The 277,274-nt window shown below is 35.4% G+C and overlaps 37 protein-coding genes, 2 long non-coding RNA genes, 1 other non-coding gene and 3 pseudogenes across 74 annotated transcripts; 20 read left to right on the forward strand and 23 right to left on the reverse strand.

The window, feature by feature from the left end:
* Positions 1–569: 569 nt before the first annotated feature.
* LOC110608582 (truncated transcription factor CAULIFLOWER A) lies at positions 570–5,298 on the forward strand. Its single transcript, XM_021747846.2, has 8 exons — positions 570–1,487; positions 3,979–4,054; positions 4,185–4,249; positions 4,335–4,434; positions 4,525–4,566; positions 4,672–4,713; positions 4,801–4,919; positions 5,042–5,298. Exons 1-8 carry the CDS (start codon positions 1,303–1,305, stop codon positions 5,157–5,159), a joined length of 747 nt encoding a protein of 248 aa, XP_021603538.1. The 5' UTR covers positions 570–1,302; the 3' UTR covers positions 5,160–5,298.
* Positions 5,299–6,530: 1,232 nt separating this feature from the next.
* Positions 6,531–10,121, forward strand: LOC110603990 (uncharacterized protein YwbO). Of its 9 annotated transcripts, none has more exons than XM_021742061.2 (8): positions 6,531–6,679; positions 7,644–7,800; positions 7,886–8,005; positions 8,126–8,169; positions 8,277–8,402; positions 9,179–9,263; positions 9,671–9,727; positions 9,831–10,121. In XM_021742061.2, exons 2-8 carry the CDS (start codon positions 7,657–7,659, stop codon positions 9,906–9,908), a joined length of 654 nt encoding a protein of 217 aa, XP_021597753.1. In that variant the 5' UTR covers positions 6,531–6,679; positions 7,644–7,656; the 3' UTR covers positions 9,909–10,121. The 9 variants fall into 9 exon arrangements, with proteins under 9 accessions (XP_021597753.1, XP_021597729.1, XP_021597705.1 ...); XM_021742037.2 differs by having other exon boundaries at positions 6,532–6,679; positions 7,637–7,800; XM_021742013.2 differs by having other exon boundaries at positions 6,537–6,683; positions 7,637–7,800.
* A 1,348-nt stretch (positions 10,122–11,469) lies between these two features.
* LOC110609590 (E3 ubiquitin-protein ligase At3g02290) lies at positions 11,470–16,720 on the reverse strand. Of its 3 annotated transcripts, XM_043954012.1 has the most exons (6): positions 16,459–16,720; positions 15,556–15,913; positions 15,335–15,419; positions 14,241–14,661; positions 13,328–13,437; positions 11,470–11,730 (listed from the first exon to the last, which is right to left on the reverse strand). In XM_043954012.1, the coding sequence occupies exons 3-6, from the start codon at positions 15,344–15,346 to the stop codon at positions 11,704–11,706; spliced, it is 570 nt and encodes a 189-aa protein (XP_043809947.1). In that variant the 5' UTR covers positions 15,347–15,419; positions 15,556–15,913; positions 16,459–16,720; the 3' UTR covers positions 11,470–11,703. The 3 variants fall into 3 exon arrangements, with proteins under 3 accessions (XP_043809947.1, XP_021604968.1, XP_021604969.1); XM_021749276.2 differs by lacking the exon at positions 15,335–15,419 and having other exon boundaries at positions 16,488–16,719; XM_021749277.2 differs by lacking the exon at positions 15,335–15,419 and having other exon boundaries at positions 16,459–16,719.
* Positions 16,721–19,421: 2,701 nt separating this feature from the next.
* LOC110609342 (AUGMIN subunit 5) lies at positions 19,422–27,774 on the forward strand. Of its 2 annotated transcripts, XR_002487018.2 has the most exons (11): positions 19,422–20,463; positions 21,183–21,725; positions 22,127–22,268; positions 22,626–22,802; positions 23,490–23,699; positions 24,343–24,528; positions 24,769–24,928; positions 26,032–26,227; positions 26,453–26,585; positions 27,087–27,338; positions 27,431–27,774. XR_002487018.2 is itself a non-coding variant. In XM_021748859.2 (10 exons), the coding sequence occupies exons 1-10, from the start codon at positions 19,955–19,957 to the stop codon at positions 27,213–27,215; spliced, it is 2,385 nt and encodes a 794-aa protein (XP_021604551.1). In that variant the 5' UTR covers positions 19,422–19,954; the 3' UTR covers positions 27,216–27,774. The 2 variants fall into 2 exon arrangements, 1 of the variants encoding a protein (XP_021604551.1); XM_021748859.2 differs by having other exon boundaries at positions 27,087–27,774.
* Positions 27,775–28,721: 947 nt separating this feature from the next.
* LOC122723113 lies at positions 28,722–29,729 on the reverse strand. 2 transcript variants are annotated; one of them, XR_006349973.1, is made up of 3 exons: positions 29,588–29,729; positions 29,431–29,516; positions 28,722–29,228 (listed from the first exon to the last, which is right to left on the reverse strand). It is a non-coding gene; the product is annotated as an uncharacterized LOC122723113 (long non-coding RNA). The 2 variants fall into 2 exon arrangements; XR_006349972.1 differs by having other exon boundaries at positions 29,431–29,506; positions 29,588–29,725.
* A 238-nt stretch (positions 29,730–29,967) lies between these two features.
* On the forward strand, positions 29,968–31,615 carry LOC110604610 (formin-2). The gene is made up of 2 exons (XM_021742857.2): positions 29,968–30,294; positions 30,414–31,615. Exons 1-2 carry the CDS (start codon positions 30,132–30,134, stop codon positions 31,322–31,324), a joined length of 1,074 nt encoding a protein of 357 aa, XP_021598549.1. The 5' UTR covers positions 29,968–30,131; the 3' UTR covers positions 31,325–31,615.
* A 1,211-nt stretch (positions 31,616–32,826) lies between these two features.
* Positions 32,827–35,711, forward strand: LOC110610178 (60S ribosomal protein L7a-2). Its single transcript, XM_021750060.2, has 7 exons — positions 32,827–32,947; positions 33,656–33,703; positions 34,085–34,286; positions 34,477–34,646; positions 34,739–34,867; positions 34,995–35,087; positions 35,358–35,711. Exons 1-7 carry the CDS (start codon positions 32,945–32,947, stop codon positions 35,487–35,489), a joined length of 777 nt encoding a protein of 258 aa, XP_021605752.1. The 5' UTR covers positions 32,827–32,944; the 3' UTR covers positions 35,490–35,711.
* A 3,512-nt stretch (positions 35,712–39,223) lies between these two features.
* LOC110609160 (auxin transport protein BIG) lies at positions 39,224–60,200 on the forward strand. Of its 2 annotated transcripts, none has more exons than XM_021748541.2 (14): positions 39,224–39,658; positions 39,760–39,866; positions 41,549–41,714; positions 41,819–47,910; positions 48,631–49,236; positions 49,375–49,555; positions 50,326–50,560; positions 50,641–55,194; positions 55,287–55,509; positions 55,888–56,292; positions 56,597–56,740; positions 57,324–58,349; positions 58,564–59,052; positions 59,137–60,200. In XM_021748541.2, exons 1-14 carry the CDS (start codon positions 39,373–39,375, stop codon positions 59,950–59,952), a joined length of 15,330 nt encoding a protein of 5,109 aa, XP_021604233.1. In that variant the 5' UTR covers positions 39,224–39,372; the 3' UTR covers positions 59,953–60,200. The 2 variants fall into 2 exon arrangements, with proteins under 2 accessions (XP_021604233.1, XP_021604234.1); XM_021748542.2 differs by having other exon boundaries at positions 41,822–47,910.
* Positions 60,201–65,654: 5,454 nt separating this feature from the next.
* On the forward strand, positions 65,655–69,313 carry LOC110606960 (rhamnogalacturonan I rhamnosyltransferase 1). Its single transcript, XM_021745981.2, has 9 exons — positions 65,655–65,865; positions 66,252–66,622; positions 66,872–66,939; positions 67,046–67,134; positions 67,237–67,402; positions 67,509–67,798; positions 67,876–68,080; positions 68,159–68,316; positions 68,626–69,313. Exons 2-9 carry the CDS (start codon positions 66,331–66,333, stop codon positions 68,858–68,860), a joined length of 1,503 nt encoding a protein of 500 aa, XP_021601673.1. The 5' UTR covers positions 65,655–65,865; positions 66,252–66,330; the 3' UTR covers positions 68,861–69,313.
* A 1,532-nt stretch (positions 69,314–70,845) lies between these two features.
* Positions 70,846–75,463, reverse strand: LOC110609392 (transcription factor BIM2). Of its 4 annotated transcripts, XM_021748939.2 has the most exons (8): positions 75,277–75,460; positions 75,063–75,174; positions 74,888–74,993; positions 74,146–74,215; positions 73,903–73,998; positions 72,806–73,179; positions 71,433–71,562; positions 70,846–71,249 (listed from the first exon to the last, which is right to left on the reverse strand). In XM_021748939.2, the coding sequence occupies exons 2-8, from the start codon at positions 75,133–75,135 to the stop codon at positions 71,154–71,156; spliced, it is 945 nt and encodes a 314-aa protein (XP_021604631.1). In that variant the 5' UTR covers positions 75,136–75,174; positions 75,277–75,460; the 3' UTR covers positions 70,846–71,153. The 4 variants fall into 4 exon arrangements, 3 of the variants coding, with proteins under 3 accessions (XP_021604631.1, XP_043809950.1, XP_021604632.1); XR_006349975.1 differs by having other exon boundaries at positions 71,433–71,585; positions 75,063–75,463; XM_043954015.1 differs by lacking the exon at positions 75,277–75,460 and having other exon boundaries at positions 74,811–74,993; positions 75,063–75,106.
* Positions 75,464–77,026: 1,563 nt separating this feature from the next.
* LOC110609595 (O-fucosyltransferase 27) lies at positions 77,027–83,203 on the reverse strand. The gene is made up of 10 exons (XM_021749286.2): positions 82,735–83,203; positions 82,159–82,243; positions 80,555–80,625; positions 80,375–80,463; positions 80,017–80,260; positions 79,708–79,820; positions 79,536–79,626; positions 79,302–79,430; positions 78,352–78,905; positions 77,027–77,975 (listed from the first exon to the last, which is right to left on the reverse strand). The coding sequence occupies exons 1-10, from the start codon at positions 82,930–82,932 to the stop codon at positions 77,513–77,515; spliced, it is 2,037 nt and encodes a 678-aa protein (XP_021604978.1). The 5' UTR covers positions 82,933–83,203; the 3' UTR covers positions 77,027–77,512.
* Positions 83,204–86,114: 2,911 nt separating this feature from the next.
* On the reverse strand, positions 86,115–86,933 carry LOC110608458. 2 transcript variants are annotated; one of them, XR_002486865.2, is made up of 2 exons: positions 86,661–86,933; positions 86,115–86,512 (listed from the first exon to the last, which is right to left on the reverse strand). It is a non-coding gene; the product is annotated as an uncharacterized LOC110608458 (long non-coding RNA). The 2 variants fall into 2 exon arrangements; XR_002486866.2 differs by having other exon boundaries at positions 86,635–86,933.
* Positions 86,934–88,298: 1,365 nt separating this feature from the next.
* LOC110609140 (phosphatidylinositol 4-kinase gamma 7) lies at positions 88,299–92,326 on the forward strand. Its single transcript, XM_021748501.2, has 3 exons — positions 88,299–88,602; positions 89,357–89,463; positions 89,690–92,326. The coding sequence occupies exon 3, from the start codon at positions 89,966–89,968 to the stop codon at positions 91,856–91,858; it is 1,893 nt and encodes a 630-aa protein (XP_021604193.1). The 5' UTR covers positions 88,299–88,602; positions 89,357–89,463; positions 89,690–89,965; the 3' UTR covers positions 91,859–92,326.
* A 1,533-nt stretch (positions 92,327–93,859) lies between these two features.
* LOC110609558 (calcium/calmodulin-regulated receptor-like kinase 2) lies at positions 93,860–98,823 on the reverse strand. 2 transcript variants are annotated; one of them, XM_021749214.2, is made up of 9 exons: positions 98,438–98,823; positions 98,155–98,240; positions 97,116–97,506; positions 95,902–96,052; positions 95,321–95,447; positions 95,001–95,086; positions 94,845–94,916; positions 94,456–94,659; positions 93,860–94,349 (listed from the first exon to the last, which is right to left on the reverse strand). In XM_021749214.2, the coding sequence occupies exons 3-9, from the start codon at positions 97,439–97,441 to the stop codon at positions 94,053–94,055; spliced, it is 1,263 nt and encodes a 420-aa protein (XP_021604906.1). In that variant the 5' UTR covers positions 97,442–97,506; positions 98,155–98,240; positions 98,438–98,823; the 3' UTR covers positions 93,860–94,052. The 2 variants fall into 2 exon arrangements, with proteins under 2 accessions (XP_021604906.1, XP_021604905.1); XM_021749213.2 differs by lacking the exon at positions 98,155–98,240 and having other exon boundaries at positions 98,438–98,801.
* Positions 98,824–102,120: 3,297 nt separating this feature from the next.
* Positions 102,121–118,224, reverse strand: LOC110609791 (F-box/kelch-repeat protein At5g15710). 3 transcript variants are annotated; one of them, XM_043954017.1, is made up of 3 exons: positions 116,430–118,224; positions 104,309–104,314; positions 102,121–102,271 (listed from the first exon to the last, which is right to left on the reverse strand). In XM_043954017.1, exons 1-3 carry the CDS (start codon positions 117,653–117,655, stop codon positions 102,223–102,225), a joined length of 1,281 nt encoding a protein of 426 aa, XP_043809952.1. In that variant the 5' UTR covers positions 117,656–118,224; the 3' UTR covers positions 102,121–102,222. The 3 variants fall into 3 exon arrangements, with proteins under 3 accessions (XP_043809952.1, XP_043809951.1, XP_043809953.1); XM_043954016.1 differs by having other exon boundaries at positions 102,121–102,337; XM_043954018.1 differs by lacking the exon at positions 104,309–104,314 and adding an exon at positions 107,264–107,266.
* On the forward strand, positions 109,126–111,056 carry LOC110608583 (GDSL esterase/lipase 7). The gene is made up of 5 exons (XM_021747847.2): positions 109,126–109,440; positions 109,530–109,651; positions 109,896–110,144; positions 110,233–110,485; positions 110,574–111,056. The coding sequence occupies exons 1-5, from the start codon at positions 109,200–109,202 to the stop codon at positions 110,783–110,785; spliced, it is 1,077 nt and encodes a 358-aa protein (XP_021603539.1). The 5' UTR covers positions 109,126–109,199; the 3' UTR covers positions 110,786–111,056.
* On the reverse strand, positions 111,152–113,600 carry LOC110608584. Of its 2 annotated transcripts, none has more exons than XM_043954022.1 (4): positions 112,608–113,600; positions 112,254–112,508; positions 111,709–111,785; positions 111,152–111,633 (listed from the first exon to the last, which is right to left on the reverse strand). In XM_043954022.1, exons 2-4 carry the CDS (start codon positions 112,351–112,353, stop codon positions 111,346–111,348), a joined length of 465 nt encoding a protein of 154 aa, XP_043809957.1. In that variant the 5' UTR covers positions 112,354–112,508; positions 112,608–113,600; the 3' UTR covers positions 111,152–111,345. The 2 variants fall into 2 exon arrangements, with proteins under 2 accessions (XP_043809957.1, XP_021603543.2); XM_021747851.2 differs by having other exon boundaries at positions 111,152–111,636; positions 112,608–113,593.
* Positions 118,225–121,007: 2,783 nt separating the features above from the next.
* On the forward strand, positions 121,008–125,426 carry LOC110603702 (alpha/beta hydrolase domain-containing protein 17B). Of its 3 annotated transcripts, XM_043954020.1 has the most exons (7): positions 121,011–121,661; positions 121,779–121,815; positions 122,501–122,737; positions 122,844–122,891; positions 123,852–124,297; positions 124,417–124,527; positions 124,636–125,426. In XM_043954020.1, exons 1-6 carry the CDS (start codon positions 121,360–121,362, stop codon positions 124,487–124,489), a joined length of 1,143 nt encoding a protein of 380 aa, XP_043809955.1. In that variant the 5' UTR covers positions 121,011–121,359; the 3' UTR covers positions 124,490–124,527; positions 124,636–125,426. The 3 variants fall into 3 exon arrangements, with proteins under 3 accessions (XP_043809956.1, XP_043809955.1, XP_043809954.1); XM_043954019.1 differs by having other exon boundaries at positions 124,417–125,426; XM_043954021.1 differs by lacking the exon at positions 122,844–122,891 and having other exon boundaries at positions 121,008–121,661; positions 124,417–125,426.
* Positions 125,427–125,756: 330 nt separating this feature from the next.
* LOC110609326 (DNA-directed RNA polymerase 2B, chloroplastic/mitochondrial) lies at positions 125,757–135,375 on the forward strand. 2 transcript variants are annotated; one of them, XM_021748831.2, is made up of 19 exons: positions 125,758–126,899; positions 128,111–128,323; positions 128,414–128,547; positions 128,629–128,695; positions 129,298–129,356; positions 129,631–129,748; positions 129,920–130,033; positions 130,150–130,281; positions 130,368–130,784; positions 131,764–131,814; positions 132,092–132,162; positions 132,274–132,358; positions 132,500–132,652; positions 132,744–132,818; positions 132,934–133,023; positions 133,127–133,174; positions 133,801–133,915; positions 134,000–134,103; positions 134,508–135,375. In XM_021748831.2, the coding sequence occupies exons 1-19, from the start codon at positions 125,964–125,966 to the stop codon at positions 134,616–134,618; spliced, it is 3,093 nt and encodes a 1,030-aa protein (XP_021604523.1). In that variant the 5' UTR covers positions 125,758–125,963; the 3' UTR covers positions 134,619–135,375. The 2 variants fall into 2 exon arrangements, 1 of the variants encoding a protein (XP_021604523.1); XR_006349976.1 differs by lacking the exon at positions 133,801–133,915 and having other exon boundaries at positions 125,757–126,899; positions 134,508–134,647.
* A 684-nt stretch (positions 135,376–136,059) lies between these two features.
* On the reverse strand, positions 136,060–140,296 carry LOC110609067 (amino acid transporter AVT6A). Its single transcript, XM_021748390.2, has 6 exons — positions 139,463–140,296; positions 138,858–139,367; positions 138,525–138,677; positions 138,060–138,263; positions 137,174–137,639; positions 136,060–136,523 (listed from the first exon to the last, which is right to left on the reverse strand). The coding sequence occupies exons 2-6, from the start codon at positions 139,279–139,281 to the stop codon at positions 136,385–136,387; spliced, it is 1,386 nt and encodes a 461-aa protein (XP_021604082.1). The 5' UTR covers positions 139,282–139,367; positions 139,463–140,296; the 3' UTR covers positions 136,060–136,384.
* A 1,808-nt stretch (positions 140,297–142,104) lies between these two features.
* On the forward strand, positions 142,105–147,365 carry LOC110609927 (WPP domain-interacting tail-anchored protein 1). 2 transcript variants are annotated; one of them, XM_021749769.2, is made up of 5 exons: positions 142,105–142,222; positions 142,740–143,333; positions 143,773–144,980; positions 145,747–145,902; positions 146,668–147,365. In XM_021749769.2, the coding sequence occupies exons 2-5, from the start codon at positions 142,772–142,774 to the stop codon at positions 146,866–146,868; spliced, it is 2,127 nt and encodes a 708-aa protein (XP_021605461.1). In that variant the 5' UTR covers positions 142,105–142,222; positions 142,740–142,771; the 3' UTR covers positions 146,869–147,365. The 2 variants fall into 2 exon arrangements, with proteins under 2 accessions (XP_021605461.1, XP_021605462.1); XM_021749770.2 differs by lacking the exon at positions 142,105–142,222 and having other exon boundaries at positions 142,229–143,333.
* Positions 147,003–151,874, reverse strand: LOC110609926 (pentatricopeptide repeat-containing protein At3g02330, mitochondrial). 2 transcript variants are annotated; one of them, XM_021749768.2, is made up of 4 exons: positions 151,846–151,874; positions 148,109–151,635; positions 147,634–148,012; positions 147,003–147,140 (listed from the first exon to the last, which is right to left on the reverse strand). In XM_021749768.2, the coding sequence occupies exon 2, from the start codon at positions 150,808–150,810 to the stop codon at positions 148,132–148,134; it is 2,679 nt and encodes an 892-aa protein (XP_021605460.1). In that variant the 5' UTR covers positions 150,811–151,635; positions 151,846–151,874; the 3' UTR covers positions 147,003–147,140; positions 147,634–148,012; positions 148,109–148,131. The 2 variants fall into 2 exon arrangements, with proteins under 2 accessions (XP_021605460.1, XP_021605459.1); XM_021749767.2 differs by having other exon boundaries at positions 147,634–151,635.
* A 614-nt stretch (positions 151,875–152,488) lies between these two features.
* LOC110603547 (E3 ubiquitin-protein ligase CIP8) lies at positions 152,489–153,698 on the forward strand. The gene has a single exon (XM_021741302.2). The coding sequence runs from the start codon at positions 152,610–152,612 to the stop codon at positions 153,603–153,605; it is 996 nt and encodes a 331-aa protein (XP_021596994.1). The 5' UTR covers positions 152,489–152,609; the 3' UTR covers positions 153,606–153,698.
* Positions 153,699–161,518: 7,820 nt separating this feature from the next.
* On the forward strand, positions 161,519–162,337 carry LOC110608750 (basic leucine zipper 43). The gene has a single exon (XM_021748039.2). It carries the CDS (start codon positions 161,605–161,607, stop codon positions 162,169–162,171), a length of 567 nt encoding a protein of 188 aa, XP_021603731.1. The 5' UTR covers positions 161,519–161,604; the 3' UTR covers positions 162,172–162,337.
* Positions 162,338–163,067: 730 nt separating this feature from the next.
* On the forward strand, positions 163,068–165,404 carry LOC110608446 (probable galacturonosyltransferase 9). 2 transcript variants are annotated; one of them, XM_021747660.2, is made up of 3 exons: positions 163,068–163,463; positions 163,559–164,794; positions 164,931–165,404. In XM_021747660.2, exons 1-3 carry the CDS (start codon positions 163,287–163,289, stop codon positions 165,204–165,206), a joined length of 1,689 nt encoding a protein of 562 aa, XP_021603352.1. In that variant the 5' UTR covers positions 163,068–163,286; the 3' UTR covers positions 165,207–165,404. The 2 variants fall into 2 exon arrangements, with proteins under 2 accessions (XP_021603352.1, XP_021603353.1); XM_021747661.2 differs by having other exon boundaries at positions 163,069–163,463; positions 163,562–164,794.
* A 1,307-nt stretch (positions 165,405–166,711) lies between these two features.
* Positions 166,712–170,536, forward strand: LOC110609272 (6-phosphogluconate dehydrogenase, decarboxylating 2). Of its 2 annotated transcripts, none has more exons than XM_021748734.2 (2): positions 166,712–166,890; positions 168,736–170,536. In XM_021748734.2, the coding sequence occupies exon 2, from the start codon at positions 168,744–168,746 to the stop codon at positions 170,208–170,210; it is 1,467 nt and encodes a 488-aa protein (XP_021604426.1). In that variant the 5' UTR covers positions 166,712–166,890; positions 168,736–168,743; the 3' UTR covers positions 170,211–170,536. The 2 variants fall into 2 exon arrangements, with proteins under 2 accessions (XP_021604426.1, XP_021604427.1); XM_021748735.2 differs by having other exon boundaries at positions 166,718–166,890; positions 168,720–170,536.
* Positions 170,537–173,541: 3,005 nt separating this feature from the next.
* TRNAL-CAG lies at positions 173,542–173,622 on the forward strand. The gene has a single exon. It is a non-coding gene; the product is annotated as a tRNA-Leu (tRNA).
* An 18,667-nt stretch (positions 173,623–192,289) lies between these two features.
* LOC110609954 (protein GLUTAMINE DUMPER 4) lies at positions 192,290–192,860 on the reverse strand. Its single transcript, XM_021749808.2, has one exon. The coding sequence runs from the start codon at positions 192,811–192,813 to the stop codon at positions 192,496–192,498; it is 318 nt and encodes a 105-aa protein (XP_021605500.1). The 5' UTR covers positions 192,814–192,860; the 3' UTR covers positions 192,290–192,495.
* Positions 192,861–194,033: 1,173 nt separating this feature from the next.
* Positions 194,034–194,983, reverse strand: LOC110610025 (biogenesis of lysosome-related organelles complex 1 subunit 2). The gene is made up of 2 exons (XM_021749893.2): positions 194,586–194,983; positions 194,034–194,484 (listed from the first exon to the last, which is right to left on the reverse strand). Exons 1-2 carry the CDS (start codon positions 194,685–194,687, stop codon positions 194,224–194,226), a joined length of 363 nt encoding a protein of 120 aa, XP_021605585.1. The 5' UTR covers positions 194,688–194,983; the 3' UTR covers positions 194,034–194,223.
* A 2,312-nt stretch (positions 194,984–197,295) lies between these two features.
* On the reverse strand, positions 197,296–197,616 carry LOC110603782 (protein GLUTAMINE DUMPER 3). The gene has a single exon (XM_021741691.1). It carries the CDS (start codon positions 197,614–197,616, stop codon positions 197,296–197,298), a length of 321 nt encoding a protein of 106 aa, XP_021597383.1.
* Positions 197,617–205,156: 7,540 nt separating this feature from the next.
* LOC110604729 (zinc finger protein CONSTANS-LIKE 2) lies at positions 205,157–207,470 on the reverse strand. Its single transcript, XM_021743013.2, has 2 exons — positions 206,596–207,470; positions 205,157–205,756 (listed from the first exon to the last, which is right to left on the reverse strand). The coding sequence occupies exons 1-2, from the start codon at positions 207,379–207,381 to the stop codon at positions 205,397–205,399; spliced, it is 1,146 nt and encodes a 381-aa protein (XP_021598705.1). The 5' UTR covers positions 207,382–207,470; the 3' UTR covers positions 205,157–205,396.
* Positions 207,471–209,471: 2,001 nt separating this feature from the next.
* On the forward strand, positions 209,472–213,326 carry LOC110610106 (F-box/FBD/LRR-repeat protein At1g13570). Its single transcript, XM_021749976.2, has 4 exons — positions 209,472–209,638; positions 211,479–212,420; positions 212,539–212,697; positions 212,857–213,326. The coding sequence occupies exons 2-4, from the start codon at positions 211,557–211,559 to the stop codon at positions 213,130–213,132; spliced, it is 1,299 nt and encodes a 432-aa protein (XP_021605668.1). The 5' UTR covers positions 209,472–209,638; positions 211,479–211,556; the 3' UTR covers positions 213,133–213,326.
* A 1,378-nt stretch (positions 213,327–214,704) lies between these two features.
* Positions 214,705–218,417, reverse strand: LOC110609715 (protein NSP-INTERACTING KINASE 1). Of its 2 annotated transcripts, XM_021749494.2 has the most exons (11): positions 217,741–218,209; positions 217,488–217,620; positions 217,287–217,358; positions 217,034–217,177; positions 216,861–216,932; positions 216,714–216,773; positions 216,526–216,623; positions 216,266–216,415; positions 215,832–216,173; positions 215,358–215,737; positions 214,705–215,259 (listed from the first exon to the last, which is right to left on the reverse strand). In XM_021749494.2, the coding sequence occupies exons 1-11, from the start codon at positions 217,841–217,843 to the stop codon at positions 214,939–214,941; spliced, it is 1,875 nt and encodes a 624-aa protein (XP_021605186.1). In that variant the 5' UTR covers positions 217,844–218,209; the 3' UTR covers positions 214,705–214,938. The 2 variants fall into 2 exon arrangements, with proteins under 2 accessions (XP_021605186.1, XP_043810313.1); XM_043954378.1 differs by lacking the exon at positions 216,266–216,415 and having other exon boundaries at positions 217,741–218,417.
* A 5,708-nt stretch (positions 218,418–224,125) lies between these two features.
* On the reverse strand, positions 224,126–226,308 carry LOC110610134 (pentatricopeptide repeat-containing protein At3g02490, mitochondrial). The gene has a single exon (XM_021750004.2). It carries the CDS (start codon positions 226,227–226,229, stop codon positions 224,259–224,261), a length of 1,971 nt encoding a protein of 656 aa, XP_021605696.1. The 5' UTR covers positions 226,230–226,308; the 3' UTR covers positions 224,126–224,258.
* A 3,314-nt stretch (positions 226,309–229,622) lies between these two features.
* On the reverse strand, positions 229,623–232,075 carry LOC110608972 (annotated as a pseudogene).
* LOC110608971 (SEC1 family transport protein SLY1) lies at positions 231,808–234,282 on the reverse strand. The gene is made up of 2 exons (XM_021748260.2): positions 234,121–234,282; positions 231,808–233,956 (listed from the first exon to the last, which is right to left on the reverse strand). Exons 1-2 carry the CDS (start codon positions 234,149–234,151, stop codon positions 232,128–232,130), a joined length of 1,860 nt encoding a protein of 619 aa, XP_021603952.1. The 5' UTR covers positions 234,152–234,282; the 3' UTR covers positions 231,808–232,127.
* A 534-nt stretch (positions 234,283–234,816) lies between these two features.
* LOC110609674 lies at positions 234,817–238,129 on the reverse strand (annotated as a pseudogene).
* A 369-nt stretch (positions 238,130–238,498) lies between these two features.
* Positions 238,499–240,917, forward strand: LOC110603816 (annotated as a pseudogene).
* A 996-nt stretch (positions 240,918–241,913) lies between these two features.
* LOC110609675 (S-adenosylmethionine decarboxylase proenzyme) lies at positions 241,914–243,678 on the reverse strand. Its single transcript, XM_021749433.2, has 2 exons — positions 243,525–243,678; positions 241,914–243,428 (listed from the first exon to the last, which is right to left on the reverse strand). The coding sequence occupies exon 2, from the start codon at positions 243,270–243,272 to the stop codon at positions 242,187–242,189; it is 1,086 nt and encodes a 361-aa protein (XP_021605125.1). The 5' UTR covers positions 243,273–243,428; positions 243,525–243,678; the 3' UTR covers positions 241,914–242,186.
* Positions 243,679–247,197: 3,519 nt separating this feature from the next.
* LOC110609676 (EVI5-like protein) lies at positions 247,198–252,244 on the reverse strand. 6 transcript variants are annotated; one of them, XM_021749437.2, is made up of 10 exons: positions 251,945–252,244; positions 251,494–251,599; positions 251,160–251,410; positions 250,814–251,009; positions 249,349–249,519; positions 249,146–249,262; positions 248,176–248,373; positions 248,018–248,077; positions 247,833–247,931; positions 247,198–247,654 (listed from the first exon to the last, which is right to left on the reverse strand). In XM_021749437.2, the coding sequence occupies exons 3-10, from the start codon at positions 251,300–251,302 to the stop codon at positions 247,559–247,561; spliced, it is 1,080 nt and encodes a 359-aa protein (XP_021605129.1). In that variant the 5' UTR covers positions 251,303–251,410; positions 251,494–251,599; positions 251,945–252,244; the 3' UTR covers positions 247,198–247,558. The 6 variants fall into 6 exon arrangements, with proteins under 6 accessions (XP_021605129.1, XP_021605128.1, XP_043809958.1 ...); XM_021749436.2 differs by having other exon boundaries at positions 251,544–251,602; XM_043954023.1 differs by having other exon boundaries at positions 251,494–251,602.
* Positions 252,245–255,317: 3,073 nt separating this feature from the next.
* Positions 255,318–259,951, forward strand: LOC110609336 (probable inactive ATP-dependent zinc metalloprotease FTSHI 3, chloroplastic). Its single transcript, XM_021748846.2, has 4 exons — positions 255,318–256,725; positions 258,361–258,684; positions 259,080–259,380; positions 259,547–259,951. Exons 1-4 carry the CDS (start codon positions 255,625–255,627, stop codon positions 259,744–259,746), a joined length of 1,926 nt encoding a protein of 641 aa, XP_021604538.1. The 5' UTR covers positions 255,318–255,624; the 3' UTR covers positions 259,747–259,951.
* A 1,406-nt stretch (positions 259,952–261,357) lies between these two features.
* On the reverse strand, positions 261,358–263,463 carry LOC110608982. Its single transcript, XM_043954024.1, has 2 exons — positions 263,431–263,463; positions 261,358–263,357 (listed from the first exon to the last, which is right to left on the reverse strand). Exon 2 carries the CDS (start codon positions 263,069–263,071, stop codon positions 262,427–262,429), a length of 645 nt encoding a protein of 214 aa, XP_043809959.1. The 5' UTR covers positions 263,072–263,357; positions 263,431–263,463; the 3' UTR covers positions 261,358–262,426.
* Positions 263,464–264,857: 1,394 nt separating this feature from the next.
* Positions 264,858–267,621, reverse strand: LOC110605694 (proline dehydrogenase 2, mitochondrial). The gene is made up of 3 exons (XM_021744346.2): positions 266,910–267,621; positions 265,100–265,986; positions 264,858–265,022 (listed from the first exon to the last, which is right to left on the reverse strand). Exons 1-3 carry the CDS (start codon positions 267,471–267,473, stop codon positions 264,983–264,985), a joined length of 1,491 nt encoding a protein of 496 aa, XP_021600038.1. The 5' UTR covers positions 267,474–267,621; the 3' UTR covers positions 264,858–264,982.
* Positions 267,622–277,274: the final 9,653 nt, after the last annotated feature.

A 277,274-nucleotide genomic window follows, 5' to 3' on the forward strand; every position in this document is an offset into this window, starting at 1 on the left:
ACCTGTTGTGTCGACTATTCAACTTTATATATCTACAAACCCTAATTACCCATTTTATGCTTTTTATTTCCTAGTTTCTGTTTGGAACGAGGGAAACAGGGTTAGGATTTCTTATTAGACCTTGCCTGCAATAACATAACATCTAAGAATATTGACCATAATAAAATTCTTTAAAACATAACATCTAAATTTAAACAGGATAGAAGGAAACTCGAGGTAAAAATAAAAATAAAAATAAAAATAAAAATAAAAATAAAAATTGTGGGGTCCACTTCTGTATTTTATTTGTAAATTGAAAGTAAAGTGAAAGGAAGATATCCATATGAAAAATTATTGGAATGTACATACAAAATTATAAGGCTCAATTATTAATGGAATAAAGGAATTCTACTGTATAGGGAGTAATTCGTTAACTTTTTAAAAGTACAAGGGGTAAATAGCTAAATTTTTAAAAGTACAAGACTAGTATATATGTTTCAACAAATTACAGGGGTATAAAATTGTAGTTTACACTTTCTAGAAGCTCCTTGCACTCAATACTTTGATAGAATTTTCATTATACAAATATCAAATTCACCAATGAAAACATGTTTTAAATTACTTTCTCTTCAACATGATTATCCATTGCGCAAAGAAGGAAATAAAACAAGAAGTTGCAATAGCCAGCAGAAGACATGGAGTGATGGAGAATTCTACAGTTACATACGGCGAATTCACATGGAGCTGAAGAGACTGGAAATAGTAAAATCAAAGAAGAGAAAGCGCCGTCACCATACATAAACATATTCAAGAGAGGAGTCTGCACCATCTGCAAGCTGCAAAGTTTTCTCAGTGGCACCTCACAAACACTAGATCTTGCACGGAAGCTTCTCTCCCTTGAGCCTGTGGCTCTAAATGACACTCTAACCAACTTCTCTGCCTCTCCTCCAATCCCATCTCGACAGCACATCTCTTTTAAGACCACTCCTGTTTTCCCAAACCACCCACAACACAATCCATTTCTTTTATTCCCCAAATAATATATAATTAAACAACTGTTCACTCTTCTTTCCTATTCCTTTATTTTTCCATATATATGCACACCACGCTTTGCTTCATACAACAAGAAGAAACCCTCACCAACACAAAAATAGAAACTTTCTCATAATACCTTACCATAATTATTTTCTATGCTTCCTCTTCTTGCAATGAACCTCCAAATTTGGCTTTGTAGGTCTTTTTGAATACATTTTCCTTTCTTTTTTGGGTTCTCAATTTTGCTTTTTCTTTTTTGGGATCTCAAATTTAAGGAAAGAGTGAGAAATGGGGAGAGGTAGGGTTCAGCTCAAGCGGATCGAGAACAAGATTAACAGGCAAGTAACTTTTTCCAAGAGAAGGACTGGTCTGCTAAAGAAAGCTCATGAGATCTCAGTTCTTTGTGATGCTGAAGTTGCTTTGATTGTTTTCTCAATCAAAGGAAAGCTCTTTGAGTACTCTACTAATTCAAGGTATTTCCTTTTCCTTCTTTACTCATTTTTATTGCATGTATTTATTTTCTGATTCCTTTTTGCTTCTGGGTTATGGTTGTTTTCCCATCTTTTCTCTCTTTTGTTCTTTCTTTCTTTTTTAATTGTACCGTTTCAAGACGTTCATTACATTGAAAATCACCAGTTGCCATGGATGTAAGCTTGCATGTGTACAGTTTCTCTTTCTTGCAAATACACAAACAACTAAAGAAGAAAAAAGAGCTAACACATAGAACCCTTTTCTTGTCTGCAGACCGGACTATGACCTGTTACTCTCCTTGTTCTTATAGATATGTATATGTTAAATCATGCATTCCCTTTGCTTGTTCAAACGGGTCAATTTCGTTTTCTCTTTAGACATAGCTGTCAATTAAAGAAAGCAGTATACTGCACCGATTAGTCTTTGAATGATCAGTAGAAGCTTCAATTATATACGAGAATTATGTGAAGCTTTAATGTATACCACTGAATAACACAACTGTTTACGACGACTTCGCTCATTAGGGAAGTATTATCTACAGTTATGGTGGTATAGTAATTAGATTCCTAAATCAAAACTTGCTAGTACTGAGGGTTCAGTAGCACGGGCCTAGCTATCAAGGATCCTAGTCCCAGTCCTAGAGCTTTGTGTCATGGGGCTTGGTGCTTTTTGCATCTTTTTTATAATCTTAGGATATTGGGATTCATTGTTGTTGGTAAACCTAGGAGCATGCTCCCCCTCAATGATATAAACACCAATGTTTGAGGTAGTTATTCAAGATTAATTTCCACAAAGATCTTCCACTAGAATCAATATTTTAACAAAATCGCTTTAATTAATGCCAAGTTTAAGGGATTTTGTCATGAGTTCTGAGGGTGATTAAGCTAGCTAGGTAGCTATATGGATAAATGTTTCTCCCCTTCGAGTAATTTCTTGGAGACTTTTCAATTTAGGGGACTGAGATTCTTGAAATAGCTAGTTAATTAGAGTTAGCTAGTTGAAGTACTGTTTAGTTATGGATATCATCTCAAGATTTGTTTAGTAGCTATTGGATTAAGATGTTTGCTTATGCGATTTAATTAAAGGGATGAAATTTCTATATTTGAAATTTTCATTTGTTATTATTATTGGCTTAACATAAAAAGTACACCCTGTTTAATTTTCTTACATATTATTTGTCAGACGGATAATTTTACCGTATATGAGATTTGATGTGAGTTCTATTATTATTGTTTTATACTATAGTTTTATACTATAGGTTCATATAAATTCAGTTTAGACAAATTTTTTTTTGCTAGACAGAATACAAGATTTATAAGGAGTGGAATTGTACGTTTGTTGGTGACTATCTAAGGAAAAAAAAATGTCACAAAGTCTATGAAAAGCCTAGCAAAGCACCAATCTGGTGTAGAAATGTAATGCTTCGTAGGCATAGCCTCACATTATGGAAGTAGAGACACAGGCATAAGATGCCACAGGTTTAAGAAAGATACGAAGAATGAGTGTAAGGAAACAAAACGTTCAGACAATAAGCCAAGCAACCAGATCAAGGCGAACCTTCATACAGCTAAACATAGAACATTGCCTATGCCTATGGTCTCCATTATCATTTTCTCCTAAAACACTTGATATTGTGAGCTCTCCAGATTAAGTCAAAACCAATGATGTATATAAGGATGATTGCTTTGATTTACCCGAATTATGAAAATGGCTCTTCAACTTACACCAAAATTAAAATAAACTAAGGCAACAACAAGAGGAAAAGATGGATGGATACTGTATATTGTGGTCCAAGATGATCATGATATAGCCTATTGGAAGCAATGATGGCTGTAAATGAGACGAAATACAATTGGGTTTTAGAATATTTTTAGAAATCCATTCTTGAAAGAAAAATGTAGTGCTATTAGTTCAATTATCAGAATGTTGAATTTCAATAGAGCTAGACTTGATGTGCCATACTAAGTCTTTTTTGATCAATTAATAAAATTCATTTAACTTAAAAATTAGAGAGTCAAGAACATACTATTAAAGGCTTAATAATTGGGCTCTCTGCATAGCTTTTATTTTTTTTTTTGGTTTTATATTTTTATAAAAAAAAAAGCAAAATATAAAATGGTCTAGGGCTATAGTTTGCAAAACGAACATATAAAAACTAAGTAATACAACTCCACCATCTATTTTTGAAAACACATCTAGTTTTAATTGAATTAGAATAGACATTTTAAACTATTTATTTTGGTCTAGGCTATAGTCAGTTCAATTTTAATTCAGTCCCTTGAACCAGTGATTTAGTTTTGAATTTGATTCATAACTATCTCAGTTTAATTCAGAGCCTGGATTGGCCTACCGAATCTAGTTCCATACAACTGTTTTAGGTTGAAATGATAGTTTGCTAAGAATGTTACACACACTTCAATGCCTAGGGTTAGGCAGCTCTTCATGTACACATGGCTTTTATGAAGTTGCTTAGAACTTTTCCTTTTGTGGCAGCATGGAAAGGATCCTAGAAAGATACGAGAGTTATTCATCTGCGGAACGACAAGCTGCTAATGACTCCGAACATCAGGTATTTTTCCGATGATTTTTAGAGATTACCTATTAATTGAACTCCTGCTCACAGGGTTTATCAGATTATAAGCCAAGCATGAATCTTGGTTGAAAGCATGCATGTCTAAGGTTGTCTTTATAAATGTTAGGGAAATTGGTCTTTGGAATGCCCCAAGCTCATGGCTCGGATTGAGATCTTGGAGAGAAGCCTAAGGTACTAAAATTATTCCATTTGAATTATTTGGCTTATTTTCTTTAATTAACAGATTATTCTGACATTCTTCACATTGATCGAATAGGAACTTTTCAGGAGAAGATTTGGATCCCATGAGTCTAAGAGAACTCCAACACTTGGAGCAACAGATTGCTAATGGTCTTAAACGCGTTCGAGCAAGAAAGGTGAAACTGTTTGGCCTCATTTCAATATTTTATAATCATCGTAAATTAAAAGCTTACTTTATGTAAATATTAACCTGGAATTTATTGCAGAATCAACTCTACCATGAGTCCATCTCTGGCTTGCAGAAGAAGGTAAGCTTTCTTGCTTTTGATTCATTTTGGCAATTAACATAAAGCGACCAATAGAACAACCATTGAAATAAAGAAGAATCGACAAAAATAACCGACAACTTGCAGGAAAGAGCATTGCATGAGCAAAACAACATGTTAAGCAAAAAGGTAAAAACGCACCTACCTTTGCATTTAGTCTCCTAGATTTCCATAACTAGACTGCATTTGTAATAATTGATAATGTATTGGCAACAGCTCAAGGAAAATGAGAAGACAACGGCTGAGCAAGCAAACTGCGAGCAACAAAATCTTGGCCCGAACCCAACTTCCTTCATGCCACCGCCGATTCTCTCACTTCCATCTCTAAGTATTAGGTATTACATCTCTCGCCGTCTCTCCATATTATAGATGACCAACTCATGTATCTGAGCCTGTCCATTGTGTTGAACAGTATTTGGCTAGGGTAAACATTTATTTTCTTGATGATGTGGTACAGTGCCAGTGGCCCTCTCCAGACTAGAGAATTCATGAACGAAAATGAAGAGGCTAGAGCTCAGATTCACCCCGATACACTTCAGATCCCACCTTGGATGCTTCGTCATGTTAATGAATAGAAAACTGACTGTGGTTCACTTCATTTCTACTGCCATTGATGTATACGGTACAAAAAACTATGATAAAATCGCTTCTGCATTAGAATAATGTACTTATTATTTGAACTATTTCAAGACTCAACCCTTACCAGAACAAAAATTCTTGAGTTAAAGGTATAAAAGACTCTCAAAATTTAAACTGCTTAACTTCAAAATGGGATCATGGAAACTATAAACATACTAAGGAGGCACAAACAAGAAAATCAATGCAGACGAGTAAGAGATCAAACCCAAGTGAAAAGCGACCCATCAGAGGCTACAGCCGCAGTGTGCTCGCGACCACAAGCTTGTCTAACCAGCGAGCATTGGCACCAAAAGAGCTCAGGAGGAAGCTGCTTTGGAATCCGCAATCGGCGTTCCTTGCCCTTTCTACCCGTTTACCCACTCCGGCTGTATGCCCACATATATTTCACTCTTTGTTGGGGGATTGATTTTGTTATATCTTTGATAATTTCATGATTTCGTTCGCTTACTTAATAATTGGACCTATCATTTTTTTAAAAAAAAAAATCAAACCTATCATAATTAATATGGTTAAAATTTAACTTTATATATACGAGGCTGCATGTAATAATTTCTTATTTATACAATAATGATCTATAAGACTCAAGGATAATTGACAGGGAATTTCAATCAATGAAGCTATTATCCATTGTTTGTTTTCCAAGAAAATCGAAAGATAAGAAAGAAAATTGGACCGTGGCTTAAAAGTAGTTATATATATAATATTCATTATTGAAAACTCACTAATTAAATTTAATTTAATTAATTTTTATTAAAATTATTTTTTTTAATTTAAATAAAATTATTTTAAAAAATTGAAATTTACAAAAACTCATTTAACTTTTTATAAAATAAATAATTTTAAATGAAGCCTCTAAGATTTTAAAATCATTGTTTCAATGTATAATTTCTTACAAAATGATAGATGATTTTTTGTTTTCCTCGATCACTTTTTTTCTACTGATAATGAGATTTTTTTTTTACGTGGCCCAAAAATTAACTTTAGGTATTTTTTAAGGAATCTTAAAAAATGAAAATACTAAAATAAATTAATATCTCTTTATCTAAAAAAAATAAATGTATTTATGCTTTTATTCAACTCAAAAAATATATAGTGTGTTTATTGAAATGATAGCTTTTGATAATTTTACGCATATATCCATTTAATATGGATAAAGACATAAAATTAATTAATTTTATGAATAATTTAATTTTTAATGAAATAATATAAATGGTGTATTAAATTAAATCACAACTCGCATATGACGTGCGAGTTAATTGAGTTCTTAAATAATAATAAAAAATTGCTTATCACTAATTCTTTGTACACAGTTCGAGTTAGTGGGGAAATTGGGAATGGTCAACGTCAAACGGAACCACGCCTGTCCCTATAAAAGCAAAATCTCAATCCTTGCAATTTCTCACTGGCGATGCGTTTGGTAGCTCTTCAAGAAGTCCCACTTTCAATATTCTTTCGGGCAAGTAAACCTCAGTTTCAAATTTTAATTCTTGTATGTTTTTTGTTTTCATTTGATGCTTCTACCCTATATATTTGCTGCAATTCTCACCAATTTTTGTTCTTTCTAATTGTTGGCTGCTATTTTTAACATTTTCTAGGTTTCCTTGACTGATAGAATTCATTTTCTTGGCACGTTGTTGTTGATTCTGCATTGTATTGGCTGTATTTGTGTTTGCTCTTGTAATTGCTGGACAACCAAAGCAAACCCCTCGTTGTTTTGTTGTTTGTTTTTAATCTGTTTATGATACAACAAATGAGTAGTTGCCTCTACATCCAGTAGCTGTGAATCTGTTGACTTGACTTCTTTATTTGGATTTTCATCTGTTTCTCTCAATTGATCCTAAAAGTGTCTGACTAATAAAACAGGTGATATTTGCAGGGGGTAGTTTTGAGCTCCTTCGATGGCTGAAATCGTAGTTATGAATTATCATTTAAGTATGTGAAATTAGTATTGTCTTCAGTCACCAAAAGTTCAATCATGTTAACTTATCTGTCTTGGATTTTAGTACAAGAGTAATGTGGCCCTCTAATATCCAACATGGCCTTCTTTTTTTCTCCTTACCATTTGTATGAGTTGATAACTTAATAATTATTCTCATTAATATTTTTTAAAGGAAAAACAACAATTAATCTTCTTTTCATGAATGGCAATGGAAATGGTAGACACTTAGAAGTGATAAAAGGAAGTAAAAACAGAATCTAAGGAATAAGTAGCTGCTAGTTTGTCATTCAGTATGGATAGCAATAGTCGTAAGTGTGCACATTGCTGTGCTCCGCTGACAATGAAGTGACTCTTTGCTATACTTTTCTGTGACTGGGCTTGATCTTCTAAAAAATTTTCAATGGATTTTGAAACTTACTATCTATGACTTTTAGATCTTATGTGAGAGCCTGATTTAGTGCCTGTGTTAGGAAGGTTTCAGATACTCAAAGATCATGACTCAGTCTGTCAGTAATAGCAGTGGGAAGAAGCTTATTCGAATTGATGTCAGTTCAGATACTGCATGCCCATGGTGCTTTGTTGGAAAGAGAAATCTAGACAAAGCTATAAATGCTTCTAAAGACCGATTTGATTTTGAGGTCTTTCTTTCTGCAAGGCTTTTTCTGATATGTTACTTTTGATCTATTTAGTTTCAGACCAACTTATTTCTGTTTTGGTTTCCAGATCAAATGGCATCCATTTTTTCTTAATCCATCTGCCCCTAAAGAAGGTGTAAATAAGCTGCAGTATTATAGGGAAAAGTTCGGATCCCGAACTGATGGAATTATAGCTCGGATGACAGAGGTTTCTTTTATCCTCATCTTTCTATTTTCCTCAATTTCTTCTTTGTAAATTTCCTGTATGTTGTTAATGCTTTTTGGTGTTGGATGTTATTAAGCCATTTTGACAATTGGAAAATTGCAGGTTTATAGGGGTCTTGGCCTGGAATATAACATATCTGGTCTCACGTAAGATTTGATATTCATTTTAATTTTTGATATATGGTCTGGGGCTATATGAGATAATAAGCTGGATTTCCTTTATAATACATTAAACATCATTTCGGATTGCACAGAGGCAATACTTTGGACAGCCACAGGCTTGTATTTTTTGCTGGCCAACAGGGTCTTGACAAGCAACATAATCTTGTAGAGGAGCTGTTCCTAGGTTACTTCACTCAGGCTAAATACATTGGTGATAGGTAAAATACATGTCATAAAAAACATTTTTATGCTCATTTTGATCATTAGCTTGTTTGCTCATCTTGATCATGAGATTTCTGGTTTTTTTTTTAAAAAAATTTATCATGCACTTTCCATGTATTTCCCAATGCATGTGTTTGCTGCCTGCTTGCTTGCCCAAGATTTTCCTTTGACCATGCATTAGGACATTGTTTCCAGAACTTCTTGGTGCAACTTTTTATAAGAGTTGCAACTGAATCCTGAGTACTGTTCCTCAAGGTTATCAACTTGAGTGGACAAATATTGAAATTTAGCATTCCCTTGGCCAAACTAAATAAGCTGACTACAGTGTGACACTATCTATTGTGCATCATCCAATAAATTGAAAGGGGATTATTCAGAATTGCAGAATTCCTAAAAATTAACATCTAAAAGTTCCAGGAAGGCAGGCATCCATCAAAATGAGCTTCTGGCATATCTACTTTTGCAAGGCATCTGTTAATCCAAGTAGGCAACCCGGAAAGTCAAATTAGGCATTCGTTTGACAGCTGAAAAATGTAATGTCAAACTATTACGAGCTCTTTTATCACTTAAGCTGCTCCATTCATATTCAGGTAGCATAGTAAGGAGATTATCTATGTTGTCTAGGTTCCTAATTGGAAGATTAATTGTGAAAGTGGAAAGAAATGTTCCACATTGCTCACATCCTTAGTGCAACAAACTTGTGTCATTTTAAATGTGCTGATAATCCCGACATCCCAAAATGGCAAACACTGACATTAATGAGTCCATGCAGGGAATTTCTTCTGGAATGTGCTGCAAAAGTTGGGGTAGAGGGAGCAGCAGAATTCCTTGAAGATCCCAATAATGGTGTAAAGGAGGTGTGATCATCTATTTTTTGCTCCTTTTGATTTCCACAGGCAGCTGAAAGCCTGAAACTTTTAGATTTCGTATTTGTTGCGATAGGTTGTGCATGCCCTATTCAAATCAATTTTCAAAGATTTAAGAAACTTTTTTTTTACTCTAAAGAACAATTTTTAATGGCAATCTAATTGTGCAACATTTTAAGTTCCCATGATGCTTGCTTTGCCAACGCCATGCATTTTGGATAAAATTTGAAATCCTGCAAGTCATATTCCCTCAAATCTTTTCTCCTTTTTCATATTAGCTACCATGAAGCTCTCTCTCTCTACTTTTTGGTTAATTGCATTATATTCCTTTGATTTGTATTCTTGGCTACAAACTACTATCTGTCATCTGATCTGAACTTCGTCTGTATTTTCTGAAGGTCAACGATGACCTGAAGAAGTACTCGGCAAATATCACAGGGGTCCCATACTACGTGGTATGCGATAAATGATCCATTTTTTCTGTATATGTTGACATCCATAATTCGATGTAATACATATACTTGTGACGTTGAGGATTACATGTATACCTTTTAACAGATCAGTGGAAAGCACGAGCTAAGCGGCGGCCAGCCCCCCGAGTTTTTCCTTAGAGCTTTTGAAGCTGCTGCAAGTTAACTGCTTCTCTCTGTTAACCCTGTCTCATTGTATGCCTACAAGTATTGCTTTGCGGTATTGGACTAATAAAGGGACGTGTTTCTGCTGCTAGTTGTTGAATGAGACAAATTAAAAAAAAAAAAAGTTTACAGCAAGTGAGAGATTTTGGCTTGGCTTTGTAGCCGTTGCTGTATATGAACCATAATTGTATTATTAGAACATGTTTTCTGACAATCCTTTTCTCTTCCTTCTTACACGTGAAAAATTAACAAAGCTAATTTGACAATCCCTAATATTTTAGGTTTCCAGATGAAATTAAAATTATAAAAATAATAAATAGAACACTTATTTTGATCGATTACTAGTGAGAGTAATTGGCTATTCATAAGTTTCAAGAACGATCAACAGAGGTGAGAAAAAAACTTCAATCAGATTTGGAATACCATGACTAGCTCGAACAAGCAAACGCAGAACTACAAATAAAATTAATAGAAATATAAGGCATTTATGAAATAAGAAACTTGCAATAAAAAATAAAACTATTAAATGATGATAAATTCTAATAATTGGAATCAGTTATAATTCGAGCCGAGGCGTATGACATAATAACGAAGGACCAACCACCACCATCTTTGAGCCAATTTAAAACTTCCTTGAAAGTCACGGTTTCAGCTCTAAAAGCATCAAAATTATCAAAAATTCGTTTACATACTGCAATAAACTAATCATTTCATCCTCTTAAGACGCAACCCACTCCCATAGCCGGATGTAGTAGTAATGCAGCATCAACATTTAACTTAAAACTTTCAATAAGTGGCTTTTTCTATTGGACGCAAACCAGAACATTAACAACCAACTCCCTGCAACTTTTAGCCGCCTCCCAATCTTGAAGAAAGACTTTGAACGCTTAATTACAACATAAGGTGAACACCTTTTCTGCTTCCATACCACAACGTTTTTTTTTCTGCTTCCATACCACAACGTTTTTATTCTCCCATAAATCTCAAACTACCAAGACCACCATGTATAAAGTAGAAACAGAAATTGAATTGCATACCCGAACAAACCAATCACTAAACGACTGCATGCGGGGAAAAAGCCAACCAAATTCGGTCATCATCCAACAATCACGAGTAAAAAGACAAGTAATCAGAGCATGTATTATCGTTTCATTTTGACTAGAGCAAACAGGATAAGACTCACTAATTTGGACATTTCCACGAATTAAATTAACCAAGTATGAAATAGCATTAAGGCAAACTCGCCATACCAGATTCAAAACCTTCGGTGGAGTTCATGAAATGGGTATATATGTATATCGTTCCCGTTAACGGGTGCAAGTCTCAGCTCATGAAGCGGCAATCCATCGTATGAGTTTTATAGTTTACGTGATCTCATTTTTCCGCAGAGGAAGAGATGAGTTAAGACCTAGTTTACTTTCTTAATCATTTGCAAGCAGATAGAATCCAAAAAAAATAATAAAAATAAAATAAAATAAAATTAAAAAAAAAAACAAGAAAACATAAATCAGAGCATTAAGACTGAAATACAAACACCAAACGTACCAAAGGCTCAAGGCATGTTTTGACGAAACTGTAAGCAGATTTCCATTCATATCATGAAAAATGTTTCTAAGGGCATTTTTGTAAGAAACCGAATTTTTCAAAGATTGTTATCAGAACAATTTTCAACGTTTACCAGAGGTAACAAACACTTTAACCTGCAATATTCACAAAGCACTTTACAGATCTCCTTTCGGTTTTCTTTTTCCCCCTGTTGTTGACGGTTCATCCACGACCCAAACCTACAAGCAAGATCAAGTTGTTTCCTCGAATGTCATCACCTGCAAGGGCCAAACAGAGGAAATACTTCAGTCAAAGTAGCAAGTTTCAGGCAAAACACGATATCCAACCTCATTCCTATTATTTTTCATGCATATAAAAGAGCATATGAAACATTGGATCCAAAAGAAGAAAATGAATAAGAAACATAAAACCTACTATTTTGACATTTGGAACATCAAATGAGAGAATGTCCAAGCAATTTGAGATATAAAGTTATAATTGGAAGAGGGCCAAATGAAATCTCACATTGTGGTATTTCAGCAGAACCATAATGCATGTTAAACTAGACTTGCATGAATCCGGTAGATGTGACAGGAGAGATCCAGTAGGATACAAATAATTAACATAGACCTAAGCAAATTCCATAATATATCAATAAGTCTAATTGCCCCTTAATCTGGATTGGCCTGCCAAAATGACAATCAGTCTAATGGAAAATTAGAACTTCTTCATATTTCATATGGATTTACTCAACGTGTTATGCCAACATTCTTCAGGATGCAGTAAAAATGATGCACAACACAACCCCAAATGAAACAAGTTTCCAACAAACAGTCCACTAAATAAGATAAAAATAAATAACTAAAATCACATCAAGAGAACTGAGAAAATTATGATCACTGAATGAGCACACATCATGATGGAAAGCACGTGTCTCATAAGTGTAACACAAGAAACGGTGTTTTTTTTTTCCGACCATTAATCAAATTATACATCGTAATACTGCACTCCATAAAGGACACCATCAATTTTCTTTTCTGTCTGCTCATTAACACAATGCCTAATCAGAAAATTTTTGTGTGTGTGCATGTGGATATATCTTTATGGTGTGAAACACAACAGTCAACAAACTTTCAGAATGTTTCACCAACAAATCAAATACAGAAAAACATAGTTTTCTCTAAACTTCAACCCACATTCCCTCCATACCCCAAAAGGGGAGCAGACACATCCAGACCCCCAAAATTTGCATGCAATAAAGAGTAAAACAAGCAATCTGAAATTGCACATAACATGCACAAAAGAAATTTATGAAATATGGAGTCAACTTCTATACTGTCTGAAATTTTTATAGTTCATCATTTGAATTGACATCAACAAGACTTATTTACCTCCACGTACACGGTGCAAAACAATTATGCAAGTGATCCTATTCGTTTCAATTAAGGAATTTAGTTTGAGTTGGAGATTAGTCAAGCATAAATGAAAATTATAAAACTAAGACAAGCTGAAGCAGTAAAAAATGTGCTGCAATAAAGTATATGGGTCCAAAGCTTACCAAGCAAGTTGTGCATTAGTGCTCAACTGCTCATAAAGAAATCAGAGTGTATTTCTATATTGGAGACCAAAAAATAAAAATGATTGGGAGTTCCCATAGTTTAAGGACTAATTGCTTACTAAAATGATTTGAAATTGGCAAAAAATGTGAAAAGAGGATGCTAAACAAAATAAAAAGAAATGAGAAGAATATTGGTACAAATAGTTTCAGATTATTAAAAGCCACTTGCAGCGAATTATGTGTGTGCATGCTGGTCCTGCTGGATTAAACGTCAAACCTGAATGAGCAAGCTTACAAAAGGTAAAAGCAGGAGTTACCTTGCCACAGACCGGGCAGCTGTCACTTCTTTCCATCCATTCATAAATACAACCAAGGTGGAAATGGTGAGAGCATTTAGTCATTATCTTGGGATTCTCAGGTGTATATTCTGCACAAGAGGGAAAAGAGAGTTTCAAACAATGACAACTTAACGTTCAAAATCTCTGACACAATAAAGCAAATGCTTTACATATCTAAACAGTTGCCATAAAAGTATAATGCTTAATGTTTTCAAGGTTACTTCTTAAGTACCCTATCACATCCAAGCTCGTGTTTCTCAATAAAGCTGCTTCTAAATTACCAGACTAGTGCTTTTTAATCTGCTCCCCTTTTTCAATCAGTAATAAGATTGACCCCAATTATTAGGAGGAAAAGCCACTAGATTAGAGGATAAAACATAAATTAGCAGGACGTTGCTCCTCGTTCATGTGAGTCCATTGTTCAGCTCATTAAGCAACTGCCGAAAGATTACCTTTTCTAAATGCACGGAAGGGTATGCAAATTTTCAATGGCTGAAGTTTAAGGTGATTGTGGTGGAGCAGAAATTGCCATGTTTATAACTTCAGAAGCTTTTGTTTGCATTCACATGGAAAACCTGGGATTGGTTTTGAATGAATTAGCATAGATTGACTGGGGATATTCTTTTACCAAGAAGTACTTCAAACAACGAGATGGAAACATGATACCAACAAGTTATTTTATAGCTAAATATTATAATTTCCTTCAAGACAATGGCAGACATCCTCAGGAAGAATTATAGTTCAAACAGTCTACTCCAAGAGCAATGTAGAGGTTTGGGGGGGAATGACCCTTAGGATAGCTTAATGCAGGGGGGGGACATGAGGATGACCTATAAGATAGGTTAGGGCTGTAGCCTGCAAGGCCAATTGTAGTTTAAATTAAAAGCTTTACCTTCAAGGCATGTTGGACAGACATCCTCATCTTCTGTGGATGTATAAATGTATCCAACCCCAACACTTGTTGCTGATGAGAGCTTCAGTGAGGATCTAGCACGCTGTTCTTTGGATCCTTCTTCACAAGCAGATGCATTCCATTTGTCTGTTGCACTCAAGGACTCAGAATCAGCATCATTGTCACTTCTTAATGGTTCTGATTCTTCATGTGAATGACTTGAGCCCTTCTCACGTCTTGAAACCAGACCATCACGCTGCACGCGAAAATATCTGGGATCGGCATCATATGGTAAAGGCCTTGGAGGAGAATGGTACATGTCAGAGAGAGAGTTGTCAAGTGATGTAGAAGTCATAGAAGCTGCCCCCTGAATGGATGAAGGGACAGAATGCACTTCCCCTCTTTGAAATAATGAGGAATACTACAAATAAAGAGAAAATCAAAAAGAAAAAGATGGATAATGGTTGGAACTCCATAAAGGTGAATAATAAATGTAGAAGGGAGGAAAAAGAAAAAAAAAAATTTCCCACAGCTTAGTAAGTACATAAGTTCAAAGTCCACATAAATCAATTCCATAATCCCCAATAGTTATCTTTTTCGGTCCATGTAAAGTAAAAGAATCAACTACTTCAACAAATTAATACCCTACAATGGACTCGGACCACTATTTATACACATATAGAGACTAGTAGAATCTGATGGACATTCTAGAATTAGGATAAGCTATAAAATGAGACTTTATTTGGTCTAAAAATCTGTACCATGCATTGCACCACAATCATGGCAAACACCAAAGAAAGACAGAGGGGCAGGATTCAAGCCCACAAGACTTTATTACCTGTTTAAAAGAAAACATAGGCTTTCCTATTCCAGCCCATGCTAGAACCAAGTAGATTATGTAGGATAATGCAATCACCCATCCCTCTAAAGCACTAACAGCTCTTTTCTTTTTAAAAAATTCATCCCACTCAATTTGTGAGAGCACTCATTAAACTGAAAATATGCAAATATCTCACACACTTTTCTTCATGACCTAATATGCCAAGAAGAAATAAAAGTAGGCAATATCCTATTGTAGCATTCATTAGATATACCTTCTGGCGCATTGTATTTCATAACAAGCTACTGCAGAGAATTAAATGTGTTGACTGAATGTCGCACTTATATGATACAAAAGACCTGCTTGATGGTTTGACTTTCAGTTACATTCTTATAGAGGGTAATATAAATCAGTTAACTGAAAGCATAGAAGATCATTAGAAAAAAATTAGATAACATTTTTTTGGGAGGTAATAGGAAGAACAAGAAAACATACCACATGTAGAAAATTCTGTATAAAGCAACTGAGACACATGCAGTTTCTATATAAACAATTGCTGGGATTCATATAATCCTCAAAATCCTCAACATGCAAACAGCAGCAAACAGCACCCATAGTGTCAGTTTGAATCCCTTTCTTTCACAGAATGCCCTCCACGAGAATTCTCAATCTCACCAGCAAAGCTCAATGCTAAAGAGCATTGGCATGGAGATGTATTTGTTGAATAAACGAATATAGTATGAGAGAGGCTCTAAGCTCACAGAAGTTCAATTGTCTCTGCAAACCAGTACCCTCCCTCTCCCGTTCAAATGCCAAATCCCTCTTTTCTATTTGATTGTACAATTATGATCACCTGCCAAAAGAATGCCATCCAACTAAATACATATCACGAAAGAAGATTGGTAGCTAAGTCATCATACACATCACAAATGATGAGATCAAATTTTCAAATAAACCAGAACTCGCAGATTGATCATCCACTATTACCAACTCAAGCTGTAATTATCAATTTTCTGTAAAGTGATAATCCTTTCTCTTAAATTAATAATCAGATTGGCTAAACAGCTGACACTAATACTTACTATGCAATTGTTAGCAAAATTAAGTGTCGCCACAATTGTCATCCTCTTTCAATGGAAGTTGCATTTTATGCCTTATCAAGATTTTCGGTTTTCCTCCCAAAATGGGAAAAGGGTTTTTTCTTCAGTAGACAGCAAGATTTACAACAAGGGAAAACTTAATTTTAATAAATAAGTAAAGCAATTAGCACATAAACAAACACCAACAAAGGGAAAACATTCAACCAAGCAATTCCACTAGTATTTTCAGAAAACACAAAAGCTGGACAATAGAATCATACAAAAATCTACGAAAACTACTAGAGGGGAAAGATCAAACCGGAAATATGCACGGATCATTCGGATTACCAGGTTTCCGAGCTAAAAAGACAGGGAAGTAGCTGGAGCGAGCTCAGAGAAGTGTGGAAGAACGATCGATGAACTATTTTGTGAAATGGGAGAACATGAGACAAACCCGAAAATTAGGGAGAGTGAAGGATTCGATAATCGGATTTATGTCTCGGTGAGAAAAGCTAAGAATGCGCCGCGAAGTTAAAGCTGCCGTCTCTCTCTCTTTGGTGGTGGGTGATAGAATCAATCCAGTTTCAACTTTATTTAAATATATATTTAAATAATTTATACCGCAAAAATATTTTCGGATTATGTCATCTGTAAGTGTCTACGTATTTTTTAAAATTTTCTTCTAGTATGAGACAATATATGGAAAAAAAAAAAACATAAATATAATCTTGGATAATTCCAAGAAAAAATATATTTAAAAAGTAATGATATTGTATTTCACATTCTACATTATGTTATTATAAAAAAAAAGTTGTTTTAATCAAAAGGCGTAAAAGTAATTATACCAAATTCATCATTAAGTAAATGAAAAAATTGTTAATTAAGGCTTCATTTGGCATTATTATTATTATTTGACAAATGGCTATGAAGCAACTCACTCTTAGATGTGAAACATTCATTCCTAGTTTGATTATTGAAAAGACTTTTTATTGCTACTAAATATCATGAATCCACATTTTGACATTTATTTAAAATTATGCCGCACTTAATTTTAACGTTTTTAAATTAAATTAAATAATTTAATTATTCAATATTACGGAATAACGAAATCATCAAACATATTCAATTAGAAAATTCATAATAAATATAATAATAATAATATATTATCAATAATATAATTATTACAATAATTTTTCTCATATATCTTGTAGAAAACTGTTTAATAAAAGTGAAAATATAAAATTTTATAGACCTAAATTATACGTGAGCAATATTCGATTTAAATTAAAAAAATCGATTGAATTAAATTATGTTTGAAATTTTGATTTAGGTTTTTATTTATTTCAGTTTGATTTGATTTTAATTAGAAAAAAATCAAAAAAATTAAATTGAACCGATTACGGATAATAATATATTATTTTGAGAAATTAAATTATATTAAAATTAAAATATTATAATTAAATTTTAAAATATTAAAAATAAAGTGAAAAGTAATAAATTTATTAAAAGTTAAAACCGATCAAATCGAACTGAATTAAATTGAATCAAATTGATTCAATTTGATTTGATTTCTGATCAAAATCGATTCAATTTAATTTTTATAAAAATTAAAATTTTAATTTTTAATTTATTAAATTCGATTTAATTTAAAATCGAATTGATCGAATGGTCATAATTATTTATTTATAGTAGATAATTGAATTCAATTTTTATTGATGGCAAATTAATCACTCCAGAAAATATCCCACTGTATCTAGGGATTACACTCTTAACAGCGGCTTCGATCAATATTTTCTCTTGAAATTTCAATTTTCACGTGCATAATGGTATTTGGAAGTTTCTCGTTGACTTTTTGCTGCTCGCTGTGTTTATTTGCTTTTGTTGTCAAGGATTGTTGCTGGTAGATTTCAGTTTTTTTTTTTTTTTTTTTTTTTTTGTGGTAGGGATGGTAGGTGGTTCTTTCTCCATAGGGTGCTTTGATTTATGTAGTTGGATTGAATGGGTTTTAAGGCGATTTGGATTTGATTGATTAATTGACTTGAGTTGTTATTCTGATTTCTTAGGTTAAAAGTTGATTTAATTCTCTTTAAGTATATTAAAAATCACATAAACGTTATTACTTTAATTGTACTACTTCTTTTATTCAACCGAATGGGACATGCAACAGCATATGCAAACAAAAGATACAAGGATGGAGCCTTAGAATCTCAACACATTTTAATAACAAGAAAACTTCATTAATTCAAAGAGAATAAAGAAATATGAGGAGGAAATATATCAATCCAAACTCCTTGACCTGACTCAGAATGAGCTGATGTTGCTAGAACATGAGCGACATCATTCGCAGATCTATGAACAAAAACACACTTTGCTTCCTCATAACTAGATAGAAACAGTTTACAATCTTGAACCAAAAGGCCAAAAGACGATAAATCATTTAACAAAACACAATTAACTGACATCACAAGTACCTGAGCATCCAATTCGAAAAGCACTCGATCCCATCCACACTCTTTAATCCAGCTCAATACTTCCTGGAATGCTATAGTTTCGGCACACTTTGCATCAATCTGGCTATAAAAAGAGCCTGCTCTAGCAGCCACAAAACTCCCATCATCCTTCCGGATTACACAACCGAAACCTACCGAACCTCGTTGCAAGTTTAAAGAGGCGTCAATGTTCGTCTTGATCCAACCGTGTGGCGGAGGAGACCAGATCGGGCGAGCCGGGTCGACAATGGTACTTACTGAGGACACAACCCGGACTGCTTTCCATTGCTGCAAAAAATTTAGAGCCATGAAGAACACACCACTCGCAGTCTGACCCTGACCCTTCCATACAACATTGTTACTATTTTGCCACAAAACCCATAAGATCATTAGCATAAGGGAGGCATTTTCCACAGAAGCAGAAGAGAAGGCTAAAGAAAACCACTAATTTAACATATTAACATATTTTATTTTATTTAACATATTTTGATAATAAATATTATATCTGTTAGAATTAGTCTGAAAATATTATTTGACAATATCATATTAAAAATATGAAATTAATTGAATAAAGTTGACATATTAATAAAAATGATAAAATAATAATTTTATGAAAATGAAATATTTTAGTTATATAAAAACAAAAATAAGCTTATATTTATTATTTAATAATAAAGTATTAGATGTGATATGAATGGGCAAACATCCGATCCGATTGAAGTACCACTCTCGGTAGCAGTAGGCCCAAAGTCTTGCTGCAAATTTCATGATCACGTCAATAATACACATATTCATATCTTTAACAGTTAATCGGGCAGAGCTGAGAAACAGTGCGGGACCTTCATTTCCATTTTGAAAATTCTTCTATATATATATTTCTCTCTCTCTCTGGATGTTCACTGTCTTTCTTCTTCTTCTTCTTCTCGTTGCCTTGCCGGCCACTTGACCCCTGGTTTCCCACTCACATTTGTCTGATCTGTTTGTATTCTTTCTCCCTCTTTATATTCAAATCTAGGGTTTTTTTTTAACCCTCTGTTCTTTCTCCATCTGTATATTGGTTCATTCCCGCACAGGCCTAACTCTGATTTTAATTCAATCCCAATTCAGACGTTAGATTCATGCCAAATGCCCAGCTCGCGAAGCTTATCTGATGCTTTTCTATCATCTCTCGCGAGGAAACTCGCGTTTTAAGCCTTTTTGAAAATATATATATATATATATATATATAAATAAAATTCCCTCAATTTTCAATATCCGGGTTCGAGAAGAATGCCTATCGTGTCTTAGATATCACTGGCTGGTAGCCAAACCCTGAAATTTCTCATAATGCAGAGCTCAGGTAACTCAGCAGGGCAAACCGAGGCCATATTGGATTGGCTTCAAAACGAGATGAGGTACAGGCCGTTGGGACCCTACACTGCCTCTACGAACAAATCCCAGTTGCCATCCATTGATGCGCTTCGTAAGATTTTCCGTGGAAACATGATACCGATTTGGACTTTCTTGATAAAGAGAGTTAAATCAGAAAGAAATGTGGAGAATATAAGGAAGAATATTATGGTGCATGGTGGTGTTGACAGTGGCAGTTCGGTGAATTTGGGGAAAGAGGAGACTCGAAGTAGAGGGGGAAGGAAAGAAAAAATTGTCGGAGAAAGTTCTAGCTTGGCAGAGAGTCGGGAAGCTGCAGTGCAGGAGAGGGATTTGGCAGCAAAGGAGGTGGAGAGGTTGAGGAACATCGTGAGGAGGCAGAGGAAGGATTTGAGGGCTAGAATGATAGAGGTCTCAAGAGAAGAGGCTGAGCGGAAGAGAATGCTAGATGAGCGTGCAAAAAACAGGTTTATCAAAGTTCTTATTCGTCGTGATTGCTTATGCAAGTGATTAATGGAAGTTTTAACTCCAATGGACATACCATGTCTTTCTGGCTTTTAGAAGAATGGACAACCTGCTTTATCAAGAGAGCTGCTTTACATTAGTGCAAAATTAGATTGGGAATTTGTTTTCTAAGTTTATGATAATTTTTATTTAATAACACTATAGTCGTTATGAAAATGCGGGAATTGAAGGAATTCGTAATTTGGTCGGTTTGGGTATTATTGTTGCAGACTGGAATGGAAAAATTCCATCCATTTTCTTATCCAAAAATAATACAGGTCGTATATTCTAGATTTGAAGTTTATGCAAAACTAATATTTGCAGTAAGAGCAAAAGATTCAATAGGTCTTGTTGAAGAATTGATGGTGTATTGGTTTTAAATTAGGATTATTTGAGTTTTGTGACCATTTAATGATCTCCAAGCAAGTAGGCATGTATAACTATGTTTTTTTTTCAAAAAAAAAAATTATTTGCTTTCAGCGCAATTATGTTTTGTTGAAATTGGTATCAATTTCTACTTCTTTATTATTCTATGCATTAACACTTCCTGTATCTTATGACACTGCCATGGCTCATATTGGGCCTTTAGAAAAGGATTGTTAGGTCTCCAATGATGCTGATTTGTTTTGTTAATCTATCTGGCCCTTGGACTTGCATTGATGATCGCTTGCTTCTACTGCAGACATAAGCAAGTGATGTTGGAGGCTTACAATCAACAGTGTGATGACGCAGCAAAAATATTTGCAGAGTATCATAAACGACTCTGTCACTATGTTAATCAAGCAAGGGATGCTCAACGATCAAGTGTTGATTCTTCCATTGAAGTAGTTAGCAGCTTCAGCGTAAACAGTGAGAAGGATGCTGTCTATTCAACTGTTAAGGGCACCAAATCTGCAGATGATGTTATCCTTATTGAAACAAATAGGGAAAGAAATATTCGGAAGGCATGTGAATCTCTTGCAGTTTATATGATTGAGAGAATACGCAACACTTTTCCAGCCTATGAAGGAACTGGCATTCATTTGAATCCTCAATTAGAAGCATCAAAGTTGTGCATTGATTTTGATGGGGAACTACCCAATGAAGTTAGAACTATCATTGTGAATTGCTTGAAGAATCCTCCTCAATTACTTCAAGCAATTACAACATACACTTTACGGTTGAAAACACTGATTTCTAGAGAAATAGAGAAAATTGATGTTAGAGCTGATGCGGAAACCTTAAGGTATAGTTATATTTTCTTCTTAGTTCATGTTGGGGCATCTAAGGTGATTTCTTTCTCTACTTCATTAACTTTTGAGATTGAAGATGTTACACATTCTCCTAAATTAAATTTAAAGGTAATCTGCAATTTTCCTCTGTTGTATGCTTGAAATTGATCAGAGCCATCCATTATTTACATGTAGGGTCAATTGGAGTCAATCTTATTACTATTATTTCTGTTGATATAAGCATGCACAAAAATTAAACTATAATTTGCATCATGTCAATGATTTTCCCATTGAATATGCTTATTGTTGTATTCTCTTTATTGTAAATATATATCAGTTAGTTTACTTTTATGGTTGCTCTATTAACGTTAGAATGCCCTTTTATCAAATTAATGATTTTTGAATTTCTTATCAGATACAAGTACGAGAATGACAGGGTAATGGATATTTCTTCTCCTGATGTTAAATCTCCACTAACTTATCAACTTTATGGCAATGGAAAGATTGGAACTGATGTGCCCTCTAGAGGGAGCCAAAACCAACTTCTTGAAAGACAGGTGTTCTTCCTTTCTAAATGGTAGCTTCTGTATTTGCAATGGGTATTCTAGTTTTGGGGAAAAACAATATGTGCCTTATTTTAGCAGTATTTTCCGATGGTAGCAGCATTTTAGCTTCTTTTCTAATCTAATGTTTCTTACCCTGCACATTTCAAGTTGTTATTGTTAATGAAGTTGGTGACTTTGGCTGGCAACTGGCAAGCCATGCTTCTTTATTGTTAAAGAGCACGAGTGGGTGGTTTTGCATTCACATTTTCTTTATTCATATGTTGTGTATGTTTGTATATGCATATAACAAGATTTTCCTATCTTTCAGGAGAATTTCATTTGATAATTTTCTTGCATTATTGTTTGTAGAAAGCTCATGTTCAGCAATTCTTAGCTACTGAAGATGCAACTAACAAAGCTGCAGAAGCTAGGGATGTGTGTGAAAAGCTCATAAAACGCTTGAACGGAAGTCTTGGTATAGTTTCATCACATTCACTTGGTGTTGGAGGCACATCACAGAACATGGGCAGTCTCAGGCAATTTGAGGTAATTTCCAGGCCTAATTTTGGTATATTAATTAATGGAATAAGGTCAAATTTCCCCTCAAATCGGCAGTGAGGCCAAGCTCAAGTCTGTAAATTAGGTCCAGTTTGCCTTGCCAAGTTGGCTAATTGGATCAATTCAACCACAATTCGCATCTTAATTATAATACGTGCCATTATGGGAAGTGATCTATATTACTAAGTTTCAATTACACTATTCCTGAATTAAATTACTATTTTGGTTTCCAAATTTGACAAAATTAGTGAGCAAGTCTTTATATTTTTGCAGATTTTTGAAAAAGGTTTTTTTTTAAAAATGTTTTTTTATTGATTGTTAATTAGATTTGAGGTTGAGGGAGGGAAAAAAATGATACATGTTTTTTTTTTTATATTTGGATTTTCAATTGAATTTCATTTTCTACCATTTGGATTTTTATGCCTCATGTTTTACATGGAAACAAATTTGTGTTGAATTTATTTGATTTGCCAACATGAAGGGGCAAATTGACCCCAATTTATGAATTTGAAATTAATTTGTCCTTACTGCCTATATTAAGGGGCAAATTGACCTTTGTTCCATTAATTAACTATGTTCTCATAAATTGTTGTAGGATCTGATGGGCTTATTTAAATATTTTATCTCTTATCTTGATTTTGATTTTTAGCTAACCTCTTCATTTTCTCTATGCAGTTGGAGGTGTGGGCAAAGGAGAGAGAAGCTACTGGATTGAGGGCAAGCTTGAGTACCTTGATGTCTGAAGTCCAACGGCTGAATAAATTGTGTGCAGAGAGGAAAGAGGCTGAAGATTCTTTGAGAAAGAAGTGGAAGAAAATTGAAGAGTTTGATGCACGCAGATCTGAACTTGAAACCTTATATACTGCTTTGCTGAGAGCCAACATGGTACAGTGTCACATTTTTGTAATTATTATTTCTTGTAAGACATAAAGTAGCCATCTTTCTTATGTGGATTTAAGTCTTATTTTGTCAATTGTTAATTCATGCATTGTTAGAAATATTAAAATAGCCTGGTATGTCAAATTTACTGTTGGAGGTGAATTTTCTGAAATTTATGGGAGTGTATATATGTTGGTATGCAACATGAATGAACTAAGTATATGCATAAGTTGCAGTTTTATTGTCACTATTGACACCTATTAAATGGGAAGCATACTAGAGAATATGTCCTTTTTCAAAATGGTCATTGCCTAACATTCTAGATATTAATATTCAAAATGTGGCAGGAAAGTCAAATGAGATGAGAAAGCTGATCGAATACAATATTTTGAGTAGTTCTTTTACGCTCATCGGGTTTCGTATGTCATTGAATTCTCTGGAAGTGAACAAACACATAGGAAATTGTGGTCACATAGCCCTTTTTTCAGACAATAATTGATCTATGTTCCTCAATGATGAATATATGCATTTGGCATGTATTTTCTTTAAGTTTACTCTGTTTTGAGTCCATATAAACTCTATGGAACATTGGAATATGCAGTCAACTGGGAAATCAGCTACTTTTATGGTGCTTTCATTTGCCTTGTAGGATGCTGCTGCATTTTGGAATCAGCAGCCATTGGCTGCAAGGGAATATGCATCAAGTACTATAATTCCAGCTTGTACAGTTGTTGCAGATATTGCAAACAATGCGAAAGATCTTATTGAGAAAGAAGTTAATGCCTTCTCTCAGAGTCCTGATAATAGCCTTTACATGCTTCCTTCAACCCCTCAGGTTTGTAAAACTTCAGCAGTTTGGTTTGTTGTCCCATCCTAATAGACACGCATTTAGTGTGTCCCGGGGTAAACTATAGTTTTCTCTTTAAACTGTTGAATCTTCATTTAATTGATGAATAAATCATAATCCCTCTAGTATGTTCTTTGTCATTATGGATACTTGTTTGTGTTGCTTGTTTCAGTATGATGTTAATGTCAATAAGATATTCATGTTCTTTGTTTTTAAATATTAAATCAGGCACTTTTGGAGTCCATGGGTTCTAGTGGATCTACAGGACCTGAAGCACTGGCTGCTGCAGAGAAAAATGCTGCTTTATTGACTGCAAGAGCTGGTGCTAGAGATCCATCAGCAATTCCATCCATATGTCGTGTATCTGCTGCTCTTCAGTATCCTAGTGGTGAGTTCTTCTTCATCCTTGTGATCCCAGAGGCATGACTATCTTTTGGTATTGCTTTTTGGTAGCATGTTAGTTTCCATCAAAATACTAATTTATTAAGACTTGATTATTTTGAAGCTATAGCTTCATCATTCACTGGAATTGAAATATCAGCAAGATTGGGTCACATTTTATTTTGTGAACAAATTGTTGGGGAATACTCATTGAAAAGTTTTTGGCGTCCTAATAAAGCCTTGGAAGATTGGCACAGGTTTGGATTTTATTGATCTGGATGCCCATAATCTTCATGAAACTTTGGTTGATTTTTAAGTCAATTTGGATTGTGGAATACTCCTAGTGCACAACGCATGCAATTGCCATCAGTAAACCTCACTCCAAACTCAATGTGCAAATGCCATTGCATGCATGGCAATTAAAGACTCGATTGTTACAATGGTGCTGCCCTGCCTTGTGCTGTGTGCAACATTAACATAGCAGCAGTGATGGCAACCTCTTCAGGAGTCTTGGTCTTCTTATGGAACAACACCCAATATCCAAAACATTAACATAGCAGCAGAGATGGCAACCTCTTTAGCAGTGTTGAAACCTGAATTCTCATCAAGGAAAGCCAAAGAGGTGGAGGAGGAGTTCTCAAGAATATGGGCAGGGATGGGTGTGAAAGATGACAGAATGGTTGAGGGAGGAGGACAGGGAAAGGGCAGAGAGTTGCAATTTACTGATAAAATTTTCACTATTTGTTGAGTTTGAAAATTATGTGACAGGAAGAGAGAAGGGGAAGAGAAACAGAAATGGGTGGAGCGCAAGAGATAATATTGGATTAGACCTTCTTTAACAGAGTTGACTAACAGTAAAAAAATGAAAATTTGGACATAGAGACTACTTAGTAAGCAAAACAAATGATGGTATTTTGAATGTAATTTTCAAAATCCAAGAATGAAAGAAGAATAATGCAAGCCCCATGGACCTCTGAGTAATTCATCCTAAAATATTTTTCTCAGAAACAAGTTATTATCTGCAAATAAAACAAAATTGTAATTGCTGTATATAGCATTTTTATTTGCATATTATTGTATTCCAATTGAATGATTTGTCATTTCAATCAGGTTTGGAGGGTTTTGATGCGGGTTTGGCATCAGTATTGGAGTCTCTGGAGTTCTGTTTGAAACTTCGTGGCTCTGAGGCTAGTGTATTGGAGGACTTGTCAAAGGCAATCAATCTTGTCCATATACGACAGGATCTTGTTGAAAGTGGTCATGCATTTTTGAACCATGCATACCGTTCTCAACAAGAATATGAAAGGTAAAACTGAATGTGGTCAAATATACATGCATATATTTATATACATTATCATGTGATTTATTTGTTATTACAAATTTCTGCTTTGCTGCAACCCTCTGTTTCCCTTTGTTAACTTGGGGCTATTCTAAGTTGTCTCACATAATTTTTTACTTTTAAAAATTTTTCCTGTTAGTTAAACTTCTGCTAAGTTTGCTAAGCTTAATAGTTGTTTATTATGCCATACAGGAGTACTAGTTTTTGTCTGAGTTTGGCCTCTGAGCAAGAAAAAATTGTCACAGAGAAATGGTTGCCTGAACTTAAAGCAGCAGTTTTGAATGCTGAGAAGTGCTTGGAAGACTGCAAATATGTGAGAACTTTGGTGAGTAAACGCTGTAATCAAATGATGCAAGTATAGATGAGTCTGGGGTGGGCATGAACATAAAGTTATTTTATATGTTAGTCATGATATTTAAGTTGGTTCTAAGCTAAATTTATTCTTTACTATTGATTCTATGAGAATTTTTATGAAAGAATTTCATTTGCTTCTCTTCAATCAAAGGGTTATATACCCTTTTAGATGAGGGAAAAAGGCAGGTTTCTATCCCTTTTTTTTTGGAAGATAAATCTAAAGTAATACAATTTAGGTGCATCTTATTACTTGCATACTACCTGTTGCTGTATGTTTTCAAGTTTAGCTTAGTGGCAAGTTCTTTATATCTCCACACCCTTTTATGCAATGTCATTTATATATGTATATATATTTTTACAAAGTTAGCATTGCTGTGTTTTGGTGGTTAAGGAACATAATTATATTATTTTCACTATTGCTTTATTCATTTCTGAGTTTAGTTATCGAGCCTTTTGATGCCTTTAAATGCAGCTTGATGAGTGGTGGGAGCAACCAGCATCTACTGCCGTTGACTGGGTTACTGTTGATGGGCAAAATGTTGTTGCTTGGCATAATCATGTCAAGCAACTTCTTGCTTTTTATGATAAAGAACTCTTGTGAATAAGATCTGAATATCAGCGTTACAAAAATCTTCTTATACTTGTCTCAGTTGCCCATATATTTTTGCCACGATTGTGCCAATGTGTAAAATTATCTGCCGCTCGGATATACTTGGCAATGCAAGTAAGGACAACTTGAAGGTTATTTTTCAATGACAACTTAGGAGGTTACTTTTCAATGATAACTTGGAGGTCATTTTTCAATTTGGTATACAGGACGCAGAGGTGGTTGGATGTTAGGCATTTTCCAGTTTGGGATGTAAAGCATCAGCTGTTGTTAGAAGGTGGAGATGAGGTAATTTTATCCAATGATTGAATTTGAAGTGTTCTACAATTGTTTGGTTTTATTTTTGTGTACAGAATTGTTCATAATAATTTTCTAGTATGATAGGTCGAAAGTTGTGTTGGGTGGTGAGGGGGTTTCTCATGCATTGTTGTTTGCAAGTTTGAGGCATTTGAAAAATTGCCCATCAAAGGGTTGTAATCTGCAATTTGTATTTGTAGCTTAATTGACATTGTTTAATCTAACCGAAAGTTGCAACTGTAGTGTTTATCAAAAACTTCCCATGATGCCTTTCAAGAGGTCAAGGTCAAATTCTAATAACACTCGCTCCTTTCTGATTAAAGAATAAATAGAACATAAATGCATTTAAAGCATATATGTTCAAGTGTGGGCACCTCTTTTCACTTGTTTTTTTCTCCTTGCCAACTTTTTTTCCAGCCATGATCTGGGAGAAGCTGGAAAAAAAAAAAAAAAAAGCTAGAGAAGCCAAATTTGCATTGATTAATTATATTTAAGGCTGATATTATGCTTAATGATTTAGAAATAGGTTGGAGCATAGATGCCTTTGTTTTAAAACAATAAAACAAATTGGAGCTTGTAGTAAATAAACATGAGTAGATTCATATTATTAGATAAATAAAAATAATGACAAAAAAGAGAAACAAGTCCTGTCAATATAATCAAAAGAATACTGAAAAAAATTAATATTTGATAAATCGGAATACAATGCAATATAAGTAATTTACTTTTTACTAATAAAGTAGCTTAAAGAGAAAGGTGATGTTTATTAGTACTATGATTAATTCTAAGTTGGGTGTAAATGTTCTTTTTCTTTTTGTTTTTTTTTTTTAAAGAATATGGGAAATATATTCATGAGTAATTAATTTCAATCATAAAGATGGATCCAAGGAGGGAAATCTGGAGAAATTCCAATAGATACTGTGAAGTTTTCCTATATACTTGCTGTTCGTGCAAAAAAAATAAATAGGAGTCCACAATAAAATAAAATAAAATAAAAAACAATAACAACGAAATGATTTCATTTTATACACCTCAATTATAATTTATTTATTTTATAATTTAATATGTTCTAACAATTTAGTTATTGTAAATTAAATAAATATAATCAAGTTAGCCTGGAAATAAATATTTTAATTGTACTTTTCATTGTATGAGATATATTTTTGAACTGAATAAATAAATTATTTTAAAAAACATGAAAACTAATGTATAAGTTTTACGAAATTTGCAAGACTAAATCACATTAACACAAAAAAGAAATTAAAACTAAAATTATAGAGTCTATCTTGAAGGAGGAATTTACGGCTAGCGGAAAGCTGACAAGTAAACGAAGAGCACAAACCTCATAATGTCGTCCGTGAAGAATAGACATAAGAAGTGCTTTCAACTGCTTATACACGCCCGTGAACTGCATTAAGATGACCATGAACACCCAGACGAAGCTGTCTCTTTACAACAGTAATTAATTCCTTCTGTGTCTCCATCACAATGTCCCCCTTTTCTTACCCTCGATTCAAGGGAGCCACCTAAGACTTCGTACTCTATTTGCTGTCTTTAATTTTTTATTTTTTAAGGATTATATTCCCTTGCTCAATTATGGAGATAAACTTCACATCTTCAACTGCATGTGCATGTGTAGAAAGGAGAAGGACAACAACTCAGATGCTTTGAAGTTTGAACTTTCACTACAGAATTCGCATTTGGACTCGTCTGTCCAAGATAAATATGAACATATAATTTCATTATTAAAGAAAGAAAAATATAAATATAAATAATAATTTTTGTTGATGATAGATATTATGAGAAAATAATTTAATTATATAATAATATCAAATAATGAAGACTAAAGGTGAAATATATTCTTAAATTATATGTGCCCATATGGACATATAGAAACAAACAAACTTATCACCTCATCATCACATGAAGCTCAAATCATGGGTTTTCATAACAAAGCAGCAATTGACAGTCTTCTTGGAGTGTGAAATCTGGTAGCTTCTACAGACATTATTAAATATCATATGGCATCTTAAAAAATTAAATAACCCCACGAAAAAGAAAGGTTCTACCTTTTTTTCTCTTGAAGTGAAATTACGTTAGCCCATCAAACAAACCACATTCCCAAAATGGTGGCTATCGTCAGCCAGACACAGAGTCTCGCGTACACGAAACTTGTGGCTGCTCTTACAGGTCTCGTGAACCAACAGGATCCCAACTATTGCCGCCGACCGATCCGTTCGTAATTTTACGCCAACTAAAGAACAAACTCGATGAATGAATGATGCTAAATTAGGGCCTCTCTCCTTATCTACTTCTTCATCCCAATTTTTTTTACCTTCTTTTGAGCTGTTGGCTGGTAGGAAAGTGAACTCTCATTTACTGCTGCTAGTTTGCAGTTCACTGGTTTTTTCATGAATGACATAAAGAGCCCTTCATGCTTCTGCCTATATAAAAAGCCTATAAGCCTTTATTTATGCCTTGAACAACTAGATGAAATTATAGCAAGGGCATTGTTTTTTAGCAGAGAACAACTGCAAACTGATTTAGATGCCTACCCATTAACTTTTATTCTGTTATAATTCAAGAAAGAGATAGAGAGAGAAGACTCCTACAATGCCTTCCTTTTTCATCGTATTCCTTCTCTGTTTCGCATTTATTAATAATCTCTCTGAGGCTAGCCACCACAGGAAACTTCCCTCTGCAGTTGTTGTTGGTACAGTTTATTGTGACACATGTTTCCAAGAGGATTTCTCAAAGAACAGCCACTTCATTTCAGGTTATTCATCTAAACAACTTGTATCAACTTCCCCCGATTCCCAGTATCCACTTGCTCTTTTCTTGGTTCTGTTTTTTCAGTTTCTGTAATATTCTTCTCTGGGTTGATTCTGTGCGCAGGAGCATCTGTTTCAGTGGAATGCAAAGATGAGAATTCGAAACCAAGCTTTCGCAGAGAAGTGAAAACAGATGAGCATGGAGAGTTCAAAGTTCACTTGCCTTTCTCAGTTAGTAAACATGTAAGGAAAATCAAGAGATGCTCAGTGAAATTGTTAAGCAGCAGTGAGCCATATTGTGCAGTGGCTTCAACAGCAACTTCGTCATCTCTGCGTCTCAAGTCAAGAAAGGAAGGAATACACATCTTCTCAGCAGGATTTTTCAGTTTCAAGCCTCAGAAGCAACCCAACCTCTGCAACCAAAAACCAAGCATCCAAACTTCCAGGGAATTTAATGCCCAAAAAACCTCAACGTCTTCTATCCCTTCTTTTGGTGACCCAGCATTTCCACCTCCACTTCAAGACCCTGCTGTCCCTGATCTCCCTCCACTTCCTTTACTTCCAAAGCTGCCACCATTACCAGAACTCCCTCCTCTCCCACCTCTTCCAGGACTACCGAACATTCCATTTCCGCCAGTGCCATCTCCGCCGGTGCCTGGAAAGACCACCACAAACCCAAAAGCTTATACCGAGTCTTTGAAGAGTGCACAAGCGTTAGATCAGAAAGAAGTAAACCCTGACTTTTTCTTCCCCACACCGCCCCTTTTTCCTCCAAACCCTTTTCAGCCACCTCCAGTACTTCCTCCAAACCCACTTCAACCACCTCCATTATTCCCTCCATTGCTTCCCCCTAACCCATTCCAGCCTCCTCCAGCTCCATTGATTCCTTTACCTCCAATTCCTGGCCTCACTCCACCCCCACCACCACCTACCTTCCCATTTCCTCCTCTCCCTCCTTTCCCATTTCCCCCTTCACCTCCTCGTGTCCCAGGAATCCCCCCTGCTTCTTCAACTTCCCAGAAAACTTCTCCTTGACTGAACACTATCTATCATAATTATCCAATATTGTCACTAAATTTTCTTCTTTCTGCATTGTTTTATCCTGTCTAGAAAATTATATATGATACAGTAATGGGATTGGCATAATAGGATCGATATTTACTAGTGTTTTGTTGTTAATAAGGGTGAAAGAGCATGAGATTATTGTATATCTAGAATAAAATAAGGTTCTTATAATCTGCTTCGTGGTTTTTCATATATGTCCTTGTGTAAATCCTCCTATAGTTGATCTGATATGAAATGTTCCAGATTAGCTTCTTTTCGTAATGAAAATATTCTTGAAAGTTAGAATAAAAAAAGAATAGCATGGTCGAGTCACATGGTTTCAGTTTTGCACCTCATGTCGCTTTCTGACTTTGTAAATATATTGGTAATAAACGCCCAAAGGCCCATGTACAGACAGCTATAGATTATAACCAAAATAGCTTAACAAACGGCCCTAAAAGCTATTGGTATTGGTACAGCAAACCACCTAGCCCTAAGAAAAAACCCAAGCTCAACAATGAGTGAAACCATATCTTTGGCAGATGCTCCGACCCAGGATACAACACCCGTTTCTGCAAGGCAGAAACCTCGCCAAAACTGCTTTGAGGAGAAATTGAATGTAAGACCTTTACAAACCATCCTCTGCACAATGATCCGCTTGCATGCTAAAAGAACTAACCCCAATTATTATTACGTGTTACAAATTTTAATTAATAATTTGCATAAAAATAAATTTTAAAAGACATTTTATATTTTATATTTTAGCAATTCCATTTAAATTCAAAAACTTATGAGATTTTTATTCAAAATTTATATATTTTTTAAATACGTAATTATTATGCGATTATTTAAAATTATAATTAATTATAAAAAAATATTTCTCTGAAGACAAAACGAAAAAAACTTGCGCCTGATTTAAATGGAAAAAGAAACTACCCAGTAAATGATTAAAATTTATGATTTCGCAAATAAGAAAGAAAAAAGGCAAACGTTTTGGACTTTAGAGTTAAGAGAATGAAATTGAAAGGAAAAATTATTATTAGATTTTTAGATTTTTAAAATTTTATTAGTTTATTTAAATTTTAAAATTATTTTATAATAGTAAATCAAACTAAATCATTAATTACTTTTAATATTTATATTATTTATCTTTATTTATTTTAATTATATATATATATATATATTTTAAATGAAAATTAAAAAAATAAAATATAAAATTTCTCAAATTTATTCAGATATATTTAGATGTGAGTGTATATTATTTAGTTTGTATAATTTTAATTATTTAATTTTTAATAAAAATAAAAATAGATTAAATTTTGATTTTTTTTAATAAAATGGATAAATAGTTTAATTGAAAATTTTATGTACGTTTTTAATTAATTAATTGAATAATGTTGAAATAAAAGTATATTAGTTAATTTATTAAAAATTTAAAGACTTAATAATAATTCTCCTAAAAATATAGGGACTAGAGCTGTAAAAGACCATTAGGGTTTGCCTCCGCTTTCGCAAAGCAATAAAACCCTGAATAGCTGCCGCTTCTGCTCGTCTTCTTATATCCCTTTCCTCCTACGACAGTTAGGGTTTTCCGGGCACCACTTCTCCCACATGGTACCTTATTCACTTTGTTTGTTGAATATCCATGTCATAATGCTGTTTAATTAACTGACTGGTATTAATGATTCAACTTTGTTTCCAATCTTGCAACTCTATTTTGGATTTCTGATGCTTTTTATTGATGATGAATCTTTGGATTTTTCTGATATTGGAAACTGGATCATTTTTACTCATTTGGGTAGTTTTGTTCTGTTAAGTGGATAGGATTTGTGGAGCCGATTTTTAAAAAGTAAGACGGGATCCTTCTACTCATTTGGGTAGTTTTGTTCTGTCATATTGAAGCGATTTTAAAGATAGCAGATATTTCATGATGGTTTCTGCTGCTCGTTGTACCATATTGAGTTATATTGCCATCTTATTTATAATTATATGGTTTCAAACCTGCTTGGGGAGCTGAAATGCTGTGTTTCTATCATATATTTTAGTAAGGGGTAGAAGAATTATATTATTTTACGGGAATCATAATTACATCTCAATTTTCTGTTGAGATCTTTCAGTGTTTATTGTGCATTTTGATAAGTTGAAAATTTTGTTCTCATGATAAATTAGTTGGATGCACAAACACTGGAAATATTAGAGTTATGCTGGAAGTCGCTTCACACAATGCACTTTTGAGTTGTAGGACTATAGAAGTTCCATTTAGTTTTTGTCCTTTCTTCTATCCTTCTGTTTTTTTCTCTCAAAGTTTCATATTCGTTACAGGCTCCCAAAAGAGGTGTTAAGGCCCCAGTATTGGCAAAGAAGAAACCTGTGAGTACTCTCTCTCTCCCCCCCCCCCACCCGCCTTTCTCTCTCTCAGAAGTGCGCACATACAATCTAGTTATCAATTATGTGGAAATATTGATCCCAACATCAACATGGCCTAATCTGTGATTCCTTTGCGAACTGCATATTGTTTTATTTACACAATGCACTCTACTTTTTTTAAATTATTTTAATTTTTATAAGTACTGATATTTGTTTCATCTTTCTTAAGCATGTAAAATTAAAAAAATAAGCCTACACAAGAACTCTCAGAAGTTTTGCCTGGTTACTTAGTCGGTTTACCTCTACTGTCTAAATTCAGTTTTCTATCTCTTTGCATAAGAACAAGTGGATAACTGATTTAATGCTTTCACATGATAATTGTAGGAAAAGGTTGTTAATCCTTTGTTTGAGAAGCGACCAAAACAGTTTGGAATTGGGGGTGCACTACCACCAAAGAAGGACTTGACTAGGTTTGTCAAGTGGCCTCATGTTGTTCGTATTCAGAGGCAAAGGAGGATTCTGAAGCAACGTTTGAAGGTTCCTCCTGCTGTTAACCAGTTCACTAAAACACTTGACAAGAACCTTGGTAAGAGTTTTATTGCTATTCTTGGAACTTATAACTTTTGTTTAACTTCAAGGCCAATAATTGTGTCTTACTGCGCACGCTAGTCAACATTATTATGTTTTGCTCCAAAATATATGCTTCACCTTGTCTTGGTACTACGGATGATGGTTTCTGATACCAACTCGTACAACAAATTGTTTTTATGTTGCAGCCACACAGCTCTTCAAATTGCTTCTCAAATATAGACCCGAGGATAAAGCAGCTAAGAAGGAAAGAATTCTCAAGAGGGCACAAGCTGAAGCTGAGGGTAAAACTATTGAATCAAAGAAACCCATTGTTGTTAAATATGGTCTTAACCATGTTACTTACCTCATTGAGCAGGTATTTAATATAACATCTATTGAATGATCAGCACTTGCATGTCCATTATCCATCATGTAGGATAACTCTTTTTATAAATGAACTTCGTGCAGAACAAGGCCCAATTAGTGGTTATTGCACATGATGTTGATCCAATTGAGCTTGTTGTTTGGTTGCCTGCTTTGTGTCGTAAAATGGAAGTCCCTTATGCAATTGTGAAGGGCAAATCACGGCTTGGAGCGGTGAGGTTTCTGCACTTGCACAGTAATCATGTTTGCATCCATTTGATGATTTTTTTTAAAAAATTTAGTTTTGTTTGGGAAATTGATAGTTTGTGGTTTTCTGAATATATTTGTGATGAAAAAACAGATTGTTCACAAGAAAACAGCTGCAGCTTTGTGCCTTACATCAGTGAAGAATGAAGATAAATTGGAATTTAGCAAAATTTTGGAGGCAGTTAAGGTAATAAATAGCACATCTGTGGTGACTATTCTGTGAAATCATTTATTTACATCATGCCCTTGGTTTCTTTTTATGATTCTTTGATTTGAATTTAACTATCTTTAGTATTAGAGATTTGGTTTAATGTGAATTTTGTTGTCGTGGAAGGCTCAAGCTGTCCCGATTTTAAAGACAATGTTTCTTGAACAGCATCACTAATGTTCTTCACGTGGCCTGCGTATTTGTGATTTCCCCCAAATTCTCACTTTTATTGCCTCTATTTAAATGCAGGCCAACTTCAATGACAAGTTTGATGAGCATCGCAAGAGGTGGGGTGGTGGAATTATGGGATCGAAATCTCAGGCGAAGACCAAAGCAAAGGAGAGGCTCTTAGCTAAGGAGGCTGCTCAGAGGATGTCTTGAGTTTCTTAGGAGGGAGTAGTGTAAGAGAGTTATAATCAGAAAGGAACTCATGACGATGAATTTTGCATTTTTCATTTGATGCACGGGTTTGGTTTTATGTATTAGTCTGGCATTGATGGATTAATTCAGAAATTTGGCCAATTTATCTTGTCTGGATTTGTTGTGGGAGGAGAATGGATATTTGTAGTCGGAAATGCAGAAACCATAATCTTTTTTTTTTTATTTGGTTTTTGAGCATAAGATTAGAGGAGGATGATTCACATATAAACAAGATTTGTTATTGAGATGATCAGCAGAGAAACGTCAGCTTTGGCGGGATCTGCCGTTCGTGGGCGAGGCTGTAGAATTCTCGAAAATTATCCTCGTAGTGTCAAGAGGAATGGGATCTCAAAGCCTTTTCCGGTTCTGCTTTGATTCCCTTTTACCGTACTACATGTTAACCTGCAATTGGCGAAATTGAAAAAGACTAGACCAGCGAATCAATGAGATAGTTAATCGCTAATTCCATGAAAAAAAAAATTGAACAAAAGAATTCAAATGTTTATTATTTTTATATTTATATTTTAAATTTTAAGCAATAAAATTAATTTTTTTATATTTATTTTTATTTTAACTATTTATTTTAATTAGTTTTGATTAAAATATTTATAGTTCACGAAAATTAAAATATTTAAATGGTTTATATTTATATATAAAATTTTAAATTTTGAATAATAAAATTAATTTTTTTTATTTTATGTCGATTATAATTAAAATTGTTTTTTTATAATTAAAAAAATTAAATTGAATTTAAAAAATTATTGAAAATTATGATGTAACCTCTAAAATTTTATTTAACTAATAAAATAATATTTAAACTATATGTTTTTATTTTAACAATGCTTTTTTTAAATTTTATTATTTAACTTTCACTCTCATTTTTATACATATATCGTAATTTAATAAAAATTTATAAAAAATTATAATATAAAATATATAATATTTTATTTATTTAATATTATTAATATAAAATATAGTTTTTTGTCGAATTGATCAATAAATTAATATATATTACAAATTTATGTAATATATATTACAAGTTTGTTTTTTATATGGTTGAATAAAATAAAAATATTAAATATTTCAAATAATTTTTATTTTTTTAAAATGGGTATTGAAAATTATTTAGATACACGTTTTATCAACTAAATTTGTGAGTGCAAATATTAAACTTTATAAAAAAATAAAAAGTAATGATTTTACTTAAAATATATAATATTTTATTTTATTTTATATTATTAATGTAAAATATAATTTTTTATATGTTAAAAATATATAATAATTTATAGTGGTGAGTATTTCTTAATATATAATATTTATATACGATATTTTATAAAGTGAAAATTTTATTTATAATAAATGTTTATTTAATATTATATATAATAAATATAAAATAAATATACATTTAATATAAAATTTAAATTAAAAAACTATATGTTTATTAATATAAAATTTTAGAGATTATATTATAATTTATCATTAATTTTTTCATATTCAATTTATTTCTCTTAATTATAATCATTATAAATTAAAAAATATATATTTTATTATTCAAAATTTAAATTTTAAATATAAATATAAATGTTTTAAATTTTTTAAAAATAATTTAATAAGTGAACTAAAAATATTTTTTTTATCAAAACTGATTAAGATAAATAGTTAAAATTAAAATAAACATGAAAAAATTGATTTTATTGTTTAAATTTTTAAAATTAGAATATAAATATGAAAAGTGATAAATATTTTTTTAATAAAAAAAATAGTACTTGAATTTTAATTTTATCCTTTTCGTTCTTTTATTTTTTAAAATAAAATAATCAGTTTGAAAAGGTTATTCCTACTACTACTACTACTACTATTATTATTATTATTATTATTATTATTATTATTATTATTATTATTATTATTATTAAATGGGTAATTTACGATTTAGTCCCTGGATATTACCATTATTAACAAGTCAGTCCCTGTATTTTTAGAAACCTATTAAAACGTCCTTATGTTTTCTCTCCGTCAACAAAATAGTCCTTCTGTCTATTTTTGCCGTTAAAAATATAGTAAAAGACTATATTACCCCCCATTATTTTTCTCCTTCTCCTTCTCCTCCTCCTTCCTTTTCTTCTTCATCAATTCTTCTTCTGCTTCTTCTTCTTTTCATTCTTCTCCTTCTCCTTCTCCTTTTCTCCTTCTCCTTCTCCTTCTCCTTCTCTTTCTCCTTCTCCTTCTCCTTTTTCTTCTTCTTCTTTTTCGGAGGAGGAGGACGAAAGAAAAGACAGGGACTATAAGGAGTAACTTGTTAATAATGGTAATATACAATAACTAAATAAATGGTTTTATTTGAGAGTAAAATTGGATTTTAAAATTTTTCTCAATCCTCCTTTATCTAATTTTAACGGAAAATAGGACGGAAGGACTATTTCGTTGACGGAAATAAAACATAAGAACGTTTTAATAGGTTTCTAAAAATACATGGACTGACTTGTTAATAATGGTAATACCTAGGGATTAAATCGTAAATTACCCTTATTAAATTAAACAAATAGGGAACAAGAGAAAAAGCTTTTAGAACATGAAAAGACCTTGTGAGGATGGCACATGCCGGCTCGCCCGAGCAAATCAGCCATCAACCAGTGCTGGAAGGGGCATTAGCACATTTCAACGAATTATTTTCTTCCAATGCCGAATCCGAAGCTTCTGAAAGGAGGAATTATCAGCATCTCGCCCCAACTTGGTCTACACCACTCATGGCTCTGTAAAGAAAAATTTTGATGGGGCAGTGGACTTAGAGCAAGAAATGTGGTGCCATAGCGCGAGGTCTGTTGGGATGGAGCTGCAGAAGATTTTCAGGGATGATGGACCCTTTAGCGCGAGGCCTTAGCCAGTAGAGAAGCTGCCTTTTAGCTAAAGGGGCCGGGTTTATGCACAATGCAACTTTTGGAGGGTGACTCTCTTTCGGTAAACAAAGCTTTGCAAGGAGACGCCTGCTGCATATCTTTAAGAGACTTCTTCTCTTCATCAAGTCATTTTCCCTCATGTTAATAGGAATATATCAGCACATTTTATAGCTAAATAATATCTGTTGTCCAATGATTCTTTTTACTATAATCATTTGACTCAATGTAATTTTATAATTTTTTCATGCCCATTTAAGAATTTAAGAATTTTTAATAAATCTTGCTTTAGAAAAAAAAAAATCCCTATGCTTAAGAGAAAAGTAACCTTTATAATAAGATCATTGACACTGAGTCCATGTTCAACATGTATAATAAGGTCATTACACAAAAACTAGATAATTGGAAAATTGAGTTTGTATATTTACATATATCAGTTTTTCAAATAAATAATTACACAACTAGTTTTCAATTTTTTTTTAAAATTTAATAAAAATTTAGAAAGCAAATTTTAATTATTTTCTTTCTAACAGAAATTTTTAAGTAATATATGAAATTGTTGCATTGAAATTTTATTGTATAGTTAAGTAAAATTAAAAAAATAAAAGTAAATAAGAAAGCAACATTGGAAATTCTTTGAAATTCCAAAAGGCATGTAAAATGAGAAGGGAACAAAAGAGCCTCCTGGAATAATCACTTTTCAATTTCCCTTGCATACAAAGCAATCTTCAAAGTTGTAATCCACCGCCTCACTCATTTTCCCTCTCCATTAAACCCTTTTCTCTCCTCCTTTCTCTTCCTTTTTCTTGGGCCTTTTTAATATTTCAAAACGCAAAGCACACAACACAAAACGCAAACCCAAAACCCCTCCCTCCCTCCCTCTCTTCTCCTCTCCACTTCTCTCCGTTCTCTTCAAAAATTCTGATGCACTGATCACACATCATTTCCCTCTAATGGCAGACCACTTGACCAAACTCTACCACTCTCTCTTCGAAGAGAAACTGCCTCCCACCGATCTCTTTCTCAGAATCCGCTCTGATAATTCCATCAAACAAGCTCTCCACCACATCTATATTATCTTAAAACGCGCTCTTTCCACGATCGAACCTGCCGATGCTGGTCATGCTACTACTAGCAACAAGGAGATTAAATTAGGGTACCAATCATGGACCAATTTGCAGATTCAGTCACTTATCGCCCTTGGTCTCGTCATTGTGTCTGCTTCCAGATCTCTATCTGGTATTTTTTTTCCCATTTGTTTTAGCTTTTGTTTCTCTTGTTTAATTTTCAGCTGCTTATAATTTTGATTTAATTTTGATGGGGGATGTGATTATTGACAGTCGAGCAAGCCGAGCCGATGGTTATTGCGGTGGTGCAGCAGTTGCTTGAGTTTGCAGTTTGTTATTTGGAGAGGTCAGACTTCAGCACCGATGATTTGAGTATACAGGTTTGTGCTGCTTGTAAAGTTATGCTGATGAAGTGAATCCAGAGCTTCAATTTTCTGAGGTTCATTTGGTCCCTGTTTTGCATACCTGATTGTGTTAGATTGATATAATTTTTGGATTTAGGATATAGGAAGGGACTTGGGATTACTTGAACGATAGGAAGTATTAACATATTGTATTACTGAAATGCTGTACGTGCGAGGATAAAATTTAGGTTTATTTGTCCCTGTCCCTGTTTGAATAAATGTCTAGCATTCTAGTCGTATACAATGAGGGTAGCAACCTAGCTTAGACTCCTCATTTCAATTTTCTTACTTGTTTCTTCTTATGCTGACAGGGAAGTAAATTTCCTTTGAAAATAAGAAAACAAACAGTAACATGTAGATATTGCATTGATCATCAAATGGTGGTGATATATAATTATTCGCCATTTGATTATAAAATTGCTAGACTCTTTCTTCTTCTCCCCCTCTCTAATAGAACAAAGCTAAAGGGAACATTTGGTTAGATAAAAAAGTGAACAGCAAAAAGTTTGCTCAAGAAAAGTTAAAAAGTAAGGCAGTGGTAGTTACTTGCTAGAGGAGTGTGAATAATTAGCTGCTGATAGTTGTACTGCTCAATCAAGAAACTAGACTTGGGATGTTTTTTCGTCTGTTGGTTGCTTTTGGAGTGTTTTAAAATAGCTGCAATAAATCTCTCTCATGATATTGTCAATTATTCCTCTTTAATCTGAATAAACATAATTCATGATCATAATATTATGCATACAATTTGATTGTATTAAATTTCAGTGCAAGAAATATATAAAATGGTATTTGACTTTATTAACTTGTATAACTCAATAACCAATGAATAGATCACCATATCTGTAGTTATAACTGGCAATGATTTACAAATGGTGATATCCATTAATTATAAGCTACTAGCCCTGGTTAACAACTGTCAGCTATCACTAAAAGCTAAATCAAATGTGTCCTACTCCTATTTCTTTTTGCAATTCCCTTTGCTTTCTTATGTGAAGTAGGATGTCTGTATTTCCAATCATGTTTTCCTATTGTTGCTTTAGCATTGTATCAAAGTAAAAATTTCTTAGTGTGCGCATTTTAGAAAGCAATGAGAAAAATTCAAAGCAAATGGTACCTTGTATTGAAAATCATAGAATTTGATGTATAATGGTTGAAAAGTTTGAAATACTTTATTTCTATTTTTTTAATGGATATTTGACTAGTTACATAAAACACTCTCTCCTGCTAGAGGAAATGGCGTAACTGCATGCAGAAGCTTGTGCATCATATGAGTATTATATAATATGGTGTACTCTGATGTTTTCTGCCACAGCCTTGATCAACATCAGTTAGCATAACCAGTCATCTGGTGGAAGATGTATATTTTATGGCGTTCTATAATCTATATGCCTATTAGTCAATTCATACATATTCGGTCTCTGTGGTGTATAGATATATCTTTAGCATACTTCGTGTTAATTATGTTGGTCAATGAGTTTCATCCAATTTAGCATACTTCGTGTTATCCTTTCTGAACTTTATAAGAAAAAGGCATCACTGGAAGAATTTGGTGATTTCAAATTTCTTTGGAGAAACATCATGTGGAATGACATGTTTTTATATTTCTTAGTTTCTATAATTCATATTATTGAAGTATATTATTGGGAAATTTTTCTTAGGGAAATGTGTTGCTCCTTATGGAGTTGGCATTGGTTGATGGAATTGATAAAGCATCTGATCCATCTCATTCTTGCTCCATAAATAGTCTTCTAGAACTTTTGCCAATGGATTCAGGTGATTGTTGCAACACTGAGCTGGAAAGCTACATAAAATGTAGTCTTCAAGGTACTGTGTAGTGTGTACTCTGTGAACTCTACAGATTTGTCCAGTGATTTAATATTGTTATCACATAATGCTTGCTATTCTAATCTTTTTGCTTTTTCCTGAAGAAGGTGTCAGTTGCTCAATGGGAGAGAAGCCAGTGGATCAGCTATTGATGACTTTAGCATATGACTGTGTTCAACCTGAGTGGCAGGCTATTGGGTTCAGTGGTTCCAAGCAAGATCTGAACAGCTTGATTTTTTTATGTCAGCATTGGGCTTTTGTCCACATGGGTTGTGCTCGTCGTCTAATATTGTGCTTTAAAGATCTTGTTGACCTGCCATATGTGTATCATGAAAAATCGGCAGGTCCAGAGTTTTGTAGGAGATTGTCCTTTGGTTTAAGGATTTTAAAGTTAGTCAGGAATCTCATGAAGGACATTCCAAATGTTGGATATGATGCTTCACTGTTGCAAGAAGTTGCTTTATGTGCAGATTTGTTACCTAGATTGTTTAAAATCAGCTGTGAATTTGCAAATAACCAAGCTGTTGTTGAGGGTAGTTCAGATTGTCTTGTATTGTTGCTGTTGGAAGAGTTTCTTCTCCTTGTCCAAGTTGTTTTCTGCAACAGCTGTGCGTTCCAGAATATCCAAGTATGTATAGTTGCTTCTTTATTAGACAACTTGGATTCCTCTATATGGAGATACAACAAATCTGCTGCTAATCCAAAGCCCCCTCTAGTATACTTCCCCCGATCTGTTCTTCACATCTTGAAACTCATTAAGGATCTCAGGAGGCAAACGTACCAGGCTCTTGATTTGAAGGGCTTTGATACAGTTCTTATTGGCAGCTCTACTGATATGAAAAATAATTACCCGTTATGTCATGCTCATTCTGAGAAGGTTCCTTTGCTTAAAAAGTTCAATATAGAGGACTTGTGGAAAATTATATTTGCCCCTTCAACCCAGTGGATGGACAATCTGATGCATCTTATATTTTTCCTTTATTGTGAAGGGGTAAAATTAAGGCCAAAAGTGGAGAGATCACATTCTAGTTCTTTGAGAACTAATTGTCCCTCAGAAGTGGAAAATGTGGTTTGTCATGATGATGAAGCCCTTTTTGGGAACCTGTTCTCTGAGGGTGGTCGCTCATTGGGATCTACTGATGGATACGATCAGCCACCTGTTACTGTCAATTCTTGCTCTGGAAATGGTAACATGCCAATGCAAGCTGCCTCTGAATTATTAAGTTTTCTGAAGGAGTGTGTCTTTTCCCATGACTGGTCTCCCTTTCTTTTCGAGGATGGCCGCAAGAGGCTAAGAGAGAACCACATTGATATATTGCTTTCTATACTTATCTCTCAGGGCCGCTGTTCAGAAGATAAGTCTGCTGATAGATGTGCTGTTTCACTTGAAGAGAAAAAGATTGGGCATATCTATGAAATTTGCTTTGAGCTTTTGCAGAACCTTCTTACTTGTCATGCATTATCTGGAACTCTTGAAGAGTACCTAGTTGAGAAAATTCTGAATGTTGAAAATGGTGCTTTTGTTTACAATGATCAGACTCTGACCTTGCTATCTCACACTCTTTGTTCTAGGAAGGGTTTGGCTGGTAGTCAGTTGAGAACCAGATTGTACGAAGGATTTGTGGGTTTCATTGTTGATAAGTCAAAAGCTGTTTGTTTGAAGTGTCCGAGTATCAAGGAATTTATTGGGACTCTTCCATCTGTGTTTCACATTGAGATTCTTCTTATGGCATTTCACTTGTCATTAGAAAGAGAGAAGGCAACACTTGCAAACTTAATATTTTCTTCCCTCCAAAGAATTGATGCTCCATCTGCTGGCTTTTGTGCCACACAATTGTCATGTTGGGCTCTAATAGTCTCAAGGTTGATCCTACTGCTTCGTCATATGATGTTCTACCCACATACCTGTCCTACGTCACTGCTTTTAGATTTTCGGTCAAAATTGAGGGAAGTTCCAGGTTGCACTCCAGTTCTGCCTAATATTATAAATGATCAGGCATCATCTTGGGCGTCTATTGCAGTAAAAGTTGTGTTAAGTGAATGGGTGGAAGCAGATCCTTCCATCAGTGCCTTGGCCAATCAACTAATTGATGTTTCAGCTGTTCCTCCTCTACTTTGTAGAGATGAATTAGCCATTGAATCTTTGTGCCTGAGTTGGAAGGATATAAGTGCAACCTTCTCACAGATTCTGGGATTCTGGAAAGGTAGAAGAGCTGCAGCAGTAGAAGACCTTATAGTTGAAAGATACATGTTCTTGCTTTGTGTGGATATTCCTATCATGAGTTCAAGATCAAATAAACTTTTATTGTGGAGTGAGACTCAATCTATTGACATATCTAATATGATGTTTTTCTTTCACTTCAGTCACTCTTTAATAGCCAACTGTGATGATATTGGCAAGAGCATGGAACTTCCAGACGTTGTAATTGGTGTGCTACAGCATTTGTGTGCATTGCACATGTCAGCAGATGTTAAAGAACTAGGATGGGATTTCTTGAGGGTTGGGTTTTGGTCATCTCTGGTACTTTCCCTACTTAATGTTGGGATCAGCCAGTACAGCATTAAGAATGGAGTCCCTGGAGTGAGTCCATTCTGGATTGAGAATACAGCTAGGGACAATTTATATGTCACTGTTGCAGAGGGCCTGACTTCCTGTTTAATTGAAGCTGGTCAAGTTCCATTGCTGTTGAGGATGTTATCATCTCTGTTAAACAGATACTTACAGGTGTATCAAGAGGCTTTCCTGACTACCCATGATGATGGTGAGTGTAATGCAATTAGGTTATCATCACTGTTACTTCTCAAACACTCCGGTTTGGAGAAAAGCCTTCAGGATGAGTTCCTTAAGAAGAGTGACATCAATTCATATCACCTAGAATCTTATTCTGATCTATTTTCAAAGTGGGATGCTATTGTTGACAAGAGGGCTCCCACTGTTCGATGTAAAGTGCTTTGGGAATGTATGATGCATGGTTTTCCCTCTCATCTTCAAACTCCAAGTGCAATCCTTCTGTCTTGCATTCTTAGCATAAGAGGGATCATTTTTGTTCTAGATAGATTGTTTGGACTAGAAAATCTCAGAGAAAGTATTTGCAAGGAGAGGGCGGTCCTTTGCCAGATTCTGAGTTCAGTTATGATCATTAAATTTGACAGAATCTTTGAAAGCATTAGAGGAAAATGTGAGGCTATTGTTAGAAACTTGAGTTCTGGGTCTGAACTGTCAGATTATTCTGATCTATTTCTAATGAAACACATGGAAGGGTTTTTAAGAGAAATCAATGCCAGGGATGAGCATGACAGCAGTACCCTTGAATGGGTGATCACAAAGATTATTAATACTGCAGATAGTCTCAGGAAAGACCCATTGAAATCTGCAATATTCAAATTTTATCTTGGTGTAGAAGATGCATCTGAAACAGTCGAGGAGTTCTATGGATTGCAACGTGGTGATTTGTTAGTTCTATTAGACTCTCTGGATAATTGTGCCTCAGAATCAGTAAACGGAAAGGTGCTTAGTTTCTTTGTTGATCTCTTATTAGGCGACTTTTTTCCAAATCTCAAGCAGAAGGTAGAGAAAAAATTTTTTGAGATGGATGTACGTAGTCTGTCCACATGGTTGGAGAAGCGGCTGTTAGGTTGTGTTCTGGAAGCTTCAGATGGAGCTGGCTGTGCAAAGGGGAATTCTGTTTTCCTCAGAGAGACAACTATGAATTTCATTTTGTCTCTTGTCTCCTCACCTTCTGAATTGCATGCGACAGAACTTAACCGTCATTTGTTTGAAGCTGTGCTTGCTTCCCTTGACACTGCATTTTTGCTATTTGATGTTCATGTTGCTAAGTCTTACTTCCAATTTGTTGTTCAACTTTCTAGAGGAGAATATCTAATGAAATTGCTTTTGACAAGGACTGTAGTGTTGATGGAGAAGCTGGCTGTGGATGATCGTCTACTTCCAGGGCTGAAATTCCTGTTTGGCTTTTTTGGAAATGTCTTGAGTGATTCAGAGACTTGTAAGAAAACCTTGGAGAAGAAGTCAGGGAAATCTCTATCTGGCAGTAATCTGGGCACAGTTTCTGTTGTTCTAAAGCCAATAGGATCAAGGAAAAATTCTGATTCTGTGGTTCTTTCTGCAAGTCAAGAAGGGGGATCTGCAGCAGTTGAATGTGATGCAACATCTGTGGATGAAGATGAGGATGATGGAACATCTGATGGTGAGGTAGCTAGCATAGATAAGGATGATGAGGAAGATACTAACAGTGAAAGGACACTTGCCTCAAAGGTTTGCACATTTACATCCAGTGGCAGCAATTTTATGGAACAGCACTGGTACTTCTGTTATACTTGTGATCTGACAGTATCAAAAGGGTGTTGCTCTGTGTGTGCAAAAGTCTGTCATCGTGGTCATCGTGTTGTTTATTCTCGCTCAAGTCGATTCTTTTGCGATTGTGGAGCTGGTGGTGTTAGGGGTAGCAATTGCCAATGCTTGAAGCCTCGAAAATTCACTGGAAGTGAAAGTGCACCCATACGCAGTGCTAGTAATTTTCAGTCGTTTTTGCCCTTCTCAGAGGATGCAGATCAGTTACCAGAGAGTGATTCTGATCTGGATGAGGATCTCTCCTCAGATACAGATAACTCACTTAGGTTATCTATTCCAAGAGAGCTTCAAGATGGGGTGACAGCATTACTCCAAGAACTTGATGTTGAGAGTCGGATTCTTCAACTCTGCTCTTCATTGATGCCTTCTATAACAAGCAAAAGAGGATCTAATCTTTCCAAAGATAAGAAAATAGTTCTAGGCAAGAACAAAGTGCTTTCTTATGGTGCTGATCTGTTGCACTTGAAAAAGGCATATAAGGGTGGTTCATTAGACCTTAAAATAAAGGCTGATTATCCGAATGCCAAGGAGCTTAGATCTCATTTGGCTAGTGGCTCTCTTGTCAAATCTTTGCTCAGTGTGAGTAGCCGAGGTCGACTTGCCGTTGGAGAAGGTGATAAAGTTGCTATTTTTGATGTTGGTCAATTGATTGGTCAAGCCACCATAGCACCAGTAACAGCAGACAAGACCAATATTAAACCTCTCTCAAGAAATGTGGTTCGCTTTGAAATTGTTCATCTTACTTTCAATTCAGTAGTTGAAAATTATCTTGCTGTAGCAGGATATGAAGATTGTCAGGTTCTCACTTTAAATCCTCGTGGTGAAGTGACTGATCGTCTTGCCATTGAGCTGGCATTGCAAGGTGCTTATATCAGACAGATAAGCTGGGTTCCAGGTTCTCAGGTGAAGTTAATGGTGGTGACTAACAGGTTCATCAAGATTTATGATCTATCTCAGGACAACATTAGTCCTCTGCACTACATCACGATGCCTGATGACATAATTGTTGATGCAACACTTCTTATGGCTTCTCAGGGGAGGATGTTTCTTGTTGTTCTTTCTGAACAAGGAAGCCTGTTCAGGTTAGAATTGTCGGTGGAGGGTAATGTTGGGGCTACGCCATTGAAGGAAATTATTAATATTCAGGATAGGGAAATTAATGCTAAGGGATCATCTTTGTATTATTCTTCCACATACAAATTACTCTTTATATCCTATCAAGATGGAACTACTTTGATGGGTCAACTAAGCCTGGATGCAACATATCTAACTGAGATGTCTTTCGTCTATGAGGATGAACAAGATGGCAATATGCGGCCAGCTGGTCTGCATCGATGGAGAGAATTGCTGATGGGCAGTGGGTTATTTGTTTGTTTCTCCAGTGTCAAGTCGAATGCTGCACTTGCTGTATCCATGGGACTCGATGAGTTACATGCACAGAGCATGCGACATGCTGTAAGCTCAACCTCACATTTAGTTGGGTTAACTGCTTACAAGCCACTGTCCAAAGACAAAATCCACTGTCTTGTTTTACATGATGATGGAAGCCTTCAGATATACTCGCACATCCCATCAGGATCTGATGGTGGGGCAAGTCTGACTGCCGAGAAAGTAAAGAAATTGGGTTCTGGCATTCTGAACAATAAGGCTTATGCTGGGGTAAAACCAGAATTCCCTCTGGATTTCTTTGAGAAGACAGTCTGCATCACAGCAGATGTGAAACTGGGTGGTGATGCCATTAGAAATAGCGACTCTGAAGCTGCTAAACACAGCTTGGCATCAGAAGATGGCTTTTTGGAAAGCCCCAGCCCCGCAGGATTTAAGGTATTGCTTCTTTCAATTCTTCTAGCTACTGTTATGCCTTAGGCTTTCTATATATGGTATTTCTTTTTCCTCTTCACTGTGGTCTTGTTTTTATTTTTATTTTCATTTTTTTGAAAATAGTATGTTGTATTCGTAACATATAGCTGTGTTGAAAGATTTACTGATCATTCTTGTGCATGTGGTAGAATATACTATGGTATCATTGTCCTGATTACCACTGTGGTCTATATAATTATATTAGGTGATGGATGCCTATGAAACCCTTTTCGCTTTTAAGGAAGGATTACCATTGATTGACCTTTTATTTTTCCTTTAGGGTAGGACAGGACCTCTGGAAGCATGGGTCTTAAACTTTGTTTCGTTATTCTCAGGAGTGGATTTTTGTTTTCTGAATGCTCTGGTTTTAATGATTCTTGTTAATGCAGAACATGCTGGCAGTTCTTTGGCATGTCATTGCTAATCTGGTTATATGCTAGATGTAGACTAGCTTCTCGTTATTGATTTATTCTATTGTTTAAGCATGCTGCTTCTTTTTTTAAATGCTTTTGTTGGTTACCTGTTGTACTGGCCTTCTAAGTTTTCCTCTTTAGTTTTTGTGCAAGTTTGTGTGTGTGTGAGAGAAAATCTGCAACTATCTTTGCTTATTATCACTTATTAATATTATTTTTCTATCACAGTTCATGCGTCGTAATTATTGTTTTTTGTTGTAATTTTCCCCAGATATCTGTCTCCAATTCGAACCCTGATATTGTAATGGTTGGTTTTCGGGTGCATGTGGGTAACACTTCAGCAAACCACATTCCTTCTGATATTACCATTTTCCAGAGGGTAATTAAGTTAGACGAGGGTATGCGGTCCTGGTATGACATTCCATTTACTGTAGCTGAATCACTCCTTGCGGATGAAGAATTTGTAATCACTATTGGGCCTACCTTTAATGGCACTACACTGCCCAGAATTGACTCTCTTGAAGTCTATGGTCGAGCTAAAGATGAATTTGGCTGGAAGGAGAAAATGGATGCAGTATTAGATATAGAAGCTCGTGTGCTTGGTTCCAATTCTTTGCTTGGCGGAGCTGGGAAAAAGTGCCGCTCAGTGCAGTCTGCTCCAATTCAGGAGCAGGTGGTAGCAGATGGTCTCAAGCTTCTATCCAGGTTATATTCATTGTCTAGATCCCAAGAAGATGATTCAAAAATGGAGCCAAGTGAACTGAAATGCAAGCTTCTATTAGAAACAATATTTGAAAGTGATAGAGAGCCCTTGTTACAGGCTGCTGCTTGCCGTGTTTTGCAGTCTGTTTTCCCCAAGAAAGAGAGATATTACCAGGTAATTTTGTACAGAATAATTCAATATAGCAGAACAGTGATTTACCTTCAACATTGTTTGCATGTGCTCTGTTGCAAATGCTTGTGCATGTAGATGTATATTTCTTTCAGTTAATAAATTCGAATATTTTCCATTTAGGTTAAGGATACTATGCGCCTTCATGGGGTCGTTAAATCGACATCAATGCTATCTTCAAGGCTAGGAGCTGGTGAAAATACAGGAGGGTGGATGGTTGAAGAATTTACTGCTCAGATGCGTGCTGTATCTAAGATTGCATTGCACCGTCGTTCTAACTTGGCTCTTTTTCTTGAGACAAATGGTATTCTTGCAGACATCTATTTCTTGCAGGCACCAAGCCCACATATTTATGTATTTGCTCATTTGTGCACACATGCTAATTATATTTGTAAACTATATTAACACCATAGTACTTGTCCTGTTCCTACATGTGAACCCAACATGGTTTGTTTGATTCAAGATATGGTGAACTAATATCTCAAGCTCAAGCTCAGGATATTTGATTTTGAAGTTCTCTGAATTATCATAATAGGAAAAATCGGACTTGTGCTAATACTTCTTACCAGTTCAGTCCCTTCTCCCTGGAATTTCCACTCATCACACTGCCAACAGGCATATTAACAAATCAGCAACAATTAACAGCTCATAAGCATATGAACCTCCAAATTTTCTTTGTGCGATGATTTTAAAAATTCTAAATGGGTTGAGTCATGCCATGTGCATCATCCTATTAAATGAAGTATGCTTGTGCTGTGTCGGAGTAGTATCACCAATCATAGCAATGTAGAATCCAGAGAAAATGATTTTTTTTTTCTTTCCATGCCAAGAAATTGACTGGTTTTCTTTTCTGTTGAGACAAAGATAGCTTCTTATTCTTCCTTTTTTTTTTTCTGGCTTGGGCAGAAGGGTTGTACTGCGACCACTTCATTGACTTCTATGTGGAGAATGAGTTTGATATTTGCATTTTTCAAGTCATGTTACGATATATTTGCACAAGTGCTTACCTATATCATTCTGTTTTCTGTTTTTATGTTATTGAAAAGGCTTTTTTTCCCCTCATTTTTTATGTAGGTTCTGAAGTAGTGGATGGGCTCATGCAAGTTCTGTGGGGAATTTTGGAGTTTGAGCAACCAGACACCCAAACCATGAATAACATTGTTGTATCTTCTGTGGAGCTTATTTATTGTTATGCTGAATGTCTGGCTTTACATGGAAAGGACACAATGGGACCCTCTGTTGCTCCTGCTGTTGTATTATTAAAGAAACTTCTGTTCTCACCCAATGAGTCTGTTCAAACTTCCAGCAGGTAGTATTTAGCCCTCTGCGTGTATGTTTCTGTCTCTGAGGTTTTATCTGAGCTCATTTACACATCCATCTCTTTTTCAGCCTTGCCATATCATCAAGATTGCTCCAGGTTCCTTTCCCAAAGCAAACAATGTTAGCAACGGATGATGCTGTGGATAGTGCTGTTTCTGCTTCTGGTTCTGCCGAGGCAACTGGTGGAAACACACAAGTCATGATTGAAGAAGATTCTATTACCTCATCTGTTCAATATTGCTGTGATGGCTGCTCCACTGTTCCTATACTCAGGCGAAGATGGCATTGTACCGTCTGTCCTGATTTTGACTTGTGCGAGGCTTGTTATCAAGTATTAGATGCTGATCGGCTGCCTCCACCCCATTCTAGGGATCATCCTATGACGGCTATTCCAATTGAAGTGGAACCATTAGGAGGAGAAGGCAATGAAATTCATTTCTCCACCGATGATGCAAATGATTCAAACTTGATGCCTATCAGCGCAGATGTGAGTGTGCAGAACTCTACTCCTTCAATTCATGTCTTGGAAGCCAATGAGTCCGGAGAGTTCTCTGCATCAGTAGCTGATGCAGTCTCTATTTCTGCATCAAAACGAGCTGTGAATTCCTTGCTTCTCTCTGAGCTTCTTGAACAGTTGAAAGGATGGATGCAGACAACCTCCGGTGTTCATGCTATCCCTGTTATGCAACTATTCTATAGACTATCATCTGCTGTGGGTGGACCTTTTATAGACAGCTATAAACCTGAGGCTTTGGATTTAGAGAAATTGATTCGGTGGTTTTTGGATGAAATTGATCTCAAAAAACCCTTTGTAGCCAAAACCCGTTCTTCTTTTGGGGAAGTTGCAATTCTTGTATTCATGTTCTTCACTTTAATGCTCCGAAATTGGCACCAGCCTGGTAGTGATGGTTCTATTCCAAAATCAAGTGGAAACACAGAATTGCATGATAAGAATGTTATCCAAGTTAGCTCTGTTGCCTCTCAGTCTTCCATGGATGGTCAAGAGAAAAATGATTTTACATCCCAGCTGCTTCGAGCCTGCAATACTCTTAGGAATCAAGCATTTGTTAATTATCTGATGGATATTCTGCAGCAGCTAGTGAATGTTTTTAAGTCCCCTAATGCCAATTTCGACACCACACATGGTCTGAATGCTGGTTTTGGATGTGGGGCTCTATTAACAGTTAGGAGAGATTTACCAGCAGGCAATTTCTCTCCATTTTTTTCAGATTCATATGCAAAAGCCCATCGAGTTGATATCTTCACGGACTACCATAGGCTATTATTGGAGAATGTTTTTCGGCTGGCGTACACTTTGGTTAGACCAGAAAAGCAAGACAAGACTGGGGAGAAAGATAAAGTCTACAAGATTTCTTCTGGTAAAGATTTGAAATTAGATGGATATCAGGATGTTCTTTGCAGTTACATAAATAATCCTCATACTACATTTGTAAGAAGATATGCAAGGAGGTTGTTTCTTCATCTTTGTGGAAGTAAAACTCACTATTATAGTGTTAGAGACTCATGGCAGTTCTCCACTGAGATGAAGAAACTCTGGAAACACACAAATAAATCCGGTGGCCCTCAAAATCCTGTGCCATATGAGAGAAGTGTGAAGATAGTGAAGTGCTTATCGACAATGGCTGAGGTTGCTACTGCACGGCCTCGAAATTGGCAGAAATATTGTTCGAGGCATGGAGATGTTTTGCCCTTTTTGATGAATGCGGTGTTTTACTTTGGTGAAGAGTCTGTTATTCAGACTCTCAAACTTCTAAATTTGGCCTTCTATTCAGGTAAGGACATAACCCACTCCTTGCAGAAATTTGAAGCAGTAGACTCAGGGACAAGTTCAAACAAATCAGGGGCACAGTCATTAGATTCAAAGAAGAAGAAGAAAGGTGAAGTGGGAATGGGAACTGAATCTGGACTTGAGAAATCTTATTTGGACATGGAGTCTGCTGTGGATATCTTCACTGACAAGGGTGGTGATATTTTGAGGCAATTTGTTGACTGCTTTTTGCTGGAGTGGAATTCAAGCTCAGTGCGCACAGAGGCTAAATGTGTTCTTTATGGTGCATGGCATCATGGGAAACATTCATTCAAGGAAACAATGTTAATGACTTTCTTGCAGAAAGTGAAAAACCTGCCAATGTATGGTCAGAACATTGTCGAGTTCTCGGAACTGGTCACTTGGTTACTAGGGAAAGTCCCTGATGCTAGTTCAAAGCAGCAGACTGCTGATCTTGTGGATCGTTGTTTGACCCCTGATGTAATTAGGTGCATCTTTGAGACGCTCCATACGCAAAATGAGCTTATTGCTAATCATCCAAATTCTCGCATATATAATACTTTGAGTGGTCTTGTGGAATTTGATGGTTACTATCTTGAGAGTGAGCCTTGTGTTGCCTGCAGCTCTCCTGAGGTACCTTATAGTAAGATGAAGCTAGAAAGCTTGAAGTCCGAGACCAAGTTTACGGACAACCGCATCATAGTGAAGTGTACTGGAAGTTACACCATCCAAACTGTAACAATGAATGTTCATGATGCACGCAAGTCCAAATCTGTGAAAGTCTTGAATCTGTATTATAACAATCGGCCTGTGGCTGACTTGTCGGAGTTGAAAAATAATTGGTCCTTGTGGAAGCGTGCAAAGAGTTGTCATCTTGTTTTCAACCAGACTGAGCTAAAAGTGGAGTTCCCTATTCCAATCACTGCTTGCAACTTCATGATTGAATTAGATTCTTTCTATGAAAATCTTCAGGCTCTATCACTTGAACCATTGCAGTGCCCACGTTGCAGTCGGCCTGTCACTGATAAGCATGGAATTTGCAGCAATTGCCATGAGAATGCATATCAGTGCCGGCAATGCCGCAATATAAATTATGAGAATTTGGATTCTTTCCTTTGCAATGAATGTGGATACAGCAAATATGGCCGTTTTGAGTTTAACTTCATGGCTAAGCCTAGTTTCACATTTGATAACATGGAGAATGATGACGATATGAAGAGAGGTTTGGCTGCCATTGAATCAGAATCAGAAAATGCTCATAGGAGATACCAGCAACTTTTGGGCTTTAAGAAGCCTCTTCTTAAAATTGTGTCGAGCATTGGTGAGAATGAAATGGATTCACAACAGAAGGACTCTATCCAGCAAATGATGGTCTCTCTGCCTGGACCTTCATGTAAGATAAACAGAAAGATTGCTCTTCTTGGCGTCTTGTATGGTGAAAAATGCAAAGCTGCTTTTGATTCAGTCAGCAAAAGTGTTCAGACATTGCAGGGCCTTCGTCGGGTTCTAATGAGTTACTTGCACCAAAAGCATTCGGATGATTCGATTGCAGCATCCAGATTTGTGGTTTCCAGATCTCCAAATAATTGCTATGGCTGTGCAACTACGTTTGTAACACAGTGTTTGGAGATGTTGCAGGTTCTTTCAAAGCACCCTAATTCGAAGAAACAACTTGTTGCAGCTGGCATCTTATCTGAGCTGTTTGAAAATAATATTCATCAAGGTCCAAAAACTACTCGTGTCCAAGCCAGGGCAGTGCTTTGTGCTTTATCTGAAGGTGACATAAATGCAATAACCGAGTTGAACAGTTTAATACAGAAGAAAGTCATGTACTGTCTTGAGCATCATCGCTCCATGGACATTGCCCTTGCCACTCGTGAGGAGCTTTTACTGCTTTCAGAAGTGTGCTCCTTGGCTGATGAGTTCTGGGAATCGAGATTACGTGTTGTTTTCCAGCTTTTATTTTCTTCCATTAAATTGGGTGCAAAACATCCTGCAATTGCTGAGCATGTTATTCTCCCTTGTCTGAGAATCATATCTCAGGCATGTACTCCCCCAAAACCAGATACAGTAGACAAAGAGCAGGGTGTGGGAAAATCTGCTTCTGCAGCACAGCTGAAGGATGAAAACAACTCAAATACATCTGGACCTTTGGGTGGTGTTGTGAGCGGAAATAAGTCAGCACAAGAACCTTCTGAAAAGAATTGGGATGCTTCTCACAAGACTCAGGATATTCAATTACTGAGTTATTCCGAGTGGGAGAAGGGAGCATCTTATCTTGATTTTGTAAGAAGACAGTACAAAGTGTCTCAGGCAGTCAAGGGGGCTGGGCAGAGATCTCGGACCCAGAGACACGAATACCTGGCTCTCAAATATGCTCTCAGGTGGAGAAGGCGTGCTTGTAAGACGTCTAAGGGTGATCTATCCACATTTGAGCTTGGGTCTTGGGTGACAGAACTTGTTTTGAGTGCTTGCTCCCAGTCTATTAGGTCAGAGATGTGCATGCTGATTAGTTTACTTTGTGCCCAGAGTTCATCGAGGCGGTTTCGGTTGTTAAACTTACTGATGGCTTTGTTACCTGCAACCCTTGCTGCTGGAGAAAGTGCAGCTGAATACTTTGAATTACTGTTCAAGATGATTGATTCAGAAGATGCTCGTCTATTCTTGACTGTGCGGGGATGTCTAACCACAATCTGTAAACTTATTACCCAAGAAGTGGTTAGTGTTGAATCTTTTGAAAGGAGTCTACATATTGATATTTCACAGGGATTCATTCTTCATAAGCTTATTGAGCTCCTTGGCAAATTTTTAGAGGTTCCCAACATCAGATCCAGGTAGTAACAATAATTTATCATCTGGGATTGGTGATTTAATTGTTCTTTTATTTCCTTCATCTTTTCAATTAATTTAAATCTTCTGATGCCAGATTTATGCGGGACAATTTGCTGTCTGATATCCTTGAGGCTCTTATCGTCATTCGTGGCTTAGTAGTACAGAAGACGAAGTTAATCAGTGATTGCAATCGCCTTCTGAATGATCTTTTAGAAAGTCTTCTGCTTGAAAGTAGTGAAAATAAACGACAGTTTATCCGAGCTTGTATTTGTGGGCTACAAATCCATGGAGAGGAGAGAAAAGGACGAACTTGTTTGGTAGGATTTATTATAATTAATCAATGCATCATAAATGTTCCTTTGTCTTCTGGCCTTCAGTTTAAAATTTTCAAATGTAGTCAGGAAGAATGTTCTGCTTTTTTTCCTTAGGGCCCCTTTTCAGAGGTTTGTGAATAGGTCGGGCAGTTCTGAATCACAGTGCAATTTGTTGTTGGAAAAAGTAATTTTATATTTTTTTTCAAAGAATTGTCTTCCGAATACCTCTTGATTGCTCAGCAATTCTTATTCCTTTATTTTTTAGGGAAAATAGATAATTCCAATGCGAGGACTCCCTAGTTTCTTTCTTTTGTAAGTACATAGATGTATCTATTGATTTTCCAAATTTTAATTTGCAATTTAATTTCTCTGTTTGTACAGTTTATTCTGGAGCAGCTTTGCAATTTGATCTGCCCATCAAAACCAGAGTCCGTATATTTGTTGGTACTAAATAAGGCACATACGCAGGAAGAATTTATTAGGGGTTCAATGACTAAAAATCCATATTCCAGTGCTGAGATTGGTCCTCTGATGCGTGATGTTAAAAACAAAATTTGCCATCAACTGGATCTGTTAGGCCTTCTTGAAGATGACTATGGCATGGAGTTGCTAATAGCTGGGAATATAATCTCTCTTGATTTGAGCGTTGCTCAAGTTTATGAGCAAGTCTGGAAGAAGTCCAATGGTCAAGCTTCAAGTGCAATGGCCAATTCTACCTTGTTATCCTCAAGTGGCATGACATCAGCCAGAGATTGTCCACCTATGACCGTGACTTACAGGCTTCAGGTTGGTTAAATACCAATTCCAATTGATAACTGTCAACGTATGAATTTAATGGTTGATCAAGAGTAGTTTTGTCTAAACTAATTGAAAAAACTGATATTGCATTGATAATGGAGACATGGAGTTTCATCCTGCATTTTCTTTAGCCACTTCCTATTCTTATTCGGCATGTTTACTTATGCTGTCCTTACTCTCTCTGTCTCTCTTTCTTTTTTTTATTCTTTTCCCTTTTTGTGAAGTTGAGCAAATTGAGTTGTTGTCTACAAAATGTGACATTGTTATTATTTTCTTTTGGGATAACTCACAGGGATTAGATGGTGAAGCTACTGAGCCCATGATTAAAGAGCTGGAGGAAGATAGGGAGGAATCTCAAGATCCAGAGGTTGAGTTTGCAATAGCTGGAGCAGTTCGAGAGTTTGGTGGGTTTGAAATTCTGTTGGGCATGATTCAGGTGAGCTTGCACTAATCGAGTGTCCTGATCTTTCTCTAGAAATTCCTTTCTGTTATACTACAAATTGTTTTACTTGCTTTTATACTTCTGCTTTTTTGAATGGTTCAAACATGTTTGAGATTGATCTTATGTCCAGAAAGGGTTCTTTTTATTGAAAAGGCATACATGTCCCATATAATCCTATTATAAAGTTATGGAATTTGTTTATTGAAGCATATCAATTTGCCACTGGACACTAACAAGTAATGATTTTCTTTTTCTCTTGGTAACTTCAGGAAAGGTAAATTATCTCAATCAGTTTGATGGAAGCATTTTTTCTTTGCTTCAGTTTTTTTGATATGTTTATTTATTGTTTATTCTTTAGTCTATTTATTCTAAATGATTTTGTCCTAAAAAGACACTCTTGGTACATATCTTTCTAACTGCTGGCGGATTCTGATGGTATTTTTCCTTCTGATTTTAATCTACATCATTTAACTGAACCTGCACCCTGCCCCACCCTACCCCGTTCCCCTCAAAACTCCTTTCTCTATTTTCCTTTGCCTTCTGATTTTAAGACATTGACATTGATTTAAATGAACAGCGGTTAAGAGATGATTTCAAGTCCAACCAGGAACAGTTAGTTGCTGTGCTTAATCTCCTTATGCATTGTTGCAAGATAAGAGAGAACAGAAGGGCCCTGTTGAACCTCGGAGCTTTAGGTCTTCTTCTTGAAACAGCAAGGCGTGCCTTCTCTGTGGATGCCATGGAGCCAGCAGAAGGCATTCTTTTGATTGTCGAGAGTTTGACATTGGAGGCAAATGAGAGCCATAATATTAGCATCACACAGAGTGCTCTTACTGTAACCAATGAGGAAACTGGCACGGGAGAACAGGCCAAAAAGATAGTGCTTATGTTCTTGGAAAGATTGTGCCACCCTTCAGGCCTTAAAAAGTCTAACAAACAACAGAGGAACACTGAGATGGTTGCTAGAATCTTGCCTTATCTGACATATGGTGAACCTGCTGCAATGGAAGCACTCATTCAGCACTTCAACCCATACCTGCAGAACTGGAGGGACTTTGACCAATTGCAGAAACAACATCAGGACAACCAGAGAGATGATAACATTGCTCAAAAAGCAGCTGAGCAGAGGTTTACTGTGGAAAATTTTGTTAGAGTTTCTGAATCACTCAAGACAAGTTCCTGTGGGGAACGGTTGAAGGACATCATCCTAGAGAAAGGTATCATAGATGTTGCTATCAAACATTTAAGGGAGAGTTTTGCAGTTGCAGGGCAGGCTGGGTCTAAATCTAGTGCAGAATGGTCTTCAGGTTTGAAATTGCCATCTGTCCCACATATATTGTCTATGCTTAGAGGATTGTCAATGGGGCACTTTGCCACTCAGGTGTGTATTGATGAGGGAGGAATCTTGCCGTTGCTCCACGCTTTGGAAGGAGTTTCTGGAGAAAATGAGATTGGTGCTAGAGCTGAAAACTTGTTAGATACACTATCTAATAAGGAGGGAAAAGGAGATGGGTTCTTGGAAGAGAAAGTGCGCAAGTTGCGCCATGCCACTAGGGATGAAATGCGGCGTCGGGCTTTAAGGAGGAGAGAGGAGTTACTTCAGGTACTTCCTTTTTAACTTGGATTTACACTTTGTTGTTATCTACGAATTTACAGAGTGATATCAGGTCAAATACTCATGCATTGTCTTATTGCTTCACCTTTATCTGATATAAAACATTGCGTCCAAGAAAATGGATTAAACATATCATATGCATGCTTTTTAAAACATTAGAAGTGAGTTAGTTGATGTTATGTTTTCCTGTTAATCATTGCAGGGTCTTGGAATGCGACAAGAGCGTGAGAGAATTGTTGTTGCTCAGCCAATCCTGGAAGGTTTGGAAGATGTAGAGGAGGAGGAAGATGGGTTGGCATGCATGGTATGCAGAGAGGGATACAGCCTGAGACCTACTGACTTGCTGGGAGTTTACTCGTACAGCAAGCGGGTGAATCTGGGTGTTGGCACTTCAGGGAGCGCTCGTGGGGAGTGTGTTTACACCACTGTCAGTTATTTCAACATTATTCATTTCCAATGTCACCAGGAGGCAAAAAGAGCAGATGCTGCTCTGAGGAACCCTAAGAAAGAATGGGAGGGTGCTACACTAAGAAACAATGAATCTCTTTGCAATTCTTTATTCCCTGTTAGAGGACCATCTGTTCCACTAGCACAGTATAATCGCTATGTAGAACAATACTGGGATAATCTCAATGCCCTAGGACGTGCTGATGGGAGCCGGCTCCGGCTGTTGAGTTATGACATTGTTCTGGTAAGTGTGTCATTGGTGTCAACCTTCCCTTCATAGAAAATTAATTTGTATCAGGAATAATCTGTTGCACCTGTTTTGCTTTAGATGCTAGCTCGATTTGCAACAGGGGCATCATTTAGTGCTGAAAGTAGAGGTGGTGGAAGGGAAAGCAACTCGCGCTTCCTACCTTTCATGATCCAAATGGCTCGTCATTTGCTTGAAGGAAGCTCATCCCAGCGCCACAGCATGGCCAAGGCCGTGTCATCATATATATCCTCATCCTATTTGGATTCCAGATCTGCTCCTGGAGCTCAGCCTGCTCCAGGAACTGAGGAAACTGTTCAATTTATGATGGTGAATTCACTTCTGTCAGAGTCTTACGAGTCATGGTTGCAACACCGTAGTTCTTTCCTGCAGCGAGGAATATACCACGCATACATGCAGCACACTCATGGCCGATCAACAGCTCGGGCGTCATCCACGTCGACTGGCATGGTCAGAATGGAGTCAGCCAGCATAAGCCCCATGACGGAAATGGCGGATGCTGATGAACTACTTCCCATCATTCGACCTATGCTTGTCTACACAGGCTTGATTGAGCAGTTGCAGCGCTTTTTCAAGTTCAAAAAATCACCACACATGCCAACTATTAGAGCAGAAGGAACTTCAACAGGATCAGAAGGGGAAGATGAGAGTGGAAGTCTGGAAGGTTGGGAGGTGGTAATGAAGGAACGGCTGTTAAACGTGAGAGAAATGGTGGGCTTCTCCAAGGAATTGCTGTCGTGGCTTGATGAGATGAGTTCTGCCACGGATTTGCAGGAGGCTTTTGATATTATTGGTGTCCTTGCTGACGTCTTAGCTAATGGAATTTCACGGTGTGAGGACTTTGTGCATGCTGCAGTAAATGCAGGGAAAAGCTAAGGCATCTAACCAAGTCAGGAGCATGGTTTGTGTTCTAATACATCATGCCGTTGGCTGGTCTCAGTAATCATGTGCTATTTACCAATTTTGCTTTCCAAGTTTGAAAGTAATATTGGTTGCGTTGTGTTGTGTTGTATTTCTATGAACATGGGGTGTTTTCCATTTCCCTCTCTGTGATACTGTACTTATCAAATATATGTTGGAACACATTTTGCTCCTTGGTTATGATATCATTGTGTTTAAGATTACCGTTTCTTTTTGGTATGAATTGTATTGTGCAGTCAATCTTTTTTAACTAATTACTGACTTAACTTTTATATTTTATTATTTATTTGGTAACAAAATTGAAAATTATTGACAACATATTGCTCCTAATTAGGAGACTTTCCTAATTAAAATTTTTGAAATTTTAGTTAAGTTTGATTTAAGAGATTTTATTCTTTTTTCAAATATTCTAATTTAAGTTGATTTTTTATGTATAGATACTCAGATCAATTTAATGGAAACAAAATAAAAAAATTTCTTTCAAAATTCTTCATAGTATCATAGTATTCTCATCCGATGTGTGTTGAATCTCACATCGTCATTCGATGTGTGTTGAATCTCACATCGTCATCCGATGTGTGTTGAATCTCACATCGATGGAGAGGGGTAATGTGTCTGTTATATAGGTTATAGGTATCCCTTCCTTGTGCTAGTTTTTTAAGTGAGTTAGTTTCAATCTAAAAGTTAATTCAAGAGAGACAAGTGTCTATGACCCTTTGCTAGCTTTTGGGTGAGTTAGGTTTGGCCCAAAAGCTAGTTCAAGAGTTTTTGGAATGAGTTAGGCTGGTCCAAGAGCTAGTTTAAAAGGGAGAAGTGTTTATGACCCATACAAAGAGTAATGTGCCCCTTTTCACAACCGACGTAGGATTCAGTGTACTCCGAGAAGACTAGACTACTGTATAGGAGAAACTATTGGTGATTAGGAAGCTATTATACAGGGAAACTATTGGTAAGCAAATTGAGTGTTTGAATAAATTAGATTTAAGGAGATATTCAAAAAGAGACAAAACAGAAGCAGAAAAAACCTATTGTGCAGCTTACTCAGTCTTTCTCTTCTAAGAAAACTAGACTACTGTACAGGGTAAACTATTGGTGATTAGGAAACTATTATATAGGGGAGACTATTGGTGACCAAATTGGGTGTTTAAATAAATCAAATTGAGATACTCAAAAAGAGACAAAACATAAGTAGAAAAAGCCGTTTTGCAGCCTACTCAGTATCATGAATCTTTATCTTCTCCATCTGGTAAGTCATCCTTAAATCTTGAGTCCTTTGATAATCTAAATAAACCAATTGCTCAAAGAAAAAGAATTAGATCTTGCACAAAACACTCTATTTCTAACTTTTTCTCTTATGATTTTTTGTCTCCATCCTATAGAGTCTTTGCCTTGTCTATTTTCTTTGTGTCTATTCTACAAGATTGGAAGAAAACTCTTGCAGATCCTAAATGAAAAAGAGTAATGATTGAAGATATGAAAGTACTGGCCAAAAATAATATATGGGAGTTTGTCACTCTACTACCTGGAAAAAAATTTATTGACTGCAAATAGGTGTTTACTGTGAAACATAAAATAGATGGATCAATTGAAAGATTCAATGTTAGACTAGTAGCTAAGAGATACACTCAAACCTATGAAGTGGATTACCAGGAGACATTTGCTCCTGTTGCCAAAATAAACTCAATTAGAGTATTATTATCTTGCGTCATCAACCTTGATTGGGATTTATAACAATATGATGTGAAAAATACATTTCTCCAAGGAGACTTGGAGGAGGAAGTGTATATGGAAATTTCTCCTGGATTTACCGATGAAAAGACACAAGAAAATGTGTGTAGGTTAAAGAAGGCTTTGTATGGGTTGAAGCAGTCATCTAGAACTTGGTTTGATCGATTTAGTAGAGTTATGATTTCCTTTGACTATTAATAAAACAATACTGATGATACCCTATTTATCAGACATTATAAGAGTAAAATTACTTTTTGATAGTCTATGTTGTATGACATAGTAATGACAGGGGATGACAATGAAAAGATGACTAGACTGAAAATTTTTTTTTTCAAGAGTTCGAAACTAAAAATTTACGAAAATGGTAATATTTTCTGGAAATCGAGGTTGTCAGGTCAAAGAAGAAAATCTTTATTTCTTAGAAAAAATACATTTTGGATCTTTTAGAAAAAAAAAAAAAAAAAACTAGTATATTAGGTTGCAAACCAGCGGAAACTCCCATTGAGAATAATCACAAGCTACAATTAGGGATTGGTGAATCAGTAGATATAGACAAATATCAGATGTTGGTAGGTAGACTGATTTATTTTTCGCATGCTCAACCAGACATAATATATGCTATCAGTTTAATCAGTCAGTTTATGCATAATCCTCGTGAGTCTCACATGCAAACTGTTTTTTGCATTTTACGATGTTTGAAGTCTGCTCCTAGAAAAAGTTTCATATTCTCTAAACACAGTCATCTTCGCATAAATTCATTCACAGTTGCAAATTGAACTGAATCCCTTGATGATAGAAGATCGACTAGTGGGTACTGTATACTTGTGAGAGGAAACCTTATCACTTGGAGAAATAAAAAGTAAAGTGTTGTTGCTTGATCAAGTGCTTAGGCGGAATATAGAACAATGACGCAAGGTGTTTGTGAACTCCTATAGTTGCAGAGATTGTTGGAGGAATTGAAACTATTGGAGAGAGACAAACTCCACTTATACTATGATAATAAAGCTGCAATCAGTATAGTTCACAATCTGGTTCAACATGACTGAGCGAAACACATAGAGAATCGACACTTAATTAAAGAGAATTTAATAAATGGTATCTTGAGGTTAGATCATATAACTCCTAATCAACAGCTAGCTTATGTGTTTACCAAAGGGGTCAGCAACAAGACCTATCATATTTTGATTTACAAGTTGGATATGTGTGATATCTATTCACTAACTTGAGAGAGAGTGTTGATCAATATAGAAAGTTCCTAATTATGAGAATTCAAATTTTTGGGTCCTAATTAGGCTTGATTTAAGGTATTTTATTCTAATTATAAATATTTCTAATTTAAATTAATTTTTTATATATAAATACTCAAATCTTGTAAAGATTAATTCAATTGGAATATAATAAAAAATTTCTCTCAAAATTCTTAAAAAAATGAAATTTAAATTTACTATAAATTTACATGTGAAATAAAGTTCATGAATTTTGGAATAAGGATAAATTTTGTCTAAAAATAAAATTTTCACTCGATTTATTGAAATCTTTTAATTTATGGTCAGACCATTCTTTAGAAAATTTATGATAATAATTTTTAATAATAAAATATTTAATTGTGGTTTGATATTATAGAAATTATTTTTAATTTTTTAGTTAAATTGAGAAAAAAAATCTAAATTTAAGGATAAAAATGAATTTTCTTTTTATTCACTTATAAATGTTTTGTGCGAAGCAATGTACTCTTCTTTTAATATGTTACATGTGATAATGAAGATAAATTGCTATGGAATATTATGGAGGATAGATGGTAGTGTAATTTTATTTTATTTTTAATATTTTTGTCTATGCTTTAGGATAATTTTTTTTTTTGAAAAAATGGTTATAATTTTAAAAATAATATACTGACAGATTTAATCTGATCGTAAGTATATCTAAATAAATTTAAAAAATATTATATTTTACTCCAATTTTGGATCCTTACTTAAAAAAAAAAATTTCTCAATTTTGTATTTTTATTTAAAAAAATAATAATTTTAAAGACAATGAAATGAGATTGACCCTTTGTAGGTCAGAAATATAAATGCTCATTGAATTGTAATAACAAATAATAATAATAAAAAAAGAGGGTGAGAGGAAAAGGCACGGGCCGTGAGATTACTGACAAGGAAGCAAGAAGCTTTCCTAATCGGTTATGTAAAGTGAAAAAATAGAGCAGAATGCACATGTGAGAAGCTAAAGTGATTGGCAGAGAGGCTCTATGCTCTTCTTCACTTTCAGATCTGAAAAAATCTTTACTGTTTATCTCTCACTTCACTCATTGCTTCAAATCATTCATCACTTATATTAAAGCTTACTTCTTCTTCTTCTTCTTCTCCCACCATTGGATTTTAGAAGCCCTCTTATCATTTGCCCTCTTATTATTTTTTTTTTCTCAATTAGTAATTTTTATGTCAACTTTACATTTATGTATTTTATTATTATAAGTATTTATTTATTTATTTAAATCGACTAAGACTTGACGTGATTAGTGCTGGGAAAAAATCCAGTTGGTGATCTGGATGATAAGAATCAATCAGACAATCACGGGCTTTTTGTCACATTTGTAAAGTCCAATTCAGTAATTTTTTAAGTTAATTAGGTCATATAACCATATTTTCAACTTGATATGTAATAAACAATTAAGTGAAATTACAGAATGCTTCTTCCACAACTAAAGCAGCAATTCCCACATCCTTAAACTTTTTTTTTTTTTCTTGAGAAGTCCTCTCGTCTTCTTCATTAATCAAAGTGATCAAATTCATAATAATCCAAATTATAAAAAAAATTAAAGAAAAAAGGACAAATTAAATAATTGTAGTGTACTCATTTCATGGACAGTGAAATTGAGAACACAAGAGGGAAATTTTCATTGGAAGGTAAAGTTATGATATCCTTAACATATCAATCACACTCAAAATTAATTTATAACCATACAATATGAATTAACCACCAATCAAAATTAAGGAAAATGATTTAAAAACTTTAATATTAGCTATTGATTTTGCCCTTAATTAGGACTCAAAATCATTAAGATGCCTTCTTTTCATCTCTATGAAAGTTGCCATTGGGAAGTTGTAAATGTTATTTTTCCCTCTCTCTCTCTCATACTCACTTTGAAATTATATTTTCTGTAATTTTAGTTTTTAATTGAAATTTAATTTAAAATTATCTGGTTTTAATTCAACAATATTAAAATTGTATTGAGAATTATAAAATCTCAATTTTTAAGTTTTTCTTAAATATAATAAAAGATTTTTCTCTCTCAGAAGAATGTCCGTTAAAATCAGAGAGGTTAATCCAAAAATTGCAGATGTGACATTCATTTCAAACTTCTCCTCAATGCCACATCATATGACAACCTCAACGAAAATTCTAAAGATTATTGGGTGTTGTGTGGGCCCAATTGTCCCATGTCTCATGCCACATCATCACATGTCTCACCTACTCGGATAATAATAACCCAAATTTAAAAAAAAAAAAAAAATTGTGACTTCTAAAATAATTTTCAAATCAGCGTTATCTTGGTTTAAATTTGAAGGTAACTTTTCATATTATCCACTAAAACAATTTTTATTATATGAATATTAAAACTTTACTTTTGTTACTATTTTATCTTTAGGTAATATAAAAAAAGAATATTTTATATAAAGAAGAATTAAAACATTTTGAATTTTAACAAAATAAAATAATTTTATTAAGAAAGAAATTATCTGTATGATTTAAAAAGTAAACCCAAATCTAGAAAAATCCAATTGGGTTTCCCCCAAACCATCTTCACTATTATTTAAATATAAAAAAATAAAGAAACAGAAAACGTTTTTAGAAATTCCATTTGTCACGTTTTGATGGTAAAAATTTTTTTTTTTCTGTAATTTTTTACGTGGCATTAAAAATTGCAGACGGCACTCACGCCTTGATGAAGGGCACTCTCCCTCTCTCTCCTTCTCTGGAACACTTCTGTTGCTATTAAAACGTTCGCTCCCTCTGTTTGATTTTCCGACAAATTTTCAGCCACATCTCCTCAGGAAACGAAGCACCCATAAAGCCTCCCGGCTCCACTGTCCACTCTCTCTGTACCTTTTATTTCCAGGATTACTCATAACCATACAAGTGAGTTTTTCCCCCCCTTGTTTTTACTGATAAATAGCCAACGCCAATCCAGTCTCAAACTGGGATCTTTGTCAATTTTTATCGAAAAATTTTGCATTTCATTGCTGGGTTTTCTTTACAGATTGTCTAGCTTTTTTTGGGGGGGGTGATGTTGTAATGTGAGAAGATTAGGTGATTTTGGAGATATTAAAGAAATTAAAATATGAAGGTGGTGTCTTGATTATTTTTAATTGCAGAGTTAAAAGAATCAAGAAAGGTTTTTGAGTTCCGAGGTGTTCTTGATTATATTTTAATCAAATTTAAAGATTTTCGTTGTCCGTTGTAGTCTGTAGTGATAGCATTTTTAAATAATACTTTTTAAGCTTCACTACATTTTGGTACAACAGATCAAGTGGCATGTTCTGTTGAATCTTAAATCTGTCCTTGAAGGGGTTGTTTAAGTGGGTTTGGTGAATTGAAGGGGAAATGTTAAAAATGTACAAGCCAGTGAACTCTATTAAAGAGTGGGAGGTGAAAGTGAAGCTTTTGGGAGATGGAAAGGTTGACAAGCTGAAGAACTCAGTGGCTTCAAGATCTCCAATGAAGCTGTGGATTTTAAGGGCGATCACAACCGCCTTGCTATGGACCTGTGTGATCCAACTGATGGCAATCGGAGAAATGTGGGGGCCAAGATTGTTGAAGGGTTGGCCTTCTTGTTTTAGTCATCCTGAACTCAAACTACCTTCTGTTCCCGCCAAAGTTGTTCTTCCTCCTAAGAGTGAGTTCAAGATTTTCTTTATTCCTTCTTCTTTCTTGCTAGTTATCTTCTAGTACAGACTTCTTTTTTTATTACCCTTTCATTTTGTTTGTACAAGACTGTTCTTTCTCTTTCGCATCTTTATTGATTTAACTGTCACTTCACGGAGCATATTCAATTTGTTCTCTTAGATAGGTTCCCTTTTTATTTGATAAAACGTCTGAAATTCTGTTTTTATCTGTTCTTAATCTGGTAAATTGTTACTTGTAGGGATTTATAAGAATAATGGGTATCTTATGGTGTCCTGCAATGGAGGACTCAACCAAATGCGAGCAGCAGTGAGTTGATCACTTCCTGATGAAGCTTCTTTTATCATGCGTGCTCTTATCTTGTCTGGTATCTTATTTCTGATTAATTGTTACTTCTGGATCTCATCATATGCAGATTTGTGACATGGTTGCTATTGCTAGATATCTAAATGTAACTCTCATTGTTCCAGAATTGGATAAAACCTCATTTTGGAATGATCCAAGGTGTGCTAGTTTCTCTGTTCGTCTCTTCAAACTTATTTCTTAATTGTTACCCCCAATCCAATTCAGAAGTATCAATTTATCTGATCAGTTCTTTATGGGCAGTGAGTTCCAAGACATATTTGATGTTCATCATTTCATCAATTCCTTGAGAGATGAGGTTCGCATATTGAAAGAGCTACCGCCTAGGCTAAAAAGACGAGTTGAATCGGGAATGTTCTACTCACTGCCACCAGTTAGTTGGTCAAACATATCTTACTACCTCCATCAGGTTAGTTCATTGTAATAGTAAAGCAACCTTTATCATTTCCTTTCCCTTTTCTTAATGATGTACTTTTGGACTAATGTGACTAATTTTCTGAAGTGTTTGCCAACAGATTCTACCTTTGGTGCAAAAGTATAAAGTTGTACATTTGAATAAAACTGATGCCCGTCTTGCTAACAACGGGCTACCTATTGCAATTCAAAAGTTGCGCTGCCGTGTAAATTTTAATGCTCTGAGATTTACATCACAGATAGAACAATTAGGTAGAAGGGTAGTCAAACTTTTAAGGCAGAAAGGCCCCTTCCTGGTCCTTCATCTCAGATATGAAATGGATATGTTGGCTTTCTCTGGTTGCACTCGAGGTTGTAACAGTGAAGAGGTTGAGGAACTGACAAGAATGAGGTAATTTTCTCTTTATTACTTTAATAAACTGAGTCTTTATGAAATGTAATTAACCATAGCAGATTTCATATTGTTAGATATGCTTACCCCTGGTGGAAGGAAAAAGTTATAAATTCTGAAATGAAAAGGAAAGAAGGTCTGTGTCCTTTGACCCCTGAGGAAACTGCTCTTGTGTTGAGTGCTCTGGGCATTGATCCTAATGTTCAAATTTATATTGCTGCCGGAGAAATATATGGTGGAAAAAAAAGAATGAAGAGTTTGACAGCAACATTCCCTAATTTGGTGGGTAGAATGAAGCAAGAATCTCTCTTCTTATTTTATATGTGAAAATGACGAACTAATTGTCTTAGTATGAAGCAGGTTAGGAAAGAAACTCTGCTGGGACCATCAGATCTGAAGTTTTTCCAGAACCACTCATCCCAAATGGCAGCATTGGATTATCTCGTCTCCCTGGAGGGTGACATATTTGTTCCTACGTATTACGGCAATATGGCTAAAGTTGTTGAAGGCCATCGCAGGTAATGCGTCGCTGCTAATTCTTTTTCCCCACTCCCAACTGATCTTATTTTTAATATCTGAATTGAGTGCTATTGGAATTAAAAAAGAACCAAGCTTTCCAAATAAATTTTCTTTTTCACCAATCTTGCAATGCATAATTTTTCCTGTGAATTTTTTAGCAAAAATCAGCAAAATCAAAGGATTGCTGCCTCTAACCAACTGAAAAGTTGAAAATCATTTACCCATTTCTTTGGAGAATTATTTGGCACTAATTTTCTTACAAAAATGAAGTGTCAAACTTATATGGTGTTTCCTTTGTTCAATGACAGATTTTTAGGATTCAAGAAGACTACTTTGTTGGACAGAAAACTTCTAGTTGGTTTAATAGATGAATATAACAAGGGATCATTGAGTTGGGATGAGTTCTCTGCCTCTGTGATGGAAGTTCATGCTGATCGTATGGGGAGTCCAAAGACACGGGTTATCATACCAGCAAAACCAAAGGAAGAAGATTATTTCTATGCCAATCCATGTGAGTGTTTGCAACTGTCAGATGAAAATTGAGTAGCACATGAACCTAGTCACGCCAACAAGATGATCATCCTCGACTAGGAGCCTATTGTATTTATCAGAGGAAAATGGCCTCATTTTTGGCATGGAGGCTTACGTACAGATTATTTCAATCCTGTTTGTGAAAATTGAGCTCAGAAGAACTTGGGGCGTCAGCCTGGATCTTCTCAAGCAGCATCAACAAAATATTTATGACTATTTATTTTTTAATAACCAGAACGTGTATAGAGTAGGAAAATATGCCCTTGCCGAGGCCTGAAATCCAGTTAACTGGTATGTAAAGAAGGATAGAAGAAAGATTTCCCAGATGGGAGATTTAGGTTGCAGTGAGTAATCCTTCTCCACATTTCCCTCACTGTTACGATTTTTCTTCAGCACCTCGTGTAATGAAAAATTTATGCTTCTCTGTCCCAGTTGAATAAAGAATGTTAAGAATCTTCCTGGCAATATCGTCATCATATCTGTTTCATGATGGTAACCAACAAAGTAAGCATCTTTTCCTGACATATTCAGAAACAGGCAGTTGCCGTCAACCAGAAGATCTTCAGATTTTTTTAAAAAAAATAATAATTATCCATGTCCTCTTATGTGATTTGATGTTCAAGGAAAATAAATCAAGATGAGAAGCAACCTTTGTTGATCATTGTTCTCAATGCCTTTAATCCAGCTAATGGTTTGGTTTATAGAGTTCCCATGATGGCGTAATCATTATAGATGGGTTAGGAGATTTAGAATATGTATTTCCTACATTATTTATTTTGTCACTAAATACAATTGTTTATTTTATTATGTAAAGAGCATTAAAGTATTGATCCAAGAGGGTTTATTACTGATTCAAGAGAAGGGGAATTTTGTGCTAGTGGGTGGTCCAAGAAATCATTTCCTCACACATGGATGGCTACCTACTGAGTGATGATGATAAATTAAACTAGAAAAATAATGCATCAAATTTGGCTTTTGATCCACAAAACTGGTGCTTGAAGTGGGTTGCTTTTTTTTTTTTTTTCCAAAGACCTAATAGCTATCCACAAAAGAAATCGAAGTTGGTGAAGCAATACACTTGTTGAGATAGAGAATAGAGACCCTCTATTCCATTAATGATTCCAATTCATGCTTCAATAATAAAAGTTATCTCAATTGACCATAAAATAGAAAGTGATAATTTAATGGGATCCTTTAACTTAAATCATACATTTCGACATGTATAGAAGTTCAAGTGCTAAAAGAGGAAGCTGTTTGAAAAAACCCCAAATCCCAAAATCAGCACTCATGCATACACACCTTCAATTTTCAACTTTTCGTTCTCCTCCATTTCAACCATTGGATGATTTTCCGACGAACTTTAGACACTTCAAATATAATAAAACAATTAGAAGTTTAATTTATTATAAGAAAAATTGGAACCCCTTGATTTAACAATAAGATTCCTCCTTCATTATGCGTCTGGATTCGGGGTTCGGGAAAATAGCTTCATTTGCCAAAAGAAAAGACAAAAGAAGATGCCAATCGCCGATAAATTTTATTGGAACAGTTGCCTTATTGAACTAATTCTATATGAAATTATGAATCATTACAGCAAGATTTTGTTCTCAAAATCAGGCAGCAACTGATTTTGGGTTTTCAAAAGCACAGTGGTGAGGAAGAAAGAACTGGAACTGGGCCGTAAATTGCACGCTGGTTTACAAAAGCCTGTCAACACATTTAAAAGGTTGATGCTCAACCGTAAAAAGGAATTTACAAGACAATTATTTCCATTTTTATAACAAAAAGTTGTGCTAAAATGTTATAGCTCAGGCATATTTGACGTCTAAATGGGTAGATTATCCTTTTCTTATCAGATGAATAGCGGCTTGCATTTGGTGAGATGACCAATGTAATCCTCCGACTGAAAATGCATGAACCTTTACTTATATATATATCAGCCCCTCCCCAAAAAAAAAAAAAGGCCGTACTGCCATTCCTACCGAAACAAAGAGATGGGACAAAAAAATTCACTAGACATAACCATTGAAAGATCTCAATTATAAACATGGAAGCCTCTGTATGAAACGAGAGCTACCAGTAAAAGAATAAATAACCCGTAATATTTTTCCCTGCGCAACAGAAAGTGATGCCACCAGCACAAGCGCAACCAGGCAAAGCGAAAAAGCATCATTGCCAATTAGACACGTACACTTGGTCTAGACATGGTCATCTGTGTAACAGGGCCTCATGAAAAAGCACATCATTTCCAAAATAGGAACCCAATGAAGAAATAAAATGGATGAATCTAAACCACAATTATACACTAGCTTCTTTCTGTTCTCTGTCTCTTATGAGCCTGATCAATCCCAACTCCAGTTTGTTCCATCTCTTGATTGTTACAATACAGATATTCTTGATCCTATGTGAACAATGAAAAAGGGAAAAAAAATAATGAGGCAAGAGAATAAAATACAAGAATGCACTAGACTGCCAAGTTTTATTCCCACATGAAAATAGGCACTAAGAAAATATCAAGTCATCACTGTTAAGAAGTCGCAGACACAAAGGTCTTTAAATGATTAGCACAGAATCATGGACAAACCTTTGAACTTGATGCCGTAATACCTGCTCCCCTATTTTCTTGCCTACCAACATCAATTTGCACTGAGATGTTTGTCTGGGTCAAATCCACACCTGAAGACCGTAGTGCTTGGGTCAAAGTATCCAATATCCTGTTGAAAACCACCATTCCAATCTGTAATAGCATAATAACATCCTTTTCCAAGAAAGAAAAGAATACTCATACAATCATATTGCTTGTAGCATTTTTTTCATTTCTTTTAAAATGAATTCTCTTAAGTTAAAAGAACTTGTTTCTTTCAATTATTAGGTTCCCAAATATGAAAATTGGTAATAAAGAAATCAATTGAATTGAATTCTAGCAAAGACCTAGTTTTCAAATAGGCTGTGAACGAATCCTCAATAAGGAAAAGAGGTAACAGTACCACCAATCACTAAAAGTACAATCAAACAAAAATTGCCATAGAATTTGGAACAATAACTTCCTGGCATTCTTCACATGCAATAGACATAAAAATGTCAGCTTCCCAAAGATGAAGTTATAAACTTACAAAGCCAAAACCATTTTATCATAGTGCTGGACTGCAGGTGTAAAACCTTAGTCAGAAGATCAGAAGTCCTCTCAATCCTAATCCTCAACAGCATGGATTCAGATCCTCTGTGGAACAAGGGCACTTCCCTCAAACTTTATTAGCTGTAACTTGTAATCTGAACGTACAAGCAACTAGCAGATATTCAACCACCACAAGTATGAACCTTTTGACAGGCAGGTCCATAGCATAGAAAATACTCTTGTCAATTATATTAATGGTCACTAAATTTAGCACTCATTTTTGTTTGTTACTAAACTTCCCAATTCGTTTTGATCCACCTACCCTAGCCAGAATCAACCCAAATTACCACTGGAAATCTGACCTTGAATCAACATCAAATCCCAATGGGCCTGCCAAATTAAGTCCTCTCTCTAGTCCAAGGAGTGCTCACAACTCAGAAGAATTACTATAATGGAAATTTGTTCATGTCATTCTTTCAAGGATTTTTCTTTTAAGAGAGTGCACAAGATTGGTGGGCCTATTAAGCATAATCTGACATGGACTGCTCATGCAAAATTCAGTATTTTTGGTTTATTTCTTATTATGGTGGATGGACTGAAATGAATTAGGAAGTTTAGTAATAAGATTGGCCAAACTAAAGTTTCATGACCAAAACAAAAAAGAATAGTAGAAAGTTTAGTTATCATTGGCATAATTTACCCCAAATAAGCTGACATGCTAACTCTCTATGAACAACCCAGCGGCAAAACTATTGGACGAGAAACTGGTGTGGCTAACAACTAGAACAGCAGTCAAAAAAACAGATTTTCCATAAAGTCAGTGCAGATGCTCAGTTGCTTACCCTTGAGAATATGCATTTGAGATGCTAACGAATCCACTTTCAATCATTGGCTCCCCTTGTCCACTCAATATATTTTCTGGAGCAGTACACCCAGGAACACATGGTCGATCCTGCCACAGTTGGGAATGAAGTTGGTATGCTATATTATCAGCATCTGAAACAGACTCCTGCAGAGGCTGAGCAGTTACGCCCGCCCTCCCAACAGCAGCAAACATATTTGACTGCACTTGCGTATTAAATGGAACTGCAGTGGTTCCCAGGTCACATTCAATTGAGTTATTCACATTCGTGAGCGTGGCAGTAGTCTTATGAGCAGAACCATTCAATACTTGAGACTGATCCATTAAACCTTCTACAGGCAGATTGTGATTTTTCTGTTTCAAACAGAAGACAAATCATCAAAAACACTCCTACAAAAGGAAACTGTGAAAAGAAATAACATTCATAATCATGTCTGAAAAAGTCACATTTGGATCCACATGCAAAAGATCTTCAATAAAGAAAAAGGACACTGATGCTTGCTCTTGTGTTTTATTGTACATGTCCCTTGACATGATAAAAAATAACTATTACATTTATCCACAAATATTACATATTTTGATATATATTTTTCCCTCATATTAGTCCAATTAGAAGAATACATGGGAAATATGGCACTTTTGTCTTTCATGCCCCTCTTGGTATTGTATTTTTGCATGTTGAGGAAAAAGTAACATTCCAAGTGCAATAAATGGTTATGAATACATTTACCGGAAAGTGTATTAACAGTCAACTATATTATAACTTTAGAACAGAAGTAGTATTTTGTCTCAAGTATAAAGTGCATTAGTTATTATCATCAATAGAACTTTTGAAAACTTATACAAGCTCATAATGTACATCAAGGCAATTTCTTCCCTTTTTTTTCCTTTAAAAAATAAGGATAAAAAAGAATAGTAGCAAAATTATCATTCAGAAATAATGAACAAGCACACAATTCATTAAACTTTCATGCACCTGGGCATGTGTGCTTGTAGAAATTTTACTCTCTATCCTCCAAATGCAAAACAGAGACAGAGAATTACATAACTCCACTTGATTTATAAGTGATATTTTACCCAGGGTGTCAATTTTGTAGGCTCTTGACTCCAACCTTGGTATGACCCTTCATACATCTTTAACTTTTCCTGTAAAAACTGAATGTACTCTATAACCTGCATATGATTATGCAAAAAAATTGCTTATCCATTCCATTCGAGGGAAAAAAAAGGTTAAGAATGTTTTTCAATTGAAAGTTTGAAACAGAATTTTAAAACCAAGACATGACTTGGATGAATCAAGAGAACAATTGATTGACACACCTCCAACAAGAACGAAGCCTTATCTCTTTTCTGATCATTTTGAGGTATAAGATCTCTCAAAATCTGGAACCTGTCACACAAATACAGTTGTTCATACATGAGCAGAAAACCACTCCCATGGTGCTGATTGTCAAGAAGAATTTAACAAAGCAAAGCAAAGCATCAATGGTCCAATGATAATTAGAACAAGTCTCCTACAACCAGAACCCAAATGTCATTGTCCATAATTGTGATCAATTACTGACAAATGATATTAAAATAAAGGAAAATTTGATAAATACTAGTCAAGTTCCAAAATAGTTGTGTTGCCTGCATGCATCTTTCACTATCCAATTCCATAAAATGCCAAAGTTTCGTTGAACCACAATTATCTCATATACTTCTCTTCTTATTTACTCGCCCCACTACTTGAATCCAGTCACTTCTCCACACCTCTGCGCTAGCAAGTCCTCATTGGACATTATCAATAAGGGATAAACAAACATTATCCATTAAATTTGCTTCATCTATAGAATCTTCAAAACTGTATTAAGTACTTGATCACAAATTTTCTCCTACATTTTATTCTATTACTTTTTTTCTCACTCTGCTACACAACTATCTATGTTAATGCTATGAAATCACCAACTTCAAGTCTTTCTACAAATAAACGAAAGCAATTCAACCTCAAATTTAGTGTTCCACACATTTCCTCAATTGGTGCATTACTTTCGCATAAAATTATTGAAAAAAATAAGCTTTCCTCTCATTAATCTTGCTCCTTCTACGCTGCTCTGTCTCTGAATGCTTGGACCTGTGCGTATTCAGCTTCTGTTCGCTGCTACTACCATCTACCTTCGCTAGTTCGCCTATAATAAAATCAAAATTCAGGGAAAAAAACAAAAGAACAAATAAAAGCATTTTGTGTATATATGTACCTCTGTAGGAAGAGGAGTCATAACCGTCAGGTTCATCTTCGTCGTCGTGGTGAGACTTGGCGGATTTCACCATAATTCAACAGAGTTAGATTTTTTTACGCAAGAATTTTCCCTGTTTCAATTAGAAAGAGCACTTTTAGACGACAAAAACCAGAGCTCCAAACCGAAACGAAGCTCTACACCATTAACCAACAGCTTAACGACATCTGCACACCTATGCAAATATTCTAAAGCCTGATGCATAGGGGGAGGGAGATAGTGAGGGTACTTGAAGGAGGAGATGGGAAGAGGAGCACGGTCGGAACGAAGTTCCTATGAAGTCCGACTAGCCTGCAAAAGGAGGAGGAGAGAGACTATGGGAAATTTTTGTATACTTGTGCAGAGCGGAAGCCCTAAACGGATACTTCAATTTAATTAATTAATTGTTTTCTTTTTTCATCAACCAAATAATTATTTTTATTTTTATTTTCTATTAAAAATAAATAAATAATAAAAAAAATATAATTTTAAGCTTAATAAATTTTTTATTTAGTTTCTAATGATTATTAATAAATTAATTTCTATATTTTTAAAAATTTATTATTTTTTATCAACTAAATAGTTTTTCTTTTCTTATTTTTTTAAAAAATAAATAAAAATAATAATTTAATTTTTTATTATAAAAATAAATAAAATAAAATAAAAAAAATTATTGTATTAACAGCAAAAAAAATAATAATATTTTAATAAATTTTTTAAAATGAAAATACTAACCTATTAATAATAAAAATATTCAAAAATTAAATAATAAATATTCTATAAACTAATATTTTTGTTCTCAGACAAACAAAATGGTGATTGGATTTTGACAGTGGCTAATATGCTGATGAAGTAAAATATAATAAAAAATAATATATCTAATTTTAATTATTTTTTAAAATAAAAAAGATAGATTTATATTTTATTAAAAAATATATTTATATATTTAAAAAGAAAAGAAGAAAAAAGAGAGAGAACGAGATGAAGTTTCGTCCAAGGAAGGGCTCCTCTGCCCTTTGGGGAGGAGGCCCGATATTGATAGTCTTCCTCTTTTCTTTTCTTTTTTTTTTTTTTTTTTTTTTTTTTTTTTTTTTTTTTTTTTTTTTTTTTTTCATTTTAAGCGTAAATTTGTTAGTTTTGTGGTGTTGTTGTTGAGATATGTGTTTTTGTAGGGTTATCGTTGGACTTCTTGCACTGTTGGGCTCGCTGGTTTTTGTAGGGTCATCGTTGAAGCATGACAAAATCCATCCTGAAAAATGCGCAAACCAACTGGACTTCTTATCTCTGCTCATTTTGTTCAAGTGATTGCTATTCCTTGATCAAAATTGAACTGAACTATGCAATGCTTAAAGTGGAAAGTACGTGGTTGTCTAATTCTACCCCGTAAACGTATAGCTCAGATTCTGTTGGTTATGAATTGGTGGCATGCTATGAACAATGGACTTGCTATTTGTATGCAAAAGTTGTCTTGGTGTTCACGCATAAATTAGCAGGATTTCGGTCATCATTTTTTATGATCCCAGGATGGAAATAACGTTTTTTTCTGAATATTTGATATTCCCCAGGTTTCTTAGCAGTTTCTCTTAATGCTTTTGTTTGGAAACATCCTTCCCAGCCTTGCAGGAAAAGAAATCTCTCAATACTTTTCTGTTCTGCTAGCTAGAGAACTGAGACACTTACCAACCTTATAATTAATTATTTGGCTTTATCAGACATTGAACATTCCTTTCTTCCTCCCTTTTCTTCTTTCTTGGTCTTATCAATTACAGTAAGTTTGCTACTAGCAATATCAAGAGCAAAGAAGGGCAAGCAGAGATTTGGAAACTGCCTGCTCTAGCCTAGGGAGAAACCTGACCGCTAGAATATTGCAGACGTTTAGGCCAAAGCAAAAGAGCAGCGTCCCTTGTAGCACATAGATAACAAGAATCTTCCTACCAAACCAGCCATAAAATCAAGAAAGAACGATTAATATAATCTTCAATGGATCAAACAGCTATGTTTCCGATAGGCTACGTTACATCAATCATAATTACCAGCCTAAGGTAAAATATGCGAGTTCTCTACAAATTGTAACCATTAGGAGCATGCTAGTCTAAATCAAAATTGGTCGGGGATTGCATATATAAAAACCATTTTCCCCAAAAAGAACTGTATCGGAATTGCACATCTAATGCAAATGGTTTGGGAGGATCATTACCGAGCATATAGTTTCAGATGAGTTAAATATAAATGGCTTGCTTCGTTAAGTTCTTCAACCAGAGACTCTATCCAAAACTTGCATCAGTGCAGAAGCCAAGTTTTTTTTTTCACAACCTTCCTCAGACTTGGCTTGTAAAACTCTTTCTTCATGAAGAAGAGGCATTCAAGGGAACCAACAGGTCATTTACACACAAAAAGACCACTACTGGAGTTCATATGGGGCTTGGCTCTTGTTATTCTACACCCTCAAGTTCTTCTTGGTCCTCCAATTGATTTTCCTCTTTGTTTATTTCTCCACCTCCACTTTCATGACTTCCAACACCATTCTTGAAAAACAATCCAAACGAGGAAACATCTTCATCAAGAACTTCTTCAGTTTCTTTGTCCTTTAATCTAGAGATTGTTTCACCATCCATCCATCTAGGGCAGTGATGAGTAACTCCAAGAACAGCGTCAACTTGTGTATCAGATGAAGGTCTTGAAGTATGTGCAGATGTTTCAGTAATGTTAGATCTTGAGCAAGAACATTCAGGAACCGGATGGAAAAGAAAAGAAAATGGTTTCAACTTTGCGGATGCTTCTATAGCTCCATCAACTAAACTTCTCCTGAGATGCCTGCGTATCGATGTCAGCCAGGTGTGGTTCGCTTGATATAGGTGTTCACGGGTTTCTTCTAAAAGTTTGGCAATTTCCTTCCTACGATTACAGAGAACAGCAAAGGTTAACAAATATAACTAGGAAAAAAAAGAAGGAAGATGGATGTACAGTCATTTACTAGAAATTACTAGGTAAGGTTGCATGATAGGTAAATTTGAAAATATATTATATGATACTTGCAATTAATGCATGTAACCTCCATATATCTTTGTCAGTTTGTCTCGCACAAATGCTATGAGACCAATATATATCCAGAAAGTAATACAAGACCCACCGATTTGTCATGTAAATCAAAACAGAAGACAATTTATTTGACATAAGTTAGAAAAAAGCAAGGGAAAATGGGACAGGCATTCCCATTAAGAGGATTGATGGTACAGTACTTTGTAAAGATACTTGTGTGCTCAATTATTACCTGTCTGGTCGAAATGTTTTAGATGAAGCTGATTGGTAGAGCCGATGCCCCATAACCAAGCTGGCAAAATTTGGGTGTCCTTTCCCATCATGATCAAATCCAGGAATAAACACATCAGCTTCAACACAAATTACATAGTCAATTGCATCCCATAACAATTTATGGGCATTGGTCCTCAACTCAATAACTGTACTTTCAGGCTCATTATCACTCTCAGCAACCCAGCCCCACCAACCTTCAATGTTATATGGATATTTGGGCCGAGCTGGAGGAGGTGGAAGTGGACGAGGACGTGGACCTGCAGTTTTCCATGATTCAAGCTTCTTTTCTTCAACAGCAGAAGGCGGGGGTTTTCGGTATTTATCAACAAGATTAACCTCGCGACCGTAAATTCTACTGAGCTCCCATACAGTGCTGAGAGAAGTCCTATCAACAACATTTTCAAACATTGCATGAAGAGGAATCAGCGTCCTTTGGCCACCAAAAACTTCTCCCCCAGAAACATATATAATTGTGTCCCATGGGTATCCATATGCACGAAGAAGAATACCAACCTGTAAAAAACCAAGTGATGTAGATGAAAGGCCAGGTTATTGATTTCTTTAATTAGTCAATCTTTCAAAAGATATTTATGCTTGGTGGTTAAGTAGGTCAGTCAAACAACCATTTTTATATATTGGGTGATCCTCACTAACTCACCCATCACCAAATCATGGATTTCAACATGCAAAAATATGTTGATCCTTCTTTTTTTAGAAATACTCAGTTTATTTTGAAGACGACCCTACTTCCTCCACTGATTAAGTGGTGGAAGCAGCCTCCATATATCAAATAACAAAGTAGCTCATCCTAAAATCCCAATGAGGATTAAAATCCATGTAAGTATTTATGTTTTTATGTGTACATAGTTATCATGCTAAAGAAGCGCTAAGTTCCAGTTAGGCTCTCACCTCTTCTGGCATTAATGGACATGAACCATTATGGCGTTGCTCAACAGAATTTACGGATAGCTTTCCCTTGACGATCCTACGTTTTATCATCCAGGCTCGTTTGTGCTGAATGAGTTCAGTGTGAACATCCTTGGGGAGAGCTCCAAGACACAATCAAACACCAGGTAAGCTCTTCAGTTAAAAGGTTTGATAAATCAAAGCAACAAGCATTCCATCTGGGTTTGGCAAAGGTACCTGGAAGAGTTCAGCACAGCCATAATATGCCAAAGCATCTCTTGTCATCCCAGGATCAAAGGCTATAAATGGCCGGCCAGGAGCTCGCAACCTAACAGATAAGACAGTTCTGGAAATAAGCAAGAGTAATGTGAAAGAAAATTGAAAAAATGTTTTATGTTCAGTCATTGACCTATTCAATATTTTAGTTGTGAGTTCCTGGACCTCTTCGCGGAAGCGCAAGGCATGATAAGCAACTCTACATCTCAGCCTTTGATATTCTTCAAGATGAGGTGGGAGCATGGCCTACAAAAGCACCAGATTTTTTAAAACAGATTTTTCTTTTTTGGTAATTATTTCACCCTACATTTCCAGGCTCATAACTAGTTCCATAGGTTTCTATTGGATCCATAATTCAAGTTGACATACTAGCATATCAAGTTAACCTTAATTACAACTAAGCAAAAGCAAAGGCATGCAATCAAGTCTGTGTTGCCCCCACCTGCAAGCATCCCCCATCAGAAACCACCAGTTCAACCACTGAATGCTTATTAAGTACAGGAAGAACATGATGCAAATAAAAATATGGTGAAGCTGAATGAGACACCCTGAATGATGGGATCTCCTTTTTTCTCCTTGCCCCTTTAAGATCTTTTGGAAGGGTTTTAACAACTTTTATATCTTTTGCCAAAGCTGCAGTGAACTGGTCCTCGTTGTAAAGGTACGCAAAACTCTTGAACTCAGAGCTGCAACAAACAAACATATCAATCAGTTGCTTGGTAATGAACAAGTAGCAATAATTGTAATTTTGTGCAAACAATTTATTGAAGTTGACATTGAACCTAAAAACAAGTAGTCACCTGATTCCTTTACTGCTTGTGGTTGATTGGAGCTCAGGAATAACTAAAGTGGCATTAAGAAGTCGAGCAACTACAACCACATCACATATCTGAGAGATCATTAAGATATTAAATATCTTCGAATATAAAACTCATAATTTAGTATCAGTCTAATGTTCCAATTGAAGATGCTATCCTCACCGAGTTCCTAATTTCACGGAAACCACCTTGTATCCTGACAAAAATGTATCCATTTGATAGGGGTATGGGATCTGTTACATGCATATCAAAGTTAGGAAGCTAATATAACATAAATCATAACTAAAACAAACAAAAACTACTAGCATGCAAACTTCATATAATAACTTATCCTCTTGATGCAAGCATAGATGGTTATATTTCTTGGAAAGGCAGAAAAGAAAATGTAGAAAGTTATAAATCCTACAATCCTTGTAAGTGGTGTTATCTTGTGAGATTATCAATTGAAAACAATGTAAGATACTACAACAGCATAATTACTAATGATATATTAAGGCACAAAGGGACCCTAGAGGCCTAGGTGCAAAGGGCAAAATCGAGGTGCAGACTGCAAAGAGGTCAGGCACAAGGAAATAAAACAGACAAATAACCTATATGAGAGAACTATCCGTATTAGTAACCAAAACTATTAGAACTAAGGCGCCAATTTTTTGTAAAATCCAAAAACAAGAAGATATAAAACAGCAAATTTTTTTCTCATCCCCCCCCCCCCCCAAAACCACCACTACAACAAAACACAAATGCAGATGTAGGAACAGCTATCTGATATAAAAGCAATTTTTGCTTCTATCTCTCTCTTTTTGGTTGAGCATGACAGCATGGTAAACTCACAAACGCAATTGAACCAATGAATGGAGATCCCTATATGAAAATAACAGTTAAGATGGGGGAAAAAAAGAAAGCATTTGCAGAATATATATTATGGAGGTATTATAAATGTTGCCAGCCTTTTTGGGGAAGGCAACAGGAAAATCAAGTTAGAAAGATATGAAATCGACACATCTACTGCATTTTTTTTTACTTTTTGTTTAATCTTCACTACACTATACAATAGGAAGAGTACATAAGGTGTTCAGTAAGTCTAGGGATGAATTTGGATGGTTTAGCATAAAGTATTAGGATAGCAAATGTGAATGAGCGAGAAATGCTGGTGAGCAAATACTGCATTAAAAAGATAGCAGCTACTTGAGGGACATATAACTAGAAAAGACCATAAACCCATTACTTTATCATTTGGGTTGATAAGAAGTCAAGTGCACATTCAAAGATCCTTGCACCTTTTGATAATATATCAAAAACATGTAATGAAAAAATGACTAATTTCTTGAATGGTACAAAATTATTACATACTTCCCACGCAGAAAAAAGCTTTTTAAATAAATCAAGCAGAATTATTTCAAGTTGACAATTATGTCTTGTCATATTAAGAACTACAAAGATAACCTTCAACAATACAATTAGAGAAGGATGGACAAAAAGCAAAATCACAGTATTCAAGCAAATGCTGAGAACTCACATCAATCAAGCAGCAAGCAACCCTAAATCAAAAAATAAAGGCATTTTTTCCGTCTTGCAGGTGCCTACTGAGCAATGAACTTTTTTTTTTTTTTAAACAAGCGTTTTAATTATTAATCAGAGCAAGTCCCCATAGAGCAAATAATCAAGAAACCAATATAGTTCTATAAAACGTGTGCTAGAACTGCAAATCTCAACCGTTAAATTCCTTCAAAAGATAGATGTATACCAAGACATGCATGAAAGCTAACCTGCATAATGTCCTCTTGGATTTGCATCCGGATGCAGAGATTCAAAACGTCTCACTGGACCCCATAGTCTTCTGTACAATGGACTCTGCACCACAGATTAAGGGCAAAACTATTAATTCCCATAAATAGACTACGAACACAAGGACACAGTTCTGCAATTCGGAAAGCACATGGTCCACGCATTACTGTAGCCAGCAAAAAAGTTGAGCACGTAAATGGAAATAAGAGTAATCAAAATTATTGCCAAAATTCAAAAACAGATCCAAACTAAAGAAAAAAAAAGAGACAGAGAGAGAGAGAGAGAGACGAACACATTAATTTAACTAATTCAAGAAAATAAACATGTAAATTCATCTGGGTTTCATTGAATAACTTCAGATCCATGCAAAACCCATGAAAGCCCAAAGACTAGGCCAACACCAACATTCCTATGAGTGGAATCTCACTGCTTCATAAAAAAGCTAAAATCAAAAGTTTTTTCCCACAAGCAGCCAGAAGAAAAAAAAAAATTGAAAACCCACCAAACCAGCAACAAAATCCAAATGCATTAAACAAAAGGGAGATTGTTAGAAGTACTGTTTTGGATAATTCAGCGTTCTCAAATACGGGTCTCCAAGAGAAGATTGTGATGGAAGACTGGTACTCTGCAATGCCTTCCTCAGTGAATCTAGCCAGGAGAAAGTGTACAAAAAGAGAGAAAGCAGACAAAACTAAGCCAACTAAACCAACCCATTTCATCTTAGACTTAAACACCATTTTACCTTCCCCCTTCATTGAAACCAAGCACACCACTTCCCCTCCTCCCTCCCTCCCTCTCTCTCTCTCTCTCTCTCTCTAAAATATGTAAAAACAGAGACTTTCTCTCTCTACAAGACTACCACCACACGTTTCTACTTGCTGAGCGAAGGAGCTTGGGCTTTGGCAAGTCTAAAAGAGGGAAGAAGACGGTGGAAGAATGAAAGTCAAGAGAGTCGGAGAAAGAGAAATAGAAACGCGTGAGAAAAATAATCCCGGTCTTGAAAACCATAGCAGAGCCAGTGTTTGAGTTGGATAAATCTGACAACGCCATTTTTATAAGATTTTGTTAGATCTAACCACTCCCACATTCTGGTGCGTGGATTTGACGGACCAATCAAAGACATAAAAAAGCTTAATTAACGTACAGATTATGGAGAAATTATATTGTAGGAGGAGGGGGTTCCAGTTGCCAGTGTCCTGTACTGTCTGTCACACCTAATGTTTGGACATCTAAAGGCTGCTCCCATCATTTTTGTAAATTTTCTTTTCTTCAATAAAATATATATTCTTTTAACTAACCTTTTAAAAATAGACTATTAAATATAAAAATCTATATATTTATTATTGTTTTATGCAACAAAATTCATCCTTTAAATTTTATTGTAATTATAATTAATTATAAAATTAATTTTAACCAAAAGTATACCATCAGATTATGGAGATTTAAAATTAATCCAATAGCTTTTTATATTTTCAATTGTTAATCATTATACTAAGATTTTATTAGTAAAAATTTGGAAACAAATATGCCAATTATTATATTAACTCCTTGTTTTAAAATTCATATATTTAATATTAATGAAGGTTAATTGTTTAAACTGTTAAAGAAGGTTAATGGAATTGAATGCCTATAGCTCATTAAATTTTTAATTAAATAACTTAAAATTAAAATTTCCTCTGCCCCATTTTCATTTTCAATTACCCTTTTTCCAACACTAGGAAGAAAATGCAATACTCTCTTATTAAAAAAACTTTCCTTGAAATTCAATAAAAACAAGAGCGTGAGGGCCTTTGCTTTAAGTGGGTTACAGTCACAGCTTCCACTGATGGGATAACGTTGCCACCGCTCACATGCCCAATACTGGCTTGGCTCCTACCTTTGACATCCACCAGGAGCCATACTGTCACGTGACACTCCTCTTTAGCTCAGTTGACCTGGTTTCACAATCTTTCTGATTTTAGGTGTCATAATTGAACTGCACACTTTCAGTTCATACTCTAATTTTATTAACTTCCATTTTAATCTAATTTCAATTTTTTAAACCCTTTAAACAATTGACGTTTGAATAAGACCTGGAGGTTGAGTATCAATTAAAATTAATTGTGTAAAAGATAATAACTTTAATTTTGATAATCATACAAGAGACTAGCACATGGATTGTTCTTTTTTTCTTTTTCCTCTCTTGTTAATTTGGGGATGGGTTGATGCAGGTGAATAAAATCTGAAGAGATACGGGGGCATTTTCATTTTCACAGAGAAAATGGAAAAGGGGAAAACAGTGGGGGCTAATAAAGTTAATGAGCACAAAGGATCTGAAATTGGGATGGAAAAGTGACCAGCTATTGGGTTTTTACTGCTTTAGGGACAAACTCAGAAGAGGATTGTTTTCTTAGTTAAGGGCTAGGCAAGAGCCTAATTGCACTTGCCTCACCATAATTATTACCTGATTTGAGCTTTTATTTTAGAGGAAGGTTCAGTTTCAGTTGCAGTTGCAGATTTCAAGTTCTTTGAAAATTTCAGTGATAATGATTGTTCACATTTCCAAGCTAAATAAATTTGAGTTTCCCTTTAGGCTTTGCTAAAGATTATTGGATGGGTCAACGTGGGATTTAAAGGTTGGCTGCATCATTGTTTTGGACCACTGATACACTACTATGAGCCATCACTACTAAAAGAATAATTGGATACCTTATGGTGTAGTTTTTGAGATTTACTAAAACATGCAACTTAGTTGTTATTTTTTTTTTATAATAAATAATTTAGTACAGAGCCTTTTATTGCCGGTCTTCGCGGTTTTCCCCTGTCTGAAGAACCTCCTCTCCTAGCCTTGGACGTGGGTTCCCTTTCCTACCTTCAGGGTTGGTTGTATATATGTTTTTTTGGTCTTCCTCCTGTGGTTGCAGGCAACGCTTCATGGAGAAGGGTTTCTTTTGTTGGTCCTGTTTTTTTCGTCCTCAAGCCCTTATCTTAGTTCTTTTTTTAGATCTTTCATTTGGGATTGTGTTGTGCCTCTTTGCATGCGGAAAGTGGTTTTCTCAGAAGTTTGTTACTGTCGGTGAACGAGAGGTATCCTCAAGGACATTAACAGAGACAAATCGGTTTCTCCTGGTCCTCAAAGCCTATAGAGAATGAGAAGGCCAGAGCTTTGCCTCCTCCATGGGTTCGGACAGCCACAGTCTTTGCATGCAGCTAGTTGGTACAGTTCTGTGGTGCCCTTGTTTGGCAGCTTCAAGTTCTCCTTTGAATGGAAGATCATCTAGCCTCTGTTTATTTATTTTCGCGGCCCCGCTTGTGTGGTGAATGTTTTGCTCAACCTTTTTTTTCCCTTATATTTCTAGTTGATGGATTTGATCTAGCTTTTGCGTCCAAAGGTGCTTAACGATCGAGTTCCTCCTCACTGCCTCAGGCTTCTTCTCCTTCTCTGCATGTTGCGGCACCATGGTGAAGATGTCTTCAGGTTGGTGGAATCGGGTTTGGGGCTTCGAGTTTTGTTTAGCAGGCCTTCTATTTGGGCTGGGTTGTTCTATGGCCTTGGATTGCTTATTTTTTGAGCTGTATCTTTGTGAGCCTACTCATGTGGGTTTAGCCCACTTTCTTATGAATGAACTTTATCCTTCGACAACAAAATAAAATAATAAATAATTTAGTTATTGTTTTTTTTTAAGATATAAATTTATTGATAAGAGCCCGTCGAAAAATATTACATGAGAAAGGATCTTAAGGTCCAAAACAATAACGTATACACCACAAACCCTAAGGCCCAAAAACCTAAGTTTGACCCGATCCTTGACCCCACTAACAATCTCCATTACGCCGCTCACCTTCCTCCAGCAGCCATGGCCAACGAAAGACCATATTAGACGACAGTTCCTCCAAAAACATAAGTCGGTGGCAAAAAAACTAAGATAAAGAAGAAAGGAGGAACCACATCAAGAACTGCCAGAAAGAAAACCTTCAAGGATCAACAGAGAACAACGTGGATCGAAGTGAACTCACATGCAGCGTTGAGGTAAGGATAGTTGGAGAAGACTAAACACTTGAAAAGTAGAAGAAAAAAAATTCTACAATTGAGTGTAGCCTCCTGGTGAGAGCCAGAGGAGAAGAATCTCAAAAAAAAAATGAATCTCAAAAGAGATGAGGCTGCGAGAGGAGAACTCTCCATCTCACCCATCGTTGTAAGCAAGGAAATCATCGGAAGTACAACACTGAGGGAATTTCTCTGACCGAGCCAAAGGGACGACCTCCAGATACAGCAAGAGAGGGAGTGAGCAAACACCAATCCATCGATGCTTCTCCATCGTCAAACCTCCATGCATGGCTCAGATTTGGGAGTGTCTACAGCAGAAAAAAAAAACACAAACACAAACAACCCAACAACAGGAAACAAATATAAGCGCCTGCTGAGAAGTCCAAAGACAATTAAAAAAAAAAAAAAAAAAAACTATTTACAGTCTCACTCAGAGGAGAGAGAGGAGAAACCCACGAGTCGAGTGAGGTGGAGGAGCCGAGGAGCCACCCGAGCCACCCCTACCTGAAAGGGGCAGAGGTAACCGCGAATTCAGCGCAAGAAAAGATCCACTATCTTAGAAAGAGAAAACTACAAAGAGAGAAAACGGTATGAGATTGAATAGAAACCAATTAATTATTGACATCAAAACTATCATGATTAAATAGTTATAACATGTTCTATCTGCTGCTGATTCTGAGTCCAAGTTTGGATTCATATTCCTTCTCGGTATATAAATTTTTTATGACTTTAAATTAATGATATTTCTTTTCTTTAAAAAAAATTAGTTATAAATATTAAAATTAATTTATAAAAAATGAAATTCTAACAGTAAAGTTTAGCAGAACTATTTAGAAGCTAAATTATTTGTGACAGCTACTGACTTGTGAGTTTTATCAAATTTTAAAAATTATATTGCAAATTATCTAAAAAATAAATAATTCTCCTATTTGAATGCAAGTAATTATTTGATGAGAGAAATTATCCTTTTGAGAATTTAATGGTTCGAGGTTTAAAAAATAAAAAAATTACATAGTTCCACAACAAATTACATATATTAATACTCTGCAAAAAATAATTTATATTTAAAAAAATATTTTACGTGAAAAATAGAAAATATTTTTAATAAAATAATTTATTTGTTATTGTTTAATTTTAATTTAAAAAATAAAATATATTAATAAATTTATATATAAAAATAAAGATATTAATGCAGTAATTGCATTAAAACAAGGCCTCACTCAGGAGTATATACAAGAAGTGGCTCATACAAATCAAAAGAGATTAGGATACCATCTAACCCAACAGCTCAGCTCAGAATAGAGAAGTCCAGAACTAGAATCGAAGCTAATCAACCCAACTGAAAGCAAGCTAACCAAAATCTAAAAAATTAAATTCAAATTCAAAAAAGCAGAATGCTTCCACAGCCTTTCAGACGTAGTAATTCAACAATAGTCACCGCTACCGCTTCGTCACCGACCAACAAGCACACTACCAGCCACGTCGATTCTAAAAAGGCAAGATGTCGTCGATTTCAGATCAGAACCACCCTATGGCAACGCCAACGACATCTTTTTGAAGCATCATCTGATCACAAAGAAAACTAACTGAGGAGAGTGCAAAAGGCCGAACCAAGAGCATATACTCCAATATCAAGCACATAGGCATCTTCAATACGAGAGACAACGTCAATAGAGTCGTGATTTTGATATGGTCTTTTGTGATTAAAGCTGTCTTTTTTTAAAAAATATATATATAATTTTATTTTATTTTAAATATACGTTAATTAATTTTTATATTTTTATTTCGTTTATACTTTTAAAATATCTAAATTATATGAAAGGTATTAATTTGGGTTTCATTTATATTCCTTTTATTTATAAAAAAATAATTTATATTTAGAAAATATTTTTTAAAAAATAATTTAATTTTTCATTTGATTAGAAAAAATATTTATTAATGAATTTTTTTTAAGTATTTGGAAAATATTTTTTAAAAATATAAAAAATATAAAAATATTTATGATAAAACAAACATAGCCTAAATTTTAAATAAAAAACAATTAAGGACTCCAAAACTACTCATCGGATTCGGGCAGTTAAAAATTGGCAGTTACCAACCCGCGGCTATTCCTGAACAGTTAAAACTCGGGAATATCTCCAAAGCGGGAGAGAGTGTTGGGGAGAAACGCCGCGAAACTCATACAATCACATCACAGCCGTTGATTTTTCTTTTTCTTTTTATTTTTTCCAATTGTTTTTTGTCGCATCGAACTCCAACCGTCCATACTTCAACGGCGGTGGCTCTCCTCGCGTCTCCGCCGTCCGATTACCGATCTTTGGAGCTGCCTCTGTATTGGATTCGAATTTGGTCGCTTTTGCGTTCCCTTCCTGGAAAGAACTGTGGAAAAATGAACGAGGTCTTAGTATTTCCATTTGACGCTTTGTTTTAGAAATATCGGAACCAATTTAAGCATTGCTTGCAGCGAAATTGAATGGTGATTCAATTTTGCGGAAATATTTAACGAATTTGTAATGTTTTGATTACTTTGAATATTTTATTTTATTTCCGGAGCAATAATTTGTGTTTTTTTTCTTCTCAATACTATAATCCAAATTCTAGAAAATTATCGTGGGTTGTGGTGGGTGATTAATTATGTAACGGCTGATTTAATTGGCTTTTCTGATTCAGAAATTGATTTCTGTTTCAGATAGCATTTTGTTTTAGTTCAAATTTTGGTTTACTCGGTCAGTGTTTTCAGATAGCATAAGACGATATTTATTAATATTGTTTGACTCGGAATATGTTGTTTCTATTTAGGATCTTAGTTTAGACGAGAGAAGGGATTTTTTTTGGCAGTCTAAGGTTTCTTGTTGATCATTAATTAATTTAAGTGCTTCAACTTATTCTTTAATAGGAGGCATGGTGCCCTCTGGTGCTTTAGATACCACCCTCTAGTTCTTTTAGAAAGCAAGCACACTAGCCTATATATCGCAAATATATGTTTGTTATTTTCTCTCCTTTCTTATGAGCATACTTTTTTCAAGTCAATGATTATTCAGATCAAGTAGGTGCCTTAGTTGAGTTGAAGGTATGTTAGAAGAAATTATTTTGGCTCTGCATTTTCTTTTATTTTATTTGTTATTTATTTATTTCAAACAATATTCTTTCAGAAAATTAAGATCATAGAACTTGGTGGACATGGCTGCCAGTATGGATGAATATTTGGGAAACCCCATAATCAGGCTACTCATGCATACTTGGTTATAGATTTTTGCAGGTTTGTTACTTCCTTCTCATAAATTGAAAAAGTATTTACCTATTTCAATGATTCAGCAGCCATATAAACCCACTTGAATTTTTATTTTTTCTTTTGGAAACTGACATTTCAAGTGTTAAAGTTTGTTTAGTTTATATCATTTAAACTTTTTTGCCTTTTGTTGTGAATTTTAATTACTTGTTAAATATTTCTGATTTTTCTCTTCTTTTCCCTTTAAATTACCCAGCATTAGCAGATGGTGTCTTCAATGTAGCAGTTTCACTTCTTCTCTCCTTTTTTGCTGCAAGCTTTCCAATGTGACAATTAAAGAAGCAATTCTAATTTCATTTTTCTTGATTATGGTTGTCTTCTACGTTCCCACGTTCATTGCTGGCATTTGAATTTGGTGACTGCATGGGAGAAAGGCTGTCTGCTATCGCCATCTATGTTGCAGGCTTCAAGGTCTTCAATTTCTTCTCTTCATTCCACGTGTCCTGATCTGGACTAATCTGAACACTCAGATATGGCAGTTGCAACTTTTAGAGAAGCCCTTAATGGTGATTGTTGTGGGAATGAGAGACTGGAGAGAAAACCTTCTGGAAGGAGGCGTGTGTTTGTTCAGACTGAAACTGGCTTTGTTTTGGGTATGGAATTGGATAGGAGTGACAATGCCCATACTGTAAAGAGGAAACTACAGCTTGCTCTTAATATTCCAACTGAGGAAAGGTCATTGATTTATGGGGATACGGTGTTAAAAAATGATCTGAGTACTGTGAGGAATGATTCTCCTCTTCTTCTGACCAAGAACTTCATGCATAGAAGTTCATCTACCCCGTGTCTTTCACCTACTGTGAAGGATGTTCAGCAGAGTGACCAGAGTGGTCCAATTGAGGTATTAGGATTTTCAGATCATTTTGCCAGAGTAAAAGAATTAGGGAAGGAAATTATGGAGGCAATGAGGATTGGGGTTGATCCTATTCCTATTCATAGTGGGCTTGGTGGGGCATACTATTTCAAAAATTGTCATGGTGAAAATGTGGCAATTGTAAAGCCCACTGATGAGGAACCATATGCCCCTAATAATCCAAAAGGTTTTGTTGGCCAAGCTCTAGGGCAGCCAGGCTTGAAACGTTCAGTGCGGGTTGGGGAGACAGGCTTCAGAGAAGTAGCAGCTTACCTTCTTGACTATGATCACTTTGCTAATGTGCCTTCAACTGCCCTTGTGAAGATCACCCACTCAATATTCAATGTTAATTGTGGGGTAAAGGGAAACAAGCAGCAACACAGAAAGCAGGTTAGCAAAATTGCATCATTGCAGCAGTTTATACCTCATGATTTTGATGCCAGTGATTATGGGACTTCTAGTTTTCCTGTTGCTGCTGTCCATAGGATCGGGATATTAGATATACGGATATTGAACACAGACAGACATGCTGGGAACCTTCTGGTCAGGAAGCTTGATGGGATTGGGAGATTTGGTCAGGTGGAGCTTGTTCCAATTGACCATGGCCTCTGCCTTCCAGAAAGCTTGGAGGATCCTTACTATGAATGGATCCATTGGCCACAAGCATCCATTCCTTTTTCTGAGGATGAACTTGAGTATATTAATTGTCTTGACCCCTTAAAAGATTCTGATATGCTTCGAAGGGAATTGCCAATGATTCGTGAGGCATGCCTCAGGGTCTTGGTGGTTTGCACAGTTTTCCTCAAGGAAGCAGCAGCTTTTGGTCTATGTCTTGCTGAGATTGGAGAGATGATGAGTAGGGAGTTTCGAGGCCACATGGAAGAGCCTAGTGAACTTGAGCTTATATGCATTCAGACGAGGAGCCTGTTAGGGGAGATAGAATGTCTTTCTTCTGAGGTGAAAGCAGCAGATAGTGAGGAGTGTCAGTTTGACATTGACTGTGAGGAGTTAGATTCGACTTTGAATATAGGAGAGAAATTGGAAATGCAACCTCTATGTCCAGGGTCCAGAGGTGTAAGAGTCCAAACTCCTCTTTCCAAGCTGATGGAGAGTCCAGAGGAGGAGAAAGAAGAGGAGGAAATTGAAGACGGTGAAGCGAATGGGTTAAGTTTAAGAGCAGATGAATATGCGGACTCCAAGCAGGACCACGTTCCAAACAATGCGGAGATGTCAGTATTAAAAAATATCAGTATTGGTAAGAAGAGTTGGCAACATGACGGCATGATGCTCAAGAGCGGCTATTTAGCTGGTACATCATCTGTAAATAGGAGTGCAAATGAGCAGCTTGCTGCGAGCAGCACTTTTGTGAAGCTGGCTGATTTGACTGAAGGGGAGTGGATGCAGTTCCTTGAGCATTTCCAGAGGTTACTTTGCCCAGCTTTTGCTAACCGTAAATCAGGGAACATTGGTCAGAGGCATAGACAGAGGCTTGGAACCTCTTGCCAGTTTTGAGGGTTAGTTAATGAATATTATAAATGTGGGAAATGATAATTTAAAAAAAAATGCAATGAGGAATATGCACAGGTGATGTTGGTTGAGAGGTCACTTCTGAGGAGGATGGATTTCATTTATGATTTGGATAATGTTGGCAAAACTTTTGGAGGTAAAACTGTGTCCTTAGCCGCTGGAGGTAAGGCCTAAGTATTCACTCTTCTATATATAATCTCTCTTTCTTTTTTTTTTTTTTTTTTGGTTGGGTTGAACTGCTTCATCTCCATCGTTATGAGCGTTGAGTATAGCAAAATAGTGTATAGGGAATAAATAAGACATGTATAGGCGTGGTTGTCTTTAGGAGTTAAGACTAGTTCTCAGATCAATGTTGTGCCCTCCCTCTTGTAGTGAGGGATGAGAATAATGGTTGGTTGTGGCTTGTATGTCTTTTGATGTTCGGTTTCTGATGCATATGATTTCTTATGTTAAGCAGTTTTGGCTAGTAGATATTACTTGTATTCAGATCAATAAACGTAAAGGCGCAAAATGGAGAGGGTTAATAATGAATTCATTGCAGATGATTTTGCTAATAAAATATAAAATAAACAATTATGATAAATTAATTTAGACGAGCACATGCATATATTTGAGATCTTATGCAGAGCCATATCATTCTATTTTATTTCTGTAAGAGAATAGCATTTTTCTAAACACTTTAAATTACTTCAATTATGTTACGAGCATTATTAACTTTTAATAATTTAAATGTGAAACGGGGGAGGCCCTCCACTTTATCCGGCAATTCTATCAGGATTTGGTGGATTCGGTGACCCCTTGCCCCACAGAGTGAGTGGCTAATCAAATCACAACTAATTGATTTATTATTAATGGTATTATAATTAATATAAGTTGTGCTTTGTTTTTAGTACCAAACTGAACTAAACCGAGGATGTCCCCACACTTCTCCACAACCCCTCTAACATAGAGAAACAACGGCAGTCTTATCTTGATTCATGTCCTGTTGCCGATTCATTCCAAAGGGTCATTATGACTTCCAGTGAAAAGAAAGTTTAGCACATAGAAAAAGAAATGAAAACCAGCTTGGGGGGGTCTTAATCATTATGCCTGCTCTGTAGTAATGCCCAATAGATACGGTAGTTGGTGCAGCATACAGGAGGCTGATTATGACCTGATTTTTGTGTTTTTATCATTATTATTCCTCAAGTTGCTTATCTCACTGATATGATAGCGACTGTTGTCTATTACTTGTTCATGCGTGGACAGATTTTTTTTTTAACAGAATAATATTTCATTAGATGAAATAGTAATATACCCTCATTCCCAAATCTAAGCCCAAGACCCCAAAAAGTTAAAAAGGACAAAAAGGAGAAGGCTGAGGACGAAAAATGGGTATAATCTGAAACGGTCTCTTATAGTAGCCGCCGACGCCGCTCTTGTTCAACAACATTTCGTCTCCGGCTAGGACTTGAGATCAGCGTTATCAAGAAGCAACGGAGAGCCAAAAAATCTATTACAGGAGTGTTAAAGCATCCTGCTCAATCTAAATCTCCCCCTTCCAAAGCCAAAGAAGATGGAGAGTTTTAGCAGGAAAATACTAGAATAACAAGAGCTCAGACAAGTGTCGGGCTAATCCTGGAATCATGCTTGGAACCATAGGTCTATCATGCCCGCCCTAAAGAAGAGGGTGATTATCAGCCTATCAGAGCCATTACAGCTTCAAAGAATCTGTAAGGGAGTTCACCAGCTACATGCAAGCCATCCCACTAAATCACTGAAACGCCCAATAAAATCCCCAACATTAGCAAGGTACTAGCAACTCCATTAAAACTTTAGAGCAAAATGTAGAGAAAAGACTGAAGGAAAGAGTGTTAAAGAAAAAAAAAAGAGAGAAGAAGATAGGGGAGGGTCGACAGCCAGACCTCTTCGAGGCAAACTAGAGATAGAAGTTTTAGAGAGAAGGGAGAGGAGTTGACAGAGAAAAGTTAAATCAATTTTGTTGTGTGGTCACAAAAGAGAGCATTTCTATTCCTGAAATTTTAACTGGTGCAAGATGAATTGAGGTAACACAACAAGCTCATTGATCCATTTACCTATTGTTGTGTAGCACATTCTATGGTCAGTACTTTAGTTGGTAGAAATTTGACAGGAGAGGAAAAATTGGAAAAAAAAATGAGCAAAGAAAATTTCTGGTCATTCAACTGCTCTCTTTAATGCTGGTCATCTTGGTCAACTCCACATGCTGATCCTCTATCCTGCTTGCAGCTCTTGAAAAATCTCGACTGCCAAAAGACATAGTGTCTTCCTTAACAAGGCGCCTTTGTTTTATCTTCAATATAGCCTGTGAAACTTCTCCTATAGAAGGTCGCTTCCTTTGCGATTTATGCAAGCATTTGTGAGCAATGGCAGCTAGTTCCCTCACTTCTTCAATGTTGCACTCTCCAGCCAGTTGCTTATCTAGTATTTCATCTACGCCATCTGGGCTCATAGCAGCCTTTTGGATAAAAATTCAAGGGGAAAAAAATAATCCAAGGCTTCAGATTGAGGCAATGGAAATTATTGAAAGAAAGAGTGCTACTGGTGAGGGCATCAATACTCACAAGATTGATATATTCCATTAGGTTCTGTTGTGGGTGGATGGCAGTAATGAGTTCAAACATGATAATGCCAAAACTGTAGATATCACTCTTCATGGTGAACTTGTTTGTAGTCATGTACACCGGATCTATGTAGCCATATGTACCTTTCAGACCAGAGTTCCGCCCATCATACGCCTCTTCCTTTGAGAGTCCAAAATCAGCAACCTAACATAAAGTTACCAGCAAGTGTCTATCATCACAATGTAAAGGACGTGCAACTGACTATCAAGCTATACTTTCCCATCATTAATTTTTTGGTCATTTATACTCTTCAAATTAACACCATAAACAGTTCAGCTTTGAACATTTTGGACTAAAATTTGTAAAACTAACTTCATATGGTAGCTTACTTTAGCTCTCATGGATTGGTCCAACAATATGTTAGCTGACTTCAAATCACGATGTATGACAGGTGGGACTGCCTGTTCCAGAAATATGTCACATGGTCATCTATCATTAAGGCAGCAACCCGTAAGGGGACTGAGATTTAAGTAAATTCAACCTACCCCTTCATGAAGATACTCTATTCCATGCGAAATATCTAAAGCAACTTGAAGCCTTTCTTCCCAGCCCAAAACTAGCTCTTCTACATCTGGTTCCATGTATGCATGCATTTAGAAAAAAGAAACTTAAATCGCCATCTTACTAAATGAGAAAGGTATAATACCATCCGCTGCATAAAATTTTAGTCACAGAAAAACAATAACCAATAACCGGTGTGTATAATGCAGCTTTAATCAATAAAGTCTGCTTCTACATGGTTGGATATTTACCAACGTATGAGAAAAAAGGAAACAATTCAAACAAATTGGGCTTCTGAGCTTACTGTATAGTAGGTTTGCCAAGCTCCCATTACTCATGAACTCATAGATCAACATGCGCTGTCCTTTATCGATACAATATCCTAACAAATTCACAAGATTTCGATGATGCAGCCTTCCCAGCAATGATACCTGAAAGAGGAGAAGGCTAAAAAATGAATTCAAAAGATGTTTGTAATAACAAAAGCAACATTTGGAACACACGTATTGGATCTGATAAATGGTCCTCTGAACCTCTCATTATGTTTATAGTTGTTCACTGCCCTAAATCATAGGGATCATTTATAATAAAGAATTCCTCTTAGAATTAATCTAATGGCCATGAATGTGGCAATTGTCAATGGTCTATACGAAGAGTGATAAACCATCATTCCTCAATTGAGTCTTTCTAATAATGGCTTGAAAAGTTTTAGAACTTGCAAGTCATGAAAAAGTAGGAAGGCATGAATAGATCATCCAATTAGCCAAAGTGAAAAGGTCTGCATAGTTAAAGCATGCAAGTGATGCTACATAACTGTTATGCAAACATTATGAGGAACAAGAAGTCGCTCTTCTAGTATCTACTGCAAGTTAGTCTGGGTCTTACCTCTGTTTGAAACTCTTTCTCCCCTTGTTTTGAATTAGAAGCAAGAACCTTTACCGCCACTACTCCACCAGGCATCACAGCTTTGTACACAGGACCAAATGAACCTTGTCCCAATATAGTTGTAAAGTTTTGTGTTGCTTTCTGAATATCCCTGAAAAATTAAAATAACTTCTTAGATATCATCCAACTTGATCAAAATTCATGGTAAATCCTCCAAACAATAAATTCAGGTCCGCTTAAATGCCAGAGGTTTCTCAAGCTTCTTCACACAACCCCTCTGATCATTAATGCTGAAGAAAAAATAAAGCAACAGGAAGTAACTATAAAGTGAAGTTAGAATTTGAGCATGAAACTGGCCCCATAGCATATGTTACGCTTCTAAATGCGATGCTCTGTATAGAATGCCAGAAGATAACATAGAAAGGAGAGTGCTTTCATTTTGGGTCTTCCCATTTCCATGCCCCTGTTCTCTTGTGCACTTGACTTGTGCTCCTTTAGTTATCCAAAGAGACGCTACCCAACAAAAATTCAGGGAAAAAAGAGAGGGGATAGGGGAGATAGAGTTAGAAGACCAGAACACCATCGCCCAACCCTACCCCCAAAGCAACCAACACTAGATATTCAGAACCCAGCTAACTTGAGGGTACTCACAGCTTCCTTCTCCACCACTCATCATTTGTAAAACACTAGTGATTGGCAGATAAAGTGCTAGATTGATTATGAGCATCTTCCAGGTATTACTAATCTGCCAAAAGCACTTTTAGGAGTTCTAATTCTGTGTCCCACGTTTGGCAGCATACCACACAAAGTAAATTGCATATCCTTTGAAAACCCATGAGATTATGCCCCCTGACAGCAAGCTAGAAAAGAATATAAATTCTATTTTTCCAAAGAAAATATTGTGGAGTTAAACTTTATACACTTAAATATCGTTTCCAGGTTCAATTTTGTCGTATGTTGTCATTAAGACAAAGGAAAAAGGAACAGCATATGTGACTGAACTGAAATGATCAAGCTCTAATTTGTGATGCATGTGTTATAGTTTTTATCAGCAAAGGATGGTTTTTCCACTAGAAATCATAAATAATAGACCTGCATATTGCTGTCATCAACTTACGAATCTAGCAAAGAAGACTTAAGGCACATGACAACACAAACACAACCTGACATATAACAAAAAAAAAAAATTGCTTGAAATTTAAAGATTTACATACTTGTAAGAATATCTAAGTATGCCTGATGTAGATGTAAACCGATCTTTATTGTGATGATTCCACCAAAAAAATTGTGAACTTTTCTGAGGTTGTTCTGATTGATGAATAGTTATGGAATTTGTAACTGATGCACTGAAGTCAGTGCTAGTCTCCAAGCCATTTACGCGTATAGGAAGGGTTGTTAGACTACGCTCATTTGCACATTGTCGAAGATGAGCACGATTCTTGTACCACCTTATGCCAAAAAATACTAGTGAAGCTATCAAGATACCAAGGGCCAAACCAGCAGAGACTCCAATAATAACCAAATCACTTCCATCAACCATCCTTTGGTCTCTTTTGGAACTTGAACAGAAAAAGCATTTTGGGTTTGCAAATTTCTGGAGATACACTGTCAAGAATGAAAAAAAGTATTAAAATGGGCTTCTTTTTCCAGATAAGAAAAATACTGCGAGGTATAGAAGCAAATTTTTTATATTTTCCTGCATCTTATATGCGAAGACGAAAATAGTGATAAAGTGTTTATTAGTACTTAAAAGGCTGGTCTGTTGCTGTATACACAAAACTTCGAACTCAGAACCAGTAACAGAACACACCATTGTAAGCATATGGCTTCAAATAAATATGCATATTTATATAATTAAGCGAAGTAAAAGGGACCTAAAAACAGAGTCCAACCAGCAAGTCATTATAATATTGCAGTTTGGACCCTATCAGATCGCAGCACAGCCATCAAATAGAGAACAGTATAATTTGGGAAATGAGGATGATGACTACGCAAATTTCTGTTGTACCATTCTTAAAACATAAAATCTAATCGCTTCTAGTGAAGATGGTCTTTCTATATTGCAAGTTTCACCGGCCCATTTCCAGATTATGTAGCCCATGTACAATTACTACACTTAATGGTTTTAGAACACCCACAAGTACCTAGTTCTTCGTTGATCAAAAAGTATCAAGAGCAAAACGTAGCAAACAATTGACCAACAACTTGAGACGATTTACGCGTTATTTCCAATTTCCAGGAAAGTGAGGTTGCCAGCTTTTTTAGAACCAGAAGCTATTCACAGAACAAATCCTTGCAACAATTCACTTCATCTACAAGACGGCTATTCATCATGAAACCTAAAATCCAGTAAAAAACCAACTTGTAGACTCGCATAATTCATCAAGATTTCTAACAAAACTCAATCTTCTACAATTACCTCCAGATCATCAAATCCACCAGAGTCAACAATATTACATCAATCTCAAAACTCAGAAAACACAACACCCAAAACCCATACCCAAAATCTCATAAAACGTTGACAATTAGCAAATACCTCAAAGACTGGTGATCAGCATCCGAGTATTCATCCCATGCTTATTGATCTTGCAGTTAACTGCAGATAGCCACGCAGAGAGAGGGTTAAACTGAAGAATGAAGTTACTTGGACTTGGAGAGTCGTCTGGGTGGAGGAAGCCAATAATGAAAGGGTGGTGTCACTGATTGGTGAAAGGAATGTTTGTGTTAAGCCCCAGAGAAACAACAAAGGCGTAGCGGGTGAATTAACAAACTGTTGCTATTGGTCTGTATAGTATTGGCCTTTTCGTTCATTGGTTGCTACAATATAGTCGTAAATTTGCCTAGACGCTTCCGCCTCCAGCTTCTCTTCTCGTGCCCCCTCCTTCCCTGTTGACTCTTGTTTTCTTTTATTTTCTCTCAATTCATAGATCTTAATCTAACTCTACATATAAATTTATAAATTAAAAAAAAATTATTATTTAATCTTTCATTTTAAAAACTGCACTCTCAATATTTTAAAAAAATTATTAGGTAATTTTTATAATTTTAAAAAATTTATTAATTAATTTTAAAATTTTTAAAAAATATTTTTAAATTTATTTAATTAACCTTTCAAATTTATTCAAATTTATCTACCACCAAATTAAATTTATAAGTACAATTTATTTATAATATTTAATTATTAAAATTAATTATCATATATGAAACTAAAGGCTGTAATCATCGACCTCAATTTAAAAGCGAAAATGAAATTTGGGTTAGAAGAAGGAAAAGTTTGAACTCAATTTTGCCAACTATTAAAATTATTATAATAAATAAAAAAAAATGGATTTATAGTTGAGCAAGTCTTGCTTTGTTTAGTATTTATAATATATAAAAAATAACTTAATAATCCAGTCACGTTAAGCATATTTTAAAATATTTAAATGCTTTAATTATGATAATTACCTTTTGTTTTAAAATTATTTAAAATATGTATAATACATAAAACAAATTAAGGTATTTATTGCTTTTACAACCTTATTCTGTCAATTTTGAAAGCTAAAGTGCCCAGTCTAATTAATTTATTGACATTTTTAAAGAATATTAATTAAAAATTAAAAAAGGGAAAAATAATTTTGAAAGAGTCTAAATACAGAATAAGTGGTGGGCTGAAATGGATTTTTATTTATTTATTTATTTAAATTGACCGTGTCTAAGAGAGCATTGATTCTTGATAGTGCCTTCCTTTAATTATAATTGTGATATTATACATATTCCTTTTATAATTAATTCAATCAGAGTTTTAATTTTAGATTTTATGATTAATTTTTTTAAAAAAATAAAAATCGAGAATTGAAGAAGTAGAATCTGAAATTTTTCATATTTATTTAAATACACATACTACTATAATTAATTTATTTTTTTTTTTCGCTATATAATTTTTTATAATGTTTAATTAATTACTGTTTAAACAGTTATTTTTTATTACAAGATTAACAATAACTACAACCACCGTCAAACATGACAAAAACAGCTTTGAAAAAATAATAAGAAATTGGGTTATTACAATGTGCTGTATATATATAAAGTAATTAAAGGTGCGACTTGCATAATTAGAAGGATGGCCGGACCAATTATTTAATGTAACAATAACAACGTGTCAGAAACTGAGTATATGACTGACATCCAAATAGCATCATTTTCCTATTCTTTTTTATTTTTTAAAATATTATTTATTTATTTTTTTCTTTTTGATGTGTTTGTGCAAAATGGAATCATAAGGGATTAGGTAAATAAATAATTATAGTACATTATTCTATATGTGAATTTTGTATAAAATTACATATTTTAATTTTTAATATTATGTTCACAATACAAATCTACGTTTATTTTAAGTGGACACAAATCCAAAGGGATATGATGTATTTAGGCAAAACTGAATTCACAGTCAAATCATTCTTTAACAATTCTTTTTTTTTTTTTTTTTTTAAATTTGTAGACTGATCTTAAGCCCATTTGGGCCGAATTTAGGTACATGAAGAATAGGCCAGCCCATAATTTAAAATATTGTAAACGTAAATATAATATTTTTATTGACATATGATATTATCAATATTTTAATTTTGATATAAATAAAATAATAAATAATATTTATTTTATTTTCAAAAAATAAAAAGAAAATGACATGAAAGGAAACACATCCAGATGCATTCCCTCATCACTCATTTCAATACCAAAATTATCATTTAATTATTAATAATATTAATGTAAATTCTATTTTCTAAATCTCTAAATATTAATAATATTTAATTATTTTAATGGCTTTTATAATTAAAGTGTATTAAAATTTTTAAAGTATTTAGTAATAACAAATAATATCAAATTACATCATAATTAGGAATTTTCCGGTTCTTCCACCTCATAGACAGAAGATGGCCTTGTAGAGAATACAGGATAACTGATGTTTTATTATATTGTATTATTGTGTTTATGTTCCTGGGTCATATGGGTATAATTGTCATCTGTAAGGGTAAAGATGGATTTTTACTTCTTTATTTGCTCTCACGTGTTACAGGTCATGTGACCTGTGGGGTTATGTAACAGATCACAGGGATAACATTTTCTTTGTACGATTCATTACACCTTGAATGAAAAGCAAAACAGTTTTCTTCTTCCTTCTTTTCATGGTATCAGAGCGGGTTAGGGTTTACACTCTTTCTTGTCCTCTCTCCTAGAATCCGGTCGTCCTTCTTCAAAACAACACCTCTTCACACAAGATCCGGTTTATACGCCAGACAAATACCGTCGCCGATCTCACACCGACTTTGGGTTGCATGGGAAGCAAATCTAGTTGAAATTCCTCTCTTCTTTCAAAACGGCCACAAATTTTTCAGATCTAAAGTTTGTGCATCAAGATCTGTACCTAAAATCAACAGATCCTATCGATGATGGGGGAACGAGGAAACAACAGTAAAGAAGGCAAAAACACGGAGATGAAGGACAAAGTTCAAATCGCAACTCAGAATGTAACACCCCCTACCCGATTATTTAATTAATTGAGTCGGAGACATTACATTTGTAACAATTCTCTTATCTTTCCTTTACTTTGTATCATGAACATCATGACTCTTTTTTTTTTTTTTTTTTCCTGAAAATCCGGCAGAGTTTCCCCTAAAATATGGACTTAATTTCACCTGTAAAAAGTAATATCACACTTCTATCAATATCAACCTTAACCCCCAAACTTCTTTCAACATCAAAACAGTTTCAATTTCGATCAAACGCTTCATAACATTTCATTAATCTCAACACAGAAACTTATACTAATCATCCACATTTACACTAAAATTAAAATATTTAACTATATCTGTTTCAAACCATATTCAACTTTATCTCTAAAACCTTATGTACATGCCATATTTCCAAAATCAAGTTCATATAAAAATTTACAAAATATACCCCAATATAGATGATGATGTAACTCTGGCTGGGTTGATGCAGATCTTGATCTACTGCTCTTTGAATCTACAACCTGCGCGAGGAAAAATAAATTCCTACGCGCTAAGCAAATTGCTTAGTGGTGCTCAACTTTTTTTTTTTATATAAATAAAAATTTAAATCAAAATTCATGTAATAACAGTAATTCAAACAAACAAACAACAAATAACTATATAACAAATCATTTGAAATAAGCTAAATCATATTATTATTTTACATATATACATATTTTCATTTCACAATCTTTTCTTTTTCTTCATCATGTAAAAGGTTTTATTTTCTCTTAATACTTTTATTTATTTATTATTTTTCTGTTGGCCCCTATAAATTTAAATGGGACTGTTAAGTCAGATAAGGAAACTGTAACTGTAGGGCACAAAGTGCCAAATAACTGTATGTCTCAAAAGCCGAGTCTATGACTGTAGGATACCTCATTGTATCCCAAACATCCGTGTAACTGTAGTGCAGTACTGCAAGATCTGTATATGGCATGTCACACCCTTAAACTAACTCACAATTCCCACCAAACTTAATAGGGCCAGTCTTTAAATAATTTATACATTTAAACATGAGCCAAAAATTTCAATATAGTGTAACTTTTAATTTGTTAAACTATAATAATTTATCATATTACAACTCTGCCTTTAAACATTGTCATATCATGTAAATCTATTCATTTACTTCAACTACATAAATTACAAATTCATAATTTAATCCTTAATTAATTAACTATTATTCTTTTTATTATTATTATTTTTTTTAATATAATTTTTTTTTCCTATTTTTTTTCTATCACAATATACCTTATTTCATTTTTCTTTTTTTTAAATTTCTATTTTTTTATCTTCTATTTTAAACATCATATTTACACTATATCTCACTTTTCTTATCACTTTCATTTCTCTTTTTTTTTTTTTTTATTGTCACTATATCCACCCACATTATTTTTCTATCAAAGAACATAGAGTCATTTCATTATATCCATAAATTAAATTTTAGTTAAATTACATATAAATTTTAGAATTTTCTATCTATTAAATCTATTATTTCTCAAACTTTTATTATACAAATATAATTAATCTATTATTCACTTGGTCTACTTCTACTAGGATAGTAAAATTTCAAATAAAACCTAATTAATAAATTCTTGAATTGATTCAAATGGGGTTGAGCACAAACCTTAGAATTTCCAAAATATTCTACAAGCTTTACTTCTCTACTCTTCCTTTTCTTTCCCTTTGGAACTTCCACTTTTCCTTTCCACTTCTTTCTCATGAAAAAAAATAAACCAATAAATCACATTAATACACTATTTCTCATAAATATTCACATAAAATGATAAGAAATAACCCTACAACAAAAACCCCTAACATACCTTTCAAATTTCCAAACCCTTGGTTACTATTCACTCCCCTCTCACCCTTGAAATTTCTCTTTGATTTCCCTTCTTTTCTTCAAATTCTTCTTTGGAAAGGTGTTGGGAGAAGATGGGGAATTAATTGGAGGTGAAATTTTGAAGCAATTTTGGTATAGAAGAGAAAAGATGAAGAATGGAAATTTTTTTTGTGGTTCTCGGCAGAGGAAGGAGGAGAAAATGGAGGAGAAAATGGAGGAGAAAATGGAGGAAAAGAAATGAGTTTCTCTCTCTCTTCTAGCCTTTTCTTCTTTCTTCTTTTCTCTTTCTTTTTTTTTTTCTTTTTCTTTTCTTTTTCTTTTTTATTTGGTTGTGCCACTTGGCTTTAAATTAAAATTTAATTTTTCTATCTCTCTTTTTTTTTTTCTTATTCTTTAAATTTATTATTTCTTTATTTTTATTTTACTATCCTTATTATTATTATTATTATTTTTTTTTTTTTAGGATGTGACACAGAATCTTGGGGATCCTCTGACTCTTCAGTCTTCGGACCATCCAGGTATGGTTTTAGTGTCTGCTCCTCTAGTAGGGACAAACTTTAGATCCTGGTATAGAGCCATTAGGATAGCCCTAGGAGCCAAACAGAAACTCGAATTTATAAAGGGTACCGTTACAGTGCCTGATAAAGAGTCTAATTCGTATGAACAATGGAAGCGGTGTGACTTTATGGTCACATCCTGGATCTTGAACTCTATATCCAGAGAGTTGGTAGATGGTTTCATTTACACAGCCTCAGTCAGGGATCTCTAGCTTGAAATCACAGAAAGATTTGGTGAATGTAATGGCACTATGATCTATGAGCTGAGAAGGAAAATATCCTTGATATCTCAAGACAATGCCTCTGCATCTGTCTATTTCACAAAATTAAAGGGGCTTTGGGATGAATTGGGCTCAATGGAAACTCTTCCACCATGCACATGTGGTGCATCAAAGGCAATAGATGAGCTAAATAATAGAAATAGGTTAATGCAATTCCTTATGGGATTGAATGATGCCTACGAGACAGTTAGAGACCAGATCCTAGGCATGGATCCTTTGCCCTCTGTGAATAAAGCCTATTCTATGGTACTCAAATTTGAGTCTCAGAAGGACATTCTGGGAAGTATAAATGGGAACACTGAACCTTTAGTCTTGATGAATAGGACGCATAAACAATATCAAGGGAGGCAGAAAAGGCCTGACCAGAAAAAGGGACACTGTTCCTACTGTGACATGGATGGACATGTCAGAGAGGGTTGTTTCAAGCTAATAGGATACCCTGAATGGTTTAAAATAAAAACCAAAAATAATGGTCAATTCTCCAAAACAACCAGAACCATAGGCCATGACAAGAGAGTTGTGGCAGCTGTTGAAGCCCCTCCAAACAGAAAGGACACCCCCATTGACATGCCTGACACATCTACTCAAATAAATGACCTCAATATCATGCTGAGTTCCTTACAACAGGAGGTCAGCAAACTAATGAAAGGAAAGGCTGTACTCACAGCAAATACTCACCAATTTGATTACAGCAATGAATATGATTCAGATTCAGGTCCAGTCATCTTCGCAGGTACCTCTAACTCTAAAAATTTGTCTTATGCATCTTTCCATAAGCACTGTAATTGGGTCCTTGACACTGGTGCCACTGACCATATGTCTTCAAATCAATTAGTTTTTCAATCCTTAGACTTATTAAATAAGCCAGTTTCTGTTTACTTACCTGATGGTAATGCTGTGAAAGTTTGCTATACTGGTTCTATTATGCTTTCAGATTACATACACCTAAAAAATGTATTGTTTGTTCCAAAGTTCAATTATAATCTTCTTTCTGCTAGCAAGTTAATCAAAGACTGCAAGCTGAGTTGTCTCTTCCTTCCTACTTGTTGCATTATTCAGGACCCTCTGACTAAGCGCGTGGTTGCTGTGGGCAAGGAAGAGGCAGGGCTATACAAATTGAATCAGATGAGTTTTTTGCCTATTGAAATTGATAAACAATTGGGTGTTATTGTGAATACTATGCCTGAGTTGCAATCCTTTGTGAATACCACGCTTTCTACACATTCAGTAAATAAAGAAAGCCATACTTTCAGAACTGAATCTTGCATGTCTGCTGTTCATATTCTTAACTGGCATGATAGATTAGGACATGCATCTCTTGGGAAATTAAAACATATTGCAATGTTTCAACACACTGAGAATATTCCCTTACACTGTCAAACCTGTCCTCAGGCTAAGCAAGCCAGACTGCCCTTTCCCCTTAGCAACACTATTGCTAAGAAGCCTTTTGATATACTTCACATAGATATTTGGGGACCATATAACATAGAAAGTGTCACAGGTGCCAAATACTTCTTAACTCTAGTTGATGACCACACTAGAGCAACCTGGACTTTCTTGATGCATCTTAAGAGTCAAACTGTTCATATCTTATCTACCTTTCTGAATATGGTGCACAATCACTTTAACACCACTGTTAAGATAATAAGAACAAATAATGGATGCGAATTTCTTAGTAATGAATGCTCCAAATTACTAAATCAAAGAGGTATCATTCACCAAAGATCTTGTCCTCACACCCCTCAACAAAATGGCATTGTCGAAAGAAAGCACAGACACCTCTTAGACACAGCTAGAGCCATCAAAATTCACTCTCATGCGCCTCAGATCTTTTGGTCTGAATGCATCCTTACTGCCACCTACATAATAAACAGACTCCCTATGGCCCAATTTGGTTGGCAGACCCCTTATGAGCGCCTCTATGGGCATGCCCCTGATTATTCTCATATGAAAAAGTTTGGCTGCCTCTGTTTTGCAACCAAAACCACTCCTCATAAAGATAAGTTTGGCAGCAAGTCAATCAAGGCTGCCTTCATTGGTTATGCCAACAATCACAAGGCTTACAAACTATATGATCTCTCTACTGGTACTATATTTGTTAGCCGTGATGTTGTTTTTTATGAACATGTTTTTCCTTTCAGCACACCACCTGAACAAACCCCTGTGATGATACCTATTCCTATACATGATCCAGAATCTGCCCCACCTCCACCTTCTCCTCCCTCTCAGCTTCCCAACTCTCCTGGCCTTCGCAGGTCTTCCCGAACTATTAAACCTCCTTCTTGGCTAGAGGACTTTGTTGCTTCAGCCACCACTACTGCTTCCCCTTCCCTCTCACCCATCTGTCTTACACCTTCCTACCAAACCTATGTTCTGAATGTTTCCCATATCCCTGAACCAACTACCTACAATCAGGCATCCCAAAACATTAATTGGATTAATGCAATGCAACATGAATTGCATGCACTTGAACAAAATAACACCTGGACCCTTACAACCCTCCCTCAAGGCAAGAAAGCCATAGGTTGTAAATGGGTCTACAAAGTCAAATGTAAACCAAATGGTGACATTGATAGATTCAAAGCTCGGCTGGTGGCCAAGGGCTACAATCAAATTGAAGGTCTTGATTATAAAGACCGTTTCTCTCCTGTTGCCAAACTGGCTACTGTTCGGATTCTGATAGCCCTTGCCACTCATAAACAGTGGGCTGTGTTTCAACTTGACATAAACAATACCTTCTTACATGGCACTTTAGATGAAGAAGTTTATATGCATCCTCCCCAGGGGTATAATAAGGCCTTGCCAGGGCAAGTCTGTCTCCTCAAAAGGTCTCTGTATGGCCTTAAACAGGCCTCTAGACAATGGAACCTTGAATTCACAAGCTATCTAAAATCTCTCGGTTTCACTCAGTCTGCTCATGATTATTGTCTCTTTGTTAAAAGCACTACTGATTCTTTTCTAGCTTTATTAATATATGTGGATGACATTCTTCTTACTGGTACCTCTCTTGTTGCTATGACTGAGATCAAACATGCCTTACACTCTAAGTTCACCATTAAAGATTTGGGATTTCTCAAATATTTTCTTGGCCTTGAAGTGGCCCGATCCTCTACTGCCACTCTTTTAAGCCAAACGAAGTACATCTCTGACATCCTGAAGGATGCTGGCATGCAATCATGCAAACCAGTCCCCTTCCCTTTACCTAAAGGCTTGAAATTGTCTCTGGATACAGGAGATATTTTGCCTGATCCCCATGTTTACAGGCGCTTGATTGGGAGGCTTCTTTATGTCAATCTCACCAGGCCTGACCTCAGTTATGCTGTCCAGCATCTGAGCCAATTCATGCATCAACCCCGCAAGCCTCATTGGGAGGCTGCTATGCATGTCCTTCGATACTTGAAAGGCACTCTTCATCAAGGCCTGTGCTTCCCTGTTAGTACCACTATGCCTCTCACAGCTTACTGTGACTCTGATTGGGCCGCCTGCCCCTTCTCCAGAAAGTCACTTACTGGGTTCTGCATCTTCTTTGGCTCGTCATTGGTTTCCTGGAAAACCAAGAAACAGCCCACTGTTTCAAAATCCTCCGCTGAAGCGGAATATCGTGCCATGGCCAGTACTGTTTGTGAATTATTATGGATTTCTTATATTCTTCAAGACTTACAGGTACCTATTCAGCTGCCAATCTCCCTCCACTGTGACAACAAGGCTGCCTTGCACATTGCCGCTAACCCGGTGTTTCACGAACGAACCAAACACATTGCCATCGATTGTCACATTGTCCGTGAGCAATTTCAACGCGGTTTCATCTGTCCTTCTCATGTCTCCACCACGGCTCAGCTCGCAGACCTGCTCACCAAACCGTTATCTTCAGATCACCATCACCAGCTGTGTTCCAAGTTGCCCCTAGTTTCCATCCCAGTTCCAACTTGCAGGGGGCGTGTAGAGAATACAGGATAACTGATGTTTTATTATATTGTATTATTGTGTTTATGTTCCTGGGTCATATGGGTATAATTGTCATCTGTAAGGGTAAAGATGGATTTTTACTTCTTTATTTGCTCTCACGTGTTACAGGTCATGTGACCTGTGGGATTATGTAACAGATCACAGGGATAACATTTTCTTTGTACGATTCATTACACCTTGAATGAAAAGCAAAACAGTTTTCTTCTTCCTTCTTTTCGGGCCTCATCCTTCTTCTTTATTCTTATGTTGCATTTTACTTTTAATTTAGAAAGAAACAAAAGCCAAAGCGAGAGGAAATGTGGGAAACCGACAACAGAGTATGAAAAAGGAATTATGCCATGCATGAGTCGGTGACACTTCAACAAATTATATATATATATATATTTTTTAAAATTCATAATTGATTTGCGATATGTATACGTATATGAAATAACTAACGTGTAATCTAATTTATTCGATTTTTTGAATCCAGCCCATCAAATTAATAAGCCAATCAATTTCTTCCTGCTATATTTTTTCCTTCCTTTCTAATCTAATTGATAATAAATTGTTTGGCAATGACGACGAGTGAATTACAAAAAATTGCTAAATAATCTATCTGGCACAAGATTTGAATCTCAGTTCTTCTCCTAATGATTGAAAGATATGATCAGATTACAAACGTAAAATAATTAATGCATGCATGGGGCTGGCTGATCATCATTTATTAATTCACCCATTAATGAGTATCAGCTTCATATCCTATTTTCCTTTCACATACACAAGGAAGAAAAGCATAAAAAGATTTTTTTCTTATAAAAAAAAAATTCTTTCCAGAAATAGCAAGCTGTAGTTTCAGCCACGTATTGCTTCGAAATAAATAAATTGGTGCAATTTTTTCTCCTCTTTCGTAATCGTTATAAAGTATCTAAATCATTCAAACGCTTCCTTCTGAAATGGAGAATAAGGGCCTAATAGTAATTTACCATTTAATTAAAGTGCCCCAAATATGTATAGGTCATCAGCCTGTTTTTGCTGACTATATAAAGTGAAGGTCCAGTTGCCATTTCACATTTTCCTTCACACGAAGAAAGCAAGCAAGCACACTCAATGAGTTTCACATAAAAAGGCCAGTCCTAGTATGCAGGACATTCAGACAATGAGGAAGCTGATTTTGGTGTTGGTTTTGTTCCATCTGGAAACGAGTTACTGTGTGCCGCTTGTACCAGCACTTTATGTGTTTGGAGATTCCTTGTTTGATAGTGGTAATAACAATCTCTTGCCAACCTTTGCCAAAGCTAATTTCTTTCCTTACGGTCTCAATTTTGCTAAAGGAGTTACAGGACGATTCACCAATGGCAGAACTCTTCCTGATTTTATTGGTACTGTTATTTTTTTCTTTCTCTTTTTAACTTTCTTGGAGAAAATATATCCTGTAAATTAATCTTAACAACATTTTAACTCGCTGTAGCTGAATTCCTGAGGCTACCATATCCTCCTCCGTATCTCAGCGTTAGGACATCCGCTCCACTTACTGGTCTGAATTTTGCATCTGGAGCTTGTGGCATTCTACCACAAACCGGGACCGTTTTGGTAATCGATTTTAATTTTTTTTTTTTATTACAGTATTCTATGTATCGAGTTTTTCAGTAAATTAATCTTAACAACATTTTTTTCGTGTTTGTAGACAGCAAAAATTGGACGTGAGATAATTAATATTCTACCTAAATTCCTAAGCCTAATCTGCTCCAATTTCCAACATATCAACCCACCATGAATTTAAATATAAATATATTTTTTATATAAGTAATTTAATTGGTTGCTACTATTTTTGCAGGGAAAATGCTTGAATTTGGAAGAACAGATCAATTTATTTCAAGCTATTGTTAAGTTAGAGCTACCAAAACACTTGAAAAGCACCATAGAGATTTCAAATCACTTAGCCAAGTCTATATACGTATTTTCTATAGGCAGCAATGACTATATCAACAACTACCTTCAGAAAGCAATTTACGACTCCAGCCGAAAGTATACTCCTCAAGAGTTTGCAAACCTCCTCTTGTCTAAACTCTCTCTGAGTTTTGAGGTAAATAAATCAACAAGGATTCTTTTCTTAATAATTATTTAATTTCAATTGGTCCGTCTCATTACGTATTACACATAAATATCAACAGAGGTTGTACAAGTTAGGAGCTAGGAAGATTGTAATGTTCGAGATCGGTCCTATCGGATGCATCCCATCGATTGCCAAGAAAAATAGAAAGAATGGAAAATGTGATGAAGAATCCAACCATTTAGTCTCCTTTTTCAACAACAGACTTGCTGGAGTGCTTCAAAATTTGACATCTAATCTCCATGGATCCATGTTCGTTTATGGCCATGTCAATTGGCTAGGCTACGATGCCATTATAAATCCTTCTAGATATGGTACTGATTCTCTAGCTTTCTTCATTTTTATCCCAATTGGAAGTATTTATTAATTGGGTTTCCTTTATTATTGATTAATTTTATGCAGGGTTAGTTGATTCAAGCAATCCTTGTTGCAAGACTTGGGGCAATGGGACTTCTGCCTGCATTCCATTGATACCACCTTGTCTTAATCCAAATAAACATTATTTTTTTGATGCTTATCATCTCACTGAAACCGTATGTTCTGTTATAGCGTCTCGTTGTATCAAAGACAAATCAGTCTGTTCTCCGACGATAACTGAGATTTTGTTGAAATAGCAAAAGCAAGGCGGTGTGCTTCAGGATTCGGTTTTTGTTGTGCTGAATGCTCACATACGTGTCGAAGAATTTCTTTGTTTATGTGCTTATTGCTCTTCATGTGTTTCCAGGTGTCTTCTGGTTGCCCAAGTGTCTTTATTTTGGCTTAGTGGGTTTTGGTTTCAGTTTTTTTTTTTTTTTTTCCCTTGTTTGCTCGTGGAAGAGTTGTAAGTTTTATCTTCTTATTTCTTATTCAATAAAATATATAAATAAAGGCTAAACTTGTTCAAATTTTTAATAGATATTTAGAAAGTCTATAAGTGCCACGCTAAAAGAGTGTCTTACTGTTCGTTTCCTTGCTTTTTCATGTGTAATTGATAACATCATGGGAAAAACAAAAATATATATATTGTCAGGCTAAGAAAAAAAAAACATTTCCTTTTAATTTCCTATGCTTGCTATTGTCAAAATAGTGGTATCTCCTACGTGGGTTCAGGGACTTCACTTCCTATTAGGCGAGCAAAATTGTGAGCCAAAAAACCCATATACCTAGCTAGGGTTTAAGATACACTCCTAATATCTCAATGAATAGGCACATGATTGTTGATTGGTGGCTTGCGGCGAGGCCTATCCATTCCCCTGTAATCTTTCGTCATCAGGTTCACTATCTCTTTAGTTGCCTCGAGAAGCCTCTGCGTTTCACCTTTTGGAGCTATTGCTTGAGTTTGATGAGAGAGTTGCTTGTCAGGTAGTGAAAGATTTTCCAAGCTGGCTTTGGTCAGCAATTTCTTGGATTCTTGATGAAAGTGCTTGGGATTGGTGTTCCAGTTGTCTGACTTTTGTGTCTTTGGCTTCAAATTGTTCACATTCTTCTGGGTGTGCAAAAATATTAGGTCATTTTTTGGTTGAATATGCATTACTAAAATAAAATTAAGTATTCATACCTGCAGCTCATTCAAATTCAAATACTGGGCTTGTGATCCTTGAAGAGACTTGACTACTGAAGCATGATTCTGTTCTCCTGCATAGATAAATTCAGACTTATCCAGGGTGGAGCCAACATTCATGTACGGATCACATGCCCCATCTTCCATAATTTAGTGCAAAAAGCTTAAACAATGCTGGTAATTTCACATGGATAAGCAGTGAATGTATTGTATATATAGCAATCTGCAAGTAAAACGCAAGAACCTTAGGCAAAAGCTGGATTAGATTCCCTGAAGCTTCAACTTTGTGCAGTAGAATATCTACACATGATCTGTAGTGTACATCTAAAAGGCTCAAGGACAGACACAAGGGATCTTATCCATCATGATGACTCAGTTATTCTTAGGAGAATGGTGTTTAGGTCCATGATAATCATCACCAAAAGCTACAAAATCTGCCTCTTTCAACTCCTTCTTAAGACTAGGGTTTTCAGATTTATATTTTGCTCTAATAAAATCACCCTTTACTTGAAAGCTATATTTGATATCAGAGCAGTTTGCACCTGAAGTATCTTTCTTAAATTTTCTCCTCATCAGGACTTCATGAGCTCCCATTTTCCTTCCTCCAAGCTTCCTTGTGCAGCTGGCAACAAGTTCCTGCATTTTGCTCAATTGATCAGTACCCAACAAAAAAAGTAGCAAAACTTAATTACGCCATAAGAGAATCAAGAAAGCTTCGGTATAGCATGAAAACAATACCTTCATAGCAGATACAGTATCTTCAGGCACAACAAGCTTATCTTTATCCATTTCCCAGTCTGCATAATCAAAGATCAAATCCATTAATCTTCTTTTCTTTGCCCCTTTTTTTGCTTAATTTCTTATTTATTAATCACCTTGATAAGAAAGAAACATACCTTGCTGATGAGCATGTGCATAAGAACAATCTCTAAGGACATTCACAATGAAGAGAAGCCCAAGTGCTAATCTTATAGCCATTTTTTTATGATTATTTCTTTTCTTGGCTGTGTTTCATCAACTGCAAAAAGAGAGGAGACTAGCAGAAACATAAAGTGGGTTTTATAGAGTGTTTGAAACCCAAGTCAAACCTAGGGTTCCGACACCTAGCTTCCTGTCCTGCATTAAAATAAATATTACTTCCCGACACTACATGCAGAACTGGGAAAACTCAAATGTTCAAAAAATATAAATATAAAAATTAATTATGAACGATGTTTTCAAAAGTTTGAACGTGGTCTAATGTGTTATTGAACCATGAGGCATGCCACTAGATTAATATTTCATAGAGAAATGTGGATATTTGTGCCTATATGCAACCAAGCATTTGCAAAGGAAAATTGCAGCGATTTTTTTGGTTTGAATGCTAATTAATTATTAGGTCAAGAGGCTTGTTGGGCATTAATCGTAGTGATTTTCTCTAAGTTAGCGGTAGAGAACTTCTTGGATTATCTGCTCAGTAGAACACAAATTAAACACACACACATGCACAGAAGCAAAAAGAATGTGAAAAAACAAATAATGGAATCTGTTTTTCCATTGGATACCCCATTGGCATAGAGGCAATTGGCTCCCAGCTGAGCCAAGAAAATACACATTTTTTCCTCTTGTTTGAAGGCATTGGAATCTTTCTATTTAGCATCTGTCTCACCATGTTCATATATGCAAGAAAAAATCTTTCTGTTTTTAGCAGCTGATGGAATAGTTAATGGAGGCTGAGATGCATAAGGAAATTAAGCTATTTGTGAACAAAGATTGTTTGTCATCACATAGTATAGAAATGTCAAATCTTGATCTGGTGATTGGACTCTGCATGCTCATGTGGGATATATTCCGCTTATTTTGGCCTGGTCATGCCCAGAAACAGTGTATGTGGGATTAGTTTGAAATTTATTTACATTTTATTGACTTCTCTAATAATTAAAGATTGCATTTTTTTTTATCCTTTTCGAAAATATATATTAGAGTTACAGAAATATATAATTAGTACTAATAAATTTAGAACTCATTAATATTAAATTTTATATTAAATTATAAAATACCATATGCTATTATATATATATAAACAAACAATTGTTTGATGGTTTCTCAAGTTTCACATAAAACGACAAGAAACAAATTCAACATATGTAGAGCAAACTCAAACCCAATTTCAAAGACTTGAGATTCTAAAAGAGAAGTGTTCAAAATAAGCAAGCGATGGATGTTGTCATAAAGGAAAAATTTTCAGAAGGAGAGATCTGGGGATGGAAAAAATAAATAAAATAAAGCAGTACCATATTGAAAAGTAGAGGAGGAGAAGAAGAGGGTGATGGTAGTTCCCAAAAAGACTAGGCATGCATATGCATAAGCATCAAATTGAGAGCTTGAGGGAACATGATCAAGTGATTACTGCATGGATTTACTAAATCTAATTATATTAATCTTTTAACAGTAATTAATCAGTGCTGAAGTTTAGAACAAGAGGGCTTGTCCTCCCTTGGGAAGAGTGTGATTTTGCTTGCAAGAGTCGGTTCAAATATTTAGTCCTCAGAACTCAGGAGCTCCATTCTCAAGATAACAAAAAAGCTGTTGGTTTCAGCAATTCGTTAGTTTGATTAAACTTTTGTGAGTTTTTTAACTAGGAAATTAACCCTTTCAACTTTATGGAAATCTCTCTGAACCTTCATTTTTTTTCTCTTTTTTAAAAAAATCTTTCAGTGTCCATATGCTTGCCATCGAGACAGAGGGCAATAGAAACAAAATTTAAATGACCCCAAAATCATAAGCTTCCAATTAATTTATAGTCTTACTCTTGCCAGCCAAACAGAGAAACGTTTGGTAAAACACTTTCACTCTTTGGAACCTTCTCAAAATAAATATGATCTCTGCTTTTCTGTTTCAACCCTTTTATCTGTTGGTATCAAATTCATGTAATTTGAAATTCGTAAATATATATGTTTATACTCAGGAAGTTCTGAGGCCAAAATGCATTACTATGGCACTCTTTGGACAGACATGGAGCATTTTAAAGTTATTAAATTGGTATACATGTGGGTTGGCAGTCGGCTAGTCTCTTGCCTGGAAGACTGAACTAATCGTCTATGCATTACTAAAAGAGGGCATTACATTCTCTTAACGAGTTGTGATTTTATATCAAAATTTCGGGTTTAAATCAAACATGGCAAAAGAGATTCTAGTCAATTATCAACCTTTTTTCCCAAAACCCAGAAGAGCACATTTTGATGCAGCAGCGCTCACTATCAATAATTATCATCAATGCAACATATATCAGTGTGGAGAAGTTGGAGATACAGTTGAACAACGCGATTGTGTCAAAATTTAAGAAATCCTATTGCTCGTGTACGGCAATGCAACACAGAAAATAAAACTCTCTGCTTTACTATATGACGAAAACATTGGATAGGATGATATCGCCAGCAAATAATGCAAGCATCAACTTGAAGATTACAGAAGAAAATTTATTTGATAAAAAGTAAGATCCTAATCCATCTAACGACTGTCTATCACACAAATGCATATTCCAAAACCACCCTGTTGCCATTCTGGCAAAATGTACCTAGAAGAAGAATATCAAGGAGTTAAAAACAATAAATTATAAGAAATTTTAAGAATTTCTCTATATGCTATCCCTTTCCTACTTTCAGATCAATCATAATTTGTACCCCGAGTCGCAAAGTCAAGAACCTGTAAACAGAAGTTTCACACCACAACCCAACACATAAAGCAAGAACATAAAACAGGTCTTGAAGGTGAATGCTTAAGGAAAAACTGTTAAAATCTTAAGGGGACTAATATGAATCCCTCAAGATAATCAAGTCAATAAATGCTCCATACAAGGTCAATGAGCAAACATTTAGATTAAAAAAAAAAAAAAAAAGAGCATTCCTCATATGCAAAGTATCCTGTCAACATGTCCTCCCATTTTTAAGAAATCATACCCATGACTGCAAAAAATACAGAACCAAGTGGAATTTGAATGATGCTCAGGCAAAATTAACGCCCAAAATGATGGAATCTAGGCAAGATTTTAAAATAAAAAAAAAAAATCAATTTATAACAGAAAGTACACCAAATATCAAAAACACAATGAGGAAAGTAACCATATCATTTAAGCTGGGATCTACATTAGCACGATGAAAACAAATTAATGAGCAAGGATATTACAAAGTTCAAGTTGCACAATTTTCAAGTGATAAACATTTTCAGAAAATGTACATACACAGGAAAGGGGCCAACAAACAAAAATCTTCTTACAATTTATCAAGATATCATTATCTATTAAGCACATTTCTTAACAAGCCCATTCCTCATCAAGTGATCAGAGTCTAGAGTAGTCAGTTCATAAGCATCACAAAGCCTTGGTTCCAGGTGATTCGTATGCAGGACCTGGCCTCGGTAGTGGAGTGACATCAACAACAACGCATTTGAAAATCTTGCTTTGCTAACATGCTTCCTAGTGTTGCACCAATAATGCCAATCCGATGTGCAAAATTAAGGCATACATTTGTTAGTAGGCCAGGGAAGAGAACCCTTACAAAAGTGCAAGAGAGAGAAGAGGGACAGATGCAGAGAGCACAAATCAAAGATTACACCGCAACTCTCTCATGATTCTCTGAATAACACGTGAATGACAGAAGCCTCAAACCACAAAATTGCCATCTTAGCAAATGGAAGCATCAAACCTTGGCTCATAGAAACAGACCTGGCTGTTATATGACTGAAGAGCACATCCAGCGATCCAAGACCAAGCCTTCCTATCTACATCATACAGAAGGCCCTTTCCTTGGTTCCAAGATGTGAAGCAGATCAAGTTATCCTGTCCAAAGCACTCAAATCTCTCAGCTGATAACCTCAACAGAGCACGAAAGTACTTTGGTGGCATCCTACTGATCTCCACCCACATAATCTTTTCATGATCCAATTCCCAAATTCTCATACTTTGAAGAGTACTGTAAAGGCCAATTCTTCCCACTAGAAACAGACGCTTCTGAGTGCCAGCCACCAGATAGCCATCCAACAAAGACCGTGGGAACTTGGCTGGAATATGTTCCCAGTAACCTGTGTCAAGCCGATACATCATCAGACCAAGTGGTGAAAGAGTTTCCAGATACAATCTGGAGTCACAATATGCCATCTTTGAAGAACACAGATTGACTGCAGGCATAATTTGGTGGAGCGACCATCTTCCAAGCTTTGAATCATAAACTTCAGTGGGCAATGACTTATCACCATAAATATCACTGGTGGCTATAACTTTAAACGACCTATCCACTCTATCAACAACCAATATCAGCTGCCTTTGTTGATTATAATGCATACTTGGCAATGTTCTCCAAGTTTGAGTGAGAGGATTACAAACTAAAGTTTTGAAAGTTAGACCGTCAAGCCCAGAAAAGCAAACGAGGCCCCCTGAAGAACCAACCAACCAAAATGCCCACTGTGGTAAAAAAGTGAAAGGAATCCTGTACCATGTTTTCAAAGGCAAGCTAAAAACTGAGCATTGTGGTATCTGTGAGTTTTTCCAAAATGTCAAAAGACAAGGACCATGAGATGGCACTTGCGAATGAAATTTAAGAAAACTGCCGTCCTGAAGAATGGAATTCCATCTTTTACAAACTGAACGGAGACGAAATATCATAAAAGGAGGAACCCTGGCCAAAATCTCATTCAGTAGATCCTCGGGCAACATTGCCCATATGTTATCCTCCATTTGAACATCAGGGTGAACAGCTTTACCAAATGTTGCTGCTGTTTCCTCATCTAAACCACGAGGTTTGGTCTTAACTGCCTTCTGCCGAGAAGGACTGGTATTTCTCGATCCAACACGGCCCAAGGGGCTTGTATTCCTCGACCCACCAACCCTAATAGGTGACACTTGCCTAGGACAAGCATCATCATCGCGTAAAACAGAAACAGATTCGGATGATTCTCCAACACCATTCATATCTATAAATTCTCAAAACCCTAGCCCACCCAAAAGCAATAAGGTCTTAAAACCCTAACTGCCACGTGAGAAGCCTTACCTAAATCGAAATGCAAGATGCAGTCTAAAACCACAGCAAAAGATTAAAAATTTTAAGCCAAAATGATGATTTTAGGCATCAAGTAAGAAAACCCATTAACCAGACACCACAGTTCCACGAGTGAAACAAAATCCTCTGCAGCTCAGATGACATTTCAGATGAAAAAAATATCCCCAATATGCAGGGAGATCCGAAATAAACGATCTTCCAGACGAAAAATCGATTGAAATAAAAAGAAGCAAATATACTGAGCAGAGATCAATGTGTGAATACAAAGACGGAAGCTTGATGGCGACTTACAAATTGTTTTCCTTTTTCTTCAAGAATTATCAAATCCCTTGGTGAGAAACACCTGTCAGAGCTTAAAGAAGTAAAAAATTCTGGCATAGATATGAGAGAGGAGCCTAACCTCAAAGGCTCAAGAGGTAATTGCTTGGTTTACTTTGTCACCATTTGGATTTTGGGAAGTACATGAACACAAAAAACGAAATTTATTTAAAAAAAAAAAAAAAAAAACAGAAGCTTTTGTGGGTGTAATCTGGCTAGAGCCGTTTCGGTCTGGTTTCGGATGAAAATGCTGGTTTGAGCATCACAGTTTTAACTAGTTTAGATTCGAAAATGACTTTAGTTTCTAATAATTTCAATTTCAATTTCAAAATTTTAATAAAATTCAATTAATTTAAAAATTAGTAAAAATTTTAAAAGATAATTTTTTATTTTAGCTAAATGAATAAATTAAAAAATTTAGCTCGAAAATGAAAAATTGAACTCATCTTTTTTATTTTGATCTGAAATAACAAATAAGAACTTAAGTCTAAAAAATTATTTTACTCTAAATTGGACTGAAATTTAAAAAATTTTGAATTAATTAAAGAATTAATAATAAATTATAAGTCGAATATATATAATAAATTAAGAATGAAATTAAATATTTTTATATTTTAATATAAAATCTTTCAACTTTTATTGGTAAATAATTAAGAATTGATGCACACTTGCCTAGTCAATTGGGCATTTGACCCATAATTTTCCTTTATTTTTTTTAAATCAGGGGTGTATCGGTAATTTGAATTTGTAAGATTAAAATCCTATAAAGATAATATTTCAAAAAATTAAAATTTATTCTGTAAATATTTAATTTTTAATTAATAATAATTAATTTTATTAATTAATTCTGTCTTAATTTAGTGGATAATGATATAATATTAATACGAGAGATTCGGTTCGGTTCGAGTCTCCATAACTCTAATCCCCTACTAAAAAGTTAATTTTATTGAACGGTGACTTCTAAATTACTTTATTGACAATAAAAAAACTATTTATACTTTTTATGGAAATTTTATATTTTTTAAAAAAATATAAATATAATATTTGTATTATAATTTTGTAAAAATAAATGTCATAATATATATTTTTGTAAAAATAATTATTCTATGAAAAATTATTAAAATAATAAAAATAATGACATTTTTAAAGATATAAATATATTAATATTTTTAAAATACAAAATAATAATACCTTTTGTATATAATATAATATAATAAAATATTATTTTAATTAATAAATAATGTTATCAATTTAATATAATTTTAATTACGTTCATTCTTTTTCATAATTTTTATTGATTTTTCTTTTTTATATATATTAACAAGAATAATTTTTTTATTAATTTTTTAATTATATTTATTTTAAATATAGTAAATTTTATTAAAAAATATTTTAAATATTTATTTATAAAAAATAATAATTAATAAAATTTTATTTTAAAAATATAATATAATATAATATAATTATAACAGTCTATTTATATATTATAATAATATAAAAAGTTGAATAATAATTTAGAAATTAATAAAAAAAATGTACAAAAACAGAGTGAGTATTAATTTATATAAAAATATATTTATATTTTAAAATATAAATATGTCCGTGGCGTACACCAAGCAATAAAAAGCTTTTTTTTTTGGCCAATAAGAAAAATAAATTTTAAAATGGTAAAATATAATAAAATTTACAATAAGAATTGAAAAAAGAAATGAAATTACAAGACAATCCATCCGATAGCAATAATATGCACAAGTAAAGCTTAATCACATTATTAGTCTAATAATTAATTTCGAGCAATAAAAAATTTATATAATAAAGATTATAAATTAAGTTTATTTGGAATTTAGAAAAAAGTTTAGTGGTTGATTATTGAGAGAGAAAAAAAGTTATTTGCATCGTTTGGACGATTTTGTATTAGCCTGTAAAAAAGAATATTATGATTGGATCAAAAGGAAAATATAAAGGAAAAAATTAAAAAGATAAAATTAGAAAATAAAATTTTGTTGTTATAATTAAATAAAAAAGCGGAAGATAAAAGAAGAGAATTGTAACATATAAAGTATAAAAATATATTCCCATTTCAAAAAAAATATATATATATTTATAATTTTAAAAGTTTTTCCCATTTTCTCTTAATTAAATAAAATAATAAAATATAAATTTGTTTCTTTTTTTAAACTCTATTTGTTTTAAAAAAATAATTTGTATTATAGAAAATATTTTTCTAAAAAATAATTTATTTTTTTATTATTTAATTTTAATTAAAAAATAAAATATATTAAACATTTATATAAAAATTTTAATAAGATATTTAAAATATGAAAATTATTTTAAAAAATAGTTTAAAATTAAATATTTTTTAAAAAATTAAACATTTATATAAATATTTTTTTAAAATAAAAAATATTTTTTAAAAAATAATTTAACCTTGTTTCTAATAAAAAAGTATTTTTTATTAATTAAATTTTTAAATTTTTAAATATTAAAAAAATTTAAAAATATTTTCTATAAAATAAATGAGCTTTAATTTTTTATTTTCAAATTTTTTCCTCAATCCAACTATAAGGACTGGGACGAAAAGAAAAAAATGTGTTAGGGGGGAAAAACAAGAGGCGATGCCATTGGAAACATCCACAAACTGTCATTCTCCAACACCGTTAAAATTGGTCAAAGAAGGAAACGACGCGTACGATGCCATACACGTCTTATTACCACTTATCCAATATCCAGCTTTTTTTTTAATTTTATAAAGCGAAATCACAACAAATTGCAATTATTATTTATTTTCAAACATAAAACGCCAAATTTTATCGAAACTATCCTTTTATTTCTTTATTTATTACATCTGGCACCAGGAGGCAGGTCCTACACTGGCCCCTACCTCAACCCCATCTCCCCTACAGAGACACGTGTCTTCTTACCATAACATCCCAATCAAAGCGATAAAAAACTTCAAAAAACAAGTTTAAAACGTTAGTGTTACTGCTAGATCATAGCACACGTGCTCTCTTCCTTTTCTTCGCCGGAATGTCCTCTTCTCTATGTCCTCCGCTCCTCCCTTGCTTTCCCTCCCTTGCCTTTACTTCACTTCTTCGCTGGAGCTTAAAATCTGCAAACCCTAGCAACGGAATTAATTAAATTTTCCTTCGGTTTCTTTCATCGTTTTTGTTCCCCCAAATAAACGTTGGGAAGCCACCGGTCTCTCTCTCTCTAGCTTCTTCTTCCTCTTCTTCTTCTATTGGGTTTCTGTTATGCGGTAATTTGGTTTAGCATTTTGCATTTTGTGGTATTTTCGGGGATGGGGGCGGTATCGTCAACAATGGCGGCAAAGTTCGCTTTTTTCCCGCCGAGTCCGCCTTCTTACCAGTTGGCGATGGATGGCGCGACTGGGAAGCTAATGATGGTGGAATTGGGGACAAGGGAAAATGTAGATGTTTTGAAGTTGGATACCAAGAGAGGGAATAGAGTGGTGGCGGTGTATATTAAGAACCCTGCGGCTTCATTGACTGTGCTCTACTCCCATGGCAACGCGGCCGATCTGGGGCAGATGTTTGATTTGTTTAATGAACTCAGCTTGCATCTACGGGTCAACTTGATGGGGTTAGTCTCAGTTCACTGCACATCCGCAACCATTTTTTTTTGTTAAAAAGGGGAAAAGATGTAGTATTGTCTGGGCATGTTTTTTAAAATTTTAAGTACTTGCTGGTTTGTACGCAGGTACGATTACAGTGGGTATGGACAGTCCAGTGGGAAGGTATGTATACATATATATTTTCACCATTCTTTCTTTCTTTGTTCGCTTTGATTCGTCCCCCTGCTGAGAAAATATGGCTGGAAGGGAGCACATATGCTTTCTCGTTCCCTTTTTTAAATTATTTTCTTAAAAAAAAAAAACGCCTTTTGGTGTCTGTGAAAAGGGAAGGAAACCAAAGGAAGAAAATTTAAAATTTTGTTTTCATTATTTTTTCCCCTTCTACTGACTTAAAGGTTTGCAAAGATCAACTTAAATGCTTGTATTAAGTGCTGTCGTGTTTGATGAGTTTGAAGAAGTGTTGTTTCCTTTGTGGCTTGCCTTTTATAATAAAGAATGGAGCAGTAGATTTGGTCCCAAATTTTTTTCATTTAAGCGTACAAGTGCTTTTATTTAGTTACTTGATTGGTTGGAATTTTCCTAAACTATATAGATGCTTATCCACCGAGTATACTTGGTTTACCGGTTATGGAATCTAAAACACTATTTTGCTTAGCTCTCAGTTTCTTCGCAGTTGACTTGGTATCTTGGCAACCAAAAGGAGTGTCAGATTCATTTTTAATGGCCTATCTCAATTTCAAGGAACTGCAAATGGACTAATGAATTTTTTCTTTTTAAGTTTTATGCTTTGGCGCTGTTAGAAGGTAGCTTAACCTTCTGTTCTTTCTTCCTCAATCATTTTGGACAGCCAACTGAGCAGAATACTTATGCTGACATAGAAGCTGCATATAGGTGCCTTGAAGAGAGATATGGGGTGAAGGAAGAGGATATCATCTTGTATGGACAATCAGTTGGAAGTGGACCTACTCTAGATTTAGCAGCCCGGTTAATAAAATTGAGAGCAGTGGTTCTACATAGTCCAATTGCATCTGGCCTTCGGGTCATGTATCCTGTGAAGCGAACGTATTGGTTTGATATATATAAGGTACCTATTTTTGTTTTAAGTGCTCAACTGCAGGGTGTTGATTTGCTATTTCCAATATTTGAAAACATTAACTATGTTAATGGTGCTACGCTATTATATTGTGCAGAATGTTGATAAAATACCAATGGTGAATTGTCCAGTATTGGTAATCCACGTAAGTAATTTTCTTTCTTTTTCTTTTTAAAGAAACTGAGGTTGATGGCTATTTCTAAAGTATGGCTTGCTAATGTAATGCTTTAATTTCCCTTTCCCTCACCCAAATTTCATGGGAAATCATTGAGAAAATAAGAGCAGCAGCAAATATCAAAGGAAAAACTTGAGCTTTATATGTGTCATCACATGCAATTAAGAATATGAGGTATTGAAGTTGATAACTTGGATCTAAATAGCATATAGGTGTAGATAAATCTTTTAAACTAATAAACTCAGCTTAATCTTACCGAGAATGCAGCAAAACTGAAAAAACAATTATCTTTTTTGCAACTTCTTTTTGACATTATAATAAGGTTGCGTTTTGCAATGGTTTGGGCAAGATGAATTGCCACAATGACAATGAGAGATGATGAGTAGACCCATTAGGGAAATGCATTCTGCGTGCAAATGTGTCTATTTTAATTGATCTTCATTTTCAACTGTAAACATTATTTGTCAGCTAATGAATGTTTAGTTAGTAACATTACATTTGTTAGAGTAGGTAGCTTGAGATTAGTGTTGTGGAATATCAAGGGTGATACCCAAAATCCAATCAACTAAACATGTGAATAAACATTAATTCCCCATAAAACTACCTATTTAATGCATTCATTCTAAGGCTTAAAATTATTCAAAGGGTCACCTGGTTGTCAATTTAGTATTATGTGAACCTTATATATACTTGACTTTTACTACATTTAGTGTACAACTGATAATTTGTGCATCAGATGATATCTTTTGATGAGATTCTTAATGTTTTAAGATTCTGGTATATATGCTCATTTTAGCTGGCAGCTGCATGATAAACAGTGAGCTTCTTTCTTCATGAACCAGTTAAAGCATCATAATTTACCAAAAATACTTTATAAATTTTCAGGTTTTTGCTTAACTGCTGAGCAGTTTTTTTGCCTCTCGCTTGCAGGGAACTGCTGATGATGTTGTAGATTGGTCGCATGGTAAGCAGCTTTGGGACCTCTGCAAAGAGAAATATGAACCATTATGGGTGAAGGGAGGAAATCATTGTGACTTGGAGCTTTATCCGCAATACATCAAACATCTCAAGAAGTTCATATCAGCCATTGAGAGATCATCACATCTTAGAAAGGGATCTGTGCCGGTCACAGATCAAGCAGAGAATCCACGGAAGAGCACAGATTGTAGAGAGGCTTCTAGGGCAAACATGGATCAAAGGGAGAAGTTTAGACATAATATTGAACAAAGAGAAAAGCCCAGGATAAGCACAGACTGCAGAGAGAAATCAAGAACCAGCACTGATAGGAGACAGAAATCAAGAAAGAGTGTGGATCAGCCTGAGAAAGAGAATCATGTCTTGGACCAGCCTGAGAAAGCAAGGAATAGCATTGATCGGTAAGTTGGCTATCTATCCCCTCCCCCCCCACCCCCCCACCCCCCTCTCTTCAATTCTAGCCTACCTTCGCATTCCTTTTTGTACCTAATGTGGTGGTACATGTCAATTGTGGTGGCAGCTTTGGCTACATGATAAGATCAGTTAGATTGTGCAATATTGATTGTTTCAAGCCCACCTCTACAGCTCTCTGAACAGAAAAAAGACTAAATCCAAGGATTCACTGATTCAGGTTACAATTATTTGATGGGGTTGTTGGTGTTGTTTTTATATAGGAAATTACTTTAACCAGTCAAATTTGTCTCCACTCTCACCTCACTCATCGTGTGTGTGTTTCTAGCGTTTGAATGCTTTCAAATTCATCTGGGAACCTGGCTCGTGTTGCAAAGGAACAGATCTTGGCAGTTTCAGTATGCAAAATCTAGAAAAGCTTTTGCTTTAGTTATTTGTGTTTTTTGTTGAGACGGGATAGAGTATGCAGGGGGTTGAACCCCAGAACCTTTCCTCGTGATGCAGCCGGCAAGCAACTTTCTTCTCAACATATTCTGGAAGAAACATTTTCTAGAGACTTCGCTTTCTCCAGCCCCCTGTTGGGAGATACTCACTAGTTCTCTATACGTGATCCGGATCCATGGACCGTACCATCGTCATAGTCGCAGAATGGGGGGGGAAGAAGAATAATTTTCACTTTCACCAAAGTGATGGGAAGATGTGTGTAAAAGGACCGGTTCAAGTTGTTGAGCAGGGCAGGGCTCCTTGGCACAGTGTCGGAGATTAACAGGGCGTTTGTACTAGCATAATGTCTTGATCTTTCCTGCATGAATGTCGACTGGTCATTTGCTATTAAACCTCTGCTTTCTGTCTAACACTCTTATGAGAACTAAGTATAGAGATTCAAGGTGTTAACGAAGTTATGATTCGACTCTGGGAAGCAAAAGCAAATATTTTCTTATAAATTCCTTCTCGCATTCTATATAAATGAAAGTTTTATGTAAAAAGAATTAGCCAAAGAGGACAAGTAATTTACATCTTACTAATTAAATGTAATCACATTAGTATAGTCTCGGGACCAAAAACAATGACCAACTTCTTTCCCAATAATAAGATTTAAATTACTTTTTTTATTGTATTTATTCACTTTCTTTCATATTCTGATTGTATTTATGAGTTAATTGTTTTTGAAACTCAATAAAGTTTACATTTTTATTAAAAAAAAAAAGAGTTTAAAATGATTTGATTTTTTTTTATATTAATTAAAATTATTTATCCATGTAAATTCAGGTGCATAAGATTTAATCTGGGTTGAGCTTTAAATTTAAAACTGGGCCTAACTTAGGGCATCGAGCCAGGCCCGGCGTTATATTAATTTTGTCTTGTATCTTGCATATAAGCCCTCAAAATATTTACAATTTGTAAAATTGCCCCTCAGTCTCGCGGACAGGGCAACTGCGCAAGCCGCAAAGTGATACTAAACAGAAACAGACGATTAGCAAGCTGCTAAGCCCCAAGAAGGTTTAAGCAGGGTTTTAAGGCGGCTACTACTTCTCACTCTCTATGAATCTAATTCCTTTCTCAATTTTTTTTCATCAAATCGTGTGCTTTAATCTCTCTGTCTCTTCGATTTTTCGCTAGTTTATTCACGTCGTTCAAAAATTTGACATTAATTTGATGTCCAGTGCCAAGCACCCGTTAATTTCTACCAAAAACTTCGATCATTTCATTCTCTTTGATACAAAATCGGAAATACACTCTTTAAACCCACCAAAAATATCCACTATTATGTGGAGAAACGCAGCTAAACAAGCCATTTCAAAAACCCGAACAAAATCCCTCAGTTCCCATTCATTTTCACACACTCATAGCTTTATAGGCCTCTTCCAGGAATCCACTTTCCCCGATAAATTCAAAGTGTATCCACAAAATGTCTCAAATTCTCAAATGGGCTTTCGCCGACTTGGTGGAATTCTGACACATGAAGACTACATGGGCAAAACCAGTTTTGGGTTCCTGAGGAATAGCGCTAATACTAAAGTTTCTATGTATAATGGGTATTTGTGCGCTGGGTTCTGCCCCAGAGGGTATGTAAATGTAGCTGAGGCTGTCTCATCGTCAACAGATGTTGAAGAGGACGTCTCTGTGGTTGAAGAAGTGCAAGAATTATTACAGGAAATGAGGAGAGAAGAAAGGAGAGGGAAAGAATATATGAAAAAAAAGGAACGCGGAATGAGTTCGAGAAAGTATCATATGTTGAGGAAACGGCAGGTCAAGGTCGAGACTGAAGCTTGGGAACAGGCAGCTAAAGAGTATAAGGAGCTTTTAATGGACATGTGTGAACAGAAGTTGGCTCCAAATTTACCTTACATGAAGTCTTTGTTTCTTGGTTGGTTTGAGCCTCTAAGGGATGCGATCGCAAAAGAGCAAGAGTTGATTAGAGAGGGAAAGAATAAGGCGGCTTATGCTCCATATTTTGATCTGTTGCCAGCTGATATGATGGCTGTTATTACAATGCATAAGCTGGTGGGGCTGGTAATGACGGGTGGGGGACATGGATGTGCATTGGTTGTGGCTGCTGCTTGTAAAATTGGCGACGCTATTGATCAGGAGGTAAGTTGTTTTAATTAGTCATCCTGCTGTCTGTTTGGATTCGAAGTGCACTTTTATCATAGACTTTATCATAGACTTTTGTTTTCAGATGTAGAAACTAGTCTGTTTGGTATTTTGGTTTTTCAAATTTGTAAATGACGCCTTAAAGGTTTGAAATTAGGTATAGAAAATTATAAAAGCGTACATATTCAGTAAGCCAAGGGAAAGGGGAAACAGATTCTTTGATGTTGCAGCTGGTAACCTCCATAGAATAGAGGTTATTGGACTTGGATAAATGGCAAAGTTATCTCCTGCAATAGCGTAATAAACTCATTCGTGGAACTTAGATGTTGAAGCCATAGTGATGTGAGATAAATTAGAGTCTCTGTGAATTTCATAAATCAGGGATCTGCAGTTGAAGAAGCCTTGATTTCAAAGAACTGAGGGTCCGAATTATGGCATTTCTCAATCTCTCCTTGAGTTGAGGATTTGTGTCATCTTATAGAATATCACAAAAAATATAACTTGGTGAGAGCTTGTTTTGCTTGAGACCTGGATATCGATGGCTACAAAACTTAGTAGTTGATTTTTGGTCCCTGCATCTTTATAGTTTCCTGTTGTCAAGTTACCGTAGGATCTTTTGGTCCTGTATGTGGTCTAAATCTTCTGTTGGTTAGGCCATTAAATGCAGTTATGGAAAAAAGTATCGTGTAACAGGCGCCAAAATTCAAATATTTTGTCACTATTTATCAGTTTTTATGGCATTAACCTCAGCTGGCTGTCAGCTTTCATTCCAGAACTGGCCATTTTTTACATTACGTGCATAGTAGGCTTAAAGAACTGGAATTTTTCAAAATTTCTTTTATGGAAAAAAAATCTTTGATGAGCATTAGAAACTTTTATCACTGTGTATTCATGCTTTAGTAATTCCCTGCTGGATGCAACAATGCGTCTCCTATATATTTATATTTGCACTTGTGCCTCCCTGATACTGGAGAAAAAAAATCTCAAAATTTTGTAATCATTTAGAAATGGACATGTGCAGAAAACTCAAAATATAGTCCCTTATCCTCATATGAGGTTGGACCTTCTCATTTGTTCCCAGCAAACTGAGAATAAGTACACAAGGATGCTAATCATAGACCACGTGTTGTACCCACTACACCCGCAGCCCTCGTTCATTTTTTCTTGGAAATTAGTATGGATATGTAACTATTTCTGGAATGGATCAGGTCAGAATACACAGGTTCTTGGAGAAAACCAAAAAGAAAAGAGCCAAGAGGGAGGAACATCAGGAAGATGAATCCAATGACATGGCGAAGAAGCAGGAGAATCTAAGAAAAATGGTTACTGATTTGATTAAGAAACAAAAGTTGCCTGCAGTGAGGAAGATAGTGAAGGGGCATGATGATTCAAAACCCTGGAGCCAGGATACTAAGGCTAAGGTTAATCACTGGGACAGTTAACTTCCCCCCCCCCCCCTGCGCCCTACTCCTATGAAAATTTGATCTGTTCTTTGTCTTTGCATATTTCAGGTGGGGTGCCGTTTGATTGAATTGCTAATACAAACAGCATATATACAGCCTCCTGCTAATCAGTCAGCTGATGATCCACCTGATATTCATCCTGCATTTGTTCACACAAGCAGAACTTTGAAACATGAAAATAAGTGGGTTGTTCCTATCATTTGATGGGCTTGTTTTATATTTATCCGCATCAAATAAGTGCTTATGGGCCTTTCTTTGAACAGGGTTTATGGCAGAAGATATGGTGTCATCCAGTGTGACCCACTAGTTCTGAAAGGCCTTGAGATAACTGTTCGTAATCCTGTCATTCTTCTATGGAAACTTATTCTATACTTTCGTCAATCTAATGATGTTGAACTTGTATGCTGGTGGTTTGTAGGCCATTTCTGGTGTCTAAACTGATAAATAGTAGTCCTGAGATTATGCGAAACCATAATATGGCATCTGTTTTGTGATAAGAAACAATTTATCCTTGAGCTTTCATTATATTAGTAAACTAGCCATTTGTTAAATTCATCATTAATCAATCATAAGTGAAGAAATCAACCCAAATCTAGAGGACTAATTGTTACAAATATTAAAAATACAGAGTTAAGTATTATAAAAGGGAATGTAATGGACTAAACTGTTGCATTCTAATAGCAAAGTTTAAGAAAAGAGCTATTTTGTTGACAAAATGAATGAAGTCACAGGGATTAAAATAATTTCTTATTAGACAACAGGGATTAAGTTGTGGCTTTAGAGACAAGATTGTAAATTACCCAATAGTTTTTAGAAGATTAAAGGGCTGGACTAAATAAGATTGTTCATTTCTTTTTCTAATGGTACCTCTGAAACTGAAGTTTTTCCTCCTTTTCTGCAAGGAGCTATAAAACTATTGTTTTTCTGCACAGGCAAGACACATGGTAATCCCTTATATGCCAATGTTGGTGCCACCGCTAAAGTGGGAAGGGTATGTCATATTCTATTTAATATTCTTTTTGCTGTTAATTTTATTTTAGTTTCAATAATTTAAACAGAATGCTATTCAGTGGAATCAGAGCAGGGTGGTTAAAATGGAGAAGTGTGGCTTCAGTTCTATTTAGTAATCCTTATTAGGCCAATTTGTAAATTTTTATAAAATTGTCACTAGACTAGCAATGCTTTGCTTTAGTGAACATGAGTAAATGGCTTGTTAAGATTTATTTTTCATTGTCTCATCAACTATGTTTTGGTATCTTCTGCAGTTATGACAAAGGAGCACACTTGTTCTTGCCATCCTATGTCATGCGCACACATGGTGCTAGACAACAACGTGAGGCAGTTAAGAGGACATCTAGAGGGCAACTACAACCAGTTTTTGAGGTTTGTATATAATAGATTATGGGATGCTGATTTGGAACTGTTTAATATTTGATTTGAGCTACCTGTGATACTATCAATTGAGAAGTGCATATCAGCTTTTTATGCTTGGTATTAAATTTCATTAGATTTCCAAAAAGAGATGATATAGTCATTTTTGAGTTAATTGTCCAGGCTCTGGATACACTTGGAAGGACAAAATGGCGAATAAATAAGAGGATACTTAGTATTGTGGATAGGATATGGAATAGTGGAGGCCGACTTGCTGATTTGGTAGATCGAAGTGATGTGAGTTTCTTTTATTGGTTTTTCAATAATATTGTTATAACACTATTTGATTTCATCATTGTTCTCGAATGTGTGATTAGAGATGAACCAATGATGATCAAACTTCCTGATTTCAGGTTCCTTTGCCAGAAAAGCCAGATACTGAAGATGAAGCATTGCTGAGGAAATGGAAGTGGAAAATCAAATCTGTGAAAAAGGAGAACAAGGAGAGGCACTCTCAGCGTTGTGACACTGAACTAAAACTTGCTGTAAGCTCCATTCACTCAAGTGAGAGTATTTTTTTTTCTTTCGAATTTCCATATAGGTTTAAGCCAAACTTCTCGACTGAATTCAGGTAGCACGCAAAATGAAGGATGAAGAAGGTTTTTATTATCCACACAATCTTGACTTTCGAGGGCGTGCATATCCTATGCACCCATACTTGAACCATCTTGGTTCAGATTTGTGTCGGGGCATTCTGGAGTTTGCTGAGGGACGCCCCCTTGGAAAGTCTGGCTTACAGTGGCTGAAGATACACCTTGCAAATCTATTTGCTGGTGGTGTGGACAAGTTGTCATATGATGGTCGAATAACTTTCACTGAGAATCACTTGGATGATATATTTGATTCTGCAGATAGGCCACTTGAGGGAAAGCGTTGGTGGTTACATGCAGAAGATCCATTTCAGTGCTTGGCAGTATGCATTGATCTCGCAGAAGCTCTGAGAAGTTCCTCTCCAGAAACATTTATTTCACATATTCCCATTCATCAGGTAATTTCTCCAAAATGCATCAGAATGTGTCTATGTGAACTCCTCACGAACTTCTGTTGATGGATTATAAATTGTCCTACTGGGTTAGTGACAAGTTTTACTTGTGTGTTAGCAAGGGATCAAGAAGAGAGCAGTATTAAGCACAAGAAATAAATAAAAAAAAGAAACTCCTTGCTCTCCCTTTATACTGTAAACTAAACAAAATACTAGAGGTTCATTAATGTTGATTAACATTATGCAACTGGAAACCGTTTACAGGTTTGTGGTTTCTTATAATTTGTTATTTATCGTTTTTCCTGTTCTTTTGAAAGATGATTTGCCATCTTTCTTGTTGCTTTCTTGTGTTTATGAAAGACATTTCTGTTCATTACATTGACCTCTATCATCAGTTGCCATTGTGACTAACATTTAAATCATCAATGTGATTTTCTTTCAACCATGACCATCAAATCCTGTTAGGTTGCTCCATAACTTTCTTAACAGTGCATCTAGCCAGTGCCACCAAAACAAACCCGACTATATGTTCCCTTTCCATATTCATTATCTTGCCAAGACCAATATGAATCAAGATTGTGGTTAGTTATGCCTGTTCACCAAACCAAAACTTAACTGGAGAGAGAGATAGAGGTAAAAATACCTGGTTTTCTTTTTTCTTTTATTTAATTAACTGAAGGGAAAAAGTTTAAGACTGCAATACCAAAGTTACTCTGAACTTGGTTTTATTTGGTTTGGTCTAGTGGAAGCTGGGTTTTGTTATCGTGAGTCTCATGTCCAGTGATTTCCACGCCACAGTTACTTGGGTGGTCAACATAAACTCTCATGTTGCATTACTTGCTCTCTCCTCTTTCTTCTTTTTCTTTTTCTTCTCAATGTTCTGCTTGTCCTTCAAATACATTTACTTGGTCAATGCTGGTACTGGTATTGTAATATCTTTTCACAACTGATGCAGAGATATTCTTTCTGCTTATCATTTCTGTAGGATGGTTCCTGCAATGGCCTCCAACACTATGCTGCACTTGGAAGGGACAAGGTGATGACCATACCCAGAGTTGAAAGCAATATTTAATTTTTTTTGCTTTACTTCATGATGATTTCTGATATCTAAAGCCTTTTTTCCATAACGTTTATATATATACATGTTTTCTCTTTTATAAATGCACTGGCTTAATGCTAGTCTTTATTGAATTTGGTTACCATTTCAAAGATTACTTTAAGCTTTTCTTTTTTTTTTTTTTTTAAATTGTTGAAAGTGTGTATGTCTACTTTGAATTGTTCTGCATTTTGATTCCATGGAAAATTTTCTGCAGTTGGGAGCATCTTCTGTTAATCTTGTTGCTGGAGAGAAGCCTGCAGATGTATACTCAGGAATAGCTGCTAGGTAAGTTGGTTTCTTGTGTTACAGACCTATTGTAGAAGAGATTTGAGCATGACAGTGATAGAAGTTGTCTGCAAAATAGTATAGTGATGGAATTGCAATTTTGTGATGTAGAGTGCTTGATATCATGAGGAGGGATGCACAGAAAGATCCAGCAGTTTTTCCTGATGCATTGCATGCAAGGACATTAATTAATCAGGTTCTACAAACTTCCTTTCTAGATTATAATGATCAGAAGTTAGCTGGTTTTAGTTGGCCAAAGAGCATTTTATTTTTTTGCCTAGTGGGGAATTCTCTATTCGTTCAAACTAATATCTGCAGGTGGTTGCGTGTCTTTCAGGTTGATAGGAAATTGGTGAAGCAGACAGTGATGACATCTGTATATGGTGTCACTTATATTGGTGCGAGAGATCAAATCAAGAGGAGGTTGAAAGAACGTGGTCTTATTGCAGATGAAGCAGAGATCTTTCGTTCCTCTTGTTATGCTGCAAAGGTAGAAAGAAAGTATTAATAGTGATCAGCTTCACTTCACAAAAATCAGGCAAATGCTTCATTAATATTATTGTGTTTTAATGATTGAGCAGGTGACTTTAACTGCATTAGGGGAGATGTTTCAAGCTGCGCGAAGTATCATGAGCTGGCTTGGTGAATGTGCAAAGGCATGTTTCTCTCAAATATATGTAGAAATTTTCCATAGAATGTTTCTTTTATTTAATTTTCTATTTTTCTTGTTATGACTATTGAGTATTGACCAAATTACATGACCATTACCAGCTTATTGCATCTGAAAATGAGACTGTGAGGTGGACAACTCCACTTGGACTTCCTGTTGTGCAACCTTATCGTAAATTAGGAAGGCATCTTGTGAGTTTGTAAAAAATTTATAGAGCATTCTACGTGATTAATTATTACATTCATATTAATTATGTGGCCATTTTAACTTATTTAATTACTTGTAAAATTGCAGATCAGAACTTCACTACAGATCTTAACACTGCAACAGGAAACTGAAAAGGTATCCAATTTCTTTAGTTGTCTTTTATACTATTGTCATTTGCCAACCTGCAATCAGGGATCAACCTTGCGCATAACATAAAGATCTGAAAAGTCTAGGATAGCTGTTTTATGTTGGAAAAGGTTGTCCTAGAAACTCATCATCTAACCATCCTATGTATGTCTACATTGGATGTTTTTCAATTATCCAAAGCAGCTTTGGGTTGGGTGGGGAATGGACTTGCAAAAGATAGATGGTTACGGTTGATGTGTCAGTTTGCAGCTACAGAAAGGTTTTGGGTTTTGCACATTTGCAAGCAGGATTTGTTGATCCCTCTTGCCCACAAGTTAAATGAACCTCTACGAAAGTAGAAATCTGGATTTCTTTTGGCTCTGAGAACCCAGTTTGGAGTTTAGTAAGAGGCATATTACAAAATTCTTGAAATGGTCTGTAGTCCTGTCCATTTCTCAAAGTAAAATGTGAAACAGATGTGTGCATTCTGTAGAATAAATCTTAGGCAAGTTATAATTTAAGAAAAATGTTAGGCCTATAGTAATTGGATCTCTGACCAAAATTTTGAAAAGAAGGGAGAAATAAGTAGAACCTCTGGGTTTCAAGTCTCAAGTTTGATAGTGCTATGGTTGCAGGTTATGGTCAAGAGGCAGCGAACAGCTTTCCCACCAAATTTTGTTCACTCCCTTGACGGTTCTCATATGATGATGACTGCAGTTGCATGCAAAAATGCGGGCCTAAACTTTGCAGGTCCTTTTATTGTGGGCTTTCCTCTCATTTGCTTTCTTATTTCTAGTTTTGATTTCTTTGTCGTATAATGCTTTTTGACTGCAGGAGTTCATGATTCATATTGGACGCATGCCTGTGATGTGGATGAAATGAACAGGATACTCAGGGAAAAGTTTGTTGAGCTTTATGAAAAGCCAATACTGGAGAGTGTAAGTGTCAGCACTACTGAATTTTTCAATAGGTTGGAAAGATAAAGGAACCCAGCCGATGCTGGGGATCATAATATATTTTGTACGAGGCAAGCCCATTTCAAGTTTATGTTATTAAAATTTTCAGTTAACCAGCTTTAAGTGATCAATTTTAATTGGCTTTTCAAGTTTGATAATGTCTCAAGCAATTGTGGTTCCTTGGCATTGGAAGTAGGAAGAAGGGAAAAAAATAGTTGATGTTCATTGGAAAAGACCCGAGTCTTAATTCAGCTGTTTTTTGAGAATCTTTTTTTTTTAAGAAAAAAGTTCCCGCATACTTGAATTTCAGTGTAAAGTTGCATTAAATCAAGTTTGCATTACTGCTTTATTTTGTCTCTTATACTCGTGTGTTGTTTTTTGAACAGTTGTTGGAGAGCTTTGAGCAATCTTTTCCAACATTATCCTTTCCCTCTTTACCTGAACGAGGAGACTTTGATCTTCGGGAAGTGTTGGAATCACCTTATTTCTTCAACTGATCCATTGCGGGGGCTTTTCTTTATGTTGCATTACCATGACTCGATTTTTGTAGGTGTCAGCCTGTTTCCCCATGTGAGCATGATAGGAAAGCCCTCAATCTGACAAGAATTTCATGGTAGAGACCAGCTCTGTACGACATTCTCAAAGATCTCCAGTGAGTTGTACTGGAAAAAAAGGGAAAAAATCTCCGGTAGCTATGATCTCTACTTCATTCGATCATTCATGAAGCACCTCTGAGTGACGTTAGCAAACATGAGATTTTAGTTCTGGAGTTGTAAGTTATCAGTACAAGCTTCTCTGGAGCTGAATCAGCAAGTATACATATGGATGAAAGGAATAGGAGCTGAGAAATGTACAGAAACGGGGCATGAGGTCTCAATAGAGGAAGTATAAAAAACCAATATGAAATGTAGTCGACTGTCGTTGTTGCATTAGACGTGGTGAACGTCTGGATACCTCAGAGCAAACCCTCATACAGCAGTGTCACGTTAGATAACCTCACCACAACATCTGCATATTTTCCTTGAATCGTGGAAGTAGATGGTCCTTGTGTAATAGTTGTGAAGCACACTTCTGTGAGAAACTGTGAATCAGCTTTCTGGCTGTACAGAAGTTAAGCAAAGCCCCGGAAGGCAAGAGAACTCACTGAAATTAATTATTGATCTGAAATTAATTATTCATTCTCCTTCAGAAGCTTATTTTGTGTGCATAGCCAATTGCTTTTCTCTATTGAAATACATACTTCAAACTACTATCTCTTTTTAAGGCTTGTCTTGTACGTTAGGAACCGAAAGGAAAACCAATTCACAGGAAAGCCAAAATGGAAGAAGTGGGGTTAATGATAACATTCTAATATAAGAAAAGAAGTGGACGTCTAAGAAGTAATAATCTTTTTTTTTTGTTAGTTCAAGTTTAAAAAAGATGTATCAATAGAGAGGTTTTCACTTCTGGGAACAAAAATTTCAGAAGCAATCATAAATATCTTATCAATTCAAAAAAAAATCTAAATTATATTTTAAAAATTTTTCTCAAATGCAATTATATTGTCAGGTTTTGTAGAGAACTTAGATACATTTGATGAGAATTTGATATTGTCAGGTTTTGTAGAGAACTTAGATACATTTGATGAGAATTTGATGAGAATTAAAAGGTTGATATTAGCTATTATACTCTTCGCTTATATCGTAAATTGAATTTAAAAACACAAAAATAAATTTTTTTATAAGAGCAATGGATTCAAAACATATAAATATGAATTTCATATCATTTTTTTTATGAAAGAACTCATAAAACTCGCGTTTACGTATTTTACGTTCACAACAGAGTCTAAATAAGTTTTTTTTCCGAACGGAGTCTAAATAAGTTTTTTTACCTGACACAATACTCTAACACAATACTTTGAAGCGAAGTAGAAAGAAAATTTGCAAAACTACAAACGAATGAAAGATGCAATGCAAAAATATTTACATATAAATATATTTCACTTCTATAGTGTCATTCTGATCCAGACAGAAAAAACCCAAAACAAAGCAAGCACAAACCAGTACAAGGATGCAAACGGTAGGAGGTCCAGAAGAGTTTATACATTTCTGTCTCTAGCAAAGCGAGTTTTCACATTTATCCGAGTGCTCATCTTATTCAACTTCTAAACACCTAGAGGACTCGAAATTTGATGTCACTAAAAAAAATAGTCTGCCAATCGAGGTCTCTTAGCTAAAAGATGACCAACTCTTGCTTCATTCAGTATGGAATAACACTTGAGAGATCATGCACGAGGTGAAGAATTCTTTTTAATCAAGGCATAGGCATCACTGTATATGGCCACCAAATTTGAGAACACAGCAAGCCCAATCATGAAAACACATAAGATCTTGTCCTTCTTTGTTGCTATATTGTGGCGATCCCTGCAATGCAAAGGTAAAACATTTATTGTTCATCAGCTAATCAGGATTATAAAACTGTGATGGTGATGATTCAGATCTAATAGAAATCGTTGATCTTGCTACAACGACATATTAGTAAATTTTTATTATTAATAACCAGCGTGACAGATATTTCCAAATGTAAGGGCATTTCTTTATGTGAAAATGTAAAGATAAGCTCAATCACAAAGATCAACTCCCCAAAACCATTTTTTTTTTATTACTAACACAACTGCACCAGAGTCTGCCAATGATATGTGTAGTCAGCCAATAGATAGCAACTTAATTCTTGGCACAGCGATTTAAGGAAGCATTAGAAGTCTTCAAAAACTAAACATGCAAGGGCACTTCTCTATATGACAATTTAAATGCAGTGGGGCAGCTAGTCCATTATTTTCTATCCTATAATTAACTTATTTCACTTCACATGAAATACAAGCAAATTTGTGACTCTTATTTCACAATGTATAAGTCCCAATTTTTTATAGGTCACAAGCAACCTAAAAACCTAGCCAAAATGGTCTTTCTGCAAAGTACAACATGCAAATTCAAATCCAGCATTAAAGCAAATATTTTAAGAAAAAGGACAAAAGCTGAACTTCCATATTCAAGCAATTGAGTTGTAAAAGTACCTAAGAGTGATGGAAGCGGGAAAAATGAACCCAAGACAAACTGCAGCAGTTGCTCCAGTGAATTGGAAAGCATCCCAGATGCTTGGAATGAAATTAGCACCCAAGAAGATTAGAGCAATTAGTCCAATGGTAATTGATGCAAATCTCCCATTTTCCTGATAAAGAGGCCGTGCTGAGGGAAATAGGAGGCCATCCAAGTTAAGGCGCAAGGGATAGAAGACAATTGGGAACACAAGCATGAGATGAGCAGCATAACTAATGCGAACAGCATCGTTAAGCAGGGAACTGTAAGGAATGCCAAGGTCAGTATCAAAGTTTGCAAGGACATCATCAAGAGTTCCATCACCAAATAGAAGGAATCCAAAAATGCTCGTCATTATGTACACAGTTGAGCATAGAGCAAGTGAAGATCGCACAACTGCCTTTATCTGTGTGGAGTCCTCAAGTTCATTGTCTATGCTGTGAACTGCAATTGAAGCACAGGGAAGGATCAATAGTTTTCAGTTAAACGCTCCCAATTTTAAAGGTCAAACAGACAACACTAATTTGAAATTCTAACCCAATTATCAAGTAAAATATTATCATTTAATTCTAATGAAGGATTTTGCAAACCAACATTCAAATAGATTTAAGTGTAAAATAATACAATTTCCTGACTAAAGACATTACAATCAGAATACTTTTGGAAATGAAATGCTAGTAACAAATATGAAACCTAGGTTATGAGGAAACGTAAAATGAGTCAACATTGTGACTACTAGTTTTGTTATTTATCATAAACAGAAGGCATCAATACATTGCTAGTGCTATCTGAATATTAACCATGCCATCCCACTTAGGCTGATTGTCAAATTTAGGAAGACAAGAAATTCAGTTAATTGCATACCATTGTAGTGGCAGATATATGCAGTGACAAGAACAGGCACTACGGTGAAGAGCTTCCAGAATGATGTCAAATCTGTAATATCAGGTAGCAATCTGGGCATCATTATGCTTCCATTGATCAACTTGACAGTAGTGATTCCCACAGTAATGACAAGAAATACTACTGCTAGAGCAACTGATAAGGCAGATGTAAAGCTTAAAGAATCTGCAAACACAAAATGGAACGCATGATCAATCTCCATATTGCATTAGTAATTACAAGTTCTATTAGAACTAAATTGCGGGAAAGAACATGAACTCCAGTCAATGTGCCAAAAAAAATTATTAATAATAAGTTAATAGCAAAGGGGGTCTCCAACTCAAATCTACATACAAGAAGTAATCCCAAACTGTCAGCATAATATCAACTCGTACAAAGACCAAAAAGCAAGTAACACATCAAATTCCAATAAGGCACGATACTTACCAATTCGCTTAAAGCAAGCAAGCGGAGAAAATATAGCAAGTGTTGTGATGAGAAGTATAAGGAATCGTCCAGTCCACCAGTGTTCTCCAAACCATCCTTCAAGCACACCAGCATGGTGAACTCCACTTGAAGATGTTCCAGACAGCACATCACCTTCAAATAAGCAAACACAAAAACGTTGAACAATTTCAGTACCCTCCACATTAAAAATTACTTTCACCAGAGTATATATTCAAGGGGAGAAAAATAAATCAAACACGTCTTATACATGAGCGACACACACATACAAACCCAAATAGTTTAAGTGGCAAATACAGCAGAATGAAGGCATACCTATGATAATCATGTACACAATGAGTACTCCAATATTGTTGATTAAAACAGCAACTTGCAACAATATTCTCCCATACTTCCCAAAGGCATCACCCATAAGTCCTCCATATGAAGAATTCTTCCCTGCCCTACTAAACCTAAGCAACAGATCAATTGAAGCCTCTGTTAAGAAAGCCATAAAGATGATCATAGCAACCCCAAGGCCAAGGCCCAAGACTTTCATGGTAGCAGGCAGTGCCATGATTCCAGCACCAACTATGGTTGTTGATAAATTGAACACTGCTCCAGTAAAGGAAGCTCCATCAAACTCATCAAAACCAGCATCCTCCTCTTGCCTTTTGGGCAATAAGGGATCATTCTCATTAACTGGTTTGCTCTTCCTCGACTTCCTATCCTCCTTTGGAACTTGATTTCCAATTGTCATCCTTTTAATGTCCTGAAAACTTCTCCAAAATCCAAATACCGATTTGAAAGTTTATACAAAATCTACAAAGCAACTAACTTCCTTTTCTGCACAACCAGAATATCTTTCAATTAACTTCACAATTCTACAAGAATTAAGTTGGAAGATGAAACTCAAATATAATAGAATAAATAGTACTAACCTGGAAAGTCGGATAGAATCCAAACTCGAGCTCTTTAACTTTGTTTTTTTCCCCCTGTAATGAGCTTCTTAGCAGCAAAGAGGAACCTTTTCCTTACCCTTTTTTTTTTAAACTATTAAATGGGAATCTTATCAAATTCTGAGAAATGAGTTGATATACAATCCAGATAAGAAGCCTAAACAATAAGCATATAAATCAACTAAATCTTCAACAGAGACAATTGATCACAAATAATTTACAACCAAACAGAAAACAGAGAGAGAGAGAAAGAGAAAGAGAGATTTAAGGCTAAAGCGAAGAAAAATCAAACCCAAGTCCGCCAATATTTGTGTTTGGGACCCAATAAAGTACAATCGCCAAACCGATCAATTGCGTAGACAAATCTAAGTAATTGAAGACCCAGTTAATGAGAAATGAAGATTGAGAAAAAAGATGAAGAATTGGCAAAAACCCAAGAACCAGGAACAAATAGAAGTAGCACACAACTCAAGAGAGCCGTCAATTGTTGACGTTTAGCTTATAATTTATAACCAACCAGAAGAAAAAGGACCACACGCAACGACAGAGTCCTAGAGTAGATAGGTTCGTATGGACGGTGAACTGAGTCTGACACAAACAAACTGACCAAAATGGCGAAGAACTGTGAAATTCATTCCCAAATAAATGACGGCCACAGAGACCCGGCGGAATTACTATTTGGTCGGTGGTTTGAAAGAAAATTAAGATTTTTTTTTAAATAAAAAATAGTTGTCTTTAAAATAATGATTCTATTTAAATGGAAACTATATTTTTTATTTAAGCAACGACAACCTATGATGAGTTCTCCATGATTTTTTCTTTTAATAACTTTCCTACATTAACCTTTTATTCTGTTTTTTTTAATAAAAATATCATTAACTAAACATGGTTAACAAAGAGAAATTGCGTAGGAAATATTATTTTTCCTTTCTTTCATTCCATGTTAATTTTGAGGAAAAATATTTTAATTTAATTAGAAATCTTATGAATTTTTCTTTTTATTTTATATCCAAATAAAATTTTTAAAAATTAAATACTAGTTATATAATTTTCTCTGTTAAGAGAAGAGATTTAATATTTATCTTATACCTTTTTTAAATAAAAATTAAAAAATTAAAAATTAAATTCTCTTATATTTATTTAGATAAACTTATTATGAGACGAAATAAAAATTAAAAAAATTAAAATTTTTTAAATTTATTTAAATATACATACTCTCAAATTAAATTTTTGAATGTATTTTACGCATACAATTAACCCCTATTATTGTGGCCACCGATACAAGTTTAACAAAGGCAAAAGGTGACTAATCATGTAAGTGTATCTAAAAACATTTGGTTGTGGTGGCCAACTAGGCAACGTTAATATCATCTTTTAGACTCCAATTTGCCCATCCTATTCATGAAAATTGTTTTATTTCTAATAAGTTAGGCACTAATCAACAAGATTACGACCCCATTAATTAAGTATTAATTCATTGATTATAAACAAGGGGCTATGGTTGCACCAGCTGTAAAACAAGTTCAAATCTGATTTGTGATGACTATAAATCTTGGCCATGAAAATTATTGGTATCTCCTTAAAATAATGGGATTTTTAACTTAATTCAGGAGGAAATATTTTATTGGGTAACTAAAGTGACTTCATGAGGTGAACCTGTATTCATGGGTGACATGAGATGGAAGTTAATGGGTTGTGATGGTGGGTCCAACAACCCATTACCCCATGAAAAGTCATTTGCACATTTCATTATCGAAGGGCTATTATTTTAAAAGGGATTAGACGCGGAGAGACGCAACTGATGGGGCAAAAATGGCGACTACTGGCTGGTTCAGTATTTTATGACAGCAAACAGCCTACGTGGCTTGCAGAATTGGAGGATTTTTGTTGGATGCTTGTCCTTGTCTCATCTCCACCCTCAAATACTACTATGGTTTGTCCAGACGCTCGCTTGCTGGTAAAAAGCTTTTGGAAGTTGCTGCTGAGTATCGATTGTGTGAATTTATCCTTTTTTTTTTCCAATCAATTGGCAAGCTGAGAATTGGCCCATCAACTTGACTAATCTTGGTTCATTTGCTAGTGTTTTCTAATGTTTGATGGTTCCTATCTCAGTTTTGTTATTCCTCCGTTGATGCCATTATGTAGGAGATTCTTTCATTGCTTAATCCTGTATTGGAGACTGCTCACAGAGATGTCGGCGACGCATTGCTGGAAATGAGGTTTCGGTTTGGGCCAGCTTGGTTTGTCCCCCCAGGCCTTAGCGAAGGCTTCTTTTGGATGGGCTGGAGCATGTTGTATCTGGGTTTAGGCTTGAGTTTTTGGACTGGTTGTTGCACTATTGTATCTACGTGCATAAGCTTGGACTTGTCTATGGGATCACAAATTATATTTTTTTGGAATTTCGATATGGTATCACAAATTATTAAAAATTTATTATGTAGATAAATACTTTTAAAAAAAATCAAGAAAAAAAAAAGGGAACGTGGAAGGAAGAGGCATAATACATTTATTATATATATTTTAATTAACTATAATAAATTTATTCTGTAAGCTGACAAGTGTCGCACAACCCATTGTGCACGTTAACATGCGGCACTCAATTAATTCTCTTATTTTTTTTAATAAACTCCTCTTTTTTACCTTAAAGAACTCTGCTTTATGACGGGTAAAAGATTATTATTCTGTTTCCACTTTCGGTTTCTCTCTCGTCTGTTGTAGGCGCACAGACGTATTCTCATAAGGGTACGTTCGGAAATAACTGTTCCTTTCAATTCTTGTTTCCGTTCTTTTTGGTGATTTTTCTCGTCAGTTTTCTCAAGAAAATGACAGAAAATGATATGGGTTATTTCATTGGTCCTTCAGAAGATTTCTCTGTTTTCCTTTGCAAGCCTAGATATGGGTGCTATTTTTAAAATTTGTGTGTGTGTGTTTTTTTTTTTAAATATAAGTAGCGATGGGGTATTTAAGTTTCTCTCTTAATAATATAGAAGCCATTGCCATCTACCTCTAGGCCTTCCATTTTAATCTTAATGTGCGCTACATAATGGAGTTTGATTTTGGTAGTGTTCCTAATATATATCTTCATACATTATTCTTTCCATCCTTTTCCTTTCTGGGTTTAGATGTTAGCGTTTTCACCACCATTGCCTTTCAAAGTTTTGAACGTGATCTGATGTAGCGTATGTGCCTAATGTATTGACCACCTATCTAGCTGGTTAGCAGGAAATTATTTATTTATCGTTGCTGTGTTGATATTCAGGCTTCAAGCTAGTTGAATGAGTGGAGATAAGGATGGGTAAGGAAGCTATTGCTGAAGTTAGAGTTTCTCTCGATGATGTCCGCTACGCAGATACAGAGGCTGAATCAAGTAAAATTGACTTAGTTGTGGCATTGTCGTCTAATGGGGAGTCAAGTTCCGAGTTAGTTATTGTAGAGGGGATTATAACAAGAATGGAATTAGATATGGCATGTGCTTCAGAGAAGTTGGTTAACCTAAGTGTACTTATGATGCACTTGGAATCCAAGGAAACTGAGTTTGAAACAACTTTCTCACTAGAAGGAGTTACATCGATAGATCCAGAGGAGGCTCTGGAATTTGATTTCCTGTCCAGGATTTTGGATTCTGAAGTGACAGAATTGGTTAAGTTCATGACAAGTACCCAGAAGAATTTTGTTGAGTCTCGTGAAATGATATCCTCGTACAAGCATTTGGGAGAAACTTTCATGGCAATGGAAGAAAAGTTGCTTGATTCTGAAAAATCACTGGAGCAGTCACTAGTTCAAGTCTCAGAAATTAGGAAGCATTATGCCAGGTTCCGGAGGACCTTGTCATGTCTGAATGGAGAAGAAAATTGTAAGCTTGTAGTTGTCATTATTAATTTTTTGTTATTCATATCTGCATATGAAGCATCAATTTTTTTCTGGATTATTTCAGAAATTCACAGCCTTGTATATTTATGGTCAAAATTGGCAGGGGATTCAAATTAATATGGAACTAAGAAATTCCTTCTCTTGCTAAAAGTTGATAGGAAGTTGGGAAATGTCCTCTTTCTCTATCCCTTCCCACCAAGCTCCGCCTCTTTCTTTCTATCTCTCTCCCCCATTTTTGTATTGATATCATGCTAGTTGAACTTTTGGAATAGTTTGTATAGGCTTAATTCTCTTGCTTTTAAAGGGACGTTTGCAACTAAAGAAGGTTTTGTTTCTATTACTGTTCTGTACTTCTATGAAGGCAGAACGATATATTAATTAGTCGTAAGTTTATTCACATTCTAATGCATGCTTGTTGACAGGGAATGGTAATGAGGGGTCAAACTTCTCAGAATGTAACCACTTTGTGGACGATAATCTGAACATCAAGATGCAAACCGCGGAACAGCAAAGACATGTTTTAAGGATGCTAGAGAAATCTTTGGCAAGAGAGATGGATCTTGAGAAAAAGCTAATTGAATCAATACAAATTGAGGAGGAACTGAAACATAGGATACTCTTTACAGAACAAGAAGTATTCTTTGTGGAACAAGAAGCAATAGATGTTTGTGAAAGGTGGTTCACAGCAGAAAATGCTGCAGAGGTCCTGATGGGCATTTCACAAGAACTACTGAGTCGATTAAAGATTTTTCATTTCAATTTAAATGGCCTAGTTAAACGAGAAGCTGAACTGAGAACAAAGCTTGAGAAGTCCATGGGACAGTTGGAAGCCAAAGAAAATGCTTTACAGAAGTTCAATAGCAGCAGCGAACTCAGCAACTTTGTTCTAGCACGCACCGATAGTTTAAAGGCAAGCTTGGTTGAAGCTGAAGATAAATTACTTCTTGCAAATTCTGAGGTCTTAGCTCTAAGAGAAAAAGTGAATTCCCTTGAGAAGCATCTGGAGGAATGTGGCTCTCAGCTGCCAAATGCAAATGTCTCTATGGAAGGAAGAGAGAAACAGCACAATGCTTTACAATCTGAGATCACTAACATGGAAAACACAATTGTGAATTTGAAAGAGGAACTAACTAAAGTGGAAAGTAGGGCAGCCAGTGCAGAAGTCAAGTGTATGTTGTCGGCAGAGACTAATTTGGAACTTAAAAAAGAGGTGGGCCATCTTAAGTATGCTTCAGAGAAAGTGGATTCCTTAGAGAAGCAATTGAGGGAATCTGATATTAGGCTTCAGCATGCAGTGGCTTCTGCTGATGCCAGTCAGGAGAAGCAAAATATGTTGTATGCTACAATTAGGGATATGGGAAATTTAATTGAGGATCTAAAGTTGAAAATTCAGAAAGCAGAAGGTCGAGCAGACAGTACAGAGGACAAGTGCGTTGTATTATCTGAATCAAATGCTGAACTAAATGAAGAACTGAGATTTTTGAGGGGAAGGCTGGAATGCTTGGAGATATCTTTGAATCAAGCTGAAGAAGCAAAAAATTTTGCTGCTAAGAATATTGGCTTACAGACTAAAGCAATAAAAGATTTGGTGATGCAATTGGCCATTGAAAGAAAGCATCTTCATAAGCAGGTCTTCACCTCTCAAATTCTAAATTTTAGTTCATTAGATTCAGAGGTCTGTTTAACCATGGGTTGTTGATTTTATTTGTCTCTTTCACCTGAATGTAGTACAATAGTTTTTCTTTTTCAACATTTGAATATTTTTTATTTCTAAGTAGCAAGTTTTAGCTCAAAATTTAAAGCCAAGGACCTTTATCAAAATATGTCAGCTGTATATAGCTCCTGAGGTTATAGCATAAAAGTAAACCTCTTTCTTCCAAAACAGCAGAGAAACCTTAATTACTAACTGCGGTTTCAGTACATTAAAGTTGAACCGTTGTGTGTAAACAAGCAAGGGCATGTCTGTGGAGTGGGGTGAAACGTTACCATGATATTATATGATAATTTGTAAGTTGTGAATAATGGAATAGAAGCTTGGAGATAGGTGATGACGCAAAAAGTTTGTATTTGTTTCTTCACCATTTATTACTCAATTAAGAGACAATATGAGAACATAGTGATATATTTTTTTGCCAATATACTTTCCATGTTTCCACCATTGGTCACAAATGTCCAAATAATTATTTTCATCTTGCTAATAAGCATAAATGATGTATCTATTTGTCAACTTCTTGAATTGTTAATTTTCATGACCTGCTAACTATTACAAGGTTCTGATTAACTAAACACACAGTCACACACACAACTGAATACGGATGCATGTATGTGTGTGCGCGCTTGTAGGCATGAATGACTATTTTAGCATATTCTTCCTAATGCTTTTGCGGTATTTGCAGATGACATTCTTAGCACATGAGAACAAAAGTTTGGTGCTGAAGTTACAGCAAACAAGAAAGGATCCCTTTGTATTTACCAACTGCAATATTGGAAATGGTGAAAAACCTCCGTTTCCTGAGAATGAAGTAACCAAGGTCTCAGAATCAGGTTCCAAGGTTGGTTCTAGCTATTATATTTTGAAATGAGCTTAGCTTCAGTGATTGGGTTCTTAAATGCAAATGGGTAGGTTTTCTTTGGAGAATGGGGGCTATCAATGATATGCAAGACAAATGAACGCAATGCTTAGGTGTAGGAGGCTGTGTGTGCTTATTGCAAATGATGATCATTGTTGGACCTCCAAACTTGCTTCTCTCTGGCACACTAATTCACACTGGTTGTCTCTCTCGTTCTCTATGCTCCCTCGCCAAACCCCTATTTCCTGGTGATTTGTCTACGCCCAAATATGTAGCACATATAATGAATAATAAATCGGTGAAAAGTTTTTTGCTAGATGAAAGGTAAAAGTAAGTAAATTTCGAATTTCAAGGTTTCTGTTCTGATAATAAGTTATTTGGCATGGTTGTACAAACTTAGAGAAAAGGGTTGCTCAAGAGAACCACATAGGCACAGTTACCACAAATTTACCAAACATTGCTGGGTTAGTTGTTGCAGAATGAAATCATCATTTAGAACCAAGTGGAATTTTGCGGGGTTCTTGAACCTTCAAATTCCCATTATCTTATTCAATGAAACTGAATGTTCTCTAATAAGTGGAAAATAATATTTAGTAGATTTTTAGTGTTGAAGGCCAGGAGAAACTAAGAGACATAGAAATTATAATTTCTCAGGCTTGCTATTTCTGCTAGTACTATCTTTGCTTGAAAGTATCATGGAATATTATAGAACATCATTAATTCATTTTAGCCCTGGTATTCTTTCAGTGTTCAGAGTTGGATAAGAACCAGAAAGATGTATTTGTTGGTGAAACTAAAGTGACAGCTGGAGATTCATTTTTGGAGCCTGAAAATGTAAGGAGAATGGATGCAGGAGTGCTCAACTATAAGCATGTTATCATGGCGGCACTCATCTTGTTGATTTCAGCAGCTGTTTACTCGTTTCAGCGGCAGGGCCTCCACTTATGATTGCGGAGATCCTAACTTCTTTTTTTACCATGTAAATGAAGACTGGAAAGTAACATAGAAGAGAAGTATTATCATTTTCAGACAGATCAGACTTGTGTGTGTGTGTGTGAGAGAGAGAGAGAGAGAGAGCGAGAGAGAGAGAGAGAGAGAGAGAAACAGAAAGAAGATACTTATTCCTTCAAGCATCCAACCTATCCTTACAGAATATGTTTGTTCTTCGTCAGCCTTTGTGGCACGAGCAATGCAACCCTTACTTGCTTAACTCCTTTCCCCTGCAGGAAACCAATATCCTCTTATCAAACAAGAGCAGCGATGCCAGTATTATCAGTACTATGCCAAACCAAGCGAAGTTAATGGCTATTTTTGGTCTGTTTTGTGTGACTACGTATAAAAAGAAAAGTTCACTGCTCATATTTGCATTAGTTGGCATGTTGTAACCTTCCCATTGAAAAACAAAAGGAATAAGAGATGCCAAAGGGGCATCAGACTTTTGAGTATTGAATCAGGTCAAACTTTCCGGCTTTATCAACTCTCTTGCACTACCTACAGCGAAGATAGCTAGCTCATTTTGTAGTTTGCAAAATATTAAGAGTTTGTAGTTTGTTTAATTGTTAAAATAAATCAAATATAAATTTAGTGAAATTATATTGAATTCTACATTTCACTTATATCAAATTAAATAAGAAAATTCATTTCAAATAAATTCTATTATATTTCACAAACAAATAAATACTGTATAAAAAATACGGTATAAAAGATTTTTACTTGTCGTGGGGCAAAGTTCACAGGACATGTGCGGTTATGGGTGATAATTTGCAAAAATACGGAGTCGTTGAGCCTGCTGTTCCCCAAGTGGATAATAAACGTTGTCGTTTTCTTCGACGCCTTGATATTTTCACTCAATTACACTGTCCTGCCAAATTGTGCCTTTCTTTCGGACTTTCAGTTCAATTATTCACCGGGAATTGAGACTCAAAAATCATAATGGAAATCCTTGAAAGAGAACTCATTCACAGCCACCCTAAAGTTGATTTCCTCGTCCAATTTCTGCTCATCTACAACTTATAAGGGATTCAACCTTTTCCCGTTTCTAGTACTTTGTCTTTGTATAGCAGTAATTTCCATTACGTTACCCTTGCCGAATCTGTCATAGGACAGTAGCTTGTCAAAATATTACTTTTGGTTTGTTAACTCAGAATTCCAGTGACATGGCTAAATAGTTCAAAAATCTCATATTTACCATGTCAGTCGACAGTTGCTGAACTATAGATTGTAAGTACCGCTTCTTAGCTCTTCTGGCTGCTCATATTCTTCTGCTTCCCCATCAAAGGAAAAATCAACGTCTGGTGTGCATCCATCCCACTTCATCTCGCTAATTAGCAAATCAAGCATTTCATAGATCCCTTCACACCTCTCGTGAGCCTTGTCCCCAACAAGAAACGCATGCACCTCCTCTTTTACCTCAATCCAGCTGCAACCTGGCTCCTTCTTTAGTTTATTTTGCCTCATCATTTTTCTCATCTCGGAAACCTTAGCCCACATTCCTGCATCAGCATAAATATTTGATAGAAGAACGCAAGCAGAAGAGTCTTGAGGTTCTAATTGCAAGATAGAATTTGTGGCTTTTTCTGCAATCTTAAATTCCCCATGGATCTTGCAAATATTAAGAAGAGTTCTCCACATGACCGCATCAGCTTCAAGAGGCATCTCTTGGATAAGCTGCAAAGCCTCACCAACACGGCCTGATCTGCCTATTATATCAACCATGCACGAATAATGCTCTAATTGAGGATCTAAACCATAATCACTTACCATTGCATTGAAGTAATATAACCCTTTATCAACAAGTCCAATATGTGCACAAGCTCTAAGAACAGAAATAAAAGTTGCATGGTTTGGGTTTACATTCTGAAGTTGCATATTCTCAAAAGCTTTAAGGGCCTCTTCCCCAAGACCGTGCTGAGCATAACCACAAATAATAGCATTCCATGTCACAAAATCTCTATCAGGAGCTTTCTCAAATACTAGTTGGGAATCTTGCATATTTCCACACTTTGAGTACATATCAACGAGAGTGCTGGATATATATACATCTGAATGTAATTTTTGTTTAATGATTTGAGCGTGTATTTGCTTTCCCAATCCAATAGTAGCTAAATTAGCACAAGTATCAAGCACTATTGCATAAGTGAAGTTGTCTGGCTTCACACCCATTTCCAACATCCAAGAGAAAAAACTGAGAGCATTCTCACTCTGTTCTAGCAGTGAGAACCCAGAAATAATTGCATTCCATGAAACCGTTGTTTGCTTTTCTGTTCTGTTATGTATTTTCTCAGCCTCTTCCACCATTCCACACTTGCAATACATATCAACAAGAGCACCCGCTACAAAGGATTCGAACCCCATCCCAGATTTGATAATCCTATTATGGATTTCCATGCCACTATTTAGAGCTTGCTTACTGGCACAAGCTTTCAGGATGCTTCCATAAGTGAACTCATCAGGCTCCATCCTTGAGCGAAGCATTGATGCGAAAAGGGCAAGTGTATCCTCTTCATTTCCATTCTGCTCCTGAGCAGCAATAATTGCATTCCAAGACACGGCATCTCTTCTATCCATACCATTAAACATGTGAACAGCTTCAGCCAAAGCACCACATTTACCATACATGTCAAGAATTGCATTAGCCACACAAATGTTTGAACTGAAAGTGGTCTTAACTGCTAATGCATGTGCTTGAAGCCCCTCTATATCCCTTTTAATGGATGCACAAGCACTGAATGCCCCAGATAGACTAATTTCATCAAAACCAAGGCCAGATTTTAGCAAAAGACGAAATAATAGTAAAGCTTCAAACCCTTGGTCATTTCGAGCATACCCAACAATAATGGCGTTATAACATTGCAAACTATGTTTTGGCAATGAGTTAAAAAGCTTTTGGGCATCAGTCATGCTACCACATTTTGCATACATATCCAAAGTGGCAGTTCCTACAATGATATCCCATCCAAAACCACACTTCAAAGCATGTCCATGAAACTGAGAGCCCAATTTTAATGCAGACAGCCCTGCACAGGACCTGAAAACACTAGCATAGATAGATTGACTGACCCCAATTCCAGCACTTTGCATCTCTTTGAACAACTCTAAACCCTCCACATACTGATCATTTTGAACACAACCGGCAATCATGGCACTCCAAGAAACCCAATTCTTTACTGGAATTTCACCAAAAACCCGAAGTGAATCATCTAATCTCTTACACTTTGCATACATATCCAACAAAGCACTCCCTGTAATCACATCATTATCAAATCCCATTCGGATAACAAGCCCATGAACCTGAATACCGACTCCACCCTCTTCCAGACTCGCACACGCTTTCAGAACAACGGCGAAAGTCGTCGGGTCAAACCTCACGCCCGATCTACCCATGTCCATGAAAAACTCAATTGACTTTCGACACTCACCGTTCTGTAGAAACCCAGAAATCATAGAATTCCATGATACCACATCTCTCTGGGGCAAGCTAATAAAAAACTCCCTAGCAATATCCATTTTCCCAAAACCAGCATACCCGAATATCATTGTGTTATAAGAAATGACATCCCTTTGATTCATTCTGTCAAACACTTTGTAAGCATTGTTCAAATGGGAACATTTCACGTACATTTGGATCAAACAATTTGAGACAAAGATTGTAGGGACAAAACCAGAAATTATCATGCGTGCGTGGGCTTGTTTTCCTGGATTTAGGGAGCGGTGATTGGAGCATTCCTGGAAAATATGGGAAAAAGTTTTTATCTTGGTGGATGGTTTTGATTGGTTTGGGGCAAGAAGTGTAGAAAAGGAGAAGGTTTGTAGAGCATTGTTGAACAGAATTATTGGTGGGCGAGGGCAGATTCTTGCGACTAAGCAAAGTGGAGAAGTGCGCTTTGCCATGAACAATGGCAGTCATGGTTCGCTCCGTTCTTCCAGTGTTTGAAATTAAGCGTTTGTGCGGCGCTATCTTCCTTTCCCTCCTTTTGGAGGGTCCTTTCTTTATGGGCTAGTTCTTAAATTACATTTTAGTCATCATCAACGTCTTTTAAATTAATTAATATTTTTGCTATAATATGAACAATAGGATTGAAATTTTTCAGCCAATTAAAATTCCCCAATCTCAATAAGCAAACACAAATACTTTATAATTGCGAAAACAACAACGACCCCACTTAAGAGAGAGAGAGAGAAATGACATGACGATTATTCTTAGGTACAAGACAAGCACTAAATCATAATTACTGACGAATGATGATGATCCTGGAGGACCTTATGTATATATGACACAACTTGGCCTGTCAGGACGATTTCTGGCAGGGCAAAGGGAGCTCACACAAAAGGAGCCAACAACTATACGCCATGAGTTTTCTTGGAACAACTGCAGAAAACAGAAGGGTCAGTGACATACAAAGGCAATCAGGTGAATCCCTGGAGCCAACTTGGGAGAAACCTGCCAGAGTAGAATTCCAACAATTGATGCATAAAAATTTAGCATCACCAAGCAAAAGAAGACGACGTGGTAAGTTCAAGGCTAAATAGCAAAGTTTCCATTGCTATTGACAGCCCACAAGGCTGCAAAGCACAAATGTGTTGGCCCATCCTTTCTTCTTGCTGGGGATTGCTAATGCTTCTAATTATATCAGCTGGACGCTCTTGGATATTGCTTTCCATCTCAACTTCATTGCCGGTTGGGCTCTTTTATCGGTTCCATGGATTGCTCACGAGCTGAAAAAGAGAAGGAAAAGTTACTTTTATACCATAATTCTGTTAAAAAAATAGTCTAATTGATAGTGGGTTCACTCAATATAAAACCACAGAACAGGCATTGCTATTTTTGTAAATTTTCTATGATGGCATTGGTTAATTCAGCTATTAAAAACAGCAGAAATAAGCTAGAAATTAAAGAAAAAGAAAAGATTGGAGGGTGGGATGGACCTTGTCCAAATTGGAGTGAAGCGGGAGAGAGATGTTGCTTTTCGCCCATCAGGCCCTTTTATAGTGTCTTAAGTGTCTTGAGAAAATGGGACAGAGCTTTGTAGGTAACGAATTGATTGATTAATTTTTGGATTTATAATTAATGTCATCAAATTTCACAATCTATGAGTTGTTAAAATCTATAACTCTCCATTTAATTTGTTTCTGCAAGTTCAATGATATATTCTTAATTGTGGAATCATATGCATTTTAACCGTTTCTTATGAACCTTTTCCTTCTATACTAATAGTTATTATTTAATTGAATTATTATATAATTACATTGAAGACTTAATATAATATAATAATAGTCTAAAATAGACTATTTACAGCTTAATCAGATGGAATAAAAAGATTTCTTAATTCTTTCAAATCCTATATATACATATTCCGATTTTAACGATTCTTATTATTTATATATTATTCTTATATTGAGAATTTACTCTTATTGATAAAGATGCGGCACATCATTTTTAGAAAAAAAAAAATTATAAGGACCTTTTCATGAATTTTTATAAAATTCAGGATTTTATAGTAATTTTTTCTTTATTGTTCATTTGTGATGCGGCAAATTGCTATAGGCCCAAAGGTAATCCAGTGGGCGAGGTCCTACTGTAGAGAATATACTCTCCAATAACCTATAAATACCCAAATGGCGCTTCGCTAATCAGGCGTTCCAATTTCCAGGTATTTTGTCCTTCTAGTTTTCCTCTACCAGACGTAAACATGGACTCCCACTCCAATCTCTCCCACCCCAATTTTTCTGTCTCTTTCGACTCCGATAGGGTCTCCGGCAGCCACTCCTGTTCGGATTCGTATTCCAGTGTACGCGCTTATCCTCTCGAGCCACACCAACCGTTCAGTCATGGCGATCGCGAGTTCGATTTGGGTCTAGATGTCATAACAGAGTCCATGGATGACTTGGATTCTTGGGTTCCTAAAGATAACAACAACGTTGACGATCTCTCGAGCTATATGGGGGAGTTAGGATCTGGGTTCGAGGTTGAGGTTGAGGTTGAGTTGCCTAGGAATGAAGCTCGCGCCGATGGGCTTCGAGTTTCCAGGGTTGACACGGAGTTGGAGCCGGATGCTGGCGGCGAAATTGTCGATTTGAGTGCTGGTGGTGATGAACCGGGCTCTCCTGGATTGTGGGATAGTTTTATTGATAATCATATGGGGTTGGCCAATCCAAATGAGGGTTTTGAATGGGATGAATTGGAGCAAGCAATCGATGAAAGTGAAAGTCTGAGTATGGCGATTGATAGAGTCGAGGAATCATTGATTCCATCATCCAGCATTTCAGCCGTTACAGAAGACGAGGAACCAATGGACGATATTGAGAGAGAACTTTTAATGGCCTTTGACGATAATGTGAATTCAATTGAGGATTCTTATATGTTTGATGCTGATTATGATACCCTTATGGAACAACTGGCGGATAGTGACGTTCATTGGAGGGGAAGTCCACCGGCAGCAAAAACAGTAGTTAAAAACCTTCCTCTAGTAGTCTTGGGAAAGGAGGACTTTGCGGTTTGTGCCATTTGCAAGGACGAGGTGGAGGAGGGGGAGATGGTAAATAAGTTACCTTGTGGCCATTACTATCATGGAGATTGCATTGTGCCTTGGTTGAGGATGAGGAGTACTTGTCCGGTTTGTCGATATGAGTTGCCGACTGATGAGGAGGACTATGAGAGCAGGAAGAGGAGGAGGACGGGATACTGAGAGCTGGAGGTGGCATTTCCAACGGATTCAACAGAGGCTTAAACTCTTGAAATGTTTGCATAGTTCAGTATTTGAAACTTTAGGAACAGTCCTTCTTTGTAACTACAATTAGAACATTTATGTAATTTTTTTAAATAGATTTTCTATTTAGATTAAGAACCCTTTAATTATATCCCTTTATTTAAAATAAAAAATTTCATTTAAAAAAATTATATGTGATTTTTTAAAAATTTATTTAAATTTTTTTTCTTTCAAAATAAATCATGCCAAATAAAATATATTTTTAATGTAATTAAAGTGAATGGATTTATGAATATAATTTAATTTTATTTAGGACAAATAAATTAAATATATAAATAATTAATATATATTGAGATATTGAAATTTAACAAAATATATGGGTTGCATAATATATTGTATTATTTTTATCATGATAGTTTTGTTAAATATTTAAATGTTAAAATTTTATAAAATAAATATAAAAATTGAATGCATAAACAAAATTTTTATACAAACTCAAATTAACAGTAAAAAATTTTTCAGTTTTTCTATTTTATGTTATTTAATTAATTGAAAAGAATTTCTAGCGAAAATGAAATTTAAGCTAACATATAAAGGGGAGTATAAGAAGTAATAATTAAAATATAAATAATAATAATAATAATAAATCACGTATTATAAAATTAATAATATTATAATATATTAATAAAAAGTAAAAATTTAATAAATTTTTTTTAATTTTTTTTTATGAAAATGAGAGAAATATCATTAATTCAAAGCGATCAAATAAACTATATGAGGAGGAGAGACATGAACCCAAACTCTTTGACCTGATTCAGAATGAGCTGATATTGTTAGAATATGAGCGACATCACCTGTGAATAAAATCACATCTTACTTCTTTATAACTGGATAGAAGCAATTTACAATTTTGAATCAAAAGACATCATCTAACGAAGTATTGTTAATGGACACAACAAGAACCTGAATATTCAATTCGAAAAAAACTCGACCACAACTGCACTCTTTAATCCAGCTCAACACCTCTCGAAAAATCATTGTCTCAGCACACTTAATCTCCATCTGACTGCAAAAATAGTCTGCTTTAACCGCCATAAATTTACCATTAGCGTCTCGGACTACACACCGAAACCTAGTAAATTTCGTTGCGAGTTTAAAGAAGCATTAATATTAACCTTAATCCGACCATGCGGTAAACTCTGTTGATAATGCGAGTTTAGTGGTTATTTTTTTTTTGTTTTGTTATTAATGTGTTGTAACGTGATAAATAATATCTCCATAATTGCAAGGTTTCCTTTAACACGTATATTAAGGGTTTCCCACAGAAGAAAACATAGTTTCTTTTTTTTTTTTTGTAGCTAGTAGTGATGGTTTTAATTAGGCTCTTCTAGATCCTTGGTTTCTTCTGACAAGTGGATCTTTTGTGCTTCAGCAACATTGAGCTTATGCTCTTTCAGATCCAAAGTCTGGACTCTGTTACTCAAGTTAGCCTAGAATTTGGTTGTTTGAATTTAATTGGTAAGGCTTTGGACGTTTCTTCTTGATCCGGATTTAGGTTTTGGTCAGAATTTTTTGTTAGGCCTGCATTTGTATGGTTGTTAGTTTTCTTTGGCTGTTGCATTTAACTTTAAGCTTTCATTTAATAAACTTTTTCTATATCTAATAAAAAAATTCCATTATAAGTCAATAAAAATAAAGATGATATATTTAACTTAGCTGGGAGATAAAAAAAAAATATATAACCCTAATTCTTAAAGAGGACGGTTCATTTTTCGAGCTAATTGGATTTGAATTGCTGTGATTATAAATAATGGAGTTTAAAGCTATATTATTTAAATATTTACTGTAAATATTTTACCGACTCACTTTTGATTTTTGAATTCCATCCATAAGTTGAATCGGAGAAGTTTAATATGTTATCTAGACTTTTTAAATTTTTTTTTAAAGTATGACAAACCGTGATTTCAAATAAAATAATGTGAAAGATTCGTTAAAGAAAACAGATTAAATTTTTTGTTTGTTATAAATTAAATTTAAAAACTAAAATTAGTCGTTTTCTCTGTAATCATCAGCTCGTTTTTTATAAATTCAATCGGGTGTTTACAATTTAAAGTAAAATGATTCAATTCACGAATTAAATTTGAACCAATATCTCCGTCGTTTCAAAAATATTTTACAAACAAACAAATATGTCATTTTCACGAATGGGAAGCTTATGGTGTCCACAAAAGCAATTAAGAATTATTAATTGAATCATTCTGGGATTGAAAAATGAAGAATTGTTAAAGTGGTGGTGGTGATGCATCCTCTTCTTTGTTTTACTTTAAAATTTTACAGGATTCTTTTGTTATTTTTGGTCCACTCCACCCCACCTTGCCTTGTCCAACCCCATCCTAATTTTTATCCCCAAAGCACGCTTTGCTGCTGTCTTTACCATTCTTGTCCTTTAGGTGCCTTAAATGAATTATATTGATTATTGTTAATTACCTATCATCAAGTTCTGCCATTTCTTTAACTTACAGGCAATTTTGTAACTAGACAAAGCATAGTAAATTTTTTTATTCATATCAAGATTTTTAAATACAACTCTATTTATATATTAAGGGTTCTGCTTTTTTGAAGATAAAATAATAATGTTGTAATTCTGAGTGACGAGATTACAGTTATTATATGATTAAATTTCCCATAATTATGGGCTTCTAATTTGAAACGGCAGAAATCCTAATTATGGGACAAAAGTTGAAATTATGGGGGGTAGATAGAGGGTTAATTCGGACTTCCAACCATTAGGAACAGTGGACAGCTTTACCTTTCTCTCTAAGTAATCCAATTCAATCAATTTGCGGCTCTCTCTCACCCTCTCCCTTCAGGCCTTCCCCTTTCAATGTTTGATTAGACCATTTCTTTTTTATCCAATATTACCCCATCATATCAATCATCATTATATTTTTGTTCCCAGGTGATTCTTTTTCTTAATTTTTTTTTTATTATGTAAAAAAGATTATATTAAAAAATTGTGTAAGTTCAGAATAATATATATCAAAATGAAAAAGCAAATCGTTTAAAATAAAATTCACAATACACAATAAAATAAGTCTAATAAATTAATAGAGCTGAGTATTCTCGATTCAAATTAGATATTTTATACAATCGACACATAAAAAATAACATTTTAAGCAATTACCACATAAAAAACATCAATACAACAACGTCTAAAACAAAAATATTTTAAAACTAAGCAATAATTAAAACAAGTCAAATGAAGTCAATCTTATACCAGTAATCTTTACATCCAAAATAAAAATAATACAGACTCACAAAGATAATTGATAAAGAAAATGAACCACCAGTGTTAATATTGCTTTTTAATGGACCACAAATTAATATACAATAGACTAAAAAACCACAAGTTAATATACAATAGACTAAAAATTATTATTACCGCTTATTAAATCAAAATTAGTCCATAACATTCTTAATCTCATATAATCCTAGAGTAGCGATAATAAAACCGATCAAATTTTAATATCAAATAGATCACTAGTCTCATGTTCAAAACCATAATTACTGTTATAGAATCTCAAACCAAACAAAAAAGCCAACCAACAATAAAAATAAAAAGAAAATCAAATAAAATCAAACCATGAAACTTGTTCTCCCAAAGGGAGAGGAGTCCCTTTTCCTTCAATTATGTGAAACTTGGTAAACCAACTTTGTCATTCTTTAATATTTTATTATGTAGAATAATAATAATAATAATAATAATAATATACTGCAGAATAATTATCGTTCACTAGACTAAAAATCAATTCATGACATTATCAATTTTATATAGTCATAAAGTAATTATAATAGAGCTGATCAGATTTTATCTCATCTTTAAAATTATCCATAGTTATTACCATTGTAAAATTTCATACTAACGGGCAATAAAATTAAAGAATAAAAAAATATTAAAAAAAAATTGAAGAAAACTGGACCGTCGAACTCGTTCTCCCGAAGGGAGAGGAGCCCCTTTTCCTTAAACCTGATGTAAAACTTTGGTCAACCAACTTCTTCATTGCTTTTTTTTTTTTTTAAATAATAATAATAAATAATTGATTAAAAATTGAATTAAATTAAATTTTTTATTTGATTTAATATTATGTGTTTTATAATTTAATTCTAATTTTTAATAAAATTTATTTTTAATTTCATTGAGAACTATACTAACTGTTCATTTTTAGTTTTAGAATTAGTAAAAAAATATGTGATTATGTTTTTGTAAAAACAATAAAATATTATAATACATTAGAAGCAAACGTAAGGAGGAAACATATCAAGTGTTAGAATGTTGTCTATACAAAAGGACAGACATCAACCCCAGATAATAGATCTTTGTACATTTTCATCATTATTTTTGATATTTTCAAGATTTTTCACCCCACGAATTATGGACCAAATGAAGCTAAGGTGATAATCAAGAAAGACAAACTTCTTGTGATTAAATATGGAGAAAATGATGGAGCTGTCAAATGATGATGGGTTTATCCTCTATTTGCCAACGGTGTTAATGAATTTCCATGCTTTTATCTAATAATTATTACAAATCTTTCATCAATATTTTTTTAATAATTAGTTTAAATTAAGCTCATACTCTAAAAATTTAAAAAATTAAATTAAACCCGATTAAATTCATATAATTTAAATCGTACAGACTCAATACATCATTATACATAGCAAATCACACTGCGTGAATGTTTTATAATTCTTTTTAGTAGTTTAAAATTATCTAAATAATCAACATCGATAGTTATGAAAAAATATTAAATTAGCAAACCAATTAACCATACCATCAAAAAAGAGCAGACGTGCAAATAGAATGGAGGCTTCAATGATTTGCATTTGATTGAAAAAGGAATCTTATGATGAAAAAATCTAAAAAAAAAACAAATGGATACAAAAATTAATTGCATCACCATCCAACAAAATTTGTCTTAGGTCACCAAAGTGGGGTGCAAAAAATTATACTAAATCTTGCAAAGCCACCCCACTCGCCCACCCTGCCCTTAATTGGGGTAGGGTGAGGCAAGGAGACCTAAAAGCCCTCCAAGAAAGACAACAAAATAGCCCTCCATTTTTGATAGATGGAGACCAATGGGCCATGGCCCACTTATACTCTTTATTTTTCAAAGCCTAAGCTATAGGAATAGGGTGCCACTGGCATTAATTAAAATTATATTTTAATGATAAACTATATAATTTTTATTTTCACATTTAATATTATTAAAAAATTAAATAACTTTTTTATATATCTATGATGCTTCTTTTTCTTCCGCATGAGTAAAAATTATATAAGAATTATGAAAAATTATTATTTAATTCTTATAATATAAAAAAATTTATTAGTTATTTTTTAATTTTAAAAAATATTTTAAAATGTTTATTAATTTTTTCTTGTTAATTTTATAATTAATTATTTTACTATTTAATTTTTATAATTTTAAAAAAATTTATTAATTAGTTCGTTAAAATTTTAAAACATTTATTCGTATTATAAAAATTAAATAATAATTTTAAAAAAAATTATTAGACCGAGTGAGTGCGATCAAATAAGTTAAAAGGCAGTCAAATCTAGTACCCCTTCCGTGCATTATCTATACCTTTATTCCAGGAGCATGTTGCCATTTGAATAATTTTTTTATTTTCCAAATTATCGCTTCCTTTTTTTTTTTCCTTTTTCAATTAATTAAGTTACAAGGTATTTTGGGAATAATGGGAAATTCTTAAGAAAAATAATTAAAGTTGTCACACTTAAAAAAAAAAACCCTAAAATTGGGAGTATCAACAAAACTTAGCTCTTAATGGTATATTAAAATTTTAAGACGAACACAAAACTTAAATTTAAATAAAAAAAGTTACTTATTAAAATATTTAACAGATCTATATTAGAAGAAGCAAAAGGAAAAGGCTATAGAAACACTGTCCATCAATGAAAAAAAACAATGAAGAGAAACAAAAGAAGTGGAAGAGTGAAGGAGAGCAGATAAAGCTGTGTGTTTCTAAAGGACATTATATCGAATAGATAGAGTTTGATTTAAGAGGATGATAAGATATGTAGGCTGGGCGGTGAAACCCTAAATTAACCATCTCATTTACTTTTTTTTTTTTTTTCCTCTCTTGGTTAAATTCCACCCATTTGAGAATGTAAGAATTCAAGTTTAATTATTTTTTTTTACAAATAAATAATTATATTTTAACTTAAAACCCCATTTTTTAAAAAATATATGGTGTGCTAAAGTTCAAAAACACAATTGAAAGCACTTTTGAAGAATTTTTAGAAAAAATATTCTGCAATACTGCTGTTATAATTGTACTTGAGATATGTACACCAGATCTAGTGCCACTCAATTAGGTAACAATTTTCTTTTCTTTTCTTTTTTTTTTAACAAAAGAAGTGTTAGAAAAAATCCTGCTTTATGAGTAGTTAAAATTATTATCCCAATGACTATTTAATAATTGAAATTAATAATTTTTAATTTACTATTGTTAGAATTCAAGATTCGAATCATCTCTTACGTAAGTAATTAACTTACTAACCAAAATGAGAAAAATCTGCCCTGGAGTAGGATGATACTTGCCAAGTTGACAGTGAAACATGCAGTAAAAGTAAGGATCAATATGCCCAAATGGCGAAACATTGTCTTTATTTACATAATTAAATTCCATCTACTGTCTATATGGTGTACAATACAAGTACAATCGACAAAAAACATATAATGTTACTCTTGAATTGCCAATGCCCATAAAAATCAAAGAAGATAGAAAATAATACACAAATATGCAACAGGGCAAAGGCAATCACAAGACAGGAAAAGAAAGACAGAGTCTCTATCTGTCGAATGATATTGTTCACTGTTCAGTCCACTCAACCTGCTCCAACCTTGAGTGAAGAAACAGAGGAGCAAATTGGCTTGGTAAGATTTTTGGTCCTAGAAAGAAAGCTTTTTTTTCATTGAGTGGAAGACTAGCCTTTCAAAGTACCACCACATCATTAAATAAGATTATTCCACTAAGCCTGAGCAGGTAGCTAGCTAGCATGTGCAGCCAAGATCAAAGCTAAAATTAATTTCTGAACATAGCCTGCGCAATTTGACTTGGGTTTCCTCTTTCGCATGCTTGAAATGTGACTTTAGGTTATTGCTCTCCGTATCTTAGTGGGTCTTGGGTGGGCATTACTGTAATCAGCCGCTGAAAGTAACCCACTGCACACAGATTAATCGTTTAGATTCCAAGGGTGATAAGAGAATCACTGTCGTGCATTTCTTCACGGCTTCATATTGAGACAGAAATATTATTGTTTGTTCATGGAGTCATCAGCTCTTTAATAGAAAAGGGGCTTTGTTTCCATTTCTTACAGTTCCGTACATCAGGAGACACTGTTGGGTTATGAGCATTTAAGTTAAAGACTATCTTAAATAAACCTGGCCAGATTGCAATAATGCAACTTCCACTTTGAAAGATTTTGACTTCTTGTGTTACTCAGTTGCTTTTGATTAGCTTCTATGTATTTCCTTAATAAAATAATTATACTCCCCACAATATGAACTCACTTTCTCCCTGATGTAAGCATAATTTGATATCCAGACGATTATCCACAAAATATATAGATTATGACAATCAACAATAAGATCATCTGTTCATGCACATACATACACATGTATCACATAACATGATCTAAAGAGGCAAGCAACTATTTCATAGGCATGCATGTACATGTGTGAGTGCTACATGATCTGCATGATGTTTTAGTGGTCTATTCTTTAAGGAGGTCTAAGGTCTCCTGCTCTTTCTCCAAATTGCCAACAGTGGGGTCACCTCAACCTTTTTTCACTCTATATATAATGGCCAACTATCTTCAGGATTCCAACCCCCTTCAATCTAACACCATCACATTCATCTACTTCTGAGGCTGGATTTCCACGCCCAGATTCAAGCCATGCAGCCTAGTGAGGTTACAGGCCTCCATTATATAGTCCCCTCAAACACATCCCCATATTCTGCTTATTTTGGTATGACTCAGAGCAACTCGCCTACAATTCAGTTTAACAGATCATTCAACAATCCACAAACTTTCCAGATTTCTCCTCAGTTTCAAGAATTCAGTCTACAGTCATCCTGCCTAAGCAACAACTCAACTTCTGATGAAGCAGATGAGCAACAGCTATCCCTTATCAATGAAAGGAAGCAAAGAAGGATGATATCTAATAGAGAATCAGCTCGCCGGTCACGCATGCGGAAGCAGAAACACCTAGATGAACTCTGGTCACAAGTGGTTAGGCTCAGAACTGAGAACCACCAGCTCATAAATAAGCTGAACCATGTCACTGAGTGTCATGACCAGGTTCTTCAAGAAAATGCTCAACTCAAAGAAGAAGCATCTGAACTACGGCAATTGCTTTGCGACATGCAATTGAATAGTCCTTATGCTGCTCTGAGGGATCTAGAAGACGTCCCCTGTAATACAGCTTATCTCAGAGCCGATTCCTCAAACTTATTATCTTAAAATTTTTTCCTAGTTTTGTTTGTGTCTGTGTGGAAGTCCACTCTCCTAAGCTCCTAGCCTGAGTTTTAGGTGTCCGAGATTGAACAAGAGTGGAATAACATGTTTTGTTTGTGTCACCACTTGTGTTGCTTGCATAGTATCAGCAGGGCCCTAAGTTTCCAAAATACATCTCCCTTCGCAGAAAATATATATATTTCAGGATGGGTACTTCATCAAAGGCCAATTAATCTTCCATTTTTCAAACAGTTGCTAGAATTAAAAGCTGACCTTTGCAAATTGAATGAGTCATATCTCCAGTTTAATAATTTGTCACATTTATTTACGCATTAAAAAATACATGAGCATTTCCGACTACATAAATCCTCCATCACCTTTTTTCCTATCTACTTTAGAAATCACAAGGAAAAAACAATATGTGCAACTTCATGCGCGCATGCGTCATCAAATATAAAAACACTAAAAACAAAATAGCCAAGCCAAATTTTTCTGTAAAATAATGCCAACCAAAAAGCCAAAAAACTTTAGTAGGCAAATTCCGTCTCAAAACACTTAGATTTAAGAAAAATTATTTTATATAATTCAAAATTTGTGACATCCCTTCATTCACTAATCTTGCTAAAAAATTTGAAAAAAAAAAAGTTTATGTTTGTTTTGTGGAGAAAATTGGAGGCAATAAAATAGTAAACCTGGAATCCAAATATCATTGCAACCCAATTGAAAAGTCAGTTTTTTTTTTCAAAAAAAATAATTTGTTGGCATCTGATTGTTCTTCAGCATGCATAGATTTTAGACCACACCAAAAAAAAAAAAAAACATCAAATAAACCCCCTGTTACATTGTCATGAGGATTTAAGAGTGATTATTACGACGTGACGGGCACAGCTTGTAAGATAGACTTTGTTCCACAATCATTCTACGCCCAAATCCAAATGCCCATCCTCTCAGAATTAAATAACATTTATCACCGACGCGGAAATCGTTCCCTTTTAGATCTCTACATCCTCGTTTCTTTAACTCCAATAAGAACTCTACTCGGACAAAAAAAAAAAAAAACTCTGCCCACTTGCCTACGCTGAAGTCATCATCCGACAAGATACCCAGATCGTCAAAAGGCAATGGTGGTCGCCGTCCGTGCCACCCGAGGAATTGGAGGTTCCACCGGATTCAACGCTGGCCTCCGCAACTTCTTCTCTAATCGGATTTTGGTCTCCGCCATGTTCACTCTTCTCTTCCTTGCTACTCTCTCTGTCCTCCTCACCACCACCCACCCGCCTTTCCCTCCTAACTACTCTGTAAGCATTCTACTTATAGAAAATTAATTAGAATTACTGCTTTTAATGAATTTGCTATTATTAGTTTTTGATATTTATTGGTTTTTGGGTTTTAGCAGTCACTGCCGAGTAGCGGTAATGATTATGTGCAGCAGACGTTTTTGGCATTAAACTCTGATCCGTTGCAAACCCGACTGGATTTGATATACAAACAAGCTAGTGACCATATGACCCTTGTGAATACTTATGAAGCTTATGCCAGAAAGCTTAAGTTTGACATCTCTAGGCAATTGAGAATGTTTGATGACTTAGCTAAGAATTTCTCTGAACTCACAACCAAGCCCAATTACATTTCTTCATTGTTTGAATCGGAGGGTGCAGTGAATGAGGATGATTTGAGGCAGTTTGAGAGGGAGGTGAAGGAAAGAGTGAAAATTGCAAGGTTGATGATAGCGGAATCGAAGGAGAGCTATGATAATCAGATCAAGATTCAGAAGCTCAAGGATACTATCTTTGCTGTGAATGAATTGTTGATCAAGGCCAGGAAGAATGGGGCTTTTGCTAGTTTGATTTCTGCAAAATCGATACCCAAGAGTTTGCATTGCTTGGCAATGAGGCTTGTGGGGGAAAGGATTTCGCATCCAGAGAAATATAGGGAAGAGGAGCCTAAGCTGGGGTTTGAGGATCCAAGTCTCTATCATTATGCCATATTTTCAGATAATGTGATTGCAGTGTCAGTGGTGGTGAGGTCAGTGGTGAAGAATGCAGATGAACCATGGAAACATGTTTTTCATATTGTTACTGATAGAATGAACGTAGCAGCCATGAAGGTGTGGTTTAGGATGAGGCCTATGGAGGGAGGTGCCCATGTGGAGGTGAAGTCAGTGGAGGATTTTAGTTTTTTGAATTCTTCATATGCGCCAGTTTTGAGGCAACTTGAGAATCTTAAATTGCAGAAGTTTCAGAACAAGGCAGAGAATGCTACAAGAGATGCAAGTAGTATAAAGTTCAGAAATCCCAACAACCTGTCAATGCTGAGTCATCTTCGGTTTTATCTGCCAGAGATGTATCCAAGGTTGCATAAGATCTTGTTTTTGGATGATGATGTTGTGGTTCAAAAGGACTTGACAGGGTTGTGGAGGATTGATTTGAATGGAAAGGTGAATGGGGCTGTTGAGACCTGTTTTGGGTCATTTCATCGCTATGCACAGTACTTAAATTTCTCCCATTCTTTAATTAAGGAGCGGTTTAATCCAAGAGCCTGTGCTTGGGCTTATGGCATGAATGTATTTGATCTTGATGCTTGGAGGCGTGAAAAATGCACTGAAGAGTATCATTACTGGCAAAGCTTGGTATGTATCTGTGCTTCCTTTCCAATTCCTGTGTGTTTTATTGTTAACATAGCTGCTGCTGATATGGCTAAATAAAAGCAATCCACCCAAGAAATTGTTCATTGTGAAAACGTTAACGAATTAATTGCATTCTTAGGCTGAGGATGGCAATCTATGGAAATTGGGTACTCTTGCACCTGGCTTGATCACCTTTTACTCAACAACAAAGTCATTGGACAAATCTTGGCATGTGCTTGGTCTTGGGTACAATCCAAGTATCAGCATGGATGAGATCAACAATGCTGCAGTCATTCATTACAATGGAAACATGAAACCTTGGCTTGACATCGCCATGAATCAATACAAGAATCTGTGGACTAAATATGTGGACAACGATATGGAGTTTGTTCAGATGTGCAATTTTGGCCTTTAGTCGAGTACCTCTGCTTTATTGGCGTCGCACACAATGAAGAGTTGCAAATTTTCATACTGGGTTACTCATATTCTTACCACATTTTGGATATTGTCATTAGTTGTAACTTTCAAATTGTATTAAACCAAAATGATTATTTACAGGCAGAAATGATTCTTTTGACTGAAAAAATTTCTACCCTTAATGCAACCAGACAAATTTTGTTTGTCATGAAATATAACATACAAAATTGATAACAAGTTGGGAATGGTGGCAAATGCGAGTATGAATGCAAAACGAACTTTCGTTCTTGTTGATTTGGTGGGTTGGGTTTTGACCAGCTATCCATTGAACGAAGACCCAAACAATGCTTCCTCTGCGTTACAGCTTGAAATTTAATTATGACCACTTGTTGTTTGAATATTTAATTTCAACATGTTTATTTACTTTGAGAAAAAAAAAATGGAGCACATGGCTGAAACGGTAGGTGTGCACCCTTATATACATTGGAATATTCCATCGGCCATGTGAATGTCACGTGGAAACGTATAAGAAGGGGGTCAATTTGTTTGTACTTTGTAGGTATAACCTATAAACTGATAAAAAAAATTATTTTAATAATTATATTTTTATTTAAATGAAAACTGAAAATTGAGAGAATAGAATCTAAAATCTGTTAGTTTTATCATTAATCATCTGTTTGAGGATTTCTCCATACCCTCGATCTGAGACATCAGTTTTTACTATTTTAAAAGTTCTGTTGTGGTATTCGTCTAACTGCTATGGTGCACTCTCCAAACTATTCAGGAGAGTTTTTTTTTAGACGCTGAAACAGCTGTTTAGCATTTTGAACTAGACGTTTATAAAAATCTGCTACATAATTCAAACTCTCTAAAAACCTTAAATTTAATCAGATGCACTTATCATCAAATTAAGTCCGTAAGTGTAATTATAATATATTTTATTGATTAAAATTTTAATTTAAAAATTATTGATCATTAATGAAGTATTTATATATATATTTTTTGAAATAGTTATTTATATAATTTTATAATTTCAATATAAATTATTTATTAATTATATAAAAATAACACATAATAGCATAATTAAATTATTTGCAGGTTGAATAATCAAGTCAATATGAAGAATTCACACCCTCTAATAAATATATATAATTTATAATGACCTTGACTTGGTTATTAAAAAATGTTAGAGAGAATATACAAAATGAATATTTTTTAAAAATTATAATATTAAAATATAGGAATTAAATAATTATAAAATATAAAATGTGAATAATTAAATTATTATAGTATAACGAAAACTTTTCTATTAAAAGAATAATAATTTGTAATAGAGTGATATTTTTTTAGAATAAAAATGATAATTTTATTAATAAAATGAAATGTAGGAATTAAATAATTTATTATTAAAAAATTAGATATTAAACTATGGTTTTACAAAATATCAGGAGTATAATATAGATTGGAAAAAGAAGGGTCTTGTTAGAACTGCCCAAAAATTTGAGAGTTTCTCCGGGTCCTGCACGGTCAGCAAAGCCCACCTCACCAACCACCAACCACCATTATATATCAGCCAATCTTCCTCTTCACAGGAATCCTTTTCATCCAACAATCATCTCTCTTCAAACCCACATCCTTGATTTTTCTGGGTCCTCCTTTCTTTCTCAGGAATCGTTTTCCAGGTGTGTATTGTTTTTTCTTAATGCTTAGCACAGTTGTTTTCCAACTGTTCAATTTGTTGGTTTATTCTTCAGCTCTTTTTTCTTGCTTGGAGATCTTGATATGAAAAGACAAACTGGAAGTGGATGTTTTGATTTTGAATTAAGGAAGACAAATGTGTTTATGGGATTCACTCTGGAATGCTTGATCTGGCTTTCTTTTCTTATAGCTTGAGGGTTAATCATTTTTTTTTTCAGTCTTCCCTTTTAAAATGCTTCAATATTGGATTTGAGATCTGCATGATCTTGCTGATCAACATGGTGTTATTCAGATTAGATTACTTTTCTTATCGTTTGCTTTGATTGATGAGTTTGAGATGTTTCAGGTCAATACTTGTTGAAAGTACCTGGGTGTTTATTTTCTTTCCATTTTGGTGATTTGAATGCTTTAATTTTATCTTAACATTAGAGTTATTACTAGCAACGGCACGCCTGTATGTTTGAACTTAAGATCAAGTTGATTAATAACAATGGCAATGAAGATCCTCTATCGGACTTTTTCGATTGATTCTTTTTTATGAAAATAGTAGGAAGTCAATACTGAGAAGAAGGGTAACTTGGTACTTGATTCTTGACTCGACACTAGTTCTTAAGATTCATAATCTGATTCTCTCTCTTGCACGGCTGCATGTGTCTCTGTGAATGTATCATAAAGTTTTTTTATTTGGTCTAATTGAAGAAATAAATTAAAGTCCTTCAAATCCATCAAATGTATGTCAAAAGCTTCCGGTAAGAGTTTACAAGAAGGCTGCCTGTAGTGTTAGACATAAAAATAGGTATTTCCCCTAGAAATGCCAACAGCAGGGGCACAAAGCAGGGTAGGTTTTGCTATTTCCAACCCCATCCCATCATAAAACTAGATAAGGTGGTCAAAACTCATTCCTGTCTGGCGACTGCTATCTTTAATGGGACACTTTTATTGTGCGTGTGTGTGTGTGTCCAGTTCTGGACTGAATGAATGAAATTCAACAAGACAGAGTTAAACTGCCATGTATAACTTTCCCCTGAACATGGGTGTTCATCCCACCTAGGTATTATAGTTTATCTCTCTGTGTGTGTGAGAGAGAGAATGCGCACATGTGTATGTATAACATCTAGCTTTAAAGATCTCTTATTATCCATTCCATGTGACAATCTCGGATCTCTCTCTCTCTCCTTCTCTCCCTTTAACCCTCCTCCTTTTTTGACTTCGCCATTTTTTTCCATTACTGTCTTTATCATAGACATTTTCGCAATTGATACAAGTTTCACGTTATAGAAAACGCCTGAAATTTGATAACAGAATTAAAAGTTTTTAATTAAAATAAGGGTGCTTAGAAACTATTTGATTTGTTGAGAAAACAGTGGCGCATCTAAAGAAGATCATTTTGATGGTATGTAGAGCTTATGTGGAAACATTATGTGGTAGTGCTAGGGCAGGGAACCAGGAAGCAGAAGGGCACCATGTTAGTCAGTTAAATTCAAGAATTTTGCGGTCAATGATGTCATTTAGTCATTTACTATTGGTTTTTCAGTTGCTCTTTATACAACAATAGTGATAAATTTTGTTTTGAACATTGCTCTGTTGGATTTTGTTGCTGCATCTGGTGAAGGTTACTCTACAACTTTCCTTTTCTTGCATTATGTGTTATTCCAGAATATATCTAAACACTGTAGTTGACTAGTTGTTACTTGTTAGCTATATTTCCAGCGTCCCCCCCCCCCCCCCCCCAAAAAAAAAAAAAAAGTGTTTCCTCTTTGGTGCTTGTGTCTCTTACTGCTTTTTCTCTGATATTTTGAAGTTTGTCTTATAGAGATTTTATTTAACAGGGGAAAACATGGCTGCACCATCCCAACCAACAAGAATAGGCCTTGCAGGCCTGGCTGTCATGGGCCAGAATCTGGCCCTCAATATTGCAGAGAAAGGCTTCCCAATTTCTGTTTATAATCGAACAACCTCTAAAGTTGATGAGACTGTTGAAAGGGCCAAAAAGGAGGGAGACCTTCCTTTATATGGCTTCCATGATCCTGAATCTTTTGTTCAGTCAATCCAAAAGCCTCGTGTGATAATTATGCTTGTTAAGGCTGGGTCACCTGTTGACCAAACCATTAAGACCCTATCTGCTTACATGGAGAAAGGTGATTGTATCATTGATGGTGGGAACGAGTGGTATGAGAACACTGAGAGGAGAGAAAAAGCTATGGCAGAATTGGGTTTGCTTTATCTCGGAATGGGAGTTTCAGGTGGTGAAGAGGGTGCGCGTCATGGACCCTCTTTGATGCCTGGAGGTTCCTTTGAGGCATACAAGTACATTGAAGACATTCTTCTTAAAGTGGCAGCTCAAGTTCCTGACAGTGGTCCCTGTGTGACTTATATTGGTAAAGGTGGCTCTGGTAATTTTGTCAAGATGGTGCATAATGGAATTGAATATGGTGATATGCAGCTGATTGCAGAGGCTTATGATGTATTAAAGTCAGTTGGAAAGTTGTCTAACGAGGAACTGCAAAATGTTTTCTCAGAATGGAACAAGGGTGAACTTCTGAGCTTCTTGATTGAGATTACAGCAGATATATTTGGAATTAAAGATGACAAGGGAGATGGATATTTGGTTGACAAGGTTTTGGACAAAACTGGTATGAAGGGTACAGGTAAATGGACTGTACAGCAAGCTGCTGATCTATCAGTTGCAGCTCCCACAATTGCATCTTCTTTGGATGCAAGATTCCTCAGTGGTTTGAAGGAGGAGAGAGTTGAAGCTGCTAAAGTCTTCAAAGCAGGTGGCTTTGGGGATGTTTTAACTGACCAAGTGGTGGACAAGAAGAAGTTAGTTGATGATGTGAGGCAAGCTCTCTATGCATCCAAGATTTGTAGTTATGCACAGGGGATGAATCTGATCCGTGCAAAGAGTATTGAGAAAGGATGGGACTTGAAGTTGGGAGAACTGGCTAGGATTTGGAAGGGAGGCTGCATTATCCGAGCTGTGTTTTTAGACAGAATCAAGAAAGCATATGATAGGAACCCTGATCTGGCTAACCTTCTTGTTGATCCAGAGTTTGCAAAGGAAATCATTGAGCGTCAGTCTGCCTGGCGAAGGGTCGTATGTCTTGCTATCAATTCTGGTATTAGCACTCCAGGCATGTCTTCTAGTCTTGCTTATTTTGACACTTACCGAAGAGAAAGGTTGCCAGCTAATTTGGTCCAAGCTCAGAGAGATTATTTTGGTGCTCACACATATGAAAGGGTTGATGCTGAAGGATCTTTCCACACTGAATGGTTCAAGATTGCAAGACAGTTGCAGAATTAACGTGTCATCCCAAAGTATCTAGCTTAAATCAAAATTCTCAATAAGCTTAATAATTTCTGCTCTTGACTCTATGCTGGGTAGAAGTGTCTCAAATCCTGTTTGGTCAAAATTTATCTCAATCAAATTCTTCGAATCCAATTTGTGTTAAGACTTTGTCTTGCTTTTGTGTGTTATGGTTGTGCTTTGTTAGTGCTGCTGCATTTACTTTGAGATTAGATTTGTAATGCCAAAGTGAGTAGCTCTTTTTCTAGTCGAGGCACTATTTAGCCACTTTGTGTAATAATACTATTGAAAATGTTCTGGAGCGAAAATTCTCGTATTGGTTATGTTTTTTTATTGCTCTTTGAAGGGGGTTTTGAGGGACAAGAGTTTGATGTGCATGTTGTCTGTATTTAAGGGGGCATGGTTTGGAAGGTTTAGTGCTACCCTTTCAACAGGATATTACTTTGTCTTTATCTCTCCTTCCCTCTACCCAAACATGCAATTACCTTTATTATTTAGGTGATTTACTATAGGTCTTAAAGGTCAAATTTAACTATTGAGTCTATGTTTCTAAATTACTTAATTAAAATGTCCTAATGAACAAGTTGATTAGTATTTTGTTTAATGCTTTTAACTAATTTAAAAATAGAAATTAAAATTTTGATGATAATTTACATCTATTATTTTGTGGAAATAGTGAGTAGCCATAATTCCATTGTTTTATGTTGTAGGATACTTTTATGCGAAGAGAATAGGGTATGTATCCTCTCATTAGAAAGGTGCAAATCGTATTCTGTCCACTATATTAAGGTTAATGTCCTTTTCCTCTGTTAAAATAATCGTGTCTGGAAATCAGCACTGTAATGCAAAAAAGCTGATATTACTAAAGAATCCTAAATTCTTTCATGTGAACCTTAAATGCAGTGAAAAGCTGAAACTGGATTGAATGTACAAGTTCGCCTCTGAAGAAATTTGTAAGCTACTTTTAACTTGGTCCATTTTTCGCAGTGTTCTCGTCTGTCTTTGTCCAATAACACATGCACAGTTACCTTATATATTATTTATCTTTTGTTTTCATTAGGAAAAGAAATTCAGGTTTCCTAGAATTTATAGAATATAGATATATATTATATAATCTTGAACATTTTGATATACAGCCCATACTCTAGAGTTGCCTAGCTGTTGCACTTGCACCCCTTGTTTGCTGAATTTTGAGTTATATATGTATTATTGTGTCACTAGAAATATCTATATTGCTCCTTGTGGTTGGCATTTGTCTTTCTACATTGATCCATTTTCTTTTCCAGCACAAAGTATTGATTCATTGAACATGCACATGAGGGCACAGTATACAATGTGATGCTATTACGATATGTTCCTGGAAATAAGTATTATTTCCTTTTAAATTGATTCCAAATAATTATATTCTTAAAACCTCAGTATCCGCACAAACCATGTTGCCGTTTGCTTTCTCTGCTGGTCCTCTTCTTCTTCTTTTTTCCTCTTGCCTAAAACCAAGAGGTGATCTTTACTCTTTCCAGCAGACGCACACTGTTGGTTAATACTGCTTGATTCAGTCAATGTGACAGAAAATTAAAAAAAAAAGAAGCATTATTATTATAAACTCTGTGCAAAGAAATATCGTCCTGTACTAGACTTGACGTTCCCTTTAATCTTTCCTGATGTTGTATGATCAACGAGTTAATTAACTAGCCCACTGCAGGTTCCAGTTGCAATATCAAGCAGCTTTTATACAGAATGTCGGTGCGCTTGCACAGACATATGTGTATATATAGAGAGAGAGAGAAGGATACATTTGTGCAATGATTTGATAAAAAAAATTATGATGATATTTTTGTTTCTCTCTAAATTGATCTCGACAATACAATGGAAGTCTGGAACAATAAAAAGGATGAATAGAACGTGTTTCAAGAGCGATGACTAACAAAGAAAATGCATGTTTATGTTTACGAACCTTGCAGTCTTGCACCCTTTGAACTAGACTAGCTACTTGCTGTATTTTCTGTTATCAGAAAGTCTTCTGTCTTTTACTCTGCTGTCTCCGTCATTCTTCTTCTCTTTTTTGTTTGATTTTGTAGCTGGAGCACAATGGTTGAAGTTATTGCCGTTTTCATGCTTAAAACTCGCTGTTCCATGATTAGATTGAAGACCACCTTCAGGTTTATGCCGATGATTGGGGCCAGAAGAAGCATCTGAAGCCAGAGAATCATCACTGTATTGCTCATCATCATAATCATCACCGGCATTTCCATCATTGGCAATAGTATTCTGATCATTGTCATTGTCCTTGTCACTGCACTCATCGTCATCTTCTTGCATGGGAGAGCCAATGTACAGTGTCCATCCGGATTCACTGCTGCTGCATCCTTCTGTGCCTAAATTGAGTTTGCATGAATCCATTACTAAAGCTGAGAACTTTTCCAAAGAAGGCTACAAGAAGATGAGTAGGATACACTTTCTAGATTTTGAGAAGTGCACAATATCCCTAGGGAGAGGTACAGCGATCTTTGACATCCGGATGCTTGCTATATATTGCCAATACTATATGATTAAACTAACATAATGCAGCTTATCCTATATCTAACTAGTTATGCAAACATATATAAAATTGAAAAAAGAAAATCATAAAGAAACCCATTTCCTATTTTAACAATCTTACAACAAATTTTGGCATTTTATTAAAATCTTGATTGTGGGATTTGGCAGATTGGCAAGTTAAATATTGTACAAACTTAAAAGAGTTGGGAAATAAATTTGAAAATGACATTTTGATTGGAGGAGTGGAGTTATCATTTTCTAAAACTGTCAGACTTTTGCCAACCATAAGGATTTAAATTTGTTACAATGTGAAAGCTTTCTATCTAGTAACAAGAAATGAAGGAAACCCCATTCCTGAATCCTGAAAGAATATGAAAGCCACGCCCACAAGCATGTTAGAGCATAGCCTCCCCACTTCTTACTTGTCTTTAAAGCCTTTAATTCTGTAACTTGTCAGAAGCACATGTAAGCTTTTTTGTGGAAAAAAAGTGCAGAGAAGCCAACTGGTAAATAGATATTTGGTTTATAATAGTTGAGATGGAGACTGCCTAACTTCTGCTGGCTTTTGTTGTGTTCCTTATTTGATGATTTGTGTAATTCTAATAAAGCAGGCTGCTGTCTTTTAGCTTCTGGACTGGGATCAGAATGTGGTACTTCTCGGTTTGGATCACAGTTAGTTAATGCTAATCAACTTGATATAGAAGCTTCACAACTACCAGCCAATAGGCTTGTATCCAACTGGGAGGAATTTTTATTACTTTATCAGTTATCTGCAGCAAGCTTCAAAGAAGTCAAGATGGCCGAGTTGGTCTAAGGCGCCAGTTTCAGGTACTGGTCCGAAAGGGCATGGGTTCGAATCCCATTCTTGACAGTTTGCCTTTTTTTTTTTAATCAATTTTACTAATTCTTTTCTTTTTTTAAATCAATTTTACTAATTCTTTTCTTTTGAAAAATTGTGTGGCAAGGAAGTATCAAAATTAATAGTGCTTAATTATTTTATATTACTTTTAATCAATTAAGCATGTGGGTATTAAACTAAGCAACTTTTTTCAATTAAATCTTGCAGTTAAGTGACAGTAGTAACAGATTTGAATATCCACACAAAAAAAAGAGAGAAAATCTTTGGTGTCTCCCATAAATGCACAGTTCCAAAGACCATCAGCAGCGATGAACCAAAATCACCCACAAAAGGGAAGATACTGAGCACATGACTAGAGCAGAGCCTATAGGGTAGCCAGTATGGACATTATTCAGTAGAAAGAGATGTGATCGAGACCATTATGCTTCTGAATTTAGGGTATACAGTTTTGTCTTATTTAGGACGGCAATGGTTTCCACCATTTCAATATACTAAATTATATTCAAATATCCAGACTATGCAAATGTAGGTTGTGTAGGCTTTAGCCTTTACAATTAAGAAATGTAGATATACTCACCTTGGATGCCAAACTCACAAATCCCAAACCAATAATATTATTTCAATTATTGCTTAAACGTTAAATATTATAAAAAATTTTAAAATATTTTAATATAATTTAACTGATTAATAAACTTTTTAAAAATTTAAAAGATTAATTAATAATTTTTTTAAATTATAAAATATAAATAATAAAAATATTTAATGATAAAATTAACATAAATATCAATTAATAAATAAAATTTTTAAAATATTAAATATATTTTTTAAAATTAAAATACTAATCAATAAATTTTTTTTTTCCGCTCAATAATAATTGAGAAGTCGGTGAGATATATAATGTAATCATAAATAGCTTTTTAAATTAGTGAAATTTGCTATTGTCCGAGTGAGTAATTAAGATGAAAAATTCTTCCATGCATTTAGATTTATACATTTATTCAATATACGTTTGACACGTAATTTAAAATTAAAAAAATATTTAAATATTTTAAAATTTATGTATTAATTTAAAATTTTTACTTTTTATTAATTGGATATGTAAATTAATGTGTAAGAATAAGATTCATATTTGCTAATATTATATAATTATTTCCCAGCATGATTGATTGGCGTTCCTTACTGATCATCAACTAAAGAAAGAAAGAAAATTGATTGGCGTTCCTTGTTGATATAATTAATTACTGATGAAATTTTAATTTTTATCAATGATTTTTTACATCAGTATTTTTTTTTTATTTTTTTTGTAATGTAAAATTAAATAATTACTTTAAAAAAATTAATTATATTATTAGAAATTAAATATTGCTAGATAGAAAATAGAAACCGTTTTCTACCAGTAAACATCCTCAACTTTTTAAATAATTAGATATTTATTTAATATTTTTAATTTCACTACTTTTTTAAAAAAAAATATTATAATATTTTATATTACAGTAATCCCATGGTGTTGAACAATGACCGCAAAGCTATAATTTCCTTCAACTTCACTGAGAAAAAAAGGCAACAGAAGAGATTTTGATACATCATTTTCAAAGCTTTGGTGGAAGTTTATGAAGGTCATTTTCATTTTAATATTATTTTTTTTCTCTAATTAATGCAGGATGATGTGGAATGCACTTGTCTTTAGACTTAATTCACCCATCTTTCTTCTAATATAATTACCCTTTACTTTATTCTATTTTTCTTTAGTCTTCCATTAAAACCAGCAACCAGGTAAATTCTCTTACTTAGGGCCCGTTTGGTCTCATTGCTGCTACAACGATTAAAGCAGCAGAAATGAGACTTAACATGACCGCTGAGAATGCCATGCATGGATACTTGGGCTGCAGGCTCTTCTTCCTCTCAGTTTCTTTTCTCCCAAGCTCCAACTCTTTTTAATTTCCAGGAATGTTGGTCTTTGCATGTTCATTGGGGGAGAAAATTTGAAGTGGGTTTGGGCAGATTTGAGACATATTGGCCTTTGGGTTTGGGATAGAGAGAGATTCTTTTTGCCTTGAACATATGCTTCAAATAAATTGTTAATCCATCAACTTGGAATCAAATAAAACAATTATACAGAAATCTTACACTTTTAGTAATTAATAATCATTAGTGAAGTGCTAGTGTTAGATTCATGCCGATGACCGCTGGGCTTCACCATCTCGATACAAGGTTCAGTCCATGATCGCAAACTTAACTCAAGGGTTGAAAGGCGTCTTCAACAAACCGGCCTGAACCACCCGGCTTCGAGGTCGGGCCTCCCGTGGGCCTCAGTTTTTTCACACCCATCTCAGTTTTGAGGCCCAGTGTGATGAGGGATAACCGGCCCGTACACCCAGCAGAATTGCTTATACGCGTGCTAGGGAGGGAATTAAATGTCCGTTTAGCATGGAGCAGGCGACTGTCATTCCCGTACGTACGAATCCGTATGGCAGAGACAGGTGGTCCAATAATAGCAAGGCCATTATGTGTCACTAGCAGACAAAAAGGAAAAGGATAAAGGGAGAGAAGCACCCTCCCCTCGGACCAAGCTTACCCAACTATTGTAAACCCCTTTTTTTCTGGATCTCAGATCATCAATTGGCGCCGTCTGTGGAAACAAAGGAGATCTTTTTATCGCCGGAGTTCCACTCTTACAAAACCCACTGAGATCCACAATGGCCAACCATAACGAAAACAACATTGCTAATGCCCTCAATGACCTAAGCTCTGTCCAGGAGGGGCAACAGTTCTCTCTCTCCAGCCCCACAACCCACAACCCCCAACAACCAACCACCAATCCCTTTCAATCCCTCGCTGAGCTCGGCAGGGAGTGTGCTCGGAACCACCCTATCCAACCAGGACCTTCAAGCCATGGCCCTTCAACTACAAAACACTGCCCATTGGTTGGGGCAGATAATACAACAAAGGGGCCTCAATACCTCAGTGAATGTATTGCCTGTGATAGAAGAGCCCCGAACAACGAACCCCAACCTACCTTTAACCACCCTCAAGCAAACAGCAGAGAAACTGGAGAAAGAAGTAGAAGGGTGGGTGGATACGAAGAGCCGGAGGCTAGAACCCATGGAAGGAGGGTAAGGGAGCTGATAGAAAATGATGAGGCGGAGAGCTACACAGCCAGGACAACTAGGAGGACATAAAATGAAGAATGGGAGGAGGAATATCGTCTGGAGAAGAGGCACAGACAAGAAGAAGAAAATGTAGATCAAAAACTACAGAAAATGAGAGAACAGCTCCTAGCTGAGTTGGGGGCGAAGGACCACAAGCAGGCCCTCTTACCCGCGTCCTCGCCTTTCTTGAGATGGGTAAAGCAGGAAACTATCCTCAAGAAGTTCATGATGCCACCTATGGCAGCATATGACGGAGCTGGAAACCCAAGGGAGCACGTCCTCAACTACAAAACCTTCATGGAGCTGCAGACCTTATCGGATGCCTTGATATGCAAGGTATTCCCCACGACGCTCACGGGCCAGCACGAGCGTGGTTCAATAGCCTAGAAGCAGGAAGCATCAGGAGTTTTGGGGATTTGGCCAATGTCTTCATCAGTCGATTCATAGCTGGAGTGCCGGCTGACAGGAAAACCAGCTACCTGGAAACAGTCAAGCAGAGGAGAAATGAATCGTTGAGGGAGTACGTAGCCCATTTTAAGACGGAGGCCCTTCAGATCCCTGAGCTGGATGAAAGCAGAGCTGTAGAAGCCATGCAAAAAGAGACGACCTCCCCAGAGTTTTTTGGCTCATTAAGCAGGAAACCCCCTACCTCGCTGGAGGAACTGATGAAGAGGGCATAAAAGTACATAAGGCAGGATGATGCCTTGATGACGAGCAGGTTCACCAAAGAAGCAACAGATAGGGGAAAATCCCCAGAGAAAAGGGGGCCGGAAAGGCAGGAGAAAAAGCAAAGCAAAAGGCCTGAGACCTACAGACAGCCCTGGGACCGAAGGGACCAAAGACCATTCCTGTAATACCCGGTTAGAATCCGACACCGGAGTTCCTGTAGTCCGGTGGAATCCGGGGTGTCGGAAGTCTATGAAAGGGTAGGATTTATGTGTTCCTAGTGTTGTGATGTGTGTTGATGTTTTTTAAGGTCAATGGAAGTGCATTTTGAGTTGAAATGAACTAAGGCAGAAGAGCCAAGTTCGGCCGCCGAAGGTAAAGTTCGGCCGCCGAAAGTGCCCAATGTTCGGCTTCCGAAATTCAAGTTCGGCCCCCGAATGTTGCATGGTTTCGCATGCGATTGGGCAGCCGAAGCTGAGTTGGCTAGTGAGCTGAGTCATGTTTTGTTTTGACAAGTGTTGGCCTCAGATTCTTGCCATGGAATGGCCACGTCTCTTATGACTCATCTGTACATGTTTTTGGTTGTTCTTACAGCAGTTTGAGGTGCTTGCAAAGGTGTTGAGAGTTGAGAGAAACAAAAGTTACGCTTTTGAGATTTTGAGAGTTTGAAGAGAGGTTGATCTGTTTTTCCTTTGTTCAGTGTGTGTATCTTCCTGTTTCCAGAGGTAAGGGCAGTTTTAGACCCTGTTTATATGTTTTCTGAAGGGTTAAAGGAAGGAGAAGCATGCTTAGGTTATTCATGGTAGTTTTTTTATGATTTATGTATGTATACATGTTGATGTGTTATGTTTGTTTTGTTGTTTGGGGTTATTAGCTAGTGTTGGACCCCTGTGAACATATACTTGCGTATATGTGTGTTGAATACGTGAAGGATGCATGTTAGAAAGTGTTGAAGGGAAGGAGGAGATGGTTGCCGTTGAAGCTGAGTTCTGGATGAACTCAGGTTCGGCAGCCGAAGGTTCATTCGGCCGCCGAACCTCCTGCATGGTGGCTTGGTTGCCACAGCTTGCCCCTGAGTGTTTTTGCATGTTCGGCTCTGTTTGGGGGATTCGGCCGCCGAAGGTGCCGCCGAAGGAAGAGACTTTCGTCTCTGGCGTGTGTTTTGGCCCCCGAAACTTGCCCCGAAAGGGTTCGGCCGCCGAAGATTGAGTTTCGGCCGCCGAAGGAGCTTGAGTTTCGTCTCTGGAGAGGACATTCGGCCGCCGAACCTGCCGCCGAAAGTGTTCTGTCTAGCTTTTCTTTTGCATGTTTTGCATAAGTTTTAGAGTAAGATTAAGGGATTTCTTGGGTAGTTAATAGAGTTATTCTTAAGATAGTTTGGTCCCTCATTTGAGTCTTTATGTGTTTATACAGACCAGAGGAACCAGAGAGAGCAGCAGTGAGTACTGCTCCAGAGTTTACTGATCCTGCAAAGTCAGTCCAGAGCCAGAGGTGAGTGGAACTAAACGTAGTACTTTTAATGAAACAATGGAATGTTTTAGCATATCTCATGCATCATGATTATGCAAATAGGTTGACTGCATTAGTATTCACGAATATGTTGCATTGCATTGGTAATTGTTGGTGTGAGTAAATGCTGAATGATCCAATAGTCTCTGAGTAAAGACCAGGAGCCTTTGACTACGCCCTGGCAGGTATAGTAAAGACCAGGAGCCTTTGACTACGCCCTGGCAATGGTAAGTACAGAGGTGTTATACACATATACATATATGACAGGAAGACCAGGTGCTCGATTCTCCGCCCTGGCACGGAAGTTACTGAGGCTATGTGGTGACAGGTTTACTCTTGATGTGGCTTGTCTGTGTTATGACGCATTCCATGAGATCATATTTTAAGACAGATTTTGTTATTCTACTCACTGGGCTATAGAGCTCATCCCACTCCCTTAATCCCAGTCTTGCAGGATTTCAGTGTACAGTGTACAGGGGAAGGTCAGAAGAGTTCAGAAATAAGAGAAGAAACTTGTAATAGCTTAGAGTGGACATGTAATATTAAAGAGATGTGTTAATTGTGTTTACAGTTAGAATTGTGCTTGACATAGTTGTGTTGTAAATCTTTGATTTTTGTACATGATCTGTTTATGTAATTATTTTGCTGAGTATGTGAAAAACCAGGCTTAACAGGTATGAGATAACCCATCTAGAGCCAGCTCTAGTCAGGGATACAGATAGAGATAGTGCATGCACAGGTTAAGCCATGGATCAGGAAAAGAGTTTTTTTATTTTCACATAAAAAGTATGATCATGTATGAGATTTACAGGTACACAGAGAGTATAGCAGGCTTGCTACGGGTTCTGGCGGCCTTAAGCCGACCTGAATCCTAGCGCCGGTGACGGTCCATTTTGGGGTCGTTACAGATTGGTATCAAAGCCCTAGGTTCACATGATCGGACCTATAGAGACAGTGTTGGGCTCAGACAGGTTAGAAGTGGTCAAGCACAATAGGAAATCATGTCCACTAGGATAGGGTCTTGAGTCCTATCTGCTATGATATGCCATGCGTGTTGTATGTGTATGATTGATATGTGATGTTTATGTGCTAAATTGGTATGTTATATGTTGTGTTTCTAGAGTAAAGATGCGAGGAACTCGTCGATCAGCTCGATTGACTGGAGTCCCACCAGAGAATGAGAGACCAGCTGCTCGTCCTCCTGCATTGCCAAGGGCAAGGTCTCAGAGATCTAGCAGGGAAGGTACGTCAATAGACCCTAGAAGGTCTGTAGATGAGAGCAGAAGAGGGATAGTTAGAGGAGGTAGATCAGAGGAAGAGAGGGAGGCTATGGAGACTGATCCGTCTATGGATGAAGGTATGGGAGAATCCGAGGGAGGCGTTCAGGCCTCAGGTTATGGCTATCCATCCTTGTTTCAGGATCCAGAGTATCCGATGGAGGGTATGTCGGAGTACTCTCGATTTGACCCATATCCTACAGACATGCCATATGAGCCATATCCCCCCTATTACCCATCATATCCACCATATCCTATGTATCCACCCTCCCCTATCCATCCAAGTGCAGCACACCCAGAAATAAATGAACCAGCACCTCCACCACCACAAACAGAACCAGCAGTCCCTGTTGCCCAAACTTTTCCAGCTAGTTCATCTGGAGGTAAGGTAAAGATGACTGAGTACCTGAAGTTGGATGCTCCTAAGTTCAATACAGGAGATGATCCATTTGAGTACCTGAGATTTGTAAAGATGATCACTGATGAGTTGGGTGCAGATGATAGTAGAGCCATTGAGATGGCAGGGTTTACACTGAAGTGTAAGAAGGCTCGGGAATGGTTCAAGAACTATATAGAGCCTAGGATGACCAGTATGTCGTGGGGAGAGTTCGCTAATGAGTTTGCAGGATGGGCTTTTCCTGATAGCTCCAGGGAGATGAAAATAATTGAATTTGAACAGTTAAGACAAACAGATGAGATGAGTGTTGATGAGTTCACAGATAAGTTCATGGATCTGCTTCAGTACGTGGGCCAGGCCTATGATACTGATCAGAAGAAGGCGAGGAGATATACCATGAGACTTCATCCTAGGTATTCTTCTTTGATCCTTCCAGCTGAGAAGGAGAGTTTTCACTCGATAGTGGATGCAGCCAGGAAGATGGAAGCTAGTGCTAACATTCAGAAACAGTCAAAGGCACAGGCTTCAGGTTCTAAGGCCCCTAGTTCAGGTTCTGCAGGCAGTAAGAGATGGGATAGAGCGAGAGGAACAAGGAAAGGGTTCTGGAGTAAAGTCAAATCAGGTCTGGGAATGGGTAATGGCTCCAGCTCTGGCACAGCTGTTCCAGCATGTAGGAGATGTGGGAGACCACACAGAGGAACTTGTCAGTTGGGATCTACAGCTTGTTTTAGATGCGGACAGGAAGGGCATATTGCCCGAGAGTGTCCTCAGGTGACTTTTGTGGCACCTTCCCAGCAGATGAGTTCAGGCAGTGTAGCACAGCCAGTAAGGCAGCCAAGAGCTCCAGCCATGCCTCAGAGCAGTGGCAGAGGTAGAGGGAGAGGGGCAGCCTCTACTTCAGCAGCAGGTTCCCGAGGTGGAAATCCTGTAGCCCCAGCACGGATTTTCACCATGACTCAGGAGGAGGCTAACATGTCGAACACAGTGGTGTCAGGTAATCTCATCATTGGGTGTTCAGATATGTATGCTTTGATGGACCCCGGTGCTTCTCATTCCTTTATTGCTTCGAGAGCCATAGAGAGATTGGGTTTGATCAATTCTGAGTTAGAGTATCCTCTCTGGGTCAGTGGACCCAAATGTGACCCATCAGTGGCAGTGTCAGTCTGTCGTTTCAGTCCAGTATTCATAGAGGGTAGATGCCTTCCAGCTGACCTTGTGGTTCTAGACTTGACAGATTTTGATGTCATTCTAGGGATGGATTGGCTATCTGCATATAGTGCTACGTTGGACTGTAGAGAGAAGTTAGTGAGTCTCAGAGACCAGGATGGGTCAGAGTGTGTCTTCAGAGGAGACAGGAGAGGTACACCCAGAGGTATGATTTCAGCCCTTCAGGCTCGTCGTTTGCTTAGGAGGGGTTGTCAGGGGTTTCTAGCTCATGTGAGAGAGCTAGACAGTCAGGTGAGGGAACCAGCCACAGTACCAGTAGTCCGAGAATTTCTCGATGTGTTCCCAGACGATTTGCCAGGACTACCACCTGATAGGGAGATAGGGTTTGAAATTGAATTACTGCCAGGTACTAGACCTATCTCTATTCCTCCCTACAGGATGGCGCCAGCGGAGTTAACAGAGTTGAAAGAACAGTTGCAGGACTTGGTAGATAAGGGTTTCATCCGCCCTAGTACCTCACCTTGGGGTGCTCCAGTGCTCTTTGTCAGAAAGAAGGATGGATCCCTCCGACTTTGTATCGACTACAGACAGTTGAACAAGGTCACTACCAAGAATAGATATCCCTTACCTCGGATTGATGATCTATTTGACCAGCTAGCTGGAGCAGGTTGTTTCTCGAAAATAGATCTGAGATCTGGGTATCATCAGTTGAGAGTCAGAGAGGCAGATGTGCCTAAGACAGCTTTCCGGACCAGATATGGGCATTATGAGTTCTTAGTGATGCCGTTCGGGTTGACTAACGCCCCTGCAGCATTTATGGATCTCATGAACAGGGTATTCAGTGAGTTTCTGGATCACTTTGTCATTGTGTTTATCGATGATATCTTAGTGTATTCCAGAGATGCAGAGGAGCATGCCCAGCATCTGCGGATAGTTCTGCAGACACTGAGAGAGCATGGTTTATATGCCAAGTTCTCGAAGTGTGAGTTTTGGTTACGGAGCATTGCCTTCTTGGGACATGTGGTATCAGCAGAGGGTATTGAGGTAGATCCCAAGAAGATAGAGGCTGTAGCTAACTGGCCCAGGCCCATTACAGTGACTGAGATTAAAAGTTTTTTGGGACTGGCAGGTTACTACAGGAGGTTCGTTCAGAACTTCTCAAAGATAGCAGCTCCTATGACCAAATTGACTCAGAAGAACCAGAAGTTTATCTGGTCAGACCAGTGTGAAGAGAGCTTTGAGGAGCTCAAGAGGAGATTGACAACAGCACCAGTGTTAGCTCTGCCTGTCAGTAATGAAGAGTTCACAGTATTTTGTGATGCCTCTCGAGTGGGATTGGGTTGTGTATTGATGCAGAGTGATAGAGTAATAGCTTATGCTTCTAGACAGTTGAAGAAGCACGAGTTGAATTACCCTACCCATGACCTAGAGATGGCAGCAGTTATCTTTGCACTTAAGATGTGGCGGCATTACCTCTACGGGGTTAAATGCGAGATCTTCACTGATCACAAGAGTTTACAGTACATCTTAAGTCAGAGAGAGCTGAATTTGAGGCAGCGGAGATGGGTAGAATTGCTCAGTGATTATGATTGTAAGATCCAGTATCATCCGGGTAAGGCGAATGTTGTCGCAGACGCCCTAAGCCGGAAGTCACTAGGCAGTTTATCCCATATAGCAGCAGAGCGGAGACCAGTTGTGATGGAGCTTTATAAGCTCTTTGACGAGGGATTACAGCTAGAGTTGTCTGGTACAGGTGCGTTGATAGCACAGATGAGAGTGACACCTGTGTTTCTGGAGCAGATAGCTCAGAGACAGCATGAGGACCCTGAGTTGATGAAAATTGCCAGGACTGTTCAGTCAGGCTATAGTGCAAAGTTCAGATTTGACAGCAAAGGGATCCTTCGCTATGGGAGTCGACTTTGTGTACCAGATAGGGGCAGTGTGAAGGAAGACATTATGAGGGAAGCTCATAATGCGAGGTATAGTGTTCACCCAGGAGCCACCAAGATGTATCAGGATCTGAAAAGGGTTTATTGGTGGCCAGCCATGAAGAAAGAAGTGGCGCAGTTCGTGACAGCCTGTGAGGTTTGTCAGAGGGTGAAATTAGAGCATCAGAAACCAGCTGGAATGCTTAACCCATTACCGATTCCAGAGTGGAAATGGGAGAACATAGCCATGGATTTTGTAGTGGGTTTACCAGTAGCGTCCAACAGGATAGACTCGATATGGGTGATTGTGGACAGACTCACGAAATCTGCTCATTTTCTTCCAGTTAGGAGTAACTATTCTGTGGATAAGTTGGCACAGGTCTATCTGGATGAGATAGTGAGATTACATGGAGTTCCAGTGTCTATAGTTTCAGACAGAGGACCTCAGTTTACCTCCCGCTTTTGGCGGAGTCTGCAAAGTGCGATGGGCACGAGATTGGAGTTTAGTACTGCTTTCCACCCACAGACTGATGGACAGTCAGAAAGGACCATCCAGACCATAGAGGATATGCTTCGACTATGTGTGTTAGACTTTGGCGGTTCTTGGAGGCAGCATCTACCTTTGGTGGAGTTTGCCTACAATAACAGTCATCATGCTAGCATTGGGATGGCTCCTTATGAAGCATTGTATGGGAGGAAGTGCAGATCCCCTGTTTGCTGGGAAGAGGTAGGAGAGAAGGCTCTTGCAGGGCCAGAGTTAGTAGACATTACCAGTAGAATGGTGCCCATGATCAGAGAGAGAATCAGAACAGCTCAGAGTAGACAGAAAAGTTATGCAGACGTTCGTAGAAAACAGTTAGAGTTTCAAGAGGGTAATTGGGTATTGCTGAAAGTGTCTCCAATGAAAGGAGTGGTTCGTTTTGGAAAGAAGGGTAAATTGGCTCCACGGTACATTGGACCCTTTGAGGTGTTGCAGAGGATCGGAAATGTGTCGTATAAGCTGGATTTACCTGCTTCTATGGAAAGAATTCACCCGGTATTTCATGTTTCTATGCTACGACAGTTTGTGTCAGATCCGAATCAGGTTCTGAGTGAGCCTGAGGTGGAGATTCATACGGATCTCACCTATATAGAGCAGCCAGTACGGATTCTGGACACGCAGATCAGACAGCTAAGGAACAAGGAGATTCCGATGGTGAAAGTTTTATGGAACCACCATAACCTGGAAGAGTGTACTTGGGAGACGCGGGAGTCTATGCTCCTGCAGTATCCATATCTATTTTGAGGTTATTTTCCTCCTTTTGTTGTTTTACTTGTTTGTGTTTAGGAACATCCGAGGACGAATGTTCTTAAGGGGGGGAGAATGTAATACCCGGTTAGAATCCGGCACCGGAGTTCCTGTAGTCCGGTGGAATCCGGGGTGTCGGAAGTCTATGAAAGGGTAGGATTTATGTGTTCCTAGTGTTGTGATGTGTGTGTTGATGTTTTTTAAGGTCAATGGAAGTGCATTTTGAGTTGAAATGAACTAAGGCAGAAGAGCCAAGTTCGGCCGCCGAAGGTAAAGTTCGGCCGCCGAAAGTGCCCAATGTTCGGCTTCCGAAATTCAAGTTCGGCCCCCGAATGTTGCATGGTTTCGCATGCGATTGGGCAGCCGAAGCTGAGTTGGCTAGTGAGCTGAGTCATGTTTTGTTTTGACAAGTGTTGGCCTCAGATTCTTGCCATGGAATGGCCACGTCTCTTATGACTCATCTGTACATGTTTTTGGTTGTTCTTACAGCAGTTTGAGGTGCTTGCAAAGGTGTTGAGAGTTGAGAGAAACCAAAGTTACGCTTTTGAGATTTTGAGAGTTTGAAGAGAGGTTGATCTGTTTTTCCTTTGTTCAGTGTGTGTATCTTCCTGTTTCCAGAGGTAAGGGCAGTTTTAGACCCTGTTTATATGTTTTCTGAAGGGTTAAAGGAAGGAGAAGCATGCTTAGGTTATTCATGGTAGTTTTTGATGATTTATGTATGTATACATGTTGATGTGTTATGTTTGTTTTGTTGTTTGGGGTTATTAGCTAGTGTTGGACCCCTGTGAACATATACTTGCGTATATGTGTGTTGAATACGTGAAGGATGCATGTTAGAAAGTGTTGAAGGGAAGGAGGAGATGGTTGCCGTTGAAGCTGAGTTCTGGATGAACTCAGGTTCGGCAGCCGAAGGTTCATTCGGCCGCCGAACCTCCTGCATGGTGGCTTGGTTGCCACAGCTTGCCCCTGAGTGTTTTTGCATGTTCGGCTCTGTTTGGGGGATTCGGCCGCCGAAGGTGCCGCTGAAGGAAGAGACTTTCGTCTCTGGCGTGTGTTTTGGCCCCCGAAACTTGCCCCGAAAGGGTTCGGCCGCCGAAGATTGAGTTTCGGCCGCCGAAGGAGCTTGAGTTTCGTCTCTGGAGAGGACATTCGGCCGCCGAACCTGCCGCCGAAAGTGTTCTGTCTAGCTTTTCTTTTGCATGTTTTGCATAAGTTTTAGAGTAAGATTAAGGGATTTCTTGGGTAGTTAATAGAGTTATTCTTAAGATAGTTTGGTCCCTCATTTGAGTCTTTATGTGTTTATACAGACCAGAGGAACCAGAGAGAGCAACAGTGAGTACTGCTCCAGAGTTTACTGATCCTGCAAAGTCAGTCCAGAGCCAGAGGTGAGTGGAACTAAACGTAGTACTTTTAATGAAACAATGGAATGTTTTAGCATATCTCATGCATCATGATTATGCAAATAGGTTGACTGCATTAGTATTCACGAATATGTTGCATTGCATTGGTAATTGTTGGTGTGAGTAAATGCTGAATGATCCAATAGTCTCTGAGTAAAGACCAGGAGCCTTTGACTACGCCCTGGCAGGTATAGTAAAGACCAGGAGCCTTTGACTACGCCCTGGCAATGGTAAGTACAGAGGTGTTATACACATATACATATATGACAGGAAGACCAGGTGCTCGATTCTCCGCCCTGGCACGGAAGTTACTGAGGCTATGTGGTGACAGGTTTACTCTTGATGTGGCTTGTCTGTGTTATGACGCATTCCATGAGATCATATTTTAAGACAGATTTTGTTATTCTACTCACTGGGCTATAGAGCTCATCCCACTCCCTTAATCCTAGTCTTGCAGGATTTCAGTGTACAGTGTACAGGGGAAGGTCAGAAGAGTTCAGAAATAAGAGAAGAAACTTGTAATAGCTTAGAGTGGACATGTAATATTAAAGAGATGTGTTAATTGTGTTTACAGTTAGAATTGTGCTTGACATAGTTGTGTTGTAAATCTTTGATTTTTGTACATGATCTGTTTATGTAATTATTTTGCTGAGTATGTGAAAAACCAGGCTTAACAGGTATGAGATAACCCATCTAGAGCCAGCTCTAGTCAGGGATACAGATAGAGATAGTGCATGCACAGGTTAAGCCATGGATCAGGAAAAGAGTTTTTTTATTTTCACATAAAAAGTATGATCATGTATGAGATTTACAGGTACACAGAGAGTATAGCAGGCTTGCTACGGGTTCTGGCGGCCTTAAGCCGACCTGAATCCTAGCGCCGGTGACGGTCCATTTTGGGGTCGTTACAATTCCCCCCTCGGGTTCCAAAATAAAGACCATTCCGCGAGTTCCAGAGACCCTAACCCCACTCAACGCCTCCAGAGCCGAAGTGCTCATGGCAGTCCAAAACAACAAATTCCTTTAATGGCCGAAGCCCATGAGGGCCGAAGCAAACCAGAGAGATCCTGACAAATACTGTCAGTACCATCGTACACATGGCCATGATACCAATAATTGCTACCAGCTGATCAGCGAAATCGAGAGGCTAATAAAAAGGGGGCATCTCAGGAATTTTGTGAAAAAATCGGAGGGAGAAAGGTCTCAGCAGAACCCTGCAACAGAGAGACCCAGGAGGATCGGGAAGGACGATCCTCTCATTCCGATAGGGGGCTCGGATATGAAAAAGAGGGGTATCCAAATACTACCAAGAAAAAAAAATTTTTAGAGTGGAAGGAGTAATACTGGACTCTAGGTTAATGACATCAGAGAGTTTTGGGCTATCCATGGAGGAATGAAGAGCGTACTTTGAAAACGGCGGGGCAGAAGGACGGAGCTAGCAATACGCGCAGAGAGCAGAGAAGAGTGAGAGTTTTGAAAAACTGAGAGAATTTGAAATTTGAAACAGTAATGTGAAGAGGAGACGTTTTAAGGGTGTAATACCCGGCTAGATTCCGGCATCGGAATCTCTACCTTCCGGCAGAATCTTCGTTAGAATCTGAAATTCTGAAGATGCAAGAGGCTTCTAGAGGGGTAAAATGTGTTTTCTAAAACGATTTCACATGATTTTATGGTTTTAAATGGAAAAGAATTGAGTTTTGAAAAGAAAAGATCAAGGAGGCGTTTGCCAGGTTCGGCCTCCGAAAGTGAAGTTCGGCCGCCGAACATGGGAAGGTTTTGGGAGCGCTTTTGGCCTCTGAAAGCTTTGTTTGAACGAACCAAGGTTCGGCTGCCGAACCTCAAGTTCGGCCGCCGAACATGCATGAGTTTAGGGGGCACGTTAGGCTGCCGAAGGTCTTTGACTAGGCCACCTATAAAGAGCCCTCAGATCGGAAATGGGCGAGTTTTCTCCCCATTCTCGAGCTCAGGTGAGTTTACACACTCCTTTGGTCGTTTTCATGCTTTCTCTACCCATCCCTCAAGTTTTCATGAGTTCTACCCTTGTCTTGAAGTTTTGAAGCTTAAATAGGAGTTTTGGGAGCTTGGAGGCTTTTGGAGCTTGGATCCTCCACACCTCCGAGTTAGGGATCGCACCACCCCTCGATCTTCAAGAGGTAAGTGTAGATCCTTGCTTTCCTCATGTTTTAATGGAGTTTTAAGTAAGTTTAAAGATGTTTTGATGGTTGAGTATGGGTAGATATGCATGTTTAGGTTTATGTGGGTTTTATACCCAATGTATGTTATGTGATATTTGTGTTGAGGAGTTTATGTTAGTTTATGCTCCTTTATGCATGTGGGAGAGTGTATGCATGATTGGGAGAGAGCAAGTAAGGTTTTGAGTAGTTTTGATGGTTTTGGCTTATATGGGTCATAAGCTATTTATGTATGCTTTATGATGTTCTTTGTTGGAGTTTAAGCTTGTTTAAGCTCCTTTGTGCATGATTAAGGGTTTATGCATGTTTTTAAGAGGTTGGATGCTTGTTTGGGGTGTTTGGAAGGTTTGGAGGCTTGTGTGCATTAAGGGCTGAGTTCTGGATGAACTCAAGTTCGGCCGCCGAAGGTGGTTTCGGCTGTCGAACCTGCCTATGGATGCATGGATTGGCCGCCTAACCTTGCCTCCGAAAGTTGTGTTTCGGATCTGGAGCAGACTTTCGGCCGCCGAAGGTAATGTTCGGCCGCCGAAAGTGCCTGACTTTCGGATCTGGAGAGAGGGTTCGGCCGCCGAAAGTGCCCCCGAACCTGCATGGCTTTCGGCTCTGGAAGGGACCTTCGGCCGCCGAAAGTGCCCTGTCCAGCCCTTTCATGGTTGTTTTCTATGCATGTTTTGAGGATGTTTGAGGGGGGTTTTTGGGTAGTTGTTTATGAGGTGTTTAGAGTGTGTTTGGCACCTCATTCGAGTCCACCTGTGTAGGATTGGACCCGAGGGACCGAGGAGGCCATCAGTGTTAGCTGTTGCAGAGTCAGTCCAGCGTCTGCCGAGGCGAGTAGAACTAAAACTTAATCTTTTATTTTACGAAATCAAATGCCTAAAGCATGTTCATGCATCATGATTATATGTAATAGGTTGATTGCACTAGTTACACGAATATGACGCATTGCATTATTTTCTGTTGATGTGGATGGACCAAGGCGACCCCAATAGCCCTATATATGTTATGTTAATGAAGTCCTGAGGAGCCCCACCGAGGGCCGGGCATAATGAAGTCCTGAGGAGCCCGAAGGGCCGGGCATAATGAAGTCCTGAGGAGCCCAAAGGGCCGGGCACCATGTTATGTTACAGACAGAGGGAGTTTTGGTGGTCATGTCCATCCGTTATGTGAAATGTTTGTGCTGTGACGCATTTCATAAAAGCATATAATTAATGAACTGTTTTATTGCTTCTACTCACTGGACTTTTTAGCTCACCCCTTTCCCCTAACCCCAGGTTTGCAGGTCTGAGGAAGATTGGGAAGTCTCAAGAGTTAAGGTTGTGGCTTTGTAATAGCTTAGTATGTTAGTGTGGACATGTATTGTAAATCGATATAATGAATTATAAGATAATATAATGTAATGTAACGTATAGTAGAGTTATGTTTATGGATTAGTACTGTGCTTGGCCCTAAGACTTGGTTAGTCCCTGTTTAGTACATGATGTATGTTATGTCAGATGTTGAGTTGAGTTTGAACCAAACTGGTGGCATGTATTGTTTACCACGCTATGGTATTTTGATGAGGACCCTAGTGGAGGTCTTATGTTTGTGGTTTGATGCATGCACAGGTTAGGTTCTAGTTTTTTGGATGTAATCCCAGCTTGATGTATGTTATGTTGACCCAGCTAGAGTTTTGATGAGAGCTCTAGTAGGGGGGTTCTTTTATGGCTACAGTGATGTTGCATACAGGTCAAGCTCGGTGTTTGTATCAGATGTTTAAGTATTTATATTAATGTTTTGATCATGTATGGGATTTGACCAAGTGATAGGAGGTATGTTTGGCTTGCTACTGGTCCCGGCGGCTTTAAGCCGATCTGGATCCTAGCGCCGGTAGAGGTTCGGGCCGTTACAGAGGGATATCGGTTTCCGGGTCGTTACAAAGGGAAACTATCCTTGGGCCTCGCAGTAATAATTATTCTCGATGTTTACCCCCTCATCATTCATGAAATAACTGATGAGAATGTAAAGGGGCAATTGATGACCGCTGGACTTCACCATCTCGATATAAGGCCCAGCCCATGATCGCAAACTTAATCCAAGGGTTGAAAGGCGTCTTCAACAAGTCGGCCTGGACTACCCGGCCTCGAGGTCGGTCCTCCCGTGGGCCTCATTCTTCTCACACACATCTCAGTTTGGAGGTCCAGTGTGATGAGGGATAACCGGCCCGTACACCCAGCAAAATTGCTTACACGCGTGCTAGGGAGGGAATTAAATAGCCGTTTAGCATGGAGCAGGCGACTGCCATTCCTGTACGTACGAATCCGTATAGCAGAGGCAGATGGTCCAATAATAGCAAGGCCGTTATGCGTTACTAGCAGACAAAAAGGAAAAGGATAAAGGGAGAGAAGCACCTTATCCTCAGACTAAGCTTACCTAACTATTGTAAACCCCTTTTTTTCTGGATCTCAGATCATCACATGCTGAATGGCAATTACTTGTTTATGCATGGTGAATATGAGCTCTTACTTTAGAGATCATGACAGATATGATTTCACCAAAGAAAAACCTGTAGAAGATCCATACATGTCTCCCACTCACAAGTCCAACCTTGTTATCTCTGCAAATTAAATGCATCAAATAGCCTTATGAATCTTATTTTTCACAACTCTTTAATTTTTGCATTCCACTCCGTCAACTAGAGACTAAGAAATATGAAATTTTATTCAAATAAAAATTGTTAATCTAAAAACAAAAATAAATTAAAGTTAAAATTAAATTAGTCATTGGAATTATATCTATGTATAGGTGCTGTTATTGGAAGGAAAACAGCGGCGGTAAATTGGATCATGTTGGGTGGGGCTGCCGACAAAGGCCGCAACTTGAAACCGCACCAATTGAGAAACACGACCAAGTAGTGTCCGATTGCCATCAACAACCAAATACTGAGAAATCAAATCAAATCAAATATTAGGATGATGTGGAATGCACTTGTTTTAACTTGTATTGGTTTCTTTCATTAATTTTCTCTGACTCTGCTGCTTCCATTATTATTAGTATGTTAATTGCATCTCCGAGCCGCCACGTCTTCTGAACCTAATCCAATACAAAAAGATAGCCACTAAATCTGAGGCTCTCTTTTCCTTAATTAAATCATTGACCACGTTTTGCATCAGCTAATTTTGCAACGTTGATTCAGGGATGAATGGGCAAAGAAGCTGCCCCATTTCTTATAGATAATGCATCTGGAACATGCCCCATAACTCTATATATACTTACATTACTTGATTTTATGTGATGTAAATGTGATTTTTCACTGAAATTCGCATATAAAACTAAAATATCATTAATGTTGTGAAATATTTTTAAAAGAACTATTACATGAATAAGGAAAATTCTTACTGGTATTTCATGACTGAAACGTGAATTTTCCTGTGATCTAGTAGCTGCCCATTTCACCATGGTTTCCCAATGGGTAAAACCTTGAATATTCTGGAATTTAAACATAGCTCTGATTGATGGCCAGCTGATCCTGACCTGAAAAGGTCTCCTTACATCATCCGACAGAAATTTTTGTCATTCTGATCTCTGCAATGTCTTTCTGCGGCATTTGCACAAGCCGACAAAGTTCCCTGTGAACAATTTGAACATGGTCCTAAAACGAATCTCTTGGTTTCATAAGTTTAGTTGAGTGATTCTTGATGTTTATAAAAGTGAAAAGAAGAGAGAGATCTGATATTGAGAAGATTGAAATTGAATCCATCGCGTGATTTGGTACAAAAATCCTGAAATATATTTATATATATATGCATCCTGAAAATATCATCCTCGTCACACTCATCACTTTACATTTTCCGCCAGCAACTCAAAATTGATGCGAGAAAAGAAAAAAAACAAAAAAAAAAAGAAAGAGAAGGGTGTCTTGAGACTGCGTAGAACTTAAACTCGTTCTTCATTGTAGCAATTGCAAGAGATAGGCTTCGGCTTAGCCAAGTATTTAGGATTCTCATCACCAGCCATGATCACTACAATCTTTGGCTCAGAGTCTTCTACTTGCTTGACTGGTTTCTCTTCATCATGAGCCTGTGTTGCTGAATTGGACAAAGACCTCCTGTAGGAGCAGGCGAGGATTATCAAGGCAACAGTGATGAGTCCCAACACGAGTGCCAGCCCACCAAAGAGGAAAGGCATGGGAGAGTTCCAGTGCCAGAATCCAACACCACCACAACTTGCTGTGGAGTTGCTTGTAGGCCTCATTCCGCTCTCGCTCTATCTCTCTTTTGCTAAGTGCAATGAGATGATAGTTGTCTAGTGTGTGGGTCTTTATAGCACTAACCTTCGGTTCTGTTGTCATGATTTATTTTGAAAAAAAAAAAAAATTAAATTCTAATAAAACCATATGTGAATTTTTTTTAAATGAAAATTTTATAAATTAAAAAATAAATAAACTCTTTCGTTTTCAATAAAGAATTTAATTAAATTATTATAAAATCCTTGGAATCTTTATTTTAAACAGGGGTAAATAAAGGTAAAGTTGCATAGTGCTCGGATTAGAACAAAGGAAAAAAGAAGAATTGGCTTTTTGCAGTTACCAAGAAGCCATTGGCATTATAGAAATAAGAAAAGAAAGAGATGGTTCTTTCTTGGGCTCCACTGGTTGTGGCCGCGTAGAATATTTATCTTACTCAAAGAGGACACTTTGTTTTTTCCCTAGTACTAGCTGCTTCTTGCTTGCCTTTTCAGGCCGCCGCGTCCTCCAAGCATTAAACAATGTCAAGTGTAGTGTGAAACCATTTCTGACGCAAGAATAAGATAGCATAACATATCAAAGTCTGGGTTCTTGCTGCCAGATCTGTTATCCATCCCGAAACGACATTTCTGCTCTGACTAGGAAACTTCTTGAAATTCTTATGGCTCAGATTCACATTTACGAAACACGATTTGTTCTTTTCCAGGGAATGTCAATACTGTTAAAACATAAGCAATAAATTCTCGAGATTTCTTTACGAAAAAGGAAAGAACTATTTTTCATTTGTAACTCCATCTAATGAGTTACAAAAGAAAAGAAAAATCATTTTCATGATGAAGACATTACTTCAGTATACAAAAAAAAAAAACTTTGTTTAAGGATGGAAAAATTATGAAAGAGACAAAGCCAGTCATGAGGTCAAGAAAATATGAACCATTCTCGAAATTTCCTTAGAGATGAGAAACGTTACAGAGAACAACATTTTCTTTGGACAACTGAAACAAGGAACCAAAGGATGGAAATTGAAGCCCTTTATCTCTCTGGTATGCTGTCTTTGGCAAGCCAGTACATCACTTTATATTAGTGATTGCCCACACTCAACCTCAATCTCAACTAGATTAAAGCTAGCATACACTCTTTTTAAAGCATTTCATACAATTATTGAATAAGGTTTATAATTGATCTTTATGAACAACTACCCTGGAAGGATATCAAAATCAATCTTCAATTAGAGTATCAAGATCAAATTTTTATTAAAGAAGAATGAGTACAGAATAGAAATTCCCACAATCAAATAGAACATTGGAACTAAACAACCAAATTTCCAGGGAAACAGCAATACCTTCCATAAACCATTCTCAATATCTGATCCTATGCACAGAAAGTATCTATGTTGCACAAGAATTCAAAAGAAACTTTCATTCATGAAGGTATACAGATTGCACTTTAAACTCTAACAAGGAAACGTATTTATCAAGTACTGAAATTACAGCCTCAAATTCAGTCACTTGCCGCTCTATTGCATCAATTTGCTGAACATATTCATCAAAATTACCACTTTTTGATTTCAAATACTCCACAAAAATCCTCAATCCAGAAGCCACATCCCCAAAAACTTTGTACTCTTCAGCCACTCTTTGATTCATTTTCTCCAAAAGTTCCATCTGATGATTAGTGCCCTAAAACCATGAAGAACAAATATACAAATTCAAATATAATCAATTTGGAAGAAAAGTAAGCGACTATAGAAAGATTAGGTTTCTGGGTTTGAAACTGATACCTCAAGTTCAGCTTTTACCATGGTGGACACATTGGTGAAGATATCGTTCAATGATTCAGCAAGCTCATCCTTTTCTACTTCCTCATCCTTTCCCGCATCCATGTTTAGGTGCAGTTGGAGTTGATGAGATGCCGAGATCTGTTCTAAAAACGGAACACCTTCTCTCGGTTTGCGGTGAAATCTTCAGTAAAAGGTTGTTGTTGATGGGAGGAGTTTTCAGGTGGCAAATGTTGCCGGAGACGGTCGGAAAGGAGAGGTGTTTCGGGTTGTTTCTCTTACGTCGATGGAAGAAGGCTGGGACGGGCGGGAACCGGTTGCTTCGGAAAAGTATAATTATTATTATTATTATTATTTTATTGTTTATTTAATATTGTGATTTTTTATCGGATAATATTGTAGTTATATGATTAAATCTATTTTCAGGCAAAAAATTATTTTATTGTTTTTAGTGTTTTTAGACAAAGACTTATTTTTTCTAAAAAAAAAAAAAGACTATTTTGAAACTAAGACGGACTTACTAAAATTAATTTTAAAATTATTTTTTATTCTTTTTATTGGAATAAAGTATAATTATTATATATAATTTAATGAACGTTGAGGAATAATGGGGTGTGTGTATATATATATATATATAAGAATCTTATTTTAAATTTTAAATATTAGCATGATTCTTAATCTGAAAAGAAATTAAATTAAAAACACAGAATAAGGAGCATAAATAAAGCAAAAGAAAATAAAAATTAAAGATACCATTTGCACTACTCAATCACTTACCCATCTGCCTAATTAAATTTAGACTAGCTACTTTCTATGGACTATGCTCCTACTCAGATTCTTCATTCTCGTGCATGTACACCTCTGATGCTGTGGGCTTATAGGCAACTAAGAGGATCAATCTCAATCAACTTCTCTAAGAGCCCCCCCCCCCCCCCAAAGAAAAAAAAAATTAGTGGAAGTTGGTATCATTGATGATGCAAAATGCACTTATCTACACTCATCAACACAGCTTTTTTACTTACTTCTTTGTCAATTTCACACTTAACCCTCTAATGATTTCTGTCTCCCAATACGTATTATTAAAAACAAGGAATTACTTTCAAACTCACTTTAAAAAAAAAAAAAGAAAAAAAAGAAAAAATTACTGTAATTTTTTTTTTAAGGGAAGAAGATAAGATGATTTATTAAAATTTATTTAAAATTGCAAAATTAACCTACCCCAACTAATTATAACACCTAATTTTTTAACCTAATACGGCGGTTTCTCACTTGTGTCAAAGATAGTTGGCTAATGACAAGCTTGGAAGACCCGTTTGATGACTATTTTGGATAAATTTGAAGACCTAATCATGGGTCTAGGGTAACTAAGTCAGCTTAGTTTATGTTTAATTTGGTTTTTCTCCAACACCCCCACTTCAGTATTAATTTCTACCTTTTTCTTTTAATAATAATGCTGATTTCTTTCCAATTTTCAATAAATTAAAATCATGAGACGCCTTACTGTAAAAATGGAGGGCGATTAATCAATAATACTGCAATAATCAGACCTGTATTATTATATCAAGACACTTTATAAGTTTAAATTGTAATGCCCTCAATTACTCTAATTTAACATGTCTTAAGAAAAGATATGATTTTAATCAGATAAATAAATATTAAATAAATTAACTGTTTATTATTAATAAACTCTTCATAAAAAAAAATATTTATTAACGCGTCAAATATGGACAGAAATATAAAATCTAACCACCGTTGAAAACAAAACTTCCATTTTTTCTTCAACTTCTCGTAGCTTCTTCTTCAACTTTTCAACCTTTTAACTTTTAACATTTTAAACATTTTAATTTTACACTATTATTCACCTTATTTATTAAACTTATTAATATTATTCACTTAATATAGATACATATGCTATTCCGTAATTTTATATAGAACATATATCGTATTTCGACCATGTATTATATTTCATCTACTCGTAGATTTATTAGTTATCAGAAAACTATCTAATAATATATATGGATTAACGTATATCGTATTAAAATGGCATTCAAACATTGCTATAAATTTGAACATGTCATGCCGCTAATTAAACATATTAAAAAATAAAATTATAATTAAAACAATTTTAATAATATATATATTTCTCTCTTGAATTGATGTGAAGATTATGATGGAATGCATGATGATCTGATAAGCCTAACACTATAATTGTTAGATGATCAGAATGTGAAAACTCGAAACTTGCTGTAGCAATACAAATCATACGTATATGTAACTGACTGTGATTTATCAACCATAAAAGATTTTCATGTCACCCAGCAGAAATTTCTCAGCCTATCGTCTCTTTTTCTTTTTCAAACAAATATGCACACTCATAATTAATGAAGAATGAAGTTTTTATCGTAAGATAAGTTCTTACAGGTTATCTAAAACATTGTACTAGTAATTAATCTTGTTCAATTTCCCTTAAACATGATTGAATTCTTTCAAGCAAGTCATGCATATCGGAGATTTGAAATAACATATGCTAGAGAAAATTAATTAACAACATCGATCCTTGATTAAGTTCTCATCAATTTACATATATGTAGCCGAAAATTCCAAGAACAACAACACAAAAGCCTAATAAATCTCATTAAAAAGTAGTAAAAAACAAAGAACTATATGCAAAGTACGTGGCAGAAGCCTAAAAGATGGATGATGGATCTAAGTTTTAACAGGTGCGAGCCACCGGCTTAGCCAAGTAAGTAGGGTTATGATCACCAGCCATGACGACAACAATCTTGGGCTCCATCTCCAAGGGTTGAAACGTGACTTGCTTGTTATGAGATTTTTCTTGAGCCTCATGATCAGGAAGTGAATCGGATGGTGATGTTTTGTAAGAGCAAGCTAGAATAAGCAATGCCATGGCGATGAGTCCTAACAGCAGAGCTAGCCCAGCAAAGAGGTAAGGGAGTGGAGAGTTCCAGTGCTGGAATTCGCCGCCATCTGCACCACCACTAGTAGTAGAGTTGCTTGCAGCTGCAGGCCTCATATCGATCTTTAATTTCTCTCTCAAAATCTCTTTTCTTTCTCTTTCTTTCTTTCTTGTAATATTTATAGAAGTAAGCTGAGGTTTCTACAGTGCCTGGATTTCCATTGTTTTTATCCAAGAAATAGGATGGTGATGGTGATGAAGATGATTGTTGTTTCTTGGACTCTACTTATACAAAGGGGCCCTTGCCCATTGATTTCCATGGAAGTTTCGTGTGTAGTTGAGTGGGAGCCAAAATTACCCTCCCTTTTTCCTTGACAATTTTTCTTTTTCTATTTCGAAACTATTTTCACATTAATTATCAAACAAGTATATATTAATTCGATTGATTGTTAAATTAATTTATAATATATATAGTATAAATAAAAAAATATTCTTATATATTTAAATTATTTATAAAAATGTAATTTAATTAATGTAAATTAAATTTTATTACTATAACTATTCTAAAAATATCTGTACTATGTTAATTGTATTATGACAATGAATTTACGTAATTAATGGCCTACTAATCTTTCAAAAGAAAAAAAAAAAACAAAAAGGAATTAATTAATGTCTCACTAATATTTGATAATAAAAAAAAATCAAAAAACCCTTCTCTAAAACTTACAACCAGATGTATTATTTTATTTATATGAGTTCGAATATATTAAAAAATAAAATATTTTTAATAAATATTTATTATTTATACAAGCAAATTCTCGATTTTACTTAATAGAAAAAATTGTAAATTTATGTTATTTTTTTAATTTGTAAAAATATGACTTTTATATCCTTAGAAAGACTCTTTCATAGATCACTATTTTTCAAGTCCTTTTAGAAAAATTAAAACTTTTTAGAATTAACGTTTGTTTGTTTGCAAAAAAAATACTTATATTTTAAAAATATTTTCTGTGCAGAAAATAACTTAGCATTTCTGTAAAAAAATATTTTTTAATAAAAATATAAAAAATATCTTTCCTTAAGACTCCTTTGATTTACGAAAAATAATTTATATCTAAAAAGTATTTTCTGTAAAAAATATTTTATATAAAAAATATTTTCTGTGGAGAATATTTTTCACTAATGTAATTTATTTTTTATTTATAATTTTAATTTAAAAAATAAAATTTATTAAAAAATTTATATATAATGGTCTTAAAAAAATGTTAAAACTTTTTTTTTAAATAATTTTTCTTAAACTAATTTATTTTTTTAATTAATTAAAAATTATTTTCTATTGAATAAATTTTTTTAGTTGGTCCAAACACTAAAACATATGAAAAAAATTTAAAAAAAAATTTCTTTTATAAAATAAATAGAACTTAAGATAATTTATTTTATATTGTTTAATTATAATTTAAAATATAAAATATATTAATAAATTTATATATAAAGTTCTTTAACAACATGAAAATATGAAAAATATTTTTCATTAAAATAATTTATTTTTTATTATGTAATTTTCATTTAAAAAATAAAATATATTAACAAATTTATATATAAAATTTTTAACGAGAACTTCAAAATATAAAAAATAATTTCTCTTCTCATAAGATCATGAAGTTATTTTTTAAAATTATTTAAAAAATTATTTTTTTATTAATTAAATTTTTTACATACTCTAAATATTAAAAAATATAAAAAATATTTTTAAAAAAATATCTTCCATAAATATATATATTTTTTTTGAAATGGAGATTAGAAAATTGATAAAGTAGAAGTTGAGATCTATTAAATTTAATCAGATATACTTACTATCGCCAGATTAAATATGTGAGTGCAATAGAATTTTTTATTATATATCTTTTAAATTTTTTCCTCACCTCTAACAAAATTACGAAACGTTTTTTGTATTATAAGACAATATTGCGTGGAAGTTTGTCTAATAAGTAGCTATTGCTATACCATATATAACAATTTCATTTAAGTTCATGTGTAAATATTATCTGAATCTAGACTATATATTAAATACTAATTAATTTCTTTCTTTATTTTAGTATTTTAATTAATTAAATGTGATAAAATTGTTTTTCAAAAGAAATGTGATGAAATTGTAATATCTAAGATTTATAACAACATTATCACAATCGTGTCTATTTAATAATATTTATATTTAATATTAAATTATAATAATTAATATAATGATGAAGCAACCAATTTGCAAGAAAATAAAAATAAAATGAATATAATAAAAATATTTATCTTAATTCGATTTATGATAAATTGAAATATTTTTAAAATTTAAATAAATAATTTTTGTAAAATAAATTAAATTGATTTTAATATTTATTGAATTCACACTTTCCATGGATATAAATTCATTAATTTGTAGGAATCCCTTAGCCACACGTTTTCCTTTACTTGTCCCTGCTGCCTCTCGCTCAAACACGCTTAGGAATTGAAACATTATTTATTTATTTCCAAATCTAAAAATTAATTCAAGATAAAAATAAATAAATAAATATAATGAAAATTATAATTAAATATATACATTCAATATATTTATGAATTAGCCTTATAATTAATCGATTGAAAAATCCAAAATTCAATCATAGCATGTGGCTATGGGAGAATTATATATGTATCAGTAAAAAAATTGACTAAAATTAATTTTTCTCTTTCACATGAATATTAATTTTTATTAACAAATGCTCTGAAAATTACTTGCTACAATACATGCATAAAGCGCTTTTAACAAACAAATTAAAAGGATTAAATTATTTTTTAATTTAAAAATTATTTTTTTAATATAATGGATAAAAATAAATTTATATAATTAATATAAAATAATAATTATTTAAAGTAAGTGATGAGCTGATAAAAAAAATGGAATAATAAAAATTTAATGAAATGATATATAGTTTTACTCGTGGAAAAGAAAACTTAAATATTATAGGTTTAAATTTTTTGTCAAAATTTATTTTCTTAATTACACGGCTAAATTTTATAAAAAGCAGTTAAAAAAATCAATTTAGTATATTTTATTACATCTATAGCAGGATTATGTATTTACGAGCCGATATTATCAAAATTTTATAAAATTTAATAATTAATTCTATTTTTTTATTGTAAAAAATAAATATAAAAATAAAAATACATAATTTTTATAAACATTTTATTACACTCATTTATTTTTTTACTTACTTGAGTGTTAAGTATTAGAAAGAAGGCTAAACTGTTAATCACCTCCAGCTTTTTTTTTGTACAAATTAATTAATGGCAGTACAATTTCATAAAATTAATTTTTTTAATGATTTTATGTCTTATAATATTAATATCATGTTTAAACCACTAAATAAAAAATATATTTTTTAATAACTTACATTGAAATAAGGACTTTATTTTCCCTTAAGAATTAAGTTTGTTTATATATCATGATATTTTTAAAGTTATATTATTCATAATATTAAAATATTTTTATTAATTAAATTTAATATCCAGTGTAGTATATATACCTATTTTTTTTAATGTTAGAAAACAAACACTTTTTAACTGATAAGCTAATTAATAAGTTTTAAACTTAATTATATATAAACAATTGTGATTAATTATTGGTGGCAACACGAGGAACATGGAGAAGAGGTTGGGAATATGGGTAGCTTAGCTAACTGGTTTTCTAAAAGATGGAATGAGGAATGATATAAAAACGAGTTAAATTATGAGGATAATGGGGAAAAAAGGATTAATTAGGCAAAAAAGCACAGTGGAATTTAATTTATGAATCAAAGCATGAAGATGCTTCAGAACTATAAATATATATATATATATATGATGGATTTTGAAAGATGCAAAATTCCGTTTAAAAGCAGTGAGAATGGCATTAATTATAATGGACAAGTCTGAGTAGGCCGTCGTGTCACAGTTGATTCTGAATTCAACTCTCCGATTCTCATACTCTTAATTAAAGAAAGAAACAGAAGGATTGAATTTTGTAGGCAGTGGAACATTATCATGGCTTAGAACAAAGCTGGAAATTCTGTGGGAAGGGCTTATGGGCCAAGCCTTATTTTGGACAAAAATTGGGCCCTTTAAGTTGGAAATTTTGGATAATTTGTGAAAAGCTCTACTTTTCTTTCTGATTCCAGATCACCAGATACAATACAAGGCCCTGCCTTCCCTCGTTTTCAGCTGCTACTATAATCAAACAGGTTGTTGTTTCCATTTCTTGCCACAGTACACTCCAGAGACCTGGATTCTTATGTGACTCTTCGGTTTTTCCTTGCATGCCATTGGATAGAAAAATTTTGTGGTGGTTTTTTTTTTCTGCTGAAATTATTAATGCTGCTGGTCAGGATGTGCAATGCCAATTCATCCATGACAAAAGCAATAGGGTGAACGCTCAAGGCAGATTCTTCTGTTGTCCAACTGTGTTTGGACCAAATTGAAAACTCTATTTTGGGTCTTGTATAATTTGATGAAGGGATGAATTTTGAAATCTTGTTTTGCAAGATTCTATTCTAATCTTTTTCAATTCCACTGATACACCTGGGTTGAATGTTGAATTGGTAACTTTAGTTACAATGCATAAGTTGCAGATACATTAACTACAAGTCGTCAAATGAGCTTGCAGAAATTGATATTCTAAGGATTTCTACATCAGGCTGAAAAAGTGAGCAAAAACTAGAAAAGTTTACTGTTTGAGTGGTTTCAATTCAAAATGATGGTATCATGTATTTTTGGCCATCCAGCATTAGCTTTTCGAATACGCTTTTTATCTTTTTCTTTTTAGGTTTACTTGCACTCCACCTGCTTCTATGTTAGAAGTGGAAAAGTGCAGTAGTGCACTTAACCTTTTCTATGGATGACCACTGCTCTTCATTCTCTGCCTCCCTTTTTAATATTTGACATTTGCTTCTCTTTCCACCTCAATCTTAAAAGGGGTATTATATATTTGTGTAAAATGTGATCATTGATTGAGAACTCAGAGATGCTGTGGGATAGATGAAGTAGGCAAGTCCTTCAAGAGCATTTCATGATCACAAGTACCTAAATATCATTGATTGGGAATTTTTTGTGACCAGTGGAGTTGATTAAACAGCATAAACTTGAAAAGCTGCTGTTTTAGAATTGTCTGCTCCTGATTGTCCAACAAAACAAGAGGCCTCTAAACATCTTATCCAGTTTTTCCTTTGATTTCTATTTATATTTATTTTTGAAGTACAAGTCTTAGTTTGTATAAGTAAAGGAAATATAAGGAATTAAGGATGCTCAACAAGTGATTGGGTGGAAATTCTGCATTGGATACTTTGAGGACCCCAGGATCAGTTGGGACCTCATAAAAAGGTAAGCTTGACTAGGCTTTGGTGATATTTAGAACACGACAAGGAATCAAGCGTTTGAGCTATCTGACAAGAGGCCTCCTGATTCTTTCCACTTTCTATGGCTGAACTTTGTTCTCTCTTATCTTTTTTTACTTCATAAAAGTGAAAAGTGCAATCCACTTTTCTAAAAATCATTGCTGCTACTACACTCTGGACTTTCTTTTTCTTTTTTTGTTCTTTTTTGTATTTTCATTAGCTTTAGCTTTTTGTCATCTAAGTCGAAAACTAGCAACTATTATTGTCAAAATGAATTATTTTTCTATAAGATACAAGGAATGTTGCATTATCTAGAACCATATGGTTGAATGAATTGCCAGAAACACGATCACATATAGTAAAATCTATCTTGAGTTAGTATATGATGTGTTCCACTTAGAATTTCCAAGTTTTCTTTTCCTATGTCAGTTGAAGTCTATCAGATTGTTGATTGAGGGAATCATCTTATGGTAATTCTAGCAAGACTGATCTTAGGAAACTAAGGTTCTTTTTTTGAAGGGTATCCTAGTGCATAAGCTCTTTCCCTGCCTGCTTTAGAGAGGGTTATATATATACAGTCGTACCAATGTGTTGTGAGGAGGATTGGGCTGCAATAGAGTTGCTTTATTGTTGTACCAAGATGCACCCTTTGTCATTTGCTTTCCTTAGACATTTTTTTTTAGAGATGATACATTCTAAATGTGTTCTTGGGCTTGGAGCCTTCATCTCAAGCAACCTTTCAAACACTAGTTAGTATGTGTGGAAGCTGACTCACTTGAGTTGCATAGGCAGTGAACTGTCAATTTAGCATATAGATGAATGCATATCTTTGGTGGAAAGTACCAAAGGCAATAAAGCTAGAATCTGAAGCCAAGACCTATAGTAGTGGAGAAATTGACGAAACGTAGATGATGGGTAGCATTAGATTGGAAATGTGACTCAAATCAATACCTCTGAAGTTTGGTCAGTTTGAGTACTAGAGTTGAGTTACAGTTTTGTGGTATTTAATATGAGGGGCTCATTTCCATGTGGTTGAACTTTGTTTTCCATATGCAAGAAAAATGAAAAAGTACAGTATGCTTTTAAGATATGTGAGAGCTTCTATCCTTCACCTGTGTGGGACATCCCATGAACTGCTCTACTATTTCACTTGATGCAAAAATGCTGGAGGACTGAGGATCCTAAATGAATGCGTAGATGTTATTTTATCATCGATAGATATATCAATTTTTGTTGTCGCATCATTGACAACAGTAAGAATCCTAGTCTGAAGTGCTCACTGAGTGGACATAAAGCTCTGATATCTTGCAAATACCATTGCAGAAATGGATACTTCAAGGTCCCAAAGCTCAATAAGGACCTCAATTTTAAAGTGAAAAGCACAGCTATCTCCTATTGCATTCACAGAATACACTAGTATGTAGCATCAAAGCTGGAAGTGATTTCCTCCTCAAAAACCTCTCACTTAGCCTTTATGTGTTGCAATTCTTTTTTCATTTCGTTTACCTGTTTGTGAATGAAAACAAAAGGTGCATTATGCTTTTGGTGGACGTCTGAATGCTCCATAGAATATATCATGATAAGAAAGATGACTTTTTTTTTTGGGTAATTTCTCCGCTACTAGGTGCAAGTGGATATGCTTTAGGAAAATGCCCTTGCTGATATGACCATATATCAATGCCCTGTTACTATTGAAGTGTTTGCTGTTTTTTTTTTTTTTTTGCTATAGTATGATAATTAATGGTGCCAATTATTATCTACATCACTCTCCACTTCCACACTTAATTTTACCTTATATTTTTTTCACAGTTACGCTCATTCCTTTTGTTTAATTTTTTCTCCTGTATAGAGTTGCAAGATTACACCGTAAGCAAATTGAGTATAGTGTTCTCATTTTCCAACACTGTTCTTCATATGACATAGTTAGGTGTAGATGTGTGGAATGTAGACTTTAAATGAAAATGTCACAACTTGAGCTCCCTTTTTTCTTTTGTAGACCTGGACATTCCATTGATTGTCATGGTTGAAAAAAGAATTGGACATATTCAGATTATGGTACAAAAATGGTCATCTCTGGCAAAACGAGCAAATTTAAGTTGGACTGTTTCATCCAAAAGCTTGAAAGCTCCATGGGCCTCCAGTAATTACAGAAAACAAAAAGCTACTATGTAAGATTACTGCACGTCTTTGGACCCTTAGTTTCTGCTGGCAAGCACTTCAGTCTTTCACTTTTTGTATCAAACACAATACTTAGATGTGTATAGCTCATATAAGGAAAATGATGATTCAAAAATTATAAGTATACAGGAATTTACAAGGTAGGAGCATCTTGAATAAGACAAATTAACAAAACCACTAAACAGATATCTCTCTGATCGAAATCAATTAGATGCAGAAACATACAGTATTAGTACTACAGCTTCAGTAATAACTAGTAGAACCCTCATCTAAACAAGTGTTCTTTAATTTTTTTGACCTTAAACTATCTTTTGATGCAGGACTTAGAAAGACGGGACAATGCCGTATCCAGCTTCAGCCATCAGTGTTGTGGAGAACATCTGATCCACTTCAACTTCTACATCTGTTCTCTTTGCAAATCGGCCTTTGATCCTGGGTCTGGTCTCTGCATACGCCTTCCTTGAAGCATACCTGATTGTCTTCTCAAATTTCCTTGTCTTCTTTTTCTCTCTGTATCTTAGCACCCTTGCCTCCCTGTCCCTTGGACTGAGTTGGGATGGCATTGGCATGGGAGGACTGGAGAAAAGATCGATTGTCCCTTTTGGAGGTCTTGGGTGCGAGATCGATGCCTCAGTCATCGTTGAATCAGGTACCACTCCAACATCCATTGATGAAATGGAGACCTAATTACAGAAATAAAATAATTGTTTAGGATTAGATTAGAATCTCATTCGGTTTTGAGGAATTATTTGCAACATTTCTAATTATTTTCCTTAATCACATGCTATATGCAAATAAAACAGTAATGAGAAAAGAATCTAGAATTCCAAATACCTTTGCAAACTCAAGGAACACAGTTTTAATAATTTTCTTTAATCTATCTTCTAATAGTAGCCAAATGGAACAGTAGTAATTCATAGAATTCTCCTGAAAACATCTAGTCAAAGATCCATAATTTGCAAATTTTACCTTATTTAGTACCTAAACCTTCATCTGTTTCTATCTGAACCAAAAAGTAGAATCCACATCCATTTACTATATAATGCAGAATCAAAATGCCAAATAATGACTTGGAAGAAAAGGGGAAAAGAAAGATAAGTGCTATAAACACTTGTGCCATTAGATTCCTCCCTTTTAGAGGAGAAAGGTAAAGGAAAAGGGAAAAAGAGCTGCTCTAAAGTGCAGAAAATATCATAAAAGTATACCTTTTGGAATTTTTATTTGAATATAGAGAATTTAAAGGAAAAAAAAAGTAGAATATGATCCTTGTATCCGTGCAATTGTGACATGTACAACCAAGTAACATGTATATGACTAGCTGGCTACAATTAATTAATCATGCTATATTTAACAGAGCTTGTCCCTAATTAAGTAATTAACATAGCTCAAGTCATACATCCAGAGATTCATCAGAAAAAAGGGGAAAAAAAGAAAGAAACCCACATAGAGACCTTTATCAATTGATTTCAGGCAGGAATTAATAATGCATATATCTAAATTAAGCAAAGAAATTAAAACATACACTATGGCTAATTGATCCATTGTAGCTGTAAGCAGCTTTTGATGAGGACTCAAACTCCAACCCCAAGTGGAAATTATGATATTGTTGATGAAGCTGATCTTTTCCTGCTGCTTCTGCACACTGAACAGGCACAACACTGTCACCTCCATAGCAGCTCTTCTGATGAGGAACACTGTAGTGCTGAAGATTGTTCTGATCAGAATACTGATTCTGATCACCACATGAATTTGAATTATACTCCACAAGATCCAAATACTCATCCACCTCTCCACCACCAAACAAGAAGCCATTATTGTTCTGCCCGTTGCTATTCTTCGCAGTATTTAGCAGCAGCCATGAAGCTGCTTCATCTTCCTCCTCTTCACCAACTCCCTCTTCTCCCTCCTGGGTCATGAACATATCTTCAGTGGTCTCACCAGTAGCTGGCCCTACTTGGGGACCGTAAAGGCAGCCGGAAATCGGCAGAATTGGGACACGTTGGTGGCGGCGAGCCAATGGGTTCGCTGAATGGATATCTGCATCACAGGCTGTGCAGAGAGACGCTGCGTCTGCCTTGCATAGAAAGGCAGCCGGAGCACGCTCACATGCCTCACAAACCCACACACGTTCATGCCGGGATGCTACTCGGTTGGCAGCATGCACGCGAGCATCGCAACCGGCGCAGAGGTAGGCTGAGTCTGCCCGGCAGTACACAGTGCAAGCAGCTGCACGACAAGTGTCACAAACGCGTGCCCAGTTGTTACTGGCGCCGCCACCGCCGTCACCGGCGTTCTCGTTCTTCAACATAACTTGTGAGCGAGTAGGATGAAATGGCAATGGTTTTTTTAGTGGGAGCTGAGAGTGAAAGCAGAGAGCAGTGCAAGGAAGTGAGGGGCAGGGGGTGAAAAAACACTATGTAAACGCAAGTGGGAAGGAGAGAATCCTTCGCGTGGCACGTGGCTAAAATTTAGTGGTGTAGTAAAGTAGTTGCATTATCTTGTGGTTGGTTGCGTTTTAAGGTGGGCCCTAGTAATGTCTGAGTTGGCAGCTTTGGCTTTTAATGTAAGCGGAGTAATGGGACTTAGTGTCCCGAGTAGAGGAGGAAGAGGTACTCGCTTTCTAATGAGAACGCCTGTCCTTGTCGAACTCGAGGGGGTCCGCTTTGTATTCAGATCAGATTCTGAGTACACGTGGCAAACGCAGAATACCTGAGTTCATGTTGATTTGGAAGGGGTAACATGTGAATACATGTGGTAATGGTGTGGGTGGTTGAAGGTTTGTGGGACTTTAGTCTGTGTAAATATGTATACTATTTAAATCATCGTTTGATAATTTTGACGTGGATTGTCAATCTGACACATAGAGAGGGTCCCTCTTAATCAATCTCTCTACTTGGACACCTTGGGAAGAGGTTGCAGTATAATTTTTATTATTAAAAATTTACTGTTTTTGTTTAAAAAACAACTTACAAATATTTCCAAAAAGAGTATATTGAGCATTGTACTATCAATGTATCCTTGGGTGTGATTATACAATTTTGCATTTAAATTAAATAAGAACAAAAATCTTTGTCACCCACCTCAACTAATTATCATGCAATCCCTATGATCTTTTACAACTTAGGGTAAGGATCGACTTTGAAATCATTATCAAATTGACATAGGAAATTATATGAAATTGGAGGTTTTGCTGAATTTTAATAAGATTTGATTCAGTTAATATAAACAAAAAAGATAAAAATTTAAACTACTAAATTGGGTCAATTAGAATTGAACTGGAGTCACAAGAGAAAAGAAGAGAAGACTGCAGCATCTAATGTTGCTTTCCTCGTCAAAGCTTAGCTGATGTGGAATCCAAAAACGTCCACACCTGGAGAAGGGAAGCTGAGTCGGACAGCCCTAAGAGAAATTCATCCAGCCAATACCATGGTGCCACACTACTGCAGAGTGGATTAGGATGCACCTCCACCACGAGCTCAGAGTCAAGAGCTATCTCATCCATGTCTTCTGGCTTCAACCATTACACACTTCTCTAATTAACCCCACCCACAAGTCTTTAAGTCTTTAATGCTGCCTATCCTCATTTTATTTAATAATTCGTTAATTAAGGAATATCAGTCGATACACTTGTTTTTTTTTTATTTATATTCTCTGTTATTTCATGAAAAGTATTTTATATGAGATAATTAAATATATAAAATATTGATAATAGTATAAATTAGTAATGAGAACTTAATTCGATTAGTTAAAAGATACAGCGTTATTTCTAGAATTTCAAGTTTGAATCCTATCACTCTTATTTATTGTTTAATATTTTATTAAAAACTTTAAAGACTTTGAAGTAATAAAAAAATAAAAAATTATTTGAATTGCATCATAAAAGCATATAAAAGTTTGAAATTTTTTACGTTGACAGACTTGATCTCATTTATGATGCATATAAAAGTTTGAAATTTCTAACGTTTACATATTTAATGTAATGATAAGTACATAATTAATAAAAAAATTTAAATATTTTTATTTAAAAAAAAATTGAGTCTTACACATTTATACAAATAGATTTGGGTGTGGCGATTGCCTGAAAAGCCCATTTTATAACAATTAAAGAAGTCTTGTTTTAGAAAGGCCCAACTGGACAAACAACAAAATTGAAAAATATTTCCCCAGATTTTTCATTGTGCTTGCAAAAACAACCCATTATTGCGTTCGGAAGAAGCCATTCACACAGTTTATATAATTAGTTCTAAATTTTATAATTATCACTTTATATAAAACTAAATTTAATAATTATTAATTAAAATGTTTATTATACATTAATTATTTTTTAATTTAAAATTTTAATTTAATACTCACAGACTTATCCTCATTAGAAGCATTTTTTTCTTTAATTACAAATTTAAAAATATATTATCAAAACCTTCTTTTTTATCCCTTTTAAATAAAAATGGGAACCCCAGCCCTTTTGCGCACTGGGTCCACACACTCGAGCACTGAGACACACTCTTCGGCTTCTCCGGCTCCAGGCTCTGATGATCACCGTTACCGATCACCTGCCTCTACCCACGGTAACATCTCCATCTCCTCTTGTTCATTCTCTTTCTAATTCATTTATATATACATTGATCAGCTTAGATCTATTTTGATAAGCTTCGATCTCTGTTTTGTTGGATTTTAATGGGAATGGAAGCTATACTTCTATGTGCGTTACCTTATTGAGATAGTTTATAGAAGAGGGTATGTTCTGATTATTTTCTTTGCATAAGATGTTGAGAAATGAGAATTATTAAGAAATGATCCATTTGCTTGGCGGAGAAAAAGTAGGAAAAAAATTAGGGCATTTTTCATTTGGAACCCCTTCCCCTTCGCATCATTATTATTAGTTAAAGAATAATAAGGCGATATGGGTTGGTCTGTATGTCCCAAATGACCATGAAAAATCTTTCCGTTTTTGCTTTTTTTAACCCTATACCAAGTTTATTTCCCTGTTTGATCCTTACGAGGCTCTCTTAGAGTTGAGTTTTATGGACTATCTTTTATTTTTGTTTTCATGTGTGACATGTATGATCAAGTTGAAATGGCGAGTGATGTGGGCCTGAATGTGTTTAGCTGATGTGAACTTCTAATGCTTTAAGTGGATTTCTGCTAAATTATGTATGAGGAAACAGCTTGGTGGAGGGAGTTGGTGTTAGTTATAACATTTCTGTCGATTGTCCCTTTGAGTTTAATTGGAGTAGGGCAATAGATATGCATGGTAAGTAGTGTTGTATAGAGGTTTGCTTGATCATGTTAACTTTGGAATTTGGCTTATATTGAGATGGGCCTAATGATACACCATTTAATCTTATTGGTACATTTATCACGTTTCAGAAGTTCACTTGAGTTGCTTGCAATATTCAGAGGGTTAAATGGATGCCAGCTTTTGTTAACCGTAGATAATGAGCATTTTTCCTTTTCCTCCTAAAGTTACCACTTGTAAATGCTCTTGGGTGAGAGAATTCTTGTGGATACACATAATATTCCCTCATGCTAGACTTGGGTCACTCTCAAATGGATTATCAGCATTTGTAATTGAGTGATTTTGGTGTCTTTTGGCTAGTATGTTGTTTTTCTACACTTGCTTTCTCTTTGTCACTATCACTCATGCACACTTGGAATGCAAATGCTTGCACGCTGTTGTATTTTTTATGAAGGTTTTCTTCCTCTTCCAAACACCCTCCCATAAAATGGAAAAAATTACTATTTCATCCCTATAATATAGAGGAACTCGTTAGTTAGTCCTTTGATTTTGAAAAATACATTAAGAACATACCTGAGAATTTAAAAAGTCTACTAATTAATCCATTTGTTACTATTAGCCTTCAAGTGTAGCAAAAAAGTATAAAATGCCTTTAATATTGAGAGACTAATTAGTAGACATTTTTATAAAACTGAGAGACTAATTAATGAATTTTTTTTCATACAACAGGAACTAAATAATAAAATTAATTTAATGATTAGTTAGTAGATTTTTTAAAATTTCAGAAACATTGTAATGTATTTTTTAAAATCAAGGACTAACTAATGAGGTTCTCCATACTACATGGGTTAAATGGTAAATTTCCCCCAAAAGAAAAAAACATTTTTAATGGTCTTTCTTCATCTTCCAAACAACCCCTCAAACCCCCCCCCAAAAAAAATAAAATAAAATAAAAAAACCACGATGTACACTCACACTCCTTTTTAGATTAGAGAGCAGCTTTCCCCCAAAATTTTTATTTTATTTACTATTACAAAAGATACTAGCTTGCTGTTGTTACAATTCCTATGCTCATTTCTTCTAGCTTGTAAATTTTGCTCTCTTTCTCCTAATTATTGGCTTAATAATGTTAATATACAGATTATCATGATGAATCCTATGTTTTGCAGGTTTGTATGTTCTCTCTCTGAAGAATCTGCTGCTATGTGTTGAAAACCGTTTTTTTGATTCTGCCCAAGAATCAACCTATGAACAATACAAGGAAACATCACAAGTCTACTGAGATGGAAAACCAAACAAAGATAGATAGGATCAGTAAACTACCATGGGATGTATTAGATAGCATCCTTGTGCATCTACCACTACGAGAGGCGGCTAGGACTAGTATATTGTCGACCAAATGGAGATATAAGTGGACTGGCCTTTCTCAGTTTGTTTTTGATGATAAATGCATCAGTAGTTCTTTATCAGATAAGAGAGCCAGATGGGTGGAGATTATGAAAATCATTAATAGGGTTCGATCAAATCATCGTGGTCCAATAGAGAAGTTCAAGCTTGCTGCTTATTGCTGTCCAACCTATTCTGATTTTGATCAGTGGATAGCTTTTTTAACAGAGAAAGGAATTAAGGAGTTAATTATCCAGGATTTCAGTTTTACAAAACGCTTTAAGCTGCCTTCTAGTGTTTTCTGTTGTCCAAAGCTCAGTTGCCTGGAGCTTTTTGGCTGTATAGTTAAGCTTCCTGCTCTTTTCAAAGGATTTGATTGCCTTAGAATCCTCAAGCTTAGTCAAGTATTTATAGTAAGTGATACACTTGAAAGTTTGATCTGCAATTGCCCTGTTCTTGAGAGATTAACTCTGTTGAACATCGACAATTTAGATTTTGTAAGGATCCATAATCCAAACCTAAAATACTTGAAACTAGATTCTAAATTTGAAGATATCTGTTTTGGATATAATCCACTACTAGTTAGTGTTGATATTCGCATGGTTCGTATGTATGGTCGGACAAGGCCTCGGTGTCCTGAGCAAAGGAAAGATTGCAATTTAGTCAGAGTTTTAGGCAGTCTAGATGGTATAGACAGGCTCAGTTTGCATGGTCGATTTCTTGAGGTATTATTTGTATACGTGAAACTTTGTTCCATTTTACCTGTATATTTATATTATTTTCTGACAAATGTTAGACTAAATAAGATCATCTAATGTACTATCCTTCATGGTTTGTTCGCAGTTTCTAGCTATTGAGGATGTCCCACAAAAACTTCCTACGATGCTTAACTGCCTCTCAGCGCTTGAGCTAAAGGAAGTGAGGTTTGCCTGTCTAGGAGATGTTATGGCTTCAATTTCTATACTTAGAAGCTCTCCGAATTTAAAAGATCTTCTCATCACGGTGAGTTATTTGAAAAAACTGCTGTAAAGGCAATACATATGGAATTTTTAGGTCAGTACTCAATAGTTGTAAGAAATAAATTAACGGATGTTTGTGTTTGCATGGTCCACGGAAATTTGCATAGCGTAAAGATGATTTACATCTTGTTTTCCTGTGTAGGTGGACACTTCGAATGAGATATATAAACCTGTTATGGATTTTTTCACATCACAGTGCCTCTGTGATTTCTATATAAACCAACTCAAAGCAGTGAAAATTAGAGGCATTGTTGGCACAAGAACTGAATGGGAATTCATAAAACTTTTGCTTGCTCGTTCGCCATTGTTGGAATCAATGACTATTGTAAGATACAGAGGTGAAAGGATTTCAGAATCAGTGTTGTTGCAACTTGAGCGAGCTTCAGAGCATGTGAAGTTTGTAAGTTTAACGCTATAAGCCTTTCATTTTCAAGGTTTCCGTTTGTAAATAATGACTGGAACAGGAAAGAGTCTTGCATTGTAAATTTGATTCTCTCTTTTGCACTGTTAATACTTGTTTATGGCTTTCTAGTATCAACTATATGTAAATAAGTGCTCTTTCCTTTTTTGTGCCTGAAAATACAAATATCTAGAGATATGGTTCAAGGTGTACTTTATGGCTGCATGTCCGAAAAGGGTGTTTTGTTTTTTCCCCACAAGTTCTGCAACTCAGCACGTAGACACATTAGCCATGGGATTCTGGAGGGTTAATATGTCTCTTTGGATTTTTGTATATGCTGAGATTTTACTTGTGCCTTTTGGTGGTTATGATAGTTGTGCTCCGGCAGCAGGTGCCATTTCCTTCAATGGCTGCCGCAACTCTTTGTATAAATTGTTTGTCAGATGATTCCATGAGGAGGAGCTATTTGTAAATTAAATTCAAGCAAAGGATTAAGTTTATGTTGGTTTTTCTTTGACTAACGATATGGAGATGACCTATGAAAACATCAATGTTAAAAATATTGATAAGTAAAATATGTTAAGTATAATATTGCAACAGATGGAGAATTGGAGAAATTTTTGTTGGTAATTTTTAAAAAAATTAGTATTATAAAAATAAAGGTTCTAAAGTATGTAAATGTAAACATCATTGAATTATTTGGTAGACAGTAAGACTTGTATATTAACTCGGGTAGGGTCATTTGTTATTCTTTTATTGACTTTTTATTACTGGAAAAAATTCACAAGGTTTGGGTCTGGGCCCAGCCCATTGTCTCGTCCATGGATGTATTTCAACGTTTATTTATTTATTTATTTTTAAATCTATAGAAAGTAATATATATATATTCCAGGGGTTTTCTGCTAATTACTTAATTTCATAAAAAATACAAATTACTTTACCATAAAAAACGTATGATCTAACATAATTTATAATTTATTTCTTGTGATTTTGTAATATTATAATTTTTCCACAAGTTAGTTAATTATGAAAAATTTATTAAATCATTAGAAAAGTATACTTTTAATTTCTTAAAATTATACGCTAGTTTTTAAAAATTTAATAGATAAATTATATGCAGTAAATTTTATTAAAAATGTAAAAAATGAATTTTTCGTGTCATACACTAACTGGTTATATATTAAATGTAGTAAATTACTCATTAAATAAAAAATATTAATATATATATATATATATATATTTTATAGAGTTCTATAATTGAACTAAATTTATTGATTTTACATGTAATATATTATATCTTATTCGATTATTATTCTTAACAAATATTTTTTATTTTGTATTATTATTCAACTAGCAATGACCGAAACTGGAACTATTATTGCTAAGAAATCTTGCTATTCATTGATTTTAAATTTGTCAAATTTTTTATTTCATGACATGCTGCTGTCTAGCAGGGCTTTTGTTTAATCTGATTTTTCCTATTTTATTATTATTGGAGATTTAATTTAGGACATCCCTCGAATCTAGCTAGCATGCTGAACATCTGAGGTCACTAGTAAATTGGATTTCTCATCAAACTTGTCACTCAACTGGAATACAAATTCATGAATTTCATTTGAAAGTTTGCCAGTTTCACCAAAAACACAGAATCTGTACAATTCAATGCAAACATTAAAACCCTTTGGAGTTTTGATAATATCCCTATCTATTATACAACCCAAAAAGAACATTAAATCATCATACCAATACTACAAAGCAACTTCACCTATAAATTTCTTCTTGTATTCTAAGTCTATTCTCAATACATTAAACTCTTTAAAGAATTCACCTTGGGCCAGAAAGCTCCATTGCCTGCACTAGTAATGAAGAGTCATCAGTGAGGTCAGAATAACGATCCGATGAAGAGAACTCGTGGGGCTTCGACTTGGTTGCTTCTGCTCTTTGAGAAGCTTCCCATCTTTCTGCCAGCCCATCACCTTCAAGCATTCTAACTACTTCGGACATTTTCGGTCTTTGGCTTGGAAGGAATTGGGTGCACAAAAGAGCCACTTGTACCATCTCCTCAAGCTCAATTCTATCATAGTTACCCTTTAGATCCTTATCTACAAGCATTTCAAGTTTCTTCTCCTGATGAATTTTCTTTACCTGCAATTAGAACAAATGTAATTCAGTTCAATAGGAATAAAAAGATTGTTTCTGAAAGATTTACTGAGCAAGAAATATCTCAAGGAGATTGTGCTCACCCAGTCCAGCATGGCTCCCTTTTGGTTAGCTGCCTTGCCAAATTCTAGTGCCCTTTGGCCTGTGATTAATTCAAGAAGCAGGATACCAAATCCAAAAACATCTGTTTTCTCAGAGGACTGGCCTGTAGAGAGATATTCTGGTGCTATGTGCCCGACCGTGCCCCTCACAGCTGTGGTGACATGTGAATCTTGATGATCCAAAAGCTTTGCTAACCCGAAATCCCCTACCACAGCCTCACAATAGTCATCAAGCAATATATTTGCTGCCTTCACATCCCTATGAATTATCTTTGGATCACACTGCTCATGGAGGTATAATAGTCCCCTTGCAGCTCCTAATGCAATTCTCTTCCTGGTGCCCCAATCCAAGACTGGTTTCCCTGCCAAAGATAATGAAGGATTAGATCATCTGCTGAGAAGTGGCACTTTAGACTAACAAACTTAACCATCCTTGATACTGGAAGCATGTGTTACCTTTGAGACGGGAAGCCACGCTACCATTGGACATGTACGGGTAGACTAGAAGCCTTTCTGTTGGTGTGATGCAAAATCCATATAGCCTGAGGAGGTTACGATGCACTGCGAGGCTGATCATCTCCACTTCAGTTTGGAATTGAATATCTCCTCCAACAGCATTGCCATCTTTAAGCCTCTTGACAGCAACAACCGTCCCATCGTGGAGAATCCCTTTGTACACATTGCCAAATCCTCCTTTTCCAAGTATATTCTTGTTGCTAAAGTGGTTTGTTGCTGCCTGAAGTTCTCTAAATTGAAATCTCCTCAAGTTTCCAAGAGAAACTTCCTCATGGTGTCGATCTGATATTTCAAAGAGATGTAGAATTGATCAGAAGGAGTAACAAGCCACTGCATATTAATTAAAGTGAAAAATACACTTATTTATTACACACCCTTGACATCGAAAAATGTTGGTTGATCCTGCCTTTGTCTCCACCATAGAAGTAATCCAAGAATAAGAATGATGAGTGAGACAGAACCAACACTAGAGCCAAAAGCAAGAGCTATTCTGTGATTCCTTGGTCTGCCAGAAGGTAAAGCAGCTTAAGATACAAAAGGATTAAGGTCAGAATCAACCAAGTAGCAAACCAACGCTTCTAAATAGCTAATTATGGTTGACGACAGAAGGATATGTTTAGTCCAGGATCCTTACTTTGTGTGCTATTCAAGTTCATGGACATAGGCATTAGTGTTGTCCCAAAGCATTCTGGTTCAGACCCAGTCGGGCAGATTAAAGGGTTGCCAACTATGCTGCAACAGTACAGAAATTTAAATAAGTTTCAAAAGTTCAGTATCCAGTTCACTGTGTAGAGAGTGAAAGAATAAAGGAGAGAAATTTACTTGAATGTCTTAGCAGGGAATCTGGGTAAAGGGCCACTGAGATTGTTGAAAGACAAGTCGCTGAAATCCACGGACAAAACCTTCTTCATTAGACACATTTCAGTCAGATATAAGCTATGATGCGCAAGAATAGGTCTTTAGACTTACAGAAAAATCAGCTGGGTCATGTTAGCCAATGACATTGGGAAAGCTCCAGAGAGACTGTTATTATTTAGCCTCCTATATTAGGAACAAAAAAAAAGCCAAAGTAAAAATTTAGACAGGTGGGATATTCATAAATGCTTAATAGCGACAGAGTTTTTGAGAAGAATTCTACTTACATGTATTGGAGACTCATCAGATGGCCCAGAGAAGAAGGAATTTCACCAACGAAGAAGTTGTTAGAAAGATCAAGTGTGTGAAGATTTGATAGCTTCCCTAACTCTCCAGGAATTGGTCCTGTGATGTTGTTGTTCTGTAAGAGCCTGCAAATTTTATAAAACACCACGAATGTTAAGACCAGTAACAAAAAAGAAAAGTTGTTTTTTTTCTTTTTTTTCTCCAAGAACTGTCTATCTGTTTGTGGGTACTTACACAATTTGAAGATTAGTCAAGTGGCCAATGCTTGGAGAAAGAGTACCAGATAAATTCTGGCTAGGAGTTCCCCTGCAGTAAAACAATTTCAAAATTTTGTCATTTGTGAGTTTTCTGAAATTGATTTCAAATACACTGTTCAACTCAGATGCTAGTTTTGAAATTCTGTAATGCGGCAATGAGAGATTTTGGAAAGCTTACAAGCCAATGACAAGACTCTCAGGAGAACAAGTGACCATAGTCCAGCTACAGGGATCAACAGCATCTCCATCCCAATTATCAAGAACCCCATGTGGATCATGTAAAGAAGCTTTTATTCCCATCAAAGCTTGCACTGAAATAGAATCACCCATATCAGAAAACCTCCCCTTTACCATTTATTTGATTTTGGAGCCATTAAAATCACAGCAATTCAATTAAAATTTTTTTAAAAAGGGGAAAAAGTTCCAGTTACCTTCATAGTTTACTCCTTTGGGAGATAGCAATCCATTTGCAGCAGTCCAAAACCATAAAAAAATGGTAAAAAAGAAGAAAACTTCTCTTCTTCTGAAGGCCATCGAAGTGGAATGTGCAAGAAGCAGAGCAACAAAGAAATACTCAAATTCTGCTGACTATAGCAGTGTTTCTCTATCACAGAAACCAACTTTCAAATGGGTTACATTCGTTTGTCGTAATCCTTTAGATTAGAACCAGCTTCTTGCTTTCATGCGAGAAATCCATTCACCCAAAATCTTTTGTCAGACACACACAAGAAAAGAACCAGTTTTTTGGTTGTATAAAGGAAACCAGCATGCCTGTCACTGAGCCTGTAGGTTAAATAAATGAATTATATATAGAAATATTTTATGTAGCCCATAATCTTAAAAGAACCAGAGTATCAAAATCTAGACAAATATTCCTTAAGAAAGGAGAAAATAGTAAATTCCCATTAATGAGTTAAATCATACACGTTGGCCAAGAAAGGATAAACATGTGAATTTTGTATTTCCATTTAGTATAATTTATAAACAAAAAGCAAGCAGGCATGAGAAATGACAATTATTGCAAAAATAAACATCTTCTAATATTTGTAAGCATATAATGAAACCAAAGTTCTTTCTGGGTTAGTGAGTCATCAGTCATCATCTTCTTGCCTGGAAATGGGTCTTGTCTTTTTTACAGATTTTGTGTACTTTTTAATGAAGAAAGAAGAAGACAAGTATATATTACAATGAAGAGAGTATTGTTCATGTTGTGTGTATTCTCATTGGATTTTCAGGAAAATGGGCAAGCAATGAAAAAAAAGCATTTTAATGAAAAATGGCTTTGATCATTGGAGAATCCAACATTCCCTGAGTTTGGCCATACAATAAAAAACCCAAAACCATCCATTTTTTAAATTTTCATTTGTTTTATTTTATTATTTTTTTGTGAGAATGTAAGAATCTCGAGGCTCAATCTAGGGACTCGAGATTGAAGATGGTGGAATTGTTCACCACCCCATTTAGGACCATGACTGGATGACCCCATGAATTTATTTTTTTAAAAAGATTTTTCTTTTGTTTTTTTTTTTTAAATATTTATGTATGTTTTTTGTATTTAAGTGTGGAAATGAGGTCACTTTTGTGCTGTAAATGTTGTGGGTTACTTTTGTAGATTCCCATATGGGCAAGCACTATGAGCTAACTATCACAAAGGCCATTCTTTTTTTCTCTTGTGTACAGAGGCAGCCAGTGAGCCAGTCATTCCACACCAACAATCTATTCAAAAAAGAGTAAAACTTTTAAAAGCAAAAGCTGCCATCTCTCTCTCTCTCCTCAAATGATGAATTTACCAAAAGCACTCTATGTTATCCACAACGGTATTATTTATTTGATATGTGCTCAAGCTTCAGGCATGCTTGTTGAAATTAGGGTTCTTAAGGTGGGTGTGGGTTTTGTAGGACCACTTGAGATTATGATTGTGTCATATTAGGGGATCCTGATTTTAAGCTTGTTTATCTCTTCTCTTATTACAATAATTACGTGGATCATTATTATGTATTGTTAAATCAAAACCCTAATAAATACAAAAACAACTGATTTTCAGCTCATTTTGGAGCCTAATTTTTCTATGATTTAACATTATTTGACAGTGACATATATTGTTTTTTCCACAGTTTGTCAATGTCATATTAATCAAAATAGGCACTTAGCTAAAAGAGAAAAAAGGAATACCCAATTGTCAAAATTGGAGATAAATAATTGAATTTATGACTTTGACTAATGAAAATTATGGGAATTTAGAAATTTTCCTATGATTAAAGTAATTAAGGTATTTCATAATAAATAGGTTCAGACAAATTAAAAAGGAATAAGGTTGGGTGACTTGAAAATAAAGGCAGGGTGTGGTAAAGTTGGATCCCAAAACAATATCTAGGAAGGACCCCCGTGCAGCCTAGTGGCCCAATCATGCCCAAACCAAAGAGAGTATAAATTGACCAAACAGAAGAAAAGAACACACCACTTTAATACTCATATTAAATGACAAATATGTCCACAGATTAAGGACCAAAGGTGCTGGTAACAGCTACACATAATTGTCTCTTTCTCCACATCACCTTAATAATTAAAAATAACATATCATCCTTCCTTAGGACCATAACCTTAGATTTTAGATCCAATTATCAAAGATATGTTGTTGGAATTTTTTAAGTTTAGCCCTTCATTTGTCTGCATTGTATTGTCCTTTTTTATCCTCTTTGTTTATTGTGATACAGAGTAACAGTTCTGGTCTTACATGGATAGTGCTCCTAACATATGGCCTACTATGATTGGTCGGATTGATTGGACTTTGACAGTGATGGCCTTGAGACTGAAAAATGATTAAGAATCACAAGGGTACAATCATAAATAATTAGGGCATGCAATAGGGATAAATAATTCTTCAAACTTGATTAATTTAACACTATGAATCTGTAAGAGAAAAATCAGCGTACTACCCTCAGTAATTTGTTGGAGGATATCTCCTCTTTTACATTGACAGATTAGCACAAGTACAGAGACCCCACTTCATATTTGCTTCAGACAATATATAGCACTGCACTTCAATATAAGTCCTTCTACACCATTAATTCAAGTTTTGTTCAGACATGCTTAGACCCCATCCTGTCTCCATATCTTCCAACCCCATCTTCTCTCTGATCATACTCTTCCCTCACCTCATATTCATCTTCTTACAACACTTTGATGTATATATTTATAGATGTGTTGTCCATAAGGGTTTTGAGCTGTGAACAAGTGGGTCATGAATTGGTTCATCAAAGCTAAGGCAACCACAGGAAGTTGATCATGCTGTTCGGAGAATCCTAAGGCTGATAATCACGTAGTTCAGAGAGCCCTAAATGGAAAGCTAATTCCTACACATTGAGATCTGGGCATGCTCTAAAGCCAAGAATCAATTATTCTTTTTTTCTTTTTGAAAAGAATATTAATAATTAATGTATACCCATTCAAGCAGAGTAAAATAAAAAGAAGAGAAAGTGAAAAGAAAAAAAAAAGGAGAATTTGAACACATGCCCCTATGATTTCTTAGTCTTAAGATACGAGATTTAATTAATATAATGTTCAATTGGCCGATGAAAGAATCAGTAAAAATTGCAAATAAACTTTTATGTTACAAATTAGATTGATCAATAATTTTTTTTAATATATATATATATATATATATATATGGCGTGAGTAGCAAAGGACAAGGGGGAAGAGGGTGGGTAATTGACAAGAAAGTGAAAGTGATTTTATATGTTCACAAGATGAAAGACAGGCATTTTGCACAGGCACCATCTTAGTGTAGAGCAAAGCTTTTTGTTAGGAAACATTTGGGTCCCATTTTTTTTTTTCACTTGCACTAGAGATACAGTTGATGATGATGATGTTTTTTTTTAACATATCTGATTGTAAACACCATGAAGGTAGGAGTGCCAATTTTTGAACGGCACACTTATGTGGTTAAAAAAAAATTAATAAAAAAGTACTTTTAAATTATTAAATGATAAGATTTTGTTCCATAACATATGGACCCATGTCTCCTTTATAATCACTGTGTTTCCTTTCTCTTACATAGTGTCGGCTGTGAAACAATAATAGCATTCTTCTTTTCTTTCTCATTCTTTTTTACCATTCTCCCTTTTTACCCACGAGACATTTTGGTTTAAATGGTTAAAACGAAAGTCGGAGAAAATTGATTTTAAGGATTAATTAGAGTATTCTTAAAAAAAAAAAAAAATCAGGCATTAAAGATTAGTGAAAAAAATATTATTGGTAGAGGTATTGTTGTTTCTCATGCTTAGTTTAAGGATTTTGTGTATTTGCTTTGAGTTTCAGCTCCTATAATTCATTGATTATCCAACCAAAAAAAAAACCTCAAGATTCCAAAAAAGATTGTCGCGTTCTTTCGTGGAATGAGACAAAATAAACTAAAATCATAATTTTAACTCTATTTCACTAACCCCCAAATACTGCCATGAAAAAGAAAAAAAAAACGAAATTTACCTTCAGATTCCCTCTAGATTTGCATGCATGGATATAACAATAATAATAATTTCACATGAAGCCAGACCCTCCCTTGCACGTAATAATAAGTTAATCAAGAACGAAAAACTCCAAATCTTAGCTATATCTTACGAGCTCACGTAGAATGAATCCTCTAGATTTCTGAGATGGACATAAACCTAGATAGCCAGCCTGCAAAAATATAGATCCCAGTTAGAATTAGACCCATATGCCTTTGCTAGCCAGGTCCCCTCTTGCACAGATTCAACTCACACAGTCGTACGTAAAAAACATTTGCACACAAGTAACACCCATCAATCATCACGAGATGATGGCAATTTTTGTCATATTATCTGTAAAAACATAGAGGAAATCCATCCCCCCTGACTCAAACCATCTTCAGCTAAAACACAATCCTCCAACAAGAACCTTCCACTATCATCCGACTCTTAGAATTAAATTCGGTCTAATGTCCCAACAAAACAGAGCAAGAAATTGGAAATTTGATCCTTTGTTGGGTCGCTTTCATCACGTTTTGCTCGTCGACAAGTCTCATTAGATCCCCTTTGCTGACAAGTTTTTGTGGTAATAACAACGCGAACAAACATTAACAGGTTGTTAGAGATTAGAAAGGAGATGGGGAAAAGAGCAGACGTTGAGTCATTTTCTCAAACAGTTGAGTATGCTTCATATTCTCTAAAGAATTATAAACAACAGTTGTCGAGAAAATTACCCACAGTGAAGAGATCTAGATGATTCAGCTAGTACTAACACAATCACCTAATCATTGTTAATGAGCATAAAGTGATTAAAAAAGGATGGTACTGTTCCTAAGTCTAAGGAAATTGTTTGTATCGGAAGAGACTTTTTATCATTAGAAATATGATTTGATGAAATTATATATGTCAGTTTTTGCCATGTCTCACCAATCTAAGCTAATGGCTGATTTCCCAAATGGATAAAAAAAAAAAAAAAAAAAAAAAAAAAAAAAAAGCTGACCAATGTATGCTTGTGAAGAATAAATGAAGAAATTTCCTGCTCTTTTCCTGAATGGCAATCCGATGAAAGCCTGCTCTGTTTAGCCACTCAAGAAACAATCTCTGAAATCCTACTCTCAGCTACAGGATGCGTATGTCTGTCTGAGCTCATGCCATGGTCCCCAGCCACCAACATCAATTATTCTTTTTTTTTTTTTTTACCAGCATTTAAGCATTTGTAGTAATTTTTTTTTTTGTTTTTGTTTTTAAAAAGTGTTTTAGAATGCGGCTGATATTTCCAGAGGAAACTACTTGCTAGGTATTTTAGTCGACTAATCGATTGGAATCAACCCTTATTTTTGAAAAATTTAGTATCACTCAACTGGATAACCCGATCGGACTTAAAGAAAAAAATAAAAAGATAATTTTGGATTTTTCTACAATATTATGTTTAGGTAATATAATTGCGTGAGTATACGAAATTACTATATAAATTATTTTTACTAATTTAAAATAATTATATTAATATACTATTACCCAGATTATCGTGAAAAAAAATGAAAAGAGTTTTCAACTTTACTAATTCATTTATTATTTGAATAATTAATAATGCCAATAACTTAGGCATGAAAAATTTTGTTCATTTACTTTGTCATGTAGTTTTAATATATTAAATAAATACATTTATTAAAATAAAATAAAATACTTACTTATTTACTTATTATTATTTAGAAATTAAATTCTAATTTGAAATCTTAACTTTTTTCAAAAGGTACTTGCATATTAAAATTTAATTAAATGTGTTTTTAATAATTGTTTATAAATAAATTTAGAGTTCGACAAAATTTGGAAATTGATAACTCAAATTCCATCATCATCATCACGTAGAACCTCTGTTTTCATCCAAGAAAAAAATGCCTTAAAGTGGAAGATGATCCTTGTATTGATTTGTGTTTTAAGAGGCGGAGTTCATTCCCAGAATCCAAGCACGATTTAAGAGAAGTCCCAAACATTTAGTTTTCAAGGAACGATATTTAAATAGAAAACCAGCTGTTGCAAATCATGTATAATCTATTAAAAAAGGCACTTGCAAGGAATCACTTTAAGACCGACTCCTTAGCTTACTGCATGTTCAAGCCATATTCACCAACAAGGTCGTACTAAACAGGTCGATATGTTCAAATTTATGTTTGTCAATTGACAACAAAATCATCAGCCAGATGCATTATGACTTCAAGGATGTTAAGAAAGCTAATATTATGACTACTTCCCAGTCCCACACATAGAATAACTAACGAAGCCATTTAATCAATCTCTTACTAATACGATACGCCCAAAAAGGCAAGATAAAATATTTTGGAGAACTGTATTAATTGAATTTTATTTCAAGTCATCAAAGTTCATCATACTCCAAAGGCAAGGTTCAAAGTGGGTGTCAAAATTTTCAATACCAGAACTTTTGAACAGATGCCAAACTACATCAATCTCTATACTGCCACAGCAGCAGAATCAGTATTTTCACAAGATTTCGTTGAACAGAAAATATTCAAAACATCAGCATGGTTACGGATGTAGCGTGGGCATTTGGACAGGAAAACTTGTGCTTCAGCGTGCCTCCCAGCCTTGAAAAAAGCTTTGAATAAACGAAGAACCACTGACGTAGATGGAAATCTTTTGGAAGTCATAGCCTTCATGAAAGCAACAGCATCATCACCTGTTCCAGATTTTGATACTTGCTTAATAAATGGATCCACAAAAGGAGGAAAACCCTGGTTCCTCATCAAATCCAACAGATTCAAGGCATCTGTAAATCCATCCTGAACCAATAATTTACTTATCAGTACTTTGTAGGTAGTATGCCAAGGCTCTAGCTGGTTATGACGAACATATCCATGCAGAAGCTTGCTTGCATCTACCGCTCTGTTCTTGCAACAATATGCATTTACCAAAGATTCAAAGGAATAACCAGCGTTAGAAACTCCCTCCTTTAGAATCATATTTTGGAAACAATCAGATGCACTTTCAAGATCCCCGGATGCACAATGCCCTTCAATTAAAGATACCCAGGCCTTGTAATCCAAATAACTTCCAGATGCTTCCATATGATCCACAAATTCACTCACTTTATTCTCGTCGCTGGCACTACTAAGCCTGAATGCAATCTTACTTTGCAGATTATCACTAGCTACATACCCAGCTTCCTTCATTTCTTTCAAAACTTTATTGCACTCTCCAAATCTACCAACACTGGTTAGAGATTTAAGAACTGCATGAAGCATGGAATCTGTCAAGAAGTAGTCATTCCCAATAAAGATTCTTACAACCCTTGAAAACAAATTCATATCCAATTCTTTACTAACCACTATCTTCTTTAACAAAAAGGTGCAACATTGCACTGAAGGCTTATTAGCACCAGCCATTGCAAACTCATACAAGTCCACAGCCTCCTTAATCATTTTCCTCTTCACAAACCGTCCCAAAACCTTAACATTCGTCTCCTCCTCCATTTCATGTCCATTGCTCCTCATTTCATCAACAACCTTCCAAAACCTGTCAACACAATCTTCCCTTCCCAGAACCCTTGCCATTGCATTATAACTCCTTTCATCATGCTTAAACAGCCGATTCTCCTCGACCCACCTAAAAAATACCAATGCTTTTATGGGTTCCATAGCTAAATTCTCCAACACAACCTTCACCAAATTACTTGAAAATGTTACATTTAAATCCTTAATCTGCAGTTCAACACCCTCTCCCCAAACTTGATTCCTAACAATCCTACTCACACTCAAACCAATCTTTTCCACAGAATTATCCACAGATATTGTTGCAAAAACTGATTTCAGTTTATCCAGATCACTCTTTAGTCCTTCTTTCTCAAATTTCTCCACTACTTTATCCCGTGTACCCTTCGACACACCATAACCTTTTTTCTTCATGGTCTCAACTGAAGCCCAAAACTCTTCGACCGATCCATTAACTCCCAGGATACCTAACATCAAATTATAAGCTTTGGAACTCAATTTCTTACTGTCCCTCTCCAAAACCCAATCAAAAAACCTTCGAGCCGCATCAGGGCTGGACTCGAGGGACTTCAACACCTTCAATACTAACTCATGGTCAATAACCACACTGTTCAACTCCAATTCTTTGGCGATGTCATTGGCATCAGTAAATTTAGTGAAAATATCAGATATTAGAAAACAATGATCTGCGTCCTTTTTGGAATCAACCAGTGGCTCAGACGAGAAATTACGAGCAATTGGGATTTTGGAATTTATGGGGTTCTTAGGGTCTGCGAAATGAACTTGACGAGAAGGCGCATGAAGCGAATAGAAAGAGCGAAGAGAAGGGGAAGAGGAATGTACCTGGAAATGAGGATGGGAGGAGTGAGCATGGTTTCTGAAGGACAAGCTAGGGCAATTTCGGAAGATTAGTAATCTCCATGAATGTCTCATTTCTATGTTCTTGAGACCCGAGAGAGAGACGCGAGTGGTGTATTTTAGGGTTTTAGCGAGGATTAGGGTGGTTTTGGTTTTACAACAGAGTGAGCTGGAGTTTCTGATGGACCTATGAAAATATTGGGTTCTAGCCCATACCCGATCAAGGCCGAAAGTATAATTAATTTAAAAATTTATAATTTAATTCTTATATAATAAAAACAATAATCAGTTAGTTTTAAATATTTAATATTTTAATATTTAATTTGTATAATTTAAAAAAATTGATCTCATATTTTTATAAAAAATCTACTTATGAATTTTCTAATATTTAAAACATTTAATACATTTAAGTATTTAAGTAATAATTAAAATTAACATAATAATTAATTAATGAATTTTTTTAATAATTAATAACTAAAATTAACCTAACAATTAATAGATTTTTTAAAATATTAAATCGTATTTTTCAAAATTAAGAAATATATATTATATAGATTACATAATAATCTTTTCTAATTAATTTTAATATGGTAATATTTCAAAAGTTAAAAATTTAAATTTAAACATGTAACCTTATTTAATCAAATATCCACCCACCTAAAAGGCAACATGGTTAAATTATATTATTTATGGAATAAACAAGTAATATTAAGTAAAATACCCTGCATAATATTCTATTTCTTGTACAAAATTTTATTATTGATTTGATTGTTGAATTCATAAATGGAATGGGCATGACATAAAGCTGATATATAGAGAAAGAGATTCAAAATTGCATTAAACGAAGAAACAAAAAGGAGAGAGAGTGACAGAACTACAAATAAAGAGAGCTCTCGTCATTATACCAAACAAAAAAAAGCTAGTGATGAAACTTTCCATGTTCATTTGTTCATCCCAGAAGCATCCTTCACAGCATGATCAGCTGCGCCCTGTGCCAACTATACACATACACACCAAAAACCCAAATAAATAAATAGAATAGTGTTTGTCTGCTTGTCAAAGCTCATGTTGTATGTTGTTGATCCCAAAAAAGAAAGGAAGAAAAAGAACCTCTCGAACTGATTCCTGTGCAGATTGAGCGGCACTGCTAGCCCTGTCAATCGCGTTGCTAGTCTTATCCCGAAGCAAAACAATTTCCCTATTTATTTCTCTAAAGAGTTTATTTGATAATCCAACAGTAAAAACATAATAAGAGTTTTTTTAAAGGTGATTACCTGAGCTTGGCCCTTGGCCTCACCGGTATGGTAGCGCATCTTCTGAGAGTTGTCGGCCATCTCTTCGGTTAGTATAAAAGCAGAAAATAAATAAAAAACTCTGATCAACTATAAGCTCCAGTGCCTTGAGAGATTTGTTGATTGGGTGTTGTAGACGCCGTGCTTTAAAGCCAATGCAATGCTTGATACGTACGCTTGTCAAAATTAGATTCAAGCTTACCTCTGCTATTTGCGTAGCCATTATTGATGTTGAGATTTTTTAGCCCTTTGATGAGGGAGAAAACTTTAAATGTCATTGCTATATTTCTCCCCTTACCATTTAATTTTTTATAATCATTATCATTATTTTTATTCTGGGTTAAAGTTTTTAGGGTGTAGTTTGCTAAACGAGCTGTGTGTTCATTCACTCTGGTAATCTCTAATCAATTAAGCTGCTAAACAACACAAGAGCGCCTGGGTTGAAGATGTCCTTTAACTTTTGGGTAGCTTTATTGTTAATTTCTAGAATATTGACTGTGTTCTTCAATTTTTATTTTAATTAAAATTACTCAACATTTAAAAATTATAGAAAATAATATATTACCAATAAAAATATAATGTTTTATAAGAGCAGGACTAATTTGAACTTGCATGAAAAATTTCAGGAGCTATGATCAAAAGGATGAAATTAGACTTATTTGAATTTTCATAGTATAAAGTCACTAGAGCTTACCTGCCAAGGATTCTCTGGAGAGGCAGCAAAGGAGTTATGAATTTAGACAAAGGTCAAACTCCAAACTGTTTCATGTACAAGATCAATATAATTTCTTTGTATTTGTCCAAGATTTCTGATGCTCATCAAGTGTTTTTTCATGGCTCACTTAGGAATGTTTTGTAAAGACTTGTATGGATACAAACCCAGAAGACAATCACTTTAGGTCAATGCTAACTCCTCTTACCATTGCCAAAGAATCAGTTACCAACAAATAATATAACGTCAAGTATATACACAAATTCAATTGAAGTCATAAAAAAGAGAAAAATACTACTACAAAATTTTAAAATGGGATCAGCTTTAATATAAAGTCATGAGCCTTTCAATTGCAGCATTGCTTAACCATCATAATACCACATTCATGCTACCACTACCACCAACATTCCAGATTTCCAGGAACTTGCACAACTTTAAGAAATTAATAGTTCAGTTCCATCTTAGAGACTCAAGTTAAGATCAAGACCATAGCGTAATTAAATTGCCACATTGATAACACTAGTAAGGTCTGTGATAGTCTCTCACCAGAGGCCTGAAATCAGCATATCCCTCATAAATTAATAAGCATCTAGATTCCTTGAGCTTCCTCTCTCTCTCTCCATTCCACACCAGTGTAGATCCAATTCTACACTAGATCCAGAATAAAACCAGTAAATTGCATTCCCTATCTGGATCAAGGGTACTAATATACTGGTCTTCCTTTTTGTTTGCTTATCTGTGATACAAGTTTTGCACATCATTTAAAAAAAGTGTTTCATCAAGGTAACTCAACTATGGGTAATTTACTAGTCTTCTACATCAACAGTGAATAGTATACGGATAACATTTCGAGGAAATGCTAAAAACTACTTTGGCATACATGTCAAATTAGCTTAGGCAGTCCATCCCTAGAAGCGTTTATCGTTGCTTTAACTAAAGCTGAACGCTATTGTCATTAATTTTACAAATTTCTTAAATTACCGATTATAGAGTCAATGAGAAATCTGACCATCATACTAACTTTTGTTATTTTGTGAAAACAAATAGCTAAATACAGTTCTAGTCCCGAGTTTCTTCACTGTTCATTTACAAACTCTTTTTGCAACAAGACATGGCACATCTTAACTTCATCTGTTTAGCTTTAGAAGGTAACAGTTTCATCACTCTTTATTTATCTACTTTCCAATTTTAATTTAACAAAGTATATTTTTGCACTCCAGACATTGAAGGTTTATTACACATGCCTATCGGTGCAAGAAAAGCTAGTGGTGCTACTAGTGCTCCAAATCCATGGTTCATATTTATTTTATTGCTAGCATAACCAGTGTATATTTTTTAAGGCAAATTTATTGAAGCCCTAAGTGCTCACTTCCCACTATGGTCTAGTTTACAGTCACCACTTCAAGTTCACGATGCTACCAGTTCTCCACGAAAAAGGGATATGGAAAAGATCACCCTAGAGCTAAATAAAACATGTGTACTAACCTTAAAAATTGATGCAGATCCCAGAACTGTGCATTAATTTGCATCATGATTCAAAATCTTACATTCTCATCAGAACATTTTCCAGTTGAATTCCAGCTAAACCTTATACATATCAGCTCATCAACAGAGTATCGGCAAAGAGAAGTCGCAGTGCATTAGCAAGAAGACATCTGCTTTATTATTTTTTCAATGAACTCCACATTTTGGCCATGAACAGACGTGCTTCATGCTGCTATCTATGTCTTCTGGACATTAAAAACACTTGAACAAATCTATACATCAAGTTTCTCCTTACAGTTTTGGTTCTCTAGAACTTTATTGTATGGTCAGGAAGAATACAGTTGCAATCATCTTCTTCTTAGTCCAATCAACATCTGACATCTCATGCTGAGAGGAGAACCAGTATACAGTGTCACCTAAAAATAACATTAGGCATTGAAGCTGGCAACTTTTCCAAGCCTATAGATTCCCTCCTGAGTGTTAATTTATCTGCCCCAAATCTTACATAATACTCTTTGACATTATGCGTCTGCCAACCATATGATCCCAGAAGAGACTTAAGATGCTGCTGTCACCAGCATAAGAAGCATTAAAACACTTGTAAATTTTCACTGTAATCGTAAGCCTTCTTCTGTACATTTCATCCAACATATCTGAAGCAGCTTTTGCCTTTCCAAGTTTCCAGCATGCATATGCTAGACTAGTGTGTGTAACACTGTCTCCCAATATGCCCTTCTCTTGCATGAGCTTAAATATTCTTTGAGCACAATCAACCTTTTCTCTTTTGCAAAATCTCCTTATTAGTGCACACTATAAGGATATATCAGCACAAAGACCTCTTCTTACAAACTCGTCTGGGAGTCTGATAACCGTCTCCTCCTTGTGTTGATCACAGTAACCATCTACAAGCCACGAATAAGTGTGCTAACTAGGAGAAAATCCTGCTTCAAGCATGCTAAATAAAAGCTCTTTGGCACTGTCCATCTCCTGAATTTTGCAGAATCCATGGATCAACGCTTTGTAAGTAAACTTATCTAGCTTCAAACCAGCATCCACCATTTTGCTCTTCACTTTTAAAGCTGACAGTAAATCCCCTATCTTGCAATAAGCATTAATCAATGTGTTACATGTGACATTATCCGGTTCAATCTTCCTTTCATTCATCTCATTGAGGAGCTTATTTGCATCTCTTATCCTGCCTTCCTCATATAACTTACGCAGAATTGAATTGTAAGTACCAACTGTGGGATACAGCCCATGTGCTTCCATAACTTCAAGCAATCTCAATGCTTCATCAATGTCATTCACTCTACAATACTCGTCAATCAAGGTAGTGTAAGTCACAAAGTTAGGAGTAGCATTTTTAATTTCCCTAAAAAGCCTCAGTGCCTCTATCATTCTACCTTCTCTACAAAAACCATAAATAAGTGAATTATAAGTAACAATATCCGGGCTTATTCGTCCCCTATCCATTCTATCTTGAACGCACAAAAGCTTCATAATGCATACCCTTTTTGCAATACAATGAAATTAACGTATTGTATTGAAAAGATGAGGAAGAACACATTTCGATTCCATTTCACTTAGCAACTTCTCTGCTTTCTCCACATCCCCGGATTTACAACAAGCATGAATCAACACACTGTAGACATGAATATTAGCTGCAACTCCAATTCTAACCATCTTCTTATAAACTTTTCACACTATATCAGTAAGCCTATCCTTGACCAAAGAATTCAATAGGACATTACAAGAAAATTTGCTCCCATATATTTGATGATACCGCTACTAGAAATGTAGATAAAAAACAACGGAAGCTCAAGCATTTATTTTAAATATGTGTAAAATATATTTTAAAATTATCTTGAGATGCATTAAAGGATGCTCACATTTAAACCCAAACTTGAGATATTTCGAATTTGAATGCAATTTAAATGAATTATAAAAAAGAAAATTTGATTATATTCAGGACAAGTATTGGAAAACCCAATTATTCTACAAGATGGTTTCTTATCACTTCTCATCCTAATCACCAACAAAATGCAAGATCATGCTTCATTCATCGACATATTCTAAATAATACTTTGATTCTGTGGCATTTTTTTAGGATTTTTTTTTTAAAAAAATCAACATAAACAATGAAATAACAAGCATACTCATAAAATGAATCGAAAGAACACTCATAAATTGAAGTGGATGAAAATAGAGAAATTTCTGCAATGCCGTAGGCAAAAGCAAAAAAATTATAACCACAAGATGCTAAAATATTAGAAATGCTCTTTGATAGCAAATACCTCCTCAAATACATGAAAGATGGCATTCCTCAGGTGCAGTGAAGATACAGTCAAAGTCTTGCGGCAAACTAATTATCAGCAAAGCCTACTCTAAATCAAATGGTAACACAACTCATGGTGGCCAGTCTCCTCTTTGATGCATAAAGCAGAGAACAACCTGCTTCAAAGTTCATGTACAAAACTCCTCGTATTAATGAGTGGAAGCAGTTGCAGCAGTACTACCAAGCCCCATCTTCTGCCCCAAGAGTGTGAGCTGCTCAACAAACTCTGCTCCAGTGAGAATTTCTGTTGTTCCATAGATAATATGCTTGACAGGCTGCTGGCGCTGTGCAAGCTCTTGCAAGCCCCCATACTCCATATAATTACCGCCACCAATCATGAACACCATGGCTTCTTTAAATGGCCCTTTGAGATGGCTACTACCAGCCCCTGACTTAGGAGAACGAGGATCAAACACAAGGTAAGAGTCGATTTCAGGATTAGGTTTCCCTTCCATCAAAGCTTCCACAATCCTTGTTAAAGCAAGCTGCCTATCGCTAGATAATAAGTTCTTAACACCAGCTGTCACAGCACTAATTGACTGTCCATAAAGCTTTTCGGCCCAATCTACAATATGACTCCTACTTGCAGAATTTGCTGATGCTAATGAAACATTCAAGGACTTGATTTTCTTCACATACTGGAATGCACAAGTATCAACCTCAGACTCCCGAAGAGCTGCTTCCACTGATTCAACTTCTGACTGGTTAAGGCTATCGGAGGATATAAGGTAAATGATTGCAAATCTCAGCTTATCCATCTTGGACCCCTTCCCTTTAAGCACACCCAAAAGTTCATTACGATCAATCCCACCTCTGACCATCATGTCATTCTCCTTTTTCGCATATGAATCAAGAGACCTCTCCTTGATCTCACCCAATAACACAGTTGCAATGTTTGTGTGCTTATCAATCACCTGCTTCCGCTCTGTCAACTCAGGCAGTGAGTTCACTGCATTCATCAAATGTTTAGTATTACCAATCAGGTCTGTTCCATCAAATTCTGTCCCATCCGTTCCACCAGTCCTCCTGTTCACCTCATCAACATCCTTCTTGTACTTATTCAATTGTGTCTCAATCTCCACAGCAACTTCAGGAAATTCCAGAGACCCATTTGCAACCCAGAAAGGGTCTGAACTATCCAACTCATATGACTTCATCCCTCCCTTTTCCCCCTGCACGCTCAACCTATTCAGCTTCAGTCCAAGCACATCATGAACAAGGGGGCGATACCTAAAGTCATGCTGTATCCCAACTGCCAACTCAAAATTCCTATCAAATATACACAAAATGGGCCTCTGAAATGAGCTCATAAAACCACCACCTTCTGAGAACAGGTTATTCTTTGATAACAAATGATCCCTCAATCTCTGATCCAATGCTGATGCCACCATCTCTGCTGGCCCTCCCCGTGGGCACCTGATAACGGGGACAACAGCCAGGGTTGCCAGCACACAAAACAAACCACTAACAATCTTCTCAACTATCTCCTCAATCTCCCTATCCCCAGCAGACGGATCATTTAATTGAACATAGCTAGATTTCTGGGCTAATGAAAACAAATTATCCTCCAAAGTCACAAACTCCAAATATTGATCATGCACCTTGGAAATCCTCTGTATAGAATCCGAATTCAGGGTCCCAGATGCAAGATCCTCAAGAAGTGGACGAGGGATCGAAGATGAAAAATTCAGGTGGAAGCTATCATAAACCGAGCGAGTTGCATCAGAAATAATTCTTTGAATGTTGGTTTGACTTGGTTGAACAAAGTACACAGCTGGGACATCATGAACGGGTTTCCGATCCTTATCAATAAGGAAATAGAGAGTAACCCCATGCTTGCGCAGATCCTTGACATGAATCAACGGGGATAAGATATTTTGGCAAAATCTGTCATAAATCAAGATCTTGTACACCTCTTCATTGGCAGTACCAGTTGCATTTACAGGTTGATTTAGGTTTAGCATCCGGATTATACATTCTACATTCAAAATAAACAGATCAAAATAACAAACTATCAGTTCATTCAATTCGTAGAAGAACAAGGATCAACGTCGGTGATTATACAAGAAAATTGAGAAAAGAACCGACTACCAGCGTTTAAGCTTGAAGGAAGAATGAGAATCTAGAGCAAAGAAAAATTACCGGTTTGTTTTTGACGGAGGTTGAGAGCCATGACCGTGAAAACTCTGATCTTTGTTGCCGCTCGCTAAGCCAAGTATTTCTTCCAAAGCTCGGTGCAAGGATTGAGAGTTGTTTCTGCTTGCTTCAGTAGCGGTGGACGTGGTGCTGTCTAGAGGAGAAGAGGCCTAAAACGCCCACTCAACTTGGCAATAATTGCAGCCCATGGGCTGAAATAGTTTGGTAATTTCATGAAGGCCAAGCCCATTAACATTTTTATTTTTTTTATTTTTATGAAATATGATTGATTGATTATCTCCATTATATATCATTTTAATTTTGTAAGATATTGTAATAACAATTCATTATTTTATTTCCAAACTAACAAATCCGGATTTTCTAAATTGAAATCTTAACTTAAAAGAAAATTGTTAATTAAAGCCTTACATTTGGAATTTTCCTTGTTAATTAGGTATTTTTTTATTTAAAGATAATCATTAAACTTTTCCTTTTTCTTCTTTCCATATAATAATAAACCTCCAGCTTTCTCGGTGTTAACGGAAACAATACAATGAGAAATTATTTTATTATTTTTTATAATTTATTGTTAATTTAATAAATCAATCAATGTATTAAAAAATTTGATAACTTGGACAACCATGTGAAGCAAAAACGGTGATATCTCAAAGTCATCTAAGACTCTGTTATAATATCATTCTGGTAGCGTGTTCATGAGTACCATATAATTTCTTCACTGTTCATTTACAAACTCTTTTTGCAACAAGACATGGCACATCTTAACTTCATCTGTTTAGCTTTAGAAGGTAACAGTTTCATCACTCTTTATTTATCTATTTTCCAATTTTAATTTAACAAAGTATACTTTTGCACTCCAGACATTGAAGGTTTATTACACATGCCTATCGGTTGAAGAAAAGCTAGTGGTGCTACAAGTGCTCCAAATCCATGGTTCAAATTTATTTTATTGCTAGCATAACCAGTGTATATTTTTTAAGGCAAATTTATTGAAGCCCAAAGTGCTCACTTCCCACTATGTGCTAGTTTACACTCACCACTTCAAGATCACGATGCTACCAGTTCTCCACGAAAAAGGGATATGTGCCCAGAACTGTGCATTAGTTTGCATCATGATTTGAAATCTCACATTCTCATCAGAACCTTTTCCAGTTGAATTCCAGCTAAGCCTTATACATATCCGCTCATCAACAAAGAGTATTGGCAAAGAGAAGTCGCAATGCATTAGCAAGAAGACAGCTGCTTTATGTTTACAATGAACTCCACATTTTGGCCATGAACAGACGTGATTCATGCCGCTATCTATGTCTTCTGGACATTAAAAACACTTACACAAATCTATACATCAAGTTTCTCCTTACAGTTTTGGTTCTCTAGAACTTTATTGTATGGTCAGGAAGAATATAGTTGCAATCATCTTCTTCTTAGTCCAATCAACATCTGACATCTCATGCTGAGAGAAGAACCAGTATACAGTATCACCTAAAAATAACATTAGGCATTGAAGCTGGCAACTTGTCCAGGCCTTAGATTCCCTCATGAGTGTTAATTTATCTGCTCCAAATCTTTTAATATACTCTTTGACATTAAGCGTCTGCCAACCATATGATCCCAGAAGAGACTTAAGATGCTGCTGTCACCAGCATAAGAAGCATTAAAACACTTGTAAATTTTCACAGTAATCATAAGCCTTCTTCTGTACATTTCATCCAATATATCTGAAGCAGCGTTTGCCTTTCCAAGTTTCCAGTATGCATATGCTGGACTAGTATGTGTAACACTATCTCCCAATATGCCCTTCTCTTGCATGAGCTTAAATATTCTTTGAGCACAATCAACCTTTTCTCTTTTGCAAAATCTCCTTATTAGTGCCCTGTATAAGGATATATCAGCAAAAAGACCTCTTCTTACAAACTCGTCTGGGAGTCTGATAACCGTCTCTTCCTTGTGTTGATCACAGTAACCATCTACAAGCCATGAATAGGTGTGGTAACTAGGAGAAAATCCTGCTTCAAGCATGCTAAATAAAAGCTCTTTGGCACTGTCCATCTCCTGAATTTTGCAGAATCCATGGATCAACGCTTTGTAAGTAAACGTATCTAGCTTCAATCCAGCATCCACCATTTTGCTCTTCACTTTTAAAGCTGACTGTAAATCCCCTATCTTGCAATAAGCATTAATCAATGTGTTACATGTGACATTATCCGGTTCAATATCCCTTTCATTCATCTCATTGAGGAGCTTATTTGCATCTCTTATCCTGCCTTCCTCACATAACTTACGCAGAATTGAATTGTAAGTAACAACTGTGGGATACAGCCCTTGTGCTTCCATAACTTCTCGCAATCTCAATGCTTCGTCAAGGCCATTCACTCTACAATACCCATCAATCAAGGTAGTGTAAGTCACATGGTTAGGAGTAGCATTTTTAATTTCCCTAAAAAGCCTCAGTGCCTCTCTCATTCTACCTTCTCTACAAAAACCATAAATAAGTGAATTATAAGTAACAATATCCGGGCTTATTCGTCCCCTATCCATTCTATCTTGAACACACAAAGCTTCATAATGCATACCCTTTTTGCAATACAATGAAATTAACGTATTGTATGTGAAAAGATCAGGAAGAACACATTTTGATTCCATTTCACTTAGTAACTTCTCTGCTTTCTCCACATCCCCGGATTTACAACAAGCATGAATCAACACATTGTAGACATGAATATTAGCTGCAACTCCAATTCTAACCAGCTTTTTATAAACTTTCCACACCATATCGGTCAGCCTATCCTTGACCAAAGAATTCAATAGGACAGTACAAGCATGCAAATGTGGCCTAAACCCATGTACCCTCATGTGCTCAAGAACCTGAAGAGCTTCCTGTGTCATCTTGGAATTCGCATAAACAATCACAAGCCAGCTACAAACATGAGAACTCACATCTGGGTCGTCATGAGCCTCACTAAAGCACTCAAAACTGATGGAGTTGACAAGAAATCCTTATAAGCAATCTTCTCAACTAAACACTGGGCAGTCTTGAAGTGTTGGTGCTTGGTTAAAATGTGAATCATTGTCCACGAAGATTGTAACGAGTGTTTATAATTAGGTATCGATGATTCCATCCATTTGAAGAATGCCCAAGAAAGAGAAGGATTATGGTTATATAAAGAAAGCTGCAATAGTACCTGGTGAACGGTTGTTGTGGTAAGACCAGATCCCGTCCTGGGTGTTAAGAGATTCTTCCAGCCGCCCTTTAGTACTGCTGCATATATGCTTTGAACTAGTTGAGTTTCATTGCTCGGAGGGGCTAAAGTAGCCATCTTGGTTTGGACTCCTGCTATAAGTTTAATGATATTTCTGGGTATGTAATTGCTCTCAAATTGTGGAGTAAGCAATTGAATATAGGAGAATTATTGAGGTAAAAAGGATAGAAATTGAGACCCACTAGAGGAGGAACGTGTTATCCAGGAACGGCAGGGACACATTGAAAAAGAAAAAAAGAAAAACTTGAACCGGGTTCATTAGGTAAACGAACCGGGTTAGTACTCAGGGCAGGTGAAACAGCGGAAAGCTGAGACCACCCGTTAAAAAAGCTGTGGTGCCCTGCTCCTCCCTGCATTAGCATTCTCTTCTCTTGACGGCAGTTTTTACAGAGAAAGACGGGAATTTGTTCAGAGACGTGGGAAACTTGAAAGGAAAACTGGAGGGGAAGGAGAAGAACAGGAAGAGTAAGAAGGCCACGAAGACAGCCGAGCTCTTCCAAAAGGGTATCTCTTGCTTATATTTTCCATCTTCCAATCCTATTTTGTTTCCCGTTTGTGTGAATACAGTTCTGTGTTATTTTTATTCGAATTACATTGAATCCTTTAACGGAGCTTGGGAGAGGTTTTTCTCTTGTTAAAAAAAAAAAAAAGAACCATTTTCTTGCGTTAGCGCATAGCGAGTGGGCTGCCGTTTGCGTTATACACTTGTAGGGTTTTTCTCCCTCTATTAAGCTTCATGTCCTTGTTGAAGGTAGTAGAAGACAGAGCTTGCTTGAGAAATTTACTAACGTGAACTTCAAACTTTTTTACAATCAATTCTTAGATATCAAGTGTCAATTAAAATACTAATATTTTATATTAGCTAATGCCATTTTTCACTCTGACCTTTTCTCTATTAAACTCTTTTTTTGGCATTTGGCAATGAAAGCCAATGTTTTTGTTCTTCAACATGACTTGCTATTTAAGTTACTAAATTTAATTTTGCTAAAATTAATAACAAATGTTTACTGTTTCTCATTTCTTTTCTAAGGGATAATTTCTAATTCATTTTGTTCAAAAAAGGGTAAGATGTTATGGAAAAATTGTGAAAATCATCACTTTATTCAATGGGAATATCCTTGGGTTTGGACCTGATTTTCAACTTCTACCTCATACTTGAATCATACAGGATAGATGCTGTATTTCGAACTAGGATTGTTTCTTCAGAAGTAATGTTAAAGAAAGAAGAAAAACAGATCAAAATCACGGGGAAGAAGAAGAGGAGTAGAGAGAAGGAAAACAATGTTGATGCTAGCATAGCTGTTCAGGTGAATAAAGGTGAAAATGGCTAAGATAAAAAAGTTGGTAAAAGGAGAAAAGAACAAGAATGAACCAAGGAAAAAGAAGAGAAAACGTGAGGAGAAAATAATGCTCTGGTTGAAAAATCTCGTCAGCTAGGTGGTTATGAAAACAAAATGGTACGTTTATAGGATTGAGACATGATGTAGTAAATATTTTTGTTTTGGTCGATCGTATCTCAGATGTTGTGTTATGATGTTATCTTGACTGGATTATGTGTGTGTATGCCCATGTAAATATTTGGCATAGTGGAACTGGTATTCAGATGTTCTGTTTGCTACAGTCCTTAGTCTAAAGGATATCTCTTGAATGTGTAAATCATAATACATTCACTGATTTGGAGTGAGCTTCTAAATAGCCATCGTCATTCCCTTGTTTCTTTTTTACTTTTCCTTTGGTTTTTCCCCCTTTGGCTTGTTAAAGAAAATAGAGCATCACACGTTAAAGAAGGGTAAGATGGAAGAGGTTGTTGAGGATGGAGCTTATGACTTTTCTTTAGGGGAGGAGGACTGCTCAAAAGGAGTGAGACCAGCCAAGCTATGTGAGTGTATTACTTGTTTGGGCTCAACATGGCTTATCAATAAGCACCGATTGTCAGGACATAACCATTTTATCTATCGATGGCTATAAATAGAATCTGCGCATGGATCTGTATTGTTTTTGTCCTCCTTTCTAAGGGGTGTAGCTAAGGTTTTTTTGTTGATGCTGCTGTTATTATTCTTATACTTGGTCTTGCTGAGGCACACCCTTGGTCATCTTGTTCCGCCCCCCCAAGCTTTGGGGTTCGTTCTGTGCAGATTTCACTATTGTCAATGAAAAGGCTTGCTATATTATTTAGTGGACTTACTTGGTACTTGCACCACAGAATGCCTTACAGAATACCATCAAAGTAGACCAGGTTTTGAAGGTCTTGCAACAAAGGACAGATCAGTTTATAACCGCTCATGAGGAAAAACTTGAACAGGTATTTTTCTCTCTTGCATTTCTCCAATCCTTTGTCAGCAACCTTGTGGAGCAGTCAATGGCTGAATTTTTGTCCCAGCATGATTAAACATGCAAGCACACAAACATTGATTAGCTTGATTTTAATACTGCTTTTCATGCCTAAGCAAGAGATGCCTGTATAAAAGTACCTTTCTCATAATTCGATGTGAAAATTTTTTATGAATAATCTGTCCCAAATGTGCTATCAATTATTTAAGGTTATACTGGACATTTTCATTTTTCATGCTGCAAATTTCAGCAAAATACTTTACACCCTTTTTGCTTTTCGCTCATAAAAATTTGAAATTGGTATGCATATCTCCTTTGTGAGATTATGTTTTCAATTTCATGCCTTTTTTTATGGTCGAAATGTCCTTTGAAGTCTTTCTTCTCCGTTTTCTTGGTGGTAGCATGTTACTTGGTGTTTAGTTTCAAAAACTACTGTGGTGCAGGAAAGAAAAGAAGGGGAGGCCCATGCCGCGGGAGATGGGTGGACAGTTGTTGTACACCATAAAGGAAGGAAGAAGACAACAGACTCTCAAAGTGGAATGACTGTGGGTTCTCTAGGCCCCAGCTGTTGCAAAGGGCCATTTGACTAAGAAGAAATGCAAAGAAGTTAGACCAGACTTCTATTGGCCTTACAAAAGGAGAAGCTCAGAGGAATGGTACGATGGATCTTGCATCATGTTCACTTCTTTGGTGTACTCTTTGCAAATATCAAAATTTATATTTGAAAATTGAGAATAAAATGTCATGGGAGTTACTTTGTCCATGCAGTCACTTCTTGTTCACATCGTCATGATTGAATCGCAGGTCAATAAAAAAACATTAATTTTCATTAAATGATATCAAGTGTTAATCCTCCATTTCTTGCAGAAAAGCACTCCAAAGCAATTTTGAGCTGGATAGAACACGGATTCAGCAATTGAGGGCTGCTGGAAAGTTTCGACCTTACTGAATGCTGCAGTAAGCCATGCAAAGAGTGATCCATAGCTGAAGCTTCCATGATATCAAACTTCACCTTTTCCGATATGGGAAAAGGACGGCTAAGCTCTTGGAAATTTTTTGGACCTCTTGCAAGTTTTTTTCACTCTTAAATTTGTTGGGGAAATAAAAAAATTGTATTCAGAAGTCGAAAGATCTAACTGGAGAATGTACAGTTTTCAGTGTGACATTAGCTGAGATGATTAATGATTTTGTGGCTTTTGTTAATCCTAGATGAATGACGTTTTTCTGACAATGCACTTGTTCTCTTTCTTTTTGGTCATCTCTTGTCTGTTAATGTGACCGCAGGACTGAACGAAAAGAGGAAAGAAATTAGGGAATTCTTTCTCCACTCCCAAATCAACCTCCAACAAAATTGGTAAGACGGATATCCCAGGCTAAAATTTGCCCTTTTTGACATGCATGGTTTTGTATACTACAGACTACAGAGCCGGCCCGTGGAATATAATAGTAAAAGAACGATGCAAGAGTATTTTCAATACGGGGTTAAAAGATTCCAAGTAGTTGCAGACATAAACCAATTGGCTGAAAATTCACAATATTTACGCATCTATTTACTTAATGAATTGGAAGTTGAAATGTATGTGCTTACATGGTTTATGTGCATTTGGCAGGAGGGTGATTTAGGTAGCCAAACCTTTCTGTAGCTGATGTTCAATTCCAGTACTACTCTGATGGCTTCGCGTTCACTCATCAATTTTGTTGGTACCAAGAATATCTGATCTTTGGACGCGTTGGGCATGAATTAGATGGCGGATATATTATAAATTTCCTATGTGCATATGGTTAGGAAAGTGAACACAAAATGGAATTTCCTCTTCCTCAGGCAAACAGCAACTAAGACCTTTCAGTTCCTTAGGAAGATGCCTGACATTTTCATTTTCAGAAAGCCACATTTGTCTCATCACCTCTTTCTTCATCTTCCACAGGTAAAGCTACTGGGAGCAGTCTAAAATTCGAACCTTTGTTGCTTTTTTCATATCGTCACTTTTTTTGCTCCCTCCATTGATGATAGATCAAGGGCCCTCCTTCCTGCCGTTGTTTTCAGCGATCCTGTCAGCTTGTCTGCATGAATAATTTTCTTGAATTCATCACATGTTTGGTATATAGTACTATATGCAAATATCATCTGACAATTCGCAGAATTTGCCTGTTCTATTCAAACTACTAAAAATGATAAAATTAGCATAGTTGTGAACGAAATCAAACTTGCTCGGACCTTGATTTTACGTTACATGCTTTATAAACTTGCCCGACTTCAAGAGTAACCATACATACATTTACTCAAAAAAAGAAAAATACATAAATTAATTTTGGGGTCTGCAATAAGGTAGCCAACACGATTATCTAAAGATAAAAAGCCCAGTCTAACAACAGATATTAACTCTTACAGCACACCAATAAATGCCCTCACAATCACACTTTTATTTCAATCACGCAGAAATTAAGAAAATATACGAAAACCAACTATTTCTCTTCAACTTCCTCGTCCTTCTCATCCTCGCTCCAACAACATTTCAGGATTGACCTGGGAGACGCACAGTCATTGTTTCTTACAAAACTCTGGTAGATTATTGTTCCACCCTTCCCAAGCTCTTCATAGTTCCTCTCTCCACAGCAATATCCCTTCACATCCAGAGATAGCTTCTTTCCCAGTTCATCGTGTAATAATCCAGAATGAAGAGCAATGGAGAACTCAGTTGGTTCAAAGCATACCAAAACCCTTTCAAGTAGCTGAGACAAATTGATATCTTTAAAGTTGTAGCCCACAGCTTCAAAACTTGCATAGCTAAAACCATCTTCTGGAGTGACGTGAATGGTAGATATTGCATCCCCTTCAATGGCATTCATGGAGTAACCACACGGATCAAAATCAAAATCACAAATATCAGATTCTGGGAGTATCTTCCTAATACCAGATTCTTCAGTCATCACAGCAGCTGAAGTGGATTGTGTTTTGTGGAAAACAGATGCTCGATCCCTGTCCAAGCCAGTCATGCACATTTCAAGAGTGTAGGCACTGCACGAGTTGCAACCAGAATCAACAGAAGCAGAGTATACATGCCATTTTTGGCTTTTGTCAGGATTGCCCATCGCATATGCTATGCTATTCAAACCAAGCTTGCTAAAATGGCCATCAAGAACAGCTATTTCCTCAGAGAAGCTACGATGTGGAAACGACTGAGCCCCAGGAAATATGAAGCTCCCACGAGTATACCTCACAGAACGTACAGTGAGTGAAAGAGTATCAGCCAATTCCAGAATTGCTGGGATTGAAAGAAGCAATTTGGTAGTCCCACAGGTTTTAATGATAATTTTGTACGGATACACAAAGAGACTAGATTCTGAAAGAACATAAGAATCAACACGATCATTTGAAAGCGAATCAACAATGGTGCATTCAGCTAGTTTGAGAATCTCATCTAATTGAGATTTGGACAGAGCGCGGAGGCCCATTCCTCTTGGGTCAGCAAAGTATCCAGGCTCAGAAAAGGATATTTCGAGCCTCTTTTCATAACCTTCAAATCCAATAGCAGAGAAAGGCAAGGCCATCTTGCCTCAACAGAACAAATAACACTTCTAAAGATAGAGTATGAGAGAACGAGGGAAGCAGGAAAAAAATGCAGATTAAAGAAAATGGCAATATAAAACAGAACTACAAGGATCTAAACAAAAATTTGGAAGATCTCAGGATGGCTTGCGCACGCACTGCAGAAAACAAAAAAAAACGATGCAAAATCAGGAAGCCAGTTACATGACAAAAAAACAAATGGGCTTTAAAAATAAGCTTAAAATCAAACTCACGTTAGAGTAGGCAGCAGATCGGAACTTCTTGATTCCACCGTGGGGTCGAACGTCTTCAATGCTGTAACCGAGAGGAGCTTCATAGAATAAGGATTTACTACTGCTAGACTTCTTCTTGCCACCTTTGGACTCCATTAGATCATTCAGTCTTTGCCTATCAGAACACCCACTACAGAAATTAGCATGAGCTACAATATTGCAGATAAGTAATACAGGAGACCCTTCTATAACCATAGAAATATAATAAAAATGCTGTTTTCAAAGCAAACTTATTAATTTGAAAATAATTAGAAAGGAAACAAGATAAAATATATACTCCCACTATCCCATAATTTTTTTCCAATTTACTTTTTTCACATTTATTAAGAAATTTAATTTTTTTTATTACTTTTCCAATTACAATCCTCTTAAACGGGACAACCAAATAAAAGGGAAGATAAGACAAAAATTATGAACCAAGAGAATATACACATTAAAGTATATATGTTACGTTTATTTCCTTTTTATTTTGTTAAGGATTCCCATAAAAGAACATATCAATTACCCATATCATGCTCAGTTAGAAAAATTACAAATACCAAGGATTTGTGCAAATTTAGGATGGCTACTCAACAGATTCACCACAAGGACTAGCATCAAAGGAAATAAATTACCATCACAAAGACCCATTAACTAAGAGAAAAAAAAAAAAAAGAACGTGAATTTCGAACTACATTCATCGTAATTAATCCTCGCAATACACGAGACAAAATAAACAATTAATCCAAACAACGATAGTCACATGCAAATAAATACACCCAAATCAGCAATAAAACACTTACCAATATGAAAATATTCCAATCTGAAAACCCTAGCTCTTGTAAAAAACTTTCTTTTGTGAATCTCCAATCAAATCAAACCCTATAAACCAAATTCACGACAACAACTTTCTTTAAAAAAACAACTCAAATCAAGACAGAACACAAAGAAAAACTAATATATCTTACCGATTGAAAAGACGAAATACAGAGCGATGAGAAGCCAATATTCGAATGGCTAGAGGCAAAATCAATCCTAAATATTTTGAGGAAAAAGAAGAGAGATTGGTATAAGATATAACCTATGTTTATATGATTATTGAAGGGGCTCCTTTCTTGTGACTTGTGAGGTGATCATGAGAATGGCATGGAGGCCGATTTATATAGGGATGAATGCGTGTAGAGAACGCTAAAAAATCACCCCGGTCGTGTGAATAATTACAGTCGTGCCCTTGTTACAATATATGCCATGTATCATTTGGAATGACGAAACTGCCCTTAATGCTTGCCAATCGCGTTTCATGCGCATTTATGTGTGGACCGGCTTAAAAATTGGGAAGGCGAGTAAGGGGTATTTTGGACATTTGGGTCATCTTGCCATTTAATTTTGGAAAAGGCTAATTACTCGGAATTTGTTTTTCCCTTAATTACTTGGAATTTGTTTAACAATTACATCTAAATGCTTTTTATTTTCAGATAATCTTATATATAATTATGTATTAATTACATGATTTTTTAAATTAATCTATATACATATATTAGATGAAAAATAATCATTTTAAAATCATAAAACTTTCAACTCAATCTTAATCGAATAAAAAAAAAAAAAAAGGAAAATTTGTGCCATTAAATTAAATAAAAGCAAAGCAGTCAATAATGCAGAAAGAAATGTTAGCTGTGGCGGCACCGCCATTACATTTGGATTCATCATCTTTAATTTGTTATATAAAAATCTATCATTTTTAAAAGTATTATATTTTAAAAAATATTACATAAAAAATCTTTCAATATCTTTTTTCTGTTTATTTATTTAGCAACATATAAATAAATCTGAAAAATGAGGACGTTATATATATATATATATATATTTGTATATTATGGCATGGCCTTACATTAGTTTTGCAAGATAAATTAATAGAAAGTGATTTAAGAGATTTTAGCATAACTGTTTTTAAAGGTAAAGGAAATTGTAATAACACATTGAAGATAAAGGATCAAAATGTAATAACTTTTAAAGTTGAAGGATTACTACATATATAAATTACATATGATTCCTTGCATTTTGATTAATCATTAAGCAAATAACATAAAATAATAATATAATATAATAATTATTCTTTTTTTATTATTATTTTTTAATGTAAAGAAAATTATGAAACAAGTATTTGATGATATCATAATTTTTTTTTAATTAAAATAAGTAATTATAGTATAAAATATAGATATTCAAAATTTTATAAAATAGGAAAATAGAAATAAAAAAGAAAATTTAATTTATTGGTTGGAACCAAAGCAGAGAGTGTGAATAAACTATTCCATTAGGCAGACACATGAAACTTGTTTAATTCAATCAATATGATTAAGTTAAAATCTTAATACTCCTTCACTTCGAATCAATAAAATTAAGATTAAAATCTTAAAATTCGTTTAATTCAATCAATAAAATCAAGATTAAAGTTTTAAATTCTCCCCCAATTTGCTAAATACGTGAAATTCAAAACTATTCCACTAAGAAAAATGAGATTTATAATTTAGTATTTAAATATTATCATTGTTAACAAGTCAGTCCCTACATTTTCAGAAATCTGTTAAAACGTCCTTATATTTTCTCTCCGTCAATAAAAAAATTATTCCGTCTTTTTCTACTATTAAAAATATAACAAAAAATCAAATTAGCCCATTTATTTTCTTCATTCTCCTCCTTTTTCATTGATTCTTCCTCCTCTTCTTCTTTTTTGGTTCTTTCTTTTTCTTTTTCTTCTTTAATTTTTCTTTTTATTTTCTTTTTCAAGAAAACGAAGAGATTTTTCTTTCTCTTATTCTTTTTTCTCTTCATCATCATCTTTTTCTTTTCTTTATTCTGCTTTTTCTTCTTCTTCTTCTTTTTTGTTCTTCTTCTCCTTCGTTGTCATCATCTTCTTCTTTTTTTCCTTTTTTTTTAAGGAGGAGGAGAAATTATTTCGTTAATAAAAGAAACGATAATGACATTTTAATAAATATGATAAAAAATAAAGACGTTTTAATAGATTTTTAAAAATGTAGAGATTGAATTATTAATAATAGCAATATTTAAGAACTAAATAAAAGGTTTTATTTGAGACTAAAATTAAATTTTAAAATTTTTTTCTCTCATCCTTTATCTATTTTTAACGAAAAAATAACAGAAAGATTATTTCGTTAACGATGTTTTAATAAATTTCTAAAAACGTAAGAATTAACTCATTAATAATAATAATAATACCAAAAAACTAAAATGTACATCTCCCTAAAAAAAATTAAAAAACTTCTTGTATGCACTGAATCTATAAGTCAATTTATACACCCAACTAACTAAAAATTAAAATATCATATTAACAGGTTGACTCTTTGAATAATTTTTTTAATTTTTAATTAGATGAATATATACATCCGAATATAAAATTATGGTGGTGAGTCCGCCCCATCACATGGTTATTAGTGATCCTCTCCCCCACATATAGAAACCTTAACGGCTTGCAATAAAAATGATATAAATCACAAACCACTCACCCAAATTTAATTATAATTCATGCCCAACTGAAACAGCTCAAGGAAGAACACCTCTTCTATTTTATTAGCACTAAATACTTGGGAGGATAAGAATGCCATATCATCGACACAGACATCATCAGCTTGGATTGCATAACAAACTTCCGTTTACTGAAACCTATATATTTATATTCAATTAACTGCGCAGAGATCCATGACAAACAATCCTCCTACTATAAGCCAATACTAAAATACTTGTACTGTCTAGTCATCATGTTTGTTGCTTGTTCGCTATCCTTATCAGCACCACCTCAAATCAAGAATGCCAACCTAAAGGGAGATCACTGGATACACCTTTTTTTTTTCCCTAATAACAGGTTTGCTCAAAACACATGATTTGACAAACATTTTCATACATGACCAATCATCCATGATAGAAGCAACTTTCGATCACACTTCAAGATCTACAAAGGAAAGACGACTCCAAAGAAGGGGAAAAAATCTTCATTGCTACTGTTTCTGGTTTCCACCAGATTCTGGAGGTTGAACTATCTTTCCGATCTTCTTGTCATACTCTAGTTTCAGTTCCTCCAATCGCTTGGAGACCTGAATATTAATGTGAACTCATCAATCATGTAACTACAGACAAAGCTGCAAAAACTCATATGGACTAGAGCACATATCTCATTAATGGACTTGTGCACTCATCAAACTGTAGTAGGGCGTAATAATTGTTTTGACAACAATATATATATATATATATAGAGAGAGAGAGAGAGAAAACCTTGAACGTGTAAGCCATTGGTAATAATGTATCCGGATCCAATGCATCCTCAGGAAAGTTGCGCAAAGCATGTATGAGTTTCTCGAAGGGTAATTTTACCTGATAACAAGTGAACATTCTTTAAGAAGCACATGTATATAGGTTATAAATTTATAACTGGAGCAGAGAAGGCTGGCAATTCTCACCAAGTCATCATGGCAATATTTCAACAAAGCCAAACCCACTTTAAAAACAATTTTAACTCCCTGGCAAATAAGATGTTAAAAAAAAAAATTATTAAATTTCACACCAAATTGGATGCTAACAATAACAAAAGAAAGATACAATGTTACCAATCACCGACCTCATATAGAAACACGTCCCAAATTCGAAGAGCCAAATGGAATGGGAAAGAGTAAGAGAAAACAGTTATAAACCACTGACTTGCATACATGCTCGGATTTATCATTTCTCGGGTGAAATGCTCTCCCAGCTTTGGCATATGCTCCTTCACTAGCTGATCAAACTGAAAAAGATACTGTTGTACAAGGGGCAGTCCCGCCTAAAGCAAAAATGTAAAAATAGTAGATGAGGCTGCATGCTATTGGGCTCCAGCTCAAATAGTTAAAGGGCAGGAACCAGGTCTCATTTATAATATTACCAATAAAAGGGGAAGACAACATTAGATGAACGTTTGACATAATAATAACTATAGGCAGTTCAACAATCATTAAGCAATTCCTTAGTACATGAAAGTGGTCATATTTCACTGAATAATTTGTAGATGGTAAAGTTTTCTCCATGTTAAATACTTGACCAGAGTTCAATGCATCCACACAATCCCAAAAAATTTGTGAAGGTAAAACTATTTATGCCACATAAAGGAGCCAGCTTAGGCAGGATTCCAACTAGATGATGTCCCTTTATTGATTTGTACATTCTTAGCCTTACACAAAAATCCAATAAGTACACAAGAAAAGCCAATTCAAAAGAACCATCCATCTACAAGGGAGCACCCATAAGTGATACTTGATCATCCAGTATAAAAAAGGAGTTTAATTAGTCCACATCAAAATATGATTGTTATATATACAATTGTGGGATTAAAATAGGATATATAATGAAAAAAAAAATCACGTAGTTTGATGCTGAATAGCACACTGAAAACCATCGAATGTTGAAGCCTTGGACTCATATCACTTAACATTGACATAACCTTATCCTATATATGATCTGCAGAACATTATTATTTTGCAGCTAGCAAATTTGAAGTCTAAAGTGCTTATGCGTTGCCACACTACAAGTGATAAGAAGATCTTTAAACAAGGAATTACCTGATATAAGCCTTCCATTGGAGCATGGACAGCTCCTTTCAGTAATGCAACCAACAACCAAAACGCATCCTCTTCACTCATATAGAGAAGCAATAAACCAGCTATGAAACCCATTCCCTATATTTTTGACAATTCAAATGTCATTCTTTCTTTAGTATCTTCAACAAAGCAAATATAGGAGTAGTAAGACACTAGAGGCAGACCTGAACATATCCAACTTCTCTATCAAAGACTGAGTAAGCCTTCAAAACATTGTAGAGAGACCTTTGACCAGGTCCGTGTCTCTGCTGGAAGAAAACATGTGAAGGGAAGGTGCGAGAAATATCTCGAATTATATCCAGCTCTGATGCTGATGTCTCATATATGACTAATTGCTGAAATACATGAATATAGTTTTATCAGCACAATGTGCAAAAGCACAGGTATTTGTGGGTGCACATGCAAATGCACAGAAAAGGAAAAGAGTACCAACAAAAAAAATTAGCACCAAAAACAAAATGGTCAACTCATCATCATAAATTGAGAACAAGCATTTCTTTTTTTATCAGTTTAGAATATAACTGACATGCATGCCACCTGTCCATCATCACTATCACAGCGATTCACTCTAAAACTCTAGAATCAAAGTTTAGTTTGCTATTGTAACAGACTTAAGAACTAGAGAGGTGCAGAAGACCTCGTTAATTCCATATCATTCCTGAAATACACATGTTGATCCCCCATTACCAATAAAATCAGAAATAGGATGTATGATTAAGCAATTATCTGCTTTGTTCAGAAATAGAGTTAAAGACAGTTGATGCTACTGGTAAAATGTATACTGAATTTCTGTGTATATTGAATTCCTCAAAGTTTACCTATTAACAACAAAAAACAAAAAACTGATTTCAGCCAAATATGTGTGCGTATGTATCTATTTTAAGAACAACACAGAGAGAGAACATTCAGTTCAGGCAAAATACATTTAAGAACATGTAATCAACAGCCAACTAGTTTCCCAAACAACAACTGCACAAGTTGTTAAGTTTTTTCATGTTTATTATATTGATAGTTAACATGAATAAGCATGATGAGACAACTTCAAACTAGTTTCTAAGGTCAACGCTTGTAAGACAGGATATGCATCAGGAAAGGAGATAATCAAAACATTAATGTCGTGGAAATAGTGCTTCCATAGTTAAGTAGAGTTCAGATACACAGCATATATCCTAATCACATACTCATATTACATAGATGTGAAGCACAAAGCTAAGACCTAGAACTTCAGCGACTGCACCTTGCAACCATGCCCCATTCAGAAAAATCCCAAGTGTAATCTATGACCTCAGCCTCAAATCTCGAATTCTCAATTGCATATTCACATAAGTTTTGACAGTTGAGATAAAATACTAAACTAGGAATACCATGTATTATAAATTCTGGTCATCTGATAATGATGTCCTTTTCATCCCTATAAGTTGCAATGAATAAAATAGAGACAAGGAATGAGAAGAGAGAACTCAATAAATATCTGAAAAATTAAACATAAATTCAGTTAAAGATAATTCAAGCAAACCCTTTTGCAAATCAGAAACACCAATTCACCATTTACTTAAAAGGCAAGAAGAAGCATCAAGCTTATCAATCAACTAATCCATCCAAATCACTAAAAAAGGGGGAAAAAAAGACCTCATAAACCCCAGGATTCATCAACAGAAGGTCTCTGCTTCCAGAGATCAGCTGCCAAACAAGACCCCTTAAACAATCTGGAATTCCCTTCCTTATACGTCTCTTAACCACATGAGATTTCCTCCTAACATAATGCTTCCAATCGCTTCCTCCAACTCCGATCATCTTCCTCCATTTCCTTATTCTTCTTTCCTCCCTGAAAAAATTTTATCCGTAACAAAAGATATGATTGATGTCTACTAGCATAGGAGAAAGATCAATTCATGAAGGTGAAACCATCGTATTCAATCCAGCTGAAATATGCAAATGATTCAATGGGGGGAAAAGGAAACAGTAAAAGGCACACCTTCCAAATTCACAGGCTGACCTGCCCTTGGTAAAGCCTTCAGGAGAATTGTTAAGCTCTTGCTTTACAAAGCCAAATCTGTCCAATTTTTTTGGTGAAGGGAGAGGCCCTGGTTCATGGTCATCTGTTCTTTGCTTTTCCATTCCAATTTCCACCAAGTTAAGGAAATTCCAACATGCCACATGGTGAGGCTCTATTTACTTGACATGGTGGTCATCTGACCAAGCTCATATCACTTGCACTGCCAAAATCTGAAAAAGCCAGGGGTAGGGAAAACGCATTCATTCTACAGTTAACACATTGATGTGGAGATTGACAAGCCAACTTCAAATACCTTACAAGTTAACGGACGGTTTGCAAAGCCAATTTAAGTATCAAACTTACACAATCAGTTGATTAAAATGAAAACGAAGAGAGACTGCAGCAACTGCAAATCTTAACTGCTACAAGACAACGTAATTAAATGTTATCCACTAAACAACCATTAATAGGACTTTGAATAAAACCAATAACATTCTGAAATAACAAAATCAGACACAGAAATGCAAATCTCCCCATAAGAGACATATAAACAGAGCAAAAAGATGGGAATAAACTGGTAATGAAACATGAAAGAATGAGCAGAAAATTAAAAATTCAGAAATTTTTTCCTGCAGAAAACAGATGGCAACCCCAACGTAGTTGGTTACCTACTGGGTTAACAAAAACGTAAAGAAGAAACCCAAAAATGAAAAACCCATTCAACAATAATGGCTAAAAAGTACAGAGATTTGTAGAAAACAAACCTATCTTGAGGAATCCGAGTCGGGGAATTACTAAAATTCTGATGATGACGATCTAAACTACACAATACTCCGTACTAATAGTCTAACACAGACAAAAACTTAATGCAATTGGAGAGCGCAGCGGGCAAATCTAATAGAACGCTGTAGGTAAATATGCAAGACTGGTAGTTTTCTTGCACCAATTGAAGCTTGTGGCGTGGCTTCCAAGTAAAAATATATTATCAATCGAAAACGAAAAGGAACGATAACGCAGGGAAACGGCAAACGACTACTCGTTTTCACCTCTCTTATAGGCGGTTCAAAACGGCAACCAAGATGATGGGACGCGGATTACTTGGATTAATCGAGTTTCCCAGTTGTTTTTTTTTTTTTTTTTGAGTTATTCTCAGTTTTTAATCCCATGAAATACGTCATAATTAATTAATTATGATTAGATTAATATTATTATTGGTTTTGTGAATAATAAATGACTTAAAGCTCAATTTCATGTTTAAATTAATATTATATTTTTAATATTTGTCTAAATTTTAATTAAAATTTAATTTAATTAAGAAATTAAGAAATTAAGAAATGAGTAGTTTATTTTTTATTCAATTGCATTAAATTAAAATCTGTAGATTGATTTAAATAAAAATTGAAATTGCACATCTAGAATAATCGACAAATTGTTGTATGATTAATCAAAATGTTTTAATTTGTTTTTAAAATTTTCCCTTGTAATTAAGAAGTTTTAAAGCTTTTGAAATGCTTAAACTAAAATACAAGAAAATATATTTTAATTAATATAAACTTATTTATACTATTAATTAAAATAATAATTTAATATTTAATTCTATAATATATAAAAAAATTTTAATTAATTTTTTATTTTAAACAATATATTAAAATATTGTTTAAATGTTAATAAAATCTAAGAATAATGGTAAAAGAATTCTGAATATGTTTTATTAGATAAACTCTAAACTATAAAACTTTACTAATATATTATTTGTTAATCACTTAAATTTATTTATATTTTAGTATTAAATTGGATTGATAAATTTAAAAGAAATATCACATTATTATTTTAATCAACACAAAAATTAATATTTTAAAATAATCTAAATATATAATTATTAAAATATTTTAAATTTTATTAATTTTAACCATCACGCTCTCAATTTTTTTAATAAATATAATTTAAATTATTTTTTTATCTATTTAATTTTTAATTTTAATTTAATTTATTTATAATTTTAGATGATACATTTTTAATAATCAATAATTTATTTTTTAAATTTTTTTATATCGATAAGTATAATATTTTATGTAATTATTAATTATAGATATTGTGTTATAATAGAATCACAATTTTTACTATTTAAAAATTAATTATATTTATTATATTTATTTTAATAGAGTTAAAATTTAACTATAAGTCTCTGTTTAAAAAAAAAAATTCAACTATAAGTCTAGTTAGTAAAAAATAACAACGAAAATTTAAAATATGAATGTATTTTATATATTACATAATAAATTTATCATTTTAAATTTATTAAATAAATTATTAATTTTTAATTGAATCAAAATAAATATGATTTTAATTTATTAGAATTAATATTGATCACAATATTTATGATTTATAACGATATAAAAAATTATTAAAAAATAAATTATTAAATTTTAAAAATATATTATTCGAAATTATAAATAAATTAAATTAAAATTAAAAATTAAATAAAATTAAAATATTAATTTAAAATATATTTATTAAAATAAAGTTTAGAATATAATTATTGAAATTGATAAAATTTGAAATTTTTTAAATAATTATTAATTATGTTAAAATATTAATTTTTAATATATGACTGATATTTATGTTAATTTTAAGGGTAATTTATGATTTAGTCTCTGGGTATTGCCATTATTAACAAATCAGTCTCTGTATTTTCAGAAATCTATTAAAATATCCTTATGTTTTATTTCCGTCAACGAAATAGTCCTTCTGTCCTATGTTCCGTTAAAATTAGATAAAGGAGGAGAGAGAAAATTTTTAAAATCCAATTTTACCCTCAAATAAAACCATTTATTTAGTCTTTGTATATTGTAATTATTAACAAGTTAGTTCTTACATTTTCAAAAATCTATTAAAATATTTTTATCTTTTTTCATATCTATTAAAATGTTCTTATTATTTTTTTCCATCAATGAAATAGTCCCTATCTTTTCTCACATCTATTAAAACATCCTTATCGTTTATTTAAGTCAACGAAATAGTCCCTCCTCATCGTTTCTTTCTGTCAACGAAATCTTCTCTCCCTATATTTTTAGAAATATATTAAAACATCCTTATTGTTTCTTTTTATCAACAAAATAGTCCCTATCTTTTCTTTCCTCCTCCTCCTCCTCCTCCTCCTCCTCCTCCTCCTCCTCCGAAAAATAAGAAGAAGAAGAAGAAGAAGAAGAAGAAGAAGAGAAAGAAGAAAAAGAAGAAGAAGGAGAAGAAGAAGAAGAAGGAGAGAAAGAAGAAAAAGAAGAAAAAGAAGAAGAAGAATGAGAAGAAGAAGAAGATAAAGAAGAAAAAGAAGAAAAAGAAGAAAAAGGAGAAGAAGCAGAAGAAGAAGGAGAAAAAACAGAAGCTGAAGAAGAAAAAGGAGAAGAAGCAGAAGAAGAAGAAGCAAAAACAGAAGAAGCAAAAACAGAAGCTGAAGAAGAATTGATGAAGAAGAAAAGGAAGGAGTTGAAGCAAAAAGAAGAAGAATTGATGAAGAAGAAAAGGAAGGAGGAGGAGGAGAAAAATAATTGGGGGTAATTTAGTCTTTTACTATATTTTTAACGGCAAAAATAGACAGAAGGACTATTTCGTTGACGGAGAGAAAACATAAGGATGTTTTAATAGATTTCTGAAAATACAGGGACTGACTTATTAATAATGGCAATACCAAAGGACTAAATTGTAAATTACCCTAATTTTAATGATTAAATTTAATGATAAAATATAAATAAATTTAAAATATATTAATTAACTTTTTAAAATTTAAATAGATTAAAGTTTTTTTTGCTATTATCTTTAAAATTTATTAACAAGTATTTGTTTTTATTATTTAGTTATTATAATATAAAAAAAATTTATTAATTTTATAAAAATAAATTAATTAATCTTTTTATTTTTTAATATTTAATTATTAAAATAAATAAATAAAATTTAAAATATTAATAATATTTTAATATATTTTTTTAAAATTATAAGATATAAGTTTTCCAGGATTAAAATTGATTTTTCGCCTTAATTCACCCCCAAAACTCCTTATCCTGCAACGGTATAGCCTAAAGTATCCTCCAATTACCGAACGCTTACGAGAATCTAAAGAACCATCCACGGTTAACACGTGGAAAGATTATATGAGCCGTCGGATCTTCTTGTAAACCCGAAGGTCTCCATTATCTTCCCGTCTTGGCAGACCAACGGGGCATTCCCCAGTTTTCCTATCCATTTCAACAATCAGATGAAACTAGGTAAAGTAGCCATCTTTTCTTCTTATCCTCCTCTTTCTTTCTTTGTTGACTACTGGTCCAAGTTTTCCTAATTGGTTGGTTGCACAAATCCAAGTGATAGAATCATTACATTAATGGGAATCATTAGATTTTTTTGGTAGAAAGTTGCTGGTTTACTGCTGCTGCTCTTATTATTTTTCAGAGATATGGCTACTTTTTCTGTTGTTTGTAATAATGGGTTATTGATTAGTAAAGAAAATTTAGTTCATAGTGGAAAGGCCAAGCCTTTGAGGAGATACACAAGTGTTTGTTATAATTCAGTGGGAGCTTACACTTTTAGCAATTCCCAAAATTTTATGCTTTCTAGGAATAAGTTTAGGTCGCTTCATCATGGAAATAGTGAAGTTCCTTTATTGGGGTTTTGTGTTTCTTGCAAGTCTCAACGTGGGTTATCTTGTCATAACAATACTGGGCCATTGATAATGAGGGGAGACAGAGGAAATGAACGAAGACATTTGGGAAAAAGAGTTACTACTGGTTTGAGAAAGCGATTTTCATTGAGATTGCGGCCAAGATTGCGGCTATTGATGATAAGATTGAAAAGAGTTTCAGTGAGGTCAATGTTAAATGATTTTGGAATGTTCTTGAGAAAGAATATAAAGAGACTGATGCTTTATTCTTCAATTTCTCTTGCACTGGGGATATGCTACTTGTTCTTGAGATTAACTACATTGCCATCTCCAAAGATTGTTCCATATTCGGATTTAATAACAAGCCTTCAAAATGATTCCGTTTCAAAAGTTTTACTCGAAGAGGGGTCTCGTCGGATTTATTACAACACAAAATCTCAGGGCATTGAAAATTTTAAAGATGCAGAAGAAAGATCTCCAGGGATAGATGTTTCAAATGAGAATGCAGCTGGTCCAGCTGCAACAGGAAGTATTGCGAGTACTGCTGGCCACAAATCAAATATGGATATATTGAAGAAGTTTTCAGGGTCTCGAGCTTCTACTCCCGAGTGGAAGTTTTCCACTAGGAAAATAGACCATGATGAGAAATTTCTTCTTAGTTTGATGAGAGAAAAGGGAACCGTATATAGCTCAGCCCCTCAATCAGCATTGATGTCAATGAGGAATACATTGATAACCATAATATCTCTCTGGATCCCTTTAACTCCTTTGATGTGGCTTCTGTATCGTCAACTTTCTGCTGCTAATAGTCCTGCAAGAAAGCGGAGACCTAATAATCTGATGGTTAGTTTTGATGATGTGGAGGGCGTTGATGCTGCTAAGGTGGAGCTTATGGAGGTAAGCACATCATATCTTCATGTTATATAGGATAAAAAAATCTTTGTTCTTTATTATATTGTTGAAACATTGTCGCATTAGTGGCTCAATGTGGAGATGATGAGAGGGAAGTGTGGATGAAAATGTTATATGCTTGTCAAATGCTTTAAATCTTCAGGCTTGAGCAAATAAGATTTATTACTTTTTTTGGGCAAATATCGAGTAGACTACCTTTTGGGGTGTAGCCTTTTGCCCTTCGGCTAAAGCTGGAAGGTGCATCTGTGAAAAAAACCCAAAGGCTTCTTTTTTCGCAGCTGAAGTTTTGTTGCTTGTTTTCATGTAGAATCATGAAGGCATGCTAAGAGCTATGATGAAATTTGTAATATTGTAAACAACTCATTGTTAAGAATTGCTGGGCACATTTCGAATGTCCAACTACTATGGTTAAAATTACTAAACTTACCCAAACCCTTGATATATGATGAAAATTTCCTGGAAATACATCAAATAAAAGTAGTCATATATTAATTCCTTAACCTAGAATTTTCCTTGGTGTCTCGGCCATTATTGCTGAATTAAGGATTCAAAGGGTTCATATAGATTTTGATTCATGGTGGAATGCATTGAACATTTGACAGTTGTATCTGTTCTCTCCTAATACTGATATCAACTGTTGATAGGGAGTAAGGAATTAATTCTTCTGAGAACACCAAAGTGCATTATTCTCTGTTAATGAACAGTTTATTAATGTTTGTATGTGTCAAAGGGTGTTAAAAGCTTTTATTTGGATTTTATGGGGATAGAGCAATTCTGCAAGAAATGAGAAAGATTTAGCTAAGGAACTGGGTGGACATTCCTTATCACCCTTCTCCTTCTAATTAGCTTGACATCTCCTAGATGTGCTCTAAGGGAAATCTCTTTACCTAGAAAATTTATCAGAAATATTGTTACTGACTTAGCATAGTCATTGCGCCATTGTTTGGTGCAACGACAAACTTCTTGGCCTTGCTACTACATGCATGCAAGTTCAAGCATTAAGAGCAGCTGGCTTCATGCTAAAATGCTGAAAGATATCACTATTTCAAAATTCTATATGCTAGGAGTCTAGGATCCCACCTTTGTATGAGTGGGATAATAGCTGGTTTAATGACTTTCTCTACTTTCATTTGTACGCTTCAAAATGGCTAATGGATTTCTTTGATGGAGAATATGGAATGGATCAAATTTTATTTATCTGCCATCAAATATTTCCTAATTTGGAATTACTAAATCTTATATGCAATGGTAATGGTGGGTCATAAATTTACCTCTCTGCATCACGCAAGACAAATTGAATTCACTTGAACTTTCCCCCAAGTTATGCATCTGCATTTCTATATGAAATACTGTCTACCTGCTCATCTTTTTATATTGGTATAAGTTGTAGGAGCTTATTGATCTGCTCTAAAACTGGTTGATAAAGAACAGGATGGAGTTTTTGAGATTTTCAAATGTAAAACTGGAAGAGCTTTAAATATTTTGTTTAGTGTCTGAGACAAATTTAATATTTTTTTAGGTTTCTCGATTTCTGTTATACTCAACAGTCTATTGTTAGTTCACTGGCTCTCTCAAGTAATTCCTTTCGCTGCTGTTAATTAATCCAATTCATGTTTGTAGATAGTTTCATGCCTGCAAGGAGCTACAAACTACCAAAAACTGGGAGCAAAGTTACCTAGAGGCGTGTTGCTGGTTGGTCCCCCAGGAACAGGAAAAACATTGCTGGCCCGTGCGGTTGCTGGAGAAGCAGGAGTACCATTTTTCAGTGTTTCTGCCAGTGAATTTGTGGAGTTGTTTGTTGGAAGAGGAGCAGCTCGCATTAGAGATCTCTTTAGTGCAGCAAGGAAATGTGCTCCATCAATTATATTTATTGATGAACTTGATGCAGTTGGGGGGAAACGTGGTAGAAGTTTCAATGATGAGCGTGATCAAACACTGAATCAGGCAATCTCCACTTGCATCATTCAATAACATTTGCTATGCTTTGACAGACTCCCAGATTTAATTGGTCTATTTCATTATTTTCAAGGAATTTCATTCTACAGAATATTATATAGCCATCCAGAATATCAAGTATTGTTGAAATTATGGAGTTATATTTTAAAATTGATAACAGGGGATTGTTTTTTTTTTTTGATGGTCTAATAATTAACATGGCATAAGAGTATCATTGCGTGAACTTTTAATAATTTTTAAAATATTTTTCTACAGTTCTTTAAAAGTTTCACGTAGTGTCGCTCTTAATCCTCTTTAATTATGGAAATTTCCTCTTAAGATTTTGAATGACAATAAATTTCTTGCCCTCATCCTGGCTTTCAAATCTGTTTCCACCTTTGCAGTTGCTGACTGAAATGGATGGATTTGAGTCAGACATGAAAGTGATTGTTGTGGCAGCAACTAACAGGCCAGAAGCATTGGATCCAGCCCTTTGTAGGCCTGGTCGATTCTCAAGAAAGGTACTTGTGGGAGAACCTGATGAAGAAGGAAGGAAAAAGATATTGGCTGTTCATTTGAGAGGAGTTCCCGTAGAAGAGGACACAGATATCATTTGTGATCTAGTTGCTTCTTTGACAGCAGGTTTTGTAGGAGCTGATCTGGCAAACATTGTCAATGAAGCTGCTTTACTTGCTGCTCGGAGAGGTGAGATTTAAATCCCCTTTCTCCAAGAACAATGATGTTTAATCATCACGGGTCATTTTATATGTACCCACTTTTCACATCTTTTTCTTCATTTAGTAACCTGCTTCCTTACTTGACTTCATATTTTGAGCAGCACATTTTAAAACAACACTTTTGGGTTTTACAGGTGGTGAGACTGTAACAAGGGAAGATATAATGGAAGCTCTTGAAAGAGCTAAGTTTGGGATCAATGATAGGCATCTGACGCCCAATGCAATAAGCAAGGAGCTGGGGAAACTCTTTCCATGGATACCCTCTATACTGGGAAGGAATGACACAGGACAAGATGGTTTGCAGGGGCCTATGGGTTACCAAACTCTGAGCTGACCAAGTATGTTTACTTTCTTAGTACTTCCACTGTGATTCATGAATCATGATTGATCTTTTTGTCATTTTTTCCTTCACCTGCTCTTTGTAAGCTCAAGTTTACGGGTTTATTGGCCATCATTCTTCAGGTCTTTCTATGGACTGAATGTTTGAAAAGGTTTTATTTCTATTCATCACTTTATATCCAGAAATATATTCAGCGCAACTACTGCATGTTTCTTTTTTTTTTTGTTGGTGTTCATGCCATGGATGCAGGAATCAACATCTAAATGTTTGCTCAAAATAGGTTTAAACTTATTGTTAAAGGCTATTGACTCTATTCCTTTTCATCATCTCCTATAAAGAGAACGAGCACATTTGAATTCATTCATTCTCATTTTACTGATTAATGTGATCAAAGCAAAGAGGACATGCAAACTGTGATGCAAGTAATGCTGGGATTCTACTTTAGCCATGCCACTGATTATTCTATTGGCAATATATTGCACTAATAAATATTCCTCTTACAAAGTGCTCAACAGCAAAAACTGGCGGAAGTATCCTATTGATTGCATGATATCAGTTCATACCAGTGGAGTATGTTTGTTTTTGTGTGTGTGTGTGTGCGCGCACACGTTTTTTTCTCCCCTTTATGTACCTTTGAAGATCTAATTTTATGGAATTTGGCTAGCTTGGTATTAGCAGGAATTGAATTACAGTTATGAAGAACTCTTTTTCTTGATTCCTTTCCTTTATGAATGAACAATTTTTGGAGCATTAGGAATGCAACTTGTCACTGTATTTATGGTCATGGATTTTCTGGTGGGCTTACTTGTAATTTTTCCATAATGATTCTGATGAGTTCAACTTGCTATTGCAATAATGTTGGTTATTGATTATTGATTCTTTAAATTGTGGCTGGATCTCTTCCATCTTCTTGGAGACTTTCTTCTCCTTTTTCTCTGTAATTTGTTCAATTAAGATTTAAGAATTGCATTTCCTCCTTGATTCAGTAATTTGCAATGTGGCAACAACTTGCTTCTTTCCTTTGCAACAGCAATGGAGGGTTCACCATCCATTACATCTACACAAATAGAAAATGCTTGTAACCTGGATAATTGTGCTTGGAAATCAATTGCATATTGCCCCTCTTCAACAGCTCTTATGGTCAATGCTGGAACTCTGTTTTGTTGCCGAAACAGAATTCAGAAGCTAGTTAGAACTGATGAAAGACTAATAATATAAAATACATAACTTGATTTGCTGCTCGTGCACTGAAGCAGCAAACGGAAAGGCTTTGTTTTTAGATTGCAATTTTTACTCAAATGCCATCAGTCAAACTCCAGCCACTGGCAATTGCTCTTCTTTCTACTGCAAATGCAGTGAAAATGTGTGCACCCAATTAACAGAATTATTTAGCTTTTCCATATCTTGAACACAACTTGTTTAGAGAAATCCAACAAGAACTTGAAATATGCATACTGGTGAACTGGTGAACGTGCTGTGGTTGAATGATGGAAATCTTTCTGGACGAGCATAGAATCAACATTTTTTTTTCTAGTCTGAGAATCAACCTCTAATTTTCCAACTGTATTTGCAAAGTCATGCAGCAAAGATTTCCTCATAATCTGAATGTCTCACGCATTAGATTTCATACATGGATTAACTGGGACTTCGAGCTGGCTCTCGAAGAGAATTACGTTCTGAAAGTAGAAGGTGGATGGGGCATTTATGATATGCCAAAGCCATATCGTATTGTTTTCAAGGTCACGTTCTGTTAGGAAGTCTCGCATTGGAAGCTGGATTTCCCTCTTGTCCAAACATGGGCTGATCCCAACTAAGCCATCTGATAGGCATGACTCTATGCAAGACTTCCTAACAGCACAGCTTATTGGAAGAATAATTAAGCTCAGGCCCCAGAATATACAATCCTCAAAATTCTATTACATGCAGCAAATTAGTTGGATAAGTATAATACATCAATGCTCGAGAATCATCATATGCAAATTGACCCAGGAATGGAATCTCAAGCAGATTGGTAGAAGTTTGATGAGGTTTGCACTTCGTAGGGACAAGTTTGCCTCGTAAGAAAAACAAAAGTACATTGTACACCTAAGCGTTTTGGAAATATGAATGGATATTAGAAATGGTTCATTTAACAAAAAAACAAAAAAATTAGAGAGAGAATCCCCTTCGACAATTCCTGTAGATCAGCGTTCTTGTAACCAGCATTGCAGCTTTTTGATCCCTGTCCTTGGAAGTATTGGTACTACAGACTAGAAGTAAATTAGTTGTCTTGCAAATTACATTCAAAAATCATCACCGTCGGAAACTTCTCCTGGCAAAAATTTTCCAATAAAAGAGAAATCAATATTAGGAAATCGCTTCTGAAGCTCTGAGGTTATGACATTTTGAAGTTGGTTGCAGTTCTCTCCCATCTGATCCCAAGCTTCACTCTCTTTCTTCTCCCATTCTCGGGCAGCAGCATCAGCTTCAGCCAGCCGGACTTGCAAAACATCAATTTCTTGTTCCAGCAAAGGGATTCTTTCATTTTCTTTCTCCAACTGAGAAGCCTTGCAAGAAAAAAAATTCTTTATCTTTCTGAAGGGTATTAACTGTCTTAGTGAGATTCTGGATATTATGTTCAGCACCTCCAATTTTCTTCTCCAGTTTTTCTCCCTCTCTGAGAACCTTCCAGAAGCTACCTCCTTCTCTTTCTTAACTTTCTCCAACTCCCTGGCACAAGCTTGAGTGGAAGAATTAGTGCCTCGTTGTTCTGTCTCAGCAACGCACTAGCAGCTATCATCTGCAAGAAATTTAAGTTACAACAACTACAAAAAAAAGGCTCAGAAGAGGAAGATAATTTGACCTGAAATGCGAGATTCTGCACAGTTCTTTCCAAGTCAACAGCCTCAAGTTTATCAAAAATTTTCTTGTCCGAATCGAGCACACAAGAGCGTGCCAAAATATCACTGACATTCTTGTTATTGACCACAGACACGTCCGGACCAAATGTATTTATAATATGTTCTTGCAGGTCAAATCCTGGTCCTTGGGAACTGCTGGCTTTGCCCGAACCTAGAGACTCCGTTGATTGAGCTTGTTGAACAACAGGCTCAGTATTTTGCTCAGAATTCATTCGACCGGAAACCACAAGCACTTCTTTGACACGCTCAGAGTGTTCTGCATCAACGTGCAGCTGCTGACCAATTTGAGCTTCAGCAGGCCGAACTGTTTCAGTTAAAAAATGAGCAGGAGTAAACTCTCTACTTTTCTCAGCAGAAGAACTACTGTTTACAGCTAGTTTGCTTCTTTGCATAGAATCAACCAAACGAGGATTCAACATCTTTTTTCATAAAATTCCGATTCAGTAACAATAGGAGGAGGAGACAACTCTCTCCTTTTCTTAACAAAATCACTAGCCTGTACACCTTGTTTCCTTTGTCTTTGTGTGGCATCATGAGACAACTCTCTCCTTTTCTCCACGGAAACACTAGTTTGTGCTTCTTGTTTCCTTTGTCTTTGCATAGCATCATGAAACAGCGCTCTTCTTTTCTCAACAGAAACTTTACTCTGAACATCTTGTTTCCTTTTTCTTTGCATAGCATCTACCAAACGAGGATTCAACATCCCTAGCACAAAAATTTTAATACAATTTGCAGGTTGAAGTGTAAGTTGAATTAAAACATGCAATATTCGAATCACCTTTGTTGGTAGCACCATATGAATCAACCATCCTAATCAAATTCTTGTAATGAGTGTCATAGCAAATTAAATTTATATAAATTAACGATAAATTATAATATAATTTTTAAAATTTTATTTAAATAATAAAATAGTATTTAAATAACTATTTTTATTATAACAATATTATTTTTTTATTAATCTCATTATTCATTCTCTATTCCTATTTTTATATAATATCATTGATATTAATAAAAATTTAAAATATAAAAAAATAAAATTTTATAATTTAAAATATATAATATTTTATTTTATTTAGAATATTATTAATAAGATGTAAAGTTTTTCAAATATAAAAAATATACATAAAATTTATAATATTGAATACAAATGTTCAGTAAAATATTTTAATGTATATTATTTCTATTTGATGTTTTATATAATAGAAATTTATTTATAATAAATATTTATTTAATATTATATATAATAAATATAACATGATTCTAAAATCTAATTGGTTTCAAGAAACCTATTTTCATATGCATAAGGCAAGGCAGCTCGCTGGCGGCTGGGGGATGTGGAAGCCGATTCAAGAAAAGCACTACATACATGGAAATGGAATGGAAACTTCAATTGTGTGTTATCCGTGGAAAAATAATGGGTGGTTATTTTGCGATTGCCAGTCGTTTTCCTTGCTGGAACCACTGTATGCCCTCCAAGTGCAAAACTAGTCAGTTGTCGCAAAAGAAAAGTGAATTTCCCATCTCCCAGCTAGTTGGGATTCCACTTGCTTTGATTTTGACATCCACCAACCTGCATGTGTATCTAAAAGTTTTTTGGATTCTCTTTTCAACAGAGAATTTTGGTTCAGATTCTCAAGTTTTATGATTGTAACTTCAACGGCGACACGGGTTTATAAATGGGTAATAAGTGAAGGACTTGAAAAGAAAATAAGTAAAATCAGCTGGAGATGCCCTGGATTGACTACACACTTTGGTTTCTGGGGTCTGGAGTTATGGACACTAGTAGGTTGATTAGATCCAGATAAGATGTGGGAGGCCCATTCGTTTCAGATTTGATAGATCATAAACCATATTCAGTCAAAATCGCAAAGTACCTTCTCTTTTTTTTTTTTTTTTTTGCCCTTTTTTGGGTCAATCATTCCCCAGAAATTTCTTGAACTTTTCTTCAGAGCCAAACAAGCAAAATATTTAGGATCTTGCTTCAACTTCCACGTCATTTCATCTAAACTTCAGCTGCTCGCAGTCGTCCTCTTATTCTCACCAAGCATTTCTTTCATCCACATCATCCCAACATCAGCAGTTATCCCTTTACTTTAGGAGGAAAGAAAAAACAGAGAAGCAGCGAGAAAAGGAAGAACAAGATTTCTCTACTGTGATTTTAAGTGGGAGAATCTCATCAATTATGGTAACCATTTGATACTTCTATACACAAAAGTACTCAATTTATATTCATGGAAGACTGTTTCAATTACATACAAATTATTATTGAACATTCCCAAATTCAGACCCTGATCCTGCCCAAAGCCATACACTTTTTTCATCACTTCAATTCAGAACATAGCAGCTTTTAGTCTTCTGCTTAACTCCTTCCTGCACACAAACAAAATTCATATGATTAACGTCAATTTCACATCAAGTCCTTGTTAAAGGAAGATTCTTTTAGTTACCTGGTGAGTTCTCTGTCAAGGCCTGAAGCAGATAATAGTCCTCTGTTCTCTTCAGCCCTTCTCAGAAGGTATGGTATCACCATCTCTACAGGTCCAAATGGCAAATACTTGCTGACTTGAAAACCTGCATTTCTTAAACCAAAAGAAAGTGCTTCTGCCATTCCATAAAGCTGTGCAAACTCCAATCTCTGATTCCCATTCCCAATGCCCAACTCTTCTGCTTTTTTGGCAGCCAGAGTCCCTGACTCAACATTATGGGTTGCGAGAATGAGTCCATGCGAGCGATCAGCGATCGCCTCTAGCAGGAATGAAGCGCAGTCATTGTAGCAATCATGTGTCTGCTGAATGCTATTGTGAATGGGAGACTGGTAGCCTAAGGAAGAGGCTAATTTTCTTTCACTTGACATATAAGCACCCCTCACCAGCTTGAATCCCATTGGAAGTCCCATCTTGTCTGCAGCTTTAGTTGCAAGTAACAATCTCTCTTTTGCATCTTTCAAGTAGGCTTGAATTGTTCCATACACAATAGGATTATCATCTTTGTTATACTTAATTGCTGATGAATATGTAAAGTAATCTATGGCAGGTTGAACTTTCGTGTGCTCTGCATCGATGACCAATGGAACATTGGCCTCCGCACACGCTTGACAAAGTTTCAAAAGTTTCTGCTGGCCTAAGAGAAGATGTTGCTCTTCTTCTGGGGTCAATGGTTCTGGTTTCTTGAGAGTGTGATATAATGGGGTGGATTCAGAGAAAATTGGAAACGTATTCTGTTTCCATGGAAGATTGAAAGAAGGGTCTTTTTCTTGCCACCTTAACAAATCGGCAACTCGCTCAAGCAAGTTGAGAGGGCAAATTGCAGTGATCTTCACAACCACTGCGCTCACCTAATGATAACAATAAGAAATTAGTTTCATATACAAACTGCAAAACTTGCTTTCTGGCAACCTCGTCCTTTTTCAAAGTAAACAAAATATATTTAATTAAACTTGCAAATTGTACAAGCTGGAAATTACCGTACAGGTTTGTCTGGATATGGAAAGAGGCACCTTTTTTATTCAAAAGGACATTTCCAAACATAAAGATCATCTTATTCCTGAACTAGAATTTTTAATCCTTTTTTTGTAAGTTATTTTGTTCTTATGCACACAAAAGATAATTCAAGATAATTGAATACAGCAGTATACTTACGCAGAAGATGCGAATTGCGCCGAACAGCAACATTCACAAAATTCATGTGCTCATTTCCAACTTGTTTTGTCCATAAATCATTTTAAATATTTGAAAGCAAACAAAAAAGAATTATGAATGAAAAGCTGTCAATAATCTAGAAATTTCAGCTTTATTATTATTATCTTTATTTTTTTAAAAAAAATTCGACAGGGATGAAATAATTCACACCAAAATCAATACAAAAATCACAAAAAAAATGTTTTTTTTGTTAGATCTCCTTCCAACATAGGTATGGTCTATCTTACTGTCACTGTCAGAGGTCCCACCTAATGAAAAGTCCTATTATTATATTTATTTATAAGCAACCCAGCAAGATTGAGATATGACTCAGGACCAGGTCGGATCCATATCATACTGTTGCTGACGTGTGTCGGAAGGGTCCCTATCTAATTTTTATTGGCTTAGCTTGCTTCACGGCTCATATTTGCTATAATAATACAGCGAAACCAAGAACTTAGTAGAAATTTTCTTGAGAATGAATTTTCTCAAGAAACAAACATTAGAATCACGGAAAGTAACTTTCTTACGAAAATAAAAGAAAAATTTAAGAAGTAAATGGATTAATGAATCTGCTTACAGAAGATGGAGAGAGGGACTTGGCTGTTTCAATGGTGTCGAGAAACCCCTGAAAATTTCGATCACAGGCATCGTTATCAACTGTAAACTCCACAGAAAAATCCAGCATCCCTCTTAAACCAGACTCGTTGAGTTTCTTTACACAGTTGGCTACCTCCACAGTATCCTCTCCAGCACAGAAATGCTCATAGAAACTATGCCTTACAGCACTCAATATAAGATCACGTACAATATTATCAACACCCATCAGCTTAGAATTCATAACCCACATGCCCAAATCCACCACAGGGTTCATGGCAGCCATGTGAAGTATAAGAGAAGCATGTAGGAGTTTTCTTGAGGGTAAGGTGGCGAAGAGTTTTTGGTGATCACTGAGGTCGAGGATAGACGGAGGTGTGGTGATGGTGGGTTCTGGTTTTGTGGCCAAGTTGAGGGATGGGATGGCGGAGATGGAGGAGGAAGAGGAAGAGGTGGAGGAGGAGGAGGTGACGAGAGGCCTGATGAAGGAACTGATGTGTTTGAGCAGCTTAGGAGAAATGACTCTGGTGGTGGTGCTGGCGGCCATCAAAGGCGGAGACAAAAGATTCTTACAGTCTTGGAATTTTTGTTTGAAAAGTAGTAATGATGAAATGGGATGGGTGGATCTTGGTTTGGTTTGGGCTAATTTATAGAAAATTTCACAGCTTTTTATTTTTTTTTAATGGGATATGATTGATTGATTGATTGTCTCCCTTTTATATTACTTTAATTTTGTAAGATATTGTAATTACAATTCGTTATTTTATTTCCAAACTAACAAATCCGGATTTTCTAAATTGAAATCTTAACTTAAAAGAAAATTGTTAATTAAATCCTTAAATTTGGAATTTTCCTTGTTAATTAGGTATTTTTAATTTAAAAATAATCATTAACAAAACAATATTTGTTAATTTGATATTATAAATCGTTAAACTTTTCCTTTTTTCTTCTTTCCATATAATAATAAACCTCCAGCTTTCTTGGTGTTAACGGAAACGATTACAATGAGAAATTATTTTATTATTTTTTATAATTTATTATTAATTTAATAAATCAATCAATATATTAAAAAAAATTAAAAAAAAAACATGATGACTTGGACAACCATGTGAAGCAAAAACGGTGCATTATCCACGTTAAACAATTAAGCCAAAAACTCTGAAATTCTTATTATATTGAAATTTAGTTAAAATATCGATAAAAGATTCGCTTGGCTGGAATCTCAATTATAAATACAATTTTTTCGTTTAGAATTATAAATTTTATAAAAACTTAAATTAATTAATTTATTTTTTAATAATTCTTTTATTTAGACAAAGGAATTCAATTTTCTTTTATATAAATTTTATAAAATTTTTTAACAATTCATTTAAATTTTTATTTTACAAAATAAATACATATAAAAGGAAGAAAATTTAAATACAATTCATTTAAATTTATTTTGTATATAAAAATATTTACTTTTTTACAATACGCTAAAAATTATATATTTCACCCAATTAATCAACTTAATGCAATTAGATATGCAATAACTAATTTAATTAAAAAATTAACATATTATATTTTGATCCATTTAAATCTATTATGATAAAAAATTCAATAAAAAATCTATTATGATCAATTTATTTAATTAAATTGATAGATTAAACTGTTTATTTTTAAAACATTTATATCCAACTTATTCATTTGGTTCTTAATTTTTGTATAATTTAATCGTATTTTAAATATTATTAAAATTTTTATAAATTAAATTAAATAAATAAAATTTACCATATACTTACAAATTTAGAGCTAATATTTTATTAAATTACTACGGCTCATAACTTTTATCTATGATAACTCCAGATTTAAAATGGGTCTAAATTTAATCTTTTTTTTTCTTTTTTTTTTCATTTTCATTATTTTTATCTTTTCGAACGAGTTTCCAACATTTTAAATTCATATCTGTCGGCTATCTTCATGCGAATAGTCCGTTGGTCGATACTATATCTGAATTCTTGTTAAATATTATTTAATTTTTTTTATCCTGTTATTAGAGGTTCATTGATACTATGTTTGGATTCTTATCAATTGATTATTTAATCTTTTTTATCATGTTATTGGAGGTTTTATTTTTATTTGGAGGTGGATAGTTAATTGGACCTAATTAAATAAACTCATTTAAATTTTTTTAATTTGAGTTATTGTAAGTTTTGCAGTTAAAATTAATAATTTTTTTTTTGAAATGAGATTGAGAATTAGGGCAGTAAGATCAATATTTTTTTTTTTAATGGAGATTTGAGATTGGAAGAGTAGAATTTGAGATTGGGAGAATAGAATTTGAAATTTCTCAAATTTATTCAGATATATTTATTATCAGATTAAACCTGTGAATAATAGTTATTAGTAATTAATAATGATTTTATTAATTTAACAAAATTTATTACACTCATAGCACTGATATAATTAAAATATTAGTAGTAAGTTATTTAATTAAACTATATTTTTTAATTTTTATAAAAAAGTAAAATGGATATAGAAAGTTATTTAATTAAAATCATTATATTTTTTTAATTTTTTATGAAAAATAATAGATAAAATTTATAAAATAAAGAAGTATTATTTATTTTGAATGTATAATTGCTATTTTTATTAATTTAACTATTTTTTTCTTATATTGTTTTTCTAAAAAATTTGCAAAATTCAATCCAACTACAATAATAAGACTTATTAGGTTTGATTACATACATCCAAATATTAGTAAGTTAAAGAGTTAGACACATATTTATAAGAAATTTCTAATATATAAATAAATAAATTTTATTATTGAAAAAATAAATAAAATTCATATTATTATATTATTGATATATGACAGCATGAATTTATTTACGAATTTTCTTTAAAATTGAGACATCACATATATCGTGTGATACATCATATATATCGTGTGATATATTAATAACATGTTTATTTAAATAGATTATATGTTTGAATATATTGACATAATTAATTAAATAGATTATATGTTTGAATCCCGCACGTATAAATTGGCAAATCCAGAGTACATGGGAAGGTGGGTTCGTGAAGCTCAAAATTTCTAAATAGAATTAAAAGAAAAAAAATTAATTAAATATAAAAATTTAATTGAATTTTTTTAAATTGGTTTGGTTTTTAATTATGATATTTCATCAATTCAATTTAGTTTTTTTCTATAAAAAAAATTATTTTAAATTTTATGAATTAATAGCATTATTAAATTTTCAATTGGTCTTAAGAATAAAACAATAGGAAGTGAGGTAAGGAATATATATATAATATAATTATTATTTTTTTTCATTTAAATGATTAAGATCAGAATATTTACTTTAGTTTGATTTGCTTTAATTTAATTTTCTAAAAATTTATCCTTACATAAGTCTTATTACTTTAATTATTTATAGTAAGTTTTTTCTTCTCATTATTTTAATTGCACATAATTAATTGATTTATATAAATAGCTAATTTAAGAATTTAAATATTTCTCCATTGAAGAAGAAAAGGATCACATGTAATAGAAATCAGCCATTTTCATAATTAATTTTGCCAAAATGGGTGAAAAAGAAAATTTGCTCCCATATATTTGATGATACCGCTACTTGAAATGTAGATCGAAAACAACGGAAGCTCAAGCATTTATTTTAAATATGTGTAAAATATATTTTAAAATAATCTTTAGATGAATTAAATGATGCTCACATTTAAATCTAAACTTGAGATATTTCGAATTTGAATCCAATTTAAATTAATTATAAAAAAGAAAAATTGATTATATTCAGGACAATATTGGAAATCCCAATTATTCTACAAGATGGTTTCTTATCACTTCTCATCCTAATCACCAACAAAATGCAAGATCAGCATCATCATTCATCGACATATTCTAAATAATATTTTGATTCTGTGGCATTTTTTTAGGATTTTTTTTTAAAAAAATCAGCATAAACAATGAAATAACAAGCATACTCATAAAATGCCACAAGATGCTAAATTGAAGTGGATGAAAATAGAGAAATTTCTAAATGTAATACCCGGCTAGACTCCGGTATTGGAATTCCTACCGTCCGGTGGAATCTCGGATGTCGGAAACCTCTAGAAGGGTAAAATCATGTTTTTATCAAATGTTTTAATGTATTTCATGGGTTTAAACAAGAAAGAAATTAAGTTTGAATGAAAATAGTCTTGAGAGGAAGACTCAGGTTCGGCCGCCGAACCTCAAGTTCGGCCGCCGAACATGCATGCACTTCGGGAGTGCTTTAGGCCCCCGAAGGCATAAGTGAGGGAAGTCCAGGTTCGGCCGCTGAACATGGCATGCATGCGGAGGCACGTTAGACCCCCGAAAGTGACCTGGCCAGCCACCTATAAAAGGGTCTCCTTGTCCGAATGGGCGAGCTTTTCTCTCCATTTTCGGCCCAGGTGAGTTCTCCATTGTCCCTCGCCGATTTTGAGTCCTTGTCTTCAAATCTTTCATGATTTTCATGAGTTTTTACTTTGTTTTGAAGATTTTTGAGCAAAGATCAAGTTTTGAGACTTGGAAGACTCAGGAGCTCTTTTCCTTTGATTTTCAAGTTTAGGTCGTCTCTCTCTCGATCTTCAAGAGGTAAGAGCCGATCTTGAGCTCATTGTATGTTTTAAACAAGTTTTAAGTTGATCTATGGGGTAGAAATGCATGTTTAGGTTAGTTGAACTTTGTTAGGTTTTATGTGATTATATGGACAATGTGTGTTGGATATGCATGTTTGATGTATTTGGGTTGGGGTTTAGGATAGTTTGAGACCCCTATGTGTTGATGCAAGTGTCTATGCATGATTTGAGAGAGTTGGATGCTTGATTGGAGGGTTTGGGAGAAAAGTGCGCATTGAAAAGTTGAGTTTCTGCCCTTTTGGGAGAAACCAGGTTCGGCAGCCGAAAGGATTTTCGGCCGCCGAACCTGTCTGTGAGGCAAGCCTTTCGGCTGCCGAAGCCTGCCCTCGAAAATAGACTTTCGTCTCTGGAGGGCACTTTCGGCCGCCGAAGGTGTCGCCGAACCTGCATGACTTTCGGCTCTGGAGGTACTTTCGGCCGCCGAACCTGCCGCTGAAAGTGCCCTATGCAGCCCTCCTTTGCATGATTTCGATGATTGTTTTAAGGTGTTTTAGGGGGTTTTTGAGGAGTATTTCAGAGTCATGTTCATGAATGTTTGGTCCCTCATTTGAGTCCACCTGTGTAGGTTTGGACCCGAGGAACTGAGGACCCCAGCAGTGAATCAACTGCTTCAGTGTCTGTCAGAGCTAGCCAGAGGTGAATGGAATAACTCTCTACGTTTTAAAGCAAATAATGTAAGTTTTAGCATGATTCACGCATCATGAATGCCATGAGATATACTAGGGTGCTTGCATTAGAATCCACAAATATGTTGCATTGCATATTATGCTGTTGATGTGGATGAATGTTGAATGATCCATTAGCCCTCATATGTTATGATATGATGATATGATATGGAAGTCCAGGCGTGCCTGCTCTACGCCCCTGGCACAATGTAAGAGAAAGTCCGGGTGTGGCCTGCACTACGCCCCCGGCATGATTGGATATGTATGTTATGCTATGGAAGTCCAGGCGTGCCTGCTCTACGCCCCTGGCATGTTTAGACAGTACAGAAGGCTAACTGGTGACAAGTTCATCCTTGATGTGATTTGTTTGTGCTGTGATGCATTCCATGTTATCATATGTTTTAAATACTATATTTTATTATTCTGCTCACTGGGCTCTAGTAGCTCACCCCTCTCCCTTAACCCCCAGGTTTGCAGGTACAGGGTAGACCAGGAGGTCAGCAGGAGTAGAGTCATGTGTTATGTAATAGCTAGTTGTGGACATGGATATGATGTAATGTAAAAGTATGATATGGAAACGTTATGTAATGATGCTTATGAAAGTTTAGGGTTGTGCTTGACCATAGTATGTGTTAATCCCTTTTTAGTACATGATCTCAATGTTTAATGATGATTATTGTAAACCAAACTTAATTTATGTTATGTCACCCCATTGGAGCATTGATGAGGACTCCAGGGTGGGGTTAATGTTTATGTTTATGAATAGTGCAGGTGCAGGTTGAGTTTGGTGATTGAATGGAAAGAAAAGTTCAAAATTTTTATGTATGTTGTTGATCATGTATGGGATTAAACAGGTTCACAGGATGAATGTTTGGCTTGCTACGGGTCCCGGCGGCCTTAAGCCGATCTGGATCCTAGCGCCGGTAGCGGTTCGATTTTCGGGTCGTTACACTAAAATCATAACCACAAGATGCTAAAATCAATCACCATTAGAAATGCTCTTTGATAGCAAATACCTCCTCAAATACATGAAAGATGGCATTCCTCAGCTGCAGTGAAGATACTGTCTGTAATACCCGGCTAGACTCCGGTATCGGAATTCCTACCGTCCGGTGGAATTTCAGATGTCGGAGACCTCTAGAAGGGTAAAACCATATTTTCAAGAAATGTTTTAATGTTTTTGATGATTTTAAGTAAAGAGGAAATGAGTTTTTGAATAAAAACACCCTTGGAGGAAACTCAGGTTCGGCCGCCGAACATGCATGCACTTCGGGAGTGCTTTAGGCCCCCGAAGGCATAAGTGAGGGAAGTCCAGGTTCGGCCGCCGAACCTGGAGTTCGGCCGCCGAACATGGCATGCATGCGGAGGCACGTTCGGCCCCCCGAACGTGGCCTGGCCAGCCACTATAAAAGGGTCCCTTAGCCGAAAATGGGCGAGCTTTTTTCCCATTTTCGGCCAAGGTGAGTCCTTCCGCCATTCCTCACCATCCTTGAGTTCTTTCCTTCAAATCTTTCAAGTTTTTCACAAGCTTTTGCTTTGTTTTGAAGATTTTCGAGTTTAAAGCAAGTTTTGGAGTTTTGAGGTTCAAGAACTCAAAATCTCCCACCTTCGAGTTTAGGACGTCTCTCTCTCGATCTTCAAGAGGTAAGAGCCGATCTTAAGCTCATTTTATGTTTAAAGTAAGTTTTATGCAGATCTATGGGGTAGAATGCATGTTTAGCTCATAGTTAGGTTTTGAGTTAATGTTATGTTTTGAGCATGTATGTTGGATTTGTGTGTTGTAGTTGGGGTTTAAGTTAGTTTGAAGCCCCTAGGAGCCAATGTATGTATATTTGCATGGTTTGGATGAGTTATATGCATGTTGAGGGATTTGGGAGGCAAATGTGCATAAAGGAGCCAAGTTTCTGCCCTTTGGCAGAAACCAGGTTCGGCAGCCGAAGGAACTTTCGGCCGCCGAACATGGCTGGGGAGACAGGCCTTTCGGCTGCCGAAGTTGCCCCCAAAAAGAGACTTTCGTCTCTGTCTGGGACTTTCGACCGCCGAAGGTGCCCCCGAACCTGCCTGGGTTTCGGCTCTGGAGGGACTTTCGGCCGCCGAAGGTGCCGCCGAACCTGCCCTGTTCAGCCTTTCTTTGCATGTTTTTGCATGATTGTTTGAGGTGTTTTAGGGGGTTTTTGGGGGATGTTTTTAGAGTTATGTTCTAGTTGTTTGGTCCCTCATTTGAGTCCACCTGTGTAGGTTCGGACCCGAGGAACCGAGGACCCCAGCAGTGAGTTCAGCTGCTTCTGAGTCAGTAGAGCTTCGGCCAGAGGTGAGTAGAATAAACCTTTATGTTTTTAAAGCAAATGAATTATAAAGTTGAGCATGTTCATGCATCATGAATGCCATGTGATGAATTAAGTTGTTTGCATTAGAATTCACGAATATGTTGCATTGCATTTATGATGTTGATGTGGATTGGTCATTGAATGATCCTTTAGTCCTCATATGGTATGATGATGCTACGGCATGAGATGGTATGGAAGTCCAGGTTGTACCCATTCTACGTCCCTGGCACTATGTAAGAGAAAGTCCAGGTTGTACCCATTCTACGTCCCTGGCACATTGGTATGTATGATATGTTATGTTAAGAGAAAGACCGGTTGTACCCATTCTACGTCCCGGCACTTTGGAAATGTAGAGGACTATTGGTGACAATACCATCCGAGATGTGATTTGTTGTGATGTGTTGCATTACATAATGGCATGAGATTTAAATATTGTTTTCTATGATTCTGCTCACTGGGCTCTTGTAGCTCACCCCTTTCCCTAATCCCCCAGGATTGCAGGTACGGGCTAGACAGAGAAGTCAAGAAGAGTAAAGTCTTATGTTTGTAATAGTTAGAAAGTGGACATGATAAATTGTAAGATAATGTAAAGTTGAATAGTTATGTTATGTATAATGATATTGAGGATTAGAAGTTGTGCTTGACCCTATAGATGTTGTAATCCCTTTTTATTACATGATCTTATGTTTATTGATAACTATGTTAGCCAACTCAACACATGTTATGCCACCCATTGGGGGCATTGATGAGATCCCACAGAGGGGTCAAGATATGATTATGTATATGTTCAGTGCATGCACAGGTTGAGTTTGGCGTATGATAGAATGCATGAAAGAGAAGTTTTGATTTTTATGTATGATTGTTGATCATGTATGGAATTAAACAGGTTTACAGGTTTCATATCAGGCTTGCGCCGGTAGCGGATCCTAACGCCGGTAGCGGTCTGATTTTCGGGTCGTTACAGAATGGTATCAGAGCCCTAGGTTCATATGGTCGGACCTAGAGTGTCGGGCTCATAGATGTTATAGAAGGTCAAGCACAATAGGAAGATCATGTCCACTAGGATAGGATGTGGAGTCCTGTCTTACATGATGATGTGAAATGCCATGATTTTATGCATGTGTATTAATGATATGTGATGTATGTGATGAGGGTTCATGTGTGCCCACATGAACCATATGATGCTAATGTTTGCTTGTTATGTGCTGCCTTTCAGAAAACAGGATGAGGGGAACTCGTCGATCTGCACGATTGACTGGAGTGCCACCTGAGGATGAGGGCATGAGCGCCCGTCCTCCTACATTGCCTAGGGCAATGTCAGGTCCAACAGGGACAGAACAGTAAGAGACCCTAGAAGGTCTTTGGATCTGGGTAGAAGCAGATCAGTCAGAGGAACAGTTCAGGGAGAAGCGTCAGAGGACATGGGGGATGATATGGATGTAGAGCAGAGAAGGGATGGCAGTTTGGGAGTTAGTATGTCAGAAGAGGGAATGGGAGAGTCCCAAGGAGGCACTCAGGCCTCGGGATTTGTTCAGCCACCCCACTACCCACACTTCTCACAAAATCCCGGGTATTCGATGGGAGGTACATCGGATTACCCTAGCTTCACCCCTTATCCCACACAGATGCCATACCCACCCTACTACCCACCATATTCACAGTACCCAATGTATCCGCCCCCACCTTACTACCCAAACCCTACTTCAGAAAATATTGCACCACCTCCTCCCCCAGCAGAACCAGCAGCCCCAGCTACCCAACCTTCTAGACCTAGCTCAGCTAGTGGGAGCAAGGTCAAGATGACCGACTACATGAAGTTGGGTGCTTCTCAGTATGAAAAAGGGGATGACCCGTTTGTGTATCTTAAGAGGGTTAAGGTGATCACGGATGAGATTGGGGCTGATGACAGTAGAGCCATTCAGATGGCTGGGTTCACTCTTAAGTGCAAGAAGGCACGGGAGTGGTTCAAGAATTATGTGAACCCCAGAGTAGACAGCATGTCTTGGGAGGAGTTTACAAACGAGTTTGCAGGATGGGCTTTCCCAGATAGTTCAAGGGAGCTGAAGATGATAGAGTTTGAGCAGTTGAGGCAGACTGATGAGATGGGTGTAGAGGAGTTCACAGACAGATTCTTGGAGCTGTTGCCATTTGCAGGGCATAATCTTGACTCAGACCAGAAAAGGTCAAGGAGGTATATCATGAAACTCCACTCTAGATATTCCTCCTTGATCCAATCAGCAGATAGGGAGAGCTTTCACGCCATAGTGGATATGGCCCGGAAAATGGAGGCCAGTGCCATCGTTCAGGGAACAGTTAAGCAGTCAGTGGCACAGCCTTCTGGTTCTAAGACCCCAGGCTCTTCTTCTTTTAGTGCAGCAGCTTCAGGTAGCAAAAAGTGGAGTAACACCACTAAGAAGCCCAAGAAGAACAAGTTTTGGAACAAGGTCAAGTCTAGTCTGGGACTAGGGAGTGGCTCAAGCTCTGGCGCGGATAATGCAGTTTGTGCTAAGTGTGGTAGGCTACACAGGGGAGTTTGTCGGGCTGGGACAGCAGCCTGCTTCAGATGCGGGCAAGAGGGACACATGGCTCGGGAGTGTCCTAGGGCAGCTTTTGGAGCACAGTCTCAGCAGACAGCTTGTAATACCCGGCTGGAGTCCGGCATCGGAATTCTACTTTCCGGTGGAGTCCGGGATGTCG

The sequence above is a fragment of the Manihot esculenta genome, chromosome 2, assembly GCF_001659605.2.
Source record: "Manihot esculenta cultivar AM560-2 chromosome 2, M.esculenta_v8, whole genome shotgun sequence".
In the NCBI taxonomy this organism is placed as follows: Eukaryota; Viridiplantae; Streptophyta; class Magnoliopsida; order Malpighiales; family Euphorbiaceae; genus Manihot; species Manihot esculenta.

Coding starts and splice junctions, on each gene's coding strand:
- LOC110610178 (XM_021750060.2), top strand. Junction 34,287..34,476: donor AACACTTGACAAGAACCTTG/GTAAGAGTTTTA, acceptor TTTATGTTGCAG/CCACACAGCTCTTCAAATTG. Junction 34,868..34,994: donor GCAAATCACGGCTTGGAGCG/GTGAGGTTTCTG, acceptor ATGAAAAAACAG/ATTGTTCACAAGAAAACAGC.
- LOC110609926 (XM_021749768.2), bottom strand. CDS start 150,810: ATGGCAAAGCGCACTTCTCCACTTTGCTTAGTCGCAAGAATCTGCCCT.
- LOC110609791 (XM_043954016.1), bottom strand. CDS start 117,655: ATGAATGGTGTTGGAGAATCATCCGAATCTGTTTCTGTTTTACGCGAT.
- LOC110609392 (XM_021748939.2), bottom strand. CDS start 75,135: ATGGTGAAATCCGCCAAGTCTCACCACGACGACGAAGATGAACCTGAC. Junction 74,994..75,062: donor TGACTCCTCTTCCTACAGAG/GTACATATATAC, acceptor ATTTTATTATAG/GCGAACTAGCGAAGGTAGAT. Junction 71,250..71,432: donor TTACGGCATCAAGTTCAAAG/GTTTGTCCATGA, acceptor TTGTTCACATAG/GATCAAGAATATCTGTATTG.
- LOC110608982 (XM_043954024.1), bottom strand. CDS start 263,071: ATGTTGAATCCTCGTTTGGTTGATTCTATGCAAAGAAGCAAACTAGCT.
- LOC110608582 (XM_021747846.2), top strand. CDS start 1,303: ATGGGGAGAGGTAGGGTTCAGCTCAAGCGGATCGAGAACAAGATTAAC. Junction 4,055..4,184: donor CTAATGACTCCGAACATCAG/GTATTTTTCCGA, acceptor TATAAATGTTAG/GGAAATTGGTCTTTGGAATG. Junction 4,435..4,524: donor AACGCGTTCGAGCAAGAAAG/GTGAAACTGTTT, acceptor AATTTATTGCAG/AATCAACTCTACCATGAGTC.
- LOC110609336 (XM_021748846.2), top strand. CDS start 255,625: ATGGCTACTTTTTCTGTTGTTTGTAATAATGGGTTATTGATTAGTAAA. Junction 256,726..258,360: donor CTAAGGTGGAGCTTATGGAG/GTAAGCACATCA, acceptor TCATGTTTGTAG/ATAGTTTCATGCCTGCAAGG. Junction 259,381..259,546: donor TTTACTTGCTGCTCGGAGAG/GTGAGATTTAAA, acceptor TGGGTTTTACAG/GTGGTGAGACTGTAACAAGG.
- LOC110609715 (XM_021749494.2), bottom strand. CDS start 217,843: ATGGCCTTCAGAAGAAGAGAAGTTTTCTTCTTTTTTACCATTTTTTTA. Junction 217,178..217,286: donor TTGACTAATCTTCAAATTGT/GTAAGTACCCAC, acceptor TAAAATTTGCAG/GCTCTTACAGAACAACAACA. Junction 216,933..217,033: donor CTGATGAGTCTCCAATACAT/GTAAGTAGAATT, acceptor TTCCTAATATAG/GAGGCTAAATAATAACAGTC.
- LOC110608446 (XM_021747660.2), top strand. CDS start 163,287: ATGGTGGTCGCCGTCCGTGCCACCCGAGGAATTGGAGGTTCCACCGGA. Junction 163,464..163,558: donor CTTTCCCTCCTAACTACTCT/GTAAGCATTCTA, acceptor TTTGGGTTTTAG/CAGTCACTGCCGAGTAGCGG. Junction 164,795..164,930: donor ATCATTACTGGCAAAGCTTG/GTATGTATCTGT, acceptor TTGCATTCTTAG/GCTGAGGATGGCAATCTATG.
- LOC110606960 (XM_021745981.2), top strand. CDS start 66,331: ATGTTAAAAATGTACAAGCCAGTGAACTCTATTAAAGAGTGGGAGGTG. Junction 67,135..67,236: donor TCATTTTGGAATGATCCAAG/GTGTGCTAGTTT, acceptor CTTTATGGGCAG/TGAGTTCCAAGACATATTTG. Junction 68,081..68,158: donor CAGCAACATTCCCTAATTTG/GTGGGTAGAATG, acceptor AGTATGAAGCAG/GTTAGGAAAGAAACTCTGCT.
- LOC110608971 (XM_021748260.2), bottom strand. CDS start 234,151: ATGGCTCTCAACCTCCGTCAAAAACAAACCG. Junction 233,957..234,120: donor CCTCCGTCAAAAACAAACCG/GTAATTTTTCTT, acceptor TTTTGAATGTAG/AATGTATAATCCGGATGCTA.
- LOC110609675 (XM_021749433.2), bottom strand. CDS start 243,272: ATGGCCTTGCCTTTCTCTGCTATTGGATTTGAAGGTTATGAAAAGAGG.
- LOC110609067 (XM_021748390.2), bottom strand. CDS start 139,281: ATGACAATTGGAAATCAAGTTCCAAAGGAGGATAGGAAGTCGAGGAAG. Junction 138,264..138,524: donor TGCTTGCTTTAAGCGAATTG/GTAAGTATCGTG, acceptor TTGTGTTTGCAG/ATTCTTTAAGCTTTACATCT. Junction 137,640..138,059: donor ATATATCTGCCACTACAATG/GTATGCAATTAA, acceptor CTTCAATTGCAG/TTCACAGCATAGACAATGAA.
- LOC110609272 (XM_021748734.2), top strand. CDS start 168,744: ATGGCTGCACCATCCCAACCAACAAGAATAGGCCTTGCAGGCCTGGCT.
- LOC110609676 (XM_021749439.2), bottom strand. CDS start 251,302: ATGGAAAAGCAAAGAACAGATGACCATGAACCAGGGCCTCTCCCTTCA. Junction 248,374..249,145: donor CAATGGAAGGCTTATATCAG/GTAATTCCTTGT, acceptor TTTTTGCTTTAG/GCGGGACTGCCCCTTGTACA. Junction 247,655..247,832: donor CAATGGCTTACACGTTCAAG/GTTTTCTCTCTC, acceptor ATTAATATTCAG/GTCTCCAAGCGATTGGAGGA.
- LOC110609160 (XM_021748541.2), top strand. CDS start 39,373: ATGGCAGACCACTTGACCAAACTCTACCACTCTCTCTTCGAAGAGAAA. Junction 39,867..41,548: donor CCGATGATTTGAGTATACAG/GTTTGTGCTGCT, acceptor AATTTTTCTTAG/GGAAATGTGTTGCTCCTTAT. Junction 59,053..59,136: donor TGAGTTATGACATTGTTCTG/GTAAGTGTGTCA, acceptor GTTTTGCTTTAG/ATGCTAGCTCGATTTGCAAC.
- LOC110609140 (XM_021748501.2), top strand. CDS start 89,966: ATGGCAGTTGCAACTTTTAGAGAAGCCCTTAATGGTGATTGTTGTGGG.
- LOC110609558 (XM_021749214.2), bottom strand. CDS start 97,441: ATGGTTGATGGAAGTGATTTGGTTATTATTGGAGTCTCTGCTGGTTTG. Junction 96,053..97,115: donor ATACTTAGATATTCTTACAA/GTATGTAAATCT, acceptor TTAATTTTTCAG/GGATATTCAGAAAGCAACAC. Junction 94,917..95,000: donor TAGAGTATCTTCATGAAGGG/GTAGGTTGAATT, acceptor TTTCTGGAACAG/GCAGTCCCACCTGTCATACA.
- LOC110610025 (XM_021749893.2), bottom strand. CDS start 194,687: ATGGATGCGGGAAAGGATGAGGAAGTAGAAAAGGATGAGCTTGCTGAA. Junction 194,485..194,585: donor TGGTAAAAGCTGAACTTGAG/GTATCAGTTTCA, acceptor TCATGGTTTTAG/GGCACTAATCATCAGATGGA.
- LOC110609954 (XM_021749808.2), bottom strand. CDS start 192,813: ATGAGGCCTACAAGCAACTCCACAGCAAGTTGTGGTGGTGTTGGATTC.
- LOC110608584 (XM_021747851.2), bottom strand. CDS start 112,353: ATGCAGGAACTTGTTGCCAGCTGCACAAGGAAGCTTGGAGGAAGGAAA. Junction 111,786..112,253: donor ATTTAAGAAAGATACTTCAG/GTGCAAACTGCT, acceptor TTATCTATGCAG/GAGAACAGAATCATGCTTCA. Junction 111,637..111,708: donor TGAATTTGAATGAGCTGCAG/GTATGAATACTT, acceptor TTGCACACCCAG/AAGAATGTGAACAATTTGAA.
- LOC110609590 (XM_021749276.2), bottom strand. CDS start 15,675: ATGGGTGCTGTTTGCTGCTGTTTGCATGTTGAGGATTTTGAGGATTAT. Junction 14,662..15,555: donor TACAGAATTTTCTACATGTG/GTATGTTTTCTT, acceptor CTTTATTTGTAG/TATTCCTCATTATTTCAAAG. Junction 11,731..13,327: donor GCTGCCCGGTCTGTGGCAAG/GTAACTCCTGCT, acceptor TGGCCCTTGCAG/GTGATGACATTCGAGGAAAC.
- LOC110609595 (XM_021749286.2), bottom strand. CDS start 82,932: ATGAAGGGGGAAGGTAAAATGGTGTTTAAGTCTAAGATGAAATGGGTT. Junction 82,244..82,734: donor ACGCTGAATTATCCAAAACA/GTACTTCTAACA, acceptor TCTGTGGTGCAG/AGTCCATTGTACAGAAGACT. Junction 80,261..80,374: donor ACAAGCAGTAAAGGAATCAG/GTGACTACTTGT, acceptor TGTTTGTTGCAG/CTCTGAGTTCAAGAGTTTTG.
- LOC110610134 (XM_021750004.2), bottom strand. CDS start 226,229: ATGAGACATTCATGGAGATTACTAATCTTCCGAAATTGCCCTAGCTTG.
- LOC110609927 (XM_021749769.2), top strand. CDS start 142,772: ATGGGTAAGGAAGCTATTGCTGAAGTTAGAGTTTCTCTCGATGATGTC. Junction 143,334..143,772: donor TCTGAATGGAGAAGAAAATT/GTAAGCTTGTAG, acceptor GCTTGTTGACAG/GGAATGGTAATGAGGGGTCA. Junction 144,981..145,746: donor GAAAGCATCTTCATAAGCAG/GTCTTCACCTCT, acceptor CGGTATTTGCAG/ATGACATTCTTAGCACATGA.
- LOC110608750 (XM_021748039.2), top strand. CDS start 161,605: ATGCAGCCTAGTGAGGTTACAGGCCTCCATTATATAGTCCCCTCAAAC.
- LOC110609326 (XM_021748831.2), top strand. CDS start 125,964: ATGTCCAGTGCCAAGCACCCGTTAATTTCTACCAAAAACTTCGATCAT. Junction 133,916..133,999: donor TGCGGGCCTAAACTTTGCAG/GTCCTTTTATTG, acceptor TTTTGACTGCAG/GAGTTCATGATTCATATTGG. Junction 134,104..134,507: donor AAAAGCCAATACTGGAGAGT/GTAAGTGTCAGC, acceptor TTTTTTGAACAG/TTGTTGGAGAGCTTTGAGCA.
- LOC110603547 (XM_021741302.2), top strand. CDS start 152,610: ATGGACTCCCACTCCAATCTCTCCCACCCCAATTTTTCTGTCTCTTTC.
- LOC110609342 (XM_021748859.2), top strand. CDS start 19,955: ATGCAGAGCTCAGGTAACTCAGCAGGGCAAACCGAGGCCATATTGGAT. Junction 22,803..23,489: donor GCAGTCTCAGGCAATTTGAG/GTAATTTCCAGG, acceptor TTCTCTATGCAG/TTGGAGGTGTGGGCAAAGGA. Junction 26,586..27,086: donor GCAAATATGTGAGAACTTTG/GTGAGTAAACGC, acceptor CTTTAAATGCAG/CTTGATGAGTGGTGGGAGCA.
- LOC110605694 (XM_021744346.2), bottom strand. CDS start 267,473: ATGGCCGCCAGCACCACCACCAGAGTCATTTCTCCTAAGCTGCTCAAA. Junction 265,987..266,909: donor AGTCCCTCTCTCCATCTTCT/GTAAGCAGATTC, acceptor TGTTATCATTAG/GTGAGCGCAGTGGTTGTGAA. Junction 265,023..265,099: donor CTTGACAGAGAACTCACCAG/GTAACTAAAAGA, acceptor GTTTGTGTGCAG/GAAGGAGTTAAGCAGAAGAC.
- LOC110604729 (XM_021743013.2), bottom strand. CDS start 207,381: ATGTTGAAGAACGAGAACGCCGGTGACGGCGGTGGCGGCGCCAGTAAC. Junction 205,757..206,595: donor ATGGATCAATTAGCCATAGT/GTATGTTTTAAT, acceptor TTCTGTAATTAG/GTCTCCATTTCATCAATGGA.
- LOC110603990 (XM_021742006.2), top strand. CDS start 6,632: ATGCGTTTGGTAGCTCTTCAAGAAGTCCCACTTTCAATATTCTTTCGG. Junction 6,713..7,632: donor AGTTTCAAATTTTAATTCTT/GTATGTTTTTTG, acceptor TGCCTGTGTTAG/GAAGGTTTCAGATACTCAAA. Junction 9,264..9,670: donor CCAATAATGGTGTAAAGGAG/GTGTGATCATCT, acceptor TATTTTCTGAAG/GTCAACGATGACCTGAAGAA.
- LOC110610106 (XM_021749976.2), top strand. CDS start 211,557: ATGAACAATACAAGGAAACATCACAAGTCTACTGAGATGGAAAACCAA. Junction 212,421..212,538: donor TGCATGGTCGATTTCTTGAG/GTATTATTTGTA, acceptor GTTTGTTCGCAG/TTTCTAGCTATTGAGGATGT. Junction 212,698..212,856: donor TAAAAGATCTTCTCATCACG/GTGAGTTATTTG, acceptor TTTCCTGTGTAG/GTGGACACTTCGAATGAGAT.
- LOC110603782 (XM_021741691.1), bottom strand. CDS start 197,616: ATGAGGCCTGCAGCTGCAAGCAACTCTACTACTAGTGGTGGTGCAGAT.
- LOC110608583 (XM_021747847.2), top strand. CDS start 109,200: ATGCAGGACATTCAGACAATGAGGAAGCTGATTTTGGTGTTGGTTTTG. Junction 109,652..109,895: donor CACAAACCGGGACCGTTTTG/GTAATCGATTTT, acceptor CTATTTTTGCAG/GGAAAATGCTTGAATTTGGA. Junction 110,145..110,232: donor AACTCTCTCTGAGTTTTGAG/GTAAATAAATCA, acceptor AAATATCAACAG/AGGTTGTACAAGTTAGGAGC.
- LOC110604610 (XM_021742857.2), top strand. CDS start 30,132: ATGCCTTCCTTTTTCATCGTATTCCTTCTCTGTTTCGCATTTATTAAT. Junction 30,295..30,413: donor GAACAGCCACTTCATTTCAG/GTTATTCATCTA, acceptor TTCTGTGCGCAG/GAGCATCTGTTTCAGTGGAA.
- LOC110603702 (XM_043954019.1), top strand. CDS start 121,360: ATGGGGGCGGTATCGTCAACAATGGCGGCAAAGTTCGCTTTTTTCCCG. Junction 122,892..123,851: donor GTCCAGTATTGGTAATCCAC/GTAAGTAATTTT, acceptor TCTCGCTTGCAG/GGAACTGCTGATGATGTTGT. Junction 124,298..124,416: donor GCAAGGAATAGCATTGATCG/GTAAGTTGGCTA, acceptor TTGTGGTGGCAG/CTTTGGCTACATGATAAGAT.